Source organism: Scyliorhinus canicula, chromosome 21, assembly GCF_902713615.1.
Source record: "Scyliorhinus canicula chromosome 21, sScyCan1.1, whole genome shotgun sequence".
Classification (NCBI taxonomy): Eukaryota; Metazoa; Chordata; class Chondrichthyes; order Carcharhiniformes; family Scyliorhinidae; genus Scyliorhinus; species Scyliorhinus canicula.
The window spans coordinates 35243621-35531978 of NC_052166.1; the positions used below are offsets into that span (position 1 = coordinate 35243621).

The 288358-nt window shown below is 45.4% G+C and overlaps 2 protein-coding genes across 4 annotated transcripts; both read right to left on the reverse strand.

The window, feature by feature from the left end:
* Positions 1-11649: 11649 nt before the first annotated feature.
* man1b1b (mannosidase, alpha, class 1B, member 1b) lies at positions 11650-85834 on the reverse strand. Of its 3 annotated transcripts, XM_038782511.1 has the most exons (14): positions 85740-85834; positions 75477-75619; positions 73193-73301; positions 64337-64440; positions 58202-58362; positions 54021-54124; positions 50079-50264; positions 49379-49527; positions 33833-34021; positions 27587-27777; positions 26772-26892; positions 18358-18552; positions 16343-16474; positions 11650-14029 (listed from the first exon to the last, which is right to left on the reverse strand). In XM_038782511.1, exons 2-14 carry the CDS (start codon positions 75579-75581, stop codon positions 13829-13831), a joined length of 1947 nt encoding a protein of 648 aa, XP_038638439.1. In that variant the 5' UTR covers positions 75582-75619; positions 85740-85834; the 3' UTR covers positions 11650-13828. The 3 variants fall into 3 exon arrangements, with proteins under 3 accessions (XP_038638439.1, XP_038638441.1, XP_038638440.1); XM_038782513.1 differs by lacking the exons at positions 11650-14029; positions 16343-16474 and adding an exon at positions 21715-21895 and having other exon boundaries at positions 18358-18518; XM_038782512.1 differs by lacking the exons at positions 11650-14029; positions 16343-16474 and adding an exon at positions 21715-21895 and having other exon boundaries at positions 18425-18552.
* A 17856-nt stretch (positions 85835-103690) lies between these two features.
* Positions 103691-224516, reverse strand: LOC119955647 (collagen alpha-1(II) chain-like). The gene is made up of 48 exons (XM_038782068.1): positions 224465-224516; positions 221505-221549; positions 220699-220752; positions 219144-219188; positions 215649-215702; positions 210802-210909; positions 206544-206597; positions 202341-202394; positions 199697-199741; positions 196058-196111; positions 194440-194484; positions 191407-191460; positions 188963-189016; positions 185563-185616; positions 180705-180758; positions 177504-177557; positions 176201-176245; positions 168469-168513; positions 165880-165987; positions 164097-164150; positions 163858-163911; positions 160660-160713; positions 158609-158716; positions 155274-155327; positions 152101-152208; positions 151402-151455; positions 151215-151268; positions 150094-150147; positions 145768-145821; positions 145219-145326; positions 141163-141216; positions 140947-141000; positions 140796-140849; positions 137522-137575; positions 137345-137398; positions 133214-133267; positions 130749-130802; positions 130602-130655; positions 129197-129250; positions 122421-122474; positions 119543-119560; positions 116620-116673; positions 114646-114708; positions 113306-113471; positions 109458-109564; positions 107089-107169; positions 106757-106969; positions 103691-104548 (listed from the first exon to the last, which is right to left on the reverse strand). Exons 4-48 carry the CDS (start codon positions 219174-219176, stop codon positions 104402-104404), a joined length of 3060 nt encoding a protein of 1019 aa, XP_038637996.1. The 5' UTR covers positions 219177-219188; positions 220699-220752; positions 221505-221549; positions 224465-224516; the 3' UTR covers positions 103691-104401.
* Positions 224517-288358: the final 63842 nt, after the last annotated feature.

Sequence of the window (288358 nt, forward strand, 5' to 3'; positions counted from 1 at the left end):
AGCTGCTATTAGATAGGTCGCCTGACCTCCCCTGTGGGAATAAAGAACAGCTTATTGTGAAACAGGATAGCTACATAATGCCATATACATGCTGAAGGGGATTGATTGTGATTATGTAACACATAATAATCTATATTAGTGTCACAAGTAGGCTTCCATTAACACTGCAATGAAGTTACTGTGAAAATCCCCCAGTCACCACACTACGACGCATGTTCGGGTACACTGAGGAATTCAGAATGTCCAATTCACCTAACAAGCAGGTCTTTTGGGGCTTGGAGGAGGAAATCGGAGCACCTGGATGAAACCCCCGCACAGACAGTGACCCAAACCGGTAATCGAATCCGGATCCCTGGCGCTGTGAAGCAACAGTGCTTGCTACTGTGCCACACATATCTTTTCTTGATGTATCATTTGCCTGTTAATTCCTGTTTAATTTACATTGAGTCATGTTGAAGAAAAAATTACAAAAAGTGAAATCTTGTTGATAATTTCTGCCCTTGAGGGTCAGTTAGTAAATTTGGCTGTTTTGGTTTACAGTTTCCCCATGGTGATCGTAACTATTGTGCATTAAGGCAAAGACTCGACAAAAGGTCAAACCGAGGGGATGGAACTCTCGTAATTCTCACACTAGATTCAGCAATCACTCCTCTCCACTCCTCGCAGGGTCACCTTCCCTGAACTTCGAGTTTATATCCTGTAGGAATTTCTTCCAATTAGGAGGAAGCCACCTGGGTAGAGGTTTAGGAGGGGATGCAGCACACGTTACCCGGTCCCCATAGGGGTTCGTAACAGTACCACGTTTTCTTGAAATCAGTTCATTAGTTTTAAGGCTGGATTCTCCATAGCCCGATGCCAAAATAGTGTTCGCCGATCGGACGGAGAATGGATTTTCGTGCCGGAATCGGGGCCAGCGCTGGTTTGACGCCAGTCCGCCATGCCCCGTCCCCTCCAAACTGGCATCATCGTGATGCACGCCATTTCAATGGTGTTGGCGCATCATCGGCCAGCCCACCCGCGATGCTCCGCCCTCAATGGGCCGAGTTCCCGACAACGCGTGATACGTGTGGTCCCAGTGGTCAGGAACACGGCGTGATGGCTGCGGATTGTGCCCAGCGCCGCCACACACTGCCGGTATCCGTGCCATTAGCCGTGGGGCATCTTCTAGGACTAGGGGGACTGGTGGGTGGTGGCCAGGGGGTGGGCATTGGGGTCGCGGTTTGCGGGTTAGTTCACACACACTGCCAGCGCCATGTTGTATGGCACGACTGCTGCAGGTCGTTAGCCATGCACCTGTGTGGCCCGGGACCAGGCCATTCTCTGATCGTTTTCATCCCGATCCGCGGGCGTTTCATGCGGCACCGGTGCTAGCCCCTCACAGTATTCAGTGAAGGGTTTGCGCCGATTTACCAGTCATGAAGCACCACGGATTCCATGCCAGGGTCGGCACTTAGCCGCAGAAACGGAGAATCCAGCCCATATTGTTTATGGGCAAATGGACTAACAAACGGAGACAACACAAATTTCTCCCCCCTACTTTCAGTGGTAAAGGTAATGAAGACATGCATAACTAGTTTATGTTCATATGTTCCCTGCTATTATATCATAGTAACATCTAAATGTGAACTTGAATATAATTTCTAATGAAATATATTGAAATCCTGAATATCTTCAAATAATAAATTGATTTGTCATTACATTGATTCTTCTATATAAATGTAATGCCTCACAGATTTTATTTTCTTTCTTGGCTGTGCCAGTATAGAAATATTTCTGTCTTTGGACTGCAATGCATTTTGTCTTTTGGTAGTATTTTACTGCCAAATCAATAGGCAGAAAAAACAATATTGAACATTGGCAATTAACTCATGATAACACCTTCCGATAATTCTGTAAGGAAGATGGTTCCTCAAGTTGATGTTCTACAATTTGTGGTGGCTATATTTGCTGACCAGAACTTTTAGAAGCAAGCAGTTGGACATTATTGCAAATGTAGCAATGTTTCATCTTACCATAAAAATGTCCAGTTATTGCCTCAGCAAAGACTGAACTCTGGTTCAGTCAGTCTATGCTGAGTGTGGTGGGGTATTTAAGGTGAGTGCTGACATGAATCAACAATCAACAATGAATGAAACAAGACTCTTACTGGAAAATGCGCATATTTGGATGGTGAATGTGCGCCGAGAATTAGATATAGCTCTTGGGACTAAAGGGATCATGGGATATGGGTGGTTTTCTATGAGATCCTACTTAACTGGTACCCATTATGCTTCAGGTCTGCTGTCACTCAGTGTGGAAATCTGTCACACAGGAAGCAAAATGATATGTGGGAGGGAGGGAAGAAATTGAGTTCTGGGACTAGTGTGAAGTAGGTTTAGGGGAGGTGAGGGGGGAAAGAATTTTTACAAATCAATTTTTGACAATGTCTAGCTATGCCTGATTAGGGGGGGGGGGCTGTCCCAGTATATCTTCTGGAAATTCTGAGCCATGGTGCCGTAGTGAGATGTGCAGAGGCACAAGCTAATATTGAGCAAAGGGGTTTGGGAAGGTGACTGAAATCTAAGGATGCAGGTTTTGAGGATAATTATAAAGATGAGAGGAAGAAAGATAGAAATGTTAGAGAATTTTGTATTGTGGAGCCCATATTCCTGAAGATTTTGTCACTGACGAAGGTTCAGATGAATTAAAAGGAAACCAAAATTTGCAGGGTGGACATCATAGTGCTGGAGGAGGTTATTCAGGTACAGAAAAGCCACTCCAAACAATGATTTTCACATGAGGCTAGAATCTTTGAATTTAGTGTGTTGGGAGATGGAGAGTTAGCAAAGTTGATGAGAGTGCAATTTAGTGGTGGATAGAATGCAAGTGTAGACGTCTAGAAAAGCTTGGACTTGTGTAGTAGGGTGGAGTTTAAGCAAAGGTGTGGATGAGGATTTTAGTAAGGAGGATGTAATCTACGTTGAATGTACAGCACAAAAATGCCAGTGGGCACGGACTTCAGGACATCACGGGCGAAATTCTCCGACTCCCAGCAGGGTCGTGGTGATGGCGGGAATCTCGCCACTCCGATCGGCAAGGCCCCTGCGGTGATTCTCCGGCCCGGATGGGCCGAAGTCCCGCCGCTGGGAGGCCACTCCCGCCGCCGAGGTTTGAACCAGCTCTGGTGGCGGCGGGATCGGTGGCGTGAGCGGGTCCTGGGGGGGGGCGGGGTGCGATCGGACCCCGGGGGTGCCCCCACGGTGGCCTGGCCCGCGATCGGGGCCCCCCGCTCAGACTCCGGGCCAATGCCCTGGGTGCACTCTGTCTCCACCGCGGCCGCCACGGCCTCCGCCATGGCAGAAGCGGAAGAGAAACCCACATCGCGCATGCGCCGGTCGGCGAAAGCCTTTCGGCCAGCCCCGCTGCCGGGGGCGCCAGTTTTTTGCGCCAGTCTTCTGGTGCCAACCACTCTGGCGCGCGGCTAGCCCCCAAAGGTGGAGAGAATTCACCACTTTTGGGGAGGCCCGACCCCGGAGTGGTTGGCGCCACTCCCCTTCGCCGGGACCCACCGTCACGCCGGGTAGGGGAGAATCCCGCCCCACATCTGCCAGTCTTGAGATTCTTTCCTGAAATCAAACTCTTGCAGCCATATTTCAATCCATTCTCCTGCTAAGCCCTTGACTGCTAAGCCCTGATCTTTGCCATAAGCCTTGTGAACAACCTCCTGAAAGTATGAAAATAAAATGAAATGAAAATCGCTTATTGTCACGAATAGGCTTCAATGAAGTTACTGTGAAAAGCCCCTAGTCGCCACATTCCGGCGCCTGTTCGGGGAGGCTGTTACGGGATGCATCTTGTAATCAATTCATAATTGTCCAGGCTTTATAATCTACCAGAAAAATCAAATCATAAACACGGTTAATGTATAAAATTCAATTTATTACTATTATCAATTATGCCCTCCATACCCTGACTATCTCACCAATCATGGAACCTCAAGTTCATCTGTGGACTTTGTGCTTTGTCTCCAAAGTCACCTTGGTGTGGACAAGAGAGGCAAGCTGCCAGAGCAACCACGCCAATGAGCTGTGTCCACTTCAGGCATGTGGCTGGCCAATTGGTAAGATCCAGAAGCAAGTTCTCTCATTTGTCTGCCAGTGCTGCTGCCTCCACACCCGGAGAGCATAGAGCTAAAGAGCAGACAGACTTGCACATTTCTGAAAGTGATATTAAAAAATATTAATGCAAATTGAAGGATGTACCTCATTTGATGGTCTGTTTCCAGTGGCATCGAATCCGTTTTGTCCACCTATAACAAATACAAAATTATTCACAACCACTACCCCGTGATTGTATAATGGAGCAGGCATTTCTCCAAGTTTTCTCCAACAACTGCCGGTCTCATCAGCAACCCAGACATCACTGCAAACATTGTTATTTGTTGTGCGGCCTCCAAGGATCAACATATTTTCAGAGTTTGACCGAATCCGTGTATGCTCAGACGGCAGTATGGGCTGAGCATATAACCGAGAATGGTAACTAAGAGCTTCCTGGAGGTATTTATAGCACTGGGAATCAGTCTTCATAATTGAGATTTCTTGAACATATTTCTGTAAATCTGTAGCTGAAATGAGGCCGAAGCGAATTCTTTTTAGGACATATGCAGCATCTTTCAATCTGTTCTTATCGTGATGTAACCACATTGTCGCACAATTAAATAGTTCCAGTTCGCTGTACTCTTGTATATCATTGTTCTCTAGAATTTTACACAGAGTTGATTTGTCCAGTTCTACCAGGTGACAAGGATTTTCAAGTACATATTTGTAGTGCTGACCCAGATACAAAAACGCTTTTTGTTTTAACTCCTCTGGTCCAAATTTTTGAGTTATTTTAAAGATATCCAAGCAATTTCTCTGATTGAGATGTTCTTCAAGGAATTTAAAGCATAGTTTGATTGCATCTCGCACCAACAAACCCTCTGCAGCTTTTAATACATCTTCAATGATTTCTAAAGTAAGATCTAGTCTGTTTGAATAAATAAAATCCAACACATGCTTGAGTCCTCTTGCAGTGACATTCAACTTAATAACTTTAGTGTGTTGGCTCTCTAATAATAATTTGCAGTAACTACTCGCAGATGCTACAATGACTTTGTGTGCAGGAAAGGTGACTCCTTCAGCCTCCAGCATAACGTCGCACAGAATGTTCCTTATTCGTAAACTGAGGAGCCCCTCTAGTAACCTGCACGGATAAGTGTCTGAAACAAGTGGCTGGTGCTCCACACCATTTTGGAAACTGGTTGACATTTTTCTATGGTAGAAAAGATTCCTTCTGTAAATTTCTTGTTTCTAAGTTTGTTCCCAATTGTTAATTTTGTCAACAAGCTGCAACAAACCCCATCTCATGCTTTCGTGTTTTGATCCTTTAAAAGTTCCACTGTTTGTAGTGACAACTGACTTTCAGCATCGTGGTGAAAATCTGATCACTCTATACCTCTGAAAAGATTGTTTGATTATTGGACTGAGGGTGCAGTTACAATGTTCATTAGGTATTAAGTAGTCCTGAAGACTTTAAACAGTAAATGTTTAACTATTTTCAGTTCGTTTTTTCAATTGATATGTTGAATAATTTTGTTGAAGTATATGTTAAACTACAAATTAACTGTGGTGCATAACTCACAATAATTCTGCTGGCTCTTGAAGTTCTGTAATCCTTAGAAGGTATCCTTTGTTGCTTATGTTGTGTTTCTTTTCTGCTTCATTAATCTGTAGTTATGGAGATGTTCAGCGAGTAAAGGTGTTGAAAGTGCACCATTATAGAAGAACTGAGTCTCCTTTGTCCAATGTCGGTTGTTAGTGGCCACTTCTCTTGACCACTATAACATTAAATGCCCTTAGGTTATCTGTGTAATACCATAGGTTCACTGCTTCTTCATACTGGCCTTTTTGGTATCGTAACTTACTGCTTGATTCCAGTACTGTAGTACTTTATCTCAGTCAATTATAAAAATGTCAGCAGTACTTGTCTGGACATGTCCAAATGTTTAACTCTACAAATGAAATGCTATCAGCATTCAGGTGTACATCATATGACCAATACAACTTGTATTCAACATTCCATAGGTTATTTTATGGATGTCAAAAATACCTGTGTAATGTTTTTGCAAATAAAAGCCGTTTAAATAATTTGAAAAGAATCCTTGCTACTTTTTAAAGGGTAATTTTTATTAATTGAAGTGCCGCCAGAAAAGGACTGGAGTAAACATAAATGGTTTGATTTAATCTTGGGCTGAATGAAAAATTATTTTTGTTTACAGACCTCTTTCGATTTCTGCCAAACTTTTGTTAGGATTTACACATCCATTTTGATCATTTGGAAATTTCTGGGTTTTTTGAGCAGACACATCATTTATAAAAACAAAATCCTGGACATACCCAGCAGATCTGGCAACAACTGTGCAGAGAAACAGAGTCAACTTTGTTGGGGTGCGATTTAACAGAAATTAAACAGTCCCATGTCGAGCACGTTTAGCTGGGTTTTTTCTGGCGCAGAGAATGACCGCTATTAAACGGGACTCTGCTTCATTTCTGGGCCTCGACAAAGAGTTGTTCTCCACCCCCCCCCCCCCCCCCCCCCCCCCAAACAAGGTCTCACAGTCCCATTTCCTGCATTGGCGAGTGTTACTCACCAGGGCAGGAAGAGATCGGGGAGATATTTTTAAATGGTACTCCAATCTCTGGACCCTTCACTGTGCGTTTCAGACCCCACCAACTCACCAATAAGGGGAGTCATTGAGCCTCCCCCCCACCTCACCTCATGAGTAGGGCACCCCAGGCGAAATCCCCAGCATGGGCACGATGCCATCTGGGCACCTTGACACTGCTAGTCTGGCACCTGGACATACTAGCAGTGCCTGGGTCGAACCTGGGTGGCACTGCCAGGGTTCCCAGGTGGCACTGCCATGCTGTCCAGATGGTAGAGTGTCAGGGTACCAACCTGACCACCCAGGCCCCAGATCGCCCAGGAGACTCCCTCGAAGTGCCGGTTGGCATGGTCCATGTTTGGAAACCACTGCTAAACAGCACCTGCTCGGGATCGCTGAGGCGAGGTCATTGGGTTCCGGGCGCTACGCAGATCCGGCTCACTTGACGAGGCAAATCTAGGTTTTGACCTCAAAGGGCGGCATCCATAATGTGATGTCTCATTAGATCTTGCAAAGCGTGACGAGGCTGGTAAATCCCGCGGGAGAGAGAGAAGCTACTTGCGAGATTTACCAGCCTCATCGCGTCCCTAGTTGGACGCAATGAGGCCGAAAAATCGTGCCCCTCAATTGTGACCTTCCATGAAAAAAATCAGTTTTTGTTCCTGTTTGTCCAATTTCCTCATTGGTACAGGATTCACAAACAAATATCAAAATCAGATCACTTGAACTGGTCCAGAGTCTTTAAAATAAATTTTCATGTTCCCGAGTCCATCCCCTTCCTATCTACAGGTTTTGGCTTTGGTCTTAACAAAGCTAGCTGGCAATTATTTGAAATGAATTGTGTCATCTGTATGTTGAGAACTGGACAGCTCTAGATTTTTAATGTCAGCATTTAACTAAATAATGTATTTGCATTAATGAAGTTCCTGCTGGAGAGGATAAAGTTATATGTTATAGTTCATTGTTACTATATCCTTCGAATATGCTGTATTTGAGATGATCAAACCTGTCACATTTAATTCTCAGAATTTTACTGTTATGTTAAATTCTGGGAGCTTATTGATCTTGAGCAGGTTGCTGTTCTTGCATATAGGCTTCCATGATGTAATTAAGTTCATCATATTTTGATCATCGAGGTAAACGCCTGATGGATTAGTTAGAAATGGAAACTTTCTTAGCTCCACTAATGATTGAAAATGTTCAAATTCATTGTTGTACAATATAATTGGCATTGTTGTAAATGGATTGCTCATGGCTTGCAAATAAAATGGTCAGTTGAAGAAGTTATCAAGTAAACTAAATGTCACCAATTATAAACTTTTTTCGATGTTTGAATGCTCTTTAAACAGGTTTGTTTTATAATTCAACTGGGAACAAAAAATGCTTTGATATCTATACTGAGTACATACGTTGTTCCGATCCAACAGGATGTGGCTTGGGCTCTGCAAGTCAAGCATGGGATTTTCAGGTACCAGCATTGTTTATGACTTTCTGAAACTTATTGTGCAGCTTTTCTTAAACAATTGGTAAGGGCTCTTCTGAATATACACAGTGAAATATTGGTCATGTCGTGATTAAGCAGTTAGCATCTTTGGGGGTAGACTTTAATTTTCTGTGGTTGGGGCAGTGCACTGGCTACCTACCCAACCTTGCTGTATGGCTCCAATAGGTATCCCTGTGCAACCCGCCGTCTTTGGGCGAGTGCAGTATCCCATGTCTCAGATGTTGCATGGCCAGCAGAGTTTCTGAGTCAGGTGATTGCAATGCCAAGAGCCTGAGACAGTAGTAACCATGGTACTTTTTATGGAACCTGTAGGTTATCCCCCCTGCACAAAAATAAAAAATTTTTTGGCTTCTTTCTTTGTTCACTTTGAGCTGAAAAATAATAGGCAATATGAACTAAAAGGGGAATGATAAATGTACATACACAAGGTGGCTGGATTAGTTGCAAAAACTTTTTTAAAAGGCTTAAGGATCCTTGGCTTTAAATAAACATGAGCAAATAAGAAAGGAAATCATGCTGAACCTTTATTTTTTAAAAATCCTCACAATTAGAATATTCTAGACACATTACAATGGGAAATTTGTCAAGTACTTGGAGTGGATTGCAGAGGAAATTTACCAGAATGGTACCAAAGCTGCCGGACTCCAGAGACGAGATAAAATAGGGCTGTCCTCTGTAAGCAATGATTATGGAGGTGTTCAAAAGGTGATAGAAAGTAAGACGATAGTAAGGAGAAACTGTTTCCCTTTGGTAAGAGTAAATGTAAATTGACAAGAATCTGAGGGACATGAGGGGGGGGGGAAATTTTCATAGCAGGTTATGATTTCAAACATTGTTTAAAAAGATGTTGATAAATACCTGATACAAGAAAAGCTTACAGGCGATGGCACTAATGTACGGGCGGGGGGGGGGAACCCTTTGACAAAGCTGGCACAAAGATGTTTTGGAATTAGTGCGCACATGGGTAATTTGAATAATATGAAAGTACCCTTAAAGAAAACTGTATACAGTGACTAATATTATTCTCTCCTCCCCCACATTCCCCTTGCTTTCTGTGCCACTTAAGTGTTGGGCAGCTCCTAGTATTGCACTCTTCGGCTAAGCTACTGGTCTCATCAGTTAATCATCAAAATGCTTTCCTTCTCTTGCATGAAAACACATCCAATACACTTGTCAGTCAAGTACTAAAACACAGAGATATAAAGTTTTAAGGAGCTTATATCTAAAAGCACAGTCAGGTCTGCTGATTGTAGGCTTCAGTGATTTGACTGGATCACTTTTCTCTCTCTCTCTCTCTCTCTTGACAGCTGCACTTAAATTCAAGTCACTGGGCAGGTTTCTCCTCTGGCAGGATTCTCCATTGTGCCGGCAGTGCACCTTAACCTGGGGATTTCCTGATGGTGTGGCACTGCCCACAATGGAAAGCTCCATTGGCCGGCTGGTGGGACGGAGAATCCCGCTGCTGGCGGGGGTGTGGGAGGGAGAATCCCGCCCCAAGTCTTTTCTCCAGTTAAAATCAGGATGTGCTAAGGTGCATGTGGATCTTCACTTTCTGATGACCTTAGCCGGAACTTGTTTCAGATCGACTATATTGTCCTGTGTGCCTATTTTGAAATTCTTTTCATGGTTATACTTTACCTTCCTCCTGATTTGACTGTTTAGTTTTATATGGGAACAATTTACTTCTTGAGCTCTCAGGAAAGCTGTTTTCTATCAAACCTGCTGCTCTCAATGTCTCAAAGTATGATAGACTGTGTTGGTCAAGCGTAAGCATGTGTACTCGGCCCGCAGTGTGGCCTCTGATGCATATGCCACTGATCCTGATACCTTTCCATTTGGTGGCAGGAGCATCAGAGACCTGCGCACAGCAGCAGAGCATCAAATCCCCCCTTCAGATTTCTGCTTTATTATTGGGGATAAACTTGTTGAATTTGCAATGCATTTCAGGTGTACAAATGAAATGTGTTATTGTAGATTGAAGTACAAGCCTTCTGAAGCAAATTGGAAGGCTTTGTGAAGGCAATTCCCCAGGTGGTAGTTTATGGGACTCTTAACCCGAGAGTCAGATTGGGCAGTGGTTTTATTTAATGTTTATTTATATAGTGAAGATTACATTAATTTACAGAAAATAGTAAAAATTAATAAATAATGCAAGTTGGAATATGCCTGTTGCTTCTTGGGAGTTCTGCAAATACCCAGTTAGAAAAGCAATACTAATGTATATTTGATGGAATTTCAATAATGACTGATAAATGAAGAAAACAGTTTGGGGAGCAGTCAATCCTCACATACAATCCTAAAATACCAGTTTGTAATTCAACTTAATTTAGGACGTCTGTCTGATTGCAAATGATAAAGTAACAGACTGACTTATTGCAACTGACACTTTGTGTATGTGCAGTAAAATTATCCCTCTTGTATACAAATAAACACAGCCTTTGATATTCTGTTCTTATACTGAATTGAACAATTTTCAGCTCATTACAGTACTATTAACATGCTTAATCTACTCATTTTATCCTGCCTATAATCCCTGCATTTAAGTGTGGAGGAAGAAAAAGGTTTAAAACTATTGAAATTCAGTAGCTTTTTCTTCATTATCCTATTTCTGACATTTTTCTAGGCTTGCACAGAGATCAATCTGCTGTACGAAAGCAACAATGAGACAGATATGTTCCCTGCAATTCCGTTTACTGAAGCAATGAGGAGGAATTATTGTCACAGTAAATGGGGTGTATACCCAAATCCGGAATGGCTAAAAATCCAATACTGGGGAGATGGTAATAACACATTTCATTTTTCTTTTCGTGATTTTGGCTGTATTGAGTTTTAATCTAACCACAAGTATGTTGATATTGTAGATTACAAAGCAGCAAGCAATATAATATTTTCCAATGGTGACTTGGACCCCTGGGCAAATGGTGGTGTAAGTATCTCCTGCACTAATGATTGAAATGCAGATGAGTATAATGCAAAACTAGTAATTATATTTTCTCGTGAAACAGATCCTCAAAACCATCAATCCTTCAGTTATTTCTTTAGTTATAGAGGGAGCAGCACATCATCTAGATCTGAGGTATGTGATGGGAGTTGTAAGATTTAAAGCATTAGTTACCATCAATACTTTTTAAACTGCCTTGTATAGGCACATTGAGCTATTTTTAATTTTCCTCTTTCAGAGCTACTAATGCTGCTGATCCACCATCTGTTACTGTAATTCGTAAAATGGAATTGAGCATCATTAGAGACTGGGTGAAAAATCATCAACTTCGTTTTGTTTAACACCAGTCAGATGTAACATCTGATAATGTTGAACCAAAAATGTGTACAAGCAAAGGATGTTTTTGTTGGCTGTGTTAATGTTTGAAAAAAAATTATGAGACTAGGAAATGTATGAAACAAACTAATAGTGTTGGAGAGACAAAATAATTTTGTATTTGCACTGGTACTGAATAAAATTTTATACAATTGTCATGTTTTAATTGAAATAAACAATTTACAGAACAATCATCTTTATTTACAAAGTTTTCTATAAGGGGGGAAAAAACAAGCAAAGGTCAGCTAACTCATCAAAATTACATACTTCTAAAAGCTCTGTCCAACATCTTATAACAGATAGATCTAAATTAAAAAGCTATATATAATGTTTTTTAAACATTCTGGAAGTATTTAATGACTCAGAAACCAAGTAAAAGAAAATGGACATTAAGTGGATAGCTCTACCAAGGGGCAATGTTTTAAATAGTTTCTAGATAAATATTTCAGCATAAGAATGGAATACATAACAGATATGTATCCTTTATTTCAAAGGAAGTAATTGACCATTATGAAAATTTATGCCCCATTATACTTTTTCATTGACTTTTTAAGCTCATTGAAGAATTCAATTCCTACATTCCAAAAGTACACTTGAGTTTCATTTCCCTTTTAAGCATAGTAATATTTCAATGGTTCACTGGGAAGAGGGTCTTAAGTTGTGTACATAACATAAATCCAAAGTAGCTCCACCAGTGACCTTCTAAACTAATCTGTAATCTTTTCAAGTACATTATGTAAATTGAATCATTAAGTAAAGTTTTCTGTACACAAATTCATCCATGCATTAACAAGCTAGATCAGATCAGCATTTGTTACTAGTTGCATAAAATCTAAAGATCTAAACAACAGGCATTAGTACACTCAAAATGCTCTGATCTTAAAGGCCATCAAATCAAGTTTTACAATTAGTTCTCAAAGATTGAATTAGGTTGCTGATCCTCAGACAAATTGCGCAACTGAAATATTATGGCTCGTTTCCTAAATTATACGTTTACAATAGATTTTAAATATTCTCATATTCCTTCTTCCTCCACGGTTAAATCAATAATAGTTGCATTGAATTGAAATGCAGCTAAAACATGTTTTTAGGCAACAGTGCCTCTGTAAAAGCACTTTGGAAATGTATTGCCAAATTATTTCATGTATTTCAAATGCAGCTCTAGCTCCATCCTGAGACATGGCAGAGAAAAGCAGAATAAGCATTTTATTTACAGAAAAACAACCCTGGAAATAGTGTTGTTGGGTTAGACTAGCATCAGACTTAAGAATCTAGATAAACAGCAGCGGTGGTAACAAGAAATTTAGTCTAATGGATTATGCTAACTACCCTTCATAAGTAAACAAGTCATAAATAAAGTTGGGACCCGCATTTTTTCCTTTCATAAGATATTCCACATGCATCCATTGCAAATATAGTTAATTAAAATTCTTACTATATTTATTTACTACCAATACTTACATAAAACTTACCAATATTTTGGACTATAATGATCATGTGAATTTTGATTGGTTTATATTTGTCCCAAGGAGAATGTTTATTAAACATATGTGACCATGGCAATTATAAGAATTTCACCCTTGTTAATCCAGCCAGTGTGCGAAGCTGTATTTGGACCACTTTTTAAAAACATTAATAACAGTGGTTAGCACTGTTGCTTCTCAGCCACAGGTCCCAGATTCGATTCTCGGCTTAGGTCACTGTCGGTGTGGGTTTCCTGCCACAGTCCAAAGATGGGCAGGTTAGGTGGCTTGGCCATTCAAAATTGCCCTTAAATGTCCAAAATTAGGTTGAGTTACTGGGATAGGCTGGAGGTGTGGGTAAGTTGGGTGCTCTTTCCAAGGGCCGGTGAAGACACGATGAGCGGAATGGCCTCCTGCACTGTAAATTCTATGTAAACTAAGAGTTAAGATGTTAACTCTGAATTGACATCTAATCTTATTGTCCACTAATTTTGTAGAAGGCATTAACTTCACAAATACTTTGTGCAGTATGTAAACCCACACATGCTGATCTATCGGACTGAATTGGAAAGGCAGGAAGGAATCAAATGAATGGACAGGAGGCAACGTGTGGTAAGCAAATTTTATAGTGTAGAAACAGGCCATTTTGAGTGCAACAGTTCACTTAAGTATTTGTTCCCTGGTTTATGGTTTTTGTTACGTTCACATTTTTTTTTACACATCTGTGGAGGTTCGGACTTTCACAGTGATCGATACAAAGTAGAACAAAACCTCCACATAGTGGTTATCTCCAGCTGACATCTAAGATCCCACAACCAAGATGTGCCAAGAATTTTAAGACATTCAAATCATTCCAACAATCATCAGGTTGTCCATATTGGAAGAATATGTGCTTCGGTATTAAAAATATATTTGTCCAGGCTGATTAAGTTGAAATCATCAGAAAATAGAAGAAATAAATACTTCAATGTCTCTCCAAGAAAGAAGCTCTCCATTTTATCCCTGGGTTCAGGGTTCTCAGAACTCCTCACATTATTAATGGAAGTGTATCCGCCAGTCTCCACCTGTGTACAGTCAGAAGCAACCAAATTTCACTTGCATGTATATAAAACCTTTTATGATTTCAAGACATCCCAAAATACATGCCACTGCTGTAATAGTAATGAAATAATGACCAGATAATCCATTTTAGTAGTGTGACCTTTGGTATAAATATTGGCTTGACCTCCCCTGCGGTTCTTCAAAAAGTGCTAGGGATTTTTATGTCTACCTGGATGTATAGCAGGTAGGTTTAATGCCTCATTGGAAATCCATAAGACTAAGTCAGCCTTCTGCCAGGTTTCAGAGCTGTCACATCTTCACACATGAACTTCTTCTCTCTCTGCCTTCTTATCTCCTTTCCCTCAGTTTTTTCTTTCGCTACTTAAATTCTCTCACCCTATCTCTATATAACCCTTTTTTCATTTCATTAATGTATCCTTTCTTCCTCCCACTTCTTTATCCTCCAATATCAACTACAGGCCTGTCAACTTAAACTCGATAGGAAGCTTTTAGAAACAATCCAGGAAAAAATTATTCAATTGGACATGTGGATTAATGGAGGAAAACCAGCATGGATTTTGAGCTGGTAACATAGTAGATGTGGGTTATTCAGTGTAAATGGATTTCCAAAAGGTGGTAAAGTGTGATTTGGCTTACCAGCAAAGTTGAAGCTCATGAAATAAAGGGGCAGTGACAGCGTGGATACAGAATTGGCCGAGTGACAGGAAACAGCCGATTGTACTTTTTTTGGAAAGTGGATGAAGCCATATTGAAATCTGAAGTTATCGGGAACAAGGGCCAAACAAAGCAAATACGACATGAGTGAGAGCAGCATAGGGCGTCTTACAGGGAACAGATCAGTCCGAGGAAGAATTGTTGAGGAGGCTAGTAGCTGTGGGGAAGAAGCTGTTCTTAAGTCTAGATGATACATTAATGATAAAAAGAACGAGGAGAGACAATATAAAATAAAAGGTACAATTCAAAAGCAGGTGCAAGAACAGGACAAATCGTTGAGGTGGCAGGGCAGGCTGAAAAAAATGGTTACACTGGCAATCAGGATCCGAGGCTTTATATACAAGAGGCATGGGGCTGGATATTGGCTACTAAGGCAAATAGCTAAAATTAGGAAATTTACCAACTTGCTAGATCTGCCTTGGTTAAAAGGTGTGTTCAGATATACAAATTTGGCTTCGGGAGAGGCAGATGCTAAATGGAGTCAGGCCCACTAAACATCTGCAGCCACAGAGACAGGCAAGTGCCAATGTGGGCTGGTTAGAAGGACTGCCTTGGTTCTCTGGGAAGTCGTCCAAGATGTGCTGAAACTACTTCTAGTCCTCACTCCTTACACACATACCAATGTACCTTCCATGTCAACTCATGTGCCCCCCCAACCAACCCAATGGCCCCATATATTCTCCATCCAACAGAATGCTCTGATCGAGTGAGCTAAACCAATAAAAACATTATCTCAGCTGGGGTTCTGTTTTCACAGTGGAAGCAAATTGTTCATTGCTTGATTAATAACTTTTAAGTGGTTATAAGTTGTTCTTTCTATGATCTTTTGTCAATGTCTCAATGCTTATTTGGACAATATTAAGTGTGTGTTTGAAACCTCTGTTATTGATACATAATGGTCTGACACTTTAGAGGGCTGCAGGTTATTTTTATAAAGATGTGTGAATGGATGTTTTATTTTCTCTCAGATGTTCTAAATGTGCCATATGGGTTATGTCCGTGGTGCATCCTGGGTCGGTCGCCATGGAAGGAGCATGCATTGGAATGATCAGTATGAGGGGCAATGGATAGGACACCAATTTACGCTGTGGCCAAATAACCAAAAGGTCATAGGAGGGTAAACCTTTTTTATACAGCGAATAGGATGCACTGTCGGACAGTCTGGTAGAACTCCTGTACCACAGGAATAAGGTACAAATTCCCAAAGTATCTTACTCACGTACAAGTTATCTATCCATAAGGTGTTGGGAAATTCTGGAATAGAAGCTTCTGGTGGAAGCTGCAACCAGCTCAAAAATAAAAGAGAACTCCCAAAAGTAAGGGGTATTTGAAAATGTCTTAGTGACTTTTGACATTAAATTAGGGGTAAGTTTAATCATTTTAACATACACAACAGATCTAGAACAGAAATCAAAATCATGGCTGTAATCATTTTGCAAAAATAAATTGCTTTCCGGATCTTTAATGCACAAAATCATCAAAGTTAAGTGCATTATTAGATCTAAACAAAAGACTGACAGATCAGCATGTTACCCCAATATATTTGAAATCCGAAAAGCAATTTTAAACCTGAAGAACCAAGTCATCACATTACAACTCACTCTGGTGTACTTGTTAAAGTTTTGGAGAATTTGCCAGCCCCAATCCTGATATTTTTTATCCTGTGTCAATCTATACATGTAGAAAAGGCTTTCCACTGTCTCAGGCCTGAGAAGGTTGTGTCTGTCGGCAGGCTGTCAAAAGGATTGAGAATTATCTGAAACAATACTTTAAAATGCTATTAAAATGACATATACATCTAGGTACACATTTTTACTCTGAAAAATAAGGGCTTTCACTAAACGAGCGACAAAATTTAATGTTTACACTGACATACTTATTCCAAACAAATTGTCAATGTATCAGCAAGTACATACTTTGGCAATTACATCGTTAAACAATTTGCCATAATGGAGACAGGTGATGATCATTGGCTCTGTGGTGAATGTAGGAAATAGTTATATATTATATTTTATGTTGCAGTGTTATTAAAAAACATGCAGTATGTCTGCTAAAGCTATGATTAAGGAGTCATAAAAGTGAGGGCAATCATTGGTTTTAACCATTTGCTCGTTTACAGATAGATGGTTAATGGAATATTATTTTGATTGCAAAATCCCTGGGGTGTAGGTAATTTCTGAGAGATAGTGCTTAGTGCTGGATAAACAGATCATGGAACATCTCAATGGGAGGAGACTGAAGAATGCCTGATGATGTTATTAATGGGTAGAGCCAGGTCTGTCTGTAGTTTTTCAGTTTGCCATAGGATTTTTATCTGTCAAGTCATGGCTTCAGCTGGCTCCTGGAAAGTTCTCTCCCAGGTCTTTGCACAGAGAAAAGCAAGCAAACTGGATTGTTAACGTTATTTATAAGTGGTCTTTGAATTATATAATATAAGTTATGGTGCAGGGAGTGAGTTAAAGTTTTGCCCTTTTATTTTAAGAACAGTTTGAACTGTTACTTAGTTGCAAAAGTGATTGATTAAAGCTTGTTTTAACACTGATCAGTAGGTATCTTTAATATTATCACTCCTATAGCGAAGTATTCTTTCCGCACAGTTGTACAAATTGCAAATTGTTGGGTTTCTCAACCAGGATCTTAACCGGCTCAACCTCCAGAAGAGCATAAATGCACACAACTGAACAGCTAGTGAACATAAGAACTAGGAGCAGAAATAGGCCATCTACTTGGGCAGTAACGTAGCATCGTTGTTCGCACGATGGCTTCACAGGGCCAGGGTCCCAGGTTTGATTCCTGGCTTGAGTCACTGACTGTGCAGAGTCTGAAAGTTCTCCCTGCGTCTGCATGCGTTTCCTCCCACAAGTCCTGAAAGACGTGCTGTTAGGTAATTTGGCCATTCTGAATTCTCCCTCTGTGTACCCAAACAGGCGCCGGAATGTGGCAGCTAGGGGCTTTTCATAGTAACTTTCACAGTAACATTTCAGTGTTAATGTAAGCCTACTTGTGACAATAAAGATTATCATCTGGCTCCTCGAGCCTGCTCCACCATTCAAGAATATCATGGCTGCTCATTTTGTGGACTCAGCTCCATTTCATGCCCACTTACCATAACCTTTGATTCCTTTACTGTTCAAGTATGAGGGAACGATAAGGAGGGAAACATAAGGAATTGACATCTCTACTGAGCTGTATGTAGAATAAAGTTGCTGAAGGTAAAAGGCAATCTGCTGTATTATTCCTCCACCATAAACTAACATTGATATTAATCAGATTATATGCTGCATTTTCAGCTTGGTGCATCACTCTCATACGGGAGCCTGTAATTACATGGGACCAGCATTCCAAAACTGCAGCCTGTATTGGGCCCAACTAATTATAATTGTTAATGGTCTCAACATTAAATAAAACTGTATTGATGTTCATTCCACTGATCAACCCAAGTGGGAACATTCACAAGTTAAGAAAACAAAACAATGTTTAACAACCACAGCACAGCAATTTCTCCAAGTGGCTACTATATCTTTTATGAAAATACATTTCTGAGGTGGAATAAGTACCATCACGTACCTTGCACTACAAACAAAATTTTTAACATGCAACTCCCATTTGCACCTACCTTAACTTCTACATCCTTGCTGTTGTGTGGACTCAGATTGAAGTGTACAATCTCTGGGCTTAGTCCAGTTTCTATTTGTGCGTACATTTGATAGCATGTTTCCATCAGCTCCTTTGCTAGTTCCATGTGATCTGCATTAAGCCCATGGTGAGCTCCTAAAGCTAGGGTCCCAGGGAGGAAACACACCAAATGATCCTTTAAAAACAAGGAAGAAATAACTTGGATCAACAAAATCTATACTGGCAACGCATAACGCTCTTCTGGGTGCATCCACAACTAATGATTTGCTCTTGATGGAAAATGAGAAGGGGAGGGAGATAGATAGATAGAGAAATACAGCACAGAACAGGCCCTTCGGCCCACGATGTTGCGCCGAACTTTTGTCCTAGGTTAATCATAGAATTTTGGACAATTTTTCATGGCCAATCCACCCAACCTGCACATCTTTGGACTGTGGGAGGAAACCGGAGTACCCGGAGGAAACCCACGCAGTCACGGGGAGGATGTGCAGACTCCACACAGACAGTGACCCAAGTCGAAATCGAACTTGGGGCCCTGGAGCTGTGAAGCAATTGTGCTATCCACAATGCTACCGTGCTGCCCTTACGAAGTTAACCTACACTCCATTATTCTACCCTAATCCAAGTACCTATCCAATAGCCGCTTGAAGGTCCCTAACTTTTCCGACTCAACTACTACCACAGGCAGTGCATTCCATGCCCCCACCACTCTCTGGGTAAAGAACCTACCTCTGATATCCCCTCTATATCTTCCACCATTTATCTTAAATTTATGTCCCCTTGTAATGGTGTGTTCCACCCGGGGAAAAAGTCTCTGACTGTCTACTCTATCTATTCCCCTGATCATCTTATAAACCTCTATCAAGTCGCCCCTCATCCTTCTCCGTTCTAATGAGAAAAGGCCTAGCACCCTCAACCTTTCCTCGTATGACCTACTCTCCATTCCAGGCAACATCCTGGTAAATCTCCTTTGCACCTTTTCCAAAGCTTCCACATCCTTCCTAAAATGAGGTGACCAGAACATTACAGAGGGCAAATAATAACCCACTATACAATAAGAGAAACATTTTAGATGCAAATCTGTAGCAGGATTAAAGTGTACCTCAAGGGAAATGATTTTGCAGCATGAACTGTCTTGGTTCTCTGATCATACAAACCACTTTCTCCCAGTGGCTTCTATCTCATTGAATAATTTGTTTTTAGATTTTTATTTAATATGTATCAACACTAAGTTGACAATCTCTGGAAAGTTATGAAATGCAACTTTTTATTACAGTTAGGACAAGGAACAAATGACCTTCATCAGGCCTGCTTATTTTTATTTGATATAGTAATCAAGTGGCATTTAGCACATCCGTAGACTAGCTCCATTAAAACCCCCAAAGATAAATAATCTGAGCACAGTGTTTGGAACGAGGGGCAAAAATGACCGGATTTATCTTGCTACAGAATTCTCTAGGGTGGAGGCTTTATAAGCATAAAAGCATAGTTATAATTTGCAGGACCACAGTTGGGATAGGATGGGATAGCTGTCCTATTGAATCACTGTGCTTTCTCCCCAACAACTGCTCGGAAATGTAATTTGCTCTTGCCGCATCTGCAGGTAACCACACCTAAATTAAAATAATTTAAATTGTATTTCTCCTCTACAAATGGATTTCTAATGCACAAGGGCAATTATTATACCAGCGCCTGCTTAATTTGTATTCTAACAAATCAAGTTTCCTATATATGGTTATTAAACTGGGCTCTTATCCATTATTACTTGTCTTAAATTTTATCAACGGGATAATGGCAGGGGCTGTAAATTCAATAAGCTCATTTGCAGGCCCATTTCCTTATAATGTAAAAAACAAAAGACCAAAGGGTCACATTTGCCATTTAAACAAAGCAATTGTCCACCAGAATTAATGGTCCTAGCTAGGCAGAGGCGGGGTGACCAAAAATAATAAAGACATTGGTGAGAGTTCCAACATGATCCTTATTCCTACTATTTACAAATACTTAGTCCAGGGATGGGGGACTTAAGTGGATAGATTGGTGAAGCTGGGGTTCCCTACAGCAGAGAAGGTTGACAAGAGATGTGATTATAATGTTCAAAATCACAAGCAGTAAATATGGAGACACTGGTGGAAAGGTTATAGACTGGAGGTCAGCTGGTTAAGTGGTTATAGGCAATAAGACAACTGATTATGGGCCAGTAGACCAGAGTTCTTTTTCCAATGATCATAAACCGATGGTGACATGAGGAAAATATATTTTACTCAGCGGATGGCATAGGATCTGGGATACACTGCCCGAGAATGTGGAGGTGGTTTCAACGACTCTTTCAAAAGGGAGTTGGATAAGTACCCAAAAGGAAATATTTCCAGCTGTGGAATGTCACTGGCTGAGTTAACGTTGCAGAGAGCTAGCATAAGTATGATGGTGCGACTGGCCTCGTTCTGTGCTTGTAACCATTCTATGATCGCCCTTCCCCTGTTGAACATCAGTCATGATTGGAGCTAGCCTCCTCATAATCATCCTTAAATCCCTCTCTCCCTCTGCTACTTTTCCTTCTCGGTCCTCAACTGCCTCAACATCCTCCTCTCCCAACTTATCCCCATTTTTATCTTTCACTGCTTGACCCGAATGCTACATTTGGATTTTGTTGACGTGCTGCCCCAAAATAACTATTAGAAAAATCTTATTTTCAGAAGCTGCTTGTGGTTCTTAATGGCAGTGTAAAAAACATGCTAACCAAGTCACACAATGTGTAACTCATTGATGGGAAATCATATCTTTCAAACTATATATTTTAAATGCTTTGCATTATCTGGACCTTGAACGCTGACCTGGAGGGGATTTTTTTAATAAAAAGGTCATACGTTCACCTTGGACTGAGTGCAAGTTTGTTTTCTTCCAAGAAATCACCGACCTGCATGTTTTTCTTAAATATATTTAGAGAACCCATTTAATTTTTTTCCAATTAGGGGCAATTTAGCATGGCCAATCCACCTATCCTGCACGTCTTTTTGGGTTGGAAGGGTGAGGCCCACACAGACACAGGGAGAATTTGCAAACTCCACATGGACGGTGATCCAGGGCTGGGATTGAACCCGGGTCCTCAGCGTCATGAAGTAATAGTGCTAACCACTGCATCACCGTTACGCCCACGCCTGACCTGCATGGACTTTTCATTTCATGTACTTAATGATCTGTTGAGCTGTTCGCAGAAAAATACTTTTCACTGTACACGTGACAATAAACAAATCCAAAAATCCATGGTACTTGTGGAAGATCTTTTTTGAACTTCAATCACTTTAATTGATGGGGGAAAAAAATAAAAGTGACTTACTGGAAATCCCATGGTAGAATCGAACCTGCTGGTTTTGAAGTCAGTCTTGATGGGGAATAATTTGAGTAAGGAATGCTACCCAACTGGACTTTCCCTCACTCTGCCTTGTCTGATATCGTGTGTGGTTCTCAATCTGCTGCCAGAGAGTCCTCACCTGAGTGTAGCTTGACTGCACTTTGACCTAAAAAGCAGAGACAAGAACTAATCCAGGCCTATGCTCCCTATGCTGAGGTCCAATTGCTGAAAACTTGTGGACATCCACCGGAACGAATGGCCAGACCTCATTCGTAAAAACTCCAGATTGACGCTGTCTGAACTTTATCCTTTTTAAAAATAATGCCCATCCTCTAAAGCTTATCTCTACAGAGAGACCCTACGTGACCTTTGTTTGTATGTGTCTGTGTGGGTGGATGGATGCTGGGGAAATTTTAAGAGATAGATATTTATACTTCCAACGTGTTAATCAGTGCTTGCAACTTGTTACAAAATTTTGTTTGATAACAATCATTCTGAATTTATTGAAAGTCTGGTTAAAGACTTTCTTATTCGTCATACCAGAAGTGAAGGTAAACAATTGGCCATTTTGGTGAGCAAATTGAACCTTTAGATTATTGGTACGACCTGCATAACAGTGGGGATAGATAATCAGCACACTCCTTCCATCCCAGTTGTAACACCCATTTATAGCAGATTTTTAAAAAAAATACTGACAACAGTAATTGTTGTGGCAGTTGTAGCTTACTAATGAAAAATGTTAACATCAAAACAACTAACTGTCCAAAAAATGGTCCACATCAAATTATGCAAATAGCTCATGACCAAACGATCTGAAGTAGTTACATTCTGTTATTACACTGTTGGTCATTTGTTAAATCACCAACAATCACAGCTTTGCAAAGCATGACATGTGATCTTCACATAATATATATAAATTCTTTTTTAAATTTGTCACTATGTATAATTCGTCAATAAAAACCACACCTGCTCAATGAAGATTCAAATATTGCTACAAATCAGTCATTACATTTGGTTTTATCAACTAAGTAGTGAACATCAGAAACCTGTGGATATTATCATGTTCTGCTTAGATTTGTAATAGAATCACAGAGTCACTGTGGCAGAGGAGTCCATTTGGCCTATCAATTCAATGCCAGCTCACGGAAAGCAACCAAGTCAGCCCCATGTCCCTGCTCTAGCCCTGCATTCGTACAAATTTACTCTTTCAATGTCCATCCAATTTCCTTTTGAAATCATTCTTCATTTCCTCTACCACTGCCCTCGTAGACAGCAGGCCTTAGGTCATTATTGTAAAAATGTTCTTCCTCACAACACCCCCCCCCCCCCCGCATCTCTTGCCCAAAACCTTAAACCCATGTACCCTCATCCTTTTGCCATTGGCTAAAGGGAACAAATTTTCTTTGGCTACCTTAGCTAAACCTTTCATAATCCTTTATTTTGCAATTAAATCTCCCCTCAGTCTCCTTAGTTACACGGGGAACAACCCTAACTTCTCCAACCTAGCCTTGTAGCTAAAATACCCCATTCTTCGAACCATTTTAGTAAATCTCCTTTGCACCCTCTCAAGCCCTCACATTTTATTAAGATTTAGCATAACTTCTTTGCTTTTATACTCGGAATACTTCTATTTATTTAACTCAAGATTTGTCATAGTAATAAATAGCAGCTATACGCAGAAAAAGCCCACAAACAACATTTAATCGGAGTTTGCTGCCACACAAGAGCATCTTTCCTTACTGAATAAAGGAAAATACTGTTTGATTGTAGTATTCCAAACTTTGTAAGCTTAACCAATATTTGCTCGGTCATCTCAGCTCAACAAATAGTGCAATGGACACTGTTAGCAGAAAACAACTCACTCAAGTCAAGAACAAATAGCTTGCAGGAATAAGAAAGACGACATAGAGTCTTTTATTGTGTCACCATGGTGACCCAAATCCAAAGCACACATGATTATTTTTAAAGCTAGGATTTTAACGTACTGGTTCCTTGAAAACAAAGACAAGCACAACATTTGAGGGCAAATGGATTCAGTTCTTAAAATGTTTTCATAGGATAAGGGCATCACTGGCAAGGCCAGTTTTTGTTGCCCAATCCTAATTGCCCTTGAGAAGGTAATGGTGAGTCAGAATCAGTCCAGTGTTTATTAATTAACTGGTGGACAGGAAATTAAATTGAGCCAAGCAAGATGCAAGAATCCATGTGAAAAGTATACCGTACTTTCCGGACTATAAGCCGCGACTTATTTCACACGTTTCGAACCTCGCGGCTTATACAACGACGCGGCTTATTTATGGATTTTTCCCGCTTTCTTTTCACTAAACCAATGAAATTGCGTAACGGGTCAAGGTAAAACAATGTAACTTTTTAGTTTACTGTTTAGATTAAATCGAGCGCGCTCAAACATCCCATCATTCTGATTACGGTAGTCATTTTGTCACCCTCATCATGGCAAAGACACGGAGAAATGCATATGATGCAGCTTTCAAGTTGAGGGCGATCGATCTGGCTGTTGGGAAAGGAAATAGAGCTGCTGCACTAGAGCTTGGTCTTAATGAGTCGATGATAAGACGTTGGAAACAGCAGCGTGAGGAATTGACTCAGTGCAAAAAGACAACTAAAGCTTTCAGAGGGAAGAAAAGCAGATGGCCCGAACTAGAAAATGAGCTCGAAGACTGGGTCAACATGCAGAGAGCAGACGGCCGAGGTGTTTCAACTGTACAGATCCGACTGAAAGCCAAAACAATCGCCACCGCAATGAAGTTTGAGAATTTTAGAGGTGGACCATCGTGGTGTCTCAGATTTATGAGACGTAAAGGCCTGTCCATCAGGGTACGGACGAGTTTGTGTCAGCAGCTCCCTCCCGACTACGAGGAAAAAATTTCAAACTTCCGCAAATTCACTGATGCAATGATAGCAGAGCATTCCATTGGCCCACACAATATCATAAATATGGATGAGGTTCCTCTGACATTTGACCTGCCTCTCACTCGGACTGTCAACAGGAAAGGTGAATCATCCGTCATGCTGAAAACAACTGGGCATGAAAAAACGCACTTCACCTGTGTTCTGAGTTGCACGGCATCGGGAGAAAAGCTTCCACCGATGGTGATTTTTAAACGCACGACGATACCAAAGAAAAATTCCCTACAGGAATTGTTGTGAAAGTCAACAAGAAAGGATGGATGACGGAAAGCCTAATGCATGAATGGCATACGGAGTGCTACGGCAAGCGACCGGGAGGATTCTTTCACAGGAACAAGGCATTGCTCGTTTTGGACAGCATGAGGGCCACCGCAATGAAGTTTGAGAATTTTAGAGGTGGACCATCGTGGTGTCTCAGATTTATGAGACGTAAAGGCCTGTCCATCAGGGTACGGACGAGTTTGTGTCAGCAGCTCCCTCCCGACTACGAGGAAAAAATTTCAAACTTCCGCAAATTCACTGATGCAATGATAGCAGAGCATTCCATTGGCCCACACAATATCATAAATATGGATGAGGTTCCTCTGACATTTGACCTGCCTCTCACTCGGACTGTCAACAGGAAAGGTGAATCATCCGTCATGCTGAAAACAACTGGGCATGAAAAAACGCACTTCACCTGTGTTCTGAGTTGCACGGCATCGGGAGAAAAGCTTCCACCGATGGTGATTTTTAAACGCACGACGATACCAAAAGAAAAATTCCCTACAGGAATTGTTGTGAAAGTCAACAAGAAAGGATGGATGACGGAAAGCCTAATGCATGAATGGCATACGGAGTGCTACGGCAAGCGACCGGGAGGATTCTTTCACAGGAACAAGGCATTGCTCGTTTTGGACAGCATGAGGGCCCACATAACAGATTCTGTGAAAGAAGCCATCAAGAGGACAAACTCAATTCCAGCTGTGATTCCTGGGGGCACAACAAAGTATTTACAGCCACTCGACATCAGTTTAAATCGTGCATTTAAGGTGGCGCTTCGTGTTCAGTGGGAGGCTTGGATGACAAGTGGGGAGAAATCCTTCACTAAAACGGGCCGCATGCGAAGAGCAACTTATGGTCAAGTCTGCCAGTGGGTCCTGACAGCGTGGAGCATTGTTAAAAAATCCACTATCATCAACGGGTTTCGAAAAGCTGGATTGCTGCGTGTTGAAGAGGGCAGCATGAGCTCAGCGGGAAATTTGCCTCCGGATGAAAGTGATGAGAGCGACAATGAAAACAATCCAACATCGGATGAAGCAATTCTGAGGCTATTCAACTCTGACACTGAAGGAGATGACTTCAGTGGTTTCAGTGCACAAGAGGAGGATAGTGACTCTGATCACCTGGGTTGGTGATATCTTGATTACGATCAGTAATAAAATACTTCTTTTTACACATGATTTATTTATTTTTAATGTTTCAAACTGATGATTCTATGTTAATCTTAAGAGCTTAATCGGATTGATTTCGCTCCACAGTGACCAATGACTTTCTTGGTAGGCTATTCTTTACCGCTAATTTTTTATTTTTGTTACAAGCCGTATTTCGTTAAAGCCTGTGTAAAGCTCATTTGTTTCAATGTACCGGTAAGCACCTGCGGCTTATATACGTGTGCGGCTTATTTATGTTCAAAATAAAAAAAAATTTCAAAATCAGTGGGTGCGGCTTATAGTCAGGTGCGCTTTATAGTCCGGAAAGTACGGTAATACTGTATTTCAAAACAAATGGCAGCACGGAGCACCATAAAATAAGTGGTTATCCTGGCTCGTGTGTTTTGTGGACCCACTCAAGACAATATAACTGCAGCTACCTAATCTTGGAGTAAACGGTTGTTGATATTCTTCCTCAGCACTGGAATGTTTATTTATATGGTGAAAAATCCCAGGAAAAATAATCTAAAAGTGGTACATGCTGATCTGGATGCAATTGTTAATTCAGTCCTACGGTGAAGTCTAGTGCAAACAGCTCTACAACAAAGTAAATGGCAAAGAACTAGTCAGTTTCATTAACTATATATTCATTGTTCCATCTAATAATGGACATCACACACTGATTTGATCAAAGCGACTTACCATCTTTGGACTGAACTGATTGTGAGACAATTCACCTACAAAGGTCAGTTTCTTTGGTTCCGACTTTCGAATCAAGTTCTTCTTGACCCCTTCTATGGCAGCCAGATAATCATCTAATAAACTGACAATTAAGCACAATAATGCAAATCAGCATAAGCCTTCAACATTTTTCATCCTAATTAGTGATAGGAAAATGGGTTAAATGGCGCCCTGGCAGCGACAGATATTGGCATAACATTTGGCACTAGAACGATAAGGTGCTCGCCATAAATCGTCCTAGGTCAGCCGCTGTTCAGATGGAGCTGCTGACCAAGACATTCAGTGTCTTCCCAGCATGGTCATACTTTAAAATGATCAGAGCATCTGGGATGACACTAGGAACGCATTGAGAAATTGCCACAAAATAAATTGTATAATTTCATACATAGTAATCACCGAATGTCAATTAGCCACTTTTGTCGAGTTTCTAAAATTACACAAAATTAACAAGGGAATCATTGAAACTCTGTAATAGGCCAGTTACACTGCGCTATTTGTGAAGTCATTTCAGCTTTCTATCCAGGAAAACAACACAAGTGAAGTTAGCCTGCCCAAATTCTTGCAGGACAGATGTTAGAGTGTGACGTTGCACTGCTTCTGCTTAGTACCAGCTACAAGCCCAACTGCAACAAAAAAATTAAGTTGCCATATTTTACAAATTTTTTTTTAAAAATTCATTTATTGCTGGGATTTCAATAGATAAATGCAAGAAAATAAAGACATTGGACTGACAAAAGCCACTCTGGTTGGATTAATTTGAATTATGTACCACTTACTCTGTTTCTCGCCTTCCTCCCTGGATCCACTGTTTAAGCAGATACTCATAGTAGCTGTCAGCCCTGGCACCAAGTGTATAGACACCAAGGTGACTGAACTGTCCAGAGTTGGTGTTTATGAACATTGGAACTAATCCATCCTTTTTCCCTCCAAGTTTGTGAATACGTTTCATCACTTCATTTACTGCTGCCTGTTTTGAAGGGGGGGGGGGGGGAACAATCAGATTATTCATTTGAGAATTAAAACAGACTTGCCTTTATATAGTTTCTTTCTGAGCCAGAGAACATCCTAAAATTCCAGTGCAATACACTTGAAGAGAAGTCACTAATACAATGTAGGACACGCGACAGTCAATGAACCCCCACAAACAGAAATGTGATCAGGACCAGATAATTCTCCAACAAATGAGAATCCAACCATCTCATATCATTCAATGGCATTCCCATCACTGAAACCCAGCACCCCCCACTTATCAATATCCTGAGGGTTACATGATTGACCAGAAACTGAACTGAACCACTGAATACTGTGGCTACAAGAGCAGGTCAGATGCTAGGTATCCTGAGGTGGGTAACTCACCTCCTGATTCACTCCATCACCAATGCTCAATGGCAGCAGTCTATACCATCGATAATATGTACTGCAGGAACTCACCAAGGCTCCTTAGGCAGCATCTTCCAAACCCAAATTTGGATCGCAAATTTTCTGGAATTTTTCATTTATGTGATGTAAAGAAGAGGATGATGTGATGGCCAGTGACAGAGGAAAGGTAGGGAGTATGGGACAGATGGTGAATGGGAGGTATGGCTGCGGCTACTGGTATCGTTCATGAATAAATTCATCCCATATGGCCCAGACAGAAATGGGCTGTATATGTTGTAACACCCTTTTTCCTGTTCATCCACTTCATGCTGTACTTCCTCGTCTTATTGCTTGTGTTCACATTTGGCTTCTTGCCTGATAAGATGCACTGCAGCAACTCACCAAGGTTCCTTAGACAGTACCTTCTAAACCTGTGATCTCTACTGTCTAGAAAGAGCAGCAAATGCATGGAAATACCACCACCTGCAAATTCTCCTTCAAGCCACACATCATCGGGATTTGGAAATATACCACTGTTTCTGAGTCAAAATCCTGTAACTCCCTCCCCAACAGCACTGTGGGTCGACATGTACCACCACATGGACTGCAGCAGTAAGGTGGCAGCTCACCACCTCCTCTCAAAGGCAACTATGGATGGGCAATAAATGCTGGTCTAGCCAGTGACGTCCACATGCCATGAAATAATTTTTAAAAATCTGTTTTGCGATTTTGATTGAGAAATAAATATTGGCCTCCAGAACACAGGGGATAATTCTCCTGCCTTGTTTTTAAAATAATGCTGTGGGATCATTTGCAACGACCTGAGAGGTGACATTGGTTTAGTGCATCATTCGAAAGGCGGAAACCCTGAAAATCCCACTTGATTGGAACTCACTTTCTCCATACAAGTTCAGACCAAGAAGAATCAGAAAAGCGAGAGATACACATGGTCTAATCACAGAGCCAGTCCCCCCTGCCACGAGGGGGCAAAGCACATTCATTCCCACGATACCACTTGGAGCCACAATATGGTGCTGTGCAAAAGTGCAGCTGATGGCTTGAACAAAATAAAACCGGTGAAAAGTGGAACACCAGAACTTGAAATAAAGCAAAAAATGACAGAGGTTGAAAAAAAATGACTAGTTGTTGATTCAGGGGCCAAGATTCTCCCCTACCCGACGGGGCGGGGGGTCCCAGCGTGACGGAGTAGCGTGAACCACTCCGGCGTTGGGCCGCCCCAAAGGTGCGGAAGTCTCCACACCTTTAGGGGCCAAGCCCTCGCATTGAGGGGCTAGGCCTGCGCCGGAATGGTTGGCGCTCCGCCGGCTGGCGTGGATGGCTTTTGGCGCCACGCCAGCCGGGGCTGAAAGGACTTTGCTGGCCGGTGTAAGTCCGCGCATGCGCCGGAGCGTCAGCAGCTGCTGACGTCATCCCCGCGCGCATGCGCAGGGGAGGGGGTCACTTCCGCCTCTGCCAAGGTGAAGACCATGGCGAAGGCGGAGGGAAAAGAGTTCAACCACAGCACAGCCCCGATCGCGGGCCAGGCCACCGTGGGGGCACCCCCCGGGCCAGATCGCCCAGCGATCGCCCCGCGACACACACCCCCCCCCGACCCTGCCCGCACCGCCAGTCAGGTAGGTGTTTTAACTTCGGCCCATCGTGGGCCGGAGAATTCTTCGGCCCATCGCGGGCCGGAGAATTGCTGAGGGGGGGGGGGGGGGCGCCGAACGGCACGGCGCGATTTCCGCCCCCACCGAATCTCTGGTGGCGGAGAATTCGGGACACAGCGGGGGCGGGATTGACGCCAGCCCCCAGCGATTCTCCGACCCGGCATGGGGGGTCGGAGAATCCCACCCCAGGGTCTGTGCTTCGAACTAGACTAGTGACTTGAAAATTTCAATCACGCCTTTTGTTTCAAATACCAACTTTCCTCATCCACCAACAAGTGCAAGGAAGTAATTTGGCACTCGCTCGACAACACACCAACCATTTACATTTCAAACAGCATTTTTAATCTAATAAAAGGGTCCAAGTGTGTTTCATAGGAGCAAAATATGGCATCACTTGCCATATAATTAGGGTATGTAGCTTGGTCAAACATGCAGGATTTAAGGAGTGCAGAGAGGTCTATACTGGAAGGAAGCCAGGAGCTTAGGGCCGAGCACCTGAAGGTGCATCAACGGTGGTGTAATTAATATTGGGGTTGCTCAAGAAACCTGAATTAGAGTGCAGATATCCAGGAGGATTGTGGCATTGGAGTAAATTATCGGGACAAGGAGAGGAAAGGCTATGGAGGGATTTGAAAACAAGGAGAAGAATTTTAAAATCAAGGCATTGCTTGACTGGGAGCCAATGTAAGTTAGTGAGCATAATAATAATAATCTTTACTGTCACAAGTAGGCTTACATTTACACTGCAATGAAGTTACTGTGAAAACCTCCTAGTCGGTACATTCCGGCGTCTGTTCGGGTACAGAGATGGAGAATTCAATTACCCAACGGCTTTCGGGACTTGTGGGAGGAAACCCGAGCACCCGGAGGAAACTCACGCAGACACGGGGAGAACATGCAGACTCCACGTAGACTCTACACAGATAGTGATCCATGCCGGGAATCGAACTTGCTACCCTGGAGCTGTGAAGCACCAGTGCTATCCACCTTGCTACCGTGCATAGAGGTGATAGGTTCGTAGGATTTGGTAAGAGTTAAAACAGACGCCATAGATTTTTGCATGATCTCAGGCATACTGATGGCGAATCCAGGAGGCCAACGAGGAATGCATTGGAATAGTCGGGTCCAGAGGGTGCAGTAGATAACCTGAGACAAAGGAAAAGGCAGGGAATGCTAATGAGCTGGAAACAGGAGACAGTCAGAAGCTCACCTTTGGATCAAATATTGACAAATGGTTGAGAACAGTCAGGTTCTATCTTAAGACAATGGCCAGGAAAGAGGAATAGAATTGGAACAAGGGTAAATGGCATAGCGAGAGTTAATGTGGGACTGGTAAACTGTACTGCCTCGTGAGATGTAAAGAGAAACATGGCCTAAGACTATGGTCAGCTGGGGACAGGATTGAGGCCTGGCTGGACTAATAGTTATCACATCAAATCAAAATAACAAATGTTCAGGGCAAAAGAAAATCTCAATCTTTACAGGGCAGAAGAGGGCCATTCGGTCCATCGAGTCTGCTCTGGCTCTCTGAAAGAGCATTCTACCTAGTCCCATCTCCTGCCAAATCCCTGTAACCCTACACATTCTCTCTTTTCAGATAGCAATCCAACTCTCCTTTGAATACCTTGATCGTACCTGCCTCCTCCACCACCCTCTCAGGAAGTTCATTCCATATTCCACCCTCCCCCTGGGTGAAATAATTTTTCATCGCATCACTTCTACCCCTTTTGCCAATTATTTTGAAACAGTGCCCTCTAGTGCTTGATGCTCTCGGTTGAGAACAGGTTTTCACCATTTGTCCTGTCCATGCCCCTCAGGAGCTTTGAATACCTCCAACAAGTCTCCGCTCATCTGCTTTTCTCCAAGGAAAATGGTCCAATCTATCTAATGATAGATTATATTGAACCATGTGACTGCATTGCAAATCATTACAACAGTTTAAAATGTGAATGTAGGTGTGTAACTGGAAACTCTACCATATTGCTTTTATGCATTTAATCCTGGTTGACTGCAGTTTTCTCCTCACTCCATTTCTCTTCAGGTATCATGCCATTCTAATCCTTTGTCTTATTTCTTGGTCGCACTTTCCATCCAATGTTAACATACTTCCCAGATGTCATGCAGCACACTGGTTAGCACTGCTGCCTATCAGTGCCAGGGACCTGGGTTCAATTCCAACCTCGGGTAACTATGTGTGGAGTGTGCACGTTCGCCCCCTATCTGTGTGGGTTACCTCCGGGTGCTCCGGTTTCCTCCCACAGTCCAACGATGTGAAGCTTAGGTGAATTGGTCATTCTAAATTACCCCTTTGTGTCCAAAGGTTAGGTAGGGTTAGAGGGATAGAGCAGAAGTTTGGGCCTGGGTAGGGTGTCTTTAGAAGGGTCAGTGCAGACTCGATGGGCTGAATGGCCTCCTTCTGCACTGTAGGGATTCTATGATCCTATGTCAAAATTTGTCTACGTGTTTGATTTTTTTTTACTATGATTTTACACTGGTATATCTTTAAATATCTTTATTCAAGTTTTTGATATTTTAATATTTTAAAACATACAACATAATAAAGAAAATACACCAACCCCCACCTCCCTCCCAGTAATCTCAACCAAATATCTCACCCTTAACAGGTGACAGTAATTAGCTCATTGAAATGTAGTGCAAATAAACCTAATCTTTTGTGGAACCACTCACTCGCCTCGCTCCCCCCACTCTCCCCAAAAAGCAAATTTCACCGTTTCCAGATATAAAAACTCCATTAAATCCCCCAGCCACACCGAGGCACTGACCTTCACCCCAACAGGACCCATCTGCGAGTGATCAGCGAGCCGAAGGCTAAAATATCTGCCCCACTCCCATCTGCAGCTCCAGCAAGTCCGACACCCCAAACATGGCCCCCAGAGGACTGGGCTCCAAATCCATATGCAAGACCACTGACATGGTGCTGAAGAACAACCTCCAAAATTTTTCCAACTTGGCGCAGGACCAGAATATATGCGGTGATTGGCCGGGCCCCTCCCACACCGCTCACAAGTATTCTCCACGCCTTCAAACAACCGGCTCATCCTCAACTTTGTCAGGTTTGCTTTATGTACGACCTTTAGCTGCATCAATCCCAGCCTCGCGTACGAGGTTGAGGCATTCACCCTCCGCAGCACCTCTTACACTCTGGTACGATTTTCTTTTTGGACACTACTAGCTACTACACTACACTATTTTGTTTTCTTACAATTTTCAGCTTTCACTTCACTTTCACTCACTGCTCTACCTAAAATTTTGTGCAGTTTCTCTTTAGAATCGGCGACCTTCAACTAATAATCCCAGAAGGTATTTTAATCAAAGCACATTTTTATCATACAAACTGAATAGATAGCGGGAAAACACATCCCACTGATAACTCTGTAACTAAGCACACATTAAATAACTAAATAATGGACTGCTACAGCTGAGACATTAGCTGCTCAGTAGGTTCTTTAACTCCTATAGATCAATGAACCAGAGCTAGAGTCTAATTTAAACTTTCATTAGAAAGAAAATCAAGATTGCCTAACCGTACTCCTCCCTCGGTGTTATGTGGAAGTTACAGTGACATGCGTTCGAGCTGTCTAGTATAGAGAGGGTTAAACTTTCTTGACATTGATATAAGCAATTCGAATTTTAAAAAAAATAAATGTAGCTCAGAAGTAAAAACATAGGTAACATAGGTACAGGAAAATTTTAAAAACCTGCAGGTAGGTACATGATAGCTTTTCTACTCTTTTTATTCTATTAGCTAATCGTAACAAGGCTGCTATTAAGATCTACGGAACACCGTTCAAATCATAAACCCCACTACAAGTCTCAGCACTGACAGAGAATTAGACATTAAAAATTATGACGTAGATCAGCCTTACGCTAAATTGTAGATCTTCTCAGTTGATCAATCACAAATAATGCTTAAACTTATAAAGATTAAATTTAGGCCATGATCAACCAGCAGAGATTCACAAACTACCATACCTGGTACTTCTCTTCTTTAGTCAGGCGGCTGAGCTCTCGAAACTCCAGCTGAATGCTGGTCACTTCTGCAACGGTGCTGTCAGATGTCCAGCGTGGAGGGTGGGCAGTTCCACGACCAATATTTACATCGGAATATGGAATTTTGGACGGAGTGTTGAAAGCTGGCATTAGACGATTCCCTAACTCACTCTAGGGTAACAGGGAAAATAAAGACATGTGATCGATTAACAAAACTACTTCTCTACATTACTGGTTAGCAAAACCACACAACATAGTTGCACAGAGTTTACAGAGGACCAAACAAATCTTGGGATTTTAAATGAAGTAAAATATGAATTAGCTCCAACAATAAGGAATGTAACTGGATTTCTGACACGGTCAAAATGAAACCAACTCTAAATGGGGACAATAGGCAAAGTAAAACAGACAATGCAATTAGGATCATAAGTACAACGGACTTCATCCTCTTGTATGAATACCTTCTCCTTTGGTTACCTTTTTAACGAACAATGTCAAAAGGGAATTAAAGAGGATAAGGGGAAAGGTAGGGGGTGGGGGAGGAGTAGAATTAATTGGATAGCTTTTTCAAAGTACCAACACAAGCATGATTGGCCAAGTAACCAACTTCTTATGTTTAAAAAAAAACACGAGGCAGACATAGCAAGAACAAAACCAAAACTAACTAAAACTAAGAAAATGTACACAAAATATAGCGATGAACAGCACAGAAGAGGAACAAACATAAAAATGCTGTTGATAAATTTCTGGGCATTAACGCTCCATTTATTTATCATCACATGTTACAGGCTAAACTTTGCCAAGAGAAGGTTAAGAGAAGTTTGAGAAGGTCAATCCTGGGTGAAACTACGAAACAATTCTGTACTTTTTTAAAAAATGTGCTTCTTAAACGTTGAAATAAATATGCTCCTTCCTTAATCTAACAAGGCCATGGAGCAGCCATGCATTTGTGTGAAAGTAGGTAAAGACCAAAGAAAAGTCAAAGGCAGGTGATGCAACAAGAAACAGGAAATCACATATGACTGAAAATATTCAAAGGTGAACTTGATCCAATGTCAATGGACAACCAGATGGTAGCAGAAACAATGCTGAGGTCTTCCGGTTGCGGCTATGCCTGGGTAGGTCGCACAGTCGGCAGCTCCCGCCGATAACGGACTTTCAAGGACCTTTTAAGGAGCCTCAGCGGCATTTGTTCGACGATTCCCGGTGTGGGAAGGTAGCAGTGAGGGTCCCCCAGCACTGTATGGAGTGGACCAGGAGCGGAGCGGTCACAAAAGTGGCTTTAGAGTAGAGAGGAGAACGGGCGTGAAAAAACAAGATGGCGGCGGGCAGGGATCAGGCAGCGTGGGCCCAGTGCTCTCAGGAGCAGCAGGAGTTTTTAAAAAGCTGCTTTGCTGACTTGAAGGCGGAGATGTTGGCCCCTATGAAGGCGTCGATTGAAAGGTTGGTGGAGACCCAGAAGATGCAGGGGACGGCGATCAAGGAGGTGCAAAAGAAGGCCTCTGATGAGGATGAGATTCTGGGCCTGGCGGTTAAAGTGGAAGCACACGAGACGCTTCACAAAAAATGGCAAGAGAAGCTGGAGCTCCTGGAGAATAGGTCGAGGAGGCAGAACCTGCGGATTCTGGGTCTCCCTGAAGGCGTGGAGGGGTCGGATACTGGGGGGTATGTGACCACGATGCTGAGCACGCTGATAGGTGCGGGGGCCATCCCAAGGCCCCTGGAGCTGGATGGAGCGCACAGAGTCCTGGCCAGGAGGCCAAGGGAGAACAAGCCGCCGAGGGCGATGGTGAAGTTTCACCGCTTCACCGACAGGGAGTGTGTCCTGCGATGGGTGATGAAGGAGCAGAGCAGCAGGTGGGAGAATGCCGAGATCCGTATTTATCAGGACTGGAGTGCAGAGCTCTCAAGAAGCGGGCAGGATTCAACCAGGCTAAGGCGGTCCTCCACGGGAAGGGGGTGAAGTTCGGGCTGTTGCAGCCGGCGAGACTGTGGGTCACATACCAGGACCGACGCCACCATTTTGATACGCCGGATGAGGCATGGACTTTCATCAAAAACGAGAAGCTGTACTTGGATTAATGGCTTGCAGTATGTTATGTGGGATATTGGCGAGGGAGAGGAGGCGATGCTTGTTTGGGTGGGATTTTTTTCCCCCACGTTTTCTTGGGACTGGGTGGGTCCGTAGCCTGGGGCCCTCGGGGACTGGGGTGAGATTTGCAGTTAAAAGGAACTGCGCCACAGGGGGCGGGGTCGGCCCAGGCAGGGAGCGTGGCTTTTTCCCGTAAAATAGTGGGGACGGTACGTTAAGCGTGGTGGGGGGTACTGTGTTCGATGTCCACGTTGGTTTATATGGGGTGCAGGGAGGCGGGGGGGGGGGACTTTCACTACCCCACTTTGGTGGGGGGAGGGCAGGTGATCTGGATGGGAAATCCAAAAGGCGATTGGAGGCAGAGGCAAGAGCGGCCGGGGTCAGCATGAGTCAGCTGACTTACGGGAGTGCAATGGGGGGGGGGGGGGGGGGGGGGGAGTAGGGGGGTTAAGCAGTTGCTTGGCCGGGGAAGGGGAGGGGGAATTGACGGTAAGAGGGAGAGTCGAGGTGGGGAGCCTCTGCCTGGGGGGCTGGAGAGTGCGGGAGACGCGGACTCGTGGCTAGCCTAAAAAAAGGAGATGGCTAGTCGGCAGAGGTAGCCCCCCGATCCGGCTGATCACGTGGAACGTGAGAGGCTTGAATGGGCCGGTCAAGATGGCCCGGGTGTTTTCGCACTTAAAGTGGCTGAAGGCAGATGTAGTCATGCTACAGGAAACACACCTGAAGATAGCGGATCAAACTAGGCTGAGGAAGGGATGGGTGGGACAGGTTTTTCACTCAGGGCTGGATGCAAAAAACAGGGGGGTCGCAATCCTGGTGAGTGAGCGGGTGGCATTTGAGGTGGGGGGTATTGTGGCAGATAAAGGGGGTCGATATGTTATGGTGTGGTGGGCTGCAGGGGGCCCAGGTGGTGCTGGTGAATGTGTATGCCCCAAACTGGGTCGATGCAGGGTTCATGAAGCGGATGTTGAGTCGGATCCCGGATCTGGAGGCAGGTAGTTTGATAATGGGGGGGGGGGGGGGGACTTCAATATGGTTCTGGACCCGACACTGGATCGGTCTAGATCGAGATCGGGTAAGTGACCGGCAGCGGCTAAGGTCCTGAAGGGGTTCATGGACCAGATTGGGGGAGGGGGGGGGGGGGGGGGAGTGGATCCGTGGAGATTTTCTAGGCCAATGGCGAGGGAGTTTTCCTTCTAGTCCTATGTACACAAGGATTACTCACAGATAGATTTTTTCGTGGTAAGCAGGGTACTAATCCAGAGAGTGGAGGGGGTGGAGTATTCAGCTATTGCGATCTCGGACCATGCCCCACACAGGGTGGACCTGAAGATGGGGGAGGAGAGAGGTCAGTGCCTGTTGTGGCGAATGGACGTGGGACTACAGGCAGGGGAGGAGGTCTGTGGGCGGGTCCGGGGCTGCATCCAAAGATATGTGGAGGCCAATGATAATGGGGAGGTGTCGGTGAGTGTGGTCTGGGAGGCGCTGAAGGCGGTGGTCAGGGGTGAGTTAATCTCAATCAGGGCCCACAGGATGGAGAGGGAGAGATTGGTGGGGGAGATACGGAGGGTGGATAGGAGATATGCGGAATCCCCTGAGGAGCGGCTGTTGAAGGAGCGCCGGAGCCTCCAAACGGAGTTTGACTTGCTAACCACGGGGAAGGCTGAGGTCCAGTTGAGGAAGCTACAGGGACCAGTGTATGAGTATGGGGAGTTGGCACATCAGCTGCGGAAGAGGGAGGCGGCTCAGGAGATTGGGGGAATTAGGGATAGGAGGGGGAACACGGTGCAGAGTCCAGCTAAAATAAACAAGGTATTTAAGGACTTTTATGGCGAATAGTACAAGTCAGAACCCCTGGGGGGAGGGGGGGGGGGGAAGATGCGACAGTCCCTGGACCAAGTTAGGTTTCCAAAGGTGGAGGAAGGGCGGTTAGAGGGATTGGGGGCTCCGATTGGGATGGAGGAGCTAGTTAAGGGGTTGGGGAGTATGCAGGCGGGCAAGGCCCCGGGGCCGGATGCATTCCCCATTGAGTTCTACAGGAAGTTCTCGGAGCTGTTGGGCCCAGTGTTGCTGAGAACCTTTAACGAAACTAAGGAAAAGGGAATCCTTCCCCCGACGATGTCGCAGGCTTTGATCGCGCTTATCCTCAAGCGTGATAAGGACCCGTTGCAATGCGACTCCTATAGGCCGATTTTGCTTCTTAATGTGGATGCCACACTGTTGGCCAAGATCCTGGCCACTAGGATTGAGGATTGTGTCCCGGGAGTGATTCGTGAGGATCAGACGGGGTTTGTGCAGGGCAGGCAGCTAAATACGAATGTGCGTAGGCTCCTGAGTTTGGACCCCGATACAGAACAATCATAGGTTCGTTCCAGATAGTGGGTTCCTAAGCTAGCATACGGCGGGAATCAAAAGGATGGGGGACTTGTTTATCGATGGGACCTTTGCCAGTCAGAGGGCGCTGGAAGAGAAATTTGGGTTACCCCCGGGGAATACCTTTAGGTACATGCAGGTTCGGGCTTTCGTGAAAAAGCAGGTGTGGGAATTCCCACGGCTGCCTGCTGAGAGGATACAGGATAGGGTGGTCTCGGGCGTGTGGGTTGGGGATGGCAAGATATCGGAAATATACCAGGAGCTGCAGGAGGCGGAGGAGATCTCGGTGGAAGAGCTGAAGGGCAAGTGGGAGGAGAGCTGGGCGAGGAGCTGGATGAGGGCCTGTGGGCTGACACCCTGGGCAGGGTCAATTTCTCCTCATTTTGCGCCAGGCGTAGCCTGATTCAGTTTAAAGTGGTGCATCGGAAATCGAGCCGTTGGCGATGGCGTTGAGGGATTCAGGGAGGTGGAGAGGTCTGGTACGAGGTGGAGAGGAACATAGGGTGTCGTTGTATGCCGATGACCTGTTACTGTATGTGGCGGACCCGGTGGGAGGAATGCCAGGGGTGATGGAGCTGCTAGCTGAGTTTGGGACCTTTTCAGGCTATAAACTAAATTTAGGCAAGAGTGAGGTATTTGTGGTGCACCCTGGAGACCAGGAGGAAGGAATTGGTAGGCTCCCGCTTAGGAGGGCAGGGGAGAGTTTTAGGTACCTGGGGGTGCAGGTGGCCAGGGACTGGGGGACTCTTCACAAGCATAATTTCACCAGGCTTGTGGATCAGATGGAGGAGTTGTTCAAGAGGTGGGACATGCTGCCATTGTCGTTGGCGGGGAGGGTGCAGTCCGTCAAAATGACGGTGCTTCCGAGGTTCTTGTTCCTCTTTCAGTGCCTGCCCATCTTCATCCCCAGGGCCTTCTTTAGGAGAGTGACTAGCAGTATTTTGAGCTTTGTGTGGGCACATGGGACTCTGAGAGTGAAGAGGGTTTTCCTGGAGCGAGGGAGGGATAGAGGAGGGCCGGCGCTGCCCAACCTTTTGGGGCACTATTGGGCGGCCAATGTGTCAATGGTGCGCAAATGGGTGCTGGGGGGGGGGGGGGGGGGGGGTGGAAAAGAATGGAGATGGCGTCATGTAGAGGTACGAGCCTGGGTGCCTTGACAACAGCGCCGTTGCCGCTCTCTCCTAAGAGGTATACCACGAGCCCGGTGGTGGCGGCGACCCTAAGAATCTGGGGACAGTGGAGACGGCATAGGGGGGAAACAGGGGGCTCGATGGAGGCTCCATTGGGTGGAAATCATCGGTTCATCCCGGGGAACAATGATGGGGGATTTAGGGGGTGGCAAAGGGTGGGCATCAGTAAATTGAGGGACCTGTTTATTGGCGGGAGGTTTGCGGGCCTGGGGGAACTGGAAGATAAATTTGGGCTCCCCCAAGGGAACATGTTCAGATACTTGCAGGTAAAGGCGTTTGCTAGGCGACAGGTAGAGGAGTTCCCTTTGCTGCCCTCGAGGGGGGCGATGGACAGAGTGCTTTCGGGAGTGTGGGTCGGAGAGGGGAAGGTGTCTGACATTTATAAGGTAATGCAGGAGGTGGAGGAGTCGTCAGTGGAGGAGCTGAAGGCTAAATGGGAGGGGGAACTTGGGGAGCAGATAGAGGACGGGACTTGGGCGGATGCCTTGGAGAGAGTCAACTCTTCCTCTTCATGTGCAAGGCTTAGTCTCATCCAATTCAAGGTGCTGCACCGGGCCCACATATCCGGGATTAGGATGAATAGGTTCTTTGGGGGTGAGGACAGGTGCACCAGGTGTTCGGGGAGTCCGGCGAATCATGCCCATATGTTCTGGGCATGCCCGGCACTGGAAGGATTCTGGGAGTGGCGGAGACGGTGTCGAGGGTGGTTGGATCCAGGGTCAAACCAGGGTGGGGACTCGCAATTTTTGGAGTTGCGGTGGAGCAGGGAGTGCAGGAGGCGAAAGAGGAAGGTGTCTTGGCCTTTGCGTCCCTAGTAGCCCGGCGGAGGATCTTGCTGCAGTGGAAGGATGCGAGGCCCCCAAGTGTGGAGACCTGGATCAGTGACATGGTGGGATTTATAAAATTGAAGAGGGTCAAATTTGCCCTGAGAGGATCAATACAAGGGTTCTATAAACGGTGGCAGCCTTTTCTGGACTTCCTGGCTCAAAGATAGGTATCTTGGTCAATAGCAGCAGCAACCCGGGGGGGGGGGGGGGGGGGGGGGGGGGGTTCCTTATTATAGTTTCTATTTTTTTTTCTCTACGGTTATGTAACTTAACATTGTGTTAATTTAAGTTGTTGTTAATATGTTGTGTTGTTCATTGAGGAGGGGCGAATGTTTATGATTGCTATCATCATTGTTATTGTTGGTATTTTATTATGGTTCGATGTTGTTGTATAAATTCAACATTTTTCAATTAAAAAAAATTTTTTTTTTTTTTAAAAAAGTGGTGCATCGGGCGCATATGACAGGGGAGAGAATGAGTAAGTTTTTTGGGGTAGAAGACAGGTGTGTGAGGTGTTCAGGGAGCCCAGCTAATCATGCTCATATGTTCTGGGCGTGCCCGGCGCTTACGGAATTTTGGAAGGGCTTCACAAAGGTTATGTCCAAGGTCTTGGACACTCGTGTAAAACCGAGCTGGAGGATAGCGATATTTGGGGTATTGGATGATCTGGGAGTGCAGGAGTCGAAAGAGGCCGGAGTTCTGGCCTTTGCCTCCTTGGTAGCCCGGAGAAGGCTCTTGTTAATGTGGAGGGGCGCAAATCCCCCAAGTGTGGAGGCTTAGGTCAGTGACATGGCGGGGTTTCTCAGGTTGGAGAAGATAAAGTTTGCCTTGCGAGGGTCTCTGCAGGGGTTCTCTGGGCGGTGGCAACCGTTCCTTGACTTTCTCACGGAACGATAGGTAGAGGTCAGCAGCAGCAACAACTCGGGGGGGGGGGGGGGGGAGAGAGAAGGGTGGGTTGTTTTTACGTTATTTGTTAGGGGAGGATGCTCCATTTTGTTTTGTTACATTTTTTAGCCGGATAGAGGGTTAAGTGTTTTTTGTTGATATATTGCTTAGTTCTCTTCTTTGCATTATTTTCTTTTTTGTAGTGTTTTGTAAAAAAATGAAAAATTTGGAATAAAAACATTTTTAAAAATAGAAACAATGCTGAGCGCAATTTCAGCAGGAATGCTTTAAATCTGTATTGTTTAGATCTCATGGACTAATGATGGGAACAGACTCAACAACAGCTTGCTGTAGCCATAAAAAAATACAGATGGGCGTTTTCACCTACTCTCAAGGTGACTTAAATTAATTCACTGAGGCGAATAATGATCCTATGACAAGGAATTGCCAAAAAAAACTGTTGTGTGGTACTTTGTGGCAAATACCCTAATTATGAAGTACAAATCTAAGTTGACAAAAATGAAAAACAGCATATTAGATAGCTGGTTGCAATAGTCACAAAAATCGGCCTCTGATGAATTAACTCATGAGCCTTTGGAACAATGATACTTGGTGAAATTTGTTAAACACTATTTCATAGTCGTATTGCTGAAACTACTAGATAGTGGCAGAGTGTGATAATTGCAATTGAGCACAAATAAACCACTGCATCCAAAGTCAGTCGCTTCTTAGCTACAGAAGAAATGCAAACTAGGAAAAATCAGTGATCATTTCAACATAAAAGATAATGTTACAGTAATATTCAGGATGTTTTCTCGTTATTCCCTCCCCTCATAAAGGCATCCATTTTTGTTGGAATATTAATTCTCTTAGCAGGCGTTTGTCACCTTGTCCAAATGATTATTCCTCATGCTTGAGCCTAGAAACAGCATCAAAAAGTAATCTTACAGCCTAGACAGCGGCTATTTGGCTCATGCTCTCTCTGATGGCTCTTTGCGGGAGATCCCTATACTAATTCCACTCCCCAAGCGCTTTCCTCTACTTCAAATATCAAGCCTATTTTCTCAATGGCAAAACATTCCAAATATTTTTCCAAACTCTCCCTTTGTCCTCTCAGTTACTAATTCATACTGATGATCCCTCATGTCATGACACCCTGGCCAATTCTAGCCCCACTTGATCCAGATTTACAACACAAGTAAAATTAGATTTTAAAATACCCGTGGTCCTTGGTTGATCCCAGTAAACCACTTCACCAGGTTTGTAACTTTAAAACAGTACTCTTTTATTATGTACAGTACTATAATTAAATGGACAGAAAACATAACTATCTAATATGCCTTTTCCAACTCCCCCTCCCCCTTCCTAACTCGGTATGGGACAATTGGGCGCGGCCGTTTGGACGCAGCCGTTTGGGTGCCATGGGACAATTTGCGCAGCCAAGTTGGCGCGGCCGTTTGGGCGCAGACGACAGAAATTTTTTTCGTTTTTGTGGCTAGTAAATTGTTGCAAGATTAAGTATCATTCGAAGGAAGGACTTAAAAGCAAGCTTAAAACTGTAAATTAAAAGATGAGCTTTAAAAAGTTTTTAAACTAACTTTATTGTAAATTAAAAACCTTAAATTAGTTCATTTAGTTAAAAACCTTAAATTAGTTCATTTAGTTTAGTTCATTTAGTTCAATTATGAGCAAAGCTCCTCAAGTACTCGATAGCATCCATGTTTTCAAATTTAAGAACAGTTTCACGTATTCTTTTATCTGCATCTCTATACTTTTTTAGTTTTTGTGGCGGTTCATGGCCGGCTAGTAACCTTTCATAATATGCATCTCTACCTTTCTGTACTTTACGCAGGCCATCAATTAGTTTCCATATGGTGGGATGATGCATGCCAAGTTCGTATTTCAATCGACGGTGGGCTGCCTCCGCATTATTGTTTGTGCGGTCTTCCCCGTTTAATGTTCTCTGATAAAGGTTCCAAATCTCAGGGCAAAATAAAGGTGTTCGTCTACCATTTCCTCGTCTGTTCAGACGACCAACATATGTATCTTCAAACCAGTTGAGTCAATCTTGAAGTTCTTGCGGCAGTTGGGTCGCTAAAGCATCCAGATATTCATCGATTTTGTTCAAAGGTACAAAGGCAATGGCAATAATCATTTTAGCTTTTAACGCGAAATCTGGATCAGTGTTATACAAACTACGGAACCCCATACTAGCTAGATGTTTTTGCATATTTTGAGCGAAATGAATAAAACATCCTTTTATTTGAACATCAGGGAATATGTCTTTCATAGCACTGTGCGCAGCTTGTTCATAATCACAGACGATTGAACTGGGTTTCAAGTTGGGTTCGATTTCTTTCAATAATGCGAACATTCTCGCATATGTTGTGCGTTGCTTGTTGGGCAAAAGAGCATAAACCGTAGGAGTAACTCCTCTGTGTTTTTTTACCATAATTACATAAATATGAGAAAAGAGGCTGGGAGCAATACTGAATGTGCTATCTGCAAACCACATATCAGATGTCAATAAGTGCTGTAGCCAGCTCTGTCTTACGAAGATTAATATCCGGTCGTGACCTGGTCCGGTATCACAAAGTAAAAAATTTTCTTCCACTCCTGGTTGAGGGACATATATCCTGTAGCATTCTGGCACAATCAATTGTTGTAAATCACTTGGATTGGTGGGGGCGTTCAATACATGATTACGCTTTCTGCTTATCATTCTCCTCAAAGCAGATATATTAGGAATGGCTGGTAAACTAGCTTGCGATATGTCTGTCAAACATTCATTAACAACTACAGTCGGTGCCTCAAGGGTTTCCTGTGCTCTCTTTTTTATTTTAGTTTTTACGAGTGCAACCTCTACTTGCAGAAGCATCATGCGAATGGCTGTTCAGCTGCCTCACCACGTTTGCAGCTTTAGTATGGAGCCGTGCTTTGCACCGGTTTTTTTGCTCACAACGCCAAAATTTCACTTCACTGTCACCTTTGCTTGTTTTGTCAAAGACGTAAAGGAATCCGTTATGAACAAATTTTTCTTTACCACGTTTCGTTGCTACTTCCTCAGCCATCATATGGGTATGCGAATTGATTTAGTTAAAAAATATATAAAAAGATGGTGATAGACCGAAACACTTGTGACAGCGGACCCGCACCAGCAGCCAACTCAACTGAGGCTAATTTACAAATAAAGAAATGTTATTATGGCCAAAACGTCCGGCGCCAAAACGGCTGCCGCCAAAACGGCCGCGCCAAAACGTACCTAACCCTTCCTAACTACCCCTTGCTCTCACACATATTACACACACACAGCAAACCACCAGTTGTCAGCCAACCAATCCACCTGACTCCCTCCAAACCTGGGGTGAAATTCTCTGACCCCCCGCAGGGTCGGAGAATCGCCCGGGGCCGCCGAAAATCCCGCCCCTGCCGTGGCAAAAATTCTCCGCCACCCGGGAATTGGCAGGGGCGGGAATGGCACCACACTGATCGGCGTGCCCCCCGCGGCGATTCTCCGGCCCGCGATGGGCCGAAGTCCCGCCGCTGGGAGGCCTCTCCCGCCGCCGTGGTTTGAACCACCTCTGGTGGCGGCAGGATCGGCGGTGCGAGCATGGGGCGATCGGACCCCGTGGGGTGCCCCCACGGTGGCCAGGCCGCGATCGGGGCCCACCGATCGGCGGGCAGGCCAGTGCTGTGGGGGCACTCTTTTTCTTCAACCGCCGCCACGGCCTCCACCATGGCGGAGGCGGAAGAGAATCCCCCAGCACGCATGCGCCGGTGGTGACGTCAGCGGCAGCTGACACACCGGCGCATGCGCGAACCGGTGAAGGCCTTTCGGCCACCCCTGGCACCGGGCGGCGGGCGTCAAAGGCCGTTGGAGCCGGTTTGGGCACCAGTCGGTGTGGTGCCAACCGCTCTGGCACGGGCCTAGCCCCTGAATGTGAGGGCTTGCCCCCTAAAGGCGCGGAGAATTCCGCACCTTTGGGGAGGCCCAACGCCGGAGTGGTTGGCGCCACTCCACTACACCGGGACCCCCCGCCCCACCAGGTAGGGGAGAATCCCGCCCCTGGTTCCTAAGATCCACTCGGTTCCGAGGAGTCTGGCTAAAAACAAAACCTGGAAACAGTGTCCTGCTTCAACCTTGAATGTGCTGAAAGGCACATTCCGATTATGGGTCCAGAGACCAAAATAAAAAAATAACATAAAAGAAACAGGAAGAAAGCAAATAAACAGGAAGGACGCTTACACTTGTTACTGACCCCGACCCAGAGAAAAGCCTTCCCCAACAGAACTCTTCAAAGGCATTCTCAATTAAATCTCTTCTGAGCCTTTTCAGCTCTGATAAAAATAGACCTAGTATTTCAAGTGCCCAAGAGTTCTCTACTTGCTGTCAACACAAAAGTATACTTTTCAGAAGAGTTAGAGGGCAATGAAGGACGGAAGAAAGAGGGAAAATCAACCGTGGATATCTAAGGAAATAAGGGAGAGTATCAAATTGAAGGAAAAAGCATATAAAGTGGCAAAGATTGCTGGGAGATTAGAGGACTGGGAAATCTTTAGGGGGCAACAGAAAGCTACTAAAAAAGCTATAAAGAAGAGTAAGATGGAGTAGGAGAGTAAACTTGCTCAGAATATAAAAACAGAGAGTAAAAGTTTTTACAAATATATAAGACAAAAAAGAGTGGCTAAGGTAAATATTGGTCCTTTAGCGGATGAGAAGGGAGTTTTAATAATGGGAAATGAGGAAATGGCTGAGGAACTGAGCAGGTTTTTTGGGTCGGTCTTCACAGTGGAAGACACAAATAACATGCCAGTGACTGATAGAAATGAGGCTATGACAGGTGAGGACCTTGAGAGGATTGTTATCACTAAGGAGGGAGTGATGGGCAAGCTAATGGGGCTAAAGGTAGACAAGTCTCCTGGCCCTGATGGAATGCATCCCAGAGTGCTTAAAGAGATGGCTAGGGAAATTGCAGATGCACTAGTGATAATTTACCAAAATTCACTAGACTCTGGGGTGGTCCTGGTGGATTGGAAATTAGCAAACGTGGCGCCACTGTTTAAAAAAGGAGGTAGGCAGAAAGCAGGAAATTATAGGCCAGTGAGCTTAACTTCGGTAGTAGGGAAGATGCTGGAATCTATCATCAAGGAAGAAATTGCGAGGCATCTGGATAAAAATTGTCCCGTTGGGCAGACGCAGCATGGGTTCGTTAAAGGCAGGTCATGCCTAACTAATTTAGTGTAATTTGTTGAGGACATTACCAGTGCAGTAGATAACGGGGAGCCGATGGATGTGGTATATCTGGATTTCCAGAAAGCCTTTGACAAGGTGCCACACAAAAGGTTGCTGCATAAGATAAAGATGCATGGCATTAAGGGTAAAGTAGTAGCATGGATAGAGGATTGGTTAATTAATAGAAAGCAAAGAGTTGGGATAAATGGGTGTTTCTCTGGTTGGCAATCAGTAGCTAGTGGTGTCCCTCAGGGATCGTGTTGGGCCCACAATTGTTCACAATTTACATAGATGATTTGGAGTTGGGGACCAAGGGCAATGTGTCCAAGTTTGCAGATGACACTAAGATGAGTGGTAAAGTGAAAAGTGCAGAGGATACTGGAAGTCTGCAGAGGGATTTGGATAGGTTAAGTGAATGGGCTAGGGTCTGGCAGATGGAATACAATGTTGACAAATGTGAGGTTATCCATTTTGGTAGGAATAACAGCAAACGGGATTATTATTTAAACGATAAAATATTAAAGCATGCCGCTGTTCAGAGAGACTTGGGTGTGCTAGTGCATGAGTCACAGAAGGTTGGTTTACTAGTGCAACAGGTGATTAAGAAGGCAAATGGAATTTTGTCCTTCATTGCTAGAGGGATGGAGTTTAAGACTAGGGAGGTTATGTTGCAATTGCATAAGGTGTTAGTGCGGCCACACCTGGAGTATTGTGTTCAGTTTTGGTCTCCTTACTTGAGAAAGGACGTACTGGCACTGGAGGGTGTGCAGAGGAGATTCACTAGGTTAATCCCAGAGCTGAAGGGGTTGGATTATGAGGAGAGGTTGAGTAGACTGGGACTGTACTCGTTGGAATTTAGAAGGATGAGGGGGGGATCTTATAGAAACATTTAAAATTATGAAGGGAATAGATAGGACAGATGCGGGCAGGTTGTTTCCACTGGCGGCTGACAGCAGAACTAGGGGACATAGCCTCAAAATAAGGGGAAGTAGATTTAGGACTGAGTTTAGGAGGAACTTCTTCACCCAAAGGGTTGTGAATCTATGGAATTCCTTGCCCAGTGAAGCAGTTGAGGCTCCTTCATTACATGTTTTTAAGGTAAAGATAGATAGTTTTTTGAAGAATAAAGGGATTAAGGGTTATGGTGTTCGGGCCGGAAAGTGGAGCTGAGTCCACAAAAGATCAGCCATGATCTAATTGAATGGCGGAGCAGGCTCGAGGGGCCAGATGGCCTACTCCTGCTCCTAGTTCTTATGTTCTTATGAACCATGGTTAATTCTACCTACTCCATCCAACTCATCAAAATATAACACTTCAACAGACACTTCCAAGAAGATTAACTAACTCAGTTCAAAATGAAAATCAACACTGAGCCCTTAGGTCCAAATGGTTCAGTAATACAGTAGTCCCCCGTTATACCGCGCTCCGCAATACCGTGGTTCGCGATATATGGCGGGGGGGGCTTATGGACCCCAACTGTCAGCTTCCCTCTCCAGATTAAAGTGAGCCGGCCGCTGAAATTGACACTGCCGGCTGAAATTGACACTGCGGGCTGCTCCTCTCACACTGAGATTCAGTGAGAGAGGAGCAGCTCACACAGCCTTGCCTTTGAAACTGACATGCAGCGCAGGGTGCAAGCGCGTGCGGCAGATGGGGTGCAGACAGCAAGACCTTGTAAGTTCCTGGTAAGTTTCTGTGGGTTGTTTTAATTAGATCCACGATGGGGGTTTTAAATTTCTTAAAAATCTATGCATGCGCTTCCCATTGTGAGTCTACGGGGGTCTGACCTGTCTGACGGGGAAGCGCATGCATAGATTTTTAAATACATTTAAAACCCCCATCGTGGATCTAATTAAAACAACCCACAGAAACTTACCAGGAACTTACAAGGTCTTGCTGTCTGCACCCCATCTGCCGCACGCGCTTGCACCCTGCGCTGCATGTCAGTTTCAAAGGTAAGGCTGTGTGAGCCGCCCCCCCGTAGACTCACAATGGGAAGCGCATGCATAGATTTTAAAATAAATTTAAAACCCCATCGTCGATATCCGCGGCTCGGATGCAACGGGGGTGGCTGTCTTGGACCCCAACACCCGCGTTATATAGGGGGACTACTGTACACAGGTTACTGAGGAAGGAGGGAAACTCACAGGTTCCACTTTGACTATCTGTCAAGAAGAATCATAAATACGGTCACAATTTTCAAAGCATATTACTTAGAAAATTGGGATCCAATTCACAAAACAGTAAATAATCACAGAATTGTCGGAGGCCATTCAGCCCATCCTGTCTGCACCGACTCGGTGAATAAGCAATTAGTGCCATTCTCAGTTCTCCCCATAATCGTGAACATTGTTCTTTTTTAAGAGTCAAGACCCTGCACATTATGCTGATATACCAGACATATAACCTTCTCTTGAAATGAAAAATGAAAATCGCTTATTGTCACGAGTAGGCTTCAATGAAGCTACTGTGAAAAGCCCCTAGTCGCCACATTCAAGGCACCTGTCCCGGGAGGCTGGTACGGGAATCGAACCGTGCTGCTGGCCTGCTTTAAAAGCCAGCGATTTAGCCCAGTGAGCTAAACCAGCCCCAGCTCTTAATGAGAGTACAAGCAGCAGATTGTTCTAACTATATGGCATGTAAAACATGTGCCCACCTGATAGTCAACACTGGAGGTCAATCCATCCTAATGTAAACGTCAGATTCTTTGACAAGTGGATTACTGAGGCCATTTTCACCACATTGTGCTGAATTGCTTTAAACAAAATAATTAACCTGCAGCTTTGACATGTTACATATATTCAGAAAAATAAGGAGATAGGAATGGCACTTGTTCAGGCTATTACTATTTTGTATCAGCAATTTCTTTAACATCAGACATTAAATAACTACAAATGAGCTCAATTACAGTAAAAGAAAAATCCTTACTGCTTTTTCGAGGAAGACCTGGTCTCCAGTCAGATTGTATACGCTAAGTAATCCACCCAGAATACGAATTGTCGTCTCGAACAAATTCACATCCACTTTTTTACCAAGGTTCAGTTCATCAACCACCCACTTCTTGGCTTCCTCAAATTCTAAATGTACAAAATAATAAGTTAGCTACATACACTTTTAAAGAGAATTTAGAAATGTAATGACTTGATATCACAGGTAACTTTCCGCAGTATAGAACGTTCAACTGATCCGTTAAAAAAAAAAATCAATTGTCAAATGTTTTCTCTTTGACCTAAAACACAAATTAATTCATTTAAAGGCTGTTTCTATGATGAAATGAGGCAGATCAGTGCTAAAGAAAAGGAAAATTTAGCAAATACACCAACAAATTATTATTAAATGCTCCAAGGTATAATAGCCAGGTGAAAGAAAAACTCCTTGTTTTGGTGCCTCAGCACTCTACTTAACCCTCAGTCTTATGGGAATTCCTTGAAATGAGCAAACAGTACAAACCCTGACAACTCCAATTTTCTAAATTTAGAAAGCGCAAATACGACGCAATAATAAAGAACCACTGCTTATCAATGAGAAAGATCTTGATTTCTTCAGCTTTTTTAAAGCTTACTGCCATAGATACATAAATGTCAATGGAAAATCATGATATTTCTGTTACACAAATCAATGACTTCACCTTCATGCTGTCCCAGAATCCACATTGTGTCCAAGGCGTCAACAAGAGTCAGTCCTAGGCCAAACCATTCACTGTAAGTCTTAGAAATGGGCTTCAGCTCATCGTGACCCCAGGCATACTGTTTATATCCCTTCCATGCATGCTGGAATGCTTCGATCACTGCAATCTGTCGGTCATTCAGAGCTCCTGTAAGAGAACAAAACCAACTTCAAGAAGATGCTGCAGCAGGAATGGGTTCTGATGTGCTACGGCTTATCTGCAGATTGAAGATTTTTTTTAAAACTTAGCGTTATCCTTGAAAAAGCAGAGTTTCAAAATGGCCCAGTTCACTCTTCCACCTGATCCCCCTGGCTATTTTGCTCCCCACCTCTACTGGTTCTCGTTAGGAACGGTTTTGACTTGTGTTGGCAGGTTTCCAATACCTCAACTTTAAAGGCAAGCAGACCTTTTAGACAGAGTTCAGTCCTGTTTCTCGCTTGGTGACCACACACAAACTCTGGAGTAACTAAGTGGTAATTAGTAGTTGGGGGTCTTTCCTTTTCCCTAATCATATGGTCACGGTTGCAGATGATACCAGACTAAAGAAGGACATTTGAATAGCACTCTTTACAACCACAGAACAGCTCAAAATACTTGACAGCCAATTATATGTTTCAAGTGCAGTCTGATGCAAAAGCATCAGTGAAATAGTAGGCGGCAATGTAAATTGCGCAAGGCACAATATTTACTGAACATAAATTTATCACATAGCCAAATTACGCCACATCGAAAGAAAAACTTTGGTACTGTGTGCGCTTCCTGAATTGTATTGGAATAACAAAGAATAAAGTCAAAAGTTTCCTGGGAGTTTAAGTAGATTTAAACCCTCAACATGTTCAAACAAGCAGCAAATAAAATCAACACACAATATTGAATAAGAAGTCAGCCTTGGCTTAGTGAGTTGCATTCCTATCCAAGTCAGATGGGTTCAAGTGCCATTTCAGAAATCCAAACACTTTATTGAGTGTAGTGTCAAGGGAGTGCTGAACTGTGGGCAGCATAATTTCTTAATAGAGGTATCCAAATTTAAATATCTATTTTCTCAGGTGGATGCAAAAGCTCTTGTGGCCCTATTTAAAAGAAAGCTGCAAAATTCTCCCTGGTGCCCTGGTTAAATTTTATCACGCAACCAAAACCAGTAAAAGCATGATTTGATCTTAAAGCTGTTTGTGGGATTGTACTATACTCAAACAAGCCACCGTGTTTCCCTACCTTAAAACAGTAACCATTGCAAAGTAGTTCATTGGCTGTAAAGTGCTTGGAATACCCTGAGGTCGTGAAAGATGCTATATAAATGGAAGTCCTCTCCTTAAATAGAGAAAACAGCAGAATAGACATCAGAAGTTGTTACATACTGTACAGCGCTATGATGAGACCACACCTAAGAGCATTCTGATCAGTTCTAATCACAGAGCAATGAGGGAAAAGGTACAGCTATAAAATATTGAAAAGAGGAGCAATAAATGCTGACCCCTAGTGTCAAAGATGAAAGAATGACGATACTTATGTTTTTACAACTTAGAAAGAGGCACTTGATGCATATGTATAGAAGAGAATGGAAAAAAGGAATTGGAGAATATTGATTGGTTAAAGGAGCATAAAAGCAAACTAGTGAAATGTAAATTTAAGACTGACGTCAGACGTTCTGCCTCATACACAAGAGTGATCAATGTGCGAAATAGGCGTGCAGGAAATGCAAGAAACAATCCTAATGACTTTTAAGAAGCAACTGAATGTTGTAATTCGTCACGTTTATGAGTGGCGTGCTATCAGAAGCCTGCAGACTAGAATAGGATCTTTTCTGATTAAAGTGTGATAATGGATTGAATGCAACATACTTGCTGTCCACAGTGCCCTTTCCTAGTCACCTACTGCCTGATTTATCCCAGCTCTTCTCAATCTTGGTGGTGACCAACATGGCTTTATTCATTATACAATTAAAATGATGCGTGCTGCAACATTTCAAAGGTACTGGACAATTAGGTGGTGCTATATACATAACAATACGTGACAAAGTTAGGTAACAAGGAACCCAGCTTTGGAAACATGGAAGAGTAACTAAAAATGCGTTTGAGGTTTTAAAACAGAGCTCCTTAATGCATGTAAAATGCTTAATTCATAAAGAATGATTAAGTTAAATATTGAGCTAAAAAGCACTTGCAATCAGCAACGTAACCTGCAAACTGCAATGTGAACTCATCGACTTACTTCAGCAACAGCAAGGTAGCCTATTTTGCTTTAAAGAAATTTCACCTCCTCAATGCTATGAAGTCATCTGAAAACTTCCTCACCCCATCGCAGAGGCAGGATTCACCCATTTGCCTCCATCTCATTTCCCTTTCTTTCGCATTTGACTTCCTATCTTTCCTCTCACCCTCAGCCTTTTACTCTATTCTTTTGCTTCCCTTCTCCCCTCCAGAGGACTACAGCTTTGCCTCATTCTCCTGACTATTCCTCCCATTCTTACCGTCCAACTCATTCCCATTTTCCTGCTGCTTCCCATCATTCCCCGATCATCCCATACCCAGTTAACTTTTTCTATGATCACCCATGTTCTCAACCTTTTATAGAATCGCTCCAGTGTAGGAGGCTATTCGGCCCAACGAGTCTGCACCGATCCTCTGAAAGAGCACACTACCTAGCGTCCCAACCTATCCCCATAACCCAATTTAAGCTATTGGACACTAAGCATCCTGTTCGCTTTCTTATGTCCTTTATAGTTCCCTCCTCTTCCCACCCCCAACTCCCAAAAACTACTTTCAGTCCCCAAGCCCTATCCCATCCTCCCCATCATCTCTTTCTCTCTTCGCTTGCTTGAATTAATTTCCTGCCTTCTAACTTTGCTCGAGCTGAAAAGTGCCCTGGTGTTCACTCCCTACATGCAGTGCCGTAGAAAACCAACCAAACAAAAACAAACCTTGGCCAAAGAGTGGATGTTTGATGAGGTCACGGTTGAATGCTATCTGCTAATGCTGAAAGAATATGCTGCTTTTGGATAGCAGCAAATAGCTCAATGACTTTGCATGTGAATCCCAAGTGAGTTAGCTTTTCTAAGTAGCCGGTAACATTGTGATACTGCAGCTGCATGGAGCTCAGGTAGCTAACTTTCAACAATGCAAATTGTGAAATGCAGTGATGTCAAATTAATAATGTTACTAATGCTCAAATTAGCAATCAGAAAATTACCTCCCTGGCACTATGTTGGCTGGACATGGATGACACAGCAGGAAATGACTATCTAGTGGAGATGGTATGAGCATAGTCCACTTGATATACAACAGCTAGAGAGGAAAATCAAGTGCTAATTTTCTAGAAAATGAGATGACAAAAGAGGAAAGAAATACTAAAAATACCAGTTATTTTAACCGAGGAAATCACTAGCAGACCTGTAGTTTTACCTGCAGTGAGTTGAGGGCACTGGTGTTGAAAGGGTGATAGGGATACATAAGTGGTGAACATCATTGGAAATACGCCAGCTCAGAAAAAGTGTCCTTAGCTACTGTTATACAAAAAGAAATCAAGTGTACACGTCACAGCAGAATACAGCTTTCAAACCTCCATAACAGCCAGATTCCCAAGAAGATTAATTCAGATGAATTAGCTGGTGAATATCTCAGTGTCAGACACTTTATTTTGTAGCCAGTTCAACTTCCAAGGATTCCAAATTTATCCAGGGGGGTCTGGAGATATTCAAATTGAAATCTACTCGGCAGAAAATACATCCAAGTAGACATGACCAATGATGTTGAACCAAAGCTTGGAAAATAGTACTATCCTTCGAAATGACCTACTGCCCTCAAATCCTCAGATGCCTCTTGCTGCTCATTAAATTGGTGATTATAACCACATTAGAATGAGAGGCTTTGACTGCCAGTACAAGTATACCTTATAGGGGCATGCTACCTGGTTCTTTGAGGCTTGCATTTTCATTAGGCACTGGCTCCTCTTTTTTTGTATCGGGTAACGCTGGAGTAACCTGTTCAGGTTCAATCTTCATTCCACGCCAACTGCAAGCAAAGAAATTATAGTTATGGATAGAAGGCTTCCATGCGAGAGTGGAGAGAGAGAGCAAGGTTGATATGCAAGCAGCCAAAGTTGGAGTCGAAGGGTGGGTTGAACAGGGAACACGGAGAACGAAACTCAAAAGCAGTGTCATTATTGCAGAGGGAGCAGATTAAGTGCTATTCACTTAATTGTTGTTTTACTGTTGATTATTCAATCAATGGCAACTTTGATTGTAATTCAGATTGTTAAAACGTCAAATCTGTGATCTTAGCTGACCGTCTTATCAAATTTTTCGAGATCAGTTTCTCAGATTTGCAGTTCAGTGGTATGTGTTTTAGTGGTCACAGCGTCTCGGTGATTTGGATACCACTGGATTGATTTCCAGCACCCCACCCCTGGGGGAGGGGGGGGGGGGGCATAGCTATTTCTGCAACTACAAACATGTTGCCTTCCTTATGCCAAGGTATCGCTGAACGGGTGTGGAATATCCTGCAAGAGCACATGGAACAGCAAGAAGTTGTGATCTACAAAAAAAAAGACAGTAGCTAGAGAAAGGACAGGGAACTATGAAATAGAAAACTAAACTGCATCCTGAACAAATTTCAATGCAGTGAGCGAGGCAACAGTCAATTCCACTGAGGCCAATTTATAAAGACGACAGTCTGTTCTTCATCACTTCTTCTATTTAAATTGCGATAATTAACACTTTAGGCACTAAGATGTCATTCCACTATGTTATTTTATGTTGCTCAGCTCAAATTGAGTCCCCCGATTTGTTTTGAATTATTGAATAGACTGTACTCTCTGGAGAAAAGCTTTGATGTAGTAGCTCATTAATCTGCATACCATTAACTTGTTTTGGCAGTGAGTCATAGAATTTATAGTGCAGAAGGAGGCCATTCAGCCCATCGAGTCTGCACCGGCCCTTGGAAAGAGCACCCCACTCAAGCACACAACTACTCCACCACCCCATCCCCTTAACCCAGTAACCCCAATTAACCTTTTGGATACTAAGGGCAATTTAGCATGGCCAATCCACCTAACCCGCATATCTTTGGACTGTAGGAGGAAACCAGAGCACCCGGAAGAAACCCACGCACACACGGGGAGAACGTGCAAACTCCACACAGACAGTGACCCAAGCCGAGAATCGAACCTGGGAACCCTGGAGCTGTGAAGTAACCACTATTCTACCGTGCTGCCCTGTCTTCAGAGTTCCCAAATTCTCTCTCAAAATCATGCCTTTACTTTCATTCAGTTGCTTCAATAATATGGCGAAGTCAAAACATTCATGTTCCCCAATGTCCTTTGGAGCCAATTTAGTTAATTGGGGGCCAACACTAATGAAGCCCAATACAGAAAAGCTACAATTTACATTAAGAGGAAAAATTATTTGGAATTACCTAGCATATTTTCTCCTATTGAAACCTTTCTTTGGTCATCTTTAAAATGTTATTAACATTGTTTAAAGAACAAGGGCTGCACTTTCCTCCAATTGTTCATTTATTTATTTATTTTTAAATTACCTCTCGGATGAAATCCAGTTGTAGCCAGATTTTTTTTTTCCACTAAAACCTATGGCAGTTTTTAAAAATAGTCTGATCAACTGATCAAAATAACACCGGTTCTTTAAAGCCCAGAGAAATCACGTTTAGTCGGAATGAATAGAAGGAAATCAAGTATCTCACAGCCCCTTTCGATGTGGAGGAAGAACATATTGTAACCCCGAGCTGACATTATACATCAAGCTTCCAGCCACAGATGCAGTGATGGTAGATGCAGTTGAAAAATTCATAATTTCATAACTATCAAAATCCCAAAATAGTTCCAATCATTACATTTTTTTTTAAAAAATTGAACAGTCAGGCCCAGAATGTAGGACAAGGTTGAAAAAAGTAGAAGATAAAGAACAAAATAAATCGGAGATTAGTGATTAGGTGAGGCACTATGGCTGAACTTTAAACATCTTAGTATTGTAGAGCAAAGCAAATGGAGATGAGGACTTCCAGATTATGACATAACAGTATGGAATATAGTAGAACAGGAGGAATATACTAAAGTAGGAGATTGTAGGCTCAGTGGGGATCAAGGAGTGTGCCTTCAAAAAGTGGAAAGAACAGTGAAGCCAAGTTCACCCACCTTTTATGGATTTGCACTTGGATGCTCTTGCCAACTTTCTGTTTAATAAAAATTATAGTTGAACGTGCTGCAAATGCTGGAGATCAGCCTCGAAAAGCCCATCAATTTGTTTGAACAAAGAACAGGACGATACAAGAACAGGCCCTTACAGTGGAGGCCATTCGGCCCATCTAGTCTGCACCAGCCCTTGGAAAGAGCACCCCACCCAAGTCCACACCTCCACCCCACCCAACCTTTTTGGATACGAAGGGCAATTTAGCATGTCCAATTCACCTAAACTGCACATCTTTGGACTGTGGGAGGAAACCGGAGCACCCGGAGGAAACCCACGCAGACACAGGGAGAACGTGCAGACTCCGCACAGACAATGACCCAAGCCGGGAATCGAACTTCGGACCCTGGAACTGTAAAGCAAATCTGCTAACCACTGGGCTACCATGTCACCCATATCTTAAAAACAGATATATAAAATAAAGAGCGGTTGGGGGGAGTTTTTGCCTAATAGAGCAATTCAAAATAGTGAACAGAAAAAGATCACATGGCCCATCAAGTATGTTATTCAATGTCAGCCTGACCTTGGCCTGACAGCAAAGTACAATAGCTGGTTACTTATTATGTCACCAGCAAATTCTGCAATTAAGATGTCAGTCGAGTGCTGAATGCTTAACGTTCCGTACAAAATCAAAGATAGCAACAACACTGAGCTGGTCTCTCGATTTTATGCATTCATGGCATTATAGGTCCACCAATTCAATAAAAATTCAAAGGCTATATCTGGTGAAATAAATAGGCCCTATATCAAAGTGACTGAAACATGTATCCGATTAACTTTTTGCAGCAGATTTATTCAATTTCTTTCACAGCCAAATTCAGTTATTTTGATTTTGCCAGTGAAAACAGACAGAATTACTAACAGCACTAAACAAGACGAATATGAATTTGTGTCTAAAACCTAGATATCCTGCAGAATTCAGCTTAGTCTGTGGCTGCAAGGGGAAAGGGAGAGCCAGCATGGAGAGGGTTGAGAATAGAGGGGGGGGGGGGGGGGGGGAAAGAGTTATAGAAAAGGAGGGAAAATCGATTATATATGGCTGTCATGAGAAAAACACAGACATATACAGGCTGGGGCAGAAGAGGGAAACAACAATAGTCAAGGCTCAATATCTGATCCAAGAAAGTTGCACCTGAAGGCACGGTAGCATGGAAGCACGTGCTTCACACGCCAGGGTCCGAGGTTCGATTCTCGCTTGAGTCACTGTCTGCATGTTCTCCCTGTGTCTGCGTGGGTTTCCTCCACTTTCCTCCCACAAGTCCCGAAAGATTTGCTGTTAGGTTAATTGGACACTCTGAATTCTCCTTCTCTGTACCCGAACAGGCGATTACGAGATTTTTCACAGTAACTTCATTGCAGTGTTAATGTAAGTCTACTTGTGACACTAGTAAAGATTATTTAAAAATAATTTTGTTCCACAGCTTCAGCAACCAAATGAGGTGTGCCCCGGAGGGAAGCATTAGATGGGCTTCCTCAGATGTTCGATGTTTTAGAAGAGCTTGGATTTTATAAGCACAGCAGAGTGCCGTTAAATGCAAACTAAAGATTTTGTATCAGAGAGGAAAACCCAAACCACAGAAAGCAGCTTTCGTCTAGTGGAGATGAAACAGTTGCATTCGAATTGAGGTAATGAAGCCCTGAGGATAGGGCACGGTAAAATCGTAAAGTTTTGAGTTATTAATGGTAAGAGATAGCAGCTACTGCCCTGCTGGCTAAAGACATGAAAGTAAAACAAGTTTGGAAGAAACAATATTTCTACTGCTTCATAGAACAGCCTGGACATCATGATGTAGCAATCCAGCCAATCCACTGGACTCAATGGTTGTCATGCACCTTGAAGGACATTGATAAAGCCACAAGTGATAGTAGGGTATCATTCATCGAATACCTGATCATATTGTCTTTTTCCTCCTCCTCCTTGTCGTTGGATATAGTTCCAGCTTCATTTTCTTTCTGAACAATTTTAGGTTCCTCTGCATTTTCTTGCTTCGACAATCTCTTCTGTAAAACTGGTGGCCCTCGCTTATTCAGATTTGGTCTTCTAGGTTTCTGGATTAAAACACACGTTAGTTAAAAATAGACTAAAATTTCCCATAGCATTTTATTGGTAATAATTAAGAAAAGTGCTCTGCATCGGTACCAATCCTGTGCAGTTCATAAAACAGTGTACCTTTCACTGTCAAAACAAACAATACCTCATGATTATAATGGTACTGTGCGTTGCTAAAGACCTAGAAAAAGCTCACGTTATTTAACATTCCAATAATGGATACATTGTCAACAAATATATTTTTCATTTACAATAATCATAGTAAAGCAATGTATGCTTTCTCAAATCTTTGGCAGAATAGTAAGCAATAAGTTGCCAAAAGCAAACAGCAACTGAGAAGAACATCGTTTAAAAAAAAATTATTTCCTGAGATGTGGATGTGACTGGCAAGACCAGCGTTTAATGCCCATCTCCAATTACCCTCGAGAGTGTGGTGGTGAGCCACCCTCTTTAACCATTGCAGCCCACAAGATGAAGATATATTCAGTGCTGTTAGACAGTGGTTTTCAAGATTTTGACTCAAAGACATTGAAGGAACAGTGGCATATTTCCATGTCAGGGTGATGTGAATTGGAGGTGTTTGCATTCCCAGGTACCTGATGCCCTTCTAGATGGGAGTAGCTGTGGGTTTGGAAGGCGCTGCCTAAGAAACTTTGGTGTGTTGCTGTAGTGAATCTTGCAGATTATACACACTGCTGCCATTATCCATTCCTGGTGGAGAAAGTGAATGTTTAAGGTGGTGGACAGGGTTCTGATCAAGCAGGCTACTCGGTCCTGGATGGGGTTGATCTTCTCGAGTGTTGGAGCAGCACTCATCCAGACAAGTAGAGATGTTGCTTTTTCTTTTGATAGGATGTGGGCTTCCTGGCTAGGCCAACATTTATTGCCCATCCCAAATTGCCCTCGAGAAGATGGTGATGAGCTGCCTTCTCGAACTGCTAGTTATTTAGTGTAGGTACGCCCACATTGCTCTTAGGGAGAGAGATTTTTGAATCAGCAACAGTTAACGAACAGTTGTATAGTTCCAAGTCAGAATGGTACGTGACTTGGAGAGGAACCTGCAGATGGTGATGTTCCCATGCAGCTACTTCTCTCGTTCTTCTAGATGGAAGAGTTTTTGGGTTTGAAAGGAGCCTTAGTGAGCTATATTGCACCACTGGCGTATCCCTTGTGAGCATTGGACATGTTTTGGGGAGACATGGGGCAAGTCACTCATTACAGAATATCCAGTCTCTGACCTGTTCTTTCAGCCACATTAAGTAATTTAGCTGGTTCAGTTAAGCTTCTGGTTAATGTTAACCCCTGGGATGTTGACAATGGGCAATTTAGCAAGGTAATGCCATTAAATAGGAACATGGGAATGGAGTAGGGCATTCAGCTTCTTGAGTCAGCACCACCATTCAACTAGATCATGGCTGATCTTCCCCTTCATCATCCCACACTATTCACATACCCCTGATGCCATTGGGTCCCAGAAATCTATGATCAGCCATGATTGTACTGAATGACTGAGCAGGCTCGATGAGCTGAATGGGCTATTTGTGTGTTCCTATGGACCTCTTGTCTTGAACATATTCAGAAACTGAGCATCCACTGCCCTCTTGAGCTAGACGTCCACAGTCACCACCCTCTGACTGAAAAACATCCTCATCCTTCCTGGATCCACCTCATAGAGCCTGCAAACATACTATACATTTTGATTTGGTCCACTCTCATTCTTCTAAACACCACAGAATACTGGCCCAGACGCTCAATCTCTCCTCATATGATAAAACTGTCATTCCAGGATTAGCCTGGTGAACCTTTGCTGTACTCCCTCTGGGGTCAGTATATCTTTCCTTCGGTCAGGAAACAAAACGGAACATAATACTCCAGATGTGGTCTCACCAAGGCTCTATACAACTTCAGCAAGATTTCCTCACTGCTACCCTCAAAACACCTTGATAAAGGTTAACATACCATTTGCTTTCCTAATTGCTTGCTGCAGCTGCACGTTAACTTTCAGTGACTAATGAACAAGAGCACCCATTTCCCAATCTCTTCCCATTTAAGAAATAATCTGCATTTCTGCTTTTCCTACCAAAGTCGATAGCTTCACATTTTTTAACATTAAATTCCATCTTGCCACTCACTCAGTCTGTACAAATCGCCTTGATGCCCCTTTGCAAGACTCACATTCTCACCAAGCTTTGTGTCATCAGAAAACATGGAAATATTACATTTGGTCCCCACATCCAATTCATTGCTCTGTATTGTGAATAGCTGGGGTCCAAGCACTGATCCTTATGGTACTCCACTAGTCACACCTTGCAACACTATAAGATCATAAGACATAGGAGCAGAATTAGGCCACTCGAGAATGACCCATTTCTCTCTACTCGGTTTTCTGCCTGTTAACCTCTGTCAAGGGGAGATGGTCATATTCTCTCTTGTTGGAGATGATCATTGCCGGCACTTGTGTAGTGCAAATGTTACTTGCCACTTATCCGCCCAAACTTGAATATTGCCCAGGTCTTGCTGCACGCAATATCTGAAGAGGTGCAAATGGCACTGAACTCTGTGCAATCATTAACGAACATCAAGGATTCTTTAATGCCACACTCTGTCAAATGCTGCCTTGGTGTCAAGAGCAGTTACTCTCACCTCACCTCTGGCATTCAGCTCATACGTCCATGTTTGGACCAAGGCTGTACTGAAGTCTGGGTCTTTGTGGTCTGAGCAGAAACCAAACTGAGTTTCAGTGAGCAGCTTATTGCTGAGCAGGTCATTGCTGAGTAGGTGCCGCCTAATAACACTGTTGACAAAACTTTCCATTTCTTTGCTGTTGATTGAGAGTAGACTAACAGGGCAGCAATTGACAGATTGCATTTGTCCTAATTTTTGTGGTCAGGATACACCTGGATAATTTTCCACTTTGTTGGAAGCTGTACCGGAACAGCTCGATTAAAAGCACAGCTTGTTCTGGAACATAAGTCTTTAGCACCAGGGAGTTATCAGGGTTCATAGCTTTTGTTGTATCCATATGAAATCAGCTGTTTCTTCACATCACATGAAGTGAATCGAATTGACTGAAGACCGGTTTCTGTAATAGTGGGAACTGAGAAGGACGTTGAGATGGATGATCCACACGACTCTTCTGGCTGAGGATGGCTGCAAATGCTTCATGCTCGTCTTTTGCATTCACCTGTTAGCTCTGCCATTGAGGACAAGCATGTTCATAAAGCCTCTTTCTTTCATTAGTTGTTTCATTGTCCACCACCATTGCCAAGCCACTCTTGCTGACAAACATTGAAGTTCCCAGCCAGCTACATTCTGAGCTCAAAACAATACCAAATAATACAAGGAAAAATTGTAATGTTAAATATTAATAACAAACATTGACTACTCTTTGAATTAATGCCACATTCAAGTTGTTTATTTTTAATTAGCCAATATTTTGAAATAAACCTTTTCAGAATTGCGAGGCACATGCCAAGAAGTGAGTACGGTCTTGGGTTCTTCAGATTAAACTGCTAATTTAGGTTCCTCTAACTTGGCATTTCCAAAACTGACTTCCGCAGTACTCATCCAGGCCTTCCACAGTACTCATCCAGTACTTCCACAATGCACTAAAAACCAGTCTCCAACTGGATGAGCTGGAAATAATTCAACACTGAAAGCCACAGGAAAGGCAGCGAACGAAGATGACCAGATGGTGGAGCACAACATCGGGTGAGGTAGATCGTAGCCAAGGGGGAGCGCAGGCCTGGGCAGGAAAGAGGTGAGCGGGTGCGCAGAGGCGAGAGGGTACATGTGAGAGAGAGTGATTGTATGTGACGAGACAGTGTGTGTGTGTGTGTGTGTCTTATTTCGGTTGCTTGTCTGTATGCGTGTGTGTGTGTATGTCTGATATGAGAACTGACTCTTCTGCAGTGCTCCTACTATTTATTGAATACGTGAGCGAAAGAAGTAGTATAACTCCTTCCATTAAAAATGACAAAAAATGTAAGACCATAAGACCATAAGACATAGGAGTGGAAGTAAGGCCATTCGGCCCATCGAGTCCACTCCACCATTCAATCATGGTTGATTTCAACTCCATTTACCCGCTCTCTCCCCATAGCCCTTAATTCCTCGAGAAATCAAGAATTTATCAATTTCTGTCTTAAAGACACTCAATGTCCCGGCCTCCACTGCCCTCTGTGGCAATGAATTCCACAGACCTACCACTCTCTGGCTGAAGAAATTTCTCCTCATCTCTGTTCTAAAGTGACTCCCTTTTATTCTAAGGCTGTGCCCCCGCGTCCTAGTCTCCCCTGCTAATGGAAACAACTTCCCTACGTCCATCCTATCCAAGCCATTCATTATCTTGTACGTTTCTATTAGATCTCCCCTCAACCTCCTAAACTCCAATGAATATAATCCCACTATCCTCAGACGTTCATCGTATGTTAGGCCTACCATTCCTGGGATCATCCGTGTGAATCTCTGCTGGACCCGCTCCAGTGCCAGTATGTCCTTCCTGAGGTATGGGGCCCACAATTGCTCACAGTATTCTAAATGGGGCCTAACTAGTGCTTTATAAAGCCTCAGAAGTACATCCCTGCTTTTATATTCCAAGCCTCTTGAGATAAATGACAACATTACATTTGCTTTCTTAATTACGGACTCAACCTGCAAGTTTACCTTTAGAGAATCCTGGACTAGGACTCCCAAGTCCCTTTGCACTTTAGCATTATGAATTTTGTCACCGTTTAGAAAATAGTCCATGCCTCTATTCTTTTTTCCAAAGTGCAAGACCTCGCACTTGCCCACGTTGAATTTCATCAGCCACTTCTTGGACCATTCTCCTAAACTGTCTAAATCTTTCTGCAGCCTCCCCACCTCCTCAATACTACCTGCCCCTCCATCTATCTTTGTATCATCGGCAAACTTGGCCAGAATGCCCCCAGTCCCGTCATCTAGATCGTTAATATATAAAGAGAACAGCTGTGGCCCCAACACTGAACCCTGCGGGACACCACTTGTCACCGGTTGCCATTCCGAAAAAGAACCTTTTATCCCAACTCTCTGCCTTCTGTCTGACAGCCAATCGTCAATCCATGTTAGTACCTTGCCTCGAATACCATGGGCCCTTATTTTACTCAGCAGTCTCCCGTGAGGCACCTTGTCAAAGGCCTTTTGGAAGTCAAGATAGATAACATCCATTGGCTCTCCTTGGTCTAACCTATTTGTTATCTCTTCAAAGAACTCTAACAGGTTTGTCAGGCACGACCTCCCCTTACTAAATCCATGCTGACTTGTCCTAATCCGACCCTGCACTTCCATTTGTTGAACAAGAGAATTTTTTAATGACAATAAGTGCATACATATAAAAAATATAAAATGCTTTTATCAATTTGGGTTTGTATGTTTTTACCTATTGCACAAATACACTCAATTTTTTGTGGTTTAACTCGTCAACATAAGACGACTGTTTCTTAAAGTTACCATCGGGACTCTTGGGAGGTCAAAAGAGTTCCATGGCTGGAAGTTTGGGAATCTCTGCCTGGAATAGTTTACCATCTTCTCCAAGGGGAGGCAGTGGTGGTATTGTTGCTGCATTAGTAATCCAGAGACCCAGGGTAATGCTCTGAGGACCTGGGTTTGCATCCCACCACGGCAGATAGTGAAATTTGAGTTCAATAAAAGAATTAAAAGTCTAACAATGACCATCTGGTTCGCTAATGTCCTTTAGGGAAGGAAATCTGCTGTCCTTACCTGGTCTGGCCTACATCGGACTCCAGATCCGTAGCAATGTGACTGACTCTTGGAATGCCACTCAGTTCGGCAATTTGGTACAGGCAACAAATGCTCGCCTTACTGTTGCCATCGGCACATACTGTTCATACTCACCATCAGCCTTCCTGTGTCCAATATTTCAACAATTGTGATACTCAAGGCAGTCAAAATAAACATCAAATTACGATCAGTTCTATCTGATTGTTCAGTTACCTGTGGTTGTGTGAAAGGCAATGCCTTGGCAAATGGCACAGCTGCTTCTGGTCCAACCGCTGGCTTGGCTTGCTTCAGCTCTCCATCATGGTAACTTTCATTTGCTAAACACAAAGAAATGTACTTCTTAAAACTGTTAACAAACTTTAGTACAATCTATTATGCATGATGCTGGAAAAAAATAAGGCATAGTCTCACATTCTCAACACGTGAATTTGACATTGCTCAAGAATTAGTCTCCGTACAAAGAACTGTTTGCTTACTTGCTCAAATTGGTCAAGAGAGCAGTGTTAATTTTATAATTAATTCAAACCAACAGCTTCTGGAATCTCGAGCAAACCACCGAGTTCTGGTTGGGCTTATTAACAGTGCCAGAGAAATAGAGAAATTAGAAGAGAAAAACTGCAGCAACCACAGGAGAGTTGTCAAAGATGACTACTTCTCTCTTGGGTTTTTAAATCAGCGTTTACAAACAATCATCAGCAGAAAGGGTTGGCAAACGTTAAGAAAGTATTGATATAGTTGATAGTTAATAAATATTTAAAACTATCTATGAAATTACCAGTTTCGAAGTTTCAATTTGTATGCGACAATCATATTCTCAAGTGAAATCATCCTGCAATCGTGCCAATGGAAATCACTTCAAGACTGCAACCATGTTTCTACAAATATTTAATGTCAAGTACTCGTTTTCAAATCCATTGTCAAAGTCTTTCAAATTACAACTAGTGAATGCTTTGTAGTGTTTTAACTAGAAAACAAATTGCAAATGCTTTTTTAAGTGTGCCATGATATAAAATATACACAAGTTACAAGGGCAAAGCTTTACTGGTAAAGCTTTATTAAAAAGACCGGTCGTACCAGGACCTCGAGTCACTCATAGCGAAACTAAAGTGGCAGAACAAAAATGAAGTCCCTGCCCATTCTCTCACTTGTTCCCTCACTTGTTCGGATACCACACCATTCTCCAGTACAGACATAGATAAACAATATGGGCTGCTATTAGCTGTTAGCAAATCAAGAGTACTGTCCAACGTTAGCCTGTAGCACATATATCTTAATTGAGAAATTGCCATTCTACACATTTATGCAGCTAATTTTGCTCACCTTTATCTTCAAATGGCCATAAAATCTCAGAGAAAAGTGCATTCTGTCAGTGTGCAAAACACAAAGGAATCTCACGGTTATGGGAAAATTCAGACAAGACAGAATCCAAATACAAGTCTCTTCCTAATCCATATCAATTTGAGATTTAAATCCCATGATAACCATGTGATTATGATCTTAGAAGTAACATCCGTCCTGATTTGTACACATCAAGGAACTATTGCGAATGCTGAATAGACTGGAGTATAAAAGGAATACTTCAAATATAAAAAATGTCATCCAAGTTCCATTAACCCTGTCATGTTAAAACTGGGGATGAAATGCACAAAAGATAAGTCTAGCTTTAATTCACAGGACAGCATATAGAACAAAGAATACAGCACAGGAACAGGCCCTTCGGCCCCCCAAGCCTGCGCCGATCATGTGTCCTATCTAGACCAACCGCCTGCATCCTTCTATACCCCACCTGTTCATGCGCCTATCCAGATAAGTCTAAAAGACCACTAACATATCTGCCTCAACCACCTCATTTGGCAGTGCATTCCTCACCACCATCACTCTCTTGTGTAAAACAACTTCCCTCCCCACACATTTCCACTGAAGCTTCACCCCTCACCTTGAACTTGTGCCCCCTTGTAACTGTCATTTCCGCCCTGGGAAAAACCCTCCAACTGTTCACCCTATCTATACCTAATAATTTTATAAACTTCTATCAGGTCTCCGTTTCTCTAGCGAGAACAATCCCAGCTTATTCAATCTCTCCTCATTGCTAATACCCTCCAGGCAACATCCTGGTAAACCTTTCCTGTACTCTCTCCAAAGCCTCCACGTCCTTCTGGTAGTGCAGTCACCAGAATTGGACACGGTATTCCAAATGTGTCCTAACCAACATTCTATATTATTGTAACATCGTTTTCGAGCTTTTATACTCGATACCCCGTCCTAGCACCATTTCCACCTGTGCTGTCACTTTTAAGGATCGGTGGACCTGCACACCCAGATCTCTGTGCGTCTCTATGCTCCTGATGATTCTGCCATTTATTTTATAGCTCCCACCTGAATTGGATCTACCAAAATGCATCACCTCGCATTTGTCCGGGTTAAATTCCACCTGCCATTTCGTTGCCTAATTTTGCAGCCTATCTATATCCTGTTGTATTGTCTGAAACTTCATTACTATCCGCAACTCCTGCAGTCTTAGTATCATCCGAAAACTTGCTAATCAGACCCGCTATGTTTTCTTCCAAGTCATTTATATATATATTACAAAGAGCAGAGGTCCCAGAACTGATCCCTGCGGAACGCCACTAGTTACATATCAGTTTCTTTGGTTTATAATTTAATTTTGTTATTAAACAGGAGACTTTAATAATACTGTACTAAGAACTACTCTTTAAAATTTCAATCAATTACATTTAGGACTCTTCCTTTGTAGTTGCACAAATGTTTAAGCAGTTAAATCAAAGCACATGATGAAAGCAGAAGAACTTGCATGTGGCGCCTTTCCTTGGAACATAGGAATAGAAGGGCATTCAGTCCCTTCAATCTGTCCTTCCTTCAATTCGATCTTGGCCACCTGTACCTCAACTCTATTTATATGCCTTTGATCCATATCCTTTGATACCCTTACCCGACTCAGATCTACTGATTAGGCTTGGAACGGCCAAATGACACTGTACCCACAGCCTTTTGGGGAGGGAACCCCACATTTCCAATTCCCTTTGTGTGAAAACGTATTTCCTGATTTGACTTCTGAATGGCCTACTTCGGATTTAGATTGTGCTTCCTAGCTCTAGATTCCACAACCAGAGTATAGAGTTTCTCTGGACCTAGTCCACATCCTCACCTTTTTCAACACCTCACTTAGGTCACACTCGAACTTCTAAATTCAAGGAAATAGAAATCAAGTTTATGAAATCTATCCTATCTTGATGGTCTAGTATAATTCTGCACTGCATCTGCTGCAGAGCCAATAAATATATCCTTCCTGACAAACTTCCTGAGGTGTAGTGTTTAAAACTGAATGCAATATTACAAGGTTCTGAAGTATGTCATGATATAAAATACATACAAGTCATAACTGCATGGAAACGATTGAGCCTAAATGTAATACTGATACATCTTTAGTATGCAGCACCCAGAGATTTGGTACAGTGATGCATAACTTCCTCCCCCCTCGTATTCCAGTCTCAAGGCTGTACCTGTGCAAAAATTTGCATGGGAACCTTGTCAAATGCCTTTCACGATCTTACAATATCCCGAATATGTTCACAGTCACAATCCTCAGGATTGCAGAAGCAAGTTCTATCACCGGGAAAAGAAAAACTTTGGATCACTATCGAATGTATGCCCCAAAAACATGCATTAGTGTCAAAAGTGAGCATGGTAGGGCACAGCCATGATAGCATTTGGGGGTCAAAAAGAAAAACTGTACAACGGTCAATCTTTCGACTCTTGCATGATGAATGATCACTTGATCACGACGCCAGAGGGCTGGTGACACCTGTGAAACTGTGCCAGAGGAATGAGTATGGCCAAGAGACAGATGCAGAAAACTGTTTAGGATAGGGGTGGATAAAACTTATAAAAACTTGTATCATTGAAGAAACCTCAGCTGCACACCTGCTAGTTAATTTCCCACATCCTCTACTGCAGTTGTGAAAATGTAATCACGTCACATATTCCACACTAGAATATTTTTTTTTGAGTGCAACTAGTTGGCGCTGAATATTAATTGCCTGTAATACAGCAATGTTACGTGCAATAACAAGTCCTGCTTTGCAAGTACTTCAACAAGGCATAGCAAAATATATATAATTTATATTATTGTCGCAAGTAGGCTTACATTAAACTGCAATGAAGTTACTGTGAATTCAGAAATGTCCAGTTCACCAAATAGCACGTCTTTCAGGATTTGTGGAAGGAAACTGGAGAAAATCCACGCAGACACGGGGAGAACGTGCAGACTCCACACAGACAGTGACCCAAGCCAGGAATCGAACCTGGACCCTTGAGCTGTGAAGCAACATTGCTAAGCACTGTGCTACTGTACCACCATATGGCCTGGCATGGAGTGTCTTCACGTACAAAGACATTTGGGTGTATTTTGGGTATAATTAGGATCAGCTGAAGGAAAGATGTTTTTGTTTCCCTTTTGAGAAGTAGGAGAATGGATTGGAAATAAATATTTCGGCCCCATAACATGTAGCCAGACCCATACATAGCCATGTAATGGTGATATAAATATCAAACCTAATGGCAGCAACATCTGCTGCCAAAATAATTCATTTTTTTATTTGCAGAGCTATTCAGCTGTAGAGCAGTGGGAATCACGTTAGTGTAAAATGACTTGATTGATTGTTGTACTTCAAGATTATAAAATGAACAAATAACTTTCAGGGCCATAGATGCACTCGATCATGCTGCAGATGCAATGACTGTTCTCCGACTTTCGACTCCTGTTACAGGGCTCAGCTTTCTGCAATCACAGATGCGATTATAGGATTTGTAATGCTGGATAAATCTGAAAAGTCTACGGTTGTATTTCAAGGATTTGATTCAGAACAACATTAGCAATATTTAACCATGTGGTTACAGGACTCCAACCCCCCCCCCCCACTCTAAATTCTTCATTAATATGTCATATGCAGCCTGCCATGTGTAAATCATATTATTGCACATTTCCATTGGACGATACAACATGTTTTAAGGAACTGATGTTTATGGTAGCATAATAACATGACGGATCCATGCTCTGCTAAGGAGCACAAAGTGCTGACAAGTTCCTCCTGCATTCTAATTGAAAAGAAAAATCATCAGTAAACGGCGCAATAAACTGGCCACCAACACAGACCATGATCCAGACTGAAAAGCTTCAGGGCTCACTTAAAATTCCAATAATCTCTCCTGCTGTTGTTCACATCAGTGAATGGTGTCACTGTGAGAAATACACATGGCAACCCCAGATCAAAAATTGCAAGAGTGGAGCATTGCAGGGTCAGGGAATATATTCGAGTGAGGGTTCGCTACATTATAGATTTTCAAGAAAGTTGGGGGTTATGGTGAAAAATGGAGTTGGAGCCACAATCGGATCAGCCATGGTTTTACCCAATTGCTGAGCAGGCTTGAGGGGTTAAATGGCTACAGTTAAGACTTAGGCGATGGCAATTATGTTCCAAATTAAATCTATGGGGTGTGCTTCGTCGTTGAAAGCAACTTCCTTCTTTAAGGTTGCATAATACACAAACTTCACTTTAAATGTTCTAACTTACTGATCCCAAAGAAGTGAAGGAATGCTGGCATGATAGTGTGCCTATCGATCTGTTTTCATTTGTGATAACTTCTACTAAACAGAATGGCTATTTTTGGTTCTCCTTGGCTAAAATGCAAATATGGCAGAGGTGCACAACTGGCAGCAGTGTGTCAACAGCCATTATACACTCTGATAGATTCTTTGTTCCAGTAGCCAATTAAGTCAATCCACTACTAGGCCAAGTTTTATTTCCAGTGACTGTATTCCCAGTTACAAGGGTAAAGCTGCAATTTACATCTACATCTATACTTTTGCAGCGCTCACCATATCAAATGTTTGGGAATGCAAATTAGATCCTTGATAATTTATAACCATGGAATTCCTAAAGTGCAGGAGGCTATTCAGCCCGTCGCATCTTCACCGACCCTCTGAAAGAGCTTCCTAGCTAGCGCCCCCCCCCCCCCCAAACCAGCTTTCCCTGTAACCCCACCTAACCTTCTAACCTACACATCTTTGGACACTAAGGGGAAATTTAACATGGCAAATCTACCTAACTTCACATCTTTGGACTGTAGTGGGAAACTGGAGCACCCGGAGGAAACCCATGCAAACACGAGGAAAAGTGCAAATTCCACACAGTCACACAAGGCCGGAATGAAACGCAGGTGCTTGGCACTGTGGGGAAGCAGTGATAACACTGTGCCACTCCCTTCTTGGGGCTTTGGTCTCAAGAAACAGGTTTCACGTTTACATTTGCAAATCAGTACTTTTTAAGATCAGAAAATGGCTTACAAACTTAATTTGGAAAACCAAAGATGTAGATGTGAAATTCCATTTCACTTTACCATCAGTGGTGAACAGTTGAATTAAATGAACAGAATTTAAAGCTCTCGCCCACTGTTTCACATCCACTATATAGTTCCAAATCCCACGGGTCACATTAAAAAAAAGGCCACTTGGGGATTTAGTTGCTAACATCTGTTGCTCATGGAGAGGCATCAGACTTAATTTGCAACCATTAAGGCCTACATTCGCAAAGTGCTGTGAGGTAAAAGATTCTACGGTACCCTTCCACTGTCAGATGATGTTCCTACATTGCTTTAGCAGAGGCATGGGAGTAGGTCTCCATGCCGTCCTCTTGGCCAGGCAAGGTGTATGGTGCAGGGAGACTACAGGAGAGGAAAATAGGGAAAAAACAAAATAGGATTACTTCTCAAAAACTGCAGTTGGGCTTTATAAACATCACACTTGTTTGGCATTATAAAGATTCATTCTGTGCAAAACTAATATCAGTGTCAGTAGGATCTATGCATTAGGTCCCCAAGGTGACTATGGGTTTTGTGCATGAGGTTGTCCTTGACTGATGCATCTTAAGAGAGCTGGAGCATGTGGTGCACACAACCAACCCTCTGCCAATTTTCTGGCTTGGCTGCTGAGGAGGATCAGGAGACCGCAGTCTCTTGATTTTTACTTCTTCAAATGAATCTTCCCCCAATATTCGCATCGGCAGTTCCATATAGCCCGGACAAAATAAGCAATTCAAAATGCATCAAAATCACAGGGGTGAAGTTGACAGACACCAATCAGTAACGTTTCCATACTGTATTTTTTTTCTTTATTGTCAATGATTCCTTTCAAGTCAGGAGATGCAAAACACAATGATACCAACGGGCGAAGAAAAAGTTTTGGAGAAAAGCAAACAAAAGAATAAAACTCTAGCCAACATCCCAGAAGGAAAATTGGGAAATATATGATCCACTCCTGTAAATTTGAAGTTTGTGGTTTTTTTCAAGCAGATTTAAGTAATTTTAATAGAATGCCCATGAGGGCTTTTTTGCACAAGTTCAAGTCGAATTTAACAAATAGCTTCAAGTAAGCAAGTTCAAATATAGTGTAGGCTACGTTGAGGTTTTAGAATCATAGAATAACCTACAGTGCAGAAGGAGGCCATATGGCCCAACACGTTTGCACCGATCCTCTAAAAGAACACTTTACCCAGGCCCGGCCCACTCCCCCGCTACATCCCCATAACCCCACTTACCCTTTGGACACTAAAGGGCAATTTATCATGGCCAATCCACTGAAGCTGCACATCTTTGGACTGTGGGAGGAACCCGGAGCACCCAGAGGAAACCCACGCAAGTCACGGGGAGAGCATACAAACTCCACACAGACAGTCACCCAAAGTCGGAATTGAACCTGGGTACCTGGTATTTTGAGGCAGTGCCAACCACTGTGACACCATATTTGTTATTATTGCACCGCCATACAACAACCTCCTGGGCCGCTTGTCTTGTCAGCTTGTCTAACATTTTAGGATTCAACTGAAGTGAAACATGCTGAAGTGAAACGAGTGAAACGGATGCGGCAGTCTAAACTCCAGCCAAAGTTCAGTGTGCACAAGTTAAAACCAGATCATGAAGCTGAACACAGACAGCAGAGAAATGAAAAGCAATGATCACAAAAGTTACAGATAGTGTTTGGCCTGGCAAGGAGATGGGTATTAGAATTGGTATGAAGCAGGAGCAATTTAGCAGGATACACAGAAAGAGTGCTTCAGGTTACAATATAACAAATCATTTTGCACGACAAGAGTTACTGAATAACACTAAATAAAGATTATTTATGAATGGCCCGAGTAGAACAATTGCCAATAAAGTACAAAAGTTTTTCCAGGGTAATATTATACATTAAAATAAAAAGAATACCACAGATGCTGGGAATCTGAAATGAAAATAGAAACGGTTGGAAATGCTCAACAGGTCAAGCAGCGTCAGTGGAGAGAGAAACAGAATAAATGGCCCATATTTACCATCCGTGGGCTGATATTCATCATGCTGACAGCTGTAAAATACCAACTTGTAAAATAAAATTTTGAGGCCAGAGAAGTTGTTGGCAGTACTTACTACTACCGCGCAATTTAATTATCATTCACACTAGCCCCCAACCTTCTCTGACCTATTTAGTGAGTAACTACTGGATCAGTACCCCATTTTCAACTCATTACATTGACTTTAATGCTGTGTCCATTGGCAAAGACTAATAACAGCATATCTTGCGATAGGATAGGGTAACTTGGACTGCGACTTTTGTATTTCTATTTTTAAACTTGCATATGCAGAATCTGGGAGTTGCTGATTGATTTATTCTGTGGCAATGGTGAGCACTGAAGCCTCAGTGTCCAACTTCATGCAAAATCCAGGCCAATGCTCAAGGTCTAATGAAAGGTCTTGACCAGAAACATTAACTCTGTTTCTCTTTCCACGTTCGCTGCCTAAATTGATGAATGTTTACAGAATTTTCTGTTCTCTTGTTATCTTAAACATATTACTTAACATAAAATAATAAATCATCACAAATGTGATATAAAGCAACTTCAATGTATCACTGCCAAAATGCTCATAATTTTCAAGCCAAACTGACATATTAGTATGGAACTGCGTTCAAATTGGCAGCTAAAGAAAAACTCCATTCCAAAAGCCTGGGTTGGTTCCTACCTTGCCAGCGCTCGGACAGGTTAGGGTATGCTGCAATGCCAGAAACCACCATGAAGACAAACAGGAATACAATTAGGCTCCGCTGCAATCTTGATAGTTGTTTCCATTTCTAATTTGAAAAGTGAATTGTATTTTAAAAAGATAAAGCACAGTTGAAACAAGTTTAATTATTTTTCAGCTTACGGTGGCACATTCGGAACAGTAAATGGCCCTCTATTTCCTCGGAGTAGCAATCTCTGGCGGATTGCCACTCTCGACGGACTTACAATTTCACCCATCCAACCTTCCTCACTCGGGCCGAGTGGGACAGGAGCAGAAAAGCGCACTCCCGGCTGCATCGGCTTGGGAGTCTCTGGGGCGCAGAGAGGAAAGATACGGCAGCTTGATTTTATACCACTATCTGCCATATAGGAGATGACAAAGGGACAATTAGAAAGGAAAGAGTAAGTTTCAACGGTATGTGGTTCAGACAATGGGGGTGGGTAGGGGCGCAGAAGGGGTAGAGGGGTGGAACCAGACTGGGTCGGCGATGCGGGTGGTATGGCAGAGCCGCTGGGGTGTTGCGTGGGTGTGGGGTGTGTCCCGTGCAATTTAAATCACTTTGTCAGATGGTTCCAAGCCCAGAGAAAGTTAGCATTTCTGGACAATTTCAGGGTAAACTTTACGTGGAAACTTCCCAGAGGGATTCCCTAGCGCATCACTGGGGTACCCCCTAAATGCAATGCTGGGGGAATGGGCCAACATCTTAAAAACAAATCATCATTCTTTCTAAGTTTCAAGAGCACAGTATTTTCTTCAGGCAAATTAATTTTATTTTCCACCAATACGTTTCCCTACACCACATTCCTTCCCCAGCCAAGAGAACAGGCTGGAGGCTGACTCAACGTCCATCAAAGTCACCCTTCAGTTATCCATCCAGAGATGTGCAAGGTTAGCATGAGTCACGTAACCTTGATTTTCTTTTGGTGCTGGTGGAAGAGCTGGTGAATCCTCCATTCAGCAAGATCACAGTCAAAGTTAGTGTTGGAATAAGGGACAAATCCATATGCACAACATCTGAAATGCATTGCTATGCGAGTGTGTTTGCAAATCCATTTCTGCTGGGGATGGGGGACGCCAAAGGATTACAAAGTAGTTTCTTACAAATTTGGGAAAATTCAGTCGGATTTGAACCTCCGAGCCCTGTCCGAATGCAAATGCTCGTTATTGAACCTTAGCTGACGTTTTGCTTTCCCTAGCCCAGGTTTCCTGTGGCTCCGGATAGATCAGGAATTGAAACAGTGTCCCACTGATCACTATATCAGACCTTTACACTTGATCCATCAAAAAAAAATGACAACTCTGACAACTAGTCCTCGAGGCTCAGAAATAACAACCCCATCTGCATTCACATATGTTATTTGGTTTGTCCTATTCCAGTTGTTTGGGGCTGAAGATTTGGAAAGAAATGACTTTAATATTGTTGCCTCATTTGGCAGATGAATCCGACAAAGGGGCATCGTAAGCAAATGCAGCAAAGTAGTGGGAATGTGCCTTTACTATATAAATGGTCGCCAAGCTCGGAGGCATGCAAACAAAATGTTTGGACCCCCTGAACTAGGCGAGTGGGACAACTTGAGGAAATAGTGCTGCAGCAGCTTCAGCATAGAATATTCTCTCCCAGAGCAACAATATGTATACTCATATTAACAAACGCAAACTCCCCTTACTGCTACCAGTCAAAAAGTGGCACAACTAAGTGGGACCCAGTCTCAATATCGATTCAGTCCCCAGTCTTGGATAACCACTGCATGAACAGTGTAAGCTCTCACTGAACTGTACACTCAGGGAAACAACCCAGAGAAAGCCCAGTTGATTCTCCTACGTAGATTCCAACATGCAAAACACTCAATGAAAGCTTCTATTCATGTATTCGGCATCACCCTACCAGGAAATTCTGTCCCATCTTCCAATACTGCGTGAAGGGCAATGAGGTGTTTAGTCACAATCTTTTCACATCTTACTACACACAACCAAGATATGAAGTGAAACTATCTGCTGATGATTACAAAAACATCAAAACCTGGAAAATAGTGGCACTGAAGACCAAGCATTTCCCACTACACCCCCATCCTTATTCAACAGACCAACAGAACCATTAAAAACAGGGCCCGATCAAATGGCTCTTAGTACAAACTAGTCGCAAAATAATGAAGCTGCCTTTTATTGGAATGAAGTCATTCTCTCACAACTCAGCAAACGGCTTTATAGCTACTGAGGAAGAAAACTGCATGATTCGTCTTACCCGCCAGCAGGATTGCCTCCTCCAGGTCTTACTGTTGTCATAGGTCCTTCCAGCCTGACTACCCAGCGTCACTGATATGAAGTCCCTCCGTTGCGGTGAATACATCCTTCAAATCTCCTGGGAGGATGACGCTTTCCAGTACACTGCAAGTTGATTCAATAGAAAAAGCTTTGATACTTGCCTTATTTTTAAACTTACAAGAGTTCCATGGGAGAAATCACATTTGCCTTTCTCAATGCAAAATAAGATATCATAGTTCTCAAGGTTACATCTGTTCCCAAAAAGACTTTGTGTAATGCATGATGTAGCAATCCTCATAAATGTGCCATGGGGGCGGAGTAGGAATCAAGTAGATGGTGCAGGCGGGAGGGATTCAGATTTCTGGATAACTGGGGCTCTTTCTGGGGAAGGTGGGACCTCTATAGACAGGATGGTCTACATCTGAACCTGAGGGGCACCAATATCCTGGGGGGGAGATTTGTTAGTGCTCTTTGGGGGGGTTTAAACTAATTCAGCAGGGGCATGGGAACCTGGATTGTAGTTTTGGGGTACGGGAGATTGAGAGTATAGAGGTCAGGAGCACAGATTTGACTTCGCAGGAGGGTGCCAGTGTTCAGGTAGGTGGTTTGAAGTGTGTCTACTTCAATGCCAGGAGTATACGAAATAAGGTAGGGGAACTGGCAGCATGGGTTGGTACCTGGGACTTCGACGTTGTGGCCATTTCAGAGACATGGATAGAGCAGGGACAGGAATGGTTGTTGCAGGTTCCGGGGTTTAGGTGTTTTAGTAAGCTCAGAGAAGGGGGCAAAAGAGGAGGAGGTGTGGCGCTGCTAGTCAAGGACAGTATTACGGTGGCGGAAAGGATGCTAGATGGGGACTCTTCTTCTGAGGTAGTATGGGCTGAGGTTAGAAACAGGAAAGGACAGGTCACCCTGTTGGGAGTTTTCTATAGGCCACCTAATAGTTCTAGGGATGTAGAGGAAAGGATGGCGAAGATGATTCTGGAAAAGAGCGAAAGTAACAGGGTAGTTGTTATGGGAGACTTTAACTTTCCAAATATTGACTGGAAAATATATAGTTCGAGTACATTAGATGGGTCGTTCTTTGTACAATGTGTGCAGGAGGGTTTCCTGACACAATATGTTGACAGGCCAACAAGAGGCGAGGCCACATTGGATTTGGTTTTGGGTAATGAACCAGGCCAGGTGTTAGATCTGGAGGTAGGTGAGCACTTTGGAAACAGTGACCACAATTCGGTGACCTTTACGTTAGTGATGGAAAGGGATAAGTATACCCCGCAGGGCAAGAGTTATAGCTGGGGGAAGGGCAATTATGATGCCATTAGACATGACTTAGGATGTGTTGGTTGGAGAAGTAGGCTGCAAGGGTTGGGCACACTGGATATGTGGAGCTTGTTCAAGGAACAGCTATTGCATGTTCTTGATAAGTACGTACCAGTCAGGCAGGGAGGAAGGGGTCGAGCGAGGGAACTGTGGTTTACCAAAGAAGTGGAATCTCTTGTTAAGAGGAAGAAGGAGGCCTATGTGAAGATGAGGCATGAAGTTTCAGTTGGGGCGCTTGATAGTTACAAGGAAGCGAGGAAGGATCTAAAGAGAGAGCTGAGACGAGCAAGGAGGGGACATGAGAAGTCTTTGGCAGGTAGGATCAAGGAAAACCCAAAAGCTTTCTATAGGTATGTCAGGAATAAAAGAATGACTAGGGTAAGAGTAGGGCCAGTCAAGGACAGTGGTGGGAAGTTGTGTGTGGAGGCTGAGGAGATAAGCGAGATACTAAATGAATACTTTATATCAGTATTCACTCAAGAAAAAGATAATATTGTGGAGGAGAATGCTGAGACCCAGGCTATTAGAATAGATGGCATTGAGGTGCGTAGGGAAGAAGTGTTGGCAATTCTGGACAAGGTGAAAATAGATAAGTCCCCGGGGCCGGATGGGATTTATCCTAGGATTCTCTGGGAAGCCAGGGAAGAGATTGCTGAGCCTTTGGCTTTGATTTTTAGGTCATCATTGGCTACAGGAATAGTGCCAGAGGACTGGAGGATAGCAAATGTGGTCCCTTTGTTCAAGAAGGGGAGTAGAGATAACCCCGGTAACTATAGGCCGGTGAGCCTAACGTCTGTGGTGGGTAAGGTCTTGGAGAGGATTATAAAAGATACGATTTATAATCATCTAGATAGGAATAATATGATTAGGGATAGTCAGCATGGTTTTGTGAAGGGTAGGTCATGCCTCACAAACCTTATCGAGTTCTTTGAGAAGGTGACTGAACAGGTAGACGAGGGTAGAGCAGTTGATGTGGTGTATATGGATTTCAGTGAAGCGTTTGATAAGGTTCCCCACGGTCGGCTATTGCAGAAAATACGGAGGCTGGGGATTGAGGGTGATTTAGAGATGTGGATCAGAAATTGGCTAGTTGAAAGAAGACAGAGAGTGGTAGTTGATGGGAAATGTTCAGAATGGAGTTCAGTTACGAGTGGCGTACCACAAGGATCTGTTCTGGGGCCGTTGCTGTTTGTCATTTTTATAAATGACCTAGAGGAGGGCGCAGAAGGATGGGTGAGTAAATTTGCAGACGACACTAAAGTCGGTGGAGTTGTAGACAGTGCGGAAGGATGTTGCAGGTTACAGAGGGACATAGATAAGCTGCAGAGCTGGGCTGAGAGGTGGCAAATGGAGTTTAATGTGGAGAAGTGTGAGGTGATTCACTTTGGAAAGAATAACAGGAATGCGGAATATTTGGCTAATGGTAAAATTCTTGGTAGTGTGGATGAGCAGAGGGATCTTGGTGTCCATGTACATAGATCCCTGAAAGTTGCCACCCAGGTTGATAGGGTTGTGAAGAAGGCCTATGGTGTGTTGGCCTTTATTGGTAGAGGGATTGAGTTCCGGAGCCATGAGGTCATGTTGCAGTTGTACAAAACTCTGGTACGGCCGCATTTGGAGTATTGCGTACAGTTCTGGTCGCCTCATTATAGGAAGGACGTGGAAGCTTTGGAACGGGTGCAGAGGAGATTTACCAGGATGTTGCCTGGTATGGAGGGAAAATCTTATGAGGAAAGGCTGATGGACTTGAGGTTGTTTTCGTTAGAGAGAAGAAGGTTAAGAGGTGACTTAATAGAGGCATACAAAATGATCAGAGGGTTAGATAGGGTGGACAGCGAGAGCATTCTCCCGCGGATGGAGGTGGCTAGCACGAGGGGACATAGCCTTAAATTGAGGGGTAATAGATATAGGACAGAGGTCAGAGGTGGGTTTTTTACGCAAAGAGTGGTGAGGCCGTGGAATGCCCTACCTGCAACAGTAGTGAACTCGCCAACATTGAGGGCATTTAAAAATTTGTTGGATAAGCATATGGATGATAAGGGCATAGTGTAGGTTAGATGGCCTTTAGTTTTTTTTCCATGTCGGTGCAACATCGAGGGCCGAAGGGCCTGTATTGCGCTGTATCGTTCTATGTTTTATGTTCTAAGTAGGAGGACAATGCAGCAGGGAGCCATTTAGTCTCTCAAGCCGGGTTCTCTCATTCAATCAGGTCATGGCTGATTTGTACCTTAGACTTCATCTACCCACCTTGGCTCTATAACCGTTAAAAAAAAAAAATCTGTTTTAAAACTGATCTCGATTCAATAACGTTTTTTTGAGGGAAAAATGTTCCATATGTAACTTATCCCATTGGGTGAAGAAGTGTTTCTTGACATCACCCCCAAACACAGGCGGAAAGGTTATGCCCTTCAGTTCTGGTGTACCCACTAGAGAAAAATAGGAGCAGAAGTGTCAACCTTTCCCCAATTCTACAATAGCCAACGTGAATCTTAAAATCAATGTCGGTATGATCCATGACCGTCTGGTTTCTTTAGACTAACCAAGGAACATCATGGATTGCAAAATTTTTCTTAAAAAGGACACAATCCAATGACAGCCCTTGGTTAGCACAAAATAATTAGGACAAAATAATTAGAGAAAGTATCATTTGCATCTTTTCTAAAAAAAAAGGCCATTCCAGTAAGGGTTTTGTTAATTCACAGGATGCACCCACTTCACCATTCCCACTTCTATTGGACTTTCTGGTCTAGAGGCTAAAATTGAAAGTGCTTTGTGCAGCATCTTGCAAACATGGGCAACAGTAGAACAGTGGTTACATTATTGGACTAACAATCTAGACGCTTGAAGTAACAACTCAGAGACAAGAGTTCAAATCCCAAGGCAGCTGGGGAATTTATATTCAATAATAAATAAATCTGGAATCGTGTCATTGTTGTAAGAAACTATCTGGATCACTCATGTCCTTACCCAGTCTGGCTTGAATGTGACAGACGCTCAGCTGGTCTCTGAAATTGTTTAGGAAGCCAGTTAAGGGCAACGATGGATGGACATCAAATGTAGGCCCCACCAGAGACATCAACCATTCAGAAATTATGTTTTTAAATTACCTAAACACTCAAATTTCTGGTCTGCACCCCAGAATCTTAGCAATTTTCGCACTAAAGCATATTAATAGCCATTTCACCAGTGGCAGGGGAGGGCGATCAGTTAGCTCAGTTGGCTGGACTGCTGGTTCGTGATGCAGAACAACGCCAACACTGCGGGTTCAATTCCCATACCAGCTGAGGTCATTCATGAAGGCCCCGCTTTCTCATCCTTTTCCCTTGCCAGAGGTGTGGTGACGCTCAGATTAAATCACCACCAGTCAGCTCTCAAAGGCCTTTGGCCCTCTGGGGCTGTGGCAACATCTACATTTTAAGATAAATTTAAAACATTGAAAGTTGTTCAATAGCTAAGAATGGTGAACTTGGATCATTACAAGTTTCACACCTGGACCATTTCAAAATATAATATTTTGTACAGAAATGATGGTCACATTCAATGCTGGCTCAGCAGATATTCTTAGACACACATTTCCTAAAATCTCAAATGTTGAGAGATTTTCCCATGAAGCCGTTTGACAAAGGGAAACTGGGAAAACTTTACATCTGGCAACAAAAATCACCCAATTTCCAATTCTATTCTCCTTCGTGTGTTTACCCAGCAATGCCTTGGATGCAGCTATGTTGTTCAACTCATCTGGTCCTTGTGATGGCAAATTCCACATTCAAATCACTCTTCGGGGAGAGAAGTTTATCAAATTTGCTACTGGATTTATTCATGACTACTTAATATCTACAATCTCCAGCTTTGGTCTCCAAACAGAAACATTTTCATTATATTAGAACAGTACAGCACAGAACAGGCCCTTCGGCCCTCGATGTTGTCCCAAGCAATGATCACCCTACTCAAGCCCACGTATCCACCCTATACCAGTAACCCAACAACCCCCATTAACCTTATTTTTTAGGACACTAAGGGCAATTTAGCCTGGCCAATCCACCTAACCCGCACATCTTTGGACTGTGGGAGGAAACCGGAGCACCCGGAGGAAACCCACGCACACACGGGGAGAACGTGCAGACTCCGCACAGACAGTGACCCAGCCGGGAATCGAACCTGGGACCCTGGAGCTGTGAAGCATTGATGCTAACCACCATGCTACCGTGCTACCCCAAATATCTACCCTATTAAACATTTTACTAATCTTCCAGGCCTCTATCGCCTTTCTCGTTTCCAGAGGAAAAAGCCCCAGCCTTTTCAAAACATCCGTGATAACTAGAAACTCTCAATTCTCATATCTTTTTATACATTGCTTTGAACCTTCGCCATTGCCTCTCTATTCTTTTTAAGATATGGGAGATCAGAAATGTGCAGTTATCCAAGTAGGGTTAAACCAACGTTCTATAACTCTCTGCTTTTCAATTCTATCCCTTGAAAAAAAAGGAACCCTATTGCTTTCCTTTATGGTCCTATTAATCTGTGTCAATATTTTGAGTGGTGTGTCTGTCTCTATCCTAGCTCCTCTATATCACTTGAGATTATTATTTTTCAACAAGTGGGGAGATGGTGGCACAGTGGAAATGTTACTGGACTAATAATCAAAAGGCACAGAAGAATGCTTTGGGTTCAAATCCCACCAAGGCAGCTTTTGGACTGGGAGTCGGTTGGGGAAATAAAAAAAAAAGGCAGCTTTTGGCATTTAAATTCAATGAAGAAACTGGAACAAAAAAAAACTAGTCTCAGTAATAGTGAGCATGAAACCACTGTCTTGTGATACCCTATCTGGTTCACTAACGTCCTTTAGGGAAGGAAGGCTGCCATCCTTACCTGGTCAGGCCTACATGTGACTCTCGATCACTCCAGACCCACAGCAATGTGGTTGACTCTGGGACAATAAGTGCTGGCCTCACCATCATCACGCACATCAAATGAAAAAATAAATAGCAAATTACATTGAATAATAAATTCCCCAGCTGCCTTGAATCGGTCCCCAAAAACGTATCACCCACATCTATTGCTCAAGATTAACCCCACTCCAGGTGCCAACCCCAGATTTTGAAACTGTACACCAATTCTGAAGTAATTTATAAAATATGCAATAAATAACCACTACAAACATACCACTCTAAAATAAAACTGTGGTAAATCATCAACACTGCACACTAATGTGTGAAGCTGTAAATATCTCTTCCCAGTCACCATACAACAAGGAAGAGGAAGGAAGGTAATAGAAAGTTGTGAATGAATATTAGGGAGATGAACAGATTAAACATTCATAGACAAGTTTATCTGGTGAAGGTGTGGAGCCAGTTGGGCAAGTTTTAGCTAGTATTTAAAAATAGAGAGGTAGAATGAAGCAAGAAGCTACAAACTGCCTGTTTTCCACTGTGTGCCTGTCGATACATCAAATGCCTACCTGCGGTACTCCAAGAATGAATACAATTGAAATTATTTTCAGGTGTGATTAGTTCAATTTCCACTTCCAACCAAAGAAGCATTGACAGATTTTAAGAGAAATAAAATGGCAAGATGCCATGAACCAACAGACAAATACAGGGGGATGCAAGCTTGATCAAATTTTTAGAATTATTGCTCTTCTGCACTTGGTTCCAATATCTTTTGCCCAGGTACAAATTACATTGCACACTGATTTTCAAAAGTGGTCTCTGGAATTGTATTAAGCAATTGAGTAGAGCACAAACTACTGTCTAGGGGTCACGTTAATGATTACTTACACCAAGTGGAAAATTCATACGATGAAACTCTTAAAATGAAGGCAATGCATATCAAGACAAGTCACAGAAATATTCAAACCTGGTCTGTATTTAAACAACTGCAACAATAACAAATCATTTTCAATATAGCCCATTTACCATAAAATATCTTAAATAATTTAACAGAAAATAATGAAATACAAATAAATCTGATTTATAATTGTTCGGTTGAAAACTATTTTTCCCCACTTAATGTGGTGAAAAATGAAAGGTTAGTTTAAATAAACGACATATTCTTGCATTGACATTTCCCCTAATTAAATACTGCTTGGCAATTTCTTTGACAGGTGGTTAGTTAAACAGTGTGCTTTAAATGCATTACAGTAGGCAAAAATATCGCTTGTCGTCAAGGCTCGGAAACATTATAATTTGTAAAATAATTAAAATAGTGGGTGGCATAATGGTTAGCACTGGGACTACTGCGCTACGATCCCAGCTCTGGGTCACTGTCCCTGTGGAGTTTGCACATTCTCGCCATGTCTACATGGGTTTCACCCCTACAACCCAAAGATGTGCAGGTTAGGTGGATTGGCCATGCTAAATTGCCCCTTAATTGGAAAAAACAAGAATTGGGTACTCTAAATTTATTTTTCCAAAATTATTAAAATAGGTCCCTGCAAATAAATGAAACTATGAACAGCCTACCCTAAAAACAGAAATTAGAAAGGTAAAGCTAAAAGCTGTAACTCAAATCTTGTTACTGACAGTGGTGAGTTTCAAGATCATTTTTGTTTAAGGTACTAATTAAATAAGTTCCTGTTCAGTGGGGCGGGGTTGCTGACCTTGACACAAAGGAACTAATTCTGTCAAAATTGCAACAAGATTTATTTCCAACTGGGGCAGAGTTTCTCAACTATTTAGAAATCCTGAATTACGTCTGCAACAAGCAATGATAGGATATAGCTTCCCCCCACCCCCGCACCCACTCATTTATCTACACTACACTAGCAACTGTGTTTCCTATAGCTGTTGTATAGCCACACAGTTAGAAGGCTGGGAACATATCATCTGCACAATGTTGACTGGAACAGGGCAGTTTAAAAGAAAAATCATCCAAAAATGGTGCTGTCAATCTTTAAATGGCAATTTAGAGGGTCACTCCAATAAACCCACTCGGGCCTCACGGTAGCATGGTGGTTAGCATCAATGCTTCACAGCTCCAGTGGTCCCAGGTTCGATTCCCGGCTGGGTCACTGTCTGTGTGGAGTCTGCACGTCCTCCCCGTGTGTGCGTGGGTTTCCTCCGGGTGCTCCGGTTTCCTCCCACAGTCCAAAGATGTGCGGGTTAGGTGGATTGGCCATGCTAAATTGCCCGTAGTGTAAGGTTAATGGGGGGATTGTTGGGTTACGGGTATACGGGTTACGTGGGTTTAAGTAGGGTGATCATTGCTCGGCACAACATCGAGGGCCGAAGGGCCTGTTCTGTGCTGTACTGTTCTAAGTCTAAGTCTAAAAGGCATCAATGTTCATAAAGCCTATTGTTACATGTCGGAATGGAAGGAGAGACCAAAATGGAAAGTGGAAAACAAACCGAGAAGCATTGAAAAATAACATTTTGACTGTTAACTCAATCTTCATCGGCTGGGTACTGAGGGGATCTTGCTCATGAACACAAGCATTATTATTCTCTCTTCCAACTCTTCCACCGGGCAGGAAAGCCTGAGAACATGCAGTAACATTCAAAAACAGCTTCTTCCCCACAGTTACCAGACTCCTGAATTACCCTCTTATGGACTGAACTGATCTCTCCACGCATCATCTCTACTGAGTAGTACCGTACTCAGTATGCTTCACCCGATGTCTGTGTCTATGTCTTTATTTGTGTATTTATTGTATATCCTATGTTTTTCATGTATGAAATGATCTGCCTGGACTATACACAGAATATTTTTCACTGGACCTCGGAACGCGTGACAAATCTAAATCAAATCATAAGCAGTCATAGAATCCCTACGGCGCAGGAGGCGGCAATTTGACCCATCGATTCTGCTCCAGCTTTTGGAAAGAGCATCCCTACTTAAGCCCAGGCCTCCACCCTACACCGGCAATCTTTTAGCTACTCAGGGGCAATTTAGCATGGTCAATCCACCTAACCTGCACATCTTTGGACTGTGGGAGGAAACATGAGGCAGCACGGTAGCATAGTGGTTAGCATAATTGATTCGCAGCTCCAGGATCCCAGGTTTGATTCCCGGCTGGATCACTGTCCGTGTGGAGTCTGCACGTTCTACCAGTGTGTGCGTAGGTTTCCTCCGGGTCCTTCGGTTTCCTCCCACAGTCCAAAGATGTGCAAGTTAGGTGGATTGGCCATGATAAATTGTCCTTAGTGTTGGGTGAGGTTACTGGGTTATGAGGATAGGGTGGGGGTGTGGGCTTGGGTAGGATGCTCTTTCCAAGAGCCGGTGCAGACTTGATGGGCCGAATGGCTTCTTTCTGCGCTGCAATTTCTATGGTAAATGAGCACCCGGAGGAAACCCACGCAGACATGGAGAGAATGTGCAGACTCCACAGTCACCCGAGGCCAAAATTGAACCTGGGTCCCTGGAACTGTAAAGCAGCAGTGCTAACCACTGTGCCACCCCTTGATGTCCATTTACAGAGATAAAATCTGGGGGTAAAAAGAGTTAGATTTTAATATATGTCCCTCTGACAGGACCACAGAATGGGGGAGGTTGAAGATCAAATCCAGTGTTTACAAGTAGTACTTCCCTGACATGAAACTGCCAACATTAGGAGTGATGTCTGAAGGTAAAAGCAGCATAAACATCCCATTTAAACACAACAAACATTGTGTTTTTTTTAGGAATTTAACCAACTGATCGTGTAATTTAGTTGGACTGGAAGCTGGTTAAAGTCAGGAGTGATGGGAGGAGGAGAAGGGCTGGGCTGAGCTCCTGGGGGGTTTTGAATCCGGTCCCCGGGACTCCTCTCTACTCGAGCAACCCGGTCAGAGCCGCGGCCTAGCCGCCGCCAGGAAGCAGCGACCGGGACCCTGGAGTCCCGTCCCAGTCCGCCCCACCGCCCGGGCTCAGGGCTTGCCCCCGGTCCGGAGAGCTGATACCCCCGCCGCCTGTCCGCCCCTTCTTCCCCCTTCCGGCTCCTCACCTTCCAGCCTCTGCCCCTCCGACAGTCCCCGGCTCCGCCACAGCGTCACTGCCACTGGAACAAGGCACCTCCCACTGAGCAGCAACCTGACCTCAACAAACAGCACATCAGCAACAAGCATTGTAATAACAATACGTATTGTAATAACAATAAGCATTGTAATAACAGTAAGGATCGTCATAACAATACGGATTGTAATAATAAGTATGGTAATAACAGTAATCAATTTAATAACAATAAGCATTGTAATAACAATAAGGATCGTCATAACAATACGGATTGTAATAATAAGTATGGTACTAACAGTAAGCAATTTAATAACAATAAGCATTGTAATAACAGTAAGGATTGTAATAACAATAAAGGTTATAATAACAATAAGCATTATAATAACAGTAATGATTGTAATAACAATAAGGGTTATATTAACAATAACTAAGCATTATAGTAACAGTAAGGATTGTAATAACAGTATTGTAATAATAATTATTATAATAACAAGCATTGTAATAACAGAATTGTTTTAACAATAAAACTTTTAAAATAACAAGCATTGTAACAGCAGTAAGGATTGTAATAACAATAAGCATTTTAATAACAGTAAGAATTGTAATATTGAATAAGCATTGTAATAACAATAAACATTGCAGTAACAGGATTGTAATAAGAAGAATTATATTAATAACAAGCATTGTAATAACAGTAAGGATTGTAATAACAAGCATTCTAATAACAGGCATTATAATAACAATAGAATTGCAATAACAAGAATTATAATGACAACAAGTACAAAGTAATAAGAGTTGTAATAACAAACATTGTAATAATTAGCATTACAAAGCAATAAGAATTGTAATGACAACCAGTATTGTAATAACAAAAAAGATTGTAAGACCGATATGCATTGTGATAACAGCAACAACCAGTACTATCCAGAACTAGATGAGCAGAAGTTTACTCCAATTAAATATTGGAAAGATTGAAGCCATTGCTTTCAGTCGCAGTCCAAACTTCATTCCATTGTTTGCAAATCCATGCTTTTCTCTTGCAACATCTGAGATTAGACCAGTCTGTCCAAAACCAGGGTGTCACATTTGAATCTGAGATGAACTTCCATCCTCATTTGTGCCATCGCCAAGAACACCAATTTTTACCTCCACAAGGTCACTCGACTTCACCCCATCTCAGCTCACCTGCTGCTAAAGCCTCCATTGTGCCTTTGCTACCTTTAGACTTGACTAATCTAACACTCCTGGCTGGTCTCCTACATTCTATCCTCCATTATCTTGAGGTCATCTAAATATTTGCTGTCCATGTCTTAACTCACACCAAGTCTGTTGCTCGTTCTGGGTGAGTGTGCTTAACACTCACTTGGCTCTGTTTCTCGTTCTAAGCTCTGGAGTCGCCAGGTGCCGTAAAGACACCGTCACAAGTATCAAGGTCAAGTTCAAAGCAATAAAGCTGTACACCAATTAGTAAGTCCAAAACAATTAGAGTTTATTATAACACAATTATAATAACACTCACGCACACGCTAAAGATTAAACTTACTTCTACCACTAAACAACTAATACTTAGCTAAGAAGGAACTGCGAGGTCAGGGAACAAGGCCTTTGCTCTGGTCTGGTCTGCAGGCTTCGGTTCACTATCAGTCGGCAAGGGTGTCAGTAATGCCGGTTTCAAGTAGCGGTCGTTGTTTAGGCACTTACGTATTGGCGGCTGCTGTTCAACGGCTGATGTAGAAGACAGGGGTCTGGAGGCTGGAGTCGGAGTCGGAGGCCGGAGACAGGAGACTGAACCATATGTGGGACCTTTCTTTTATAGGTCCCAGGGGGTCCGCGCCCCTTTGGTCGGGCTCCCTCACCTGCTGGGGATCGATTGGGCCTCTTCCCAATCGATATGGTTTGAACCCCCCAATCCTAGGGCCATTCCTTGATCGCTGGGGCGGTTCTTAGGACTTATTGTCCCGGGCTTCTCTGGCTCCACCGTGTCTGGTCTGCTATAGAATGTATCGATTGATACTTAATTTATGTCCATTGTACCTGGGACTGGCCCGGTATCACCTCATTAATATGCTAACGGCTTTCCATTTACAACGCTGCCTGATCTCTGCAGCTGTCGGGAAACCGGTTTCTGCAAGTGTCTCAAAGCATAATCGCTCTGCACGCTGTTTGCTCTTTAACATGTCCGTTTTCCCTGCACTCTTTGCAGTCTTCCATTTTGTGTTCGTTAGTGGCCATCTTAGGTGGCTACAAGTCCCATTCCTCTATCACCCCTGTGTTCACTGAACAACTTAGCTGCAGGTCAAACAATATCTTGATTTCTAAATTCTCATTCTCGTTCCCTCTATGACCTTGCCTCTCCCTTCCTCTGTGATCTCCTCTAGCGCCATGACTCTCCAAGATATCTGCGCTCCTCTAATTTAGCCATTTGAGCATCCCTGATTTCAGTCATTCCACCTGATGATTGATTGATTGATGTGATTGATTTATTTGTCATGGATACCGAGGTACAGTGAAAAGCATTGTTCTGTCTACAGTCCATACCGATCATTCCATACATGAAATAAAACTTGACAATGTCTTCAGTGGCCTTGACCCAAACCTCTGGAATTCCCTCCCCCAAATCTCTCTGCCTCTATACCTTTTTTCTTCCTTTACAACGAAGCTTTTGGCCACCCGACCTAATATCTCCTCATCGCTTGATGTCACACTTTGTTTTATAATACTCTTGCGAAGCACCTCAGGATGTTTTATTACACTAAAGGAGCTTTATAAATAAAAGTTGTTATAATCACAGCAACAATCATTTACCTTAGGAGCAGGAGCCAGTGACTTGTTTCCACCAGCCTATTCCGCCATTCAATAAGGTCATGCTGATCTGATTGTAACCTCCCGCCGACCTCCGATAACCTTTTACCGCCTTGTTCAAGAATCTATCTACCTCTGCCTTAGAAATATTCAAAGATTCTGCATCCACTGCCTTCTGAGGAAGAGACTCACTACCGTCTGAGAGAAAAAAGTTTCTCCTCATCTCTGCCTTAAATAGATGACCCTTTATTGTTAAACAGTGACCTCTGGTTCTAGAGTCTCCCACAAGAAGAGACATCCTCTCCACACCTTCCCGTATCGGCCTCCCCGAACAGGCGCCGGAATGCGGCGACTAGGGACTTTTCACAGTAACTTCATTGAAGCCTACTTGTGTCAATAAGCGATTATTATTATTATTACATCCACGCTGTCAAGGCCCCTCAGGATCTCAAACGTTCAATCGAGTCACCTCTTACTCTTCTGAACTCCAGTGCCTACAAGCCTAGCCTGTCCAACGTTTCCTCATAATGCAACCTGTCTATTCCTGGTATTAGTCTGGTAAACCTTCTCTGTCTGCCTTTAACACATTCACATGTTAATAATGATAATATTCCAGTAACACTGACAGCTAATTGTAACACCACTGACTATTGCAAACACAAGAATAAGAGAAACAATTGTAATAACCTTTAATATAACAGTGAAGGTAATAATCGTTGCAACAACTATAATACTATTGGTATAATAAGGACAGCACAACATCACAGTGGTTAGCACAGTTGCTGTACAGCTCCAGGATCCCAGGTTCAATTCCCAGCTTGGGTCACTTTCTGTTCTCCCCGTGTCTGCATGGGTTTCCTTCGGGTGTTCCCGTTTCCTCACACAGTCCAAAGATGTGCAGGTTAGGTGGATTGGCCAAGCAAAATTGTCCTTAGTTTTTAGGTGGGGTTACTAGGTTGCAGGGATAGGTTGGAGGTGTGGACTAAAGTGGGGTGCTCTTTCCAAGGGCCGGTGCAGATTCGATGGGCCGAATGGCCTCTTCTGCACTGTAAACGCTATGATTCTATGTATAGCTTGCATTTATTTAGCCTTTAACATCAGAAAACACCATGTTCATCACAATGTGACACCGAGCTACCTAAAGTAATATTATGGTATGTAGCCATCTGGGATGGCCACTTTCAGTACATAAAATGGACAATCGCAGAGCATACAGGGAAAAATGGACAATGCAAAGTAAACAAGCAGGCACAGAGCCTGAATGTGTATTTAAAAGACAGACTGCAGACAGAACCAAAACTCTTGGCCGATTTGCACATTGATGGCCCATCTCCGATGAACAAAGACTGGTGCTCAGATAGCCGATACTGTTCCAGACATTCTGGCACCACTACCCCAGCAAGAAGCCACAAACAAAGCAAGGCCAACGGCCACTTAGGACATGCCCAGCCATCAAGGCACCCGCCCCTTTATTAGCTCAGATCTATGGCAGTGATCGAGAACCTGCGCAATTAATTGGGACCAAGTTTAATGCACGCCTAAAAACGCGCGAAGCCCCCCAAGTATAAGAAGGAACCCTCATCATGTGTTCCCTCTCTTGGAATCGACTCTGAACTGGAGAGACCCTTCCACCTGCACCACCAGGAGCAAGTAAGTTCAAGTTCAACGCTTGCTACCAGACGGACGACCTTAGCTGTACTCCTGCTACCTCTGTGAACCCAACAGCCTCAGATCCGAATAACGGCCATTGTTCCTCTGACCTAAGTGGGCACCCGAAGTTAAGTATAGGTGTTAGTGATAGACATAGTTTAGCCTGTACTGTTATTGTGCATGAGTAAATCATACTGTGTAAATAAAGTAGCATTGACTTTGAACTAACTAACTGGTGTATTGGTTCTTTGATCGGTATTTGGTGGAACCTTGTGGCGTATCAAGAGATACCTGGCGACTCTGAAAGCATATTCACAATTAAGATTAAGAAAGGCGACCTTATTAACCGCCATATTTAGAGCCACTAAAAGAGAGCAACAGGTACATGAACAAAAACTTGTTCAAAATGCTATGGTTTAATGCTAATGTCTTTAAGGAAGAAAGAGATGTATAGAGATGGAGAGATTTTTAGGAAGGGATATTAGAACGTAGAGCTGTGGTTCTGAAACTGGGCGCGATTCTCCGCACCCGCGGAGTTTCGCGACGGCCTGACACGGCCCACTTCCCGACGTATTCACATCCGGGAAATGGGCTAGGAACGGGGCCGCGTCAATCACGTACGCGATGATGCCGGAACACGATGACGATACGAACACGCCCACGTGACGCCGCCCAACACCGTAAAAAGGCGCGGGCGAGCACAGAAACTGTAGGTCAGGATGTCGGAGCTCAGGAGAGCATCCCCGCGATTCGTGGAGGCTGACGTGGAGACACTGCTCGAATCAATCGAGCAGAGGAGGGGCATCATCTGCCCGCGTAGAGGGCATCGCCACCCTGCCAGTGCGGTGCGCCAGGCCTGGCATGAGGTGGCTGCTGCCATTAGTGCTGTGGGGCAGACCCCTCGCTCTGCAGAGCAATGTCGGAAAAAGATGCACGACCTTGCCAGGGTAAGTGCCAAGAGGGTGTCCCCGGGTCACAGCCATCCCTCCCCCCCTTAACTTAATCACCCCCCCCCCCGGCACGGGGGGTGGAGGGGGATTGGGGCAGAGTGAGTTGAGGGTGGTTCACTAAGTAGTCACAGACCCAGCGCTGTGGCCCCCATGGAGAGATGCAATGGTCTTATTACAACTTGACCCCCAAACTGTGCCAGTATCTGAACGGACTGCTGATACCTGCCGTATTGTAATGATCTACCTATGCCCCCTCCCCTAACAGGACAAGACCGCTCACAACACCCGTGAGCGGAACAAGACTGGAGGGGGTTCGCCCATCCTGCACCCCCTCACCACGTTTGAGCAGAGGGCACTGGACCTTGTTGGGGGATCTGCCACCCGGGAGATCGCGCAATGCGAGGTTGGCGGAGCTTCAACAAGTGAGACAACCCTGCATGACAAACACCCCCCCTCCCCCATCCTCTGTCCCTTCACACCCTGCCCACTGGGACACCTCCCCCATCCTCTGTCCCTTCACACCCTGCCCCCTGGGACTGCTCCCCCATCCTCTGTCCCTTCACACACCCTGCCCACTGGAACACCTCCCCCATCCTCTGTCCCTTCACACACCCTGCCCACTGGAACACCTCCCCCATCCTCTGTCCCTTCACACCCTGCCCACTGGGACCATCCAGCGCCCGGCCGAGCGTCTCTAAATAACCCGTTTCATTCTCTTCCCTAGGACGTGATGCCGAACGACCAGGGCCGTCTGCCTCCAGGGAGACACAGGCATCTGGCCCCACCTCACCCAGGGCCGCACGACAGAGGGTGCCCGATCAGCGGGGAGTCCCATCCTCCCCAACCGAATCTGTAGAGCAGGACGCCCAGAGGGCGGCGAGAGAGCAAGAGAGAGAAATGGCCCGTGAATGCCCTGCGGCCTCTCAGCGGCCGATAACATAGAGGAGGCGTCCACCCAAGATGACCTCGAGCTTGCGGCACAGCTATCTCCCACACCATCCACCATCCCAGAGACACTCACCCCGGTTGGGCTATTTAGTGATGAGGCTCCTGGGTCACAGTCTGGGTCGCACATCACAGCTGAGCAGGTACAGCAGGTGGAGGTCGGAGCAGCCGAGGGCCCGGACTGGCGGAGGGCAGGCCAGGCCCAGCATCCAGCTGGCTCCCAGACGTTTTCCGAGTTCCTGGAGTTTCTCAACCCACCTGCACAGCCGATGCATCAAGAAACCCAGGGACACAATGACGGGATGAGGGATGTCTTCCAGACCCTGCAGACGCTGTTAGAGGAGTCAAACCGCGTCCAGGAGCAGGGAGTGGTGCCGCTCATGGCAGCAACCCAGGCCGACACCGCACGGGTGGCATCCGCGGTGGAGGCAATGGGTCAGGTTATGCAAGGCGTTGGGCTTAATGTGCACGCGTCATCCTCGGCCCTGGACAGGGTTGCCCTCTCACAGGCAGCAATGCGCCAGAGCCAACACGACATTGCCGGCGCGCTGCGGGCCTTGGCCGAGCCTCAGCAGGTCATGGCCCAGTCGCAGCACGCCATGACACAGTCACAGCAGTCGATGGCACAGTCCCAGCAGTCAGTCGCGGAGAGCATCAACCGCCTGACACATGTGCTGGATGGCGTCGTGCACTCACAGGTTGAGATCGCACAGTCCCTGGCGGGAATGTCTAACTCCCTGGACTCCGTCTCTGCAAATCTTCGGATCCTGGTGGATACCGTTGCAGGCCTCCAGGACTGGCAGCGCCAGGTGTCGGTGGCGCGACGGGGCACCTCCCCGCTCGCACCTCTGTCCCAAAGTGAGGCCCGGGGGCCACCGGGCTCCCCGAGGGAGGAGGAGGTTTCGGGGCCCGTCCCATTAACTCCATCACGGGACGTCCCGGAATTCCCGGCCTCCCCCCGTCCCATCCCTGGTGCATCGGGTGGACAGCAGGCAGAGCAGGGTGGCACAAAGTCACCCGAGACGCCCGCAGAGCAGCCTGGCCCATCAAGGCCAGGTCGCCCCAGGAAACGCTTGCCGAAGGAGAAACGAGTCGAAGGGGGCGATTCGCAGCAGTCCTCCTCCACTCCTGCTGTATCATCTGGGGAATCACTTAGACGTAGTGGTAGGGCCCGTAAGGCAACAAAGAGAGACACTGAGTAAGTTGGCACAGGTGAAGGGTACAGTTTAGTTGTAGGGGCTAGGGCACCTGTAAATTATTGTTAACATTAAACACACTGTTCCACCTTACTTGTAATACCGTGTGATTGTTCCACAGCCACAGGAATCGTGATGGTGACCGAGTGTCGCTGGGGTTGACGAGCGGTGAAACTTCGGTGCTGGGTGTACAGTCCCTGCCCCTCCCCCCACCCCCTCCCACAGCTAGCCCACGCGGGCACGTGATGGAGTGTCCGTGACGAACTCAGCAGCCACCAAGGTGGATGGTTCAGCTATTGCCATGGGTCAGACTCTCTCTAACGATTCTGAGCTCACAGCTCTTCGCAGAGCGGGCTGTCATCATTCCACATGGCACTGATCACACCCGCTGACACAGCCATCAATGTTGTGCCATACCGTCTGGACCCAGTGATAAGGGTGATGTCGAAGTGGAGCAGTGTACACTGAGAGGGTGTGGTGGGGGGGGGGGGGGGGTGGGTTGTGTTGGTGGCAGTTGTGTGTTGACCCTCTGCACGACTAGCGATGCAGGTGGTGGTTTGGTGTTCAGCGGGGACGTCGCATACGACGTGTGAACCGTGCTGCCACCAAGGCGTCGCGTGCCCGCCGTCCTCGCCGGGTCCGTCGTGCCGCCTCCTGGACAGCACCAGCACCTGGGTTGTGTCTGCGTGCTGCGCCCGCCACTCCGCCAGCCTCCTCCTCCTCCTCCTCCTCCCTCTCCTCCTCCTCCTCTGTGCTGGCACCACTGCCACTGGCTTCTCCCTCCGCCTCCTGCTGCAGGTCATCTCCCCTCTGCATCGCGATGTTGTGCAGCGCACAGCAGACCACAACAATGCGAGCGACCCTGTCGGGCTGGTACTGCAGGGCCCCTCCGGAGCGGTCCAGGCACCTGAATCTCATCTTCAGGAGGCCAAGGCAGCGCTCCACCACACCCCTGGTTGCTGCATGGGCCTCGTTGTATCGTGTTTCCGCATTGGTCTGAGGCCTCCGTAAATGCGTCATCAGTAAAGACATCAGCGGATAACCCCTGTCGCCTAGCAACCAGCCCCGTAGCTGGGGGGGACGTCCCTCAAACATCGCAGGGATGTACGACTGCGCCAGTATGTAGGAGTCATGCACACTCCCTGGGAACCTTGCACAGACGTTCATGAACGTCATGTGGGGGTCGCATACCACCTGGATATTCATGGAGTATGTCCCCCTCCTGTTTGTGAACACCTCCCTGTCCCCTGCAGGCGGGTGCATGGAGACGTGAACACAATCGATTGCCCCTTGCGCCATCGGTATCCCGGCCATGCTGGCAAATCCACGAGCTCATGAGTCTTGAGTTGCTCGGTCCTCGGGAAAGGTGATGTAGCGGTCCGCGATGGCATAGAGGGCGTCGGTCACATCCCGGATACACCTGTGGACCGATGATTGGGAGATCCCGGAGAGGACCCCGCTCGGAAACTGGAAGGAGCCGGTCGCATAGAAGTTAAGAGCGACCGTCACCTTGATGGCAACCGGGATCGCGTGTCTCCCCCCGTTCCACGTGGGGCGAGGTGTGCCACGAGGTGACAGATATGTATCACCGTCCGCCTACTCAGCCGGAGTCTCCTCCTGCAGGTAATGTCCGTCGTTGTTAGGAAAGAGATCCGGACATGGTACACCCTCGGCCTTGGTCGTCGCCTCTGGCGCCGTGGCTGCACCCTCACTCTCTCCTCCTCCCCCTCCTCATCCTCCCCCCCATGCTGCTCGACGACTGGCAACTCCTCGGCTCTTCCCTCTGCTGCAGCTGTCCCTGCATTCACAGCGGGTTGTGGCTGTGGATGCTGCTCCACCACCAAATGCAGTGCAGCGGCCCCAACCACTGCGCAGAACATAGCCGTTCTGTTCGCAAACATTGTTCTAACCTACAGAAGGGTGGTGGGGCAGAGAAACGGGACATGTTAGACGGAGGTTAGTCGACACCTCGGCAGCCGCCTGCCACGGGATACCTGTGTGCCCCGGTGGCCTGGTCAAGCTGCTGACACGCGGGCAGCCTAACCCCTGGTCACTTTCTGCATCCAAAGGGCAGTTAACTACGTCCTCTTCACCGGTGCTTCAGTGGCCTGTGGCCGTAAGCCACAGGGCAACCAGCGGCCGTGTCCTCGTGACTGGCACGCCATGGCATGGTGGCAGACATTTTGTAACCGGGGTTGGACGAGTCACTTGCTCACTCTCTCCCTACCCCCCCCCCCACTCCCACTCCCCCCCTTCCGTCTCTCCCACCCCCCTCAGTCTCCCCCACTCCCCCCTCAGTCTCCCCCACCCCCCTCAGTCTCCCACACTCCCCCCTCCGTCTCCCCCCCTCCCCCTCTGTCTCCCCCACTCCCCCCTCCGTCTCCCACATTCCCCCCCTCCGTCTCCCCCACTCCCCCCCTCTGTCTCCCCCACTCCCCCCTCTGTCTCCCCCACTCCCCCCTCTGTCTCCCCCACTCCCCCCTCCGTCTCCCACACTTCCCCCCCTCCGTCTCCCCCACTCCCCCCTCTGTCTCCCCCACTCCCCCCTCTGTCTCCCCCACTCCCCCCTCTGTCTCCCCCACTCCCCCCTCCGTCTCCCCCACTCCCCCCTCCATCTCCCCCACTCCCCCTCAGTCTCCCCCACTCGCCCCTCAGTCTCCCCCACTCCTCCCTCCGTCTCCCACACCCCCTCTCCGTCCCCCCTCCGTCTCCCACACTCCCCCCTCCATCTCGCCCACTCCCCCCCTCAGTCTCCCATACTCCCCCCTCCGTCTCCCACACTCCCCCCTCCGTCTCCCCCACTCCCCCCCTCAGTCTCCCACACTCCCCCCTCAGCCTCCCCCACTCCCCCCTCAGTCTCCCACACTCCCCCCCCTCCGTCTCCCCCACTCCTCCGTCTCCCACACTCCCCCCCTCAGTCTCCCCCACTCCCCCCTCCGTCTCCCACACTCCCCCCCCCCCCCCCCCCCCCCCGCCCCGCTCTGGACCCCTCCCGTTCTCGGGGATGCCTTCCCCGTTGTGGCCAGACTCCAGCAGTGCGCTGAGCGGTGCGCTGAGCGGTGCGCTCACCTACTCGAAGCTCTTGTCAGCCAGCACGACTGGTTGACGAACTTGAAAAGCAGGTGTGTTGGCCGGCGTGAAAACATGGCGTGAGGACGTCGGGACTTCGGCCCATCCGGGCCGGAGAATAGCGGGGGGCCAATATGTCGGGCTTCTGGTCGTGTCGGGGGGGCTTTCGAGGCCTTTGCCGGGAATGCCGACGTGTAGTTTGTGCAGGGTTCGGAGAATAACGGGAGGGCGTCGGACCGGCGTCGCCGTGAAAATATGCGCGGCCCGCTATTCTCCGAACCGGCGCGAGTGCGGAGAATCACGCCCTATAGGTCACAACCTCAAGTTGGGTCTCAGAAATTGTGAACAGGTTCATGGACTCACCCTCCTCCAAGCCTGCATCCTGTGGTAGCACCAAGGCCCAGGTGTCCGATGCTGCCCATGTCCTACTTGTCTCTTGGTCTCTCTTTTGTCAGTGTTTATTTGCACAAGATTAAGAACTGTGAAGTACCTGAAGCTCCTGTTATTGATAATTTAATGGTCTGTTTGAGATTTCTATAGGGTTGTAGGAACACCAGTTTTTTCTTCAACAAGTTATAAATGGTTTAAAGCATTTTCACACATGCATCATTACTTTAGTATTCATTGGTTCTGTTCATATTGTATACTGGATGAATGGATATAGAAGGCCCATGAATTGGCATAGGGGTGATCAGAGCCATTGGAGGTGGGTAGAGGGACACCAGTTGACAGTGTTGGTATGGAATTGGCAGAGGTAGTGAATAGGGTGTGAGAATTGAGGGATAGAGGGCCTAAAATGTAACCAAACAACTGGGGTGAAGTCTCAGAGAACTGAGGCAGGTCTTTTAACCTGCCTGCCTCAGCACACCTATCCCTCTGGCCATCTATCTCTGATATGCTTCTGGGGATGGGAGGCCTGACTTTATCCTGCACCATCCAAATCTCCTCCCCTGGGAGTGAAGATCCCTCCATTCGGGAGCCTTTCTTATGGAGGTGAGTCAGGAAAATCTGAGGATTTCCCAACTCAATTCACATTCACTTTGGTCGTACATACCTGGGCCAAAGTGTTGGATAAATATATGACTTAAAAACTGTCTTTCAATTACATCTATGTGCCCTGATTCAATTATCCCAAACCCGCTAACTTTAAGTCTGCATTCCATTTCGACTCTTCTTGAAATAACTCAGAAGACATAGAATCATGGAATCACTACAGTGCAGAAGGAGGCCATTTGGCCTACCGGGTTTGCACCGACCCTCTGAAAGAGCACCCTATCTAGGCCCAAGTCCCCACCCTACCCCGTAATTCCACCCACCCTTTTGAACACTAAGAAGCAATTTAGCATGGCCAATCCACCTAACCTGCACAGCTTTGGACATGATGTGGAGATGCTGGCGTTGGGCTGGGATGAGCACAGTAAGAAGTCTTACAACACCAGGTTAAAGCCCAACAGGTTTGTTTCAAACACTAGCTTTCGGAGCGCAGCTCCTTCTTCAGGTCCTGAAGAAGGAGCAGTGCTCCGAAAGCTAGTGTTTGAATCAAACATGTTGGACTTTAACACTTCCATTATATCAGCCATTTAAATGTTTGTCTGCTTGCCCTGTCCTGACTCTAGCCTCCCACTTTCTGTGTATCACCTGTGAAATTTTCAAGCAGCTGATTCACATTGGGTTTCAAGGCTGGGTGTGAAAAAAAGCAAGGGATGCAGTCAGAAAGGACAAAATGGAGCAGAAAGAAACAGCACTTCTTACTCTGCATCTTTGGACTGTGTGAGGAAACCAAGGCACCCAGAGGAAACCCACACATACACGGGAAAATGTGCAAACTCCACACAGCCGGTCACCCAAGGCTGGAATTGAACCTGGGTCCCTGATGCTGTGAGGCAGCAATGCTAACCACTGTGCCACCTATGAATTAGTGATATATTCAAAGGAGAAAACTTTTAGGCCCTGATGGGGATGGCAAGTGTGAAAGCAGGTGGGAATTGAAATATGCATTGTTGGCCAACATGCCTGCTTCCCAGATCTTTGCTGCCCTGGGTCCTGTTCCCAGAGGCAAGATGGGGACCAGCACTACTGCCCATCTGCAAGTGGTGTGTGGCTAATTAACGGGATCAAATAGTCACTTAAGGTCTATTGTCAGAGGTCAACACTGCAGATGGTGAAATTTGAATTCAATTAAAACAAAAACACCTGGAATTAAAAATCTAATGATGACCATGAAACCATTGTTGATTGTCGTTAAAAACCCACCTGGAAGATCTTCCCAGTACACCCGCAACGGGGGGCAGCACTAAAGGGGCTGCGTTTCAAACAAGCCCAACACAAATTCCGCTACCTGGGGATCCAAATAGCCCATGACTGGAAAGGGATCCACAAATGGAACCTCACCAGCCTGACGGAGGAAGTAAAAAAGGACCTGCAAAGATGGAACACACTCCCACTCTCCCTCGCGGGGAGAGTCCAGACGATCAAAATGAACGTACTGCCCAGGTTCCTCTTCCTGTTTAGATCCATTCCGATCTACATCCCCAAGGCCTTTTTCAAAGCGCTGGACAAACTTATCATGGCGTTCGTATGGGGGGGGGGGGGGGGGGGGGGGGGGGGGGGGGTAAAAATGCTAGGATCCCAAAGAACAAAAAACAAAATCCAGGGAGACAAAACCTACAATTCTACCACTGGGAGGCAACAGCCGAGCAAGTAAGGGGATGGATCCAGGAGCCAGAGGCCAAGTGGGTGCATGCGGAGGAGGCCTCCTGCATGGGGACCTCCCTCCGGGCCCTCACCACGGCAGCACTCCCATCCCCACCCAAAAAACACTCCAGCAGCCCAGTGGTGACAGCCGCCCTCCAATCCTGGAACCAACTGCGGCAGCAATTTGGCCTGACCAAAATGTCGGTCAAGGCTCCCATCTGCAACAACCATAGGTTCACACCAGCACTGACTGACGCCACCTTCAAAAGGTGGAGGCAGGACGGGGGGACACTGACAGTCAGGGACCTATACACGGACAACAGGATCGCAACACTGGACGAACTGACAGAAATTTCGGCTAGCCAGGGGGAACGAGCTACGGTACCTGCAGCTCAAAAACTTCTTACGAAAGGAGACAAGGACATACCCACAACCGCCATGACAGACACTACTGGAAGACCTACTGGACACAAGTATCCTAGAGAAAGGGAACTGTAGCAACATGTATGACCGACTGTTAGAAAGGGACGACACCGTACTGGACGCAACAAGAAAGAAATGGGAGGATGACCTGGGGAATGAGATAGGGTGGGGACTCTGGAGCGAAGCACTGCATAGGGTCAACTCCACCTCCACGTGCGCAAGGCTCAGCCTGACCCAACTAAAAGTGGTGCATAGAGCCCACTTAACAAGAACCCGCATGATTAGTTTCTTCCCGGAGGTGGAGGACAGATGTGAACGGTGCCAAAGAGGCCCGGCCAACCACGCCCACATGTTCTGGGCTTGCCCCAGACTTGTGGAGTACTGGACAGCCTTCTTCGAGGCTATGTCCAAAGTGGTGGGGGTGAGGGTGGAGCCATGCCTGATAGTGGCGGTCTTCGGGGTTTCAAGCCAGCCAAATCTATTCCTGGGGAGGAGGGCGGACGCCCTTGCCTTTGCCTCCCTGATCGCCCGCCGTAGAATCCTGTTTGGCTGGCGGTCAGCAGCACCGCCCAGAGCTGCAGACTGGCTGTCCGACCTCTCGGAATCTCTCCAAATGGAGAAAATCAAATTCACCATCCGAGGGTCAGACGACGGCTTCCACAGAACGTGGGAGCCATTCATGCAATTGTTCCGGGACCTGTTTGTGGCCAACGAACAAGAGGAAGAATAGTCGGGTGGCCAAGAATCAGGGGAAAATGGACGGGAATCGGGGGAAGGTAGCCGGAGGGGGGAGGGCTACGTGTTCGTTATGGGGGTTTATTCGCATGGTTTTACGCTTATTTCTTTTTCTTGTTAATTTATTGTTTTTGTATTGGAGGGGAGGGGTTACTGTTTTTCTCTGTTGTGATAAAATTTGTTGTTGAAAACTTGAATAAAAATTATTCCAAAAAAAAAGGAAGGACAAAGCCGCAAGCGACAGTCTAAGGCCCAAAACCAAATTGTAAATAAATGCCTATAAACATGTGCCTCGGCCATATTGGGGAATGTAAAATATGTCTGCCGGTTAAAGGGGGCGGCCACAGTTGTTATTATGAAGATGCTTACCTGTAAATATACATGTTAATTTTTGCATGTTTTTTTTTCTAATAATTTGTAATTTGTTGGATATAAAATATGAAAACTCAATAAAAAACAAAAAAAAACCCACCTGGTTCACTGATGTGCTTCAGGGAAGGAAATCTGCCATCCTTACCTGGTCTGGCCTACATGTGACTCCAGACCCACAGAAATGTGGTTGACTCTTAACTGTCCCCCTCAAGGTCAATTAGGGATGGGCAATAAACGCTTGCACAGCCTGTGATGCCCACGTACAATGAACGAATAAAACAAAAAACAAGTCGGAAAAATGACCGGAAGGTACGAGCCATTTTTACAAAACAGCATTCCCACTCTTGATCTCTTCCCCCTCCCCTTGGGAAGATAAAGGAAGAGGAGAAAAAAGTGGAGCGAGGTACTGCTTGGTTATGCATGCCGGCAGAACCATTGCCTTGTCCAAACCATAGGAGTGAAGCGGAAAATCAGCCCCTCGATCGAAAAGGTTAACAGTTTGCCTTCTCATTTGTGCCTTTGAGTCAAATGGTGCAGGCTGACATTTCTGGGCTCCATATGAAGGAATTTGCTGCACTGTTGAAGTGCTGGCTTTTGGTTGCAATGTTAATCTGAAGATGCATCAACCTTCAGCTCCCATGTGGAGAAGGGGATTCTCTCAGTGGCTCGGCAATTATTCCTGCTGCAGCTCGCACCCGCAAAGTTAGATTATCCATGTGCTGTTTTGGGACTTTGTGGAATTCAAATGGACGAGAATAACATAAGTGACTGATGTTCAAGAGAAATGCATGAATTGTCAAGTGCTTTCTTATGTCCCAATGATGCAATGAGATGCCATAAATAGTTTCTTCGGTCATCTGTGTAATATTTAAAATCTTAACTGCAGCTTGTGAGGTACTAAAGATGATTTGTTTGAATTTACTAGAATTGCTCTCTAAAAATAATTATTTGCAGTAAAACTGAACAAACCCAATTATAAAAATGCTGAAAATAATACATGTGTGTTTCCTGTTCAGTCCATTGTCCACCATTGCTTCTTTTATATAGGAGGCTATCAAGCTTATTAATGCCAAGTGAATACTTTTCAGAAATTATTTAAATTTTGCAAAATAAATGGCTGAAGTACATTGATCTCTTACATCAGTGAAATACAAGGTAAATTTAAAATACCTTTATTTATTCACAAAACAATAGGAATTTTAATCAGCAAAAATGACCAGCATATCACTTTCATTTAAGATGTTATAACTGTCGAGGATGCATAACACACAAAATTAATGACAAAAATAAGAGCCATGATAAAGTACTGCTGGAAAGTACATAATGCCTCCTCACTGCCAGGTAAGGTATATAAATACAACATTCTGGACATATGCCATCTTATTTTAATTCTAATAAACCTTTCGCACCTTGTACACAATTAGCATTACAGAGGGAGATCTATAATTATTTAACATAACAAAAAATTGACCCCAAGTATAAAATCTGCAGGTCTCAAAGTCAATAAAGGGTTAAAATAGAAACCTTCTGAATTAAGACAAAGTTGCAAGTGTGCAAGAAATGCAGAACCAGAATCGGTTTTGTGGACAATATTGTCTCTCCCACATAAATGTTTGAGCATTGGTTCATTCAGCTAGCCCCTGACATAGTTTCCTTTTGGTTTCTAATGGCAGAGGAGATGTTTGATTATTATTATGCAGTATTTAACATGCCGAGGTTAGCCATGAGACAGGCAAATAGAATCGGTCAGATTTTCATCCATATGTAACAAACAAAGCTGTTATGTGCTGGCTGATTAAAGGTCTCGTTTAGTTCAGCGGTATAGTGTATTATAGTGATAATGAGGTGTATATTTCAATATAATGCATTTTGGGTAGTATTACACGGTAACACAGTGGTTAGCACTGCTGCCTCACAGCGCCAGCTACCCAAGCTCGATTCGGAACTTGAGTGACTGTGTGGAGTTTGCACATTCTCCCCGTGTCTACGTGGGTTCCCTCCGGGTGCTCCAGTTTCTTCCCACAGCCGAAAGATGTGCATGTTAGGTGGATTGGTCATGCTAAATTGCCCCTCCATGCTTAAGGATGTGCAGGTAGGGCAGCACGGTGGCACAGTGGTTAGCATTGCTGCGTACGGCGCTGAGGACCTGGGTTTGAATCCCGGCCCTGGGTCACTGTCCGTGTGGAGTTTGCACATTCTCCCCGTGTCTGCATGGGCTTCACCCCCACAACCCAAAGATGTGCAGGATAGGTAGATTGGCCACTCTAAATTGCCCCTTAATTGGAAAAAATAATTGAGTACTCTAAAATTTTAAAAAAAAGGATGTGCAGGTTAGATTACGGGGATATGGCGGGGCGGCGTTCTCTTTCGGGGGGGTCAATGATGATTCACTGGGACAAATGGCCTCCTTCTGCATTATGATCAAATATTTTTTTTAAAATTTAGAGTACCCAATTATTTTTTCCAATTAAGGGGCAATTTAGCGCGGCCAATCTATCTACCCTGCACATCTTTTGGGTTGTGGGAGTGAAACCCATGCAGACACGGGGAGAATGTGCAAACTCCTCATGGACAGTGACCCAGGGCCGGGATTCGAACCCGGGTCCTCAGCGCCGTAGGAACTATGATCAAATATATATGAATTATTATTAGTGTCTAACAAATGCAAAGAACCAAATGTGCTCTAGGATTTCTATTTTCTTAGGATTGCAAGAATAGTTTCAGTAATTTATGCCAACCCTGGCTGATTCATGATAACATTATTCCAAGTTACTGACTTCAAGTCAAAATCCACAGACCGCAATTGTGACCGAGATATTGCTGCTGATCAGTACTGATCAATTCCTGGCTTGTACTACTTGGTATAAACATCGATTACCTGCCTCAGAAGAAAGCCTGGAAATGATGCAAATGTGTATTATTGTAGTAAGGACTCGGTTTTGTATCATGCTTCAAAGGATAAGAGCTGGGCTAGGTGTTGGCAATATTGTAAAATATATATTTTTAAAATAAATTTAGAGTACACAATTCTTTTTTTTCCAATTAAGGGGCCATATAGAGTGGCCAATCCACCTACCCTGCACATCTTTGGGTTATGGGGGTGATACCCACGCAAACAAGGGGAGAATGTGCCAATTCCACACGGACAGTGACCCAGAGCCGGAATCGAACCTGGGACCTAGACGCCGTGAGGTAGCAGTGCTAAGCACTGTGCCACCGTGCTGCCCATAATATTGTGAAATATTGACAGGCCACATTATTGTTTGTAATTAGATTATGCAGTCTCTTAATAAGACCAGTAATAACTGCAACTATTTTGTAAACTGTGAGATCAGTGCTCATTAGTAAGGCTTTGAAAACTTAATTTTAGGTAATATAATAATCTTTATTGTCACAAGCCGGGAATCGAACCTGGGGCCCTGGCGCTGTGAAGCAACAGTGCTGCCCACTATGCTACCATACCCTTGAATATGAAAATACAGCAAAACCTAGCTTTGACTCTGGACCAGTACCATCCATTATGTTTAAGGCGGCAGGCAAATGGTGCAGAAGTTGGCAGCAAAACTTTTGAAGTTGTACCACCTGTGTAAACAATATCTGGTCCTTCAATAGAAACGTAGTCTAAAGGTTAATGACCGTCTCTGTAAATAATGCCTTGCAGAAAAAGAAAAAGATGCAGCTTTTGTGAAAGCACTTGTCTTACAATAAGTTGTGTGGAAAATAAAAGCTTGTCCTGTCTTCAATTGTTGGGTTTATTTGACTGGTGCAAAGCGGATGTTTCTAACGTCCATTGGCCTTCCAGAGGCTGGATTGCGTGATTAATAAAAACACACTTGGCCAACAGAAAAACCAAACTCCTGAGCGCCTTCACCATGATTAAAGACTGCCAAATCTCTCAGAGGTAGAAGATCAACTTCATCAGTGGTCACTTCAAACTCAATTTCATGAGATCCAGAATCGTTCAACTGAAGAAAGACAACAAAATATTAAAATATTGCTCATCGCTGATACTTTGTAATTGATATTGTTACAATAGAGACACCATTTAGATTGTCAGGGTGCATGTATTACTTACACAATATCACACAAGATCTAAAATAAATGATTGAAATAAAGGGAATTCTATCAATCATCTACTCAGGAAACAAACATATTCTCAATAAAAACAACTACAGTGTACTGGAAAAGTTTCAATGTATTTACATCATCATTTATGCATATCAAAAATAGTGCATGCGCATTTGCAATTATCAACATATTTGGTTGCACTTTTATGTCAATATGGGCAGCATGGTAGCACAGTGGTTCGCACTGTTGCTTCACAGCGCCAGGCTTCGATTCCCGGCTTGGATCACTGTCTGTGCGGAGACTGCACATTCTCCCCGTGTCTGTGTGGGTTTCCTACGAGTGCTGCAGTTTCCTCCCACAAGTCGCGAAAGACGTGCTTCTTAGATGGAGAATTCAGAATGTCCAATTCACCTATGTACCCAAACAGGCGCCAGAGTGTGGCGACCAGGGGATTTTCACAGTGACTTTTAAAAAATAAATTTAGAGTACCCAATTCAGTTTTTCCAATTAAGGGGCAATTTAGCATGGCAAATCTACCATGCACATCTTTGAGTTGTGGGGGCGAAACCCACGCAAACAAGGGGAGAATGTGCAAACACCACACGGACAGTGACACAGAGCCAGGATCGAACCTGGGAGGCAACAGGGCTAACCCACCGCCACCGTGCTACCACTTTTCATAGTAACTTCACTGCAGTGTTAATGTAAGCCTACCTGTGACACTAATAAAGATCATTACCCCATTCAGAATTGAAATCTGACAGTTGCTTGTAACAGTGTCGTTACAGACTCATTTAGTACAAATTTCTGAAGTTTGTTCCCAACTTTCCAGCATCTTGGGCGGAATTCTCCGCAAGGCCCGACGCTGTTGTGAAACCCGGAGAGGTTCACGACGGCGTCGGAAGCCTTTCCCGGCCACCTATTCTCCCCTCCCCGGGGGGATAGGAGGGCGGTACTGGGAAACTCGGCCGCCGGGCCTTGTCCCTGGCTTCAAGGCCTGGCGCGCCAAGAATGATGCCGCGGCAGCGCCTAATGACGTCAGCCGTGCATGCGTGGGTTGGGAAGCTCTAAACCCGCGCATGCGCGGTTGCCGTCTTTCCCCTCAGCCGCCCCGCAAGACGTGGCGGCTTGATCTTGCGGGGCAGCGGAGGGAAAAGAGTGCGTCCCCTTGAGACGCCGGGCCGACGATCGGTGGGCACCGATCGTGGACCCGTCCCCTCCCGAGCATGGTCATGGTGCTCGATCCCCAATCCGCCCCCACAGGCCCCACACTTACCTGGCGCGCCATGTTCACGACGGCGGCAACCAGGTGTGGTTGCCGCCGTCGTGAACAGGTCGGGAACGGCAGGCCGCTCGGCCCATCCGGGCTTGAGAATCGCTGGTCGCCGTTAAAAATGGCGGCCCGCGTTTCTCCGAGTGGCGTCTCGCAAAACCGGACACGCCATTTTGGGGCAGGTGGGAGAATAGCGGGAGGTGCGGGAGCAGACCTCCCGCTATTCTCCCACACATCGTGGTTGCGGAGAATCGCGTCCCTTATTTATAAGAGGAAAAACAAAGGACTTGCAATCCGCATCTCCCCTCGGTAACATTTTCTTAAGCCGTTGAACGGGGAAAGATTCAACACGGATTCATTGTTATGGGCGGCAGGGTAGCACCGTGGTTAGCACCGCTGCCTCACACGCCAGGGTCCTGGGTTCAATTCCGGCCTCGGGTGACTATGTGGAGTTTGCATTTTAACCCGTGTCTGTGTGGGTTTCCTCTGGGTTCTTGTGTTTCCTCCCACTGTCCAAAAGAACTGCAGATTAGGTGGATTGGCTGTGCTAATTTACCCCATAGTGTCTAAAAGGTTAGGTGGGGGCACTGGGTTACAGGGTTAAGGTGGAAACGTGGCCTTTACAGTGTGCTCTTTCCAAGGACCGGTGCAGACCCGATGGGCTGAATGGCCTCTTCTGCACTGTAATTTCTATGATTCTAAGATTATTTAGGAGTTTTCACGACCTCATTGTTGGAAGACCTTGTTTCAGAATACAATATTCTTGCATTTTAATATAGTGCTTGACATTTAAAAGACTACGACATGATTAAATAAATTACTGAAAGCTTACTGAGCATCCATCAAAATTGATCGAAAAGCCTTTGTGTCCATTATATATTTTCTTCTGATTATCACCCATGAATTGAATCATTCTGTGATCAGTTATATTCATCTTGAATGAACTGAGACCCGGTTTACACTTGTAGGTTACTTTTTGGGTGGCATATGTGCTGTGAAGTTTCAAGAAACGAAGCTGCACAATGTTCACTCCAGGATATTCAAACTGGAAATACAAAATTGTGATAAGGTGTGGGAAGTATGATGCTTGATACTGAACCCCAGGTTACGGTGTGGTTCTTTTTAAATTAACATTTTAAATCTCAGATTATAGAGTTATCTCACCATAAATCCTCCCTCTGTGGAGCTGAACCACTGATGGGCACTTTTCTTTGACTTATCTTTGAACCAGCCTTTTGTAGGTACCTGGATAATATTTTGAAAATAATCAATAATTTCCAATAATTGCCCTTCAGCAAAATCTGAACAAATAAAACTGTTTTCCTACATTAAGTCTCTTCATTCAGAGTGATACACTGAAGAAGGCAGTTTGGTCCATCTTGACTGCACCATCTCTTTCAAAGATTAATCTCAATTAATCCAACTTGGGATGGGATTTTCTGCTGCCGTCCTCTATGGGCAGGTTTGATGGCGGGAGATGAAATCTCGTGAGTGGCCTAAATTGCATTTTACGTTGGAGGGAAGTCTTGTCGTGATTGTCCTCACACTCCACACCCCCCCCCTAACGTAATGGGGATCCCGACATTCAACATCAAAGACACCATTTTAATAAATTTGAACCTCATTACCAGGCCTCCATGCCTGATTATCTCTCCCTGTTAGATAATTGCCAGTGCGAATTACAACTGGTCTCCCACGGCATGCACCTCCCAGAGGATGTGCCCTGCCCCTTTACCTCCTCCCTGCTCACCATCCAAGGGGCTAAACACTCTTTTCGAGCGAGGTAGCACATCATGTGCACCTCCTTCAATCTGGTCTGTTGCATTTGCTGCTCCCAATGCTCCACGTTGGAGAGATAGGGTGACCACTTGGCACAACATTTGGTCTGTCCGCAAGCAGGACCCAGACTTTCCTGTCACTTGCCATTTCAACTCACCGTCCTGCTCTATTGTACACATGTCCGTGCATGGCCTGCTGCAATGTTCCAGTGAAGCCCAACTAAAACCTGAGGAAAGCACCTCATCTTCCGATTAGGCATGTTACAGCCTTCTGAGCTTAACACTGACTTCAACAATTTCAGACTAAACTCTCCCCTCCCCCTTCACTCCATTTTTATCCAGTTATTTTCATTTCTTCCATCTATCTTTTTTTCTCATCATTGTACCACCCCCTCCCCCCCCCCCCCCTCCTCTCCCACCCCCCCCCCCCCCCCCACCCTACTTGGGCAATCTGTTCCCTGTTCCCAGTTGTCTTTGGCCACACTGCTTACTTTGTTACATTAACATTCTAATCTCTTAACATGCCACGATCAGTACAAAAATCTATTGCAAAAGGGAATCAAGGGTAAAGGTTTGGGCGGATGGGGTGGTGAAGTGGAGATGATGTAAAAGTTAAGTCATGAGCCAACTGAATGAGGAAGCAGACAACTAGCTATGATTGACAGGCTGTCACCACATTAAAAGCTGTTAAGTGCTTTCTGCTCAGAAAAAGAGGAAGTGAAAGCACTTATCTCCTTGATGTTTATAAACATTGTGATTTGGTTGCCAGTAGGGTGCTTGAGATGCATTGAAGCATGAAGGGAGATGCAAATAAACAATCCAGACACCTGGCTGTCGGGTAGCTATTATGCTGTCAATTGCAGCCTTCTAAAAGCTATTTCTTTTGAAAGCGAATAGAAGGCTCACAGATCAAAGGATCTGAGGGGCTTCAAAGCCATGTGATGTGTTTTGGCTTTCTATGAAGTAACAGCTGCTGCTTTCTACACTTCTGGCTGAGGTATAAGGAACAGGCAAGTTCAAAAGCAGTTAGACTGCTCTTTAGCTTCCAGGCAGACATCACTGATATGGGTAGGGGTCTCTGATATGGGAGGGGCCTCGGGTGGGGGGGGGGGGGGGGTTGGGTCACTCTCATGCATGCATGCTATGTGAGGAGTGATCCAACAATTTCCCATGATGGTGGGGTGGGAAGGATGTCGTCACTCATTAGTGGGCAGGGGGGCAGGATCTGCATTGTCAGGGTGGAGGAGTCCAGCTGCTAGACCTTGGATTTGGGCTGCCCGCTCAAAATGATGGCCCGATAGCGGGATTCGTAATGGACCCCAGGAACCGCCCTCCATGCATACCATTGCATGGCAAGGGAGAATGAATCATTCCTGGGCGCCGGTCCTTGTACCAGCGCAGACCAGGAGCGATTCTATTCCAGCGGGAGAACTTAGTCTCCCAAACAGAGAGTCTGGCCATTGTATGATTTAATCGGGATATTTGCATTATATTATGATATTGTTGGCCAAATCTGAAAAATCCTTCACACATGCCTGATATCACTTTCAGTGGAAAAGCACCCAGCTCAACTTTCCTCCACCGATTACCTGGGTGAAGAAGATCTAGCTCAAAGCTGCGATCTCCACAATCGAACAACGCCGCCATTACTAACGGGCAGGCATGTTGACAACAGGAGATAGTTCCAGATCTAGAACGGAATAATGCCACAATTTATGATGGGATCTTTCCATTCATTTTCTATGCCCTTAGTACCTCATTTTCCACAGTTGGCAAACAAGTTGCTCCATCAGCTGTAAAGTTGCAGTAAACAAGAAGTGCATCATAGGGGCAACCCTGATTGGGGTCGATATAATAGAAGCCTAGTGAAGAACAAAGAAAACAAGTCAAATCACACCATTTTAATGTTGGCTGTCTGCCACTGATTGTCGCCAATTAAGATTTAAATAATTTCAAATTTACCATTTGACGTACAAAAAATGTGGTTGTTGTTGGTATAAATCTTTATACTTGCATCAAAATGGATAATAGTGGAGAACAACGTGGCCTTACAGTCTGGCCTTTGCTTGGACATTTAAGGTATTTTGTGCCACTATCTTTAGCCACGCATTAGCCTCATTTTTGCAGTTATTTCCATTTGTTCTTTCGCAAAGAAAAATTTAAATTTACTGAAATAAATTGTGTTTAATTTCCGGAACATTCTATTCAATGACACAATTGTCAACATTTGCAGTTGCATCTTTCCGTTGATACTACATCACCCTGCTCTTCCTTCCTGTGTTACGATGTGGAGATGCTGGCGTTGGACTGGGGTGAGCACAGTAAGAAGTCTTACAACACCAGGTTAAAGTCCAACATGTTTGTTTCAAACACTAGCTTTCGAAGCACTGCTCCTTCCTCAGGTGAAACATACCTCTTCATTCACCTGAGGAAGGAGCAGTGCTCCGAAAGCTAGTGTTTGAAACAAACATGTTGGACTTTAACCTGGTGTTGTAAGACTTCTTCCTGTGTTGCAACAGTGACTGCACTTCAAACGTTCCTCATTGGCTGTGAAGTATTTTGGAATGTCCGAAACTGGCAAAAGGTTTTAATCTTTATTTCTATAAATGATCCTGTAAGTGGATAGACTGGAATAAGCTCCTATGCTGTGATGCAGGCCTTGCAATTATACCGAGGGAAGATGATAGTTCCAGTTATGGGACGGAATAATGCCACATTATTGCAAGTATTGAACGTTGTTCATTTTAAATTGATCAAATCCTCCACCAAAATGACAGACAAGTGATTCACTGCGAATGTGCTGAACACCCAGAAACTGGTTGAACTGTGTCATTTCAAATCCACGTTCTCCTGTGTCTTGCCTCCCTTGCTGCATTCTCCTCCCAATTCTCTGCTAGACCTGCTCATCTTTTAAAAAAAAATTTAGAGTACCCAATTAATTTTTTCGAATTAAGGGGCTATTTCGCATGGCCAATCCACCTACCCTGCACATCTTTGGGTTTGGGGGCGAAACCCACGCAGAAAGGAGGAGAATGTGCAAACGCCACACAGACAGTGACCCAGAGCCGGGATCAAACCTGGGACCTCGGCGCCATGAGGCAGCAGTGCTAACCACTGCACCACCGTGCTGCCCACTAGACCTGGTAATCTTACACAAAAGATTGCCGCTTGCATTATTTGCTTACCTGATAATACTTTACACAATCATTGGGGAACTCACATTGTTTCAGTACAGGAGGTCACTTAGAGAGCCATCAACACCACAAGCACACAAAGATAAAACACACATGCACATTTTTGCCCCAACACAACTCGTTGGACGGCCTGTTGGACCCTTGTACCACCTGTCACATGTGTTTAAGATTTGCTTTCTTCAAGCACTGACCTTTGTCCTCCTATTAACACATTCGGATATCTTACCTTTATGCAGCTATCAGCACCTTCTGTAGCCGTTCACATTGCATTTGTCTTGTGACCTACCTTTTCTGCAATTTATCACTGACTCTGCTCCAGATGCCCCCCCCCCCCCCCCCCCCCCCCCATACATTGTATAATCCATCACATTTCTCCCTCTCTTCAGCTCTGAGGAAGGGTCAAATAGACTCAAAATCTTGGGTGGAATCTTGCACTCGAGTACTGGCAGGGGCAGGAAAACTGGTGAGTAGACCTCCAGCTACAACTGCGGTGTGATTTTTGCCATCATCCGTGTAGGGTGGGGCATGATGGAGTGAAAAAACCAGCTCCAGAGAGATCAAGGCAACCTTTTTAAAGGGTTCCTTAAACTGCATTAAAAAGGAACTCTTCCCCCACCTGCCCACAGACACAGGGCAACCCTCACATCCTTGCACAATTACTTCGGTTATCCCCCCTTCACACACATACAAGCACCAGCCTCCAACCCCCCACCCATCCTCCCATACACACAAACCAGAGCCACCACCACCCAATTCCATCCCCCTCCCTCAACACATACAGCGGGTCAAATCCCCTCTACCCATACACACAAGCACTAGGACATCCCCCACCCCCCACCAGTTCCCCCCGCCCCTCCCCACTCAAGCACCAGGCACACCCTTGCCTCCATCTCCACACGCTCAGCAAGTGCTGGGGCAAACCCCCCCCCCCCCCTCCCGTGCTCCACACAAGCACAGGGGGAAGGGCAACCACCCTCACCCCCTCCACACACAAAGAACTGAGGCATTTCCCCACCCCCCACACACACAATCACCAGGGCAGCCACCCCCGCTCTCCCAAGCACCGGGCCAATCCCCTCGAACACCCCCCTCCCACTCAAGCACTGAGGCAGCCAACACCTCCACACACAAGCAGTGGGGTGACCACTCCCCAAACAATCACCAAAGCAACCACCTCCCACCTCTCCCACAATATGTACTGAGGCAACAATCCCCACACACACAATCACCCCACACACAAACACTGAGGTGACTCCCTCTCCCCCACACTCACAGAAGCACTGGGCTAGCCCCTCCCGACACATAATGGAAATGCCCAAATAGGGTTCCCCAGAGGGCCTGCCCCAACACCCGGCACAGCCCCCTGGCAGTGCTGCCCAGTGGTGCCACCCTGGCTGGGTGCAGTCCTGGCACAACCCTCTCCCCCCCCCGGGCATTACGTTTATCTTTGTACCTTTGGTGGGCTCCCCTCTGCTATTTCTCCCATTTTGCAACAGCTGTTGTAAATCTCGGCGAGGGGGCAGTTTCCTACTTGCGGCAACATATGTGGGGAAGCCTTACAAATACACTTAAATTTATTTAAATGCATCCAAATGTGGTTCCTGGTTATGTCACTGGCGAGGGGCGGGGCCAGCAGAGGAGTGGTTGGTGGCGTGCCAACTGTAACCAAAGAGCCATTGCGTGTTAGCGCATGCGCAGAACCGTCGGCGTGATTCCGCGCATGTGCAGAGCGGCCGGTGCATTATACCGCATGCGCGGGGGGGTGTGTTCTCCGCGCCGGCCATGGCAGAGCCCTACAGGGGCTGGTGCAGAAGGAAGGAGTGCCCAGAGCACAGGCCCGCCCGCAGATCGGTGGGCCCCAACCGCGGGCCAGGCCACCGTGGGGGGCCGCCCCCGGTGCCAGATCCCCTCGCGTGCTCCCTAAGGACCGCACCAGCTGGCCTATCAGCCAGGTCCCGCCATGTGGGACCATGTTCAATCCACACCGGCGGGACTGGCCAGAAACCGACGGCCGCTCGGCCCATCGGGGCCCGGAGAATTGCCGGGGGGGCTGTTGCCAACAGCCTCCGACCTGCGCAGCGTGATCCTCACCCCGCCTGAAAATCGGCACCGGAGAATACGGCAGCTGGCGTCGGAGCGGGATTCACGCCGCCCCCTGGGGGATTCTCTGACCCAGCGGGGGGGTCAGAGATTCCCGTCCTTCATGTCTGAACGACTTTATACTCTCACAAAATAATCATGGGTTTATGGATTTTCTCCAGTTTGCTGAAACATTAGAAGATTCGTCAATATCATATCATACATATGAACTATGTCAAATGTCTCAGTTTCAACCAGTAGTGGATAGGCACGCGGAGTGGAAGGGAACCAACTGTGTTGGGGGAAAACATGGTTCTCTGGGGCCCTTACCATCATGGAGCTGTGGCTGACATAACTTCAGTTCTTTACAGGTTGAGGCAGGGTTGTCCTTGGTTCCAGTGGGCGGCGCAACAATATACCGAATCTCCATGTTTAACGTCTCCAGAGCTTTCCAGATAATCTGTGAATCTGCACCGCGAGCTTTGCTCAAAAGTAGCTGTAAACAGAAGGCAAGAAAATAGATCACAAAGCAAAAAATTGCAGCCGTGTGTTTTCCCAGAAGCACCCCGAGTGTTAGCATTTATTGCACACTTGGCTATTAGTTTGGAGGTGTAAAAATGTCACTTAGTTTATTCAAGGCTGAAGACAGAGACTGCTCTGATACAACCCGGTGTTAATTAACAAGGTTTGTGGTTGAGACCATCAAAATGTAGGGGGTTGGGGGGTTGTTGGATGGGGTAGCAGAGGACTATTACTCAAAACTGTGCTTGGATATTGAGAGGCGATGCAAACATCCGTACCTCCACCATCTCCTTTTTACCCCCAGCACTCATTTGGGTATTTGGATAACATCCCACAGAATTTAATGTTGGGTGCTTATTGACATCTACAACTTTTGCTAATTTCCTAGGGTGGTGCCACTAATGCAGCCTATTCATGAGATACTCATTTTCTTCAGTCAATGTTCGTTGTGCAGAATGAGGCCGTTCAGCCCGTGTACACCCAACCTCTGACAGATGACCCTACCTCGGCCCACTCGCCCAGCTCTATCCATCCCCTTAACCTCAGGTATTTTCTGGCCGTTGGCATTCTCTTTTCCCGCCGGCAGCTCACCCCCTACCGAATATTTCGAGTCCAACATGATTTATTCTGAACCCATTTGCTTTCTCAAGCCTGGGGGGGTTTTGAGCTGTCACGTCTTCTTTTTAAGCTATGCTACTTAATAGCTGACACATCCTGAGTGAAATGGGGGACAGTTGAAAGAACTGCAGAGTTTTGTGTAATTCGTGATGTTGACAGGTTACATGTTGCCAGGTATGCAACTGAGCCACACAGATCAGGAAGGCTTCGACACTATTTACACAGAGCCAGAAGCTCAGTAACAACAGGAGAGGTGTTACAACTGAGAGGTGGATCAACTGAAAGAAATAGAAAAAAAGAATCTGTGACTGTTTCCTCCTCCCTGTGCAATTTGCTATTCTAAATGCCTATGCATGGATGACAGTTGGGGCAGCAGTGATGTCCCCATGATAGCAAAGCCTGCCGAAACATTTCAAGTCAAAGTGAGGAGGCATTGTTGATGCCAATGGAACAATTTTCCAGCAGTACCTTCGAACTAGAATATTTATGTTGCACGTGGAGATCATGTAAAGACCAAATACACCGCATACCTGGAATTCTTCTTCAGAAATCTTCAGTGAAGGCCCCGGTAGGCCAGGAGGACCAGGAAGACCCTAAAAGAAATATAAACATTCTTGTTACGCAATCAATTCACTACTATGCCTTCTGATTTTTGCCTCGAGTCCAAATTAGTGACTTGAATACCTGCCTATCTCCGCATTCGAGATTAGCAACTAATATTGGGATTTTTCATTGGTTGGTTGACCCAATGATGGGAATGAGCAAATATGTAGCAAGTGGTCGCCCCATCCACTCTCTCCTGCCCAGGGCTATACTAAACTGTTACTTATGTTACTTACAACCAGGGGCTACGGTGGAAGAATAAATCCAGCCTAGCCTTTCAGGTTCAAGTTGGTTTAGAACATAGAACATAGAACAGTACAGTACAGAACAGGCCCTTCGGCCCTCGATGTTGTGCCGAGCAATGATCACCCTACTCAAACCCACGTATCCACCCTATACCCGTAACCCAACAACCCCCCCCCCCCCCCCCCGCCTTAACCTTACTTTTTAGGACACTGCGGGCAATTTAGCATGGCCAATCCACCTAACTAGCACCTAACCAACCTAAACCTAACCACCTAAACCAACCACCTAAACCTAACCAGTTTATTGTCAGACTTCCTCATAGCTACTAACACACAAGAAGCTTTCACACCAAAATGTGACAGCTGTCTGTATTTATAGGATAATCAATGTCATATGTTTGACTAGCCATTCACTTAACAAGGTAATTGCCATACACAGAGATAATTAGTACATTGACAACTTACAGTTCAAAAAGTATTTTGTTGGTTGTATAGGCTCACTGTTTGACATGCTCTATAACTTAGAACATAGATCTCCTCCAATGCCGAAGGAGGCCCTTCGGCCCATCGAGACTGCACTGACCCTCTGAAAGATCACCTTACCTAGGCCCACTCACCTGCCCTATCCCGGTTACCCCACCCACCCTGCACACTTTGGACATTGTGAGGAAACCGGAGCACCCAGACGAAACCTACGCAGACACAGAGAGGAAGTGCAAACTCCACACAGGCAGTCACCCAAGGCTGAAATTGAACCCAGGTCCCTGGTGCTGAGGCGGCAGTGCTAACCACTATGCCACCATTACACCCCACCTGGTCTTGGGTTTCCTCATAAACATTCTACCATGGAACCTGGCACATGTTCGATAGTCATGTTCAACAGTGCACTTCTATTCAGGGAGAGTGTTCACAGCAAAGTCAGGTGTCAAATGCTGATTGCTTTCAATTTCAATGTAATTTTAGCATATTTACACATCTTCACACCACATGAGCAATATTGTTTGATTATCGCTGAACAATTTCCTGCTTTTTTCTTTTAATAAGGTTGCAGGTCATTCAATCCACGAATTTCATTCACTTTTGACAAGAGGTGTGCATTGAAAGCCCGACCTTTCTCTTCGCTTTACAGCTACTGACTATCCTGCACGTCCATGGCAACTGATTGCAGAATTTAATTCCTATTCAGTATTAATAGAGCATATTATATTCATGTGCAGTAAATATATGCTAAAAGGGAATTGTTAGGGGAGTACTTCTTGCTCAAAAGTCTTGCCTCTATTACATATTCAATTGCGTGATTCCGAAAAAGACTGTCTCGGCAGGAACTCATCGACTTTAAGCTTCTCTGATTATGCCACTGAAGGAAAGCTCAAATTGTTCCCATGCAACTCTACTGATTTCAAATACCTCCCCCAAACAGAAAGAGCTGGCCACTGTTGGTTACTAAAATATCGAGAGGAGACCCCACCTCATTAACTGTGTCCCATTCTCCTTCCTATCCAACCACCCTCCTCCCCTTCTCCTTTCCAGAGCAAAAAATATGCTGCAAGCACAATGATCACAAAGATAAAAAGCACTGAGGGAGATAAGTTAGACTAATGTGGAAATATACCGATGGATATGGGTCTGTAGGCACAGAACAAAATTGTTACTTACTGGTGGTCCCGTAATGCCTTTTGTCCCTGGCATCCCTGGAAATCCTTTAAGCCCCTGAGAACCATTGACAGTGTTAATCATTTATTTTATTATATTGCTAAGGGTTCTACTTATTATTGATAACTAAATGTACAACTATGGTGGCAGTTAAACAATACAATACCATAACGTGGTGCATGATGAGAAGCTACATTTTGACACACAGTAGCCATCAACGATCAGGTTAAATGTTTAACTATTATTAAGTGCTTGGTTTCCCTGCACCCCTGCACAACCCCCCCCCCCCCCCTCCCACAACCCCCTGCCCACCCTCGACCTTTTTATTTGTGCTGACAATTTTCTCTGCCAATTCTCTCACCTTCTAGTATAGATTTCCGTATGACTGCATCCATCGAGAGGACAAGGAGACTCCTTCCCCAATGGAAATGGTCAGGGGCCTAATCCTAGCTGGGCCTAATTAACAAGCCGCCTGCAATAAACAAGTGCACCTTCCCTATCAGTAGAGCGGAAATTTCTGGAGCTTTGTCAAGGAATGGAGCTAGCCACGGTGAGCAACAGAAGAATGATGGTGGCAATCCCAGGATTGAGCATGATGGGTGTGCTTGCTTGAGAAACAATTATTTAATTGGCAAATCATGTCTGGGACCATTGGTGCTTCAAAATTCCATCTGGCCTCTATTGAGCCACTTGGGGCACCCGTATTTCCATTTTCACACCCTCAGCAAAAGAGTAGACTTCAACAAGGGCTAAAATCAGGGCAGTAAGTGTGTTCTGCAATTTCCATTGCGGAGTTCTGGCAATGGGGGCCTCCGACGGCCGCCAAAAAACGTGCAGCTTAAGGACTGGAGAATCTCACCCATAGTTCGTTTCATGCTGGACAAAGGTGTTTGTCTATTTGGGGTTTGGTTTCAATTCCATATGTGATTCTATTGTGCTTACGGCATGAAGAATAAATTGTAGTGGCAGGGATTGCTCAGCAACTGGAGGCTCTTGGATGTTTTAGCTGGATATATTGCTGTTGGTGACATGACTTTGGGGAGTGAACATTTCTCAACTCTTCCAGAAGAAAAACTGGGTGGGACGGGAGCTGTAAAGAAGCAGACTTCCTAAAGTACCAGCTACAGTCCAGATAACAAGGGATGAGGGACAGAAAGAATGTCTAAGATGACTGGAGCTTAGAGAACAGAGACAAAGGTATTGTTCAGAAGAATCAAGGAAAAGTAAATGTTCTGAGTTGAAGCAACATTTGCAGTGCCCAGGTTTAGAGAGAGAAAGTGGACTTCAGAGGTAAATTAAAGGATTGATGCCATTTTCAAACAGACTGGGATTCAAGAGTTAAAGCAATTGTGAAAAGCTTTCCAACAGTCAAGGCAAAGAAATCCAGAAGAGGGATTTGTAAAACATGGACTGGATGCGCTGTTAAATATGGAGCAGAAGCTTTGTTTAATAGTGTTATTTGGAAAACCTGGACTGGAGTTTGGAATGCAAACTACTAAGGGAAAGCATTATTGGGCTGGATTATTCATTTGGGAGATTATGCGCTTGATTCTCCGATTCCCCAGTCCCGTGTTTCCCGGCGTCGCTTCTTTCCCTGCTAATGGGATTCATTACTCCCGCCACTGCTCAATGGGATTTCCTATTGAAGCCACCCCACACTACAGGGAAACCCATGGGCGGGGATGCACTGCCGGCAGGAACAGTGAATTGTGACAGATGGAGAATCCCGGCCTAATCTCTCCTGCCAGAGCTGAATTGTTTCTGAATAGTGCTGGCGTTAGGAGCAGCACCCAGAAGTGATTCCCTCTCCCTTACCATACAGATTTATACATGGCGGGGAGCGGAAGGGATTCAAGTTCTGAATCCCACTATCTGGCCAGTGTTACTAGGTGACCCAATAGCAAGTTCTGTCGGCTGGCTCTCTCCCACCTCACAAAGCTAATCCTGTTCCCGCCACTGACAGCAGGGGCATCCTCTCCCCAAGGACAGGAATTGCAGGATCACCCCTCTCCCCAAACATGCACCCCTCCACTTGAGAATGCATCTCAAGTAACCTGCTTAGAACCTAACCTGAATGTTTATAAACATCTAGCTATGATTGACAGCTCCTGATCGCATCAAATTCAGTTCAATGCTTTCGGCTGACAAAAAGAGGGAGTGACAGCATTTAACTCCTCGATGTAATGTAGTGTCTGAAAGGATAGTGGCTGGAAATTCAATCCTAATCACTGAATGTGTTTTAAACCAATTATAACCATAATTAAAGAATTGAGTTCTTCTTCTGTGGTCTGAATTTGTGAGTTTATAGTTTGGTTTTGGGCCTTAGCTTGCCATCAAACCCCCATAACGAACCCGTAACCCCCCCCCCCCCCCCCGCCCCCGGCTACCTTCCCCCGATTCCCGTCCATTTTCCCCTGATTCTTGGCCACCCGGCTATTCTTCCTTTTGTACGTTGGCCACAAACAGGTCCCGGAACAGTTGCATGAATGGCTCCCACGTTCTATGGAAGCCGTCGTCTGACCCTCGGATGGCGAATTTGATTTTCTCCATTTGGAGAGATTCCGAGAGGTCGGACAGCCAGTCTGCAGCTCTGGGCGGTGCTGCTGACCGCCAGCCAAACAGGATTCTACGGCGGGCGATCAGGGAGGCAAAGGCAAGGGTGTCTGCCCTCCTCCCCAGGAATAGATCTGGCTGGTCTGAAACCCCGAAGACCGCCACTATCGGGCATGGCTCCACCCTCACCCCCACCACTTTGGACATAGCCTCGAAGAAGGCAGTCCAGTAATCCACAAGTCTGGGGCAATTTCTACTTGATCTTGAGAAAACTTTGAATGCTTTTAACCTTGATGCACTTTTAACTTCATAAATAATCAACCTTGTGTCTAGATATGTTGTACAGACCCTAAACTGGTACGTGACTGCTTACCTTTGCTCCAAGTAGACCCTGCAATGAAGCAAAAAACAGCAGCAGTTTTATTGCCATGAAATAAAATTATGCAACCTGACATATGCCACTCTCTTATAAACAGATTTTTAGAAAATGCTGTATTCTTTGTTGTAGTCAAAGAGAAAGAATCAGGAGGTGGCATACGTCGAGTTTCTATATCATAGTGCAAGGGGTTTGTTTATGAGATTCTGCTCAGACAGGGTACAATGGTAAACTCCACAAAAGCCCACAAAATTCCCTGATGATGTCATTGCATAACACGTGATATTACGCTAGCCAGTGGTGTTACTCTGATAGATAACACTCCCCCTTTTACTCCTCTCATGCGCCCGGCATTTTTACTTAACCAAACACCAGCACAGATCCAGCACACCATGAAAATGAATGAAAATCGCTTATTGTCACAAGTAGGCTTCAAATGAAGTTGCTGTGAAAAGCCCCTAGTCGTCACATTCCGGCGCCTGTTCGGGGAGGCTGGTACGGGAATTGAACCGTGCTGCTGGCCTGCCTTGGTCTGCTTTCAAAGCCAGCGATTTAGCACTGTGCTAAACCAGCCCCTAACTAACATTGTTATGTTATGGATACGTTTGTACATTTGTGAGATAATATCTTGGATGGTCCTCTGTCCCCTTTATGGCCGAATCCGATGTTCAGGAATGTGGCCTTTTAGGGTTACTAGGGGTGTCTTCCTGTACACTACTCGGTGTCACATCTGGTGAAGCTAACTCAGGAACTGTATCTGACCCTGAATCATTGTTGGTCTCCTTGTATTGCTAAAATGCTGAGCTTAAGTTCCTTCAGCTGACTTGACCATGGTACTCGGTGAGTCTTCAGTTGGACCACTTAACTGATAAACTTATCCTGTAGACTTTGCGGTATTTTTCTTAGTACACTTCTTTTATGCTGATGAAGGCTGGTGTGACCAACATGCCTTGGCAATGTGACCAACTTTACCACAATTTTTGCATTTCTTTCTCCTTGCTCCAGCAGTCTCCAGCCATATGTCCCATGTGGTTGCAGTGATGACATGGTGGGTTCTTGGTGGACCACAGACTCCAACTTATGGACTTTAGTTTCAATTACAATCAACAAAGTTTCTCCTGCAGCAATTTCCATAGACGTTGCAATTTCTGTTGCAGATTTTATGGTTAATGTCCCTTTAGTTAACAATTTCCTTTTGGTGACTTCATTCCTGAGGCCACAAACTGATCGGTTAGGGAATGTATCATCCAAAGTCTGGCCAAATTCTTAGTACTTTGCTAGCTTTCACAGTGATGCAACAAATTGTGAAAGGTGTTTCCCTTTCTCGTGCAATATGGTGAAAGCAGAATCTTTCAGCTATTAATAGTAGAAGAGGAGAGAAATATTCTTGCAAGAAAGTCATTAACTCATCGTATGATTTGTCTCCAGGTTTAGCTGGGTGCAATGGATTCTGTAACAACATAAATGTTTTCCTCTCAACTGACCTGAGAAAGGTCTAAGTTTGCAGGCCTGCTGGTGTCTAATTGGCTTTAAGGAAAACTGGAACCTTTCCTCATAAGAGGTCCATCTCTCCTCTTCCTCATCAAATGTGTCCATAGCGCCTTTTCTTCCTGCCAGTATTAGATTGCTGCTCCCAGACCTGTGCTACTCAGCCCTCAACCTGTCTTCCCTGCCATTTATTTTCTCTCTGTTTAAAGCAGACTAACCGTTTCTGTGCCTCGCTATCGATTCCCGAGCAGTAGGTTGCAGAGCCGGCAGCGTCGTAGATTCACGATCCAGCGGCCTGTTTTTGTGCCTCATGCGCAGCCTCTGCAACTCTACCCATTATAACGGTAAGTGTACTGATTCTCCATTTGACCCCAGTAATTCACAGTTGTTCAATGACTGTTTTTAAGAACCCTTTTACTTGCACTCGCGGCTGTCGAGATTGAATGGATGACTCGCCGAAGCCCCGTTACAAACTGTACAGTGTCCAAGTATTTACTTGAGAGTTGTTTTTACTTGCTACAACAATTATTTTGTCGACGTTATTTCTGTCGCCCTCAGCCCCGATGGTGTATGGGCCTGGATCTCAGTTGGTTATTCCTTCACCTGCCTCTCAAAATCCCGAATGGCAGTACCATGAATGGTCCACGCCGTTAGGACAAAAGCGGGGCGGGTCTCTGGCAATGGCCTCCAGTGGTGGATACACGGCGTGGTGCACTCCCTAAGTACGCCGCTTTTGGGAGTCGGGGGGGGGGGGGGGGGGGGGGAAATCTCTGAACCAGCGCTGGTCCCGATTTAATGCGTGGTACTGGATTCTCCACCCCAGCGCCGAACGCGATTTCGACACGGGCTGCTGAAAATCCAGCCCGTATTGTCCAGATAAAAAACATTCTCTTTCGTTTAGTTTACTTTTTTGAAAATCTCTCAGCCACTAAGTTTTCTCCTTCTCTGAATTTTTGATAAGTATGTCACCTCCGACATGCCACCAGAGGTACCATGCTTCTTGTATGGGCTCCAGCAATTTTGGCTGGCAGTTCAGATGTAGAGACATCACAATTATGCCTGTATTTGTCCTCAGAAGATGTCCACATGTGCGGTTTTCCCAGCAGCGATGGATGTCAATCACAACCACGTTCCATGCCTGTTTTCTCATTCCCCCATATTGATCCCCAGAGACCTGTTGCCCCAGCCCCAGTGGACCAGACACCAAGCATGGACAGTAGCTGGGATCTTGCTTTGGGCAGTGCATGGACCGAATGAGTTGACTGTATCCATTTTTTAAACAGTAATCGAACTTTAATCAGATGGCTCAGCCAATGATTAAAATGCAGCAAACAATTTCAAGCTTTAATCGAACAGGACGGTATTAATTAGCGTAAGAAGTATTTACCGGCAATCCTTGCAATCCTTCCTTTCCTTCATCCCCGGGGCTGCCGCTGTCACCCTGTCATTGTAGACAAATAATACCACTTTGTTACTCATACAAAATAGAGTCTGACACCATGGGAAAATCTTTAAAACACTAACATGTTTACTATAAGTGGATAATTATTTTAAAACATCTCTACTCTCATGTTATATTCTCAATAATCCACTTTATCCAATATTGTTGTATATTAAGTTTCAACCATTATATTACTTTCCCCCCCCTCCCCCCCCCGAACCTAGATTTGGTTTCTCCCTCCCCCTCCGGATCTGGTCCCCCCCTCCCGATTTGGTTTACCCCGATCGCTGGATTTGGTTCCTACGTTACTGAACAGTAGGTTTTTGGTTAATACAATGCTCTTACATTTGATGAAAGCTTCAATAAAGATAAACTATATTTTTCAATAAATTAATTAATCTGAAGCTTTAATTAAAGCTAGCAATCAATTCCACTCTCAGCCATCAAATCAAGAGTAAGTGATCTGACCTGGGCATCAGCTATGTAAATCTATTTCTGTTCCCTTTACCTTCCTTACATTCACCAACAGCCTAATTTCAGTCAATAACTTGAACCTGATGTAGAGTGTGCAGATGTCTTTGACTGCAAACCAATCCATATAGCCTCAGGATGTGAATCACATCCTGAGGTTTATTTACAATTTCCATCAATACATTTGCAGAAGGCCATTTCACCACGCCAGGCGAATCGGTACCCTCACCATCCTTCGTGCCATCGTACAGCCCAGAGTCATAGCCTGCCGGCGACCAAAGTCCAAGCTAACCGGACAACCAAGACTTAGCCTCTGATATGGACAGAGAGGACGTCGAGGTCAAAGGTGAGCCCCCAGCAATGGCCCTTCGGCGCTCTGTGCGGAAGAGACGATCCCTGACTCGCTGCCCCCCAGACCTGGCTCCGCTGCTGGCAGACAGGTGGCCAAATGCAAAGCGCTGAAGAAGACCCCATTAGCAGGACACGGATGGGGAAATTTCGGTATTTGGGGAGGGGTGGGGTTGTGGAAGGGAAGCGATAACCTTCATGAGGCCCATGGGGATGCACTGATCACTCTCCCCGTGGGACCCACAGAATACGGACCTTCCCACTAGTGGGCTGAGGTCTGCCCAGCTGGGACTCATTATTTAATCCCTTAAATACCAGCCCAAACCAAGATCGGGTCACTTGCTGGTCTCCGACTGGGACCCTTTGTAAGCCAGGGTCAACTGCCTTAACCTTCAAGTTTATAATAAACTTAAGTGAAACTTCTTTCTCGGGTCTCATGGATCATTATAGTTTGATATCTGAATTGAATGTACTAAGCTATGTTGCTTCGATAACCATTTGTAACCATTCTTTAATTTGGGTAGTTAATTGTTCATTCCTTATTCTAAATAGGTAATTTGAAACTCTCCAAGTGCCTGAATGAACAGTGCAAATGTGCCCATAATGTCAGAATTAAACGGTATGTTAAATGTTTGTGAATGTTTTTCCCCATAACATCACCACAAACATAGCAAGCATTTGTCTAATTTCATGTTTACTGGCATTTTCAAACTCAAAAGTGACAATAATAAAATTCCATTGTTTTCATCAATGTTGTAGTGACCCCTTCTGGCAGAACAATGCACTATTCTCATTGCAGTATATAAAGCTTTTTAACGTTCCTTCCCTCAATCAATCCCAAATGTGTTCTGTGAGCAGCAACATACAAAACCAAGTGAGCCAAAAGTCAACATATGAAATTATGATAAAAGAGCAAAGCTGAAATACTGGAGAGTTTAGCTCCGTTGGCTGGACAGCAGGTTTGTGATGCAGATGGACACCTACAGCCTGGGTTCGATTTCCGTACCAGCGGAGGTTATTCATGAAGTCCCACTTTCTCATCCTTGCCTGAGGTGTGGCGAACCTCGGGTTCAATCACCACCAGTCAGCTCTCTCTCAAAAGTGGAGAGCATCCGTGGGAACTGCGGCAATATTTACATTGACCTATAATGATACGTTCCCAATGGCGAAGTTCACTCGATTTGGACTTAACTCATTGTACAATAAAGATTTGTTTCAAGATTCTGAATTATTCTGCTGGTTGGGGATTTCTTCGGTTTGGGTGGGACTGTTTCTTTTTATATATATTTGGGTTGTTCTTGTTTTTCCTTTGTATGGTGAAAATGATGAAAATATGGCAAGTAAAAATATTTTAAAAAAAGATTCTGAATTATTGGGCAAGGGTTTATGGATATTATTTTGTGAAAAAGACCATGCCATCATTTTGTCAACAACATAGGGCAGATTTCCCGGTCGGGACCCGCCCTGAGTCAGAAATTCTCACCAGGGTCAACAGACCTTTAAATGGTCTGTCAAATCATCCAACCCACCCATGATGATTCCGATAGCGGGCAGGAGTGGAAAATGTACCCCATTGCTATTAAATTGCATCATATATAACCATAACAATCACCACACATATTTATGTTCTTCATATCAAGGTCAATAGTAAACTCAAGGTTATCAGCTGTATACAGCTACGATCCGGATGCTAGGGCTACTGTCAGAGGTTGCTTTTACTTAACACTGTTGAGTGGCGATTCACTATACTTAAATCATGGGAGGTATCTGATCTGCTCCTTTGGTGTCAGATCAAAGGATAGCCCCAGTTTGAGATAATGACTGAGTTCTTTTGGAAAGTAGGCAAGGCCGCTGATGAGCTGAAGTCCTCCAAGACTGACAGCACAGTAATTTCAGCTCTCCTCTCACGGGATTATACTGAGGCTTTAAATCGGTGAATGAATCACAGAAGCAACAGTCCAAGGGCTGTCTGTGTTTGATACAGTATGTGAATTCTAGCTTAAAAAAAGAAAGCTTGGCCAGGTTGCGGTTCTAGAAAACGTCAGCTTTTCTAATAATGGGTAATCCAAACATGCATGGGTTAGGTGGATTGGCCATGCTAAATTGCCCCTTTGTAACTAGGAATGTGTAGATAGGTGGGGTTACGGAGATAGGGCAGGGGGCTGGGCCTAGATAGGCTGCCCCCTTAGAAGGTCAGTGCAGACCCGATGAGCCGAATGGCCTCCTTCTGCCCCACAGGGATTCTATGATTCTAATTTTAATCTAATGTGCCCAGTGAGAAACAGACAGGATCATATTGATAATACACAGGACACTCTGCCCAGTGCATCAATGTCATCAGATGGTAAAATTGGACAGGATGTAAAATAGGTACCCAATCTGATCCTGTCAGAGTTTTGACTGCAGATGAGCTTAACATCACTCCATACATTTACAAAGAAAGCAGGTTTATTACTTCTGTAAGAAGTCTTACAACACCAGGTTAAAGTCCAACAGGTTTGTTTCAAACACGAGCTTTCGGAGCACGGCTCCTTCTTCAGGTGAATGGAAAGGCTTGTTCCAGAAATGTTTATATAGACACAGTCAGAGATGCCCCGGAATGCGAGCACCTGCAGGCAATCAAATCATCAAAGATGCAGAGAGAGAGGTAACTCCAGGTTAAAGAGGTGTGAATTGTCCCAAGCCAGTTCAGTCGGTAGGCCTCTGCAAGTCCAGGCTTGTTGGTGGGGGCCGAATGTAATGCGACATGAATCCCAGATCCCGGTTGAGTCCGCATTCATGCGTGCGGAACTTAGCTATAAGTTTTTGCTCAGCAATTTTGCGTTGTCGCGTCTCCTGAAGGCCTCCTTGTAGAATGCTGACCCGGAGATCAGAGGCTGAATGTCCTTGACTGCTGAAGTGTTCCCCAACTGGAAGGGAACAGTCCTGCCTGTTGATAGTCGCACGATGCCCGTTTATTCGTTGTCGCAGTGTCTGCATGGTCTCGCCAATGTACCACGCTTCGGGACATCCTTTCCTGCAGCGTATGAGGTAGACTACATTGGTCGAGTCGCACGAGTATGCGCCGCGTACCTGGTGGGTGGTGTTTCCACGTGTAATGGTGGTGTCCATGTCGATGATCTGGCATGTCTTGCATAGATTACCCTGGCAGGGTTTTGTGGTGTTGTGGTTGCTGTTCTGAAGGCTGGGTAATTTGCTGCAAACAATGGTTTGTTTGAGGTTGCGCGGTTGTTTGAAGGCCAGTAGTGGGGGTGTGGGGATGACCTTGGCAAGATGTCCATCCTCGCTGATGATGTGTTGGAGGCTGCGAAGAAGATGTCGTAGTTTCTCCGCCCCAGGAAAGTACTGGACGACGAAGGGTACTCTGTCAGTGGTGTCCCGTGTTTGTCTTCTGAGGAGGTCGGTGCGGTTTTTTGCTGTGGCGCGGTGGAACTGTCGATCAATGAGTCGAGCGCCATATCCCGTTCGTACGAGGGCATCTTTCAGCATCTGTAGGTGTCTGTTGCGCTCCTCCTTGTCTGAGCAGATCCTGTGTATACGGAGGGCTTGTCCATAGGGGATGGCTTCTTTAATGTGTTTCGGGTGAAAGCTGGAGAAGTGGAGCATCGTGAGATTATCTGTGGGCTTGCGGTAAAGCGAGGTGCTGAGGTGACCGTCCTTGATGGAGACGAGTGTGTCCAAGAATGGAACTGAATTTGGAGAATAGTCCATGGTGAGTTTGATGGTGGGATGGAACTTATTGATGTCATCGTGTAGTCGTTTCAGTGATGTCTCGCCGTGGGTCCAAAGGAAAAAAATGTCATCGATGTATCTGGTGTATAGCATCGGTTGAAAGTCCTGTGTGGTGAGGAAGTCCTGTTCAAACTTGTGCATGAAGATGTTGGCATATTGAGGTGCAAATTTGGTCCCCATGGCTGTTCCGTGCGTCTGGATGAAGAATTTGTTGTCGAAGGTGAAGACGTTGTGGTCTAGAATGAAACGGATGAGTTGCAGAATTGCGTCTGGAGATTGGCAGTTGTCGGTGTTGAGGACTGAGGCTGTTGCAGCAATGCCGTCGTCATGGGGGATGCTGGTGTAGAGTGCCGAGACATCCATTGTGACGAGGAATGTTCCTGGTTCAACTGGTCCATGGGTGCTGAGTTTCTGTAGGAAGTCCGTCGTGTCGCGACAGAAGCTGGGTGTACCTTGTACGATGGGTTTCAAGATGCCCTCGATGTGGCCAGAGAGGTTCTCACACAGGGTCCCATTGCCTGAAACGATAGGACGGCCTGGTGTGTTGGCCTTGTGTATTTTCGGGAGGCAGTAGAGATCTCCAATGCGGGGATTACGTGGGATGAGAGCACGTAGGGTGTTCTGAAGGTCTGGATCTAAGGTCTTGATCAGTCTGCTGAGTTGGCGGATGTGTTCCTTGGTTGGATCTGCGGGTAACTGCCTGTAGTGTTCCTGGTTGTCGAGTTGTCGGTATACTTCTTTGCAGTAGTCTGTTCTGTTCAGTATGACGGTGGCCCCTCCTTTGTCTGCTGGTTTGATGACGATGTTGCGGTTGGTCTTGAGAGTGCGGATGGCGTTGCGTTGTGCTTGGGTGACGTTTGAGGCTGCCTTGTGATTGCGAGTGATGAATCTGGCATTGACACGACTTCTGACGGCTTGAGCATACATGTCGAGTCTAGGGCAGCGGCCTTCCAGCCTTCAGAACAGCAACCACAACACCACAAAACCCTGCCAGGGTAATCTATGCAAGACATGCCAGATCATCGACATGGACACCACCATTACACGTGGAAACACCACCCACCAGGTACGCGGCGCATACTCGTGCGACTCGACCAATGTAGTCTACCTCATACGCTGCAGGAAAGGATGTCCCGAAGCGTGGTACATTGGCGAGACCATGCAGACACTGCGACAACGAATAAACGGGCATCGTGCGACTATCAACAGGCAGGACTGTTCCCTTCCAGTTGGGGAACACTTCAGCAGTCAAGGACATTCAGCCTCTGATCTCCGGGTCAGCATTCTACAAGGAGGCCTTCAGGAGACGCGACAACGCAAAATTGCTGAGCAAAAACTTATAGCTAAGTTCCGCACGCATGAATGCGGACTCAACCGGGATCTGGGATTCATGTCGCATTACATTCGGCCCCCACCAACAAGCCTGGACTTGCAGAGGCCTACCGACTGAACTGGCTTGGGACAATTCACACCTCTTTAACCTGGAGTTACCTCTCTCTCTGCATCTTTGATGATTTGATTGCCTGCAGGTGCTCGCATTCCGGGGCATCTCTGACTGTGTCTATATAAACATTTCTGGAACAAGCCTTTCCATTCACCTGAAGAAGGAGCCGTGCTCCGAAAGCTCGTGTTTGAAACAAACCTGTTGGACTTTAACCTGGTGTTGTAAGACTTCTTACTGTGCTCACCCCAGTCCAACGCCGGCATCTCCACATCATTATTACTTCTGTGCATCAATAAGTGTAGAGAAACGTCTATTTTTACTGAGTGGCTCTGCTAACTCAGTTTTTAACCTTGTGAAAATAAAATGGAGTGTTGCCGCAAAACTGCATTGCATTCTGCAGTGCATCCGTTTTATTATTTGATGAGCAGGTTATGTGATGGTGGTCTGTCATAATACATTCTGGTCGCTGGTGGGCAGAGAACAAAGGCGCTCGGTTGCCCTGGGCCTGTTAATCACTTACCCGCACGTTGGACAGAATTGACACTCTCCAGATTGTAGAGGGTGCAAAACTGACAGGAGCAATTGGCTGGCAAGCCGTACCAGGAAATATATCAGGCAAAACTGACAAACCCCAAAATGTGACAATGCCACTCAGCATTCTTTCATGCAGAACACAGGTCTGTTGTTTCTATTTAACACCCAATTAGATCTAGGGTGTGGTATTTACCTGTTCACCCCTACGACCCGGCAATCCTGCTAAACCTTCGGGTCCTGATTTCCCCTGAAACAATGAGACAGAAAAATGTATTCAAACCTTCAGAACATACTTTTACCCATCACCATATAACTTTACTGCTAATTACCAAAGGGAATCTTACATCTGCAAATTTATGAACCTAGCGGTTTTTGTCGGTGATAAGAATCATCAAGTATTTATTTATCTGATAAGCCATGAGAGTAGTTTTCAAAATCTATTTAAATATAACAGGCTTTACTGAGTTTAGATGCCAGCAGTGTTTGACAATAGGGATAACATTTTGGCTCATACGACATTTATTAGAATATATAATATATATACATATCAATACTAAAACTGCTCAGCAGACTTTATGCACATTAATTATGCTGTTTATATTTTAATGACTGTCATTTATTGCATTGGACCCACTGAAATCTATGCGGTCTCAGTTCATACTGAACTAAGCCATTAGGTGGTGCTAATGAAAAAGAGCTTCATTATCATCAGATCTAAAACCATGATGTGGAGATGCCGGCATTGGACTGGGGTGAGCACAGTAAGGTGTCTTACAAAACCAGGTTAAAGTCCAACATGTTTGTTTTGAATCACTAGCTTTCAGAGCACTGCTCCTTCCTCAGGTGACTGAAGAGGGGCTGGTTTAGCACACAGGGCTAAATCGCTGGCTTTTAAAGCAGACCAAGGCAGGCCAGCAGCACGGTTCAATTCCTGTACCAGCCTCCCCGAACAGGCGCCGGAATGTGGCGACTAGTGGCTTTTCACAGTAACTTCATTTAAAGCCTACTTGTGACAATAAGCGATTTTCATTTTCATTTTTCAAGGGGTAGGTTGAAGAAACGAAAGCTAGTGATTTGAAAAAAACCTGTTGGACTTTAATCTGGTGTTGGAAGACTTCTTACTGTGTGTCAGATTTAAAGGCACTCAGACCTTTAGCACCTCAGCCTTTCTGCATAGGCCAGGCATTGAGGTCAGTCAGGGGTTCGGTCGGTCCATGGGGGAGGTCACAGGCAAGCATAATTCTCCCCTCAACTTTCACCGCCCACATTCCAGCAGGAACGATGACAACCATAGCAACGAGAGGCGAGAAGTAACGTTTGTCGTCTGCAATTCAGGGACAACCGTACAAGCCAGTCGTTGGCTGACCTCACCTAAAGCAGCATGGACAGAATCAAACCAGGGGTCCACTTTATACAGGACCTGCGCATCAACCAGAACATTAGGGAGTCATGCACTCTGCCCTTAAACTGGCACTCATATTACAGATATATTCTGCTGCTTTGCCAGTTCTTAAGGAACCAGCAGAAGTAAAACTAATCACTAAACTACATAAAGCTCATCTTATCAACAGGCAACATTGAAACGTTCTTCCACATACCTTCTTCCCCTGATCCCCAAGTGGCCCAGAAAGGCCTGGATCTCCTATTAATCCCTTTAACAAAAGAGGCATTTTAGCTGTGATAATGTTCAGTAGCAATTCTTGACAGTTCAAGCAGCATGTTGCACACGTAAATGGTCCAATTACCTTTTGTCCTTTTGGACCAAGAATACCCTTTTCTCCGCTTACTCCCGGAATTCCCTGTGGAAGAATACAAGACTGAGATTGACTAATCAGTTATCCTGCAATTCCCCCTCTCTGAAGGTCAATCATTAATGTTCTTCCAAAAAAAATAAATCTGAAGTTATTTTATCTTGGCTATAATGACATTGCCTTATGCAGTTTGACATACTGGCTGAAGTACTTTCTATGGCTGCAAGAGATCTAGGAGTTGAGACAATGGGGAGGGTTTTGCAGCCCTTCCCGTCAGCAGGAACGAGACCCCTTCAGGGGCGGGTTCCCCGGCAGCGCGACAGGCAAGCCGTGGACAACAGTGGGACTGGAAGATCCTGCCTGCAGCCTATGGCGAGCTGCCCGAAAGCCTGCCATGGAGGGGGGAGGGGGGGAGGCGGAGGGTGGGGGGGGGGGGGGGGGGGGGGCAGGGGCATGGAAATCCCAGCCCATGGTTTGAAATTGTTTCCACAAAGTTTAAGTGATATATTAATCAACACCATGGGATAACGTGTATCACACTGCAACAGGGGCTGGTTTAGCTCACTGGGCTAAATTGTTGGCTTTTAAAGCAGACCAAGCAGGCCAGCAGCACGGTTCGATTCCCGTACCAGCCTCCCCGAACAGGCGCCGGAATGTGGCGACTAGGGGCTTTTCACAGTAACTTCATTGAAGCCTGCTCGTGACAATAAGCGATTTTCATTTCATTTTTCGTTTTCATTTTCATGCAGTAGTGTGTGAAGGTAGGGGTGGATGAGGAAGGTGTTTCTTTGAACCCTGTGTAGCAAAAACAAAAATGTGTTTCTAAGGAATGGATTTCCAATTAAGCCAGATAATACAGCAGAAATCCTCTCATATGGATGTCATGGAGAGGATTTTGTTCTCAGAATAGTTTTAAGATGAGCAGCAAGGTTGATTCAAGAGAAACTTCCACTTGATTGAACTTCAATTTTCCTTCGCCGCACAATATGGGGAACTGTTGTAATACATTTGGAGCATGGCATTAGAACAGCCATGTTGATAACAGCAGCTGAAATGTGGTCAATTAACGTTATTCTCAGTTTGGGATTTTTTGGGAGTACATCACGTTTCAAAACGCTTTACAAATGTGAACTGGATACATTCCCCAACCTCCCCATTACCCAACACAACCAATTATTTTCCACATTCAGTCCATTCTCCTTAACATGGGGGTGGCACAGCGGTTCACAATGCTGCCGCATGGTGCCAGGGACCCGGGTTCAAATCCGGCCTTGGGTGACTGTGTGGACTTTGCATTTTCTCCCGGGTCTGTATGGGTGTCCTGGTGCTCTGGTTTCCTCCCGCATTCCAAAGATGTGCAGGTTAGGTGGATTGGCCGTGCTAAATTGCGCCTTAGTGTCCAGGGATGCACAGGTTAGGTTCCAGGGATAGGGCAGGGTAGATGGGGGGAGAGAAAATGGACCATGCTCTTTCAGAGGATCGGTACATACTCGATGGGCCGAAAGGCTAATTTCTGCACTGTAGGGATCCTATGATCACCTCCATCAGATCACATTTGTGTGGATCAAAACTGGGCAATCGCCTTCTGGACTTCCTGCTGTTGGACCAATGTCGTGTCCCCCATTCCCAGGCAAGTGAGATAATCCAACCTAACTACGCAGCCGCGAAATGATAAAACTGTGGCTGTGCATGTTAATTTTGGAGCTAGCCCCCACCACTTACTGAAATAACTATTTCAAATAGTACACCTTCTTGTTTAAGTATGAGTAAATGTGCGTAAAAGTCATATTTAATTTGGATGACACAAAAACTAGTCAAAAATACATTGCCGCTATCTATTGTTCCCTGTTGTGATATGGCTAAGGGACATGGAGTTTGTGTCAGTAAGTGGGAGTTAAAGTGCAGAGCAACTATATATAACTGATTGTGTGAGCAGGCTCAACCGGCCTTCTTCAGTTCTTATATTTACCAACCTCACATAGAACAGAATGTAAATGACCAAATCAGGAGGTTGCATTATTCTCAACTGGCTTGCTAAAAAATAACTCACTGAATATTGATAATTTCCTGGCTGAAATTAGACTGAGACTGAAGTTAGCCATTAATGTAACATACACCGTGAGCATGTTCATGGTCCCACACCTATCTGGCATGTGGTCTTTCCGATAATTGTGCCAGTATTAATCGGGAAATATTACTTTGTATCCAAACCTGACAATTTTGCATCGGGGTATTACTTCTTTTTGTCCTTGCTACTTGTCTGGTGTTAAGCATCACCTAGGCAGAGCGCAGAGGAGAAAATGGAATGAATGGAAGGCTCTGCTTGCAGATTCTATAAGGGATGGTGATTCTCTCCACTCAATCTTCCTTTCTGCCATTCACCCAAGAAATGCTCAAGCTCCAACCAGAAACGGTGAAAATTTACCCCAGTGACTCAGCATTAAAAATATCCAACTTACAGAAGGTCCAGTTGATCCAGGTGGCCCTGTGCGACCTGTTTTACCTCTTGTGCCCTAAAATAGAGGAAATTTAAAATCAGCATTTTCTTTAATTAGGCAAAGACAAGTATGTTTTAGTGGAAAACAGATGTATCTGCAGTGAAGCTCTAACTGATGGAACCCTGATCAGGTAAAACCACACTCGATGAACTAATTATTTTCCATTCATCTGGATAAAGGACAGCACAGTTAAACTCACACTGGAGCCTCTGGTAAATTAGATTCTATATGCATTCTCTCATCCTTCTTTTCTTCTTTCAAATAAATTTAGAGTACCCAATTCTCTTTTTCCAATTAAGAGGCAATTTAGCGTGGCCGATTCACCTACCTTGCACATCTTTGGGTTGTGGGGGTGAGACCCATGCGGACACGGGGAGAACCATCCTCTTTTTCTACGGCCCTCCATGACCATGCCCCTCTCTTCACCATCTCCTCCAGCCCGAAAACGAATGCTCTCTTTCAGCTGTGATACCCGAGAAAAGCCACAATGTCCCGCGCACTGAAACAGGCTGCACACGATCAATGATTCCTTTAACATGCGGCTTGGGTCACTGTCTGTGCGGAGTCTGCACGTTCTCCCCGTGTGTGCGTGGGTTTCCTCCGGGTGCTCCGGTTTCCTCCCACAGTCCAAAGATGTGCAGGTTAGGTGGATTGGCCATGATAAATTGCCCTTAGTGTCAAAGATTGCCCTTAGTGTTGGGTGGGGTTGCTGGGTTGTGGGGATAGGGTAGAGTTGTTGACCTTGGGTGGGGTGCTCTTTCCAAGAGCCAGTGCAGACTGGATGGGCTGAATGGCCTCCTTCTGCACTGTAAATTCTATGATGTGCGCAAGCGTGGCCATGCGTCCAACTGAGAGGGACCCTTGGCCTGATGTGCATTTCCCCATCTGAGTCACTTCTTTGATAAAAACCCGCTTCAGCCTTTGCATTGCCATAATGAAGAGTGAGACGAAACAAAGCGCAGTGTTGTGGAATAATATTAAGAAACACAGGAAAGAGAAAGCATAACTAAAACACGTTAAAAAAACAATAAAAATCCCATCACAGGCATCACTCGTGGAGTTTTCCTGTTGTATTATGAGATGAACTATTTAACATTCTCCCGTTTGGTCGTGAGATTTTGGCACTTTTACCTTGTCTTTTCTAGATTCTTAAAAAAACACTCTGAATGGTGGGTCCCAACTCCTTATGATGGAACTTATTCACCAGCTTTAACGGGCTGGGTTTTTAATCTTTGAGCTGGGTAGCAGGAGTCGGGTGATTTCCCAGTTTGACAAGCCTGCCTTGGGAGAAAGTGCCTGCAAAGGTGGGATTTTTATTCCAGGGAGGGTAGGGAGGGAAAGGGGGGAGGATAGGGGAGGGGGGGGGGGGGAAGTCAGGTGCTCACAGGTGGATCTATTGCTCCCAAAACAAGTTCAGAGGCAGCTACAGGGGATGTCGAGACAGGCTGTTGCAATAGCCATCCTCGGTGCTCCGGGGCTTCATCCCAGTTACAATAAAAGAAACGTGGCCCTTTATTTCTCACCCCGCCCCCCATACACTCCCCATCCATGCTACCTCATGTCCTTCACCATCCCCATGCCCCATCATACTCTCCATGCCCAAGCTATGCCAGTCCACCCACCTCCATGTCAAAGGATAGTACTTCCATGCCCATTCACCAACTATATGCTCTGTATAGGACCAATGAACCCTATAATGCCAGTTGGATGTGTAATAAAAAGCTTTAAAAATGTCAGAATCATGAAGGAAAACACTGAATTACGCCTGGAAATATTGGACTTTGGATACGATCTGTAATGGCCATACAGGCCAAAGATGGTGAGGGTTTAAAGTCAATCAATGGCTGAATTGCTGGGGTTTGATACTCTGAGAAACAATGGAACCACCCTCTTTCCAGACAAAGATACTTCCAAGGCATACAGAAACTAATTGCCATCTCTGGCAGAGACATAGGGACATAACGGGAGATGAGTATATTCTCAACAAGAGATATCCTGTGCATAATGTCCAGACGGATTTGTGGATTTGAACTTCCAGGAATACACAAAGATTGGGATAAAAGCCAGCTGAAAAGCTGCCCAACATGTGAGTGTGTGTGTGTTTGAACCAGTTCTGGGTGTCAGTAAGTTGGTGACACAGAAGCAAAAATCCAGCAGCAGCACCCCTGCAAAAGCTTTTTGCAGGTATATTTGGGGCAACACGGTAGCATGGTGGTTAGCATAAATGCTTCACAGCTCCAGAGTCCCAGGTTCGATTCCCGGCTGGGTCACTGTCTGTGCGGAGTCTGCACGTTCTCCCCGTGTGTGCGTGGGTTTCCTCCGGGTGCTCCGGTTTCCTCCCACAGTCCAAAGATGTGCGGGTTAGGTGGATTGGCCATGCTAAATTGCCCGTAGTGTCCTAAAAAGTAAGGGGGGGTTGTTGGGTTACGGGTATAGGGTGGATACGTGGGTTTGAATAGGGTGATCATGGCTCGGCACAACATCGAGGGCCGAAGGGCCTGTTCTGTGCTGTACTGTTCTATGTTCTATCTCCATCTCTCTCTCCCTGATTGTCTAAGTAAGCCAAGTCAGCAAAGACCGCAGCTGCAATGGAAATAGGGAAGTTTCTCCGGCAAACTTCAGAACACCGGAATCTCAAAACTGACTATTCGCCTGCCGAAGACAGTGCTATCGGAATCTCAAATCACACCAATCACAATGTTACGAGTCGAGAACTGTTTCATATACTTTTTAAAACACTTAGGACTCCATTTTTATCACTTCTAATCAGTATCATGTATCTGCATGTGTTTTTATCATTTTCTTGTCTTTGGTAGTTAATAAACTCACTTTATATTCAACTCAAGAAAGCCGGGTTAAATTGGTTTCTTTTAAAACGTAAATGGGAAATGGTGTCAACAAAGGGAATGTTTTTTTTAGATCAATCTAGTTGCGATCAGCAGGAGTTGAATAAAGAAAGGGAGATGGCTTTATATATGTATATAAAAATATAAAAAGGGGTTAAAGGGATATGGGAAACAGGTATGGAGGTGGCTTTGAGACCAGGAAGAGTTCAGCCATGATCTGATTGAATGGCGGAGCAGGCATGAAGGGCTAAATTGCTTACTTCTGCTCCGAATTCCTATGTTCCAATCTCTCTTCATCCAGGTCTTAACAATATGTGGGTATCCCAGCCAGACAGTAACAAATTGGGGGGCCTTGCATGGGTTACCAAATTTGAGAACTTCACCTGTGACCTGTCATAACAAAACACATTCATTCATAACTTTCCACTTCTTAAAAAAAAGACTAGTTTTACCACAGCTCAGTAAGGTGTCAATTATCTGCACCATTTAAGATTTCAATAGCTGATATAGCAAGCACTTGAAACCTCTGTATCATGTGTAAATAAACACTGCGGAATTGACTGAATTGATCAGAAAATCAGAGCTGTTAATTCGGCAATGTTTTCCCCAGTGTGCAGCTGTTTCAACACTATAATGGATATCTGGGCTTTCTGCCAAGCCTTACCAAACATCCTGAGCTGAGAGCCCAGACATCCATTATAGTGTTGAAACTGCTGTTCCAATTTTAGCTTCAGAAAAAGATTTGGATAATCGACACTTTTATTGAAAGGAGTTTCTTTTAAGAAGGTGTAAAGTTATCAATTAATTAATGTTTTTTGAAGGTTTCCCCCCAAAATCCACAGTGCCAGGGTCCCAGGTTCGACTCCCGGCTTGGGTCACTTTGCTGAGTCTGCATGTTCCCCCCTGTTCGCGTGGGTCTCCTCCCACAAGTCCTGAAAGATGTACTTGCTAGGTTAATTGGACATTCTGAATTCTCCCTCAGTCACCCAATCATGTGCTGTAGTGTGGTGACTAGAGGATTTTCACAGTAACTTCATTGCTGTGTTAATGTTTATGAAAATCCATCCAAATATCCGGGTATTCACTAATGTGCCTCAGCACTACAAACAGAACACCATTTCTGTGAATTACTTTTAGTTACAGGCATTTTCAAAATCAAAGATTTTTTTTACCAAACATTCCTTAGTGAAACTTAACATGAATCCTGAATAAATAAATAACCAGCGGTACAAAGGGCCCAATTTACCTTTAAGCCCTTCTTCCCTCTTAGTCCTCTTGATCCTGTTTTCCCTCTCCTTCCCTAAAAGACAGAAGAGAGTATCCCTAGATCACTGAGTGCCATCATTTTATAACATTTTTAAACAAGGGAATTGCAATCGGTTTACAAGATGAAGCAATTATCAAATGGCTTTTGGGTACAGACCATTCTTCCTGGGTTTCCTGTGTTTCCTGGATTTCCGGTAATCGCATTGTCACCCTTAAAAAAAAATTAGAAATAATGTTAACTCCAGTTGCTGATGTAAGGGGTTAAGTTCTGATGTCCATATTAGTTTTGTACATATATATTTTTTTAGTTTTGTTTATTTAAAACAATGCACTCTCAGATTGGATAATCTATTTTGTCAACATTTCTGTACCTCCTGGATTAGGCAGCCTGTTCCAATGATGGATGGAACAGCACATCACATTCTCATCTCCCACAGATCCTGGGCGTGATTCTGCCGTAATCAATGGGCGCGCAACTCCGACGGGACGGAGTGGCGTGAACCATTCCAACATCGGGCCGCCACAAAGGTGCGGAATCCTCCGCACCTTCAGGGGCTAGGCCCGTCCCGGAGTGGTTTGAGCACCACTGATCGGCGGGAAAGGGGCTTGGCTGGCGCCACACCAACCGGTGCCGAAGGGCCTCCACCGGCCGGCGCGAGTTGGCGCATGCGCGGGAGCACCAGCGTGTGCTGGCATCATCCCCACGCATGTGCGGAGGTTTGTTTCCACACCGGCAATGGCGGACTGCTACAGCCGCCGGTGCGGAAGAATGGAATGCCCCCACGGCACAGGCCCACCCGCGGATCAGTGGGCCCCGATCAAGGGCCAGGTCACCGTGGGGGAACCTCCCGGGGCCAGATCCCCCCGTGGCCCCCCCCTCCAAGAACGCCGGAGGCGCCCGTGCCGGCAGGTTTCCGCTGGTAAGGACCTACTCCAATTTATGCCGGCAGGACTGGTAAAAAATGGGCAGGACTTCGGCCCATCATGGGCCAGAGAATTCAGGTATCCCGGGGCCCATTGAGTCACGCCGGTCCCTGCCATTCTCCGAGGCAGCGCAATTCACACTGGGGTGATTTTTAGGGGCCGGAGAATTCGGAGGACGGCGGGGCAGGATTCATGTTGACCACCGTCGATTCTCTGACCCGCCGGGGTGGGTCGGCAAATCCCGCCTCTTAAAGCGCGTATAAATACTCAGTCAAGAGTAGACCTGACTCGAGTAGAGCGAGGCAGTCAAGTTCCCAATTTCTTTGGAATTGTTGTCGGCCGTAGTCCTGTTTTGAATGCACCAACATTTTCCTGAGGGAAAGATGAACAGCTGACAATTCGTTCCTACTGCTGTGAGGAAAGGGGGCAAGACTGGCAGGATGACACTCTTCTGTGGAATTTCTGCCAGTTCCATTTCGGCTGCTGGTAACCATTACCTGTCAGGTGATACACAAAAGTAGCAGACCAAGGCATTCTTGAGAAAGGGCAAATGTTTATCATCACAAATAAACATGTCGATGATTAGGCTTTTTTCTATCCTTTCTAGGGATGCTTCAGTTGTGCAATTCTGGCACAGGAAAGCTGCTCATGTTACTCATCTATTCTGATTGTTGGATCAAGATAGGTCAAGATGTGCTTGAGATCAATGCATGACAGTGGCGCTGTGCCATGAATACAGTGGGGGAGTGGGATCACAGAATTTCAGAGCCAATGTTTCCAGACCGTCTCTTTGCCAAAGCGAAAGCTTTGGCAATCGGCAGAAGCTGCATCCAGAGGCTTAGTCCAACCATTGTTGATATAACCGTGGCTCAGTTGGTATCACCCTTAATCATAAGGTTCTGGGATCGTCACTGTCATAATATCCACTCATGTATACCATGAGATGCTGACAGGCAGTGATTGACACACAGGATAACCAATGAACACACACGACACAGAACAACCAATCACCAGACAGGACACCACTACTATAAAGCCCACAGGGCATTAAAGCTCTCCCTCTCTCACAGGACACGGCCAGGGAGATAGTTGCAGTGCACAGGCCAATGAACATCATCACCATGTGATAGAGAGCTAGTCTGGTCAAGCTAGTAGGAGGTTATCAGTTAGGTTAATAGAGTGCCAACCCACAGCAGATTATGTACAGCAATCAACAGGTTCAATAAAACAGTGTTGGACCATCTCCTGTGTCGGACGCCTGCTTCGCATTTTACGGCATCCAGTCGCAGTCGATGTTAGACCAACACAGATAACACATCAGTCATCCTCTAGGCTTCGGAATTACAAAATCGAAGCTGACGGTCCAGTGCCGCAGTGAGGGAATGCTGCACTGTCGGAAGTGTCGCACTTCAGATGAGACATTAAAGTAAGGCCTAATCTGCCTGCTAATAGATCTCCTGACAACCTTTCAAGACTAGCACGGGAGCTATCCATAATGTCTTGGCCAATATTCCTCCCTCAATCAACGTCACAAAAAGCAGATTATCTGGTTCCTTTGCACATTGCTGTTTCTGGGCGTTTTGCTGTCATGTTTCCCACATTGCATCTTCAAAACTTACTTGGTCGGCTGTAAAGTGTAATGAGACATTCAGCGGTTATGAAAAATGCCGGGTAAAAGCTAAGGCGGGACTTTCCGTCTCTTCTCGCCGGCGGGAACTTCCAGAAGGGCAAGCAAGCCATACAAAACAGCATAGACCTCGGCGGGATTTTGTGGTCCTGCCGGCAGCCAATGCCGAGCTGCCTCCGCCTTCGGAAAACACGCTGGCGGGAAGTCCCGGTCCCTGTCTTTCCTTTAGCTTAGCTGAGACAGATTTTAATAGGCTCAATACTGGGAAGCCATATCATCTTATCCAGACTCATGCTAGTTTTGTAAGGTACATTTGTGTGACTGCACAAGGATTTTGTCTTGTGCACATTTGGCTGAATTCATCTTTCAAAGGAGCCGTCAGCCGGAAGACTGAAAATTCCACAACCTTTTGAAGAACACTGAAATAAAATAAAGTAATTCGAGCTGCTCAGTAACCAAAAAATCCGAGGACTCTCTCCCCCCCCCCCCCCCCCCCCCCCCCCCCCCCCCCCTTTGGGTTACCTCAGATTTAATGACATTCCTTTCATAGTGTTTACTTTTAATGGGGCATTTGGTGCTCTGCCATCTGGCAAGGCCAAGTCGGGGTTATCCCACAGGTGACAGATCTTTAGTGGAAATTCTATAAATTATGAAGCATATAGAAAGCACAGACTTTTATGAGTCCTGTGCCGAAAAATACATTGTAATGTAGGTGAAACTGAACCAGCACCAACTCTTGTAAATTTGCTCATTCCTTCATCAATTCACCAACATGTGAAAGATCTGTGAGAAGATAATACTGCCTCGGAAGTCTTGTTAAAATGAAAGGTCTCCATTTCATTTTGGATTAATGTAGTCAGTAGTTCAACGGTGCATTCACCTTTGCTCCTTTGATCCCCATTTGGCCTTCGGACCCTTGTTGACCTCTTGGACCCTAAAAGGTGCAAACATTTCACATGAAGCGCTTGAAATGTTTTTTGAGCAGTGATTACTTATCTTTCTGTTTTGTTTATTCAAACAGTAATATTTACCATTCTGCCTGGTTGGCCAACTCCACCCTGTTGTCCGTGCTCTCCAAGAGGACCCTAATATTCAAGAAATACATTTCCAACTATAAATTCATGATAAAAGGAGGAGCGGCATTGTAAAATATAATGAGCACACATTTAAGTCATGAACAGATGCCATTTTATTCCCCACCCCTATTCAGCCATCCAAAGGCCAAGAATCCCAACGTTTTTACCAACCTCCATTCCTGGTTTCCCTACTGGGCCTGTTTCTCCAGCTGGTCCATCTGGTCCCTGAAAAGATGCATTCCATTATTTAAGAATGGCAGATTTTGATGCCTCAGTTACTGAAACTTGAGTTAACAATATCATTTAAGGGGAAATTAGGTTTTTAAAAAGTGACGGAGGAAGAAATAGAAGGCTATGCTGATGGGGTTAGATGAAGAGGCTTAGGAGGAGACACCCTTTGGAACATAAAAATCAGCATCGACAAGTTAGACTGAATGGTCTGTTTTTGTGCAGTACATTCTATACAATTCTACCCAATTATATTTGGCTTAAGGAACATTGTTCTTCGCAAATTATTTAACATCAAATTGATGGCATACATGATTTCTTTTAAATTTAGAGTACCCAATTATAGTTTTCCATTTAAGGGGAAATTTAGTGTGACCAATCCACCTACCCTGCACATCTTTTGGGCTGTGGGGGTGAGACCCAAACAGACACGGGGAGAATCTGCAAACTCCCACATTGGACAGTGACCTCGCGGTTAGGATTGAACCTGGGTCCTTGGCGCTGTGAGGCAGCAGTCCGAACCACTGCACCACCGTGCTGCCCTCTTGCATACATGACCAAAGAGGTTGAACACACCAGAATTAATTTTATGATGTCTTAGAAGACTTCCCATGTCTATAGACACACAAGGCAGACCGAGAAAATCTTTGGAGTGTGGCGACTACGGGATTTTTACAGTAACCTCATTGCAATGTTAATGTAAGCCTACTTGTGACAATAAAGATCATACACCTGTTTCCTGTAACTTGCTTTCATGGAACAGGTTGTTTCCTGAAGCCAGAGGTTATAGCTTGAGGGGAGCAATTCCCCATCAAGCATGGCTGCTCAGGAGCTTCTGCCACTTGTACTGTTTGCCAAAGTTTTGTTGGAAGGATTTGTGGGTTGACAATCAACCCGTTTGGTCATGTTATGAACACACCTTCTGTTGTCATCAAGTTCTGGAGTGGGACTTGAACCCAGAGCTTCTTGCTCAGAGGTAGAGACACGACCAACTGACCGCAAAACCTCCCCCCAATCACGCTCTTCATTCAAGCAAGTGTACGTTATTCAGCACAGAAGTACCATAAAATTTATTCTGAGAAACTGGCATTGTTAGTTTAAGTTAGGAAGGATGTCAAAGGCCAGTGAGAAGGTGCGGCAGAGATTTACTAAACTGGATGAAGGATGAAGCATTCGGTCGGAGGAAAAACTGGTCCCGTTTCAGAAAAGAAAATAAATTTAGGAGGAGAAGTAACGTATGTGTTCAACATTGAGATGTTTTCACAAAGCAAATCCTGAAAAGTTATTTCAACTGGTCCAGTATCTAAAGTGCAACAATTTAGGATCATCAGTAAAAAATGGAAAAGAATTTTAAGAGATTTTTTAAAAAATCTCTCAATTTGGGGGAAATTGTAACCCTAGCAGCTGGGTAAATTTGGGTCAGATCGAGGAGGGTAAGGAATTAAAAGTTCTGAATCCCTAGTCCAAGTCACTACTTGCGGTTCAAATGGACATGGGATGGGGTGGCAGGAGGGTGGGAAGCCAAACTGCTCTTAAGGAAGCAGATTGGAAATTTAAATAGCATAACAAGGCTGGGAGCCTCACATTCTTGCACCAGTTTAAATTATCACCCATTTTGTCTTGTTTCCATAACATCTTTGTTACTGCCTCACTCCATTAAGCAGATTTGCCATAAAGTGATCCCACCTATGGTGAGCGGGATTCCCGTTGCAATGTTGCGACGCGGACGGATACCAGGAGTGTGGTCTCCCGGATTTCAATGGCCACGCAGCACCGCAGCGGGATACATTCTGGTGCAGCATGGCCGGAAGATCGCGACCGGGACACTGAATTATTCATCACGGGGCATTGTATTAATCAGCACGGGACACTGAATTATTCATCACGGGGCATTGAATTCGTCAGCACGGGACATTGAATTCGTCAGCACGGGACATTGAATTCGTCAGCATGGGACATGGAATTAGTCAGCATGGGACATGGAATTCGTCAGCACGGGACATTGAATTAGTCAGCACGGGACATTGAATTAATCAGCACGGGACATGGAATTAGTCAGCACGGGACATTGAATTAATCAGCACGGGACATTGAATTAATCAGCACGGGACATTGAATTAGTCAGCACGGGACATTGAATTAATCAGCACGGGACATTGAATTAATCAGCACGGGACATTGAATTAGTCAGCACGGGACATTGAATTAGTCAGCACGGGACATTGAATTAGTCAGCACGGGACATTGAATTAGTGAGCACGGGACATTGAATTAGTCAGCACGGGACATGGAATTAATCAGCACGGGACACTGAATTAATCAGCACGGGACACTGAATTAGTCAGCACGGGACACTGAATTAATCAGCACGGGACACGGAATTAATCAGCACGGGACACGGAATTAGTCAGCACGGGACATTGAATTAATCAGCACGGGACATTGAATTAATCAGCACGGGACATTGAATTAATCAGCACGGGACACTGAATTAATCAGCACGGGACATTGAATTAGTCAGCACGGGACATTGAATTAATCAGCACGGGACATTGAATTCGTCAGCACGGGACATTGAATTAGTCAGCACGGGACATTGAATTCGTCAGCACGGGACACTGAATTAGTCAGCACGGGACATTGAATTAGTCAGCACGGGACACTGAATTAGTCAGCACGGGACACTGAATTAGTCAGCACGGGACACTGAATTAGTCAGCACGGGACATTGAATTAATCAGCACGGGACATTGAATTAATCAGCACGGGACACTGAATTAGTCAGCACGGGACATTGAATTAGTCAGCACGGGACATTGAATTAGTCAGCACGGGACACTGAATTAGTCAGCACGGGACATTGAATTAATCAGCACGGGACATTGAATTAATCAGCACGGGACACTGAATTAATCAGCACGGGACATTGAATTAGTCAGCACGGGACATTGAATTAGTCAGCACGGGACATTGAATTGGTCAGCACGGGACATTGAATTGGTCAGCACGGGAAATTGAATTAATCAGCACGGGACATTGAATTAATCAGCACGGGACATTGAATTAATCAGCACGGGACATTGAATTAATCAGCACGGGACATTGAATTAATCAGCACGGGACATTGAATTAGTCACCATGGATATTGTGTTAATCAGCCTGATATTGAATTAGCCAGCACAGAGATTGAATTAGGAATTAGGCGGCACCTGGAGATTGCCAGTTTCCTGTAATCACCATCAGTCTACAAATGATGATATTTCGGGAGAGATTTTCCCAATTTCTAGCTGAGTGTCAGGTTTAGGCTAAAAAACGGCAACTATCTCTCCAGGTGCATAGCTGATAAAGGTGTCACTCCAGATTTCCTGACACACAGTGGACAGGGAATCTGCAGGGCACGATTTTCCCCAGGGCCTGATAGAGCCCAGAAGGCTGGCTCCACTGAGATCGGGGCACTATCTTGTAAGTGCTCCCCGATCTGCACTGAAAATAATCTTCAGCCCATCACCACCGTCACGAGGACCCTGCACAAGCGTCGCCAACCCCCCCCCAAGCCAGCATCAGGGTACTTCTGGCCCCGCTCTCCGCCCACCACGCAACTATTGGGGCACTGCTGGTGGCATGCCATGGTGCCCTGCCTCACCATCTCGGGGCTACATTTCCCTGTGTACACCCAGCGTGGTCATCACAACTCTTTATTATTTTTGAAAACCAGTCGCGATTTGCATGACCTCAAGCTGGCTCAGTGGGAAGTTATGGCAAGCAACGGCTTTATGCCCTATAATTACATACAAATTAATAATTAAATATGCTAATCAGGCTCGCCCACTTGGGTGTGAACCTGATCACGTCATCCGGCGGGGAAGATCATAAACCAAAATCTTTGATCAGAAATCAAAATAATAAAGGTCCCCCAATTGAACATTTAAATAATAAGCCATCACTGTAATAATTTCCATAAGAATTACATCCTGCCCTGTAGTAAAACAAACAACTTACCATTGGTCCTGGGTTTCCGATTTGTCCCGTTTTACCTGTCATTCCCTGGAGTCCAAATTCACCGCTGGGTCCTGTCAAACCTTTGGTTCCCATAAGACCTGCTTGACCCTGTATCAGGTGATATCACTCGTCACATTTGTAAGAAATTTAAGTGAAGCATTCATTTCCCATTGTGTTTTATGGCTTGCAATTCGAACATGAATTGGGTTCCCAAAGGCGGATTGAAATCCAAGCCCCCCAGGTGTTTGAAAAGTATGGGGTCCATGTTAAATCATAAGTATCACTTTAAAACAGCTGACCATATAACTGATCCTGAAATTGCGAAGATGCAAGTTTCAGAATGAAATAGTTTAACTCTGTTGCATGAAGGGATTGGAAAGAGTAGGAGTTGGACTTTGATTTTCCTGTTGTATGGGTACAATGATCAATGCTACATGTTTTACTGACAACCAGTTTTAAATTTTATTTGAGATTTAAGAAAAAATACTATATTTGGCAACTGTTCAAGTTTAGATGCTTTTGACTTTCTCAGTAACAGTAAATACTTACAATGGGTGCAGGATTGCCACGGTCTCCTATTTCTCCTTTCTCACCAGGTAAGCCCTAGTATTTTTGTTTTTAAAAAAAAAGGGTTTGAGACAATTAACATCTTTTGAGTTATTTTACATTTTTCAAAAACGATTTCACTTCATAAAGTGTGAAACAAACATTAAGCAAGCCACCTAACTGGCGTATGTCCACTCCCTTATGAAAAACTGTTCCCAGAACACACCTGGGGCAGGTGCTGTCTCCAAGCAAAAAAGAAATAACATTTCATTTTCCGCCAAAATGACAGGTTGTGCCACAGGTCAGTAATTATTCCTTTCAAACTGTCACAGCAGCGTAATCCATAAATCAAATTCGAGGCTAAACTACTAATTTCCGACAATAGCATCTCACAGAGAGTTTCTGTCATCCCCCTGCCTCCCTCCTTTCACCCCCTCCCTCCCCCGCCCCCTGTCAAACCCTGATGTGTTATGCTGCTTCGGAGAACACAGGCTGCTACTTGTTGCAGTCTTAACCAAAGGATGCTCCAGACTCTGAAATGAGTTCAACGTGTTTATTGAACTATTAACACAGTTCTCAAATGAGTTTGACTCTCTGCTAATCTAACTGTAGTAACTCAGTCTAACTGTACCAGCTTGCTCTAAGCCATGTGCTGTGGTGTGATGCTGCTGATCAACCCTGTCTAACTCTCTACATGCCTGTCTGTGGAAAGAGGCAGGGTGTGAGTGCCTCATCCCTTTTATAGTGTTTATGTCATGCCCCCTTGTGGTGATGGCACCTCTGAGTGTCCTGATTGCCCATTGGCTGTGTCCTATTCTGAGTGTTCATTGGTTACATGTTTGCATATAATGACAAACCCCACCCATGTTTTTACTAGATTGAAATAGTGCACCTGTAGCAGGCCGCTTTGGTCCAGCACCGACACGCCATGGATTTTCTGATGAGCGCTTTAAATTGCCAAAGGTACAACCCTACCAATGAAAAGGGCAGGGAGGTCTGCAGTTGCTTTTCAAGGCCAGGAGATCAGTACTTTCTGGCTGCTGTTGGAGATCCTTGCTGCTAGTGTCAAATCTGCATGGGTTAAAAATGCAAGCCCAGCCTTCACCTGCCACTCTTCCGTCTTCCCCCAGGACCCTGCAGAATCTCCGTAGCTGTTAATGTTCATGCCCTGGGGAGCCCAGTCATCAAACAAACTAGAGAATGAGGCAGGAAGCAGGCAACACCATTCCCACCTCAGGTAATTGCCCAGCCTGTCCTGTATCTCCTGCATGTGAAAGCCACGTTCCCCCACCATTCCGCCTCAGGGCAGCACCAGGAAACCTGGTGTAGTATTTCAAGGGAACAGGACCCAGGCCATCCGAGTCTCCGCTCCTTTTATCCAGGTATTTGTGTCTGAGGGAAATGAACATTCTTGGGGACAATGGCAAGGAAAACCCTTCCTGCTGAAAGTGTTCATTAAAATTGACAAAATCTAGGTGAAGAGTCAAGAACCCAAAGTACAGGGCACGACCAGATTCGAAAACAACCAGAAGCAAAGATGAATAAAAATGAAGACGTGGGGCGAGATTTTCCATTCCCCGACGCTGATTTCGTAATTCGCAATCTGGTGGAGAATCCTTTTTTATGACGAAATCGGGTGAGGTGCCTGTTTTTTAAAAAATATTTTTTATTCTCCTCCTTTTTCACATTTTCTCCAAATTTACACCCTGCAATAAACAATAGTCAGTAACGAATGTAATGTCAATCCCCATATCAATAACTACGATCCCATCCTTCCACCAAAGCCCAGACATTGGCCCGCATATTAACATAAACAAATGACAAATAGGAATCAGAAATCACCCATCATCACCATTAACAATACAGTCCTCCTCCCTCCAACCCTCCCAGCCCCAACCCCACTAATGTTCGATGTGATGCAATTCTTGAAAGTGAATAAAGCCAATTAATTGTAGAACCTCTCCATCCTTCCCTTCAGTTCAAATTTGACCTTTTCAAGTGTACGAATTCCAGCAGGTCCCCCCGCCACGCAGGAGCACAGGGTGGAGAAGTTGATCTCAACCCTAACAGGATCCGCCTTTGGGCGATCGACTAGTTGAAGGCTACAAATCTGTCTCCGAGCCCGTTTCCAGCCCCGGCTGGTCCGGGAGCCGGGGTCCAGTTTCACGTGCACCACTTTAGAGATTACTCTAAACACCTCCTTCCAGTAATCCTCCAACTTTGGACAGGACCAAAATATATTCGTGGTTTGCGGGGCCTCCCCCGCAACGTTCACACACATCTTCTACCCCCTGAAAGAGCCAGCTCATCCTTGTCCTTGTAAGGTGCGCTCTATACACCACCTTCAGCTGTATCAGCCCCAACCATGTACACGAGGTGGAGGCATTCACTCTCCGGTGCACCTCACACCAGAACCCCTCCTCCATACCCTCTCCCAACTCTTCCTCCCACTTTTCCTTGATCCCTCCTAGCGGCGACTTCTCCTCCTCCAAAATAGCCCCGTAAACTGCCGATACTACCCCCTTCTCCAGTCCCTCTGTCGTCAGCACCTCCCCCAGCAATGTGGAAGCCGGCTCTACTGGGAAGCTCTGTATCTCCCTTCTGGCAAAGTCTCAAACCTGCATGTACCTCAATTTTTCCCCCTGTTCCAGCCCATACTTCTCTCCCAGCTCCTTCAATCCCGCAAAATGACCCTCAGAAAATGAATCTTTAGTGTCCTAATTGGGGGGGGGGGGGGGGGGGGGCGCCTGTTTGACGCAGGTTTTGTATACTCCTCTCCCTCCGAAACAGCATTATCGCAGTACGCACTGCATGATGAGGGACGGACTCAGTGCGTTACCTTAAGGCCCTCCCCCGATGCTCCACCCCCGCTGGGCCGGATTCACGACGGTGCGGTTCACTTCTTGTCCCAGGGTTCGGGAACCCGGCGTGGTGGCTGCGGACGGTGTCCAGCGCCGCCACAATCATGCGGGAGCTGTGCTGCTGGCCGGGCCGGGGGGGGGGGGGGGGGGGGGTTCGCATGTGGGTGTCCATGGGGGCACTATCTGGCAGGTCGGGTCCGCGCACGGCCGGCGCCATTTTTTACGACCCTGACATTTACCGGCTGTTTATTTCGTGGAGGCCGGGAGTTTTATGTGGCTCAGCTGCCCACCCCTCACTGGTCGCAGCATCGGTGATGGGGCGGCGCCAATTTTTGACACGTAAAATGCCATAGATCTTCTGCACTTAGACTCAGAATCAGGGAATCTGGCCCGTTGTGTTTCAATGAGGCAAATCATCTGCCGTTACAGATTTTAGATTGTAAAATGAAGGGAAGGCCGAAGGAGCCGAGAGAAAGAATAATTTAGATCAGGTTAGAGGAATTAATCTCAATTTCAGCCAAGCGGGAGAACATATCAGAAAACAGACCTCAGAGTAGGAGCAGCTTGATTGCTAAATTGATTTTGTATACAGGAGTCAGCACTAAGATTGCCTCAGCTGCTTCTGATCTTTTAAACCAGTGCCAAGTTCTGTAATGTTGCAGGAATCTTTCAAAGTGACAGATGTTTTGAAGATAGCTGCTCATATAATGCCTTCCAACATCATCATCTTCCTCTCCACTTTATTGAAATTAAAACGAATTGTACCATCTTGGAATCCACATAACCTGCAGATTTTCCACAGAGATATGGGCGGAATTCTCCGCTCCCGCAAAAAATCGGGAAGGCCGTCGTGAACTCGACCGAGTTTCACGACGGCCTCGGAGGCCGCTCTTTTCACCTTATTCACCCCCACCCGTGGGGCTGGGAGCGGCCCTCCGTAACTCTCGGCCGCCGGGCCTTGACGCTTGTGTCAAGGCGGCGCGCCGAGAATGTCGCGGCCGGCGCGCCTAAGTGACGTCAGCCGCGCATGCACAGGTTGGCCGGCTCCAACCCGCCATGTTCACGACGGGAGCGACCAGGTGTGGTTGCCGCCGTTATAAACCGGTCGCGAACGGCAGGCCGCTCGGCCCATCCGGGTCGGAGAATCGCCGGTCGCCGTGAAAAACAGCGAGCGGCGATTCTTCCGAGCGGGGGGTGGGAGAATCGCGGGGGGCGCCAGGGGGGGCGTGTCATGTGTCGCCCCGCCCTCCCGCGATTCTCCCACCTGGCGTGGGGAGCGGAGAATCGTACCCATGATTTTCATAAGGCAATTCAACAGAAATTTGTAATTTTGTTGTATTTCATTTTAGGAAAAAAAATGAAAACACTCCCTCCAGAATATCACAGAACATACTACTGAACATTTTTGTGAACTATATATTGGAGTAAAACCATGATTTTAGTGCAATAAGTGTCTGTGCCTCCCAACCTCAAGTCCTATGTCACCCATTAGTCCAGGTACTCCAACAGGTCCAAATTCACCCTGGAAATAGAAACATAGAAAGATGTGAGACGGTAATGTACATAGAATTGGGTAATCTTTTAGTTCACAGCTAATATTCATGGTGTACTATAATCATTATATGAAGTCAGTGATTAATCAAAAGAGACTATGTTCATTAAACCCCCATTGCTGATTCCTGCTTACTGATGTAGTACCAGTTATACCTACACGTAGCACTGTAATAGGAATTTTCAATGTCAAGAGTACCACACATGCCTAGCACACTCAACCAACCTGGCAACCCAAATGATTTACAATGCCTTATTCTCAACTGGTGCAGCATGGTGGCACAGTGGTTCACACTGCTGCCTCACAGCATCAGGGACTTGGGTTCAATTCCGGCCTTGGGTGACTGTGTGGAGTTTTCACTTTCCCCGTGTCTATGTGGGTTTTCTCCGGGTAATCCAGTTTCCTCCCATAGTCCAAAGATTTGCAGGTTAGGTGGATTGGCTATTCTCAATTACCCCTTAGTGTTTGGGGATGTGCAGGTTAGGTTAGGTTACAGGATGGGACCCGGGGAGTAGGCCTAGTTAGGGTGCTCTTTCAGAGGGTTGGTGCAGACCTGAAGGGCCGATTGGCCTCCTTTAACACTGTAGGGATTCTATGAACCCCTTCCCTCACTTTGCAAACCTTTTGGCTCACCTATCCTCTTTCTGACGTTCCTGGACTTGAAGACTACACTGTGTCCTGACTCCCAGTGTATAATGCCTCAACAGATTGACTGGGGGTCCTGGAAATATAGTCTCTTCCAATAATGGAACTAAGTACACACCAAACAAATAGCTTGCGTATTTCTCCTATAACAACCAAAGATTCTTATAACAACTGCATTCGTGATTCTTCCGCGAGTGGGATAATTGAAAGCCATCGCTTTGTAATAAATCTTTTGCAGAAAAACAGTATAAATGGCATCTTGAGAAGCAAGCACTTGTAATGGGATTGCTACATTAATTGCACTAAGTAAATGTAAGTCATTGATAATTAGACTATCTGTGTATTTGAAACATTGAGTAATCATCATCTCCGGAATAATATTTCATGGATACCTGCTTGCCTTTAGCCCCAACTTTTCCAGGTAATCCGATTGGTCCCAGCTCACCCTGCAACAAAATATATGCAAAGTGAAAGCCTATTTGTGAAATATCACTTTGACTCTTGAATCCTACAGAAAGAAATGAACAACTACATTTACAATACACAGTCTCCAGAAATAAAGTTCCATGCTCTACTCACAATTTGTCCACGATGTCCGACCAGACCTGCAATGCCGATCAGACCTAGAGGGCCCTGTTAAACAGCAGACATTGTGAACATTATTACCTTGAAGTGTGTCTGGGACAATACTTTAAAGGGCCGATTACAAGAAATAAATGTGAGTTGACTGTTAGATTTGTTCAAGAGGATTAAAAAAAACAAGCTTGCTGTACAATAGTCTGAATTAACTTTTACAGGAAAAAAGAATCATAAGAGGCAAGAGAAAACTTGACATCTGAACTATCTTGGCAAGGAAAAAGGATTATCATATTTTAGTTTAAATGTTTAGAGGTATGTGAATGGACTGGGTGAGGTCCTCTGGCACAGTTGCAGCCTGCTTACCTCTGCGTCAGGAATTCTGGGTTGGCCATGAAGATATATTCATAATGTGGCTGATTACCAGCCTGTAAATCCTTCCAATCTACCTGATGGCAGGCAGTAAGAGCAGGAGCATTTCCTGGTCGGCCATACTGCAGAAGGGAGAACTACTATAGTATCTTGCCAAGCATAATCATTGATCATCCAATGGGAGTCCATGGTTGCCAATGCCCACCTACAACATGGTACCTGAAGGAAGGTGAGGCACCTGAAGAAATTACCTATTCAATTGTTTAGTGACCGCTCTGTGCAGATCAAACCTCAGGACTATGACAGCAGCAACAGTAAACCGTTTCTCACCATCAAACTGGGTTTTCCCTTTTCTCCTTTCTGCCCTCGCTCGCCTGCTTTTCCCATTATTCCAGGAGGCCCAAACAGACCAGGAGGACCAAGTGGGCCCATGGCACCCTGATGATATAAAACACACAAGTGGATGTCAACAATATACAGCGGTCTTCCTTTAAGTTTCTTTGCAGAATATAACCTATTTTTTGTGATGCAATTCCTGTTTGTTTTTAAATTGCATGTTATTTCTAACCTCACTACCTACAAGGAAGAAATGTAAATTTTCATTCTGTTGAAGAGCGCCACGGTAAAATAGATTCTGTATAATTGATCAAACTGATGTAGATCATTACAGAAGAGATGACTGTGGTATTTTTAAAGGCACAAAAGAACAAGAGGTTTATTGGAAACGTGTTTACTCCACAGGCTGATAGGATTAACTGCACATTTTCGTGCGAACGGCCGATGATGTTATCAACACGACATGTGATCGGACTCTTAAAGTGACCTTGTTCCAACTAGGAAGAAACATGAATACACAGCACTTTCCTTTCCCTTTACGTTAGAGGTTCCTGCATTGAAACTCAATATAACATTAACAATCAAAATTTACAATACGAACAATTAATAAGCACAAGAGCTGCTTTGGATTTCTGTATCGTTGTTGACAAACTTCAGACATCTGCTTTTTTGTGTTGACTGCAACCTCTGGTGTTTTTGGTTTAGTTTGGACATCATCCATATTTATCTCAATTGAAGTTGAGATAGTGTTTGGAGGCACATCTCTTGAAACAACTATTTCTCCAATTATCAGGTTGTTAAGAATGTCTAGGTCTTCACTTGGCATGGTTTATAGCAGACTCTCCATGGACTCTGTCTCCAGCAAACTTATTCTAGTTGCTAAAAGTTGATCAGCTTGTCTCCTCCACACTACATCATCCCGAGTTTAAACGGTGTAGGAAAGACGAAGCCAGGTATTCCCTTCTCACGGGTGGTATAGTTCCTTGCCAATACTTCCGGACCTTTCTGAAACACACAGCATTTAGCCCTGTTCTCATGTTGGAAAACTTGACTTTGCTGCTTCCTCTCAACAATTTCTCTTGTTTTAGGCAGTTTCAGCAAATCAAACGCTGTGCGTAACTGATGTTTTACCATGAGTAATGCCAGAGAACCTTGGGTTGTCGAATGTGTTGTACACCTGTATGTTATCAGGAATTGGTTTAGCCATTTAGACAATGATCCTTGCTCATGAGTTACCTTCAATGAGAATGCTTCATTGTCTGAACAAACCTTTCATCCAACCCATGTGTGGCATTATGGTAAGGAGAGAATCGGATGTGTTGGATTCCATTCTCCTTTAGATAATTTGTGAATTCTTACGCAATGAACTGTGAGCCATTGCGACGAGCAAGTTATTCAGAATTACTGAATCTTGCAAAGATTTCACCCAGTCTTCACCAGAAGGGCTGGGTGGGGAGTTGGAGGACGGATTATAAGAGGAGGCCGTGAGGGGAGTTAATGCATCCTTGTCGTGTACCAGACTCAGCCTGATACAATTCAAGGTGGTCCACAGAGCGCACATGACCGTGGCCCAGATAGGCAAGTTCTTGAGTGGGTGAAGGATAGGTGTGGCCGCTGTGCGGGTGGTGGGGGCTGGGGGGGCTGGAAACCGTCTCCATACCTTTTTGGTATGTCTGAGGCTCAGGGGTTTATGACAGGGGTTGGCTGACATCGTGTCAGAAGTATTAAAGGTGAGGAGGTGAGGGTGGTTCCGAGTCCAGAGGTGGTGATCTTTGGCAGGCCAGATGATCCGTGAGCTCAGAGGGTGAGAGTGGCTGATGTTCTGGCCTTTGCCTCGATGGTGGCCTGGAGATGGATCCAACTTGGATGGAGGGACTTGGAGCCCCCGAAGTCGGCGATATGGGTTAGCGACATGGCGGGGTTTCTCAGACTCTAGAAAATCAAGTTTGCCTTGAGGGGATCGCTGCAGGGGGCTGCTCGGAGGTAGCAGCCGCTCATTGACTTCTTCGAGAAGAATTAAGCTGCCCGCGCGGGGGGGATTGGAGGGGGGGGGGGATGTCCTGTTTGTGTCAGCCATGTTGGCTGGGTTTTGTTATTGGGTGGGTGTGTTGATTATCTTATCTTGTTTTGTTCCTTTTGATACCTGGTGGGTAAAATTATAAATGCCTTAATAAAATATGTTTCTCGAAAAAAACTTTACTGAAATGCTGACCTCCAGCCAACTCAGCAAATTATTCATCAATTAAAGGCACAGGGTACTTTGCTTCACAGAGTACCAGCTTGATAGTGACTTTAAAATTGCCACATATGCGTACCGGTCCATCTTTCTTTATCACGGGTATTATCGGCGTAGACCTCTGGCGTCTTGACCAAGTGATCATTCATCATGCAAGAGTCGAAAGATTGACCGTGGTACAGTTTCTTTTGACCCTAATTTCTTTAGCCTCAAAAGGCAGGAGAGTGGGATCCCTGACCTGTCTCCCACCATCCTGGAGATTATTGATGGTGTCTGGAATGGCAACCTTGGACTGGCACACTGGCCAGTATGGTATTTTCATCCTTTGTTCCCTTTGTCCGTTCCCAACTAAGGGAGGGGACGGTGGACAGGGGATGAGGGGTGGGGAGGGGGGGGGGGGGGGGTGGAGAGGGGTTGTACAATACATCTTGAAACACAGTGGTTATAATTTCTTACTGGCTACTATCCATCCATTTGCTTAAACACAAAATAAAATTCCTTCACGCCAAAACTGGTTCTTAAATATAGGCCAAACTAACTAGGGATGTGAACAAGACTGTGCAATGTGGCACTAATAAGAAGTAAGCTCAAGCTATCTTTAAATTAAAACACATAGCTGTACTGATTTTATCAGGAAAACAGTAGAACCCTTTATCTTCATACCTCTTCCCTTTCATCCAGACCCAAAGCTTGCCATTGTTTGTTTCGTTATTGCTTCTTCTCTCATCTACTTGATGATACCCAGCAACACTGAGCTTTATACATTATCCTTGTGTTTTGATCCAACAAAAACTAGCATCTTACAAATAAGGTTGCAATTTACCATTAAGAACCAGACAACTGAAATGAAGATAGTTCATACTTCATAAATGCTTGAAATTTAGTTTCCTTGTTACATGTTACATCTCAATAATTGATGAACAAAGATTACCTTTTCTCCTCTTGGCCCAGGATCCCCTAGATCACCTTCAAGCCCCATTTCTCCCTGTCATATAGAAAACAAGAAAAAAAGTAACCAGGTTTTCCCATACATGTGAACCAATTATTCATCTGAAGCCTTCACACTTCAATTTCATGGTTAGAAATGGCAATGCAAGGGCGGCACATTGGTACAGTGGTTAGCACTGCTGCCTCATGGTGCCGAGGATCTAGGTTCAAGCTAGGCCCCGGGTCACTGTCCGTGTGGAGTTTGCACATTCTCCCCATGTCTGCATGGGACTCACCCCCACAACTCAAAGATGTGCAGGGGAGGTGGATTGGCTTCGCTAAATTACCCTTTAATTGGGAAAAAAAAAAGAAATGGCAATGCAGCTCAGATACAGTTAATGTTGTAAGATTTTTTGGTTTTGGTGAGAAATAGTTTTAGTTTGACAAGGATGCCCAGGTTGTTTTGGGCGATGTACATCAGATGTGTGTAACAAGTGCATAAACACATTACTGTCAAGTTCACTTTAATTGTCAACTGTCAAAATCAACTGTCAAAACTATCAGAAGCGCCTGTCAAAGGGAACCATCAAAGGGAGCAGTCAGAACTGTCAAGAGGATCTGTCAGAACAGTCAAGATGACCTGTCAAGACGACCTGTCAAGACAGTGCAGAGGACATGTCAGGACCAACTGTCAATGGGAGCTGTCAACCTGTCAAGTCATTTAAAAGTCCTGCCCTTTAAATTTTTGGTAATCTGCCCAGAGTGTTAAAATAATAATTGCTTTCTCGGGGTACAGGTAGTTGGCATGGAGAATATAGGGATCTATGGGGAGTGGATAGAGGGCATAAGGTGGCATGGGCTATCATGGATTCGGTGTAGGCTGGAGGGCTGTTTATTGTTTCATTGTTGTTTTCAAATTTAAAGAAAGTGCGAGACCACAGAGGCAGACTACCTGCCCAGACTCCCCTCTGCATCTGGCAGCCTCCACGCTCATCGAAGAGGGATGTGCCTGACTCCCGTTTCATCCCAGCCCCCCAAACCCTCATCCCGCTCCTGGAACAAAGGTTCCAACTTCTGGGCCACTTCTCACATCAGGTTCGCAGAGACAGGAAATGTCCCGACTCAATGTTCCCGAAGCAGGAGAGAAATGTCAGGCCTAAGAATCCTTTAACTAATTCTGATAAACACCGTGACACATTAACCTGATTTATTCCACAATCTAATCCAGCCATTTAAATTAGAATTAACCTGTGACAGTTGGTGTTGGTCATGATGGGTTGATAGGAATCCCGTGGACATTCAAATATTCAAAGACAATTAAGAGCACTGAAAATTCATAGTCTTGTGAGCACAGCAGTTATGTCAAGCTGTTACTCACCAGGAACCTATTCTGCTAACCACAGGAACCATAAAGTCGGGGTGGGGAGGAGCGTGGTGGGGTGAAGGTTTATTCTTTGTATGCTGATTGTGGGCACCTCTGAGTTCTGGTCACAATGGAGTATCTGCTGCCAGTCCTTGGTTGAAAGGCCTCAAGGAATCTCCGAAAATAGACCATGACATTTAGTACCTTGGTTCAGGTTATTAACCAAGTCTTTCTGCTGCTAACACAGGAGTAGTGGTGGAATTGTGTTTCAACGGTCAAGGGTGCTTGGATAATTCATTTTTCACTTGTGACATTGTAAGTTTGAAATTTTTGTTTGGTGAGACAGGAACTACCGTTAAGTTATGACGGCAATAAATGAACATCAAAGCGACCAATATGTCAGTTTTTAGTACAACCACCTGGCATTGCCACAATTACTGACAGCCCAGGATACAGCTGTCAAGATGGTTGTAGACTTTAAGTGAGTACTATAGTAAAAAGCATGAGGTTGACAGTTGCCTTGTACAGTGTAGAATGGGCGAAGGCAAGTTGGCAGCCCATGTTATGCTCTGCATATTCCACTTTGCCACTGAACGCAGCTGTGAGATGTGGTTAAAAACTGACTGTTTCTAATGGATTTCTGTCAACATAAATGAATTCCAGAGAACGCCACTTAAGTAGTAGGAAGATCAGTTCAGAAGACAATTTATTATCTTTTTGGTGACAGAAAGAAATGGATTGTTTAGAGGCAGAAAAGAGTGGGTTCATTGACGAGCAAACTGCAGACTGTTAGCCCTTTTCCTATTCTGATATTCTTATATGTGGTGAGAATACACATAGGGCAGCACTATAGCATAGTGGTTAGCACTGTTGCTTCAACGCGCCAGGATCCCAGGTTCGATTCCCGGCTTGGGTCACTGTCTGTGCGAAGTCTGCACGTTCTCCCTGTGACTGCGTGGGTTTCTTCCGGTTACTCCGGTTTCCTCCTACAAGTCCTGAAAGATGTGCTGTTAGGTGAATTGGACATTCTAAATTCTCCTTCTGTGTACCCGAACAGGTGCCGGTATGTGGCGACTAAGGCTTTTCACAGTAACTTCATTGCAGTTTAATGTAAGCCTACTTGTGACCATAATATAGATGATTATTATTATATATATTTTGCTATGCCATATTGAAGTACTTGCAAAGCACGACTTGTTATTACATGTAACATCGCTGTATTACAGGCACTTAATATTCAGCGCCAACTAGTATTGCCGCCAAAAATATATTCTAGTATGGATCGTGTGACGTGATTAAATTTTCACAACTGCAATGAGGATGTGGGAAATTAACTAGCAGGTGTGCAGCTGAGGTTTCTTCAATGATACAAGTTTTTCTAAGTTTTATCCACCCCTATCCTAAATAGTTTTCTGCATCTGTCTCTTGGCCATACTCATTCCTCTGGCGCAGTTTCACAGGTGTCACCAGCCCTCTGGCGTCTTGACCAAGTGATCATTCATCATGCAAAAGTCGAAAGATTGACCGTTGTACAGTTTCTTTTGACCCTAGATGCTATCATGGCTATACCCCTACGATGTTCACTTTTGACACTGATGTATGTTTTTGCGGCATACATTCAATAGTGACCCAAAGTTTTCCTTTTGATTCTATTGTATGATCATGAAAGGCATTTGACAAGGTTTCCATGCAAATTATTGCACAGGTACAACATTGAGACTGGAATACAAGGGGGAGGAAGTTATGCTTAACTCCACGCTGCGTGGGTTTCCTCCCGGTCCTCCGGTTTCCTCCCACGAGTACCGAAAGACGTGCTGTTGGGTGAATTGGACATTCTGAAATCTCCCTCCATTTACCCGAACAGGTGCCGGAATGTTGTGACTAGGAGCTTTTCACAGTAACTTCATTGCAGTGGTAATGTAAGCCTACTTTTGACAATAAAAATTATTGTTGCCATAATACCAAACATATATTACCATTTTTCCAGATTCTCCTGTCTCTCCTGGAGGCCCTTGTAATCCACCATCTCCTGGTTCTCCTTTAGTTCCTGTTGGACCAAGTATCCCAGAGCTTCCTGGGGGGCCCTTTAAAGCCAAACCAAACATGGTTCAAATTGTATGTTTAAGATAAACCAAAACGCAATATAAATGTAAGTGAAATAGTAGAAGGAAATGATTATATATTCTGTATAAGGTAACTTTCATTGTACTTTGCATATTTTTTGCATAGATTCAGTCAAGTGCAGGGTTTGTAGATAGTTTCTGGCTGTTCACCGCCAAATTCTCAATGAACCAAGAAGTTAGAGAACGTGGACCATTCATTTCAGAAACACTGCCTTTGCCATGTGAGACCAGGCAATGAAGTCCTATAGATAGTATTAGTCACAATGACTTTTATTGAAAATCAAATCTGGCCTCAATATTAACCAAAATACACATGATTGGTAGGTCATCATAAAAGGCTAACAGCATTTAAACAGTCGACAATCAACAATGACTAACACCATCGAAACAGGCCAATTATAAATTGATTTGGTTGACTGTATTATAGAATGGCATTCAGCTACAAAGTGCAGGTGAATGAAAAGACAGATTGTGCTTGGAGATCGTGTCAACAGAGGGGCCTTATTCTTTCTGACCTGAACTATAGTTTCTCATTAAGATACAACTATGGATTTATAGCATGTCCATGGAAAACATAAAAGAGGGGGAAATGCATCCCAACACAGTAGCCTTGATCTGGACCAATTATTAGAATAATAATATGGTAATTGTGTTAAAAATATCAAAACTTTATAATGTGAATAACAGCTTCAAATTCCAAATTACAATAACCATATTAGCCACAATTGTCAGGAGGGAGACATTGGCTTAGTGGTAACATATCCACTTATGAGTCAGAAGGTGCAGTTCTTTTTGAAAACAGCATCCTGGCAAATGGGAATCAGAGTTCTAGTTCTGAATGCTGTCAGGCATCCAATGGGAATACCCCTTTCTGGTGGGTTCGTTTTATAAATTTAGAGTACCCAATTCATTTTTTCCAATTAAGGGGAAATTTAGCGTGTTCAATCCACCTACCTTGCACATCTTTGGGTTGTGGGGGTGAAACCTACGCAGACATGGGCAGAATGTGCAAACTCCACATGGACAGTGACCCAGAGCCGGGATCAAACCTGGGACCTCGGCGCCGTGAGACTGCAGTGCTACCACTGTGCCACCGTGCTGCCCTCCCTATCTGGTGGGTTGAGGGAATTATTTGTGCCCCACCACCCTATTGGCTGATGATTACAGCCACGGAAAGAATTATTCTGGCCAGTCACACTATGAATACTCCAATTATTTCACTATTATCCCAGGAAAGAATTTTGTCATGGGAATGTCACTTTAAGAAATGTTTGTCTGCTCAGGTGGCTGCAGTGATGTCAGAATGTGGGTGGAGCTGAGCTATGGCTCTGCTCTTTAGTTTCACTTCGAGGAAAAGCTTGGGTGTGTCTGTGTTTTTTAGTTTTCGTTTTAGTGTTGGTGCTTCAGCCAGCCAAAGAAGGTGTAATTTTGATCTCTCTGCCAACTAAAGACTATCTCTAGATCATTTGAATACAGAATGATAACTGCTCTCAGTAGAGAATTTAAACCTGATGTGCTTCTGTAAAAAGGGTTTTTGGTCTTATGGATGTTAAAAGGAAAGTTTAAGAATTACTTAGAGTGTTGTATTCTTTTGGGGTTTTATTTGAATTGATGGTTGCTAAGATGTTCACTGTATGTTTTAAAAAGGTTAACTGAGTTCATAGAATAAACATTGTTTTGCTTTAAAAAATACTTTTACATTTCTGCTGCACCACACCTGTAGAATGGGCCGTGTGCTCCCCATACACAATCTAGTAAAAGTCATGGGTCAGATGATCTCCATGATATACTTTGGAGTTCTCTAAACCCTGGCCCATAACAGTTTTAAGATATCGAAATAATAACCAGAATTGTCAGGGAAATAGAGAATTCATATCCAATAATTATCCATTTGAAACACTGACCAGTTCTCCCTTTCTTCCAGCAGGGCCTTCTTCACCTACATCTCCAGGTATACCCTGTCACAGGGAAACAATCACAGCAATGCTAAAATAATCTCTGTGAACATAAGATACAGGTTCAAAACTCAAAGCAGAATCGGAAGATGGTACAAGTTTGAGGTCGCATGTTGAGAAATGTTTTAGCCGTGGGTCCCCTCCAGCTATGAAAACCTCTGAGTGGGCAGTTTGGTGGCACAGTGTAATATGCCTTCAAGTGATAGCAGCATGGCAGCACTAGAAGGGAAGTTTATCATGTGATCTAGTTCCAGTTTCACTTTCGTCTGTGAGCGGAACGCAGCACACACAACCCTGCTGCCAATGTTTATAAGCTTTCTATTCATGTATATTTTTTCATGTACCTAGTTTAAATAAATGAATGCACACGACAATGCTACAAGGTTAAAGGGGTCCTGGTGCGGATGGTTAGATGTCAACTCCCCCAATACATTTCCCTTGGTCCAAGGTATTGTCCCACCACGTTTGGTAGGGATTGGCGCGAGGACCACTTTGGGGTTTGTCAACAAACAAACATACAGCCAGACATTTGGCTTTTGGGGAGGCATGGTAGCACAGTGGTCAGCACTGTTGCTTCACCATGCCAGGGACCTGGGTTTGATGTGTAGCCACCTGGGGTGGCCACGTCCCGATTATAAAATGAACACTTGCAGAGAATGAAGGGATAAAATTGGACAATGCTAAGAAAGCAGTCAAGTCCAAGGTTTGACTATGGATTAGAGTTTGCAGCTCACAGACAAGATCGATACTGCAAAACCATTAGCATATTAATGAGTTATCTCCAGGGACAAAAGAGAAACATTTAAGCAAATGATACTAAAGCAGACACCCCGGCACCAGTGGAGATTAAAACAAAAGCAGGCCAACGGTCACCAGCGATCAGTCAGCCACCCCTTTATTGGAGAAAATCCAATACAGATGATTAGGATATGGTCCAATTAATTGGGGCCAAGTTCAAGGCCCGCCCAAAAGAGCGCGAAGCCCCTTTGGGGTATAAAGAGGAGCCCCCAAGACAGAATCAGCCTCTTCTTCTTGGCATTGGCTCTCAGCGACGAGAGACGCGCCTACCACCAGAACAAGTAAGTCCAGAGTCAACGCACGCTACGAGATAGACGCTCCTAGCTATTATTCTATACCAGTTCGATGGCAGCAACCTCAGAACCGGACAACGGCCATCGTTCCTCTGACTGAGTAGGGACCCGAAGTTAAGTATAGGCTTTTAGTAGTAGTGATAGTTTAGTGAGTAGAGTTTGTGCAAGAGTATAATTGACTGTGTGTGTAAATAAAAGTGCATTGATTTCAAACTTACTAACTGGTGTATCGAGTCTTTTGATCAGTATTCAGTTTTGAACCTTGTGGCGGTATTGAAAGGATACCTGGCGACTTGCCCGACTTGGGTCACTGCCTGTGCGGAGTCTGTGCGTTCTCCCCCTGTCTGTGTGGGTTTCCTCCAGGAGCTCTGGTTTCCTCCCACAGTCCAAAGATGTGCAGGTTAGTTGGAATGGCCATGCTAAATTGCCCTTAGTGTCCAAAAAGGTCAGGTGGGGTTACTGGGTTACGGAGAAAGGTGGAGGTGTGGGCTTAAGTAGGGTGCTCTTTCTGAGGGCCGGTGCAGACTCGATCGGCCAAATGGCCTCCTTCTGCACTGTATGATCTATGATCTTTTAGCTTCATGTCTCCATTGCTGACCAATGCTAGCAACATTTCACAACAGATCCTGTCTCAGTGCTAATAATGAACGAGAAGTGTAGGTCATGTCAACTCACTCACGCAAACACCAAAGACAGGATCAGGAAGGGCAATACAACTTGCACAATAACAAAATCCGAACATACAAAACTTATATAAATGAGGAGCAGGAGTAGACCATTTGGCCCTTCAACCATTCAATAAGATCATGACTAATCGGATTGCGGACTCAAGTCCACATTCTGCCATCCCTGATAATCTTTGACTCCCTTGTTAGTCAAGAATCTATCTACCTCTATTAACACTCTCTTCCTAAAAAGGTCGAGGCAGAGTCTTTGAACAATTTTTACAGCAGAGGTGGAAATATTCTTGGTGAGCAAGGGGTAATAGATTGTCAGGGGTAAGCAGGATGTGGAGTGGAAGTTGCTATCAGATCAGCCATGATCTTATTAAATGGCGGAACAGATTCGAGTGAACCCCTGCTTGTCATTCGCATGTTCCTGCGTTCATATTCAATGACCTGCCCCCGCTGTTCTCTGGGGAAGAGAGTTCAAAAGACTCCTGACCCACTGAGAGCAAGACATTCTTCTCAGAAGGCCCTGTTCTGTGCTGTACTGTTCTATGTTCTATCTTAAATGGGAGACCCGTTTTTAAGCTGTGTCCCCCAGCTCTGGGCCACAGTCTAATGGCCCCATTGACAGTGGTCACATAGAATCATAGAATTTACAATGCACAAGGAGGCCATTCGGCCCATCGAGCCTGCACCGGCTCATGGAAAGAGCACCCTACCTAAGCCCACACCTCCATGTTATCCCCACAACCCAGTAACCCCACCTAATTCAAGGGCAATTTAGCATGGTCAATCCACCAAACCTGCACATCTTTGGATTGTGGGAGGAAACCGGAGCACCTGGAGGAAACCCACGCAGGCAGGGTGAGAACGTGCAGACAGTGACCCAAGCCGGGAATCGAATCTGGGACCCTGGAGCTGTGAAGCAACTGTGCTAACCACAGTGCTACCGTGCCGCAAATCCCATAATGGTAGTTAAATCCCACAAGGGGCCATAAACGGGATATGAGCCAGCAAGATTTCAGTTTTAGATTTTCCACCCATCTCTGATGGCGTGATCAGGTTCAGCCTTGCCGGCACTATCAGGGAAGCGTAAACATCGCCCCCAGATTTTCTATGCACAATCATCTGGTTTAGCTCACCAGGCTAAATCACTGGCTTTTAAAGCAGACCAAGGCAGGCCAGCAGCACGGTTTGATTCCCGTACCAGCCTCCCCGAACAGGCGCTGGAATGTGGCGACTAGGGGCTTTTCACAGTAACTTCATTGAAGCCTACTCGTGACAATAAACGATTTTCATTTCAATCATTTGTAACTAAATTGTTATTTGATCATACATCTTCTGCTGTTTTCATCTCCATTGGAAAATTATTAAGAAATAATAATTACCTGCTCCCCATCCAGTCCTGCAACACCAATATCTCCTGGTGAACCCATTTCGCCCTAAATCCAAAATCATTGGGAAGAAAAATGTTTGCAAATGATCTGCAAAGAATAAATAACTTTTTGATTATTTTTAAATGCTATACCTTAAGAAGAACATCAATGGCTAAAATGTTGCATGTCCATTAAACTCAAGCAATGCATATTTTCAGAAACTTTTGCACACTTCAATACGAATGTTTTACCTTTTCCCCCTTTTGTCCCAGGGATCCTTCCGGTCCGACAGATCCTGCTCGTCCCTGAAAAAGTGTCAAGAGTCAATTTCAGGACATGATTTGTTAATTGAATATCAATTGCAGTTACCTGTATGCATTTGGAGGGCATTGACTGCATTGTTCCTGCGTTCATATTCAATGTTCTGTGCTGTACTGTTCTATGTTCTATCTTAAATGGGAGACCCGTTTTTAAGCTGTGTCCCCCCAGCTACAGTTCATAACGAGCTAGTGACACTGTGGTATGGTTGAGTTAGGAGGTATGTACCTGCAATGTTTTGCTCTGTGAATAAATCCAATGAACATAAAGAGCAGGATTTTACAGGTGTTCCTGCTGATGGGATTCCCTGATCCTGTTGACGACGACCCCCCCACCCACCCCACTGGTTCCCTAGCGGCAGAGGGTGTGAACAACTGGAAACCCCATTGAAGTGGTGGGACCTCTGGCCAACGGTGAGCCACCTCCGCCGCCATAAATTATGCCGCACAGGAATCCCACCCATAGATTGAAGACATAGACATAGAACACACAGTACAGTCCCTACGTAACTCAATAACCCTCCGAACCTTTTTGGTCACGAAGGGCAATTTATCATGGCCAATCCACCTAACGTGCATGTCTTTGGACTGTGGGAGGAAACCGGAGCACCCGGAGGAAACCCACGCAGACACGGGGAAAACGTGCAGATTCTGCACAGACAGTGACCCAGCAGGGAATCGAACCTGGGACCCTGGCGCTGTGAAGCCACAGTACTATCCACTTGACCTACCGTGCTGCCTGTTCAGCCATTCAAATATATTTAAAGGAGGGAAGGAAGTACACACATTGGAAAATGTTTTAGGTCTTTCGACCTGAATTTGAGTCAGGTTGATGGGATGAAGGATTCGTCTCTCATTTAGATGTTCATGCACTGCTCAAAATGAAATTGAATAATCTAGACTGAATTATCTGTATTACTTCACATCACACAAATGGAAAGTTTACTTCTCGTCTGGCGATGGACAATAATCCTGGATGTCAAAATTGACTTTACATTATTAATGTCCTTCACCCTAATAAGTATAGACATTCCCTATTATTAGAAATATCTTAAAAATATTCACTATTTGGCTACCTTTTTGTTTTTATGGCTAATCTAAGGGCGGAATGTTCCAGAATATTGGCAAAGGCGGATAGCGGGCAGGAAAAGCAACTTTGAAACCGGCGCTAAATGGCCCACTGCTGTTCCCATCTTCCTCAAGAAAAGGTAGGGAATACTTTGTTGGAACACTTCATCAGAACATAACCTGTTCTCGCTAATTTCCCGAGAGCGCTTGAGATGTGCAGGTCAAAGGTGTGCTGGTTTCATGAAATACTGTTCTGCAAAGCATTTCCGTCTTTGCAAAATTAAGAAGTGCTGAAACCTATCATTGCGTTGCTTGTGAGAAACATCACTATGATAAGATGAAAAGAGATCTCCCGTCTCACAAGCAAGTGAGAAAGGGCTTTCGTGAATGCCCCTTTGATCATGCAGAATTCTAAGTCGTGAAGTTTTCAAGGCACAATAAAAACTGAGAAAAAGTGCAGAATACATTTGATTAACAGCATATTCCTTACACAGGGCTCAGCATTCAAGATATTTAAAACATGGTGATTCTTGTTAGAGGCCATCTGCAACAACCTTTGTTTGCAAACAGGTCTATCAGAATTACTCCATTTATATTACTTATTTTTTTAATGAATAATAATCAGCGATTCTTCTATTGTAACACATACTTTATATCCAGGGCTTCCATGGAGTCCTCTTGGTCCAAATGGTCCTCGGTCACCTGGGGGTCCCGTCTGGCCAAAGACACCATCACTGCCAGGGCTTCCAAGCTGACCCTGAGGATAAGACAAGTTCAAGACAATCATGATTTCTTCAACCATAACCTGGGCCTCTCAAGACTGCTCATAACTTGAAGATGAGGTCTGTGGAGTTCCTTTTTTTAAATTCATGGGCCTTGCTTTCACAACCAGAATGTATTGCCCATCGCTCGATGCCCTGGGAAGGTGGTGGTAACTGTGGCTGGCAAGGCCACTTCAGTTGGCAATGAAGAGTTAACTATGTTGGAAAGGGACTCGGAACACAAGGCCAGACCGGGTCTGTCCAGCAGGTTTTCTTCCTAAAAGGGAATTAATGAACCAGGTGAGATGTTTTTTAGTCTATGGTCTTGTAGAATGTGACATTTCAAGTATGCATCCAAGCGTTTTGTGAATGAAATGAGGGTTTCTTTCACTAGCATCCAACTTCAAGATAATAAGTTCCAAACTCCCACTATTCTTGGTGGAAAGAAATCACTCTGCAACTCCCCTCTAATCATTCACCAATTACATTTCTATCTGTGCGCCCTGGTTATTGATCTCTCTGCTAAGGGATATATGTCCTTCCTACCGACCCTATCTAGGTCTCTCATTATTTTATGCAGCCCAGTTTAATTTCCCCTCAGCCTCTTCTGTTCGATTCTGTCCATTGACAACCTGACAGCTTTGTTTTTACTGATATTAGAAAACTGAATTAAAATTCTCAAGTTACCACAGATGTTCCTGCATGACTAGTTCAGTATGTCTCCCCATTCAGATGCTTGCAACATGGCACTGCTCGCAATTTACAGTACATCACTTCATCATCACATAGCAACAGCAAGAAATGCAGCCAAGCACATGTAAATAAACAAACCCAACTGCAACCATATGTGTCTACATTTATGGATTAACTTTCCTCTAGCAATTTTTATCGCAATCCTTTGAACGAGACCATAGAATCATAGAATTTATAGTGCGGCAGGAGGCAGTTCGGCCCATCGAGTCTGCACCGGCCCTTGGAAAGAGCACCCTCCTCCACCCTATCTCTGTAACCCAATAACCTAACCTTTTGAACACTAAGGGGCAATTTATCATGGCCAATCAACCTAACCTGCACATATTTGGACTGTGGCAGGAGAACGTGGACATGGGGAGAATGTGCAAACTCCACACAGACAGTCACCCGAGGCCGGAATTGAACCCGGGACCCTGGAGCTATGAGGTAGCAGTGCTAACCACTGTGCTGCTCATGTAACTGAGGGGATACTTGTCAGCTCAATTCAAGTTCAAAGATTCCATGGTACCATTTTAAGAGCAGACTTGGGTAGCGCTCCTTCATTGACCAACATTACCTAATTCACCTCATTGGTATATGTGGCACTCTGCTGTATTATAATAATAATCGCTTATTGTCACAAGTAGGCTTCAATGAAGTTACTGTGAAAAGCCCCTCGTCGCCACATTCCGGGAATTGAACCCGTGCGGCTGGCATTGTTCTGTTTTACAAGCCAGCGATTTACCCCACTGTGCTAAACCAGCTCCTAATAGATGTATTCAGAGAGGATACTATGTTTGCCTGAAAATTAACAGCATCAAACTGCAAATCTTGGTTACTGTGCGCAAGAAAAATGGGAGAGGGTGGTTTTGTAGCAATATCAGCGGACGAATAACCCAGAGGCCTAGGCTATTGCTCTGGGGACAAAGGTTCAAATCGCATCATGGCAGCTGGTGAAACTTAAATTCAATTAATAACAAATCTGCAATGTAAAGCGCGTCTCAGTAATGGTGATAATAGCAATGACTGTTGTGAAAATCCATCTGCTTCACTAATGCCCTTTAGGGAAGGAAATCTGCCGTCCTTCCCACATCTGGCCGACATGTAACCCAAGGCCCACAGCAATGGGGTTTATTCTGAACGGCCCTCTGATTAGGCCACTCAGTTCAAGGGCAACTAGGGATGGGTAATAAATGCTGCCCTTACCAATGACACCCACATCCCAAGAAAGAATAGAAAAAGGTGCATTCAGATGAAATAATGCATCTGTGGAGTTGGCCCACAGGAGGTATCTTTTTATTTTAACAGATAAAATATAGAATTTACAGTGCAGAAGGAGGCCAATCGGCCCATCGAGTCTACATCGGCCCTTGGTAAGAGCACCCTACCCAAGTCCGCACCTCCACCCTATCCCCATAACCCAGTAACCTCACCGGACCTTTTTGGACACTAAGGGCAATTTAGCATGGCCAATCCACCTAACCTGCACATCTTTGGAGTGGGAGGAAACCGGAGCACCCGGAGGAAACCCACGCACACACGGGGAGGACGTACAGTCTCCACACAGACAGTGACCCAAGCCAGCAATCGAATTCGGGACCCTGAAGTTGTGAATCAACTATGCTAACCACTGTGCTACCGTGCTGTTGTTAAATCGTATATTCTCTTCAGAACCGTAAACATAGCAAATAATATTTACATATGAAATGTTGACTGTGGTTTTTTTACTGTCAGAGAGAACTTACAAGGTGCCCCTTTCGTCCTTTTGGGCCTGGGTCCCCCATTCTGCCCTGAAAATGCAAAATCATTTAAAATAAGAACAGGGTAAACAAACACGGATTCAATTTATCTCTCAACTTGATTTCCTGGGAGAAAAATGTTGCTGCAGGGGTGGTAAATTGCTTTGGACACCGATGAGTGTGTTACAGAATTGTGGAGACTAATTTGTAGCAAATAGCTATTCATCTTTGTTTATTGAAATGCAAGCAAATGTTGCGCAAAGGTGAACCACTTCACCATCAGGGCATGAGGAGAGAAAGCAAAGGAGAAGTTCCTGCTAACCACTCTTACACGTCTCTCATTAATCACTGAGGAATAATCGGAGCATAGATGGAGCTAGCTGCTCGCATGCTCTCCCAGCCAAGCAGTGATACAAAGAGGGAATGAAGGGGCGAGAAGTCAAAAAATATTTTTTAAAAGGTGCCAGCATAAAAGTAAAGGGTGCGATCCAATGACCACGCTGCGCCAGAAAAGCAGCTCGCCGCAGCGCAGCATGGATGTTGAAAGCTGGGAAACCCCGCTTCCCGGATCTACCCAGCTCGCCACACCTCACGGGACTCAACACAATCTCGCAAGACGTCGCAATGTGAATCCCGTCCACAATGGGCGAGATCACTTCTTGGCAAATCTGCATTTTAGAGCGAGACATAGTCTCACTCTATTGAGCATATTCCCAAGGTACCTGAGGCTTTGGGACTCAATATATTCACTTCAAAGACCTCGGGTGAATGCCATTTGGTGCTAGTCCCCCAAAATGGGGACCAGACGGAACAGCACTCTTGGCGGTCTCCAAGGGGATCAGAGACCCCCCAGCTGCACGCCCTTCGGGCAGGGTGGTGCCCTGGCACTGCTTGAGCCATCCAGGCACCTTGACAATGCCACCTGGGTGCCAGCTTGGCACTGTCAAGATGCTCACGTGGCACTGCCAGCTGGCAGGGGAACTACCAGGGTGCCAGATTGGCACTGACCAGGTGCCACACTGGCATTTTCTGTGTGTGCGCAGGGTATGTGTGTGGGAGGGTTGCCCGTGGGGGCCGGTGACCCTCCCTTATTATGGTCGGGCTGGGGGAGGGGGAAAGGACGGCAGGAATTGTTTTGGGGGCCTCGCCGATCGGGACGTCATTTTTAAATCGCGTCCAGATCTCTCACTACAATGGGGAGTACCGGCGAGCGAAGCTCCCCACTGTACAAAACCGGGCTATGTGTGGCCTCAATCGCGCATTCCCCGTTCAGGCCCCTTATTCAATGCAAGTGGCATTGAATACTGTAGTCATGTGTCTCTCGGCACTGCGACTAAACGTGCTCACTAGGGGACATTGTTCCCCTTTGGGAAAATCACGCCCAGAATTTCATTCAAGAAGAACCAATATGAAATGACATTAACCAGGTCAGCAGAGGTGTATTTTCTTCCTGGCCATTTATTATACAGACTTTACTGGCTATGAACATTTGATTTTTAATAGTGCCAGAAGGGATAGTGAATGGGTGTACTGGCCCTCGCACAATACCAGCCATTCTCTAATTTTTGTAGTTTACAAATGAGAAAAACTTACCCCAGCAATGACTGAATGAAGCACACAGTAGATCGCCATCGGTTTTAGAAGCATTGACTTACAATATACATAGGATCCCGATGCAATTTTTACTGTCTACTGGGCGAAGAATACACCCAATTCAATAAAGCAAGTTGAAGAAACGTAAGAGGTGCTAAACTTATGTTTGTAGGGCTGAGGGGAGCAGGAGTAATATAAAAGTACTGCAGATGCTGGAAATCTGAAGTCAAAACTGAAAATGCTAGATTAACTGGGCTGAACCTGTGGAGCGAGAAACAGAGTCAATGTTTGAAGTCCATATGACTTCTGTGAAGAACTGAAGAGGGATGGAAATGTCATGAATGATATCACTGGAGAAGTAGATGGAGGAGGTGGGGCAGAATAGAAGGTTGGGGATATGTAGGGTCGAAGGAGGACAAAGATACCATGGACACAAGAGAAAGGGAGTGTTAATGGTAGCATTAAGGATTAAAGAAGTGTTAATATTGGCATAAAGGTAAGATAGCAGAAGGTGTTAATAGGAGAACAAAGGTCAGTGCTTAGTGAAAGCAAAACTGAAAAACAAGTGACAGATGGACAGATGGTGGGGGCTAATGTTGGGACAAACCAAGGAAAGAAAAAAAGGGTTTCAAGATGGAGGGAAAGGTTCACAGGCTAAAGCTGTTGAACTTAAAATCTAGAGCTTTAACGTGACTAATTGGAAGGTTAGGTGTTGTTCCTTCAGTTTGCGCTGGGCTTCACTATGCCATTCTAGCAGGCGAAGGATGGACATGTGGGCATGGGAGAAAGATGCTGAGTTGAAATGGCAAGTGACCGGAAGGTTGCGATCAAGCTTGTGGACAGAGTGAAGGTGTTCCACAAAGCGGTCGCCCCGTTTGCATTTAGTCTCCCCAATGTAGAGGAGACCCTATTGGGAGTAGCAAATATAGACGATCAAATTGAAGGAGGTGCTGGAGATCCCCTGTGTCCCTGGATTTCAGAAGAATAACATGGGTCTCTGTTTCCCCAGGCATGCCACCAGCTCCTCCAGGCCTATCTTGCTGTCAGTGGCCCAGCCTCTGAGTTCCCACATGTATTGCGTCAACCCTGAGCCAGCAAAGTAAAGCAAGGCAACAGATTTTTTTTGGCAGCAGCCTGCTGGTGCCAGTATCAATGAGAGCTAGAACTCAAAAGGAACCGGCTTCCCTCTGCACTAATGGGCAGAGAGCTAGCACGCTCTGTCATTCAGCCAATCGATAATTAAAATCTACCGTTTTCCTCCTGACAGGAAGACGAGGTGGCCTTTGCTGAGGCCTGTCCACAATCACCAGTGCGGTTCATTAAATTGAAAAAGGCTGAAGGTTATACTCGGAAAGATAACTGATATCCAGTGCAATACTTAATCAGTGACAATGAGAACTGTTGGAAACCACTCAGCTGAAGGCCGCAGTACTTAAAGGATAACCAGGAATGAGACTTAAACATGCAACATCTCCGTGGCAACCAAATATTTAGGGCACGGGTTAACCACCGTGTGGCGTCCGGCGCGGATCTGGGAGTGTTGGTTAAATAGTGAGAAAGCCCAATATAGAGATTTGTGCCAGACATGAATCAGTTTGCTATCTAACCGGCCCACTCCTGATGGCAAGAATATCATTAACCCTTATTTGCATTTGCTACAGAGAGGAAGGCAGGCAGGGGGTTTGGGTCTTCTGATGTATTATTATGGGGCGGCGAATGTGGAGAAGGTACGGAGCTGGGTCAGAGGGGTTGACTCCCAGTGGGTCAGAATGGAGGAGAGTTTGTGTAGGTGGTCGGGATTGAAAGTACCAGCAACAGCGCCGCTCCTGACGGCCCCGGGGAAATATTCAGGGAGTCCGGTAGTAATAGATTCGTTGAGAATTTGGAGGCAGTTTCGCCAGCACTTCGGGTTGGGGGCAGGGTCAAGGGAAATGCCGATTCGGGGGAACCAAAGATTTGAGCCAGGGAAGTGGGATGGAAATTTTCGGAGATGGGAGGAGAAAGATATTAGGATGCTAAAAGATTTGTTTCTTGGGGATTGCAGATTGAAGGAGCTGGGAGCGAAGCATGGGCTGGAGCAGGGGGAAGTATTTAGATACATGGAGGTTTGAGACTTTGCCAGAATGGAGGTACAGAGCTTCCCGGTAGAGCCGGCCTCCACATTGCTGGTGGAGGTGCTGACGGCAGGGGGACTGGAGAAGGGGGTAGTGTCGGCGGTGTCTGGGGCTATTTTGGGAGAGGAGAAGGCACCGCTGGAAGGGATCAAGGCAAAGTAGGAGGAAGAGTTGGGAGAGGATGGAGGAGGGATTCTAGTGTGAGGTGCTCCGGAGAGTGATTGCCTCCACCTCGTTTGCGAGGTTGGGGCTGATATAGCTGAAGGTTGGATATAGACCGCACCTCACAAGGGCGAGGGCAAGCCGGCTCTTTGAGGAGGTAGAAGATGTGTGTGAACTGATGCGACCATCAATTCACACGAGACTGAGAGGTGAAGTGAACAGTGGTTTTAATCAGCTAGAACTGTGCCTGCCTGTGACTGCTCAGTACTGAGTGCTGCCTGCAGGCTGCAGATCTATATAACTCCCCCGAGGGGGCGGAGCCATAGGCAGAGCCTCACGGTAGCATGGTGGTTAGCATCAATGCTTCACAGCGCCAGGGTCCCAGGTTCGATTCCCGGCTGGGTCACTGTCTGTGTGGAGTCTGCACGTCCTCCCCGTGTGTGCGTGGGTTTCCTCCGGGTGCTCCGGTTTCCTCCCACAGTCCAAAGATGTGCGGGTTAGGTGGATTGGCCATGCTAAATTGCCCGTAGTGTAAGGTTAATGGGGGGATTGTTGGGTTACGGGTATACGGGTTACGTGGGTTTAAGTAGGGTGATCATTGCTCGGCACAACATCGAGGGCCGAAGGGCCTGTTCTGTGCTGTACTGTTCTATGTTCTATGTTCTAAGGGCATCAACATAATACAATACAATGTAATGTAATACAATGGTGAATGGTAGCAGTAATACATTCACCACATGAACGTTGCGGGTGGGGGGCGCAAACCACGCTCATGTATTTTGGTTCTGTCCAAAGCTGGAGGATTACTGGAAGGAGGTTTTTAGGGTAATCTCTAACGTGGTGCATGTGAAATTGGACCCGGGCCCTGGGGAGGCCATAGTTGGGGTGTCGGACCAGCCAGGGTTGGAAACGGGTGAGGAGGCAGATGTTGTAGCCTTCGCCTCGTTGATCGCCTGAAGGCGGATCCTGTTGGGATGGAGATCAATCTCTCCACCCTGTGCCCTGGCGTGGCGGGGGACATGCTGGAATTCTTGACTCTTGAGAAGGTCAAATTTGAACTGAGGGGAAGGATGGAGGGGTTCTACAATTCATGGCCGTTTTTCATTATGCACTTTCGAGAATTGGATTAAATCTAACATTAGTTGGGCGGGGGGTGCGGTTGGGAGGGTTGGGGGGGGAGAAGGACTGTATGTGTTAATGGTGACTATGGGTGATTCCTGTTCCTTTTTGATAATTGTTTATGTTAACTTGAGGGCTGCTGTTTCTGGTTTGGTGGGAGGATGGGATTGTTGTTGTTGATATGGGGATTGACATTGCATGCGTTACTGATTATTGTTTATTGTTGGTGGATATAAATTTGGGAGAAAATGTGAAAAAGGAGGAGAATAAAAATATTTTTGAAAAACTCATTTGCATTCATTTCAATCTCATTGGCGAGATTGAAGTCGAATGCAACGGCTTCCTGGGAATTAACCGGCTCCCCAGCATGAAATCACGCGGGCGTCATTAGCACTCCTTTTCAAAAATGAGAAATTGGTGCACTAGCTGCTGAGGGAAACGGAGGAGGTGAGTAGACATTGACATTTCTGGGCATGCGCCGCCCCAGTGCTTGGGAGAGGGAGGGTGCTGTTGTGGGATCCCTCAAGAGGGAATGGGCTTGATCACGGGGCTGAAGCGTTCCAAGTCGGGAGATTGTCCCTTGGTGGGGCGGGGGGGGGGGGGGGGGGGGGGGGGGGGGGGGGGGGGAAGAGAAGAGGCTAACTGGGGGGGAGGGGAGAAGAGGCTAACAGGGGGCAGGGGTGTAGGCTGGCCCATTATGAAGATTAATGCGGCAGAGACTTCATATGTATCAGGTGTAAGGAGGGAGGTATTCGGCAGAACTGGAGGCCGCCGTTGTCTCCTAGGTGGAAGGCCTTGTGTTGCCTCCAGTGCTTCCTCCTCCCTGACATTGCCCGTAGGGCCGTGGGGGTCTCCATGCGATGGAGGGGCTGTTTGTAGTAAGCTCCAGAGGCCTCTGAGTCACCTGGCTCTCCCAGTCCTGGTGGCTCCCCGTTGTCTGCACCATGGCGTCGACGCTCTCAGTGATGCGCCTCAGCGACTGGGGCATGCTCTGCAGTGTCCCGGCAATGTTCACCGCCGAATGGGGGGTGTCCCTCAGTAACTGGGCCATGCTCTGCAGTGTCCCGGCAATGTCCACCGCCGAATGGGGGGTGTCCCTCAGTAACTGGGCCATGCTCTGCAGTGTCCCGGCAATGTCCACCGCCGAATGGGGGATGTCCCTCAGTAACTGGGCCATGCTCTGCAGTGTCCCGGCAATGTCCACCGCCGAATGGGGGATATCCCTCAGCGACTGGGACATGACGCCGAGGCCATCAGCCATAGTTGTCTCAGACTGAGCCATGCCTTGGACACAACCACTCCAAGACGCTGACCTTGTGCTACAGAATTTCCACTGCAGTCGCCACCTTAGTAGTTCTGGCCTCGGTGCCATGCAATGACGGCATCATCTCCTGCACCCGTAGCCTTTGGGACTCCTCCAATCGGCTATGCACTTGCTGGAATGTCACTGACACCCCCTCCTGAATCTCATTGCCATGTCCTAGCATGTGCATCAGCTCTGGGATAACCTTGTCCAGAAGCTAAGCCTCTGACTGAGACTCAGCAGAGTCTTGGGATCTAGCAGACCTCCAACTGCTAGCTCCCTGGATGCTCCTGCCTCTATCTGATGTACATCAACAACTATATGGTGATCAACAGATTGTGCCCCGAAGCCTGCCCGCTAATGTCTCCCACCTAGTTGTGTGTCTCTGTGCTGGTGACTGGTGAGGGTGATAGCTGTGAAGCCTCGATTGTGGTCTCCTCGGAGCTCTCCTCCGAGGCGGTCTCTTGGGTGGCAGGGTGGGGTACAACTATAGATGGCCCTGCTTCATCAGATGGAGATCCCGCGAGACAACGGACATGAGGTCAGTGAGAAGGAGGGATCATTTTGTCTCACATGAATAACTCACTTGAGACAGGTCATCAAAGTGGATCCTCACCTCCTCAGCACAGGCCAACCTCACTGTCAGTGACTGCTCTCTCCTCAAACAACCCCACGATCTCAAGGGAGTGAGGACTTGGATCTCTGGTACTTAGCCCCCCCCCGTTTTGATCCTTTCATGCTTATTGTGGGTTATCTTCTCCTGTTGAGACAAAGAGAGTCCTACTTGTCATGCTGGATGCACTGACAGCCGCTGCCACTGTCTCCCAGGCATGTTGGTGGCTTGCTGCTGGCAATCCGACCCCCTCGGGGGAACAGGATGTCCCGTCTCGCTTTTACAACGTCGAGAGGCCTGGCCAGGTCGGCATCCCCAAAGCGAGGAGCAGGTCTGCGTACTGCCATGCTTGTGTGTTGACTGGAGTGTGTTGAGGGAGCGTTTAAAGACAGGTCCCCCTGTTAGCGATGGGAAGCTGAGGCAAGGGGCTGACGACTCGGACTGCAAGGCAGCAAGTAATGGCGAAAATCTCATGAGGGCTCATTTTTGCCATTAAGTACGGGCCACAATCTCACCAATGCAGCCGTTGAGAAACCACCCCCCCCCCCCCCCCCCCCCCCCCCCCCCCCCCCCCCCCCCCCCCCCCGCCAATTGGGCCCAAAATGACATTTAGAAATTCTTCCGTTAAATTGCACTCTTAAATTACTAGAGCAACAAACCCTGAGCAATTACCTCAGCAACAAACTAAAAATCTTCTGAAACTCATCTAGCATATACAGTGGAATTACAAATTCATGCATTTTTGTGCTGCAAAATGAAAATAAAAAAGCATTTTAGGCATACAATGAAAAGAGAACCTTTTTTAAAAATAAGCGAAGGTAATTGTAAACCTACTGCCGGTCCAGGAGACCCTCTCACACCAGGCTTGCCACTGGGACCCTGAAAAATAGATACATTTGAAAAATCAGATTGAAGAGCTTTGGATGCTGTTTAAAACGAATTTCCAAAATTTCCTGTGATAGCTTTCTGATATGTATTTCACGTGATGGGGTGGATAATGGGGATTCTCGGAACTGATTTTGTTAACTATTGAAAAGTGCTGCTTTCTCCATGTTATTTATCTCCTGTTCATCTCTTGGAGGGAATTATTGGGGCTTTGCATATTTCCTCAGTAACACAGGCAAGAATATCGGACTGGATTCTCCGCCGATGGGATTCTCTGTTGCGCCGGCAGTGCATCCTTGCCCAGGAGTTTCCCGGCGGCATGGGGTGGCCACAATGGGAAATTCCATTAGCAGGCGGTGGGAATGGAGAATCCTGCTACTGGCAAGGGCATGCTGCCCAGGAAAATGCGGCTGGCGGACCGGAAAATCCCACCAATGATCTTAATAGCGAGGCAAGTTCAACACTGTGCCACGAACCAAGCTCAATTTTCAATGTGCTATGACGCAGTGTGATCGTGCTCCAACACGGAAAAACTTTATGGCCCCGCCCACCCCTGGAACCATCGTGCGCGGGATGGAGAGTTCGACGGACAAGCAAACCGTCCGTCGACCTCGGGAAGGAATTTCGTGTGGCATGACTGGAAAATCGTGTCACTGTGCTATTCTCCAGTTCAACTCTTAACAGATCACAAGTGATAACTAATCTTTGCCATAGATTTCATTGGCCATGATTTTCCAGTGATGGATGCGGCTCGACATTGGCTGCCGGCAGGAGCTTCTGGTTCTGCCGATGCCTGCAATGTTTTGTGTGGCTCTCCTGCCCGTTACCGGGGAACCCGCCGCGGGGTGGGGTTGTGTTCAGCAGGACCGGGAAGATCCTGCTGTTGGGAAGGGTGGAAAATCCCACCCATTGCTTTTTCAATCCCAAGATTCAAATGAGATTTTGTAAGCAGTTACAACTTTTTCTTTTTTTAAATAAATTTAGAGTACCCAATTAATTTTTTCCAATTAAGGGACAATTTAGCGTGGCCAATCCACCTCGCCTCCACATTTTTGGGTTGTGGGGGCTAAACCCACGCAAAGACGGGGAGAATGTGCCAACTCCACACAGACAGTGGCCCAGAGCTGGGATCGAACCTGGAACCTCGGCGCCGTGAGGCTGCAGGGCTAACCCACTTCGCCACCGTGCTGCTCTCGTTACAACTTTTTCAATGGTTTTTATTTTTATTTTTTTTAGTTTTGGTCTCACTCACTTTCAGACCTGCTTTTCCCGATTGCCCTGGTAGACCTCGTTTACCTCGTTCTCCCTAAAATTAATTAAGGCACAGTTAATGCATGTACATATGGATTAGGTTTTTTTGATGCACTGATACACAGTTATTTAGAACAAAAAGTCAATTTTGAGCAAAAATAAAGGCAGGTTTTGTAACACTACCACATTGAAGTAACAATCTTTCATCATTCACAGATGCTCATGGTAATTTTCCATTAATCCACAGATCTAACCTGTATTTATCCTACTTCGAAAAAGATAACAGGAACAGTACCTTCATGACAAATATACGCCTGTTAAACTATGTTTAAACAGAAATAAAACTATTCATCCATTATAGTTAAGAACCTTATACAAACACATCACTGCGTGATGTAAATCATGTTTGAACTCGGGTAAAATGTCTTCTGAACAGCAAAGTTCAAGTAAGGACATGAACAGCATCCAAAGCGTATTTTTCTGGGTTTTACCTTTAGGCAGATGTTAAGCTGTGAAAAGAAAATCTAGGGCAAAGTGTCATTTTCAGCCTGAAAATTTCCACAGCAATAAACTGCTGATTAATTTTTCACCAAATCACAGCAGAGCTTTAACTTTCACCAAGGTCGCTTACTTAACTGGAAGCAATATTCTGTCCATTGATGCTTAGCACAACAGCCAGTCTATGGAAAACTCCTCCTACACAAGTTTAATTTGTATTGATGAAAAGTCATACTGCTTGTTATACCGTCAAGTCACTGTGAGACCGTGAGAACGAGTGAACATTTGGCTTTAATATCCATGAACTCGCCTGCCAGAGTTGGCTGTACCAATGAGTGCAACCCACAGGTGGCAGGACTATATATGGCCCCGGTGAGGGTGGAGCCAGAGGCGGAGCCCACCGGGGTTCCAGTACAGTACCTGGAAGTAGCCTGTATCATCACTTCCAAGTCATGGGTCACATCATTATACAGACAGTACAGGCAGCTCATGCATTAGGTGAAGTACATTCACCACACTGCTATCGATACAGTGAAGAATAATCTAAGGTGACGCAATGCATAGTAGTATTTTCACTGGAGTAGCAAGCCAAAGCCTCGGGCAGAGTGAAATCCCACCATGACAGATGTTGAAATTGGAATTCATTAAAAATCTTGAATTACGGGTAAAGGTAAGGTCCCAGATGAGCATAGCCTGTTTCCCCTTCGAGGGGGAGAACTGACTGGTGGTGGTTTAAAGGTCACCATTATGGATCACCATACCTCATGCAAAGGGCAAGGTTGAGAAGGCAGGTCTTCATGAATAACCTTGGCCAGTACAGGAATTGAACACACGTTGCTGACCTTGTTCTTAATCACGAACCAGCTATCTAGCCCACTGAGCTAAGCCTGCCCCCAAAAATCTGGAATTAAAAGTCTAATGGGGCGGGATTCTCCCGTACCCGGCGGGGCGAGGGGTCCCGGCGGGACCGAGTGGCGTGAACCACGCTGGCGTCAGCCCGCCCCAAAGGTGCGAAATCCTCCGCACCTTCAGGGGCTAGGCCTGTACCGGAGTGGTTTGCGCATAGCCACTGGCGTGGAAGGCCTTTGGCACCACTCCAGCCAGGGCCGAAGGGACTCCGCTGGCTGACGCAAGTCCGCGCATGCGCGGGAGCGCCAGCGGCTGCTGACGTCATCCCCGTGCATGCGCAGGTGGGTTCACCTATGCATCGCCCATCGCGGAGGCTGACGCGGCCGATGCGTAGGGAAAGAGTGCCCCCAGGGCACAGGCCCGCCCGCGGATCGGTGGGCCGTGATCGCATCCATGGAGCCAGGCCACCGTAGGGGCACCCCCTAGGGCCAGATCGCCCCGCGCACCCTCCAGGACCCCAGAGCCCACCCGCGCCGCCGGGTCCCGCCGGTAAGGGACCTAGTCAATTCTATGCTGGCGAGACTGGCAAAGAACCAGCAGGACTTTGGTCCATCGCAGGCCGGAGAAACGACGAGGGGGGGGGGGGGCCGCGGTGAGCGGCCGCCGACCGGCGTGGCGCGATTCCCACCTCCCGCCGAATCTCCAGTGCCGGAGAATTCAGTGGACGGCAGGGGTAGGATTCACGCCCCCACCCCCCCCCCCCCGGCGATTCTCCGACCCAGCGGTGGTCGGAGAATCTTACCCATGATGTCCATGAAACCATTTTGATTGTCGTATAACCCCACCTAGTTCATTTTAGAAATCTGTCGTCCTTACCTGGTCTGGCCTACATGCGATGCCAGATCCACAGCAATGTGGCTGACTCTTAAATCTCGTCTGAAGTGGCAAACCACTCAGTTCAAGGGGAGTTAGGGATGGGTATCAATGCTGGCCCAGCCAGCGACGCTCACATCCCATGAACCAATAAAGAAAAATCAAGAACCACAAGAACAACCTCTTGTTCGACCTCAGATTATATAAACAGATTGATCTTCATGCACTTTGTGACATTTATTCAGCAAGGTTTTCATTAATTTCATTTCATTTCTTTTCATCAGATTGCCGAAAATAATCATTTTAATTTACAAGCACGGTGCAAACATTAATGGGGAATAGGTTTGCTTCAACTCTCACGGTTTCTAAGAGACTGAAACCTCGATGATAATGAGGTTATTTGAAGAGTTAAAAATAGGAAATTCAAGTTTGAAAGAAAATAGCCCAGCTCATGTGCAAATAGTTGTCAAGACACAGATTGTGAAAAATAAGACCTATGATTGAAAACTTCCGAGTGCGTCAGGCACAAGCCGGAAAGCATGTGCGATATAGTTGACTTAATTCATGGCCAACATGTTATTCAGTTAATGAGCATTCTGGGGATTGTGCAAATATACATTTTATGTGTTTTCTTTAAGACACCCTTGGTTATTCAGAGGAAGGATAAGAGGTAGATTGGAACTCTTAATGCAAGGGTACACCGCGGGCTAGTGATATTGGAGTTATGCGTATGGTTCTGGTTCACTGTAAGGAGCAAGCAAGAAGATAATGTGGGGAAAAAGGACATAAAGATAGAAGAATTATAAAGGTACGAAGGAAGTAATGGTCAGCGCCAACGACAACCAGACGATTGTTGGGAGAGGCACAATTAACATTTCAGAAAGAAACATTCCAATAGCTGCTGCCCGAGACTTGCATGTCACTCTTCAAACATGGCAAACGTGACAAATCTTCTTATTAACGGGAAAAGAGCCTCTTGTACCTTGGCTCCCCTTGATCCTGGCCTTCCTCGCTCACCCAAAGGTCCGGGGAATCCCTGCAGGTAACAAACAAGTCGTTCATTCCCACCAAATTTCCAAGGAAATTCTCCCACCTAAAATATCAGCAGACTGCAATAACATTCTGCACTGACCAGTGAAGACATAAATGCCGAATAAATTAAGAATTTTCATCACAATCATGCTAAACAAAGAAACCCAGAGTAAAATGCCAGGATTGGAAAATGACAAGACCTAAATATCAATAGTGTGCAATAAAGTAAATTAATTTGTCTATTTAGAGAGTATATTAAAATGGATTATATATGTCTCATTTCTGAAATGGATTTACAGCACTGATTTAGCAAAGGCTGTAAAATAAAAAGTGTCCAGAAATAAGCAAGTTACAGCTCTCTTCTACACATCAGCTTTGTACGCCTCCATAGTCAGTGGGGTATATGGAAATGTTGATGTTTACTTCACAAGCTGATATGATTAGCAAACATGGACAGTTTTGAATGTTCATTCATTGTATGTGGGTGTCGCTGGCAAAACCAGCATTTATTGTGCCACCTTGGTAATGAGCCACCTTCTATATCCGCTGCAGTCCATGTGAGGTCGGTACAGCCCCAGTGCTGTTAGGAAGGGGGGCTCATGGATTTTGATGCAGCGACAAAGGTGCAACAGCAAAATACTTCCGAGTCAAGATGGAAGGTGACTTGGAAGGGAACTTGAAGGTGGCTGCCCATGATCTTCAAGGCGAGTTCACAGGTCTGGAAGGTGCTATTAAATGAGCCTTGACTCGTCACTGCAATAGATCTTGTAGTGGCGAGAAATTATTATTTGACATCAAGTCCACTTCTTCAGTTGACATGATGTCTACCTCATCATGGACTATGCTGCGCTCATTTAAACTCATGAGCGATAATTCTGCACAAATACCCTACTCCCCTTTACAGAGATCAAAATCCAGAATGTGGATCTATTCTCAGATTTCCACCATTGGACGCAGGCATTCCATCCTCGAGACAAACATTTCTACCCCTGACAACAGATAGATGATTGTATCCTATAAAGTCATTCATCACCTTAATCAATAATGATCCCGAATGAAGGATTTGTTTTTGAATGGGCGGTTCACAAGCTTGGAGGAGTTGGGGGTGAAGTTTGGGCTCCAGCATGAGGGGGGGCTTCAGATACATGCAGGTGCGGAACTTCGAGAAAGGTCTTCCTGAACTTTCTGGTGGCACCGTCCTTTTTGTTGCTGGAGAAGGTGCTGTCAGTGATGGGGCTGGAGGGTGGGATTATTTTGGTGGTTTACGTAGGTAGGATCATGGAGGACGATAAATTGTCCATGGAAGGGATTAAGGCCAAGTGAGGGGAGGAGCTGGGGATGGCATTGGAGGAAGGAGTATGGTGTGACAGTTTAATGCCTCAACCTCGTATGATGGGGTTGACTCAATTAAAAGTGTGCACAGGGCACACTTAATGAAGCCGAGAATGAGATGGCTGTTTAAGGGTGTTGAGGATAGCTGTGAATGGTGCGGCAGGGGCCCAGCTAATCACGTTCAATGTTCTGGTCCAACCCAGAGTTGGAGACATTTTGGGGGTAGTTTTTTCGCACCATATCAGAGGTACTACACATAGATGTGGAGCCTGGTCCCCTGGAGTCCATAATCGGGTTGTCAGACCTGCTGGGATTATAAACGGGTGCAGGGGCTGATGTCTTAACCTTAGCCTCATTGATCGCTCGCCGGCAGGTCCTGTTGGGGTGCAGGTCAGCTTCTCCCCCCCTGTGGCTCGGTGTGGCTGCGGGCTTTAGTGGAGTTCCTGTACTTGGAGAAGGTGAAATTTGCACTGAGAGGGACAGATGAAGGGTTCCACAAGAGATGGGGTTTGTTTATCTTACACATTGGGGATCTGTTTGCCGTCAAGGGGTAGGGGGTGCAGTTTGGGGAGGGGGGGGCTGCATGTTAGTGTTGGGTTTGTATTTATTCTTTGTAAAAATGTAAAAATGTTGAAAGTTGAATTAAAATATTTTTTTAAAAAATCAATAATGATCCCTGTAACCTTGAATTTCATTCCCAACGCTAACAAAATATGTATATAGTTCCTTTTAAAGGAGGTGTCATTTAAACCTCGGTTGCGGGAGTTAAATATTTCTTAATTTTCTATCTGTGCAGCTGGTTCTGTGAAATCATAATTGGAATAAACCCAATACAGCATCACAGTGGATTTAATATGTGATTTACCAGACATTCATCAATTTAATGCTCTTTTAGAGATTTCAATATCACAGTCCGCTTTTTAGCTTTTCTAATGGCACTATGTGTGGAATACAGGTTATCCACATCTGGTAGGGATCAGTGGCATGACATATATCTTCACACATGCATGTTATCTTTAGTGTTCCTGAAGTGAAATATATATGCGCTGTGAAAATAACAACAGGATCAGATGTATATTAAACAGAGGATATTGTACCGGGGGATTGTTATTGGAATCAATTTATATGCTCAAGATTCATAACTCAAAATTAAATTGTTAAGTCAAACAATCCAGTAAAGTTCCACTGTGATACACCAGAGGAAACTATCTCAACAGAAACTCCAGCACAGTACTGTAAGAGGACAATATTTTCGGGGAGGTCATCCTTCAAAGGGGTTGTTTAACTGAGGCCTAGTCCTCTCTGTTCCAGTGGATGTTAAAAGTTCCACAGCCGTATACAAGGAAGAGCAAGGATATCTCCAGTTGAACATTCTATCCCTAGCAACCTTGCCCCTGCTGTTTTAGCACAGAAACATTGGGGGCCCATTTTAACCCGGTCGAGGTGAATTGGCATTGAAAAAGCTAATTTACCCCGTGGAACTCTATTCTGTCGTGCCGTTTCTGAATTTAATTGCAGGGCTGTGAAGGCAGATGAGGTCCTTGCCTAAATTAGGTAGCACAGTAAGAAGTCTTACAACACCAGGTTAAAGTCCAACAGGTTTGTTTCAAATCACTAGCTTTTGGAGCACTGCTCCTTCACCTGAGGAGAGAGCAGTGCTCCGAAAGCTAGTGATTTGAAACAAGCCTGTTGGACTTTAACCTGGTCATATAAGACTTCTTACTGTACTCAACCCAGTCCAACACCCCCCCCCCCCACCCCCCCCGGGTGAGGGGGGGTGAGGCACTGAGTTTATGCAAATTGGGGTTTGATGATATTAAACATACTCCAAATCTATTTTAACTGGGTCCTAAATGGTGATGCTGCCAGGGAGTTTCTGCCATGCTGAAGCTGGTCTCCTGCACTGACGAGGTATGTGGAAAAACTGTCCAGCGTGGGGTTAAAAGGAGCAGGGGTCCTCCATTAAGACCCACAAGCTAAATTGAGGGCTGTCTATGGATTCCCCTTCACACCTTAAAAGCTCTCTTCAAACCCCTACATTGCATACCACCCACTGCAAACCAGATGGGGATGTCCATGGACTACCTGATCACCTTTGATTAGCAATCACTGCTCTGCACGCCCCCCCTCTTCCCCCCACCAACCAACCACCACACCCATCCCAATCATTCTGTGATTTTGAGGCTGAATGGAGTGATAAATCTATCTCATGGCTGCTGTTTTTATTTGTTCATAAAACTGTCATTGCACTTACATGCGAGGTACTTTAAGATGTGATCAAGATACTATCTCAATTCATCTTTATTATTACAGATATAAGTCTAGTTAGTAAATACATTTAGAATTATATGGTACAAAAGTGATCAGATCCATCAACATCAGTGTGCAGCAGGCAACTCACATTTTTGAGGTGAGGCCGTTTTTCAAATTTTTTTCTCCAAAGTTGGTGTTATCATGATGGGCAGAATTTTATATGTCCCAGGTGGGTGATTGCCCAATCAGAAAGAATGTAAACGTTGGTGGGCATTCCGGCATTTCCCCATACTCGCACAAATTGTATTTGGCAGGGCCAGACACAGACTGACAGCGCACCCGCCAACAATTATGGAGCCAAGGGATTATCTGCCCTATTGCCCAGAATATTACGTTGTCCATGCGATTTTGTAGGTTGTTGCTAGGTCAGGCGGGCAATCCATTTTTCAACTTTTCTCAATCACGGATGGGAAGTGTGGGCGGGTGGGGGGGGTCTCAATCTGAAGGCCTTTTCATATTTTGGGCTCCCTACCCTCCATGACTTGGGGGCTCCGACCCTCCCTCCCCACTGGCTTACTTCCCTATCCCATGATTCCCCCTTCCTCCAACCCTCCAGGGCATTCCTAACCACCCTGCCCCCGGGACTTACCTTGGGAGCAGTCCTGGGACATAGTTCTGGGCAATCTCTTCTGGCCATTGCAGAGCTGTGCTTGGAGGTGGTTGGAGAGCTGTTGGCCAATCAGATTGGCCAAAAGTTCTCCAAGATGGGATTTTCTTCCAAGGGCAGCCGGAGGTCCCACCAACTGCCAATCAATGTTCAATGGAGCGTTAAATGGCAGTGGGTTTCTGAGAGTCAGCAATTCTTGCACTCGCTATCCTAAACATTCGACCCTATGTTTTCATTTGCTTGACCAACATGAAATTAACACAAGTGCTCACAACAAGTACAGGGGAATGCATCTCAATCACTTTGATATGAAGTGCGAAGGCTCCAGTCGCGTTGATCCAGCTCCATCATTAAGCGAACACCCTCTGCACCCAAAAATATTTTTGGCTACCTTGCTAACGGTGATTTTCTCCTATTTTATGCGTACAATCATCTAATGCACAAAATATTATCTATTGCTTTTGAGGCAAATCCAAACTTAATGATGCAATTTGTGCTTTGATTGACGCAACTTTCATTCATTTGTATGTAACAACTGGTTTTTAATCTCACTTACATACATGCCTACAGGTCCCTGTGGTCCTGGGAGTCCAGATTTACCAGTAAAACCCTGGAAATATAAAGCAGGAATATTGTAATTCACATTACTCATAAGCATTGCAACTCGCGAGTTTAAATTTATACTTGCAGTTGTATTTCTCCTATCTATTAATGTAATTTAACAATTCCCAATTCAAAGCAATGAAACAGGTAAGTCTTCATCTCAATCCAAAAGGTCCTGCAACATTCTTGCAGTTAATGAGATACACTTTAGAACCTTAACACCTTTCCACCTTAGATGACTGAGAACAAGAAGAACCTTTGGATCAGAGCACTTTGATTATAAATAAGATTATAAGGCTGGATGTGATGTGAAATAATGTTTGTAAATCAGTGAAAAAAAAAGACACATGTTGTTGAAGCATTTCATCTTGCACCCATCAGGACAGAATCACCTTGTCACCTTGAAGAATACCAAATTTCAACAGGAACAACGATTTTTCCACTGCGTTGGTTGGCAAATGGACGCTGGTTGGCAGAGGCATTGCCATGGGGAATGCACCAGGGAACAGTTGTTCCCCAAGCTTTCACTTTGTGAAAAAAAGGCACAATTCTTGGACATATTTTTTCTGCTTTCAAAGGATAGAGCGTATAAATGTTGCTTCGAGCTCAGGTAAATAGCCCACATTGCAAGGCTGACTGATAATTTTAATTTGGTTCTTGGTCTAATTCTTCGCGCAATCAAAGTTATTTAGTTATTGTTGTCCAGTTGCAGAATCATATCTAATGTTGGGCTGTATTATGTTCTACATTTTGAAAGCATGGGCTATTACTCTATTTGTTATGAACAGCCAAAGGGATCTGTTATTTGATACATCCACCAAGTGATCCCAAATATCTGGTATTACCCTGGCACTGAAATTCATACGCCACATTGCTTATTTGTGTGGTTGGTAGAACGGTAGCATAGTGATTAGCACAATTGCTTCACAGCTCCAGGGTCTCAGGTTCGATTCCCAGCTTGGGCCACTGTCTGTGCGGAGTCTGCATGTTCTCCCCGTGTGTGCGTGGGTTTCCTCCAGGTGCTCCGGTTTCCTCCCACAGTCCAAAGATGTGCAGGTTAGGTGAATTGGCTATGCTAAATTGCCATTAGTGTCCAAAATTGCCCTTAGTGTTGGGTGGGGTTACTGGGTTACGGGGATAGGGTGGAGGTATGCAGTTGGGAAGGGTGCTCTTTCCAAGAGCTGGTGCAGACTCGATGGGTCGAATGGCCTCCTTCTGCACTGTAAATTCTATGAAACATCCTTTTGGCTTGAAAGCAGCATCCTGTTAGTGAAGAATACCATTCGTGTTGTTCTGCATTTGAGCAGCGTGAAACGACTTGCTCCATCTGTTGATCACATTTTTAGACACCTTATCCCTCCAGGTTATTCTGTGGTAGACTGGGCACTTTTCAGGACTGAAAGTTCTAAGGCCCATTTATTAGTTTACACAATAAATAGCAAGCAATAATTTGAGAAGGGGTGGGCATTATCCTGCAGGATAGCTGTGATGTATCCCATTTTGCCATCAAGCTTGCCTTGTGGGCAAATGTCCCAGGTCCTATTTATGAGGTTGTGGATAAGGGCAATCTTCCAGTGCATGGCACTGCAGGAACACCAATATGTATGTTGATCAATGAAGATAGGCTTATGGTGGACAGCAGTAGAGAACCCATTGGCAAATTTCTCAACTAACATATTGAGGAAAGGGAGCTTGTCAGTTTGGTCCATTTCAAAGGTCCATTTGATGGGATGGAGCCCATTAAGGTGTATAAGTAATTTTTTATAAGCAGCTGCAGATTCAAAAATAGCAAATATATCATCTACATATTGGAAATATATAGGGATAGGAAGTTATGGTTAATTCCTTCGACGACCCGATCCTCATGGAAACTGATTAAAGTTTTACCAAAAGCAGGGCCTCGCAGGCCTCCCATGGTAACACCATCTAGTTGGGCACTTGTGGTATCGTTCAAGCTGAACTAAACTGCGTGAGTTACTAATTTCTCATGTTCAATGAACACAGGTTCAAACAATGGTGACACATACTGGGTTATGTGGATAGGGTGGAGGTGTTAACTCTCTCCAGGAGCCGGTGCAGACTCGATGGGCCGAATGTCCTCCTTCTGCGCTGTAAATTCTATCTATGTATTCCCCCATGGAACCAACCAATATTAACTCACCTAATTTGAATTTAAACAGCTCGGGTGTTTGAACAAGTGTTTTCTAGTGTTTTCTCCATTGAAATGCCTCTACCAATTACAGTCCACTTGCCAATCAATTAGCACTCTTTGCTCAAGCAGTATTCATTTGGTATACTTGCAGTTCTGTCCTGATGAGTTCAAGACAAAAACTTCGACCAAGTGTCTCTTTTTTTCAGCAACACTCAAGTTCTATGATACCAAGAAAATATTTATCTTTGTATAGTAACTTACAATTTCAATAGTGAAATGAAAATGAAATGAAAATCGCTTATTGTCACAAGTAGGCTTCAATGAAGTTACTGTGAAAAGCCCCTAGTCGCCACATTCCAGTGCCTGTTCGGGGAGGATGTTACGGGAATTGAACTGTGCTGCTGACCTGCTTGGTCTGCTTTCAAAGCCAGCGATTTAGCCCTGAGCTAAACAGCCGTGCTTTATAAATGCTGCTTTCTCTCTCTGACACCCATTATATTTGTCTTTCAATGAAAACCAAGCTTTATTTTACTTAACCATCTTCTTAAAACCTACTTTTCCTTGTCCAATATCTCCTGAAGTGGCCCCAGTGTCATATTAGAACACACTTGATAAATTATGAGTTATCCTCGCCTAGCAACAATTAGCTGGGGAGGGAGAAGGATAAACAAAGTCACAGACCAACTTAACAACAGTTAGTTTGTTCAAAGATACAGCCTTGGAGGCTAGACTTGAAGTCGTGCCAATGACAGATTCCAAACTATTATCAGCGACAAGACACTAGTGAACTACTGACAGCCTAAAAAGGGAATTTTGTGTAGTTTGTGAAAATGTATAATTTGTGCACTATGTGTAAGCATGTTCTTAGTCGACTTGAAATGAAGAAAATGATTATCAAATATGATAATGGCAGTTCAGTTTGTAAGAATAGTGTACATAATACCCATTGCTCTTTGGTTTGGCAGACACAAGAAAGAATGCTTGTCTACGTTCAAGTCTATCTGTTAACTATACTCCACTTCTAAATTGCTTACTGAAGCAGGAAATTCATGTTTGGAACCTCTCAGCATCAACTTACTTTTGGTACACTCAAGTGACCAAAAACATCCTTGTCTATAACATCTCTTAATTCAATGAAATATTTGTGCAACACTATGAATGACCAGTTGTGGTAATGTACTACAATTGTTGTTAGGCTTACCCTTTCTCCTGTTTGACCAGGAATTCCATCAAGTCCAGGATACCCAGGAGGACCCTGTGAATGATGTTTAAAAAAAGAAATTGTCTAAACACTTTGAATATTTTGATTCCTTTCCAAATTCCTTTCCCACACCTACTGGTGCACCAAGGCAGATTTCTGTCTGTTTCCATAGCTGGTTATTCCTGGAGCAGGTCTCCAGAGGTTCATAACTCGAGGTGGCACCACTCCACATCAAGCATGGCAGACTGGGACTCTCTCCCACTGTTACCACCAGCCATTGGTGTGTCTGAAGGGTTTGCAGTTGACACCTAACCTGGTTGGCCATGTTATGAACGCACCTTCCTTGGCCATCATGTTCTGAGGTGGGATTCAAACCTTGAGGTTCTGGCTCAAAGGCAGGGACGCTACCCACACACCACAAGACCTCCACTTCGTCCATTTGCTTTTACAGAATATTTGCTGCACACAACACACATACGACAATGAAGGGGCAGGATGGCTGATCAGAAAGAGTTTAGCTGCTCACATTGGAACAGCAAAATTGCATTAAGATTATTAATGTCATTAGGAAAACTGAGTGGAGTGTGAAAGACCAAGACCCACAGTGCAGGCTACTATTAAGGTTGCAAAATAAACATAAACATGCCGATTATTGCAAAATGTGACAACTGAGGGAGATCAGGGTTTTGTGATTCTGTGAAAGAATGACACACCAAAGCAATGTTATAAGATTTAGAGCATTATCCTCCCAAGAAATGACAGAGTGTTGTGACTTTCCCACCATTTTGTGCCCGCCGCCGAACCCATTGCACCAGGTGCATTGCAGGAGAGTCCCAAAAACCGGCTTCACGGTGGACGCCAAACATTAAAGTGGGGGACGGAAAGGGGGAGGCCCTGAAGGTGGGGGTGCCCTCAGTGACCCCATAGCGGGATGTGAGCACTTGGTGGGAGAGGGGTGTTGCCAATATCTGCAGTGTGGTTACATTGTCTGCGGATGGGGGGGATGAGCTCACTTAGAAATCGAGACACCCATGCAAAAATTTCTCAGGCGCAATTCAGTGACCCTCCTCAGGCCCGGTGCGGATCCTGGCACAACAGGTGAAGCGTACGAGAGCCCAAAATCGAGCTTCGCACCAGATGCTGTGCCCTTCGTAAGTCACTCGACTGGCTCCACCTGGCATGATCTGGTTCTCTCCCGCATTGAGCAAGATTCAGACCTACGTATTTAAGTGAGCTTAATGGCTCATTTAAATACGTAGATCTGGATCTTGCTCAATGCGGGAGAGATCCAGATCATGCCAGCTTAATTGCTCATTTAATTACCTGGACACAGAATTCACACGGCGCCGGGGGCTCAATGGTCACACCTGGGAGACCTCACTAAGGCGCTGTTTAGTACTGGTCCACACAAACGTGGACCAGGTGTAACGAGACCTCGAGGGGTTCCACAGGTCATTGGAGATCCTCGAGTGGTCGAGGACAGGGCAGGGTGGAACACTAGAACTCCGCCTGGCACGCAGGGACCTTGGCACTGCCAGTCTGGCAGCCTAACATCACCGGTGAGAGGCGGGGAAAATTGGGGGAACGCGATCTCACCGGCGAGAATCAAGTTTCCCGACTCTCAAAGGATCTTGGGCTCACATTGCCATTTATGCTGACAGCATAAAATCTCCTCCACAGTTTCTCCTTACAGCGAGAACAAATGATGCACCTAGAGGGTGAAGTTCTTCTTTTAACAAAAAAAGAAGGCCGATATTTTCCACAATTTAAAACAACTCAAATAGTTGGAATGCAAGACCTTGAATGTGATTACATCAGCTGGCGACTAATTACCAAAGCAAAGAAACATTTTGGGGTTTCTCAGCAGAAGAATTGAATGTCGACACCTGGAAAACACTTCGATCATGAATTGATTCAGGAGTCTCTTAAGACTGCTCCAACAATACAACTCAAACTTCTAAAGAACAACCTCTATCGTATCAATTCTAGCCCCCAAATCAGTTACCTAGCACCCAGTTACCCTTAAAGCTATCACTTAAAAATAAAACACTAATTTGCATTTATGTAGCCCTATGAACAGAACAAAACTTACCAAGGTGCTTCGCAGAATTATTATTAGTCACAAACTGACAACGAGGCATACAAAAAGATATTAAGGCAAGTGACCAAACAGAGTGGCCTAAGATGTTATAAGGAATAACTTAAAAGGAAGTAAGAAAGGTGGGCAGGGTTTTGGAAGGGAATTCCAGAGTTTGGGGCCAAGGCAATTGGCCACAATGTTGAGCATTGCCGATTTGTAGGCTTAACGTTCTGAATTAGTCTATCAGGACTGAGCAATGAGAAAAGATAACTGCCTGTAGCATCGTCACATGCTGTGCAAAAACAGAGAACTAAATAACCAACTCAAAGTGAGCCCTTCACTTTTGAGTGGTAGCTTTCCTTACAGGTGGTCCTGGAGGTCCATCGGTTCCGTGATTACCCCTTATTCCTCTGAAGCCCTGCCAACGTGAAAATATATCCCAATAAGATTCAACAGCAAAGATAACTTTCCTTATAGTTAAATAAAAGAGAAGGTGCATTTTTGAATCCACACAAGAACTTATTTGCATTATCATTTTGTACTAATAAATCTTTAATGTCAACAGCGAATTGGAACATGAGTTCAACTGTGACCCGCATGATTAAACAACCCAGTGAACCCTTAAGAATGCTTACACATATATTGTCATTGCAATTGTCTGCTGAGAATATATAAAATCTTGCAATGCTGTCCTGACAGTGTAAAACAGCTAAATATAACTGATTCAGGATCAACTGGCACCTTTATGAGCAAGCTGTACTGATAAATATTGAGAACAAATTGCAAAAGTTACATAGGTATTATTGGAATTGTTTACTGAGTTTCAAGGAGGTACAGATGTGAATAAGAATGATTTTTAACTGTCAGCTATTGCTTTCTTGCCCGAAAATGTGTCTGGAAATCTGTGCCACTCACTGCATTCCATCCTGTTTATTTCCTTTGTTCCCGTTTCTTTGCTTCTATTTTACGGTTTTGATTTATGATAAGTAAGGCTTAATCCATACGGACCATAATCCGCCTGCGCTTGTGGAAAAATGAAAATCTCGGAATGAAAGATCGTTCAGTTGGGAGTTTATTTTTGCAACCTTTCAAAGTAAAAATTGTGCATGCTCCAGGAAAGGACAATATTACTGCGGATGCATTGTCACAAATTTAACAGCTGATCGTTGGCAGATATAGGATTGGGGGAACTTATGCAGTAGGAAAGGAAGGATGAATGGATGGATGTGCGTTTTGTGGTTTGCGTCACATACCTGGTGATGAAACTTCCTGGCAATGACATTTCATCCCTCTAGGAGGGAGGTACGTAAGAGTTCTTCCTGTTTATTGTTCTCATTTGTTTTGTTTTATGGTTTCGGTCCATGGACCCATAATCGCAATGCGCCTTTAAGCAGAAGACTCAGCAGAAACAACCTGTTTGCCGGAACACCGTATATTTTAGAGAGGAGAAACCAGGCTCCTCAGCACTGAGTGGATCTTAGGAACCAGGTTTTGGAGGGAGTCAGTTCGATTGTAATAATAATATTAATAATCTTTATTGTCATTAGGCTTACATTAGCACTGCACTAAAGTTACTATGAGCAGTCGGCACATTCCGACACCTGTTCGGGTACACAGCGAGAGAATTCAGAATGTTTAATTCACCTAACAGCACGTCTTTCGGGACTTGTGGGAGGAAACCGGAGCACATGGAAGAAACCCACACAGACACAGGGAGAGCGTGCAGACTCCGCACAGACAGTGACCAAGCCGGGAATCGAACCTGGGACCCTGGACCTGTGAAGCAACAGTTCTAACCACTGTGCTATCGTGCCGCCCACTTGGGGTAGTGTTCTGCCTGACAGTGGTCAGAGATTGGTTCCTGTGTGATGGTTTCTGAGAACTTTGCAGAAATTCTCTCCCATTCTCCCACTCGCCCTCTCTTTCTCTCTTTCCAGAGAAAACCATCTTTAAAAGTACCAAAACAAAAGCCTGAACTTCAGAAAGACATTGACTGGAAGTCATCCCAGTGCATCGAGGATCTTTATCCTTTTATTGTTATTTATATTTTCCTTCTATCTCCCCAACCATTCCCCTCTGTGTTGTTTGCCTGTGTGTGTGTATAAAGAGTGGAGCAAGTTAGGAAGGAGGTGGGGGAAAGGGGTAGTAAATAGTCAGTTACATTTTCTGTCCGTTTAATAACACAGTACATAATAAAAGGTTACTTGTGTTTTAAAGTTACAAACCTGGTGACTGTAGTTTATTGGGCTCAACCAAGGACATTGGGTGATTTCAATAAAATCTCATTTCACCTGTGTTGGGACTCTGGGTCAAGCGGGGCTGGAATTGACTGCGCACTAGTCCACAGTGTCATGTCACTCCCCCAGCTCAGTGACACCCAAGGCTTGTCTGATGCAATTTTCCATAGTGTCAGTAAGTGGGTGGGCTTTTCCACCCACCCTCCTGGTGCTATAGCTTTTACCTGAAAATCAGCAGCCTAGACCAAGGAGTGAATGCTTCACATATCCTGGCAATTTCCACCATGTGGTCTAACCAATGGCTCTTAAAGGGACTGCTGGTTGGCTAGAAGGAGAGACAACCTCTTAAGCACCCCCCCCCCCACCCCCACCCCCCCCATAAGGAAGGTGAAGCGCTGCTGTCCCATTTGAGCCCTTCCCTCACAAACACCTCATCTTCCACATCCAAATAGCTCAATCTAATCTTGACACAAGAGGGAGGGTGGAGCAACTTGTTTTGGGTGTAACTTGACATTTGGCTGCAAAACTCCTTAAAGCAATGGTGTGGCAGGGATATCGGTAATGGGCTAATGACACATTGGTCTCTTTTCTCACTTCAGAGTTTTAATGTTCCAGATGCTCATGCAAGAGTGATTTGTTCCAAGTGTCTGAAGGCTGCAATTGGCTTCATGGATACAGAACCTCTTCAATCAATGCCTATTTACAATTCATCTCAAATTACAGCAAAGGCTGCTTATGACTTTGTGTTTTTTTTAATGAAGCTAATTTCAAACACATATGCCCTCCTCACTGTACAGATGGGGTAAAACCCATTGTCCACGCCTGAATATCCAGTGTTGTTGGATAACTGGGTGCACAGTCACATTTTCCACTCCTCAGCAAGATCTGAAGAGTGAAGGACACAGTAATCTTCAGTCACACCGTTAATGAAGGCCATGATAGAAGAATCCTCCTCATGACTGGACTTTGAAGGACATTGCCAGAAATCAGGAAGCAAATGGCCCACTGTGTCTGCAAAACCAATTTCAGAGGAACAATGGCCTAATTAGGAGTGAGAAAGGAGTGCATGAAAAATAAATCCATGTTCCTGTAAATTTTAGAGCAGAATAGGATTAATCCAGAAAATATATTATAAGGGTAACTTCCGTACAAATACTTACATAAGGCCCCTTCTTCCCCGTATCACCTGTAACGCCAGATGCACCCTGTGAGAGAAACCAAATATAGAATGGGTATACTTTCCTTCATTGCCGAAAGTGATAAAGTAGACACAAATTCCCACCATGCACTTAACTGTTTTCATCAATCCTAGCTGATATATAAATATGGGACTTAACTCTGTGAATCACCAATTTAATTCACAGCACTTTCAACTGATTTTTGCATAAAATACCTATATTTTAATGCTCAGTTAATCGACAGCCAATGTGAATAAACCAATTTGAACTTTGGTTGGCAACTGGTCAGAACTGAAGCATTCAGGTGTTTCCGAATTCAGGACCAGCCTACCAGGCCAGATTAAAGAAGAAAGGTGAAGATGCCAGCGTACCTTTTAGGTGTCTGAGTTAATATGCAGTGTTTGGAGATTTGGAAACTGTCCGATAAAATAATTTAAACATGAGTCGTGAGATAACTATCAGTGGGATTCACTCAAACAGGCTGAAACCTAATCATTGGGCACCGCAATGTTAAGGACATGTTTATACATCCAAATAAATATCATCTGTCCCAATATTGGTTCTATCATACAACCAAGTATCTAGGAACTGGACATTAGTATTGGACATTGGAACTAATCAACAGCTCTTCAGATTGGAAAATCTCAGTAGAATAAACAAAATGGGTTCTGCCAGAAGAGGTCAGTAGTCCACAGAACAAATGCAGCGTGTACCATATCAAACTGAGCATACTAGCTGAGAATCATCTTGCTGCAGAACATCATTAACTCCATGATGCTTTCTCCAGTTTGACTCCTTGGACAAGATTGTTCCTCCCCTTCCGCAGAGTGTTCTGCGGTGCAGAGGGCGGCTTGTCAGTGGCCGGTGGTGGGATCTTCCGGTCCCACCGATGCCAATGGGGTTCCCTGTTGAACGCCCCCCTCAGCGCCAGGGAACACCCTAAGATCCCGTCAGCATGAACAGCTAGAGGAAAAGCCTGCCCCTTCAATCTGCTGTTGGATGCAGGAGACCAACTGTAATAGTTTCAGGTTTGGAAACACCCAACCATCCATCACATCATAGATTATCATAGAATTTACAGTGCAGAAGGAGGCCATTCGGCCCATCGAGTCTGCACCGGCTCTTGGAAAGAGCACCCTACCCAAGGTCAACACCTCCACCCTATCCCCATAACCCAGTAATCCCACCCAACACTAAGGGCAATTTTGGACACTAAGGGTAATTTATCATGGCCAATCCACGTAACCTGCACATCTTTGGACTGTGGGAGGAAACCGGAGCACCCGGAGGAAACCCACGCACACACGGGGAGGACATGCAGACTCCGCACAGACAGTGACCCAAGCCAGAATCAAACCTGGGACCCTGGAGTTGTGAAGCAATTGTGCTATCCACAATGCTACCGTGCTGCCCATCCAGGGACTTTTATCCTCTGAACCTAATCCCACTGCGAATTAAACCGTGAAATCCCAAATGAAACGGTTACAGTTAACACAAAAAAAATCTTCTTTTCTTCCACGCCAAACATTATAGCAAGTAAAGTTTAAATACAAAGAGTGTAAAATGTTTGTAATCTGTATTAAAAGTACAGAATGGGAACCTGTGTACCAGGCTTTCCTTCAGGACCGCGTATTCCTTGTTGTCCCTTTAATCCCTGCAGAGATTAAAACATATTTTGAGTTGAACTGTGTGGAAAACGGAAGAAAAGAAAATTCAGACACATTCATAAAAAATGCACTAAAATAATTAAAAAGCCATCAACAGTAATCCTGAATCATGAAAATGTCTATACTGGTTCACTAAAATGGAACAAATTCAGTTAAAACAAAAAAAAATCAACTGTAAACTCCTGTAATTTATGTTAATTCACAAGTCAATAGAATTACTTAAATGGAAATCAAAAAAGATTTTGCAATCCCTCGCGTCTTACGTACAAATAATTAACTTTGAGGTTTTTTTCTTATTCATTAATGGGAGCTTGGCAATGCTGGCTGGGTCAGCATTTATTGCCCATCCTTAATTGTCCTTGAACTGATAGGTGACTCCATTTGAGAGGGCAGTTAACATAGAACATACAGTGCAGAAGGAGGCCATTCGGCCCATCAAGTCTGCACCGACCCACTTAAGCCCTCACTTCAATCCTATCCCCTTAACCCAATAACCCCTCCTAACCTTTTTGGACACTAAGGGCAATTTAGCATGGCCAATCCACCTAACTTGCATGTCTTGGGACTGTGGGAGGAAACCCATGCGGACATGGGAAGAACATGCTGACTCCGCACAGACAGTGACCCAGCAGGGAATCGAACCCGTTTTGTTATGCTCTTGACGTAGCATAAGCTGCTCCCTTGATGTGCACTCTGACAAAGGAAGGTTCAGACTTGGAGATAGCTTTAACACATTTATTAAACTGTTAACAATTCTCCTACTTGGATTCGACTCTCCTGTTAGTCCTGCTACAGCTACTCAGACTGACGAACCAGTCTGCTACAATCCAGGTGGTAGGTGTGATGTTTTTCAATCAACCCTGTATACTCACTAAGTGTCTCCACTGTAAAGAGGCTGAGCATGTGTGCTGTGTCCTTTTATATGGGTTGGTGTAATGTCCCCCTGTGGTAGTGTCACCTCTGTGTGTATCGTGAATGCCCATTGGTCGTGTTCTATCTTACTGACCTATTGGTTGAATGTCTATGTCATGATGTCTCTGGTGCTCTCTTTAGTGTCTAGCTAGGTGTAGTGTATTTACATTAACCTCTTGTGTATTTACAGTGATGCATATCACCACAGTGCAGAAGGAGGCCATTTGGCCCATCGACGTGCAGACTCCACACAGACAGTGACCCAGCAGGGAATCGAACCTGGGACCCTGGCGCTGTGAAGCCACAGCGATATCCACTTGTGCTACCGTGCTGCCCCTCATGATCGACAGATTGTAGATTCCACATTATTTTTCGTTTCAAATTTCGGCATCTGCTGTGGTGGCATTTGTACCCATGCCAGACCTCTATAGCATTACTTTGGGTATCTGGATTACTAGTTCAGTGTCTCTACCATGGCACCACTGCCTCTCTGCTCTCTGTACCCTGATGCTGAAATATAGTAAGTAGTCAGAAGACTGGAGTTAGGGCACTGATTAAAAGAGGGTTGTGCATTTAGTTAGCACCTTTCACCTCCTCACCATGCCAGGTAAAAAACCTCATTGGCAATTAAGTACTTTTGAAGTGGAATCACTCTTGTTTTGAACGTGGACTGTGCATTTGGAATCACCATACTAAGGTCAGCAACAAAAGAGTAGTATCGTGGCCGGGATTCTCCCCTATCCGGCGGGGCTGGGGATCCCGGCGTTTTGGAGTGGTGTGAACCACTCCGGCATCAGACCTCCCCAAAGGTGCGGAATTTAGGGGCCAGGCCCTCACATTGAGGGGCTAGGCCCGAGTCGGGGTGTTTCTCGCTCCACCGGCCGGCGGGAACGGCCTTTGGTGCCCCACCAGCCGGGGCCAAAGTCCGTGCATGCGCCGGAGAGTCAGCGGCTGCTGACGTTGTCCCGGCGCATGCGCAGGGGAGGGGGTCTCTTCCGCCTCCGCATTGGTGGAGACCATGGTGAAGGCGGAAGAAAAAGAGTGCCCCACGGTACAGGCCCGTCCGCCGATCGGTGGGCCCCAATCGCAGGCCAGGCCACCATGAAGGCACCCCCCTGGGCCAGATCGCCCCGTGCCCCCCCCCCCCCCCCCAGGACCCCGGCACCCGCCCGCGACGCCAATCCCGCCGGCACCAGAGGTGGTTTAATCCACGCCGGCGGGAGAGGGTTGTAGCAGCGGGACTCCGGCCCATCGCGGGCCGGAGAATCGCCGGGGGGGCCCGCCGACGGCACGGCGCAATTCCTGTCCCCGCCGATTCTCGGGTGGCGGAGAATTCGGGACATGGCGGGGGCGGGATTGACGCTGGCCCTGGGCGGTTCTCCGACCCGGCCGGGGGGGGGGGGTCGGAGAATCCCGCCCCATATGTTAATATGTTGTATATAGCTCTGTTCCCAGTGGCTTTTTTTAAAAACAACTTAGGGAGAAGGTGCAAAACAGACAGTTGTGAGTCAACAGCATATTTTATCCAACTCCCAATTCTAATTTCCATTAATTTCACTGGCAAAGAAAATCGAGACTGGTGTAAGAAAGATGACAGTTAGCCTCACTCTAATGTGCAGATTCCCGAGATACCTGAGGCATTGGGGGTTCATCCCCTTTGCCTCAGAGACCTTGGGTGAGCACCGTTCAGCACTGGTCCCCACAAACGGAGAGTAGATGGAACGGCACTTTTGGGATTTATCCCAAGGGATTGGAGGGCTCCAACCGCATGCCCTTTGGGCAGGGTGATGCTCTGGCACTGCTGGTACCATTTGGGTGTCAGCTTGGCGCTGCCAAGATGATCGGGTGGCACTGCCAAGCTGGCATTTTTTACTCGCACAGGATTGGGCAGCCCGGCAGGCCTGACGAGGAGGCGTGGGGGGGAGGAGTCCATTGGGTCGGGGATGGGGGAGTCGAAGATTGTTTCAGGGGCCTTGGTGATTGGGCCGCCACCATTTCTCTCACTACAATAGGGAGTTCCGGCGAGCAGAGCTCCCCACTGTACAAAACGGGGCTATGTGCTGCCTTGGCCGTGCGTTCCCACTTCAGGCCCCTTGTTCAACATGAGTCAGGTTGAATAGCCATGTGTTTCTCGGCATTGCGAGTGGCTGGAAACACACGGCTAAAGAAGCTCGCTTGGGGACTTTGTTCCCTTTTTGGAGAATGGCGCCCTAAACTTTATCCCTAATCAGGGATTCACAATATCTAAAATGATCAATAAGGTGGTTTCAAATTATATTGGAGTTGGGTCAAGGATGTTACTATTGAAATGATTTATGCTGGATCCAGCTAAAATCATAAATTAGATTAGTTGCATGATCAAGACAAAAGCTCTTTTTCTTTAATTATTACAGTAGCCACCATTACAAATTGAGAATTTACAATATTATTTATCCGATTTAAACAAATAACACACAATCCCATGGGGATGCTATTGGATAGTTCTTCTAAAGAACCAGCACAAACCCCATTGGCCAAATGGTCATCTTCTGCATTGTACCATTCTGACCATTTTAACTTTATGCCATATTAAGTGTATATTTAGTGTACGTGTATCTGTCAGACACCACTGTCACGCACACATCAATGTAAACTATGTAAATCTAAGTAAATTCACTTACTGCTGGCCCAGGTAATCCTACTAATCCTCGCTGACCTACACGTCCCTGTTTTAAAGATAAAACACGCCAACATTTGAAACAATTGATTAAAAATAGTCCTCTGCAGACTGATAAACATTCTAAAATTGGTTCACTTTGTAAAGTAGTCTCAAACGTCACATTCATTTTGAAAAACACCTTTGGCAACATCTCCTGCCCACTCAGGCTGGAGAGACCTTCCGGTCCTGCCGACGGTGCACTCCCGCCACCGGGTTTCCAGCAGCATGGGGTGGATTCGATGGGAAATCCTATTGACAATGGTGGGATGAGAAGATCCCGCCGCCAGCCAAAGGCAGGCCGCCTTCTGCCGCCAAGTAACATGCCGCGGGGAGACCAGAGATTCTTGCCCCTTATTTTTAAAATAGAGGAGGTCTTGCAGTGCAATGGTAGTGTCACTGCTGCTGGGCCAGACATTCTGGATTTGAGGCCTACACCAGGATTGTTGACCATGGAAGGAATGTTCATGGTGCGGCTCTACAGGCTGTCCTGGATTTTGGAATGCAAACCATCAAGGGAAAACATTATAATTATGAAAGAAGATTTTAAAGCATGTTATGGGAGTGGGGTTTGGAAACTTCCATGTTACAATGATCTGGGGGGATTCTATCCACACACACACATTCACTTGCGGTTCAGAGTGGAAAGTGTATTTGCCCACAGTCATCTTGTATGCTTAAAAGAGACTTTGTCTTAATGAGATTATGAAATGAAATGAAATGAAAATCGCTTATTTTCACAAGTAGGCTTCAAATGAAGTTACTGTGAAAAACCCCTAGTCGCCACATTCCGACGCCTGTTCGGGGAGGCTGGTATGGGAATTGAACCGTGCTGCTGGCTTGCCTTGGTCTGCTTCAAAAGCCAGCTCTGTAGCCCTGTGCTAAACCAGCCCCTGTTGTAGATTAAGATAAACTTTTGTAATCCATGTTAATCCTAAAGCCTGTGTGTAATTATTAAACTGAGGGGGGAAGAAGTACAGTATAATAATAGGACTTTTCATGTTTAATAAATGTTTTCTTCCCTGTTGTTAAAAGTAATTAACAGTCTTGTGATTCTGTTTCTCCACGTTTTATATAAAAAAAGTAAAAATTGGGGTTTTTTGAGCCAGGGTTCCATTCCGGGATCTTCCTGTCCAGTTACAACACAAACTGGGATGACAGTAGAAGGTCAATGAGGGATTGGGGTGTGTGATCGTGGAGGCATCTGCGGCAGGCTCCTGGATCGAGGAAAATGGGCGTAAACGCCCCAACCTCCTGAACCCACCAAATTACTGCCTCGATGAAACCACCAGTTTATTGAATGTCAGGAAATAGGTCCGAATAGAGTTAAAGTTGAAAATGTTGTAGCTTCATTGTTACATTTAAAGATCCAACCCACTTCTTTGGATTGGGTTTGTCTCTCACTCACTCAGTGTCTGGCCTCAGTTAGTGCTGGAAATGTGAGGGTTTGAGGCACGTTCCGAACAGAAAACAGATTTTCCAGACTTTATAGCACCCCCCCGTCAACACCCCCCCTCCCCGACCAACAAAATCCAGGATCGTCCATTTGAGAGACTGATGTTGGGACTCAATTGCGAGTGTTCCACATTGACGAAAGCGGTGCGGGTCCCAGATCTATTCAGGACCAGTTAGTGCGCTAACACTAGGGCTTCTTGTGGACTAGTGCAATTCTAATGCATGCTGGCGAGTGATAGGATGATGTTGGGATCGAGACTGGAGAGCCTGACAAGAAGGAGCTTCATATAGGCATTCCACTCCTCACACACCCTCATCCCAACCAAGAGGATGGCATTGGTTGTGCTGGAGGATGCCGATCCCGGTGATGGATCGGCTTGGGCCAGAGGGTACCTGGGGGGGGAGGGGGGGGGGGGGGGGGGGGTGGCGTGGCCTGGGGTGGCACCCATGACCCGTGGCGCCATGTTCCCAGTGGGCAGTCAGTGACGTGTACAGCCACATGACTGCCTGCCAGGCTGCAGGAATGGTGGTCCATGTCCGGCCACCCCGAGCTCACGGCCCACCTCCTAGTCACGCCCCGCTATTCCCCCGGCCCTGGCAGACACCCCTTGGCCAGCGGCACAACAGTCAGCACACTACTGCATTGTTGGACAAATGTTTGTATCCACTCCTGCACCCTAAGCAGCCACAGCGCATGTTCCCGATTTTAAATACCATTGGCGAACCTCACCGTCAGGAATTCCTCCTGGCGGAGGCGGAGCATCGCTGGAGGCCCGGAGAATGTTGGGGAAGGGGGGGTGGGGATTAATGATATGCCAACGGCATTTAACGTACAATTTGCATGCCCACGCTGGCATGCAGCATAGAACGCATTCACGCCACTGTCAAGGAACGGGAGCATGCCATTCTGTTTGCCACCTAGCGCCGGCCGCAACGTCAGCCGGACGAACGGTGGATACAGGAGAATATAAACCATGTCGGAAGGTAAGATTACCGGACTTGAAGGTGAAAGGAGCTGTCTAACAAACCAGTCTGTAGAAAACAGCAGTGAAGGTTGCATACACTGTTCAGCATTTCCCGTTGGTACAAGTCACGCACAGGGTTTTCTCCCCTGATATAATTGCTTTCCTTTTCAAAGTTTTTTCAATACAAACCCTGTGTCCTCTGGGTCCTCGAATTCCTTTGGGGCCATCAGGTCCTCTGTTTCCCTGAGGTAGAGACCAAAAGAAAAGCAAAATCAAAATCACTTGGATAACTTGTAATTTTTATTTTTTTAAATTATGACTTCTTTTTAAGCATAATATTTTAAGCACTACACACCCGATCATCTTGTTGGCTTTAATTCCGCCTCCTATAACTTGTTTGATGAGGAATTAGGAATTATTCTCATGGTTAGGCGGGGAGAACAAGGTAAGGGGTCAGAAAGATGTATCGTTTTGAATTTGCTCAAATGTAATGGGAAGTTGTAACAAGTCTCTACTCTGTGATGGGTTTGGAGATCTGCCAACTCAGGCCATACATGCCTGCAGTACTCAGATACCGATAGCTGATTTACCAGACTGACTCTTTAATGGGATCTGGAGAAGTAAAACTATCGTTGCCAACACCATAACTGGAGGATGACCTAGCTCGACAAGCTTCTGCGTTGGTAAGTGTGAGGGACTAAGACCGCATGCTGTATTTTTTTAGAAAGAAAATATTTTACACATGCGTTGCTATTTGTAAAATTTTGAAATTGAACAAAGACCTTTAAAATGGCTGAATCTATGTCTGTCTGTGATACTCTAAGAAAAGAACCGATGTGGTAGTTCCGGGAGAATTTGCATCTCGTCATCTCTGAGGAGCTACTAATGATCACCCATGCTCTGTACAGCCCAACTTCGCAGAGAGCAATACAAAGGCCATCTGCATCTAATAAACCAGGCTGGCCAGAATGTGATGGATCATCTGCTAAGGCAAAGGTCCTGCAGCCTTTCTTTCAGCTGCTAATGACTGAGGCATTCAGCAGTCTTTGGAATCCAGGTGGTGGATACATCCTTTGCAAAAATGGTGGGGAGGTGGAAGTCATGTGACATGGGCTCCTGGCTTATGGAACAAGTAATATTGCCTTGCTGAATTGAAAAGCACATTCTGCTGTTTTACTATCTAACTAGCAAGGAGTTCTTGACATAGTCAAGGACCTCTGCCCAGGTTGAATACCTGTCCCCATATACACTTCTCCTGCTGTAAGGTCTGTACCATCACCAACAAGGCTAATTAATCTCTGAATGCCTATGTCATTGTGTGAAGTCAACACCAGCAGAAAAGTGAATCATACAGTAACAGTTTTCAGCCCACCATCCTCCATCAAGGAATACCTCATTATACTTTGATTCTGAACTCTGCAACCCACGCTAAAGAAGAGATGGGATTCTCCGACCCCTCCGCCAGGTCGGAGAATCGCCGGGGGGGGGGGGGGGGGGGGGGGGGTGAATCCCGCCCCGCCAGCCGCCAAATTCTCCGGCACTGGAGATTCGGCGGGGACGGGAATTGTGCCGCGCCGGTCGGTTCTATGCCAGTCCCGCCGGCCTAAATTGGACTAGGTCCCTTACCGGCAAGACCTGGCGGCGCAGGCGGGCTCTGGGGTCCTGGGGGGGCGCAGTGCGATCTGGCCCCGGGGGTGCCCCCACGGTGGCCTGGCCCGTGATCGGGGCCCACCGATCCGCGGGCGGGTCTGTACCGTGGGGGCACTCTTTTCCTACGCGCCAGCCATGTCAGCCTCCGCGAACGGGTAGGTGAACACCCCCCTGCACATGCGCTGAGATGACATCAGCAGCAGCGGAGTCCCTTCTGCTCCTGCAGGCATGGCGCCAAAGGTCTTCCACGCCAGTCGGCAGGGCGCCAACCACTCCGGGGCGGGCCTAGCCCCTAAAGGTGCGGAGGATTCGCCTGACGCCAGAGTGGTTCACGACACTCTGTCCTGCTGGGACTCCCTGCCCGGCCAGTTACGGGAGAATCCCGCCCAAGATTTATTTTCTGTGTAGCCTCTGTACAGTAAAACCATCTTTTCTCTAACCCTCTCACACCTGCATGAATGTGGAGGCAATGTTGTGCCCCCCTTTCGCATTTCGAATATGTGCAGTAAATTAACCCATTTTTTTAGTTGCCCCCCTGTTTGCAGTGAGGTTATTAATACAACATTAGATCTGACAAAAACCAAAGGGCTGGGAAACACGCTACTGCTTTTAAACCGGGCAACAAATTAAAATACTTTTCTGTTTATGGATAGGTAGTGAGTGCAGAAATTAGTGTTGTGTAAATAAATCCCCTCTTGCCCACAGCAGTAAGCTACAATGTTTTAGCACATTAAATTCCAATAGTAGTACTATTTACACCAAGCATCCCTTACGCATTGGTGCTTGTTGATCTGAACTCAAACCCTCGAGAACAAAAAGCAAAATATTGGAGATACTCAAAATCTAAAATTGTAGCAGAACACACAGGGAACACTCAGCAGGTGGAGCTGCATCTCTGGAGGAGCAGAAAGCAGAATTAATGTTTTAGGAAAACGTCCTCTGTCAGAACTGGTCAGAAAGATCTTCAAGCTGAAACATCTACCTAGGCTTTCTCCCTCCCCACAGATAAAACCTGATCCATTGAGTGTTTCCAGCATTTTCTGTGTTTCAGTCTATGGATTTTCCTTACAGGGAGAGAGTTTGCACAGTAATCAGACAAATTAAAACAAACATGGAATACTTGAAATAAGACCATTACTAGATTTTTAATCAATTCACTTGTGACACTAATTGACTCCTGCATAGCCTTATAATGAAACAAACACTTATTTATCAAAATAATACCAGCTATTTGCAAAGTGAATCTGCCAGAATGGGACAAAAAATAAAATGGCATAAACATAAAAATAGGAAAAATATTTAAATAATCCGACAATCATTCAGTTACTTTGACAGTGATGAGTATGACCTTTAACTAAATATAATACATCAGCTGGCAAGGGACAAGGTTATTCTTGGTCTTATGTTCTTGTATATCTTTTCATGACTTTTGAGCCAAGCATCTTGGTGTTTTTATAATCTATTTTGGCCAAACTTTACACAATGGTGGGGGGGTAATTTCCTCGGGAGGCAAGCAGTGGCAGATTGCCACTATGTAGCGACAATACCCGTGCTTGAAATGGAAAGTGCCTGTCTTACCTGACTTTTCTGACTCAGACTGGATGAGACTGGAGAAGACTGGAGAATCGAAGAGCATCCCCAGCTCCAGCAGTGAAATGCAAAAGGAGAGGAGTGAGGGAGGACACATCCCTGCTTTGGACACTAGCTGCTGTAAAGCAGGTGGGTTTAAGCATTCCACTGAAAGGGAGAAGGTAAGTTTCCAAGATAAGTGAGTGGAATATGGTCGGGGTGCAGGTTCAGACATCAAAAGGGGGAGGGCGGGAGGGCGACGTAGTTCTCACATCAGGGGGCATGGTTGGATCAGAGGGTGGGTGTTGTTTGGATCAGGGGGGTATCGCTCGGGTGAAGGTCATTCAGGTTGTGGAGGGGGTATCATTCAGGTCAGAGAGGATGTCTCTCGGGTCAGGGGGGATGTCGCTCGGGTCGGAGGGGATGTCGCTCTGGTGGGTGTGGTCAAGTATTGTTCGGGTCAGGGGTGTCAGTGGGGAATACCATGTGGGTGGTGGGGTGGGTCCCTTGGGAAGTCAGGGGGTGTATTTTGGGGGGACTTGTTCTGGGTATTAAATAGTTACTCTGAATATAGAAGTGTGTGTTTTTTTCCCTTCTAACTCTTTCAAGGTAACTATGAGGGAAAGATGGGCAGAACCATCCAAAGTTAGCGATTTAAATCACCTTGTCAGATAGTTTCCAGCCCAGCTCAGTTCTCCAGAGGAAGTTAGTCTCTTATGTGGCAACTTCCAAGAGGGATTCCCCAGTACATCTTTGGGGTACATCCCAAATGCAACGCTGGGGAGCCAGGAAGTTACAGGCCAATCACTCCATCTAAATGTGGAGATTAATTTCTTCACGGATTGTCCTGTTATCTTCCATAAGTTCAATGGAAACCCTGGAAAATTTTGTAACTATGATTTATCTGGGATTTCTGATAATTTGCTCTTCCACATTGGTAGACGAGGGAAAAAGTGTGCATGTGCATGTGTGGGAGAACCTTCACAGAAATAAATTTCAGTTACCCTGTGCAACAACATACAATAGTGCTGAACTCTGAAACTATTTCCAATACAACATGGTCAGTAAAAACGACATGCTCAGTAAAAACAGAGACAAATAGGGTTTCTCAATGATTATGGTGATTACACCAGTTCTCAATTAGAATTCATATAAGGACCTCTCCAAACTGACCTTGGATCCTACAGGTCCTTGCTGCCCTTGAAGACCCATGACTCCGTCATCACCCTGAAAAGATGTTCCAAAATAGTGAATATTAAACAAATGCACATCGTATTTGTTCCTGAAATGAGGAAATACCAATATTGTATGCAAGTACCCTGACTACAGTGCAAATTTGGGGTAAATCCTTCTAAATTCAACTTTTTCCCTTGTCTATCAATGAGGAAGCTACTCTTTCTTCTGATTCCAAAGTCCAAATTTTCACTTTTTTTTTTAGGGGGATGCAAATTTAATTGTAGTATTTTCAGTTGCAATTCAAGGAACTGATAAGGTAAAGAATATGTTTTGTTTGCCTGTACATTTCAACTATATGGCAGGTGGGGGGGATCAGTGTTATAGTCATTCGCGGGCATTCAATTGTCATGCTTTCTTTTTAAAGATCACATCTCAATTTCTATCCAACTAAATCATAGAATGAAGGCAAGTAATCCGTAGTTTATACACAATGGTGGAGAATTTACAGTAAAAAATTATTTAAATTTTGGCCACAGGTCGGCTGGTCACTTTGATCCACTTAGCCAAAGCTGGCTCCACAATTTGGGCATCTCCGTTGTCGCAGTGCCAAGCAAAATAGGATCCCAATGGGAAAGAATAATATTGCACACAGCACTCCCAGGCAAGTGAAGTCATCTTCCAGTAAAGTCCAAATTTTCATAAAGCCGGAAGGGCCCCGTGCCTTATTCAAGATGGAGCTGAAACCCGGAATCTGGAAGCCTATCTCATGTATCCAGCATCTACCATTTTCACTGGAGGGGACAAAGTGGTGGGTCGGATGTATTGCTCACACTTGGAGTTCACAGAGGCAGCATCACATTTAAAAGTACAATTTTGGTCACCCAGGTCATAGAATCATAGAATTTACATAGAACATAGAACAGTACAGCACAGAACAGGCCCTTCGGCCCTCAATGTTGTGCCGAGCAATGATCACCCCACTCAAACCCACGTATCCACCCTATACCCGTAACCCAACAACCCCCCCTTAACCTTACTGTTTGGGACACTACGGGCAATTTAGCATGGCCAATCCACCTAACCCGCACATCTTTGGACTGTGGGAGGAAACCGGAGCACCCGGAGGAAACCCACGCACACACGGGGAGGATGTGCAGACTCCACACAGACAGTGACCCAGCCGGGAATCAAACCTGGGATCCTGGAGCTGTGAAGCATTGATGCTAACCACCATGCTACCGTGCTCCCCAGTGCAGAAGGAGGCCCTTCGGCCCATCGAGCCTGCATCGGCCCTTACAAAGAGCACCCTTCTGAAGCCGACATATCTACCCTATCCCCATAACCCAGTAACCTCCACTTAACATTTTTTGGACACCAAGGGAAATTTAGCATGGCCAACCCACCTAACCCGCACATCTTTGGACTGGTCCCTGAAACACATGCTGTGAGCTTTATAAATTTGATTGAAAGGTCTAAACCTACTGGAGTTATTTGGAGAGGTCAGTTACCTTTTTGGAGAGGTCAGGTGCAACTTTGGGATTATTAAGAGGAGGCATGAATGGGCATAAAAAGTGGATAAGGTCTGTGGAATTGTCAAGCTGTCAAGTAATTTAAATCCCCTGCTTTTTAAATTTTGAAAATAAAACAGCCTGCAATTGAAAAATAAAACAGCGCTGGAAATTCAATCAATGCTTGTTGACACAAGCCTAAATGCTATCACTGTCGTATTTCTGCTTGGCTATCACAGTTTAATTGACAGCTCCAAGTGGCCATAAATAGATTAGTTGACTTTGATGTCGGGCTATACATACATATCTTTTTTTTTTACCAGGGATTAAATGTTTGAAGAGATTGAAATGTATTGAATGGGCTTTTATTGATTCAATTATTTTATTTAAGATAGTGAAGTTTACTTTAAGCTTTATTTTATTTTGCCCCAGCATGGTTTCTGAGGTCTGTCCAGGGTGGATTCTGGGTGAGTTGGCTTTGAGTTTGGAAGGACAAAGTTGGTGGATGGGTGGGTTGACATGAGTTTACAGTAAAGATGCATTGAGGCTATAAAAGGCCTTGGGGGTGTGTGTGGAGGTGCATAGTTTGGCATGGAGGATAGGAGAGGCCATGGGGGTTGAGACCGTGAGTTGGTATGAGGTTGAACGATGGGGTATAGTGCATGTGGGGAGTATGTTAGGGAGAGATAAAGGGGTCTTTTTTTGTTGTACTGCTATTATCACAACTAGGACAAAAATTCCCAGATAACTGAAGCAGGTCTTTGAAACAACCCACCTCTGAATTCAGCAGCTGTAACTGCCTCCTCACTGTTTCTTGGGTCGGTGGGCCTGGCTCCAGTTAGCACCTACCTCTCTCCCCCCCCCCCCCATCTCCCCCCAGAATGAAAATCCGCAGTTGGGGCCAGCTTCGTTCGAGTCGGGTTTGCTGAGTGGGGAAATTTTCTGACTCTGTGTACCTAACATGGGGGCAAAACGAAGTGCCTAATATTCTGAGCAACAAATGATGGCAAATAAATTGAATGTGACATTGTGAACACTCGGATGTAGGAAGGTTGGAACTGGAGCAGGCTATTCAACCTCTGAAGCCAGCTTCACCATTCAGTGAGATCACAGTTGATCAGTGACTCAATATCCACCTTTGCCCCAAATCCCTGAAGACTTTTGATTAGTAAAGGAAATTCTCAATTTTAAACTTGATATTTTCATAAGAGAGTGCTAATCTTCCCTCACCTGTTGACCTAAGTCTGTTAGGTCTGGTTCTAATTTATGGATTATACCCTCTAATCCTGGACTCACCAGGTTAAATAGTTTGTCTTTCTCTATCCCATCTATTCCCCTTAATATCTTAAGTTTCCATTCAATTGGCCCTTAACCTATTAACCCATGGATATGTGGGTTTAAATCCCACCATGACAATAAATCAGGAATTTTAAAAAACTACCTTCAGAATCGGGACTGGTCTCCGCTGGTACCAGGAACAGCGCCCCGGCATGAGTCTCTCTCCTTACCAATGCATTTAAATGCATGGGGGGAGAGCTTGATGGATTCCATTGTCCAGGTGGCCCAATCCCAAGGTGCAGTGGCAGGTCCCCCTCTCCACCACTCCATTAGAGAACCATATCAGTCACTCCTGTCTGAAAGCTGAAGAGCAGTCCAGGCAGTACAGTGAAAAATCACTGCATTTTTACTTACCCTTCCCTAACATCTGCTGCCTCAGACAAAAATGTTTAAAGTAGCAGCTGTTACAGGTGTCTGATGGGGGTGACAGAAGGGGGGGTTCTGATAGGGGAGTGGTTAGGGAGGGAGTTGGGTCACTCTCATATGTGAGTGCTGAGGAGGGGGTGGGGGATGATGCCCCCACTTGTCAGAGAGAGGGGGGCTTTGCATTGAGCAGGGGGAGGGAGGTCTTCCTATTGACTTTGGCGGGCACCTCAGTTACGTACTGACCCCATTGACTCACCTCGGGGTCCATTGTGTCAGGGCCACGCCTGGGGAAATTGGCCAAAAGCCAGCCCGGTGGGTTTCCCGCTGTGGGATCAGTGCATAATGTGGGGGAGGGTGGGGGGAGATTCGGGTTTCCAGCCTGCTAATTCAAATGAAATTGATGCAATCACTAATTTGCATTCGCCCACTGGTGTGGGATCGGAGCATCTCAGGCGCCAAACCCGCTCCATTCTCTGCGGATCGGGAATCCCGATCCCGCCACCTGGCAGTGGAGGATGATAAGGAGTCAGCATAACAACTGTAATATGTTCCTATACATATTTGGCTAAACTCGGAGCAAATCCTTCAGTTAATATTCAATAATTCTAAGTACAAAAAGGTTTTTCTTCACAAGGTAAGCTAATTAATAATGATGTAGGTTACTCGGCCCATCTGAGTTTGTCCATCTTTCATTCAGAAATTCGAGCGAAGGCCCAACTTGTAGCTCAGGCTGCAATTTACAAGTGAAATTATGTGGTGAATGGTTATGTGGCGATAAGTTTGGATGTTAAATGTCTACCCATTGGACGATGAAGAGAAGCCTAATGGAGCCAGCAGACCCAGGGTTTTGAGGCCTTCAGAAAGTAGTCGAGCAGGAGAGTGCTGATTTCAAATCAATGAGGGTGTAAGCAAAATGTAGAGTGTTCTTTACAATATTCAAATGAAAGAATGATAGTTATACAGATTCTAATGCCTGTGAAATGAACGGAGAAAAACAAAGGAATTCAATCTTTCTTCATGTTCAAGTTCTCTGAGGTACTCACTTCAGGTCCGGGTAGTCCAGGCTGTCCATTATGCCCAGGAATTCCAGCCATTCCAGTTGGCCCTCTTGGACCTGAGAATCCTCTTTTACCAGGTGGCCCAAATGGCCCCTAAATATAATAAAATTCACAATCAGATTGTTCTGTTGTTTCTTGGCTACTTTCCAAAGTAAATATGAAATATTGCATGTTTCTGCATTAAATTATATTGCCATGTCAGTTTTTTCTTTCCTTTCATGTTTCAACATGCAAATTGTTCAACTCAGTGGTTACAATTGGGTGCCACCTGACATTCAAATTTCTTGCAGTGTGAAACCTTCACGACATATTACTTCAAAACGTGCCAATGTGACTGCTACAGTTCTTCACACGCAACCTACTTTTTCATGGAAAATATGATCCTAGAATGATAAATAGTGACTACATTACAAATTCCTCATCAGAGCTGAAACAGCTACCAATCTCCAATTATCAGTGAGTTAATAGATGGAATTTCCCTGTATTTGTCAGAGTGCAACAAGAGGCGGGAACCACGGCGTTGGAGCCACTGGCAGCCGTAACGTTGGGAACATAGAGCAAAAAACCTCAAGGGGCGGGACCCTGAAATCAAACAGGCAGCCAGCTCCCATGACATCACGTGTGGTTCCCACGGCATCACATTGGCGATCAGGTTCTGACTAAGCCCACCCACCAGAAACTTAGTTTCTTGAAGATCGAGGTGGCATTTTAAAAGGCCACTCTAGTGCACAAACCTTCACCAGGAAATGCCCCCCACACACATCCACCCAACCCTCATGCAAACTCCACTCCCTGGCACTGCCCCGGCGCACCTTAGACACTGCCATCTGCCACTGCCTGATCCTGAATTATTTTGAGATAGAGGACTAATAATGATATGTAAAGGAATTTTAATGACGTTCCCAACTTTGAACATCAGGATTCCCGTTACGTCACAGGCCGGGGGGGGGGGGAACGGATAACAATTGTGTCATGCTTTTATGTCACGCGGAACGCGATTTGGGCTCATCACAAGGTTTCATGCTCCCAATGCCAGAACTGCCCAAAAAGAACAGGCAAAGAGAGTTCTCTCACCCAGCGAATGTGCATATATCTGCTCTACCTCAATGCTATGAATTTCTAGCCTATGCCATTGCTAGTTCAAATTATACCCATTGACCACTTTTTCTCGGACTTAATTTAAGATTAATCTATGAAATAAATGGGTAGCTTCCTCTAATCTGTGGCAGGCATTTCAAACAAAAGGGAAAATGCTGGAAAGTCTGGCAGCACCTGGAGGGAGAGAAAATAGCTAACGTTTCGAGTCCATTGACTCTTTGTCAAAGCTAACAGACTGAGAAAGTGGGAAATATTTATACTGTGGAGTGAGAATGAAAGATTTTTTTTTTTTTTTTTTAATTTAGAGTACCAAATTATTTTTTCCAATTAAGGGGCAATTTAGCATGGCCAATCCACCTACTCTGCACATTTTTAGGTTGTGGGGCGAAACCCACGCAGACACGGGGAGAATGTGCAAACTCCACACGGACAGTGACCCAGAGCCGGGATCGAACCTGGGACCTCAGCGTCGTGAGGCGGTTGTGCTAACCACTAGGCCACCATGCTGCCCTTGAGAATGAAAGATGATAGCCGCAAAAACCCAGGGAGCCGGGTGCTAATGGCCACAGATACCAAGGTGAAAGAGTGTTAATGGCAGTCCCCAGAGAGCACAAAAGATGTGAAAGGTCAAACAGCAGGGAAACTAACATTACAGGATGAACTGTAGGTGTGGGGGGAGGGGAAGGGGGAAGCAAAGAGGAAAAAGGTGCAGGAAAGGTGGATAAGATTGGAGGGGAAAAATAAATGTATATTAAGAAAGAAAGAAATAGTAAAAGACAGTTAAAATGAAATGAAAACAAATGGGTCGAGGTGGGGCTGATCATCTGAAGTTGTTGAATTCGATGTTCAGGCCGGAAGGCTGTAGCATGCCTAACCGGAAGATGAGATGTTGTTCCTCCAGTTTGCGTTGCGCTTCACTGGAACATTGCAGCAGGCCAAGAACTGACATGTGGGCATGGAAGCAGGGTCTTTTGTTAAAATGGCAAGCAACAGGAAGGTCAGGATCCTGAATGCGTACAGACCAAAGATGCTCAGCGTAGCGATCACCCAGTCTGCGTTAGGTCTCTCCGATATAGAGGAGACCACATTGGGAGCAGCGAATGCAATAGACCAATTTGAAGTGCCATGCAGCTAATTCTAATTCTGTTAATTTATTTCCTCTATTCTACCCACAGGGTATATTCTGCAGTCCCATCCTTACCTGCATTTCACCATCTCTTCATTCTACCCAGGCAAAAAAAACAACATCTTTAATCTATTTTAATTTGTGAATTTTCTGCTCATCACAACAATGGATGTTGGTGCTGCCAATGTAACACTTCCCCATTGTGCTACTCGAGTGGGAAACAGTAGGAAAACAGATACAGCACATCAGGGAGAGATTACAGCTCCCTCTATTCCACACTCAAAGACCCTCTGAGAGAAAGCAAATTCTCCTCATCTCCGTCTTACACCGGAGACCCCTTGCAGGGCGATTCTCCGCACTCACGACGGTGCGGAGAATAGCGGGGGTCGTAAATTTTTACGGCCACGCTGGTCTGACGCCCTCCCGCTATTCTCCCCCCTCACGCCCGCCTCCCGACACGAATCGCTGCCCGCCGTTTTTTTTACGGCGAGCAGCGATTCTCAGCTGGCCGATGGGCCGAATTCCAAGCCCTTTACGACCGTTTTTAGGAACGTCAAACACACCTGGTCTGACCGTTCGTAAAAACGGCCGTAAAGTCGCGATCTGGGGAACCATGGCACCGATTGGCACCGCAGTACCACGGCCGTGCCAAGGGTGCCATGGGCCCGCAATCGGTGGGCACCGATCACGGGCAGCGGGTACTTACCCCGCACACTCTTTATCCTTCCGCCGCCCCGCTGTATCCATTTGCGGGGCGGCTGAGGGGCATACCGGCCCGCGCATGCGCGAGCTTCATGCAAATGCGTGATGACGTCATCCGCGCATACGCGGGTTGGAGTCTTCCAATCCGCGCATGCACGGCTGACGTCATGTGACGCGTCAGCCGTCGCAAACTCTGGCAAGCGGGCTTAACGAAATTCGTTAAGCCCGCGATGCCGGAGTTCACGGGCGCGGGATGCTAGCCCCGACCGGGGACCAGAATCGGTTCCCGGTCGGGGGGGCGGAGGCTGGCGTCAAACCCGCCCATTTTTGACGCCAGCCTCACGATTTCTCCCGGGTTCGGAGAATCACGCCCCTTATTTTTAAACTGTGTCCCCCGGTTCTCCTACAAGGCGGAACATATTATTAGCATCCACCCTGTCAAATACCCTCAGGAACTTGTATGTTTCAATAAGACCACTCTCATACTTCTAAATTACAATGGGTACAGATCCAAACTTTCCTCCTAAGACACCTTCATCCCAGGAATCAGTCAAGTGAACTTTCTCTGAACTCAAACAAGGAGACCAAAACTGCATACTCCAGGGGAATCTAGCCCATGATTTTCCTTTCACAAAACCATGTTGACTCTGCCCAATTGCATTAGGATTTTCGAAGTTCCCTGCTATAACTTCCTTAATAATAGATTCCAGCATTCTCACTATGGAAGACGTTAGGCTATCTGGCCTGTAGTTACTTGCTTTCTGTCTTGAATAGAGGAGTTACATTTCCTATTTTCCATTGTGATGAAACCGTTCCAGAATTAGGCGAATTTTGGAAAAGAAAAACTACCTACTATCTCCGTAGCGACTTAATTTAGGAGCCTAGGACAGTGGTGGTCAACCTGCATCAGAGGGGCCATATGCAGCCCATCTGGGTTCTGAGTGCTGCCCACAAAACATTTTGTTGGCCATTGCCCGTGCACAGGGTTATCACATCCTGCTGAATTCTGTGTAGTTTTTTTTCCCTATCGGTATGACTGAAGTGATACGCAAGTATAGCAAGAGCAAATGGTGCATGCCGATTGCAGACATTAACTGTGAGATCCGTGAGTTCTCTCTGATTCCAAAATGTAAATATTTCTTTTGTTTCTACCATTTGAAGTTGATGATAGTTTCATTAATATATAAATGATTAAGCATTTTCTATAATTCATCGTGAAATATTCCACGTGTATTGTGCCATGGCTAGTGATCAAGCCCAATTTCAATCTTGCAGCCCATTGAGATGAAGGAGGGCCATTCATGTGGCCCACTCACTAGCCTAGGTTGCTCATGGGCAGCATGGTAGTACAGTATAGTGGTTAGCAGTTGCTTCACAGCTCCAGGGTCCCAGGTTCGATTCCCGGTTTGGGTCACTGTCTGTGCAGAGTCTGAACGTTCTCCCCCGTGTCTGCGTGGGTTTCCTCTGGTTTCCTCCCACAGTCCAAAGATGTATGGGTTAGGTGGATTGGCCATGATAAATTGCCCTTGGTGCCCAAAAAGGTTAGGTGGGATTACTGGGATAGGGTGGAAGTGTGGGCTTATGAGGGGTGCTCCTTCCAAGGGCAGGCGCAGACTCGATGGGCCGAATAGCCTCCTTCTACACTTTAAATTCTATGATTGTATGCCTACCCTAGGATGATGTCCATCAGGTACTGGTGGCTTTTTAGTCTTCAATTTGAATAGTTTTCTCAATACTAGTGATAGTAATTATTTTAAGTCCCCCCTCACTGCCACGTCCTGATTGATAAGTATATCTGAAACATTATTTGCGTCTTCCACAGTGAGGACAGAGGGTGCGTGTTAGCAAACACATTAAGCAAAAGAAGTTTGTTTCTCAAGGAGGGCATTATTCTCTTGATACGTACAGAATCTCCTTTTTCGCCAGGATCCCCCTGTGCGGCGTCTGATGCTCTTGCACCCTGTCAAAGTATCAAAGCCAAAGGTTAGTAAGTTCAAAGAACATGAACAAATCTTGATCCTGACATCAGACACTTGTCAACTTTCTTTTGGAGACAAGTATTCTTGACATTGAGACGCGTGAATTTTCCTTTCAGTGAAATATCAAAACATTACACATCAAATAAACTGTGCATACTCCAGAATTACTTTAACCAACATTCCAAGGTTTCATGCTTCCACCTGTAGCAAATTGAAAAATAGAGCTTCAATATTTTGAGAAGATTTGGTGTAATTATACTCTCAGATTACCAACTGCTGGGCTTCATCACCCTTAACCCTCAAAACAATTTCTGAGGTATTCTTTCTCCATTCCTTGGGTTTCCACATGCTAAGGGTCAAGGCTGAACTGAGAGGACAGGTGGTCAACTTACTGCTGGCCCTGTCTGTGACACCTTGGCCCAGACCTTAAGCTTGATGCACAGATAGCCCAGGACTCAACTCCTTCATTTTACCCCGTGCTTGTCAAGAACTGCCAGGTCTTTCCTCAGCATCCATCCTGGATGACAAAGTCAAAGATCAGGAACAGTAGGCACAACTTTGCATCGAACCTATCCATGGTACAATGGACATCTTCCAACAGGAGCCGGCCAACTTGTCATTTGGTTATGTTTGCAAAGGCAATGGTTTCCTTGACACCGGATTACTTGCCCATTATTTGAGTTTGAATAATAGTTAAGTGTTAAATTAAATAACTGTTAAGTGGCCTTGTATTACAAAAAAATACAGGGTGTGATTCTCCCAGCCCTGGGCCGGGCCGAAGAATCCCCGCGAATGGGCCACGCAGTCCCGAAGCCGGCACGCAATTAGCGGAGAATTGGCGCCAGCTTGGTTGGCGCGGCGCCAGTCACGGGCCGCTCTAGCGCCCGGCCCGCCGATTCTCCGGCCGGATGGGCCGAGCGGCCATAAGAAAAGAGCCGAGCCCCACCGGCGTCGTTCTAACCTGCTTTGGGCCGGCGGGACCTCGGTGTGTAAGGGTTGGGTTGCGGCCTTTGGGGGTGGGGGGGCCCTCCGATATGGCCTGGCCCGCGATCGGAGCCCACCGATCGGCGGGCTGGCCTCTGTGGTAGGGGGCCTCCTTTCCTACGAGTCGGCCCCTATAGTTCTGCGTCATGTTGCGTCGGGGCTGGCACGTTGAAGGAGGCACGTGTGCAACAGCGCATGCGCAGATCCCGCGGCGCACAGTTTACGCCAGGATCTGCAGCTGTAGCGGCGCGAACCGCTCCAGCATCATGCTGGCCCCCTATAGGGGCTAGAATTAGTCGTGGGAGCGGCCCGTTCACACTGTCGTAAAATTTGACGACGTTTAGGACGACGTGGTCACTTTGCTGCGGGTTTAGAGAAACCCGCCCACATTCTCCGATGATGTTTAAATCATTCGCATCGATGGCTGAGCTCCACAGTTAAGGAGTATAAAGCTATGCCGTGGACTCAGGATGGTGATCAATTTTAAATTATATTTCTCATGGCATGATAGATTAATTTCTTCCCTTAGGTGGGCATTCAGGTTTGGGGATGATTTGTTACCACTCTAGTTCATTGGGTTCTGAGAAAGCTGATGAGTCCAATGCCCGGTTCGCAGACTCTGTCACATGTGGGGCAGGTGAAGTAGATGAATTGCTTGGAGGTTTATAAGCTCTCTCAATGTCTCAACTATGCCTCTGCACATTGCCAATAAAGGCTGGCATTTTCCACCCCTGTTCGCTGTGGGTGGGAAAGCCGGTGGGGACAGAGAATCCAACGGGAGCCCCAAAATGGTATTCAGGGGGCAGGATTTCCCATTATCCTGCGCATCCCCCTCCCACCCCCTCCTCCTCCCCCGCCACCAATGACATGGTGGGATTCCCCATTAACATACATTTCGGTATTAGTGGTTATCCTGTTGTATTGCCTCCCCTCAGCAACCACATCCGGATTTCCCCCTGCCGATGTAACGTCATGTCGGAAGGGTTTACAAGAGGTCTTGACCAATAGGAACCTGACAAAGAGTCAGGTCTGGGGCACACGTTCAAGTGCCGCCACTAGCAGGGAGAGGGTCATGTCCGGGCAGTACCCGGGCACTGACCCATAGCACTGCGGGGGGGGGGTCCATGTGTTCGTTGAGGGATTCTCCGTGTGCAGTTAAAAGTGGAGCAGAAGCTTTCTTTCAAAGTATCATTTGGAAAACCTGGTCTGGATTTCGAAATGCAAACCGTTAAGGGAAAATATACTAATGAGAGAAGGGGCTAAGCTCACCACCTTGCACCACCAGTAGCAGAGATACCGATGAGACTGAGAATCTAGCGTTGTGAAGAAAATGGGATTGGCGCTGGCCGCCGACCCGGCTCCGATGCTTTGGCCCAGCCAGGTCGGATCACCCTCGTACGGGGGAGGAAGGGGGAAGCCCAGAAAATCCAGCAGTGGGACCTGAATTGCATCGTGTGGGGGGGGTGGCTGAATTGAGATGCGGGGGGCCGGTGGCCAGCCGCCGGACCGTATTTTCGGGCTGCCCACTCAAATTGGCGGCCTGAAAGCAGATTAATCCGGGAATCCCATGCAATCCTTGCCATGCATAAATTTGCATGGTGAAGGATTTGGAATTACTTCCTGATTTGCACTCAATTATGTGCAGCTCCAGCTGGGGAACAGTCTCCCGAGCAGAGAATTTCACCCAAGATTTTACAGTGTGTTTTTGGGAGTGATGTTTGGAAACTCTCACGTGACAATCATCTGGGAGGATTCTGAGGTAACATCCACAAACATTCAGTTGGGGTTCAGAGTTGAGAGTCTATTTGCCCACAGTCATACTGTGTGCTTAAAAGGGACTTTGTGATAATGAGACCAGTATAGTTAAAATGTACTTGGTGATATATGTTAATCCTAACCCTATGTGCAATTTTTAAACTTGTGGGGTGGCGGGGGCATGCAGAGTAAAGGTTTATTGTATTATTGCAAAATGTTTTGATGTTTTATTTGCATTTTAGAATATCCAATTAATTTTTATCAATTAAGGGGCAATTCAGCGTGGCCAATCCACCTACCACACACACCTTTTGAGTTGTGGGGGTGAAACCCACGCAAACGCGGGGAGAATGTGCAAACTCTACATGGACAGGGACCCAGAGCCGGGGTCGAACCTGGGACCTCGGCGCCGTGAGGCAAAATTTTTTGATGTTTAATAAACATATCTTGTTTCTTGTTAAAACTGATTAACGGCCTTGTGACTCTGTTCCTCCACATTTTATCAAAAAAAGTAAACGTTACGCCGCCTTGAGCTAGGGTTCCATTCTGGCATCTTCCCGTCCAGTTATAACATCAACTGGGATCATACCAGTGCCCATCATTGAAGGCATTCAGTAATCACATTCCATTATACAAAATTCATTAACTGCTGATTTGTTATAGTAATTAATATTCAATCTTACTGGATCACCTAGTGGGCCTCTGATACCTGGCATTCCAGTCACTCCCTGAAACAGATATGGTCATTTAGTTAGGCATAGTTATAAGAAGCTTACATTAAGAATTCAAATGAACAATGCTCCAATATCTGTTCATTAATAAAGCAGATGTTGCATAATTAGTTCTTATGTTCTTATGGGTTCTGGTGTTCGGGCCGGAAAGTGGAGCTGAGTCCACAAAAGATCAGCCATCATTTCATTGAATGGCGGAGCAGGCTCGAGGGGCCAGATGGCTTACTCCTGCTCCTAGTTCTTATGTTCTAATTGACTAGTGCTCTCATACAGTCTTCAAGTACAGGTTATGTTATGCAAGAGGAAAACCCTTTAAAAGCAACTTATACCTGGCTCCAAGTCACCACTATTAATTTGAAAGCAATTTATTCCCAATCAAACCAAGCTGCTCCATTATCATTTTCCTTCTAATGATCTATCCTAACTTTACCCTCATTTATCCCATATGCCATTGCATTTATTGCCCATCAATTGTCAACAATCACGCAATAAAAGCCTATTTGTGCTAAGTTGGGATAAACTCTTCTCCATCGTACTCTGGCAGTCTGTACAGAAATATCTGCTGAATATTAACAGCAATTGTTTATCTGCTAGCTTTCTGGTAAGGTTCATTTTCAAATGTTACTAATTGTCATAAACGGATATGACAATCACAGGAGCGGGTTTCGCTCAAATTAATTTGTTTCTTTAGATAAGGACCGGAATTCTCCAGTCGTTCGCTGGCGGCGAGACTTTCTGGTCCCGCTGGCATTTTGCCCCTGCCCGCAGGTTTCCCAGTGGCCTAGGGTGGTTTCAGTAAGAATTCCCATTGACAGCAGCGGGAACAGAGAATCCTGCTGCCAGCGAACGGTGTGCCACCTCCGGCTGTCGGGAAACACGTGGCTGGAAGGCAGGAGAATCCCGTCCAAGAAAACACAAAGAGTGAACTTGAATTAGGGCAAAGCATGTGAGAACAGGAGAGTAACTGAGAAATAGTGAGCACAACATAGTCAATGAGGAAAATAGGAAAAAGAATCAAGATAGGTTCTAGACTGGAAAACGACACAACTTTATGAAATAAACGGGAACTGTTGCAAATTCACTCAGCAGAACGTTAGCAAACATGACAACAGATCATTAGACAACTTCCTGGAACAATACATTTTATAAACCAACTGTGGGTAGACCTATTTGAGATCTAGTATTGTGTAGCAAGGCAATGTTAATTATTAATCTTATAGTAAAAGATCTACTGGAAAATAGTGACCATAATACAATTGAATTCCACAGTAGGTTTGAAAGCAACATACTCCCATCACAAACAAGAGTCTTAAACTTAAACAAAGATAAGTACGTAAATATTAGGGAGAGCTGGCTAAGGTTGATTTGGTACACATAGTAAAAGATATGGCCGTATATAAGCAATGGGAAACAAAAAGAAAAAGTCAAAATGCTCAACAAAATATTGCATTTACTTTAAGCACTTAAATTGCTAGACATGCTCAAAGTGATATTTGTGCAGTTTTACCCTTGGACCTTCAGAACCAGGCTCTCCTCTTGATCCAGGTGGCCCAACTTCACCCTGGAAAACGCATTCAGAATTACTGCTCTCATACATTTATGACAATTCTTTGTTGTTTTAACCTTGCCTAAAATTTTAGGCTTATATTAAAATTTTAATGGTTAAATTTAAATTTCAGATCATGCATCAGGAGTGGAAAGCCAAAAATCCTAATTATAAATTAAAAGGAAAATTGGGCAATTCAGCAGTTACAATACAAAAACCCAAAATGGACCCGATTTTCATTTGCCAATACATGTAAATCAATGCAGAATCAAAAGATTTAATGTCACTGCCAATTGGTAAATTTAACATTGACCTGACATTGAAGCAATTTCATTTTAATTTTACCTCATAGAAGAAAATTAGTTTCATAAGCTCAAAGGGGCATAGAATAATCTTGAGTGGTGTTGGGTGGAATGTCTGTTCTGTCCCCTGACCAATATGCGGTGATATTGGAGCCAATGAAACTAAATATGTGAAGGGTGATGTAGGGGGCATGTAACACACTGTCGTTGCCACACCAGCCATTTTGTCTAATGCCAAGACAAACTACTACTACAATGCACCTCATCCACTTTACAACAACACCAGTGCTCTGAAGTCCAACGTTTCTTCTTATTATGAAGGGCCAATTATATTGAATGACTCATTCAACCAATTTAGAACTTTTTTTTAAAGAAACAAGTCATGAGGTCTGATTGAAAACTTTAAAGAGGTGGATTATATTTAGTGGAGACAGAATAAAGTATTTTTTAAAGTCTTCTACTTACAGCTTTTCCCCTTGTACCAGGAAGTCCTTTAAATCCAGGCTGGCCCTTGTGAATAAAGTAAAAGATATAGGCGTAACTTATTAACCAGCAGTGAGCAAGGGGAAGAGAGCATAGAGAAGAGACAACTAATCCAAATAGATTTGCGCACAGGTTGCTAATTATCTAGAAATGAAAATGCAATGTGCTAACTTACTCGACCCAGTTAACTTCGTACATGGATTGAGAAATTGACAACACCTTTTAATTCTGTGTCCACAATATACAAAGTAAATCTCATTTGCTGTTAAGAGTGAAACCTGGCTTGATGGATCTAACCTTTTTTTAGAAGCCTGGAAGAAAGTTACTGAACAAATTCACAGAAGTCTGCGACAAACTTTTATACAAGAATAAAATATTAATTAAAACAAGAGTGAACTATATTACACCAGTCAAAAAAGGTGGGATTCTCTAATAATGGGGCTATGTCCCCACGCCGGCGAGAAAAGCGGCGCCAACCACTCCGGCGCCGATGGTCCCCGATAATGGGGAATGCTCCCCTTCCTAGGGGGCTAGGTCGGCGCTGGAGTGGTCTCCACAGCTCCACCCGGCGCGGAACGGCTGTTGCGAGTTCGCTCATGCGTGGAACGGCCGGTGCAATTACACGCATGTGCGCTACGGCAGGCGTAATTCCGCGCATGCGGGATGGTTCACTTCTCCGCTCCGGCCCCCGGGCAATATGGCGGAGACCTACAGGGGCCCGGCGCGGAGGAACATAGGCCTGCAGATCGGTAGGCCCCGATCGTGGGCCAGGCCACCGTGCTCCCCCCCCCCCAGGACAGCCCCCGCAGACACACCATCCAGGTCCCACGCCGGCGGGACTCGGTCGAACCCAGTCCGTCGGGGCCCGAAGAATTGTCGGGGGGGGGGGGCGCTTTCAACGGCCCCCGACCTGCGCGGCGGGAATCCCGCGGGTGCCTGAGAATAGGCGGGGGAGAATCGGGAAGCCGGAATCGGGGTGCGATTCCCGCATCCCCCTGGGGATTCTCTGACCCGGCACGGGGTCGGTGAATCCCGGCCCATAATGTAAACCCAAGAAAACCATTTAAATTACCGCTATTCCTATACAGCATCAATGTCTTTGCAGATGAATAAACCAATGAAGATTTACCACTGGCTTAACACACAAAGGCTTCTTGCTTGCAACAAACATAGTTTCACATGGTTTTCTTTCGTTGTATTCCTGAGCATTCACTTGATTCTTCTCATCCAACACGTTTCTCTCCCCAAGACACTCTAAAACACTGTTTCTTTAATTGCACAGCAAACAAATGAGTTCCCGAAACTCATTCTTCCAGTACAACTTCTGCTAAAGTCCCAGAACTGATTATTCAGTTAACGACTGTCTCACTGGCATTGCTATTTTTCTTCGCAGAAAGCTTCATATCCCTTTCTTCTCCCTCTGATACACACACTGAACACACCCTCACTAAACTCCTGTCGTTTCTGTGTCAATGCCACTGGATCAGTAGGCAACAGTAACATTTTGATGCTTTTTTTGTTTTTTCAGCTCATTTTAACCCATCTCTTTACCTTCAGGGGTTGCAAAACCTCATTAAAATTCTAAATACATGAACAAACCCAAAATACCTGAAACCTTTAGCCATCAGTCTACCCAGATACCAAGGTTCAAAACCTAAATCAAACTGAAACCTTTTATTTAAACCTTTCTTAACGTACAAGTGAATATTTTATATAATTCAACTTAAAGGGCATGATTTAACCACTGTATTATGCCTGGCGTGCACCTGGGCAAATAGTGGGAAAGACTAAAATTGAGATTCGCGGTGGATACGAACCAGTTTGCAATTCATCCGGCCCGCCTCCAATGGCGAGTTCACGATCTCGCCTAAAGATGGCGAGAATATCATTGACCCTCATTTTCATTCACTTCAATCTCATTAGCGAAATTGAAGTCGAATGCAGTGGCCTCTCGAGAATTATCCGACTCGCCAGCGAGAAATCATGCAGCCGTTGTTTAATACTCCTTTTTAAAAACGTAAACCGGTGCGATGGCATCGGAGGGGAAGTGAGGAGGCCCTGTTTAGGCCCTGCCTCTCCAGCTGGCACATTGAGGTTGCACAGAGTGCTTTTTAATCAGGCAAGAAATGGTATGTGTGCAGCTGGTGAGTTTCATACAGCCTTTCCTGCCTGATGCAGCACTCGGTGCAGTTTTGGGAAAATTCTGCCCCATGTGTTTGGAGCTCCCAGAAATGGCAGGTGCTCTATGTCGCTGGCAGTGCATTTGTTTCTTTTTAAATTTTGGAACATTTACAGGCACTTCTCACATATTCACTCTACCCTTTCCCTCCCCCTATGGTACATTGTTTCATTCAGTTTTGGCACTTTCCCTGATTTTTCTGTCCGTGATTGTGACCAGACTCTCCATTTTACAGCAGGTTATGAACAGACCGATGGTTTAAAATTCCAGTGGCCTCATGGGGTCAATAGTGTTAATGCAATAAACCATCAGCCACTCAGCTCAATGTAACCACCCTTCTCCAAATGACAGCTTTTTCGCTTTCGAGAGCAGAAAGTAAGAGTAGAATAGACCTGCTGTGAATTGTACCTGGGAATAAAGCCGAGAAGGCATATCTCATATAAAAGGTAGTAGGGAAAATACACCGGGTGGGAATTTGTGGCCCTTCCCACCGGCGGGATCTTCCGATCCTGCCAAAGGCCTCCCCCCCCCCCCACCCACCTCTTCATGTGGCAGGTTCCCCGGCGGGGGCATGGGCCAGCCACACAAAACACAGTAGACATCTGAGGGACTGGAAGATTCCGTCAGCGGCGAATGATGAGCCGCCTCCGCAGCTGGAAAACATCTCGCGTGGAGGCCGGAACATTCCACCCATCAATTATTTTTCAATAAATCATCCAAACAGTTCAAATAAAATTTACAAAATACTTCTCCAAAGCCATACCTGATGCCCCCTCCTTCCTTCAAGCCCCCTTCTTCCATTTATGCCTTGTGGTCCCTGAAACAAGACTTGTACTTCAGATGTTTGGCTTTAACAACGAAAAATAACATTCCACATGGACATTTGATTGAAGGGAGATTTCTTTTGAAAATTGAGCTTAAATATTCAGGTCTACCTTTAGAAAAGAAGCAATCATTGACAGTTACTATACCTGAGAGCCCCGAGGGCCAGGTAACCCTGGCAACCCAATCTCCCCCTGTTGAAAACAGAAGGAAAATAAATATGAGCCTGTCTGTCCAAAGTACTATCCTATTGAAGTTCTGTCGTAATGCTGTGGGCAACATAATGACTATAGACAAAAGGTGAAACCATAAAAAACACAGCCTCATTATCAGTAAGGTAAAGGCAGAATAATCGCTACAAGTATGGCCGGGGAACTGCCTGTATGGGGAGGAATTAGAAGGAAGATAAACCAGTTAGGATAGGATGGTATGGATTAATGGCCAGCTGAAGCAAAGAATTTTCAGAGGTTTTCGATAACAGGGTGGAAGGAAGTAGGTAGGGAGCTCCAGAAGACAAGGATCAGTGACTAAAAGGCTTGATTTTTGCAGAGTGGAGGAGTTCCACAGATATACTAAAAATGGCGGGTGGGACTGGGTTACGACATTCTTGGTTCAATTTCCAGGACTCCCAGTGTTTGGCAGCATGGGATACGGGCGCGGGCTGATGAACGGGGCAAGCCCACACTCTGCATCCCTAACCTGGCCAGCTCCTTTGTACGGATAGGCAACTCCTAGCCCCCGCAATGTTTGTAGAGTCAGGCCTGCTTTTCAAGGACTCATGGCCACTCTGAGATATTATGAACCATAGTTTGGATGAGGGAATGTTTTGAAAGGTCAGTCCCCTGTGCTAATCTATACCCCTCCACCCACCTCCAGCAAGATAAAGAGTCAAAAATTCAAGTAATATTTTCCCCTGGGTGCAACTGTTTCAATGAATAATGGATGTCTGGGTCCTCAGCCAAGCCATTCTTTATCTTAGATACATTTTGACAATTGCACAATATTTAATTATAACAGATAAAGCGATGTCAATTCTGCTATCGATATTTTAAAGGTCTAGATGATTGACACTTTTAGTAAAAGTGTACTTTTAAAAGAAAGTTATGAATAAAAGACTGTTTCCAAAAACTTTTCCACAATGCAATTGTTATCATAGGATGCATTGGTTCCGTAGAGAGCTTATACTAGATTAATAGACATGGAATTGCCGTATGTTGGCAATGGATGAGGGGGGGGGCGGAAAGTGAGGGGTGATTTCTAGAGGGCCTAATATTAAATAAAGCAACTGGGATAAACTAGATATGTTTTTTTACAATAATGGTTTCACGATCATCATTAGACTTTTAAGTCCAGATTATTTTATTGAATTAAAATTTCACCATTTTGTAAGGTGAGAATCGAACCAGGTCTCCAGAACATTACTGTACGTTTCTGGATTACTAGTCTGGCGACAATTCTATTTCGCCACTGCCTGTCCGTCAGCCCTCAGCAATGTGGTTGACTCTTAAATGCCCTCTGAAATGACTTACTTCAAGGACCATTAGAGGTGGGCAATAAATGCCGACTCAACCAGGATCACACATCCCATGAATGAATTTTTGAAAAAAATCAAACAGCCCCCACTGGTTGCCTACGAACTATTTCTGAAGGCGGTGGGCCCAACTCCAGTTTACACACAGCCACCCCCAAACCCCGAAACAAAACTCCCACCCTTGCAGGTACGGTCTCCCGAGGTAGATGCGCTGAGCTGGGGAATTTCCTGATCCCCCGCTCTCAGACACTGGGATGAAAATCCAGCCTGAAATGAGGGATCACGGATAGTGAAATGGAGGGAGGGTGGATCTGTAATGACACTGTGAGCTGAGCAAAGAACCTTGTCCAACTAAGGGAAGTCACTTCATTCGCCTTGAATAGCTGTTCTAGAAACCACGTGGTTACAAAAATTCCCCTGGAGATTTTCATCAAACCGTGCCTATTGTTGAACACTTGGCATCTTCCATATTCTGGCTAAGAAGCACCTTTCCAGACTTCAATTCAGCATCATCTTGCTTAAAATGTGCACAGGTGGCCAACAGATGGCAGAGCTGAACCAAACTGGTTCTGGAATTACTTCCAAACTTATAATGTATTTTTGAAGATTGTTTCCTGTGGACGTCATGTGTTATGTCTTTTATTGTATTCAACTAATTTGCAGATATAAACTGGAGCATCCGCCTCAATTTGGCTGCCTCAGATTTTATATTTTAATGTAGAGGCTAAAATTTCTGATTAAACTTTTGGGAAAGTCTGTCTGCCAGAAATTATCAGGTATAGGAAGCTTTAAAAAAAACACAGCTGGACGTAGAAATCAAGCACCGAAGGAGGTCATTTATAAGCCATTCTGGCGCTGCCTCAGAACTGTTCTCCTGCTCTTTCCCCATATCCTCCGACATATTTTTCCTTCAAATGTTATGCTTGCACATTCTAATTTTGTTCACAAACCAGTAGAAATAACCTCTCATCCTTTCCCCTCTCAAACCCTTCTTCTGTCATAGCTTAATCTGCCGCTGAAGCCTTGAAACTATCACCCACACTGGCCTCTGTTATCAGGATTACTCCCTAATTTCACATCCTCTGGATCAAAGACCTAAATATTGGTCAGAATGGATAACAATTATTGCAAGTCTGATAGTAGCATAGAGCATAGTCAAATTTACATGAATGTATACCAATTAATGCAAAGGCAACAATGAATGTCTTGTGTACCTCAGAGCCATTCACACCTGGCACACCCTTGTGCCCCAGAGGTCCTTCTTTGCCCTGTAGATAAAGAATAAACATGATGATTCTGGAATATTTTAAAGTAAGATACCAGGCAGGATTCTCCGCTGCCTTCCACCAGTAGCAGAGTTCCTGAGGCAGCGGGGAATCCCGTGACGAGCAAAAAAATGGGATCGGTGCCGATCCCATTCTGATGTTCCGGTTCCCCCACAACCAGCGGCAATGAGCTACACGCCCCGCACTGATGGGAGGATGAAAATGGGTAATTTTTATACTTTCGCATCTGATTAATGGGCTGAACACAAGAGGCGGGATTCTCCGACCCCCCCCCCCCCCCCCCCCCCCCCCCCCGGCCGGGTCAGAGAATCGCCGGGGGAGCGCCGTGAATCCCGCCCTGCCGCTCCGACACCAGCTGCCGAATTCTCCGGTCCTGGTTTTTTGGCGGGGGCGAGGATCGCAGTGCGCCGGTCGGGGGCCGTTGGCAGTGCCCCCCCCCGGCGATTCTCCGATCCCTGATGGGCCGAGCGGCCGCCCGTTTTTGGCCAGTCCCGCCAGCGTGAAATATACAAGGTCTGTACTGGCGGGAGCTGGCTCTGAGGGCAGCCTGCGAAGTCCTCGGGGGGGCGCGGGGACATCTGGCCCTGGGGGGACCTCCACGGTGACCTGGCGTGCGATCGGGTCCCACCGATCTGCGGACGGGCCTGTGCTGTGTGGGGGCACTCTTTCCCTACGCGCCGGCCTGTGTAAAGCTCTGCCATGGCCGGCACGGAAAAGATACCCCATCCGCATGCGCAGGAATGACACCAGCGGTTCTGGGAACACGCTGGCGCTCCTGCACATGCGCAAACTTGCACCAGCCGGCAGAGACCCTTTGGCACCGGTTGGCGTGGTGGTGCCAATCACTCCAGCGCCGGCCTAGCCCCTGAAGGTGCGGAGGATTCCGCACATTCCGGGCGGCCCAACTCCGGAGTGTTTACGCCACTGTTTGGCGCTGGTACTGCCCGCCTGCTGGATACTGGAGAATCTAGCCAATGATTCTCCATGCCTCTGTAATGCTCCGACTCTCTGGGACAGGATTCAGGCAGGCATGGATTGGTACAAGTCTTTTTCAGTATGGCTCTGACGCGGCGAATCAAGGGCTAATTATTTAACGTAGATGCCCCCAAAGTCCATCGGAAGATGTCTCTCTCCCCGTAATGCAAACCCTGTCTACCCCACTCCCAGGTCTCCCATCAGATCCCACCATCAGACTCTCCCCATGAGAGAAACCCATCAGCTCCCCCATCAGAGACCCCCCATAACAGAGAACCCCCATATCAGAGAACCCCCATATCAGAGACCCGTCCATATTAGACCCCCCATATTAGAGACCCATCCATATCAGTGACACCCCACATCAGAAACACCCTATATCAGAGATCCCCCATACAGAGATCTCCCATATCAGTGACACCCCACATCAGAGACCCCCCATATCAGAGATCTCCCATCTCAGAGATCTCCCATATCAGTGACACCCACATCACAGACTCCCCCCCCCCCCCCCCCCCCACATATCAGAGACCTCCCCCCCCCAAATTAGAGACCTCTGCCATCAGTCACCCCTGCCTGGAAGCTGAAGGGCAGTTCAGGCAGACACAGTGACAAATCACTGCTTTTTCACTTACCTGCCCCTGTCACCAGCTGCCTCAGACAGAGGTGCAGGAAGCAGCAGCTGCTATTTCATAGAAAGCCAAAACCACAACACAAGGCTTTAAAACCCCTCAGATCATTTGATCTGTGAGACTTCTATTCACTTTCAAAGAGAAATAGCTTTAAGTAGGCAGCAATTGACAGGGTAATAGCTTACAGACAGCCAGGTGTCTGAATTCTTCAGTTTCATTTCCCTTCATGTTTGGTGCATCTCAAGTACCCTGGGTGAGATTCTCTGTTGGCGGGATCCTCCGCGTTGCCGGCAGTGCACTCAAGCCCGCAAATCGAATTTCTCGATGGCCTGAGGGTGCCCACAATGGGAAACCCCATTGGCGGCTGCGGGACAGAAGATCCTGCTGCCAGCTGGGACAGAATTCCGCTTCTTTTGTTTATAAACGTCTAGGAGATAAGTGCTTTCATTACTCTTTTCTCAGCAGAAAGCACTGAACTGCTTTTGATGTGGTGATGGCCTGTTCATCATAGCTAGATTATGGTTAAGGGGTCTCTGATATGGCGTCTCTGATGGGAGAGCCTATGATATGCGAATCTCTGATAGGAGTGTGATGGAGTCTCTAATATGGGTGTCTCTGAAATGGGGGTCTGATGGGAGATTTAATGGGGGCGGAGAATCAACCTCATAGAACATAGAACATAGAACAGTACAGCACAGAACAGGCCCTTCGGCCCTCGATGTTGCACCGAGCAATGATCACCCCATACTCAAACCCACGTATCCACCCTATACCCGTAACCCAACAACCCCCCCCTTAACCTTACTTTTTAGGACACTACGGGCAATTTAGCATGGCCAATCCACCTAACCCGCACATCTTTGGACTGTGGGAGGAAACTGGAGCACCCGGAGGAAACCCACGCACACACGGGGAGGACGTGCAGACTCCGCACAGACAGTGACCCAGCCGGGAATCGAACCTGGGACCCTGGAGCTGTGAAGCAATTGTGCTAACCACTATGCTACCGTGCTGCCCATGCGTGTGTGCTGTGGGGGCAGATGACCCAGAAATTCCTGTGGTGAGGGGGATGATGGTGGTGGTGGGGGGGAGGGGGGGGGGGGAGAGGAAACCCCTACTTGTCAGCGGGTGGAGGCAGGATTTCCGATGTGTGTGGGGTAGGGGGCAAGCTGCTGGATCTCAGTATCTGGCCACTCACTCAAAATGGTGGCCCGATTGAGAACGGAATCCCTTGAGCTGCCTGCCACGCATGAATGTATCTGTTGAATGAGAGTGAATTGCTCCTGGGTGCTGCTCCTTGCGCTATCGCAGACCAGGAGCGATTCTACTTTGGTGGGAGAACTTAGGGCTGGATTCACTGTTTTTGAGCCAACATGCGGAGGATCTGTGGCATTTTACATTTTAAAAATTGGCACCGGCCCCTCACCAATCCTGTGACCGGTGAGGGGCTAGCAGCCACACCACATAAAACTCCCGGCTCGCATGATAGAAACGGCTGGAGAATGGCCGGGTCTGTGGCTGCGCATGCGCGTGGCGACCACCTGCTGAGGTCGTGCCGTAAAACATGGCACCGGCCGTGCACGCACCCGACCTGCCAGATAGTGTCCCCCTGATCACCACCCACCAGTCCACCCAGCCCTCACAAAAGCCCCTCCCCCCAGAAGCTGCAACCCTCCCCCCACCCCCCAGTCCACAGCCTCCATGCCGGGTTCCTGACCGCTGAGACCACAAGTCAACTGCGCGGCATGGGAATTCGGCCCATAGCGGGGGCTGGGCATCGGGGGAGGGCCTTCAGGTGATGCGCTAAGGCCGCCCTTATGGTATGCGCCACGCAACGCGATGATGCCATTTTGTAGGGGGCAGAGCATACAAAATCTGTTTTCGACATCAAAAAGGATTCTCCGCCCGATCGCAGATTACTAAATTGGCGTCGGAGAATGGTGAATGCCGCCCATAGTCTCCCAAACTGAGAATTCTTTTCATGCTTCCTTTTAATGTAAGTCATATCCCAGCAGACCCAAACAGACTACTGCTTTGGCAGTAGGTTACTAAAACCACAGAGAACTTAAATATGATTTACTAATCCAAAGCACACATACTTAATACTTGGCACTATTTATTTCCTCGATATGCAAAAATGTACACACCATCAATCCTGGCAGTCCTGGTGCTCCTATTAATCCAAACTCTCCCTGAAAAACAAATTTAAATTAAATAGTCATCATTAGAGCTGATTACCACAGAAATATTTAAGGCATCCAATCAATTAATGTTTTATAATTGTGTTAACAATTTCCCTAGAACCAACGTTTGAGCACAGGAAACCACGTTAAATTGAACCCTAAACATTTTATAAACATATAAAGTGTAAGTTAGGTAAGAAGGATAATGTTAGGCCTATTAAGGCCCCAAAGTAAAATCCTATTATAGAGACAGAGGACATGGATAATGCATAACATAAGTATTTGCATCTGCCTTCACAAATCCGCTAAGGCTGGGGTTTTTCAGCCCCCCTTCTCTTCACCGCTGCGACGGATTTCCCACGGAGGATCCAGCGAGCTATTGGCCTCTGGTATTATCATCCAGACCCACTGAAGTCAATGGCAATTTGCGTGTCTCATTATCCCCGCCGCTGGGGAACCCGCCTCAGGAATTGCCTTTGACGAGACCGGACGATCCCGCCAGCGGGACTGGCCGTGCGATCTGGCTGGAATGCATCCCAGGCTGTCTAAATAAGCAACGGCAGAAATAGGAGGAGCATTTGCCACTACCTTGCGACCGTTTTTTGCATACGGGACTAGCACCGGAAGGGCTACTATTGTTATACCATGATTCAAGAAGGAGGAAGGGGTAAACCAGAAAACTACAAGCCAGTCAATCTGGCATTGGTTGGAAAAGTTGTGATTGTTCACTGCAGAACAGATAAGGTTAAGAGGTGACCTCATGGAGGTTTGCAAGATGGTGAGAGGTTTTGATCGAGTAAACAGAGAAAAACTGTTCCCATTGATGAGAGGCTCAATAACCAGAGGTCGTAGATTTGAAATGATTGCAAAAGATCCAGAAGGACGATGTGAAAGAATTCTCTCACTCCGAATTGACAGGATCGCCCCGCGCCCCCCCCCCCCCCCCCCCCCCCCCAGGGGCCCGCTCGCGTCGCCGATCCCACCGGCAGCAGAGGTGGTTCAAACCTCGGCGGTGGGAGAGGCCTCCCAGCGGCGGGACTTCGGCCCATCACGGGCCAAAGAATCGCCGCAGGGAGCTCGCCGCTCGACGTGGCGCGATTCCCGCCCCCGCCAATTCCCGGGTGGTGGAGAATTACTGCCACGGCAGGGGTGGGATTTTCGGCGGCCCCGGGCGATTCTCCGACCCTGTGTGTGGTTGGAGAATTTCGCCCAATGTGTCGATTGGCAGCCTGAATTTTTAATTTCTGTGTTCTACTTGGATTATGGATGACTATGGCTTATTATCCAGCCTTTTGACACACTTAAGAACATCACATAATGTATTAACACTTTGTGGTGGCCTAAGTCTGCCCAGCTGTAGGTGAGAAACTTCTGCAGTGCACAGTGGAAAATCACGATTAGCATGTTGTCAGTATTATAGAACCATAGAATTCCTGTTCCTTTAGTTGAGAAGGTGGTCATTTGGCCCATCGAGTCTGCGCTGACCCTCTAAAAGAGCACCCTATCTCATCTCGACCCACTCCCCTGCCTTATCCCTGTGTAGTGATATGCATCACTGTGTATACACAAGGGGTTAATGTAAATACACTACAACTAAGGAACCACTAGAGGGAGCACCTCTATATATGTATATATGTATATATACATAGACAAACAGGAAGTCAGGGCACTCTTCGCAGGAACGGCAGCTGGTGAGCAGCACACAGACAGGCAGCTCAGATGTAACATAGTGTAAGCGCTGGAGAGAGAACAAACTCATACAAATAAAGCATCTACTTCAACTGTAAGACTACTAGCTTTATTCAGACACAAGGAATAATACACCCTGTAACCCCATAACCCCCCCTAACCTGCACATCTTTGGACACTAAGGGGCAATTTTATCATGGCCAATCCATCTAACCTGCGCATCTTTTGGACTGTGAGAGGAAACCGGAGCACCCAGAGGAAATCCACACAGATATGGGGAGAGGGAGAAAACTCCACACAGTCACCCAAGGCCGGAATTGAACCTGTGTCCCTGGTGTTGTGAGGCAGCAGTGCTAACCAATATACCACATTGCCACCATTACCTCAGTAGCTGAGGTCCTTCGCCACCAGCTGTACTTGGGACGTTCAGGCCAATATATCAACCTTTAAAATATTCATCGCTGCATATGAAATATTTCACTTTAATCCACAGTACAGCCAGGAGAGGGCATTTAAAGTTTCCTGAGTGTGGCACGAGGTATAAATGAGACACCACTGATTTTACCATTCAGTCACCTGTTCTAAGATACCGTGAGCTAACTTGTCACTAAGTGTATCCCCTTCCCATTTGGCAAGAATAAAAATAAAAAGGAATTGGAGAAAGAATAAGAAAGGAACCTATCAAGAAGGAAAGAAAGAACAAACATTTGTACAGGGCCTTTTACAATGCTGAGATGCTCCAAAGTACCTTATAGACAATGAAGTACTTCTCAAGTGCATTTTTTATTTTATTGTTATACCTGGCAGTCTAACAGCAGTGAGATAATAACCAGAACGTCAGTTTTAGTGATGTTGGTTTAAGGATAAATATTGGCCACAACACCAGGGGGAACTTGAAATGAAATGAAATGAAATGCCGCGCATTTCTTCAAAATACTGATGTGTAGCCGTATTTATTATCTTATCCAAAAGACAGATCCTCTAACAGTGCAGTACACCCTCAACAACACTCTGTTACATCAACCTTGCTTTTGTGCTCAAGGTCAGGATTTTGTGTTGTAACCCCTTTATCAGCATCAAATGGAGATTCCGACCACAGAATTGTGCAGGTAGGAGGCACCCAACAATGGCTTTCCCAAAATTGACCAATTAGTGGGTAGAGGACACGTTGATCTTGCAATTAAGCGTGGTGAGTGGACTCTCAAAGTTGAAGGACCAAGAAGAGGTTCTCCAGCACGGAAGAAGCTGGAGCCTGCCATGCAGGCAAGGGAGAGACTGGAGCAGAGCCGCCATCTTGAAACTCTCTCTTCGTAACTTTTAAAAAATAAATTTAGAGTACCCAATTTTTTTTTCTCAATTAAGGGGCAATTTAGCGTGGCCAATCCACCTAACCTGCACATCTTTGGGTTGTGGGAGTGAAACCCATGCACACATGGGGAGAATGTGAAAACTTCACACGGACAGTGACCCAGAGCCGGGATTTGAACCCAGGTCCTCAGCGCCGCAATCCCAGTGCTAACCACTGCGCCACATGTCGCACTCCTTAGTAACTTTTAAAAGCTGCTGGGCCACCGTTGTGGTCAGATAGGCAGTGTGGTCCTCAAAGGCGTCCTGGGGTGCTTGACCCCAACCCAGACCGCTGCCATGCTCCTGCCACCACAGAGGGTCTTTGGAAATTCGAGTTGGCACCTCATAATTCACCCCAGTTAGCCTTCAGGATAGCTTACCTAGCCGCTGGCCTCTTCTGGGTGAGTAGCTCCTCCAATCTGAATTGACCACCGACAAAATGGCTAAGGGGGTGGGAATGCAACTGGCAAACTAGCACACTGGCCAGGGGTGTAAAATTACCTACCCATCTGCCTTTGTACTCACCCCCATATTGAGGCAATAAATCCTGGCTCAGGTCTCTGCACTGAGGCTTAATTCCACACTTTGACTCCGAGGCAAGAGCTAGCGCTGGGTCAAGGCTAGGGCTTAAGCCTCAAAACATACATTTCATTCACAAAATTAGACTTCCCACAGAGGAATGCTGCTTTTGAAGTTAAATGCTACAATCAGAAATATGTCAGTTTAGCAGCTTTAAATAAAGTTACTGGAATAACATTCTCAATTGATGATACATGCAATAAACGTATCAAAGAACAAATAACAATATAGCACAGGAACAGGCACTTCGGCCCTCCAATCCTCATGATACCACACTTGGTCAGAACCCTAAAGAAAGAATTGATACTCACTGGTGGGCCTCTGGGTCCCTGCGATCCTGGCATTCCTTTCAAACCCTCGATACCCTGAAATCATTACAATATGGTACTCGATCAATGCTTAGAATAGATACAATTTAGGCTGCAAAACTATCAGTGTGGATTTGTCAGAACCCATTCAAGCACAGACAACGTAGACAAGTGTTGAGGTTCAATGCTACAGTTAATGTATAAATAGTAGCCACTATGAATGTCAATGCCCTTTTAAAAACAGCGACTGCAGTGGCTAGTTACAATTATCCACTACTGTCGACAGGAGGCTGGCTCCTTGCACTGCCCTATACAGGAAAATGGCAAAAGAGTGCTGATTTATAGGGAGAAAGAGAAACTGTAAATTATAACTACTGCTTCGTAATCATGAAACACGGAAAGTAGAAAAATTATAATCTGAGAGCACAGAATTACGTAGAATTCCAGACTTGAACAGCCACATGCATTTCCTCTAACCACCTTTTCCTACAAGCCTCCCGTTAAATATGTCACTGCTATCTACTTCAACCACTACATGTGTGGTAACAAGTTCCAGATTTTCAACATCCTGTCAAGCAGTTTCCCCTAAATTATTTCCACGTTCTGTTAGTGGTTCACCTCTGTCATACCACTTTGTTCTGGGTTCACATACAGCAGAAAACAGTTTCCTCCCATTCACACTATCCCGCCTCTTCATCACGTTCAAGATCTCTATCAGGTCTCCTCTTGGTTTCCACCGGAGAAAATAACACCAACTGGCTCAATCTTTCTTGATCTTTGCATTCTCTCAATTCTAATAATCTTTCTCGAATGCTTCCTTTTGTAGTATGGAGACTGGAACTACCTACAGTCCTCTAAGTGTGATCTGACCAAGGGTGAGATTGAATGGCCTGAAAAGCCTGAAAAGCAGTGTGGTGATCCACTGTGTAATTGTGTGTGTGCCTATATTAGGGGATGCACAGTAGTACCTATACTACAGGTTCGCCAGTAGCCCCTGCCGGCTAGCTCCGCCCACAAGGAGCCGTATAAATATGCATGACTTCTCCTGAGCAGCCATTCTACCAGCTGCAGTCGGAGGATAAACATCTAACTGTAATAAAGCCTCTATTGTACCCATTCGAGTCTTTAGTACGATTGATTGCGCATCAAGCAGTTTGGCACAGCGCAGCGTGGCCTATTAAAGCTGGGAGACCCTGCTCTCGGGACCTGCCCGGCTTCCAATGCCTTGCAAGATCCAATGCAATCTCGCAAGATGTTGTGGTACATTGTGACAGCTAGTCTGACTCTAATGTGTAGATTCCTGAGGTATCTGAGGCTTTGAGGTTCACCCCCTTTGCCTTGACAACCAGTCAGCACTCGTCTCCACAAATGGGGACTCGGCGGAACAGCACTCATGGGGGTTCCCCCAGGGCATCAGAGGCCCCCAGCTGCATGCCCTTTGGGCAGGGTGGTGCACTGGTGTTTCTGGTACCACCTTTGGACCCTGGCAGTGTCACCTGCGTGCCACCTAGCATTGTTAAGGTGCCCAGGTGGCACTTCCATATTGGCACTGCCAAGCTGGTATTTTTTCCACGCATGCGATTGGGTCAGGGGTGCCCTGCATGGGGGAGGGGGTTGCGTTAGGGGCTGGGGACCCACCTATAGGGTGTTTGGGCTGGGGGTGTCGGGGGTCACTTTGGGGGCCTTGCAGATCAGGACGCCAGTACGGCCTTGACCATGCTTTCCTCACTGAGACCTCTTATGCAATGCAAGTTGCATGCGAGCACCAGGAAACACGCGGCTACACTAGTTTGCTATGGAATTTTGCACCCAATCAGTTGAATCACGCCCCAAGGCTCTATACAAATCTGTTATTACTACTCAGCTTTTAATATACTTGACTCCACCAATAATTTGCATTCTTTATAGCCTTATCATGTGCATGTCTTCCTCGAATGATTTATGTCTGTGCATTCCCAGACTTGGAGGTCATGCAGCAGAGTGTGTACCGTCCCTACCTCTGAGCCAGAAGCTCCGGGTTTGAGTCCCACCTCAGAACATGATGGCCAAGGAAAGTGTGCTCATAACGTGGTCAACCTGCAAATTTTCCAAACACACCAATAGCTGGCAGTAAGAGCGGGAGATACTCCTGGTGTGCCACGTTGATGTGGAGTGGTGCCCCTCAAACTTTAAGTCTTTGGCGACAGACGAGCGACCTGTTTTAGGAGTTACTAGCTATGGAAATGGATTAAAGAGTGCCTTAATGCGTCACTAGACACGGGAAGAGAATTAGAATGGAATCCCCAGACTTGTTCCCCTACCTTTTAAGGTGTTTTTTCACCTTCGAAGGAAGAACCGGTCTCCTTATTCCTCCTATCAAAATGCATCACCTCACACTTTATTCTATTGAATTTCATTTGCAGTTTATTACCCACTCTGTTTTTCTGTATTTTGCATACTCCAAACTACGACAGCTTCTGAATCCAAAAGATTTACGTATGCAGCAAACATCAGAACACTATTCCCCATTTTCTGAGACATTCTCCTTCTCTGTTTTAAGCTTTGAAGCCATCTTTTCATCCGTCCTGCTACCTGACTCCACATGCCCCAAGTCTTTTATATGACTCATTATTGATGATGAAGAATTTTAAACACCTCCACCTGACAGAAATTGCGGAACAGGAGCTAAGATCTGCTTTCCCACCCTGCAGCTACTTCAGCTCACTTTTCCCTCTCGGGCAGCTCTGTCTCCTACTTGATTCCAGCAGGAGATTCATGAATGTGTGCATCGGGTTTTAATCACTTAGACACCTGCCCATTTTTTATTCTTTATTCTTTCCTGGGATGAGAACAGCATTTGTTGCTCATCCCTAATTGTCCTTGAACAGAGTAGCTTGCTGGGCCATTTCAGAGGGCAGTCAAGAGTCAACCACATAGCAATGGGCCTGGGGTCACATGTAGACGACGCCATGCAAGGGTGGCAGATTTCCTTCCCTAAAGGACATCAGTGAACCAATTGGGTTAGACCATAAGACCATAAGTCATAGGAGCAGAATTAGGCTACTTGGCCTATCGAGTCTGCTCCGTCATTCAATCATGGCTGATATTTTTCTCATCCCCATTCTCCCCATGACCCCTGCTCCCCTTATTAATCAACAGTTGAAGATAGTTTCATGGTCACCATAAATAAGACTATATTCCAGAGTTATTAATTAAATTAAAATTCCACCAGCTGCTGTAGTGGGTCCAAACCCATGTCCCCAGGGCATTAGACAAGGCCTCTGAATTACTAATTCGTAACATTACCACTACACCATCATTGCCCTGCCTTGGAACACCCCATTGGACACCTATTAGTCGATGTGAGGGGCTGAACGAGGTGTCCTGTTCGTCTACGTTGCTACAAAAATAGTTTGGGCCACTGCTGTCCCTTGTTTCCTTCCATTTCTTGACAGTAAAACCCTCCAGTACCCCGACCCCTACGGCGGAATTCTTCTTTGGCCCAACTGGGGGGGTTGTTGGGTTGCGGGTATAGGGTGGATACGTGGGTTTGAGTAGGGTGATCATGGCTCGGCACAACATTGAGGGCTGAAGGGCCTGTTCTGTGCTGTACTGTTCTATGTTCTATGGTGGGGAGAGGCAGGGGTTAGAATTCATCAGGAGGCCCAAAAATCAGTTTTATGCAGGTGTGAATTTCCTCCTGAATTTTCCACTGGTGAACGTAATGGCTGATTGGGAAACCTGCTCCAGGATCAGCGTGAAACCGACTTCTGGGCCTCCTGCTAATGGGAAGTGGCTGGAGGCTCAACTGTAATCTTGTCCCCCATGTCCGATTCTCCACACCGCCAGTGGGAAAATACGCCAGTCCAGAACAAATCTAGACCAACAAGACGTTCAGAAGTCAGAACAAACCTGAGGAAGGCCTGGGGATGCCTCCGGAGTTTGGGATGCAGACAACCAATTAACCTGGACCGCACAGGTTAGAGGGAGCTTCTGTCAGGCGGATCTTTCAGCTTCAGCGTAATTGAGGAAGTCCATATTTCATCCTAGGCGTGTTCCCAGAATATCCATCTTCTTTCTTCAGGAGGTTCATCTTCCTTCTTTCCTGAATGGTGGGTCAGTGATGTTGAGCGTATTTTGAATATAGCACCTGGTAATGGTGAGAAGATTCGCGCAATCAAGCCCTTCCCACCATTGAAGATAATGCGAATCACCCGGATGCATCATTAATGAGGTCAGGGCTGGAAGACAGATTTTCCTGTTGGCCTCTGCATCAGGAAATTCTGCACGTCCCCACTACAGGACTCAGGGAAAGATCTAACGGTTTGTTCCGCTTGACTCTGGAACTGACCAGGCCAGTAAATTTCACAAGGGGACTTGCAAGATTTGCGTGGCAAAACGCATTGGGCGTGAAACAGATTTGCACCTTCAAATGAGCATTTAGGTTCACTTAAATATGTCTACACAAGGCATGGGATTGAACGGACTCATCTCAGAGGCCTCGACCGGGCATGTTTAGTACTGGTCCCCGTAACGGCACGTGTGGGGAGGTCTCCCAGGCTATTGAGGACATCCGGGTGGTTGGGCTCTAGGCAGGATGGTACCCTGCCACCTGGGCACCATGGCACTGCCAGCTTGGCACCCTGGCAATCCAACCCAAACACTGGCAATGCCAGCATACTCAAGTGGCACTGACAGGGCGCTGCCAGGGTATCTGGATGGCATCTTGCCCGTGCCAGAGATCAGACCCAGGTGCGTTCGGCCCTTATGAGGTGGGGTGCGGGGGCTCGCAGACCCCCTGATTGTTGGGGCTTTTGGGGGGGGGGGGGGGGTTATGTAGGCTGCAGTTGGGGGGAGGGGGGGGGACTAAGAGATCGGGCCTGAGAGCATTAGTCCAGGAAATGAGTCTAAGTGCGGCCTCGGTGGGAGTTCCTCGCTGAAGCCCAAAAAAGAAGCAGAGGCCCATTTAATAGCAGGGTCATTCTCGGTGATGCAAACACCGGGAAACATTCTGCTAAATGCGCCCAAAACAGAACTCTGTTTCTTCTCATTAAATCACACCTTCAGTCTCAGTAGGGAGAATTTCATAGATACATAGAAGGTAGGAGCAGGAGGAGCCCTTCTGGCCTGCTCTGCCATTTATCATAATCATGGCTGATCATCCAACTCAATAATCTAATCCTGCTTTCACCCCGTAACCTTTGTTCCCAAGTGCTATATCTAGGGTCTCTTGAATATATTCAATGTTTTAGCATCAACTACTTCCTGTGGTAACAAATTCCACAGGCTCACCACTCTTTGGGTGAACAAATGTCTCCTCATCTCTGTCTGAAATGGTTTACACTGAATTCTCAGAGTGTGACCCCTGGTTCTGGACACACCCATCATTGGGAACATCCTCACTGCATCTCCCCTGTCTAGTCCTGTTGGAATTTTATAAGTCTCATTGAAATCTCCCCTCATTCTTCTGAACTCCAGCGAGAACAATCCTAATATAGTCAATCTCTCCTCATATGACTGTCCCACCATCCCTGGAATCAGTCTGGTAAACCTTCATTGCACTCCCTTGAGAACATCCTTCCTCAAAAAAGACCAAAACTGCACACAATATTCTAGGTGTGGCCTCACCAAGGCCCTGTATAATGGCACACACACATCACTGCTCCTGTACTCGAAACCTCTCGTAATTAAGGCCAACATACCATTAGCCTTCTTTACCGCCTGCCGCACTTGCATGCTGCTGTCCAGGGACACCCAGGTCCCACTGCACACTCCTCTCTCCCAATTTAGAACCATTCAGGTAGTAATCTGCCTTCCTGTTTTCCTAGATTTACTTCAGCTCTAGTCTGCCCAATCTTTGTATTTGTAACAATTTAAAAATAAGTTTCCTCCTCTTTAACTTGTAGCTAGTCATACATTTTTCTAAATGATTTATCCAGAATGGCACTGATGCAAGGGGCTTTCAGTAGATATCTGATTTTTGAGAAGGCATCTTAATAGGTCCAATCTGATAGCGTGTCAATAGATTAGCCTACCTAAAATAATGGGTCTGTATTCAACTGACCATAATTGCTTTCAACCTGGATTGACATTTCCACAAATAATGATTGTGTTGGCTGACACGATAGATTGAGCAGCCCAACCTTCTGACCGCTTAAATCTAGTCTCAAATTTACACCAGACAAATAGGTGAAGGTTTCCATTCTCCTGGCTGTCAGATTCCCAAGAGAACAGCGATTGCTCATTTTCATTGCAGTTCTTAAAAATCTGTAGCCCTAAAGCCAAAAACAGCTACTGCAGGGAGTAGGGGACACTAGGAAATGCAAATGACCATCTAGAAATCTGCTCATACCATTCAGCATCCTAAGTCACTGTTCCTCAAAGGCTACTTCATGTTTAACAAAGTAAAGTGTCAACAGCCCTTCCATACATGTCCAGAAATAAAGACGCTTCATGTTAGCTTCTCCAGGAGATCCGTTTGTCATTGTGAATCATGAAGTCATCTGCAAACGATTAACTGACCAAATCCTTCCACAGGAGAAAACAGAACTTTAAAAAGACAATTGAACATCTACTTGAAGAAGAGTAATTTGAAGGGTTACGGAGAACAGAGTGGGACTAAATTAGACTATTTTTTGAGATGGTACAGGTTTGATGGGTTGAATGGCTTGCTTTGTGCTGTAAAATTTGATGACTCTAAATGTTAAACCCGAAAAATGGTTGCACCTTCCAAACCCACGGCCATTCCATCTAGAAGGGCGAGGGCAGCTGACATGTGAGAACCCCACCACCTAAAAGTTCCCTTTCTGGGGGCTGGTTTAGCACAGGGCTAAATAGTTTGTTTTTAAAGCAGACCAAAGCTGGCCAGCAGCGTGGGTTTAATTCCCATACCAGCCTCCCCAAACAGGCGCTGGAATGTGGCGACGAGGGGCTTTTCACAGGAAAATCATTTGAAGCCTACTTGTGGCAATAAGCGATTTTCATTTCATTTTTTAATTTCATTTTATTTCAAGCCACTCACTGGCTTGGAAAGACATCACCATTCCTGCATTGTCGCTGGGTCAAAATCCTGGAACTCTCTCCCGAATAGTAATTGTGACTAGCACTGCAGGTGCACCTACACCACATGGACTGCAGCGGTTGAAGAAAGCAGCTCACCACCACCTTCTCATGGACAATTAGGGATGGGTAATGAATGCTAATCTAGCCTGTGAAGCCCATATCCTTGAAATGAATTTTGAAAAACTCACAAAAAGCAAGAAATATATAACATATGGACTCCTTTCATTTTTTTGTTTACAATAATCTGCATAAAAGCAGATTATCAGAATGTTTAAACTAGTTCATTGAATTACAGGGTGTAATCTTGCACCAGGGTTAGCAAGAATGCTGACCTAGGTGCTATGTCTCACGAGAATCAGGGACGGGATTCCTGCCGGCGACATCTTGCTTCCCGGTTTTTCCCACCCTTCGCCGGTGATGTAACAAGGTTTACACCGCGAACCTCATTACATACATTTTAATATAATTAGCGAGCCGTCCACCACATGATCACCCCATTGGATATTTAAACCTCACCAACGTGAATCAGTTGAGGGAATCCCCCAGGGGCACAAACAATTTGTGCACATATACCCCCTGGGTCCCTCTGCATGTTTTTAATTGAATTATTTATTTTATATTTGCTTTCCTCACTCTTCTTACCAAAATTTATCACTTCACATTTCAGCCTTCACTTCCCCAGTCCTATTTATGGTGTCTTGAAGTCTATCATCATTTTCCTCGTGGTTTACTATATTTCCAGGTTTCATTTAATCTGCAAATTTTTAAATTGCGTCATGCACACCCAAGCCTACGTTACTAATGTGGGCCAAGAAAAGCAGCGGCATATTACCGATGCATGGAGAACCTCACCATGTACTGTGCTGCAGTCTGAAAAACAATCATTCGCCACAACTCTTTCCCTATCGCTCAGCATGATGTGTCCATGCTGCACGTGTCCCTTTTATTTTTGCTGACAAGCCTGCTATATAGAACTTCATCAAATTACTTTTGGAAGCCCATGCATACCACATCAACTGCATTACCCTCATCAACCCTCTCTGTTATCATAAAACAATCAAATAAACATGATTTACCCTTAGCCTAATTGATCCACATTTTTCCGAGTAATTGTTACTTTTATTCTACATTATCCTTTCTAAACGCTTTCCCAATACCTAGATTATGAAAGACTTCAAATACTATTTTTAAATTTTTCCCTATAGCCAATGTAATTACACAGGTTACTGGGATGATATTATTTACAGGACACTTTCATTGATGTCTCGAATGACACCCTTCAGGTAATCATTAATAAAATATTTTCCAAAGGCCCAAACTTATTTATAATATGTATATATGCTCAAAATGTGCTAAAGAGGATGGGCGGGATTCTCCCAACCCGGGGCCGGGTGGGAGAATCCCCGCGAATGGGCCACACCATTCCGATGCCAGCACACAATTGTCCGCAGAGTGGAGAATCAGCGCAATTGGCGCCGGTGTGGTTGGCACGGCGACGGTCGCGGGCCGCTCTATGTGGCCGTCCTGCCGATTCTCCGGCCTGAATGGACCGAGCAGCCGTGAGAAAAGAGCCGAGACCCGCTGGTGCTGTACTAACCTGCTCTGTGCTGCCTGGACCTCGGCGTGGAAGGATCGGGTGGCGGCCTGTGGGGAGGGGAGGGGGCGCCGGCCCCGGGGGGGTGAGAGCCTCCGATGTGGCCTGGCCCGCCGATCGGCAGGTCGGCCTGTGTGGCTGGGGGCTTCCTTTCCTACGTGCCGGCTCCTGTTGTACTGTGCCATGTTGCGTCGGGGAATGCGCGTTGAAGGTGGCCACTACACATGCGCGCGTTGGTGCCGGCACCACTGCACATCTCCTCGTTGGCGCTGCCGCAGCCGCATGCGCGGATCCCGGGATCGGTCCAGCGGCATGCTGGCCCCCTGTCGGGGCCAGAATTAGTTGTGGGAGCGGCCCATTCACACCGTCGTAAAACACGAAGGTGTTTACAACACGTGGACACTTTGTCGCGGGATTGGAGAAACCCACCCAAAGTTTTCTTGCCACACAATGTTTATGTTGTAATTACTATGCTCATTGAAAAAAAAAAAATTTGTACTAAAATTCAGGAATCATTAGGGGGATATATATTAGAAGGCGTCAAGCCAGGAACATGTCTATAAATCAACTTGAACTTTATCAATTGATGAAAGTCTCGAGTTTTAAAGTGCATTGGTAAGCTAGTAGTTTGTTACCTGGAAAGGTTATTAAATTCTAGGCAGTTAATATTTCTAACAACTCAACACCGCATGCAATTAAATGTCTTTTAAATAGCGAGGACTTGAAAGAACTCAATTTGCTTTACAGCATACAGAAAAACAACAATAAGTTACAGGTTCCACGTGTGGGCACCATTGGAGTTTAGGGGAGATGCAGAGTAATAGAGCACCAGTACACTATTTAACAAAGCAGTAAGACACATATTCAGAGATTTATGTTGGTCTCTTATGCATACGGTAGCACGGTAGCATTGTGGATAGCACAATTTCTTCACAGCTCCAGGGTCCCAGGTTTGATTCCGGCTTGGGTCACTGTGCGGAGTCTGAACATCCTCGCCATGTTTGTGTGGGTTTCCTCCGGGTGCTCCGGTTTCCTCCCACAGTCCAAAGATGTGCAGGTTAGGTAGATTGGCCATCATAAATTGCCCTGAGTGTCCAAAATTGCCCTTAGTATTGGGTGGAGTTACTGGGTTATGGGGATAGGGTGGAGGTGTTGACCTTGGGTAGGGTGCTCTTTCCAAGAGCCGGTGCAGACTCGATGGGCCGAATGACCTCCTTCTGCACTATAAATTCTATGATAAATGGCTTACCTCAGCCATGGTGCCTAGCTGAGGGGAAGCAATTCCCCAACATTGGGAAGAAGGCAGGAACGAGCGAGTATCTTGGGCTGTTGCCACATCTCGTACCAGTTGTGCACACAGCACTTTGGTGCAGGCTTGGGATCAGGTGGGAATCTCCCTTCTTTGCAGCAGAGAGCGCATGGCAATGCGGAGTGGAGAAAGTAGGAGAGTCTGAAAGAAGACATCTTATGACAGACCAGGAAAGACTGATTTCTGTTCGGTTCCATCTGAGAATCTAGGTAGCCCTTCAATAAGTACTGAAGCTCCTTAATTTTTAAGGACGCAACATATCAGCCAAGAAATAACAGCAGCCAACATACGAGGAATATAGTCAGGACAATGATAGTTTGCATTAGTTTCAAATGTGTATAATCTCCATTGGTAATGCTTGCCAATTCATACCAGTTCATACTAGCAAAAATAAGATTACTTACAAAGGCCCCAAGAGACCCACGAAGCCCAATTTCACCTTTGTCACCCTAGCACAAAAACAACATTAATAATCCATATGCACAAATGTAATCATTTCAAAATGATAAAGAGGCAATCAGTGTATTTTTAATGCATATCATACAGCCTCTTTATTAAAACATTTAAAGGATGGGATGAGTGGCCTCCTTCTGTCCCGTGATTCCATGTGACCAGATCAGAGACAGCAATCGTAGAAGACAAATTAGACAAGCCTGTTGCATTGTTTAAAATGGCCGTGTTTGAGAAATTAATCTTGTCTTCGTTTTGCTATTCCGGATATAAAAGTAGGAAACAAATGACCAATAGTTCCCATTTTCTGCAATGTCTGGATACTTGGTTTCATGATCAGCTTGATGCATTTTTGGAATAAAAGCAACACTTATTGGAACTACTCAGCAGGTCAGGCAGCATCTTTTAGGTCAGAAACAGAGTTAATGTTTCTGAATTCTCGGAAGCTGGATTTTCCCACAAACTGTGGGATTTTAACTCCATGGTGTGTGTCTTTTCACATCTTGGCAAGTTCTCTGCTTGACAGGCTTGGCTTCCAGTAGAGTGGAGAGCACACTGGAGCTGGCTGCAGCAAAAGGGTGTTTCGATCCCTGATCAAGGAACGGCTGGTAGTGGGGATAGGGAGTGGAGGAGGATTCCTGAACCCGTTGAGCAGTGGGTTGTAGAAGGGAGGAGTTCGACTACAGGGTGCTTTGTATGTGGGAGGTCCAATTGGGGGAGTACACAGATAACTTTGTAATAAAGTGGTTAAACTCACCACTTCGGGAAGCACGGTGGCACAGTGGGTTAGCCCTGTTGCCACACGGTGCCGAGGTCCCAGGTTCAATTCCTGCTCTGGGTCACTGTCCATGTGGAGTTTGCACATTCTCCCCGTGTTTGCATGAGTTTCACTCCCACAACCCAAACATGTACAGGGTAGGTGGATTGAACACGTTAAATTGCTCCTTAATTGGAAAAAATGAATTGGGTACTCTAAATTTATAAAACAAAATCACCACCTCCAGGATTGATTAATCACACTTTAAGTTATGTGCAATCCACTAAAGCGGGACGTCTGGGATGATCTTAACTGTGCGAGACGTTGAATCAGTTACAAGATTTTACAAGTGTTTGTTTTCAAGAGAAAAAAAAAAATCGGCAAATTTTCAATGGACGAATTAATAAGCATCTAAAAGGTGTGAGTCAGTAAATATCTCAGGTTATGAACATTGCCTTGGCAATTAGTGTATGTCTTCCAATCGGGGCGCGATTCTCCGCAAATGCGGCGAATCGTAAAGGCTGCCGTGAAACTGGCCGTGTTTCACGGCAGCCTCCGCGCCCCCTCCCGGGACCCGATTCTCCCCCCCGGGCGGGGCTAGCAGTGGGGCCCCGTGAAGCATGGCATCGCGGACTTAGCGACCATCGCTAAGTCCGCGCGCCAAGCGTCACGCTGGCTGACGCGCACGATGACGTCAGCCACGCATGCGCGTGTTGGACGGCTCCAACCCACGCATTCGCGGGGCTGTCATCTCCCTCGGCCGCCCCGCGGACTGATCGCGGGCCCATGCCCCCTTTGGCACGGCCGTGGTACTGCCGTGCCAATCGGGGCCCTGGATGCCCAGAACGGGCATGTTGCGGCCGTTTTTACGACGGCAGCAAGCAGGTGTGTTTGCTGCCGTAAAAAAGGTCGTAAAGGCCTGGGCACTCGGCTCATCAGCCTGGGGAGAATAGCTGTTCGCCGTAAAAAAACGGCGAGCAGCAATTCGTGTCGTGGGGCGGCCGGGGGGGCGGGGGGGGGGGGGGGGGGGGGGTTGGGGAGAGAATAGCGGGAGGGCGCGAAAAATGTCGGGGACGCCCTCCCTCTATTCTCCGACCAGTCGTGGGCAGCGGAGAATCGCGCCCGCAACTTTCAATGTTTATTAAGAAAACCAACAGGAATAGCAGGAACCAGGTTTTTCCCCGCCTGCTCTTATTAAATCTTTCTCCGCCCTATTTGCTGATTCAGGAACAAAGACTTGGATTCCGACACCACACCCATGATGGGTCACTCTTTTCAAAAGTAAATAACCTAATTAACCAGGAGGGAGGGGGCTCAGCACTCCCTTGGATGCAGTGAGCACCTCCACGATACAGGAGCTGCCTGCCTGCCACCAGCAGCGAAGGCAGGCGGGCAGCCATGTCAGGGACTGCTGCCACATTGCTGAGGAGAGCAGGCAGATTAATACAGGGACAGTTGTGATGGAAGGGGCCATGCAGGCTAAATTATGGTCGAGCATTGGAACTTGTGAAAGGCAGTCCAGGAAAGGTCAGTTGTGAATGAAAGGAGAGGCAGTTTCTGATGGCTCTGCTGTGAAGCCGCCAGCAGTACACAAATCAACCTGCACCAGGTCCTAACCGTTTGTGGCCCTTTGAAATACAGTCCATTGTTCCTATGCTGCCTGCTGACTTACTTTGCCCTTCTATTCTCCCTTATTTCTCTGGCTCGTTCCTTTTTATTACATGGCCCTGTCTTATTTTCATAGTTTGTCTGTTACTAATTGATATACATCATACATCAGAGGCTTCCCTGGTGTCCGAATCATTCTTTACCCTATTCACTTCTTTGTATCCAAAGTTCTCATTTGATGAAGTCTACCAGGTAATCTGCATGTTTATTTTTAGCCACATTCTTTTATCAACATTTCTAACACATGGAACATGAGGTTGATGTTGTGACACTGCGCCATATAAAGAGGCTAATTCAAAACATGGCTCATTTTACGACTGATATTATGCCACATATGTACAATTTAACATGTGCTCTTCCCATTAGTAATTTAAAATTGTTTTCAAAATACACTTTCTTGATATTAAAAGTGATTGAAATGACACTGGGTCTTGTGTGATGCTTTATTGATTAATTGACACTGTATCGGATTCTGACCACTTACATAGAACCTATGTTCCATTACTCGCAAGCGTGAATCATTAGCCCTCTTCCTCCTTCTCTATAGATGCTGCCTGGCCTGCTGGGTATAAAGCATCTCTGATGTCGCATTACAGCTGCTATATCATCATGACACAAGAGAGAATTGGAAAACATGATTCTAACTTCTTTCAATCAACTTTAAAAAATAAATTTAGAGTACCCAATTCATGTTTTCCAATTACGGGGCAATTTAGGCAGGCCAATCCATCTACCCTACATATCTTTGAGTTGTAGGGGCGAAACCCACGCAAACACGGGGAGAATATGCAATTCCACATGGATATTGACCCAGAACCTGGATCGAAACTGGGACCTCAGCGCTGTGAGGCAGCAGTGCTAACCACTGTGCCACCATGCTGCCCTGCTCCTATCAATCAAAGGGACATTTCCTCAGGTACCTATAACAATTTCACGATATATGTTGTTACTTTGGATAATAATATCAACAAATTCTATTGTTTCAAAATTTTCTTTTCTCTGGATCGCAAAATACCTTAGCTCCTTTTTCTCCTTTATCCCCAACTGGTCCGGGTGTTCCTCTGAAGCCCTAAAGTAAAGGCATAGTTACATATATGGACTAAAGTTGTTCTAATAAAACAATGAAAATGCATGGTTTTGATTGAGCAAAATGCTTTATCAATAATTCAATGGATATATAATGCATGGGTGATGACTGATATGCATAGTTGCCAGGTTTGAACCCCAGTTTGGAATGTGTTAATTGAACCCGAATCATTGACTAAAAGTTAGCTTCAACATTGCAAAATAGCAAGCCAAATTCAGATTTGTTCATTGACTCATGCATAAAATTGTATATCCGTTACCATAGTTCGTTGATACATGCATAAAATTGTATAACCATTACCATCAGTTGCGGCCAGCACTGGGTTCAGATATTATTCAAACAATTTTTATTCTTGGAATGTGTAAACATGACTTGTGGACAAAAAGTCTAAAGTTGCCAGAGTTATATGGAGAGATAGGGTTTCCTTTTCAAGAAGTAAGGGACACTTTTGGATAGGCCTAGCAATTCCTTTGGGAGAGATAAGAAGCCCTTTGGGAAATATAAGGTACCCGTTGAGAGAGGTGAGCATCCCTTTTGGATTGTTAAAAGCAGGCATAAATATGCATAAAAAGTTGATAACCGCATTGGAACTGTTGTCAAGGAATTTAAGCCCCAAGCCATTTCAGTTCTAAAAATAAAAGCCTGCTGTAATTGTTCGCAATTTCACTACCTCTGTCTGTCAACATAAGCCAGACGATTTCATTATAGGATTAGTGCTGCATGACTGATTTCACAACCTGTCATTATCACAGTGGGGGACTTGTAAGTTCACAGTTTGATTGGCAGCTCCAAGTGGTTATAAATACAGATGGTTGGCTTTATAGCGAATTAAGTCCTTGAAAGGATTTAAATGTACTGAATGGGTTTTAATCAATGAGAGCATTTGTTTTAAATTGTGAAGTCATCAATAAACAAATACTTTATTTCATTTCATCTCAGCATGGCTCCTGAGATCTGACCATCATGGTTGCAGGTTGAGTTAGCATGGAGAGTGGAAGGCCAAAATCTGGTTGGGGGTCAGAGGTTGACGCTAAGTTTGCATAATGGCCAAAAAGGGGAACATTAGTGGATAGAGGGGCATGAAGTCTCATGGAGGGTTTGAGGGTCCATGGCTGATGGGTAAAGCGGCATAGGTTGGCTTGGATGGGACATGGCGAGTTTGTGTATAAAATTGGTATTACATATTTTACAATTGTGATGTGGCAGAGCACTGAGACAAGCCTCAGCACCCAACAGCCCCTGTGGCTGGATTCTCATTGGCATCCTCCCCAGGCCCCAACTCCACTAGAACAGAAATCCAACTACCCGGGTCACTTTCTCCAAAGTTGGGTCTGCGGAATCTGAAATTTTCACAACTCTGCACAGCCGGCCCAAGCCCGAACGTTCAGTCCCAAGACTCGAATTCAATTGATGATAGAAATGGAATGTCCACTGGTTCCAACAAGTAAACAAAATGTCAAGCATACCAAAACGTAACGATAGTTGACATAAGAACTGTAATGTTATCTTACATTGATAGAACATTCCTCAATTTATCAACAGAGTAAAATGTTTCACAGCAGGTGGACAGTGAAAAATGGAAGAGGGATAGAGGCTGAGATAAGTAGCTGGAATTAAGTTTAAATTTTCCCACATGTTGCAGGCAAACCCTCAATGAGGGAAAATGGATTCAGTTTAAAGTCAATGCCATTTTATATCAAGAAACGAGTGTCTGCTCATGGATAAGATCAATACACACCTGCTCCCCTTTCTCTCCACGGATTCCCTGGTCTCCCATGTAGCCCTGCAGTCCCTATTAAAGAGCAGAAAACATGAAAACTGAGGCATTATCAGGTTACATTTTGCTAAGGTTAAACTTTATAACCAATGGACGGCACAGTGGCACACTGGTTAGCACTGCCTTCATCCTTGGGTGACCGTCTGTGTGGAGTTTGCACATTCTTCCCGTGTCTGTGTGCGTTTCCCCCAGGTTTCGTCCTGCAGTCCAAAGACATGCAGGTTAGGTGGATTGGCTGTGCTAAATTGCCCCTTAGTGTCCAAAGAAAAACTGAACAGCTCTGGCAGCATATGTGGAGAGCGAATCAGAGTTAATCAGAGTTTTGAGTCCATATGGCTTCAGAGTTTAAGCAAGAAAGTAATGTGAAGAACTATATACAGTTTAAGAGGGCTTGGAGCAAAGCAGAAGGTTAGTGATAGATGGGAGCGAAGAGATATTGCAACAAAGATGTGTCGGGTTCAAGACAGAGGATTGTTAATGGCAGTGGAAAAGACAATGGAAGGTGCTGATAGTGGCTATAAGGTAAGATAGGGGAATATATTACTAGGAGAACAAAGGTCATTCCTCAGTGAAAGCAAAACATAAGAACAAATGACAGAAGGCCCAGTGGGAGGGGAGGGGCGGTTGGTGGTGGGAACCAACATAAAATTAGATTTAAAAAAGGGGGTCAGGGCAGCATGGTGACACAGTGGTTAGCTCTGCTGCCTCACGGCGACGAGGTTCCGGGTTCGATCCCGTTCCCAGCTCACTGTCCGTGTGGAGTTTGCACATTGTCCCCGTGTCTGCGTGGGTCTCACCCCCACAATGCAAAACGAGGTGCAGGTTAGGTGAATTGGCCACGCTAAATTGTCCCTTAATTGGCAGAAAAAGAATTGGATATTCTAAATTTTAAAAAAAAGTGTGTGGGGGGGGGGGGGGGGGGGGGTTAAGCTGGAGGAGAAAGGTCTCAGTTTGAAGTTGTTAAACTCAATATTGAGTCCAGAGAGCTGCAAGGTGCTTAACCAGATGATGAGATGCTACTCCTCTAGTTTGCATTGGGCCTCACTGAAGCATTGCAGCAGGCCAAGGATGGACATGTGGGCATGAGAGCAAGATGCTGAGCTGAAAGGGCAAGTGACAGGAAAGATGGGGTCATGATTGCAGATAGACCAAAGGTGTTCTGCAAAGCGGTCGCTTAGTCTACTTTTAGTCTCCCCAATAATGGAAGAAACCGCATTGATTGCATAAAACAGACCATTTACAGTTACTTGTCCCCCAAGAATCTGATACCTGTTGACTTCAATAAAAATGAAGATCCAGAGAGACATATATTGGTCACTGTTTCGACATTGGCCATTTTAAACTATCACCACAAATCAAAATGGCTCCCAAATATGTACTTAGACATTAATGGCTCGAAATTGTCGTAAAGGTTTGGGCTCAGTTAGGAGCAGTTTTGCCCCCGGAGTCACAAGGTTGTGGATTCAAGATCCACGTCAAGATGTCAAAATAAAAAACAAGCTGAAACTTTAGTGCAGTACCGAGAATGTATTGTGCTGTCTTTTGAATGAGATGTTAAACTGAGGTCGCACCTGCCTCAAGTGGAAATGGCACTATTTCAAAGAAGGGCAGGGAAATTAAACCCAGCATCCAGATCAATATTTATTCTTCAATGAACATCTAAAAACAGATTAGCTGGCGATTGTTATCATGTGGGGTTACTAGGTTACAGGGATAGGGTGGTGGCGTGGGCTTAAGTAGGGTGCTCTTTCCAAGGGCCAGTGCAGACTCGATGGACCGAATGGCCTTCTTCTGCACTGTAAATTCTATGATTCTATGATCATGTTGATGTTTGCAGGCATTTGATGTGTGCAAATTGGTTGCCACATTTCCTAATTTACAACGGCGACTACGCCTCAAAAGGAATTTCATTGATTGTAAAATGCTTTGGGGTGGCCTTAGATCACGAAAAATGTTGTATAAATGGAAGTATTTCTTTTTGAAAGTGAAAATATAATATTGTCAGTTTTATTGTGTACTCAATTCTTAATGGTAAGAGCATCTCAGACAATTAGACACTCACACCAGAATCCAGAATCTGAAGATTAATGAATTTATTCAGCAAAATAAAACATTTTGAGCCTTGGGTCTTCCTCGCATCTCAATACAAAGGCACACATTTAACTTCGACTACACTAGGCTCCCGCAAAGAACTCATTAAATCCCCACAGCAGGTATTTGAGTCACTGATGTTCATCACTGTGTATGAATTAAGATGACTCAAATGCACACTAGCACAGCTCAGCTGAGCAGTCTACCCCTTAACTAATCCCCAGAAGCCACAGATTTACAGAATTACTGTTTCTTCACAGCTCAATATTGATTCATTTTTGTAGGGCCACGAACAGAACCAAAGAAGGCCAAAATTTGGAATCCAAACAGTAGACTGTCAGATTCCAGCCAATTAATCAACTATTTAATCAACTATCCCCCTTGGAATACAAAAGCATGAGTTATTTTGAACAATGCACCTTTGCTGAGATCCTAACAGTGAAGCCAGTATTAAATGATACGGTAACCGCCACAACAACCAAGGGAGAACATTATTCCCCCCAGCTTTACAGTACAAGTACATAGAATTTCAGAAGCTATACTCTCCACTGAACCATTTAGCTTGGAGGCATTCATATGATAACTGTACATCAGTGTGAAGTGGTTTCACTTGAGAAAAACCCATGAAAGAGAATCCTAACATTACGCAGTAATTTCAGCAACACTGAAGTCTAAGTGCACAAGAACAATGGCTCAGTATGACACTATGGCAAAGGGGAGGGAGGGGGATTCTCTTCGCTTGATTTGGAAGTCAGTTTAGGTCTCAATGCCTGGCTTGCATTGCCGCAATTTTGAACAGATCCTTAAAGCTACATTAAATCCGTGCACTCTTTTGACAGGAGTTTTATTGCATATGTACAAAGCACACTTCATGACCAGGTTATCAATCCTCATATCACCCTCAAAGACGCTTCTTACCAATTGAATGAAATGGATCTGATTCACCTGTAGCAGGAACACATCAGAATTTAATTCTCGGGGTTAGCAGCCCGGTGGCACAGTGCTTAGCACTGCCATCTCACAGCGCCAGGGACCCGGGTTCGATTCCGACCTTGGGTGGCTGTGTGGAGTTTGTACGTTCTCCCTTGGTTGGCGTGGGTTTCCTTCGGGCGCTCCGGTTTCCTCCCACTGTCCAAAGACGTGGAAGTTAGTTGGATCGGCCAAACTGCTCCTTCGTATCCAAAGATATGCAGGTTGGGTGGGGTTACGGGGATAAGGCAGGGGGAGTGGACCTGGGTGGGGTGCTCTTGCAGAGGGTCGGTGTAGACCAGATGGGCCGAATGGCCTCCTTATGCCCTGTAGGAATTCTGTGGTCCTCTTTCATTTGTGAACACCGCAATAATAGAAAATTGAAAGAAGAGGCTTTGTACACTGTTAACTGTCAAGAAAGACTTTCAATCAATGATGAAGCATAAGCTGAGCCTAGCTTTTCTGTTACCTGTTCGCCAGGAACTCCAGGTGGACCACGGGGACCAGTTTCACCAGGGATTCCATTGGACGCTCTTCGACCTGGTGGGCCTGGCAAGCCCCTCGGTCCTTCAAGCCCCTTAAAATTAAAATTAAAGGAAATATTATTATTTAAGTGTCTAAATTTTAAACCTGAAGCAAAATTGTTCACATACCATCCATGTTATCTAGCATCTGTTTTCATATACATGCTGGGGGAAGCTTGGGTGACACTTACAAACAATTCCCTTCCAGGGCGTGTACTGTTTTGTGACACTGATTGCTTTTTCTGGGCTCACTTTATTTAGTCTTGGGTTTGATGTTGCTAATGTCCTCTGTGTCATTGATGAATGAGGATATTCAGACTGAAGGAATATTGCAATCCTTCAACGATGCTGCACATTTACTAAATACAAGAGGCATCTTGCAGCAATTATCTGATATTTCTGTACATTGCGTACACCATAGTTACAGACTCCAACACAAAAATGAAAAATAAAGAGAATGCAAACAGCGGGTTGATATGTGAAAGTCTGTGCCAGCTGATTGGTTTGATCTTTATTGGGTAACTGCTTGTGGCAACCCATTTACTGCAAAAGGCACGCATCAGGTATTAATGAATGAGAAAGTATGCTCTTACTTTGGCTTCTAACGTATAGAGGATTACTTTTACAACAACGTATCACGAAGCAGTAAGGAAACCCTGGGGTCCTCAGACCCACAAAATACACATCTTCACGTTCATTATTTGCACTAAATTATCCATTCTCTGGTGATAAAAATAACTCCATTGCCAGCTGTGCTTATCCAGTGAGCTGGAATGTCTTATGATGAAAGGGTCAGGTTTCATGCCTGAAGCCACATCTTGGCTGTACGTTTTTCAATGGCTCTATTTCGCTATCTATGATCGACTGTGTTTAACAAGGTAATTTTTTTTTTAAGCAGCAGATTGAGGAGATGCTGGTCCATGAGAAACATGTTGCCTCTCTCACCATCTGCAATCTGGGCCTCTTGGAAAAGATGGTGGAGATGAAATGGTTCCCTGCAAGAGGGGCAAGCAAGGCACAAAAACCACCCCAAATGAGTCAAACCAAGTCATTTCCAAGCTGTTCCCAGCAAAAGAAGGCATAAATGTAAATTAAATCAAGACAGAAAGAAAGCTTTTTCCATGAACTGCCTTCTAATAATTAATGCAGAGCAAAACCTTGAAGCGCCATCAGAAAAAAGTTCATTATTGAATAACTGAAAAGGCAAAACTGTTTAAACACACACGCACACACACAGATATATACACACACACACAGACACACATCACACAAACACACACACACACCTAGCGTTGAGAAGGACATTGTTGCAAAGGTAGACTTTATTTCTATTCATTCACAGGATGTGAGCATTGTTGCCAAAGTACAATTTACTGTTCATCTCTCATTGCCCTTGAATATGATGAGCCATTGGGTATGATTGAATGGATTGCTGGACCATTTCAGTGAGCAGATAAGAGTCAACGAGATTGCTGCCCGTCTTGGAGTCACATGTGGTCATATAGGTAAAGAAAGAATTATGGCCGGGATTCTCCGCCGCTGGGGTCTCTGTTATACCAGCGGCCGGGGGTTTCCCGACGGCGTGGGGCTGCCCCACAATGGGAAACGCCATTGACCGGCCGGCGTAATGGAGAATCCCGCCAGCCGGTCGAGGCGGAGATGGGGAGCGGCGGGGCCGAGAATCCCGCCCCAGATGTTTTTTTCCCAAAAAGTGTTTCACTAGCTTTTTAATTCCGGTTTATTTAATGTAATTTAAAAATTCTGCAGCTGCCATGGTTGGATTTGAACTCGAGGGCGGGGTTTTCCGGCCCTTCCTGCCAGCTGGATCTCCCGGCTCCGCCGATGGTGACCCCACACGGCGGGTTCCCCGGTCGGTGAGACGGACGAGTCATGCAAAACGCTGTAGACATTGGAGGGACTGGAAGATCCCACTGCCTCCGCCGCCAGAAAGCACACAATGGGGATGTGACGGGAGGCGGGGGGGGGGGGGGAGCCCGTTCCTTGTCTATGGACAATTAGCTCATGCTGCTAAGTACTAGGCTAGTAACATAACCACTATGGTACCATAGCCCTAACTAAGTGGTTTTGAATATGTTTGTACTATCAGTGCCTGCCTGGTTCTTATGCATGTATCCTCAGTTCCGATAGGCCAGAAGCCTTCACATCCAATGCTGTCCAATGCACTTAATAAGATTTTTCTTCCCACTGACTCTCATCAGTTTTGCAGCAAGACCCAGCAGTACTGGGATCCTCCTCAAATTCAGCGTACAATTTTAATTTATTCATGAAAAAAATGTTTTCAATTCTAGATTATGGAGACAGTTTTAGAATGTAATGCACTCCGTTCAAGCCCTGCAATTACTGCCTGGTTCCGATTCATATTTGTCATTTATAAAATGCTTTACTTCTCAGTGAAGTATGGTGATACTAGATTTGCTAAATAGAAAGGGTTAGGTCATTTAGCCTTTCAAGCCTCGTCCGCCATTCAATATCCTAATGGCTGATCTTCAATCTTGTGGGCAGCACGGTAGCACAAGTGGATAGTACTGTGGCTTCACAGCGCCAGGGTCCCAGGTTCGCCGCTGGATCACTGTCTGTGCAGAGTCTGCAGGTTCTCCCTGTGGCTGTGTGGGTTTCCTCCGTGTGCTCCGGTTTCCTCCCACAGCCCAAAGACGTGCAGGTTAGGTGGATTGGTCATGTTAAATTGAAATGAAAAATGAAAAATGAAATTGCCTTTAATGACCAAAAAGTTTAGGAGGGGTTATTGGGTTATGGTAATAGGGTGGAAGTGAGGGCTTAAGTGGGTCGGTGCAGACTTGATGGGCCAAAAGATCTCCTTTTGCAGTATGTTCTATGTTCTAACTATATCTGCCCATTCTCTTCCCTATACCCTTGATGCCTTTAGAGTCTATTTCCTTCTTAAAGAGACTTGAACTCCACAACATTTTGTGGTAGGGAATTCCACAGGTTCACCAACCTCTGAGTGAAGAGGTTTCTCCTCATCTCAGTCTTAAATGGCCTAACCATATCCTGAGAGAGTGGTATCCCTTGTTCTAGTTCTGTTCTTGTTAAGGTTTGAATTGGAGCAGAATCCAAATTTTGTTTACTTAGAAACGTGGGATTCCTACAGTGCAGGAGGCTGCCATTTGGCCCATTAAGTCTGCACCCAAACCTCTGAAAGAGCACCAGACCCAATTCTCTATAACCCCATAACCCCATCTAACCTGTACATCTTTGGACTGTGGGAGGAAACCGGAGCACCTGGAGGAAAACCACGCAGACATGGGGAGAAAGTGCAAACTCCATAGAGACAGTCACTCAAGGCTGGAATTGAACCCGGGTCCCTGGTGCTGTGAGGCAGCAGTGCTAACCATGGTGCCACAGTGCTGTCCTTATGTGGAAATAGTTGTGCAAAACTGTATTAACCAAATTAGAAAGTTCATCTTACATCAGTTCTATTTTTTTTCCTGTAGAATTTAACATTTGGTTTCACAAACATGCCCATCGTAGTTCACCCACAAACATAGGGCATTCTTAACGATGGAGTCTCTAATATTGCATTTGAGAGATGTCCAGAACAGCAGTTAAGAAATATAAAGTGCAACTTTCTATATTTAAATGAAATCTTAAAGAATAATGAACAAGGTGAAAAGACTATCGCCATTATGAACTTAATGGTGTGCTAGGGTGCAGTGAATTCGCTGATACCTCATTAAATAGATTGCTGGAGAGATTAGAAACCTTCCGACAGAAAGTTAGTGTTAGAATAAGGGTACATTTATGTCACAAATGTTTGCATTGTGATGAGTCTTCTGGGAATGAGTACTCCATTGCTGCACTTTAGACTGGCAACACGGAAGAGCCAGCAAAATCAGAACAATGTAGCTACTTCAGGGTTAGTGAGAAGAGGGCATTCTTCTCTATCGACTGCCTCATTGGGCGAACAAACATGATAGTACCCCTCGGATTTTGCAAAGTTGATAAAAAAAAACCATGAGATAAACTTGCCAGATTGGGTAAGGCTCAACAAATGGGGAGGCTAGTAAAACTGTAATCTTCCTGCATACAGTTTATATTGAGGGGTGTGTGTGTGTGTGTGTGTGGGGGGGGGGGGGGGGGGAAGAGTGTGGTTTGGGAAATCAACTTGTCCTACCACTCCAGTGCGCATGTCACATAGGGATCGGATTGAGCTGGACTGTAATCAGATGCTGGTACATACTGTCGCGTTTCAGACGTGAAGAAAAGCCAGATAATTGAGTACTAGATGCTAGCATACATCCACGAAACTACACCCCAAACAGCGTAAATGGATCAGGGAGAAGTAAAAGATCAAAGAGCGAGCAAGTACAGCCTGTTAATAAACTTCAAAATAAAACAACAACATATTAATGTGACAGGTGTAGCAGTTTTGAAAACTCCGCAATGAGCAATTCAGTACTATTAACCAGGTGCCGATGACCACACCAAAAGCTGCTTCAAGTTTTTTTTAATGCCAGTCCCAAATCCTCTCACTCAGTCGGGCCTATTACCCAGTCTTATATAAAATGGTATGGTTGTCTAATTAAGACCAGGGGCAATTCAGTGTACCTGAGATCAGCAGATGTTGCACTGAGTGACAAAGCAGTGACAGAAACCTGATGCTAACAGCCGCTCGATGCCAAAACCGGCCTCGTTTCTGATGCGGGGTTTCACTTTTACAGGACAACTGATTGAGACCTAATTTCTCAAAGGATTAGTGCAGCATTTACAATGATGTAAGTATTGTAAGATTATACCTCTGTTTGGGTTGCAGTATCCATCAGCATGATCTGGATTGCTTTTCAATTAAAATGCATTTCAATCTTAAGAGGTGGGATACACTGCACTTAACGCTGGCAGGGAGGGTCCAAGTGGTGAAAATGAATATTCTGTCGAGCTTCTTGTTCATCTTTCAAGCTCTCCCGATCTTTATACCAAAGGCCGTTTTTCAGAAAGTGGACACGATCATTTCTGACTTTGTATGGGCGGGGAGAGTGGGGAGGATCCTGCTACAGAGGCAGAGGCAGCAGGTGGGGTTGGCGTTGCCGAACTTCCTTCATTATTATTGGGCGGCAAATGTGAACAAGGTGTGGCAGTGGTGGGAAGGAGAAGATGTAGAGTGGGTTAGGATGGAGGAATCTTGTAAGGGGTCTAGTTTGAGGGCTATGGTGACGGGAGCATTGCCAATGGCTCTGAGTAGGTATTCAGGGAGCCCGGTGGTGCAGTCCACAGTGAAGATATGGAATCAGGTGAGGAGGCATTTTAGGGTGGAAGGGATGTCGATGCCAATGCCGCTGTGCGAGAATCATAATGGAGCTAAGGGAGAGGGTAGAGCTGCCGAGGAGAGTGAGTTCAGGTATCTGCAGGTTAGGGACTTTGTGAGAAAGATCTGGAGGGGGCTCTCTAGGTTGCCAGGATACACCCTGCTGGAGCGACTGCTGCTTCTGGATGTGGAAGGGGAGGGAAGAATTGGGGATATATACAAGTGGCAGGGGGATCAGGGAGGCGAGCGGGTGGTGAAGATCAAGGAGAAAAGAGTTGGGAGGTGAGATCAATTGGGGAGTATGGAGTGAGGCACTGCACTGCTTAGGGTAAACGGGACCTCCTCTTGTACACAGATGAGGCTGATACAGTTTAAGGTGGTGCACAGGGTTTATATGACTCGGGCAAGAATGAGTGGGTTCTTTCAGGTGGTAGCAGATGAGTGTGAGAGGTGTGGGCGGGGGCCAGCGAATCACGTACACATGATTTGGGGTTGTGAAAAATTGGGACGATTCTGCGTGGGAGTGTTCGCGTCTTAGCCAGGATAGTGGAGGAGGAGATGGATCCGGATATTTGGTGGCGATATTTGGGGTTTCAGAGAAGCCGGATCTCTGGAGAAGGGGAAGGCAGATGTCGTGGCCTTCGCCTCTCTGATTGCACGGCGGCGATTTTGCTGGAGTGGCGGTCGGCATCGCCACCGGGGGTAGAGGCTTGGTTAGGTGCCCTGTACAACTTCCTATGGATAGAGAAGATAAAGTATGAGTTGAGGGGCTCTTCAGGGGGGTTGAGGAAAGGTGGGGGATGTTTGTGAGCGTGTTTGAAGGGCTAAAAGCAAATTACTGCAGATGCTGGAATCTGAAACAAAAGGGAAAATGCTGGAAAATCTCAGCAAGTCTGACAGCATCTGTAGGGAGAGAAAAGAGCTAACGTTTCTATCCGAGGACTCTTTCTCATAGCCCAAAGCTTTGACAAAGGGTCATCGGACTTGAAACATTAGCTCTTTTCTCTCCCTACAGATGCTGCCAGACTTGCTGAGATTTTCCCTTTCATGTTTGAAGGGCTGTTCGTCGCGGGGGAGGGGGAGTGAAAAAGAGGATAAATATGTACAAACTGGATAGTTGATTGTTGTTTCTTGGGGTGTTTATTCGCTGTAACCTGTTTTGATACATGTTCGTAATAAAATATATTTTTTAAAAATGCACTTTAAATCACAACAAAAGCTATCATAATTCATTAATTGGATCACACGTTCGGTCCTTAAGTGCATTTTCTTTGTTTGTTTTTCCTTTACCTTTGGGTAGGCCCTGCCCCGGAAACAACAGCTGCTCGAGTAGACAGCCTCAGGGGTATTCATTCTGTTTACCTCGTTAAAATATTAACCATCAGTATCTGAAGAACAGAACTGAACCAAAATCCCAATTCAAGTGATGGTTAGACAGGTGCTGGTAAGGCACAACAAGCTAAATCTGGGACTCACTGCTTTGGGTACACAACATAGATTCATGTCCACTATTCTTCACACGCATTGAGTACCTAATTTCAGCTGAGCTGTATTGTGGTTGGTCAGAAGAAAAAGACAACAACAAAGTGCACTTGCATTCACATAGCAACATGAATGTAGGGAAACACCCCACAGTACCTGACAGGTGCTTCATGAGGCACAAGATGACATAAATCTAAAGAAGGAGATGTTAGACTGTGGACCGAAAGTTTGAAAGAGTGTTGGTTTTAAGACACATTTTCATTCAAGGCTTTGCTGGCTAGCCCAGCATTTGTTGCTTCTTAAAGGTGTGAGAAGGGCCAGGGAAATTTTGGGAAAGAATACCAAATCTGGAGGTGCAGCCAACTGAAGGCACAGCTGCTGATAGTGGGGTGAAGGAAGTGGGGGGTGCACAAGGCAAAATTCTCTAAGTGTCCAAGGGCTGGACAGGGTTAGATAGGCAGAGTGAAGCAAGATTTGAACACGTGGGTGAGAATTTTTTAACTGAGGCATTGCTAGGCCAGGAACCAACGTAGATTAGCGAGCACAGGGCTGATGGGTGAAACTAACTCAGTGTGTGAAGATACAGACAGAATTGCAGAGAGTAGTACTCCATCCTACTCCAATGCAAATTCAGAATTGTCACTCTCACAGCTTACAAAGGGCCCCTCTGATGCAAAATCCAAGTGTGAATCTTGAGCCAAATTGTAGTTTAGAGAGTCATGGAGGAACGTTTTATCTCAAAACTCAGTACATTTCATGTGGATTATGAGAACTAAAATAGAAGGGGTGGGAGGAGATGGTCATGCCTGTTCTCTCAGTCATCAATAGTGTGTGAGACAGTGGAACTCCAAAGGACAACAAAGACCCAGGACGCGATCTTCCCAAAAGAGAATAAAGTTCCCGAGTGAGAGCATTTAGCTGTGTGTTTCCTGGCATTCGCAGCAACGAGAAACACGTGACTATTCAATGCTACTCATGTTGAATAAGGGGCCGAAACAGGAAATGCGCGGCCCAGCCACATGTAGCTCCGTTTTTTACAACGGAGAGCTCTCTCGCCAGAACTGCCTGTTGCAGCGAGATTTATAAATGGCTCCGAGATCCACAAAAAAAATCCCGACGCCCCCCCCCAATGGAACGCAACAGGGGAGGGATCCCCGTCCCCTTCCCACCCCCACAGTGGCCAACCCTGGCCCAATCGCGCACGGACAAAAATTGTCATCTTTTCACCTGGGCAGTGCACAGCGTGGCCAATGGGGTTTCTGACTGTGGCTATTCCACACCGTCGGGAACCTGCGGGCATGGCTGCGCTGCTGGCAAAGTGGAGGATCCTGCCGATGGAGAATCCCGCAGCAGATTGGCTCCTACCTCATCTAATTTGCCCATGTAATGCTTCCGACACCCTGCACACCAAGTCCCATAGGAGTGGAGGCAACTGCTGAGCTCTATGGGAAAGTGTCTCCATGAAACACTCCTGCACAACTCCTCATCCAGGCCCTTTCCCACCCCCTCGCAAATGACGGAGGTTCTCCATTATAGCAAAAAATGCAAGCCAAAGTGAAAGTAAAGAAAAAAAGACATTGGGCCAATCCTGCAGTTCCATTGCAGTGTGTTGGTCTACATTGCATTGAATTTTATGAATGGTATGATTTTTCCAGGTCAAGTCACCAAAGTACACTGACCGGCAAAGTTGAGGAATGGAGTTTCTGGTGAGCAACTTTTGACGGGTTGCTGCTGATACTTACAGGGGCCTGCACTGAATTCCTTTTGCCATTTGGTGCACGCTTCCAACAAAAGCCAACGGAACCAAAGTTGCCCACCAGAGGTCATCACCCTTCTGTTCAAAGGAGGGCAGCAATGGTTAACCTCTTTGAAGAAGTGGAACACAATCCAATAGTCTTTGAAGGTGGTAGGGCAGGTTGATAAAGTGCTTAAAAAAATAAGTATGGACTGCTTGGTTTTTTTAAATGGAGGCATTGAAGTAAGAAAGTAATGCTAAATCGTTCCAAATTGCTGATTGGGCCCCGGCTGCTGTATTATCAATAATTCTAGGTGTCCCATTTTAGGAAGAATGTTAAGGATATGAGAGCAGACATGGGAGGTTTATCGGGGTAATTCCATGGAAGAGGGTCTTCAGTTATGTTGAGAAGTTGGAGAGTATGGGATTGTTCTCCTTCGAGCATAAAAAGGCCATCTTCTGCGTCGCAAGTTTGATGATGATCTAATGTTCAAAGTAAATAAATGGAACCTTCCAAATCCATGAGGAATGGGAGTAAAAAATAAAAAAGATTTCTCAGGATTCATGAAGAATGCCTACTACGAGGGGATGGCCATTGGAATCATGGCAAAACGTTTTCATCATCAACTTGGTGCAGCTTTGTGCAACAGGGAAACTAGTCAGATAGAGTTTCAGTGCGTGCAGCTGCATGTCCATGTTGCTGCGGGGCACACCTTATTGCTGGCAAACAAAAATGTTTCTAATGTCACAGCTAAATCTTACAACTGAACAGCACCAAGAAAGTAATTAATGTTAACTACTTGCATGCTGACATAATCACACCAAGGTGGCATGTGAGCCATACTTCTCTATATTCGTGCAAATTTCTTTCTGTTGTCTTGCATTTGCTTACAGGAAAATGCAGCATCTATCGTGAGGAATACTGTAAGTTTTCCAGTCTTGCGCTCATTAACACAGGGTAAAGAGCCAGACATCCATATTCCAGAACCATAGAAAGAAAGCATGCTGGAGGATGAGTCACCCCAAGTTTCAAACTATTAGCATACCTTGCTCTTCTTCCTTTATCTGATCGTTTGCCCTTATTAAGGGACTGAGAATTTTCCCCAATTATGACTGGGGGGCCGGAAGCGAGCGGGGAGATTAACTTCCGGGAGGCGGGCACCCAGTGACAGGCCAAAGTGCCTACCCTCCAGGCAGAACAACAGGGTCAATCTTTGAAGCCAAAGGCCGCCCTGTGATGGGATATTCAAACCACCTTCACCAACCCCCATGCCGCCTGCCACCAAACCACCGGTCCTCACCCCCCCACCAAAGTGGAGGCCTGGCTGCTTTCTTCCGCTTTTAAATACAACTTTGAGAAAAATTGGGTGTGAGGGCATTTTTATATTGATGCAACCTCTCCACTGCAGCCTGCTACTCCTCTCGGGCTGAAAGCTCTCGAATTGCCCTCCAGCTTTGGGATCTGCTGGCTGACGTGTCTGCTTGCCGACTGAGCGAGCTGCTTCACCCCTGACCCCTGGACAAAGTTCAGGCTCCTATTTCCCAAGCCACAAAGTGAAAATCGTAACATCGAAGCTGCCTTCTGCTGAAGCTTTTGAGTCCATGAAGAGAAAGTATCCCTCTGTCTGAACATTTCTACCTCTCCCTCCTGCTTTAATATAGCACTTAAAACCTTTCCCTTTGATTAAGCTTTTGTCCTACTATCTCTGTGCGTATCAGTGTTACATACTACAGTGCAAAGAAGGCCATTCAGCCCACTGAGTCCGCACTGACCCTCTGAAAGTGCACACTACCTAAACCCCACCCCCCACCCCCTATCCCCCAACCCAGTAATCCCACCCAACCTCTTTGGACACGAAGGGCAATTTATCATGGCCAATCCACCTAACCTACACATCTTTGGACCGCAGGAGGAAACCGGAGCACCCGGAGGAAACCCACGCAGACACGGGGAGGACGTGCAAACTCCGCACAGCCATTGACAAAAGCTGGGTATTGAACCTGGGACCCTGGAGCCGTGAAGCAACTGTGCTAACCACCGTGCTACCGTGCTTCCCCAGTCACTCGAGGTTGGAATTGAATCCGGATCCCTGATGCTGTGAGGCAGCAGCGTGAACCACTGTGCCTTGGAATGTTTTAATCACACTTTAAAGATGCTGTATATAAACATGTCAGTTTTGTGACATTTGACTGAATTGATTGAATTGTAGAGCACCATGAGGAATGTGCTCACTCAACAGCTGTCTTTCAATCAACACATACCTTTACTCATGGGTTCTGGGGACCTTTGACCCCAATGTACAAAAGCCACTATCACCTGGATTCAAGCAGCTGATGAATCGGATTCAGGCCACTGTCATGATGTTCATTTCAAGATGGTTCAGCTGCTGAGGCAGTACAAGTGACTATTGACTTCTCATTACTCAGGCCCTGATGAATATTCAGACATTCACATTCAATAGATTTAACGCAAGATATTTCATTCTTCTTGATGAATATACTTTTATTCAAAGCACTGACACACTTCAATCTCATACACTCAAAAATATTTAGTGGTTTGGTGATCGGCTGGTTTAGCTCAGTGGCTAGACAGCTGGTTTGTAATGTAGAACAAGGCCAGCAGCGCGGGTTCAATTCCTGTACCGGCTTACCCAAACAGCACCGGAATATGGCGACTAGAGGCTTTTCACAGTAACTTCATACTTGTGACAATAAAAGATTATTATTATTTATCGTTCCCTTAACTGCCTTTTATGAGATCCTTTCCTATGCTAACAGTGCACAATAAATGCCCTCATTACATATCTTGATAAATATTGAGCGGGATTCTCCGACCCCCCCCCCCCCCCCCCCAACTGGGTCGTAGAATCCCCGGGGGGGGGGGGGGGGGGGGGGCGAATCCCGCCCACCGCTCCGACGCCGGCTGCCATATTCTCTGGCGAGGTTTTTTGGGCGGGGACGGGATTCCCACCATGCCGGTCGGGGCCATTGGCAGCGGCTCCCTCAGCGATTCTCCGGGCCCCAATGGGCCAAGCGGCCATCCATTTTTGGTCAGTTCTGCCAGCGTGAATCACTCAACTCACACACCGGCGGAACGTGGCAGGTGAGTATGTGTGGCCGGTCCTCAGGAGGCGTGGGGGGATCCGACCCCGGGGCGGGGGGGGGGGGGGGCCCACAGTGGCCTGGCCCGTGATTGGGCCCCACTGCTCTGCGGGTGGACTTGTTCCTTGGGGGCACTTCTTTCTTCCGCGCCGGCCCCTGTAGGGCTCCGCCATGGCCGGCGCGGAGGAGAGAACCTCTTCAATTAAAAATTACCCATGGCGCATGCGTCAAAATACGCTGGCCGGTGCTGCGCGAACGCGCGCCGTCCCTTCTGCGCCGGCTGGAACGGTGCCAACCCCTCCGCCGTCCACCTAGCCCCCGGAAATGCAGAGAATTCCAAGCTTTCGAGGGCTGTTGATGCCGGAGTGGTTGGCGCTGTTTTTCCCACCGGCGTGGGGACTTGGTATCCAGAAGGGAGAATCCCGGCCATTATTTTGGTCTTGAGCAATTCTCACAGAATTATATAAAACACCAGTTAGGTCACAGTTGGAGTACTGCACAAAGTGCCAGTCATCACAGGAAGGGTGTGATCGCATTAGAGGAGACTTACAAGGATGTTTCCTGGGCTAGAGGATTTTGGTTGTCCATAAAAATTGGACTGGCTGGTGTGGTTTTCATTGCAAAGTAGGTGGATGAGGGCAGATTTAATTGAGGTGCACAAAAGTATGAGGGATCTAGATAGTGTGGGAAGGAAGGACCTATTTCTGTTAGCAGAAAGATCAATAACCAGGGCATGTAGATAGAAAGCAACTTCCAGCAGAATTAGGAGATAGCTGTGGAGAAACCTATTCACCCAGACGATCACTGTCTAAAGGGCTGGTCGAGGCAGAAGCCCGAAGTACATTCAAAAAGTACATTCAAAAAGTACTCGGATATGCATTTGAAACTCCATGACCCCAATAGCTACAGACCAAGAGTTGGAAAGTGGGATTTGATTGGATTGCTCTTTCTCGACCAACAAGCCAAACGTACCATAAATTTCTTTGAATCTATGATTGTCCTACAAAGCTTTGCTCCTGATTTTTGACCAGCAGTGCCTCAGAAGCACTCTACCATTCATGTGAAATTATTCAAACTGCTCTGCTTTTCCTCAGTTGCACAGGACCTGCTAATGCATTCATTTGGAGATCTGCGGGTCTGAATCTTTGGTTACCAAGCTCAAAGGCTGAAGGGATTTGACATTTCATTTTAATAAGAACTGATCCACCACAGCAATTTTGTACCTGTTATAGGTAGCGATTACATAACTGGTAGCTGTAACATAACTGTTTCATTACCGTCAATTCAGAACTCCGAACTGAGTTTCTCAGTGAAATTAAAATAATAATAATCTTTGTTAGTGTCACAAGTAGGCTTACATTAACACTGCAATGAAGTTACTGTGAAAATCCCCCAGACGTCACACTCCGGCACCTGTTCGGATATACGGAGGGAGAATTCAGAATGGCAAATTCACTTAACAAGCACGTCTTTCGGGACTTGTGGACGCAGACACGGGGAGAACATACAGACTCCGCATAGGCAGTGACCCAAACTGGGAATCTAACCTGGGTCCCTGGCACTGTGAAGCTGTTGATCAAATTACCATAATCTTATCAAGGTTTCCCACCATGCAAATTTATTTTAAATACTGAGGAAAATGGCCTTTCAAGAAGCCTTCTACAATTTGTTTCCACAAACAAAAGAGACTGAAAGATTATTAACATTCTGCATAGTCTATTGACAGGGAGAGCTGGAATGCTAACAGAATTGCAAACAGCCTAGTGCTGTATCACTCTTTAAAATTAGCCCCCAGGGTATTCACGCCAGTCGAGTAAAATGATAACAACTTAAGCACCTGATAAATCTATCAGCGTGTGAAGTAGTTCCACATATTTACCATTTGATGGCAACGTGAGGCCAGAAAATGGATCTCTTATGTGGGAGCTAATCAACAGAAAGGCTGTGCTGTCCATTATTTTGAAATATTATGGAAAGGTCTTGTCAATCCTATTATAAACTTTGTACATCCAATCATTTATCCAATCCTATATTTCATGAGTGAGGTGGAAGAATATACATTTAGACCTTTTCAGTTAAACTGCAGGCTTGGAATGTAAATCATCAGCCTACTTCCCCTGACAGTAGATTGAGTGACATGCCTCAGCATTGATTCCCAGTCTTGCTCAGTATTCTGATCTCAGCTGAATGTTGGTAGGAACACAATAAGCCTCAACAACACGGAATGAGGAGAACAAAAACGTGGCTCAGTGATAGCCCTCTTTCCTCTGACGTGGGAAGGTTGTAGGTTCAAGTCCCAGACCAGGACGTAAGCACAAGTTCAAAGCTGATATCTCAGTGCATCACTAAAGGAGTGTTGCGCTGTTAAAGTTGTTGGCAGGGATTCAAAACTTCGGTTTCAAAACTAAGTGCTCCCATCAGTGGAAAATCAGGGACCGTGTCTCACTGGTGCTGGGAGCGTCGCCGAGGTGGTATTCACATACATTTGTTCTGCTAAATTATGCATAGCGGTGAGGACACAGGGTCGCTGCACTTGCCGGTCTCGGGCTGCCATTTTGAATGTGCGCCCTGATCCCAGCTGTCATAGACCCCCCCCCACAATGCAAATGTTGACTCCCTCTCACTGACAAGAGGAGTAGTCCTAACCCCTCATCAAGGAGGCTCATCATCCTCCACAGGAATAACAGATCCCCCCCCCCACAAACCACGCATGCATCAGGGTGACCCAACCCCCCTCCCCTTTCCTGGCTCCCCCTTCAGTCACACCTCCTCAGCCCCCCCCCCCTTTTCAGGTGCCACCCTATGAAATTGCCAATGATGCAATGCCCTTTGGCACCATGGCACTGACCCCCTGGGAGTGACACCCTAGACTAGCATGTTGGACCACAAGGGGAGGCAAGGAGGTTGGCCAATTGCTCATGTCTTCCTCTGCCGCTGCCAAGGTTCCTGGGGGTTCGCGGGCTCAGGAAGGGGGTAAGGGGTTGCCCCTGGGACTTTCCCCAGGATGGGCCCCGTGTTTGGACTGTCCCTTTCAGCCCTGGGCAAACTGATGAACACTTTTGGTATAGTGATCTCAGAAAGCCCTCATTTCAAATCATCAACTTTGTCTGACTGGTTTAAAATTTGGAGTGGTCTTCTCACTCTGAATTATTCAGCCTGACAGCTGATGAGCAGATCAGACAGTTCATTGAATATGCGAGCCAGGAAGACTTTTCCTTTCCTCACATCTCCTCCCCAAGTCCAATGGTTTTAAAACTGTTGCTCTTTGAAGAGTCAGAGACTTCCTTGAAAGCTCACAACACATGAAAAGCTTTGAAGTCCCCTGCGATCCTTTGCTATGCTGAGCATTCATTCAATTTAACAGTGCAGTACATTTAACTAGCCTTTGATTGACAGTTTAATGGTTTAAACACAGCAAGCAATAGGTTTGTTTATATATTTTTCCCTTCACGCTTGAATGAAACTGAAGAGCCCTCCATTGAACCTAACAACATGTATAAACATCCTTGTCCTGATTGACAGCTACTGGCTACTCCAATAATGCTCAGTGCTTTCAGCGGTTAGGAAAGAGGAAGTGAAAGCATTTAGCATTTTTTAAATGGCCAGCATCTGTCAATCAGAACAACAATGTTTAAACATTGCAGTTAGGGTCAATGGATCCTTTGGGGTCCAGCTCGCCAGGACAATGTTGTCAATACTTGAACCAAAGCCCGCCCACTGAAGGTCCTGCTGGGGGGAGGGGATGGGGAGGGGGGTTGGTGCATTTGACGGTGGTGGGGGGTGGAGATTCAGAAGAATGCATATGAGCTGTTTGCATGTGACCACCAGCGCAGAGTAGGAAGCCTGTCATGGACGGTGGGGCATGAATGGAGACTGTGGAAGGGTTTGCCGCCTGGTGCGGAACCAGTTTTTGGGCCGATGTGGGATTCTCTGCTTGATCGGGTTTCCCGACCTTAGCGGGAGCAGAATTTCATGCCTGTTGTCTTTTGAGGTCTTGTGGCGTATTGGGTAGCGTCACTGCCTCTAGGCAAAAGCTCTGGAGTTGAGTCCAATATCAGAACTTAATGACCAATGAAGGTGAACTCATAATGTGGCCAAATGGGTTGGGTGTCAATCTACAAATCCTTCCAATGCAGGCCAATGGCCGGTGGCAAGACCGGGGGATATTACTGGTCAACCATGTGATGGCTAGAAAGATGAAGTTTCTATCATTACTATCCACAGCTCCAGACTGCAACATACTTTTAAAAGTGAATGTTGCCACAGCAACTTGGACTCACTGAGTGAACCATAACACACCACCGCCCTCTCCCTTATACCATTATCTTTTGTTTTTAAAAAAGCACGGCCACCAGCAATGAGATTTGATATTAATTGCTGTGCAGGGATTCCTGTTGATGCTTGCAAGTCGACATGGAGTGAGATTAGGATAAAAGTTTCCTCATGGAATGGTCTGCTGTCACTAACCCTCCAAACTTGCATAGAAAGAGTGACTAACATACTGGATGTGTGTCGGTCACTGTGACACTCTGTCCCTAATGTAAGTCGGAGATTTCAGCAAGGAGGCAAGGAAACAGACTGGTAATTTTTTTTTCTGAAGTAGTATGTCCTGAGGCTTTTAACTGTAGTCTTTTTCTACAATGCAAGGATGCTCATTAGCTCAGTTGTCTGGGTGGCTAGTTTATGGATTAGAATAGTGCCAACAGCGTGGGTTTTTGTTCTTGTTCTTGTTCTTGCTGTGGCAGGCTTGGGGCCTGCTCCTGATTAAGTGGAAGGCAAGTCACCACTGATAGAAACAGAAGATAGCAGGCCAAGGACCTGCCTTTAGACTCAGCACAATTCACTCACTCCACAATAGAGCCAGAATTTTGGCATTTAAAAAGCATTAATATTGACCAAGGTACAATAACTGCTGCATTAAAATAGGACAATGGGGTAAGAGTGGAACTGGCACAAAGTTGTGCACATAGGAGATTTACCTCAAACAAGATTTTACGCAGCAAGCATTAATGTTTTCATGTTTTTTTCTTAACACGTTTGTTTTTTGTGAAGTTTATTTTATGCTGGCAGCAGTTATTGTATGAAATCGGGATGAGAGACGTTTCTAGAGGGACTTTTCTCCAAAAGTTAAATATGAACGCAAGCAGATAAGCAGCGATCTTAACAAGACAGAGCCTTGTTTTCACAAACTGCAGAATTCTTGCTGTTTCAGACTCATGGTTACCCTCGGAACTTGGCATCGCACCTTGATTTTTCTATGGAATGAAATCCAACTCTCTTTTTCCCTAATCAATATTGACTCGGAGACACTGGGGTTTTAGCGGAATTCCGTTTAAGGAATGAAGTAATGTGTGCCCTCCTGCTTTGTTTTAGATTACAAAGTACATTCAGTGGTGAACTCTACAACTGCGTGAGGCATGTTTTACTACAAAAGAACCCCCACAGGTGTAAACCTAGCTTCAGAATAGCATGGGAATAAAATGTTAACAAGGTCCTTTCTAAAATGGCAGAACCAAGTTGGTTTGCAGTTGTGTTGAGACCGCTGCTTTTAGATGAACTAAACCTGACTTCAACTCTTTAAAAGGTGGGCTGGAACCAATGAAAGGTGGACACTTAACACGATGACTGATGCTAGTGCAAGTAATCCTCAAAGATCAGTCCAACTCCAGATTGTATTTACACATCTTCCCTTGGACTAATGCACAGGTAATGTGTCAGAACGGAACTCCTGTCAGCATGTCCATCCATCATCCTATAAGATTTTTTTTTGCTGCCTGTATGCTCATGTTTTTTTAAATTTTTGTCTGTTCCAGGGTGGAATGATGGTGCAATGTCATTCAAAGTACAGAGGGTGGGGAGTCAGAGTTTGCCGTGCAGCCCCAGTTTCCCCGAGTCATTCTGCCAGGTTTGATGCACGGCCAAATCTGCTTTACATGGATGTGATAGTAGTGGCAGTCGGTTAGTAAAGTTGGCTGGATCATGATGCGGAGAGACGCCACCAGCGCGGGTTCATTTCCCGTACCGGCTGAGGTTACCCATGAAGGCCCCGCCTTCTCAGCCTTGCCCGTCACCCGAGATGTGGTGACCCTCAGGTTAAATCGCCACCATCTCTCTCAAAGGGGAAAGTAGCCCATGGTCCTCGGGGACTATGGTGACTTTAATTTCAGTAGTGGTGTAAATGAAAAATGTTGCTACCAGCCTTGTAATATTCATATGATTTGTTCAATTCTGCACTACCATGTGAGTTGGAACCCACGCTTCTCCAATTAAAGTGGAAAATAATGATTTTTTTTGTGGGACTTTAGGCAAGAGGGTTTATCCCAGTGTGAGCAAGGCTGGGACAGCCATCTACAACTTATTAAACAACAGCAAAATTTAGCATTTTGTTCAAATGTGTAAACTTGCAGCATGACTGGCCGGTCATTAACCAGGAGGCTTGGCCAACCTCTCCTCTAATCCAAAGAAAATACAGGCAATTATTCAATCTTCTCACTAGCAAGGCTAGAATAAGCTGACAGCACAAACTATAGGACCCTCTTGGTCGGTATGGACCAGCCATTCACAGATCCAGCAATAAAGCCCTTGATCATTATTTGAATCCAATTTCTCAAAGAACAATTAGTAAAGTAGCATAATTTCGAATTCTACAATCAAAGGTGCAGTAGAAAGGAATACATTGAATACATGACCAACTGAATAAGCATGGTGCTAATATGGTTACACTTACCATGTCTCCTGGTAAACCTGGTCTACCCTGTAATCCTGCAACTCCAGGAAGACCCTGAAAACATTTGTTGGCATACGTTATCAAAGATGCACATTACAGTTTGAAATATTTAATGAAGTTTAATGATATTTAATGAACACCAATTTTAAGTTTTCTTTTCACTGTCAGGGTACAAGAGAGCGTACTGGATGCCTGGGAGTAATCTGACCCAAGAGGCTAAGAGCTAAGGGATACACCAGCAGAATCTTCAGCTTGTGAGCCAATCAGAGAACAGTGGATGAGGTACAGTGAACTTTTATGCTGTCACTGAAGTCTTGAGGAAATTGGAGTTTGAGGCTTAATTAAAGCAGGCTGCTTCCAGCATTCTCCTCACTCCCAATATTCATTTTTCTCCCACACTGGTCAGCTCTCCAGCTTCAGGTACTTTGCCTGTCGCTGATACCACCCCTCCTGGAGCAGGGGTACATTTTATTAGGGTAGGCGAGTGGAACAAGTTTATTCTGGCACTCAGAGCAGTCAGAAAATGCGCATTTGCTTTCCTCCAAAAATTTCAAATCGTTACCTGCCTGTCGCTTCCTATTAAACCCTCGATTCCAATCTGAGTTGTTGGTGCCATCTCTAATCTGGGCCAAACTGTGTGATCGGTACCAAATGGTGCCATGAATTGGGCTATTCTCAACAATCCTACAAAAGCTGAGGTCTCAATCTCAACCAGACCATCCAGGGGAAATACACAAGAGTGCAGAAAAGTTGCTCCCGTGCAGAAATAATGGAATAAAACCATCTGAAGAATGAAAATCACATGCAACCCAAACGCTTTCATTTTCATTCCTAGTGACTGATTAAAGAGTACAACCAGATAGAGAAAATAGGTGGTTTCCCCACAAGACAAACAAATGGAGGACGAAAACAGTATAATTCAAAACCAGAGCTACAATTTGTTGGCAATTGGCATTGCTATTATAAGGAGCCATAATGCAGAACGTTGGAATCAGTGCTCTGAAGCGTAGTGTAGATTAAAGATTGGTTGAAATGGTAAAATATTTCTATCCCCTTCCACAGCCTACCATGCCCTCGTTTCTTGCAACAGCCGTGACCGAGATATGTTGTAAATTATCGCCTTCGTTACCTCTTCACTTAGTAAAAATGATTTTCCAAAAACAGAAATAGCAACACAAGGCATGCAATGGATTTAGAACATACCAGCTCAAAGAAAACAAAGGAAACGGCAGTAAATCACATAAATATTAACTCTAAACAAAATATTGATTTATAGGGAATACCAAAGGTCTCTTCTGCTTTTGACACCACTATCTCCTTTACAATGAGTTGAGCTGGCGGTACAAAGTTATGGGGGGGCGATTCTCGACGGCGTTCACGACGGCGCAAACACTTGGTCTCCATTTTGGAGAATCGCCCCCCCTGGTGCCTATTTGGTATTACTGCTTCGACTATACGTATTCGCAGGACGGCATTCAAATGTGGTCCATTTTCTTTCCAGTGTTAGAAAAGAGCTGGCTAACACATGCAGCACAAAGTTGAAGTCAAGGTAACTTCACTTTCTAGTCAATATATATATATATATATATATATATACACAATTACTCTTGATACCTGTTCCAATGAAGATCACACTGATGTGGCGCATTTATTTTCAACAGATCTGACAAGGTTAGAAAACTTCCCTCATCTAATTATTTCTGGGTGAAGTTTTTGTGTTCAATCAAGTGAGGGAATTGAGTGCTACCAGGTTAAGAACTAAACCACTTCACAGTGATGCTACAATTGAAGTATAAACTTACCCTGAACTTTAAACTCTGGTGCAACTTTTTTCCTTTCTCATTTTCAGAAAATATCGTGACTTTGCAGGCTAGATTGCTCCTGTTTCGATGTGACCTCTGCATTATTTGCTGAATCTTAATTGTCAGGAATTGATGAGTCTGGCTTATGTCAGAGGGCAAAATGCAGAAAATCTGAAACAGGAATCTAATGTGGCTTGACCCACACACCCCTGTTTTTAATGGAGGCAGGATCAGGGTCAGATGACCAATTTGTTTGGGGGAAGAGGGTCAGTTGTTTAAATATTATAGTGTGACTACCATGGCCCCATTTTATTTTTAATTCATGTCAGCTTGGTTTTTCCAGCCTCGGAAAACCCAGCAATTAAAAGGTGGGTAGAGCTGAATTTATAAGGTTAAGTGTTATTCCAGCACTGCTTGTGGGCCAGGGGGGTTTGCACCAGGGCGAACAAGCTACACAATAAACCATACTCCCTGCCCCACAATGTGTTGCTTCCCCTTGCTCTATAACAAACATTGGATTCCACTCGCCCCACCTCAGGCATGGAGACACCATTAATAGAACCCCTCTCCACCACCAGTTTCTCTCACCCCCTGAAGTCAATAACCTGTTATTGGCCTTGGCCTGGTGAAGCAGGTTTCCCAGATGACAGTCCTCCTACCTGTCAATCAGGCTGCCTGTGGCCGGGAACCCAATAACAAAATAATTGAAGGAACCTCACAGTTTCCTGACCTCACCACAGCTGTCCCTACCCCCTCAAGGGGATCACAGAATCCCTAAAATGCAGAAGGAGGCCCTAATCGAGTCTGCACTGGCCCACCGAAAGAGCACCCTACCTAGACCCACAGCCCCACTCTATCCGCCAACCCCATCTAAACTTTGGGACGCTAAGGAGCAATTTAGCATGGTCAATCCACATAACTGGTACTTCTTTGGACTGTGGAAGGACACCAGAACACCCAGAGGAAACCCACACAGACATGGGGAGAACGTGCAAACTCCACACAGTCACCCACGGTCGGAATTGAACCCGGGTCTCTGGTGCTATTAGGCAACTGTGCTAACCACTCCTCCATGTTAAAGTCCAGGCCATTATCCCAGTCGTCTTAATGTTCTTTTTATTTTTAACTAATTATTTTTTTTCCTGTTGCTTCCATTTTTGGTTTGTACTTACAGGAAGACCTGACTTTCCTGGTGATCCAACAGGCCCCACAATTCCACGCTGTGTCTAAAAATGACACAAAATAAATGCAGCATCAGCAAATCAATAGCTAAAACACCATAAATTATACCAAGTGTAAAATACTACTTTGCCAATGATTCTTACATCATCACCTGTTTTTAAACATCAATATTGAACAGGGAGGTGAGGGTGGAATCGATACAGATTCTGTGCTCTCAATTAGTCCCATTCAAAGAGCATTATGGATCGACATTTTCCTCACAAAATTCTTTACAACAGGTTATATCGGTTTGTTTAAAGGTCATTAATGACTTGTGCAGGACGCTTTAATAGCTCCTGGGCTGTGAATTGGCTGAATATGATAATGCTCCAATTTGCTATCGCAGGATAGACTAATGTCAGCCTGTGGTGCCAATTCCCTGAACAATGTTGGTCGGGGTGAAAGGTGGCGCCATCATGTAAGCCAGATGTCCCCCCTCAGGCAATGTTAGAATAACTGGTGATGAAAGGGGGGGGGGGGGGGGGGGCCTCATCAGGGAACCTCTTCTTTGTATATAACAGGGTCAGATCCTCTGCAGTCCCAGTGTAGACAGCAAGCTGAATTCACATGGTCGCACTGCTGTTGGTTTTGTTAATAAAAGGGATTCTGGTGAAGGGATTTCTGCCTCCGTGGACTTATTACACTCGAAAGACCAAAGAACAAGTTGACTGTCCTCCCTATGGATCACAGAATGATATACGCCTTGAAATGACCGAAAGGGAACAGAATATAAATTTTACAACAACACTGAAAGGTGATGACATCAATAGAAACACTGTTTAGCTACCAACAAGGCTGATTTTAGGTACTGGCCTGGTATCCTCTGCTGCTTAAAAGAAACATATTTACTTATAACAGATGCAATAAGACAGTGGTAGCCTTATATAGTATGAATGAGATTTTATACTTACAGGCCAGCCTGCTTGCAATATTTGATAGACTGATGTTTGCTGTTAAATTATAGAAAAAAAATTATGCTTTAAATCTTCTTTGGCATTCTGTGTCTTAGAGCAATAAATGAGGAAAATTGTGTTTACTTTTTCAAAATCAGGACATATAGTGCAACCCATCCTATACGGCAGCGCGGTCGCACAAGTGGGCAGCACGGTAGCACAAGTGGCTAGCACTGTGGCTTTAATGCGCCCGGGTCCTAAGTTCGATTCCACGCTGGGTCACTGTCTGTGTAGAGTCTGCACGTTCTCCCTGTGTCTGCGTGGGTTTCCTCCGGGTGCTCCGGTTTCCTTCCACAGCCCAAAGATGTGCAGGTTAGGTGGATTGGCCATGATAAATTGCCCTTAGTGTCCAAAAAGGTTAGGAGATGTAATTGGGTTATGGGGAAAAGTTGGAAGTGAGGGCTTAAGTGGGTCCGTGCAGACTCGATGGACCAAATGGCCTCCTTCTGCACTTTATGTTCTATGTTCTATATCATCTTAGAACGGGGGACTGAAGACAACTAGGATGGCCCTCATTTTAAATCTCCTGTATGATAATCGTTACACAGCAAATCTTCCACACGGGTCTGACAGGGGACCTGAAGATTAAACCACTCATAATATCAAGAATATGGGTTTCTTAACCCTGCCCCAATCCCTGATAATATCAGACATAGAAGAATCATAGATCTGGATTCTTCCGCCCTGCCCGCCGCTAGATTGCCAAGGGCGCGACGCGGACCAGGAAAAGGTCCATTGACCTCAGGCAGGAATTTCCAGTCGCCGGGCCGAGAGAATCCCGGCCATAGAATCCCTACAGTGCCGAAGGAGTCCATTCGCCCATCGAGTCTACACCGACCCTCTGAAAGAGCACCCTACCGTCCAATCACCCACTCTATCCCTGTAACCCCGCCTAACCTTTCTGGGCACTAAGGGGTAATTTAGCATGGCCAATCCACCTAACCTGCACATCTTGGGACTGTGGGAGAAAATCGGAGCACCCGGAGGAAACCCACGCAGACGCGGGGAGAATGTGCAAATTCCACAGTCACCCAAGGCTGGGATCGAACCGGTTCACTGGCGCCATGAGGCAGCAGTGCTAACCACTGTGCCACCATGCCACCCCGTGGCGATACAAAACCATAATTTGCATGCAACTGCTTCATATTTCTGTTTGCTTCCTTATTTTGTACTTCAAACACATTGCGATCGTTGATTCAAGGGAGAAATGCTCATTTTTAAAAAAGTTTTAAAGTTATGTCAAAATTTTAAGGAGAAGTAAGAAAATTCCAGTAAAAACCACCTGCTGCAACTGGAAGATGTTTTAAACCATAAAAGGAAAATTGACACAAAATAAATTTGGGCACATTCTTTCCCATTTACATTTAAAAAATAGTGTGTTGATTGTAGTTGCCAAAACACTTGACAATTGTCAAAAAAAAACATGCTATGTCAAAGGGAATGGAGCAAAAATAGGGAAGTCGTCCTGAAAGTACACAAGGCACTAGTTAGACCACAACTGAAATACTCTGAAAAGTTTTGGTCGCCTTCTCTAAGAAAAGGCATGTTGGCATTGGAGGCAGTCCAGAGATTCACAAGGTTGATCCCGGGTATGTAGGGATTTTCTTACAACATGACTGTTCCATTTCAGTTATCATAGAATCATAGAATTTACAGTGCAGAAGGAGGCCATTCAGCCCATCGAGTCTGCACCGGCCCTTGGAAAGATCACCCTACCCAAGCCCACACCACACCTCCACCCTATCCCCGTAACCCAGTAACCTCACCTCACCTTTTTTGGACACTAAGGGCAATTTATCATGGTCAATCCACCTAACCTGCACATCTTTGGACTGTGGAAGGAAACCGGAGCACCCGGAGGAACCCCACGCAGACACGGGGAGAACATGCAGACTCCACACCGACAGTGACGCAAACGGGAATCGAACCTGGCAGGCTGGCGCTGTGAAGCTACAGTACTAACCATTGTGCTACCGTGCCACCCCATATGGCGAGAGGTTGAGGAGGTTGGGCCTGTGTTCACTGGAATTTAAAAGAATGAGGAGTGACCTGTTTGGGACGTATTGCATTCTCAGGTGATTGATACGGTTGATGTTGGATTATGGTTGAGTATAAGATCAGACGGCATGATCTCATAGTAAGGGGTCGCCCATTTAAGATAGAGATGAGGAGGAATTTCTTCTCTCAGAGGGCAGCAGATCTGTGGAATTCTTTACCACAGAGGGCTGTGGAGGCTGGGTCCATAGATCCATACAATCCCTACAGTGCAATCTGGCCAATCGAGTCTGCACTGACCCTCCTATGTCGGCCCACTCCCCCGCGCATTGATTACGGACAATCCACTTAGCCTGTATGGTCATTAAATATGCTCAAGGCATATGTTCAGGATCAACAGATCTTTACTCATTAAGGGAATCAAGGCCTATGGGGATAAGGCAGGAAAGTAGAGTTGAGGATTATCATATCAGGTCAGTCATGATCTCATTGAATGGTGTTGGAGACTCGATACATCGACTGGCCTATTTCTGCTCCTACATCTTATAATTGGTCCACGTTTTCAAACATCCACCTAGTTCTTTTGGTGTGGGCTAAGCTTTATTCCCTCCTGCTACCAACTCCCCAACCAGTATAATAGTTCATTCCAACTTATTCGCAAATTGATGAAGTCTCAATTGGAAATGAAGGCAAAATCAATTATGCACAGTGTGAACAAGATGAATTTTAATACAAACCGTGGACTATCATGATGGCTAAACCATATTAAACTTCAAGCTGAGAAACAAGACTATAGAGGAAAATTAACAGACGCTCATCTGCCAGACAAAGGTTTCTAGTAATCAAGGACAAAGCTCCGGTTGCTATGGGATCAGCAGGATGGACTGGTACAGCTGCAGTCTTGAGATAAGCTATCTCAAACAATTAACATACATTAATAAGGTAACACTTCTAAATTCTGAACAATTGTGAACAACAAGAGTACGTGCACATCTTAGAGAATTAATCATTAAGATTTACATGTGAGAATCATGATCATGGTGGGTACATCAAGCATTGGACAGCACAGTAGCACAAGTGGTTAGCACAGTTGCTTCACAGCTCCAGGATCCCAGGTTCAATTCCCAGCTTGGGTCACTGCCTGTTCGGAGTCTGCATGTTCTCCCCGTGTTTGCGTGGGTTTCCTCTGCATGCTCCGTGGGTGTGAGGTGGGTTGGCTATGCTTAGTGTCTAAAAAATGTTAGGTGGGGTTACGGGGATAGGGCGCAGGTGGGCTTAGGTAGGGTGCTCTTTCCAAGGGCCAGTGCAGACCCGATGGGCCGAATGGCCTCCTTCTGCACTATAATAAATTCTATGATTATCTATGATATCAAGCTTTTACACGGCAGCTGGATAGAACAACCACATCCCAACCTAATAGAAAGAAAACATTCAAATATTCAACCGATATTGAGTGATTATTGGCAGGACCACTGGGCACTTGCAGGGAGATTTTCCAACTCTTGTTCGATACAAGGGTAGCACTGCTGCCTCACAGAACCCGGGACCCGATTCCGACCTTGGGTGACTATGTGTGTGGAGTTTACACAGCCCCTCAGTGTCTGTTTGGGTTTCTCCTGGTTTCCTCCCACAGTCCAAATTGGTCATGCTAGATTGCCCCTGAGGGTGGAGTTGCAGGAATAGAATGGGGGATTGGGCCTGGGTAATCTGGTTGCCCAAAGGATCGGTGCAGAGTCAATGGGCCAAATGGCCTCCTTCTGCACTGTAGGGATTCTATGATTCTAAGTGTAAATCGTGTTATGGCTGGAAACTCTTGTGAGAGAGCGATAACGGGTTTGCTCCGGGGAGATCTCAGAATGGGATCTTCCCCACCCTCACTGGTGACGTAATCAGGATCACGCCCAAGCATAATGCAATGCCGGCACAAATCACTACTGGTCTCCAACAATGGACACCAGACGTGATGACCATACTGGTTGGTGGAGGCGTGTAGCCCTTGGGTGGTGAGGGACATGGCAGGCACCCTGTCAGTGCCAACCTGGCAGTGTCAACAGTTGACACTGTGAGGTTTGCACTGCCAGAGAGTGGGGCCTACAGAGGGGGCCGGGCCTGTAGGCTACCCCATGGCCGGGGTTCACTTCATGCGGTGGTGGGGGTGCAGGCGATTGTGGTGGGGCCCAATACTGGCGAATAGGGGGGCCGAATGCTGGAAAATGGGTGTGGGTTGGCAGGTTTAAATTCGATTAGAAATGGGGGGGGGGCCTTTAAAGATGGTGCCCCGATCTCTGCAGAACCAGGCTTGCCAGCACCTTTAGGCCACGCCCCTCTTAATGATGGTGCAGAATAGGCTCCCTTTCTTTAAAATGGTAAAGTATGGGAAGTTCTGGACGGAAAACCTGCCCAACACGCCAGTTTTCAGTCTGAAAGTGGCACTTTATTTTGATAATTCTGCCCTGAAGTTTCCAAGATAATTCTAGTTATTTTTTTAAAAATCCATGTGTTAGCAGCTAAGTAAAAAAGCTTGGTCAGAAATAATGCATCTGTGTATTTCTTTAAGGTTCTCTGACTCTCTCATCAAACTCTGGAGGTGTGAAATTCATAAATAACTCCTGTAGTAAACAGAAGGTAAGAGATCTTTGGGGCACAGTGGGTAGCAAACCTAACTCTGAACCTCTGGACCCTCCCAAGACTTGATGGCCAAGGAAGGTGTGTTCATAACTCGGTCAAACAGGTGAGTGTGTCAACCTGCAAATCTTTCCAACATGCCAATGGCTGGCATTAAGAGCAGGAGATACTCCAAGTCAGCCATGTTTGGTGTGGAGTGGCGCTTCTCAAGCCTCTGGCAACAGACCAGCGACCTATTCTGGGAATTGGTAGCTATGGTAACAGGCAAAAGTCTGTTTTAGTGCACCACCAGGTATGGGAAGAGAATTGGAATGGAGCAGAAAGTGGACCCCATCAGAAGGCAGAACTATTACAATTCTTCTTCCTGATTCTGTTTCTCAAACACCAACCTGACTGAAAAGTGGAACAGAGGGATAAATTAGGGATTATTGTGCCCAATAGATCGTAAATTATGTGAGAGATGCTGTTTTCAGCTAGATTATATTGTATGCAAAAATGAGTATATGAAAGGAAAAGAGGGAGGCATACATAGCATCAACATGAATGGTTGGGAGGGGAGGGGGCGACATGGTGGTGCAGTGGTTAACACTGCTGCTTCTTAGCGCCGAGGACACAGGTTCTATCCTGGCCCCACATCATCGTCTGTGTGGAGTTTGCACATTCTCCCCATGTCAGCATGGGTCTCACTCCCACAAACCAAAGATGGGCAGGGTAAGTGGATTAGCCACGCTAAACTGCCCCTTAATTGAATTTCTTTTTTAAATGAATGGTTGGGATTTTCATGCTTTGGATACTGTGGCAGAACACTTCAATAGTATAGGAAAATGAAATTCGGTATGCTTAACTTAGGACCTATAATTTCCTTCTGGGTCACTGTAATGAACATTCCAATGCTTTTCATAAATATCCAGCAATGCCTTGTGAAAATATCGTGTTACCTACTTATTCTTATCAAATATAGATGGCTAAATGCTCGAAATCAGACTGTGGCATTGGAGGCTATTTTCAGAACATTCATTGAAATGAATCAAAGGCAGAATAGGAATTAGTTTTCCTATCTTAAATTCTTTGGAGGATGTTAGTATGAATAAAAAAAAATCATCTGATATTTGGAATTGTCAAGCCGTGCAATCTCTGAAGAGGCAAAGAAGAGGGAGAAAGGGGGTTTTGCAATTAGCACAAGTTCTCTAAACCGGGGAATATAGTTTTTCTGAGACCGTGATGAGGTTTCCACAGTCTCCCGGGGCTTGCTTGCCTCAGTGGATCAGAGAGGAATTTCCCCAAATTATTCCAAAACTGGCCGCAGGTTTGACTTTTGTCCGCCCCTGGAGATTGCATGGCTAGACAGCACGGCTACACCACCTGTGGATAGAGTAGGATCTGATTTTGACAGAAGCACTGAAGAATTATGACAAAAATGACTTACAGAGAAAGCCAACCAGTCTTCATTTGAATTTCTCCACAGATAAATTGTAGGCAGGCCAGGAGGACCAGGAAGACCGGGTACACCCGTCTGGCCAGTCCGTCCCATGACACCTGGATAACCCTGAAATCAATAGCAGCATCGGTAAGTTGGCGTGTCATTATGACAGCAACACACTTAACAACATCTACAATGAAGGGTCTGACTTTTCGGAAAGGTAGCTGTTTAAATATTTTGAAAACCATTACACTTCATGTGAACACTTTGGCCAAACTTTTCCAGCCGCTCCTGCTGGTGGCATATTCCAGCCCTGCAGACGGTGACCCATCCATCACAGGTTCCCTGGCGGCAGATAGAGTAAACAATGGGGAAATCCATTGACCGGAATACCGGCAGGCCGCCTGTGCCGCTGCAAAACACGACCTAGGCGGGAACTGAAAATTTGTCCTATGGTTTGATAAAGAGTTATAAATGTTCAATGGGGTAATTTCAGTCACCAGCTGCATCCTTGAATCACACGTGCAGCCGGACTCCAGTCCCACCACCCGAGTAGATGGGAAATGTTGGGTTCGGGGGCCGGACTTCGGATTTTTGGCCGTTTCCAGGATTTGCCCAATGATGGAGTCGCTCTCCATCTCGGTGAAAACCCAGCCCTACGTTTTCATTGTTGTTAACTGACGAGACATGAGCATAGCTTCAACCAGATGGAAGACCATCGGGTCAGGACTCCACAAGGACAAGGTGAAGAAATTCTCTGCAACTGGGGGGGAAATATTGGGCGCGATTCTCCCAAAACGGGAGAAATCGTAAGGCTGCCGTCAAATCCGGGGGGTTTTGACGCCAGCGCGCCCCTTCCCGACTGGGAACCGATTCTGGTCCCCAGTCGGGGCTAGCAGCCCGACGCCGCAAGCTCCGGCATCACGGGCTTAACGAATTTCGTTAAGCCCGCTTGCCGGAGTTAGCGCCGGCTGACGCGTCATATGACATCAGCCGTGCATGCGCGGATTGGAAGACTCCAACCCGCGCATGCGCGGATGACGTCATCGCGTATTTGCGCGAAACCCGCGCATGCGCGGGCCGGGATGCCCCTCAACCGCCCCGCGAATGGATACTGCGGGGCGGCGGAAGGACAAATAGTGCGCGGGCATCGGGCCCGCTGCCCGCGATCGGTGCCCACCGATCGCGGGCCCATGGCACCCTTGGCACGGCCGTGGTACTGCCGTGCCAATCGGTGCCATGGTTATAAAAAGCGAGTTGTTCCCGCCGTTTTTACGAACGGCCAGACCAGGTGTGTTTGCTGTTCGTAAAAACAGCGTAAAGGGCTGGGACTTCGGCCCATCGAACAGCTGTGAATCGCTGCCGGCCGTAAAAAAACGGCGGCAGCGATTCGTGTCGGGAGTTGGGCGGAGGGGGGGAGAATAGCGGGAGGGCGGGAAAAATGTCGGGAAGGCCCTCCCGCTATTCTCCGACCCGTCGTGGGGGGCGGAGAATCGGGCCCATTCTCTGTCATTTCTCCTTTGCTGAACTGTTTGTGGGAAGAGCACTGGAAGTGGAAGAGGTACATTAGATTCAAAGCACGTTCCCCACTCAACAATCCCTGCACCCAAGATCCAGAAATGAGCAAAAGGGAACTCTTGTTTTCTCGCTCACCTTTGCAGCCTTAGAACATAGAACATAGAACAGTACAGCACAGAACAGGCCCTTCGGCCCTCGATGTTGTGCCGAGCAATGATCACCCTACTCAAACCCACGTATCCACCCTATACCCGTAACCCCCTCCCCCTTGAACCTTACTTTTTAGGACACTACGGGCAATTTAGCATGGCCAATCCACCTAACCCGCACATCTTTGGACTGTGGGAGGAAACCGGAGCACCCAGAGGAAACCCACGCACACACGGGGAGGACGTGCAGACTCCGCACAGACAGTGACCCAGCCGGGAATCGAACCTGGGACCCTGGAGCTGTGAAGCATTTATGCTAACCACCATGCTACCGTGCTGCCCCTTTTTTTTGTCAGCTTCTGTGTTGTAACACTATAATCTATGATATCTGCACTCATCTAATTCCAGTGACTTGAGCATCCTTAATTTTGAACACACTATCATTGGTGGTTGTGTCTTCAGCTGGCCCAAAGCTTTGGAATAAAAGCAAAATACAGCGGATACTGGAGATATGTAATAAAAACCCGGCCGGACTGGTGGAATCTATGGAATGAGAAAATTAGTTGTTTCTCATTCAATATGACTCTTCTTTTGGAGTCCGAATATTTAAAATAAATTTTAATTTTCAGAAACTTCTTATCCTCAGCAAACAATACGGTTCTGAGGCCCTTTCTAATAATATTCAGGTTATACTTTGCTTTCAGCGTGCATTGCCACTTTTCAGAGTATCCAATTATTTTTTTCCAATCAAGGGGCATGTCCAATCCACCTAATATTCACATCTTTTTGGGTTGTGGGGGTGAGACCCATGCAGACATGGGGAGAATGTGCAAACTTCACACGGACAGTGACCCATAGCCGGGATCGAACCCAGGTCCTCGGCACCGAGGCAGCAGTGCCCCGCACGGCGTGTTTTCCAGTGGCAGGATCTTCCGGTCCCACTGAGGTCCACGGGGTTTTGGGAGCTCGCACCCTCTGCCTCCAGAAAACCTGCTCTGGAGGGGATTGCCATCAGCTCGACCGGATGATCTTGCTGGTGGGAAGGGCAGGGAAAGCTAACTGAATACTTCACTTTGTGGTTTCACACATTCATAGCCAATTATATTACATGTTATTTAGAGCTCACAATGTTTTCTGTGTTCCTAGTGATCACAATGGGAGCAGCTCCAGCAGAGGGAAGACCACATGGAGTGTACAAACTGGGGTGATGGTCTGTGTGTGGGATCGTCTGAGAGGAAGAGTGACATACCTCAAGTGGAACTTGGCAGATAGGAGAATGCCATGGAAAAGGCCTCTGGCACTTATGCCTATGATGACTGACTAAGCTGACTCTTGTGTCAGCACTCTCAATTTTCAAAAGCCTCTCTGTAGTCCCCAAAGGCATCAAAACAAAGATTTTCAACACCAAGGTAGGAAGCGTGCTTCTGAATAAGAAAGCATGGCTAACAGGTTTTCCATTGTTTGATTCTCTGAGAGAATTTTCCATTTGCATTGCAATCATCATTCACCTGCCTATCGTCCACAAATGGCCTCGAGAAGCTGGTCTGTTTTAAGCAAGTATTTTTTTCTAAACAAAAGAAATCACTCATTTTATGTTCAATTCCTGTCTATGAAAGGATAAACAAATAATCCCCAATTGAGAAAGTTTGTTTTTCAGGGCACCAATTCCCCAATCTTGCAGACCTTTCTGTTGAGGCATTGAAGTTGGAATCAGCACTGAGGGACGGTGAGACGGAGGCCCAGGATAGGTCATGATCCAGGCCATGTGGAAGGAGGTGGCAATAATTGCAAAACCACTAAATTCTTGAAGAAGTCTGACAAATATCTCCAGGTGAACCAAGTCACAGAGAAGAGTCACAGCTTAAACCAATGCACTATTAGAAATTGTTGCATATCTCCACAGATCTTATCAACTCTATCTTGAACACCAGTACTATTTCTCTAGAATAAGGGATCATGAGAGCTCTCACTCCACTTTCTTCCTTCCCTGAATAGTCCTTTACTCAAGGCCTAAAGAGTGAGAAGCAATTGAAAGATTCACGCTATTTTCCGCTACTTGGTCTCATCCCAGCATTAAGGAGCATATCTTCACAACTGTATGGAGGTAAGCAGAGTGCCTTTACATGGCCAACTTCCTTCTCTAAGGAGCAAACAACCCACAGCCAAAACAGAAAACAGGTACCGCCTCAGTGCCTCAAGGCTGATGCTGGAAAGTACCAACCAGCCATTTCAGAACTTGCTGCCCTAAAGAAGATGAGAATTTTGAAATTTAAGAGGCATACAATGGTAGGCAAAGTTAAATGGGGAGAAAAAATAATTGGAAGAAATAGAGATTGAATTTAAATATGTTTAACACTAATGGAATCAGATCAGCAAGGCAGGATAACTCCTTTGAGGAATAGTAGCAGGATGCTTTCTAATGAGAGCCACGACTGTTGGGGTTATGCGCTACATTACAACGATACAAAGTATTTGTAGCAAAGAAGCAGGTCACTTAGGGCAGCAGGTCCATTTCCAGCTGCTTATCCAATTGCGTTTTGAAAGCCATAAATGAATCACCGTCCACCGCTCGCAGGCAATGTATTCCACATTCTTACAAAAGGCTGCTTAAAGAGGCTTTTCCTGCATTCCCTCGAAAGCAGTGTTCAGAATTAGACAGTTGGAGCTGAACCGATGTTTTATAAAGATTCATCATAACTTCACTGCTTTTGAATTATATTTGAATTATTTGAATTGAATTGAAACCACCCCACCCACCGGGAAACCCGCAGACACTGCCAATGAGATCAGTGAATCCCACCGCCAGTGATCAGCCGGAGAATTCGGTCCAAAACGCACGGAAATTTTAGTTCTAGCTAAACGTAACGCGTATCTAGAGGAAACGTCACTTCTGCCAAATAAGATGGGAAAGAGAAATAACGTGAAATGAACAAGATCCATTTATGAGACAAAAGTTATTCACCTCTCCAATTAAATATGTCCATTGGAAACATTTGAATTGCCTTTTAGATTCAACACAAAATATAATCTATTATTTGGGTGCCCAATGCAAACTATTTTCTCTGCACATAACCAATGTTAGGAACTTCTTTAGATTGATTTTTTTTCAGGTTACAACTCACTTTGTCTCCTTTAGGTCCTGGTGGTCCTTGGTCACCCTAATATTGAAAAAGAGAAAAGGATATAAATTACAATAAAAGTACCTGCTCAACTTCAAAAGCTAACCAAAGTCTTCAGATAATACAAAACTCAAGATGGATGATTAACTGGTTTGTATTCATCACAAAGTAGTCAAAACTAAAACACCTATTATTTTTCCTGATGCATTGTATGCCTTTATATAAAGGTTCTCATTTTAGGTTACGCTTCTGCAAACAGCAGCCGGGTGTATGGATTTTAATTATGTGAACACTCCACTTTGTTGGTATTTGATGGCATTCATGATCCGAGTGTTCTTACTTCAAATTTCCCTAAAAAAAATTAATGGGCAATTCTGGATCTTAATACTTTTAACAGCTCGTAATGTTCATCACTTTTGAGTTAGCAGTTTCTCTTGAGCTTTTCAATTGATTTATTGATACATTTTTGTATATGTGCACAGTCACAAAAATTTCAGATCAAGGAAAAAAAAGTCCGACGGGTTTATTTCCGTATGGTCTGCATTTTAATTTTATTTGTTCATGAGATGCGGACATTGCGAGCAGCGTTTGTTGCCCATCCTAATGTGGCCTTGACAAGGGTGGTGGTGAGCCACCATTTTTGAATCTCAGCATCCTTGTGATGTAGGTTCTTCCATCGGCCTGTTAGGCAGGGAGTTCCAGGATTTTGACTCAGCCACAGTAAGGGAATGGCCACACATATTCAGGTTAGAATGATGTGCATCTTGGAGGGGAGGTTCCAGCCACTTTTGTGCTTATAGGAGGTTGAGGTTGCAGGTTTGGTAACGGAGTGGTCTGGAACATTTGCTGAGAGTTATGATTGTGAGCATGTGGTTCTGTCAGGTTATTGCTCGACTTGTCTGTGGTACA

Bases quoted from the DNA above. Each gene is read 5' to 3' on its own strand.
- man1b1b (XM_038782511.1), bottom strand. From the start codon at position 75,581: ATGTATTCACCGCAACGGAGGGACTTCATATCAGTGACGCTGGGTAGT. The intron at 54,125-58,201 runs GTATTCGATGAA...CTTTGCTTGCAG, and splicing joins GAAAAAGACAATATGATCAG to TTGGCGTGGAATGAAGATTG. The intron at 50,265-54,020 runs GTAGCATGCCCC...GTTCTCTTACAG, and splicing joins TGCAAGCCTCAAAGAACCAG to GAGCTCTGAATGACCGACAG.
- LOC119955647 (XM_038782068.1), bottom strand. From the start codon at position 219,176: ATGCCAGGTATCAGAGGCCCACTAGGTGATCCA. The intron at 151,456-152,100 runs GTGAGAAACGGT...GCTGTTTAACAG, and splicing joins AGGGAAAACCCAGTTTGATG to GGCCCTCTAGGTCTGATCGG. The intron at 151,269-151,401 runs GTGAGTAGAGCA...ATTTTGTTGCAG, and splicing joins TCGGACATCGTGGACAAATT to GGTGAGCTGGGACCAATCGG.